Source organism: Peromyscus maniculatus, chromosome 6 (genome assembly GCF_049852395.1).
Source record: "Peromyscus maniculatus bairdii isolate BWxNUB_F1_BW_parent chromosome 6, HU_Pman_BW_mat_3.1, whole genome shotgun sequence".
Taxonomy (NCBI): Eukaryota; Metazoa; Chordata; class Mammalia; order Rodentia; family Cricetidae; genus Peromyscus; species Peromyscus maniculatus.
Genome location: NC_134857.1, coordinates 68,904,250 through 69,137,378, shown reverse-complemented (window position 1 = coordinate 69,137,378; position 233,129 = coordinate 68,904,250). Strand labels below are relative to the sequence as shown.

General features: G+C 50.3%; 11 protein-coding genes, 1 long non-coding RNA gene and 1 other non-coding gene across 34 annotated transcripts; 6 read left to right on the top strand and 7 right to left on the bottom strand.

The window, feature by feature from the left end:
- Positions 1-653: 653 nt before the first annotated feature.
- On the bottom strand, positions 654-14,156 carry Rit1 (Ras like without CAAX 1). Of its 3 annotated transcripts, none has more exons than XM_015995248.3 (6): positions 14,001-14,156; positions 13,522-13,666; positions 13,319-13,375; positions 3,937-4,010; positions 3,551-3,742; positions 654-1,125 (listed from the first exon to the last, which is right to left on the bottom strand). In XM_015995248.3, exons 2-6 carry the CDS (start codon positions 13,625-13,627, stop codon positions 895-897), a joined length of 660 nt encoding a protein of 219 aa, XP_015850734.1. In that variant the 5' UTR covers positions 13,628-13,666; positions 14,001-14,156; the 3' UTR covers positions 654-894. The 3 variants fall into 3 exon arrangements, with proteins under 3 accessions (XP_015850734.1, XP_042135255.1, XP_076430557.1); XM_042279321.2 differs by having other exon boundaries at positions 13,844-14,034; XM_076574442.1 differs by lacking the exons at positions 13,522-13,666; positions 14,001-14,156 and having other exon boundaries at positions 13,290-13,375.
- Positions 14,157-17,843: 3,687 nt separating this feature from the next.
- Positions 17,844-49,498, bottom strand: Khdc4 (KH domain containing 4, pre-mRNA splicing factor). The gene is made up of 14 exons (XM_006976367.4): positions 49,380-49,498; positions 48,676-48,895; positions 47,278-47,406; positions 46,868-46,947; positions 42,576-42,628; positions 42,104-42,267; positions 39,021-39,232; positions 36,866-36,926; positions 34,409-34,466; positions 33,925-34,178; positions 22,125-22,286; positions 20,739-20,851; positions 19,892-19,983; positions 17,844-19,126 (listed from the first exon to the last, which is right to left on the bottom strand). The coding sequence occupies exons 1-14, from the start codon at positions 49,415-49,417 to the stop codon at positions 18,927-18,929; spliced, it is 1,836 nt and encodes a 611-aa protein (XP_006976429.1). The 5' UTR covers positions 49,418-49,498; the 3' UTR covers positions 17,844-18,926.
- LOC121830630 (small Cajal body-specific RNA 4) lies at positions 41,633-41,760 on the bottom strand. The gene has a single exon (XR_006073845.1).
- A 9,706-nt stretch (positions 49,499-59,204) lies between the features above and the next one.
- Rxfp4 (relaxin family peptide/INSL5 receptor 4) lies at positions 59,205-61,499 on the top strand. Its single transcript, XM_006999076.4, has one exon. The coding sequence runs from the start codon at positions 59,890-59,892 to the stop codon at positions 61,006-61,008; it is 1,119 nt and encodes a 372-aa protein (XP_006999138.2). The 5' UTR covers positions 59,205-59,889; the 3' UTR covers positions 61,009-61,499.
- Positions 61,500-66,329: 4,830 nt separating this feature from the next.
- Positions 66,330-120,607, bottom strand: Arhgef2 (Rho/Rac guanine nucleotide exchange factor 2). 14 transcript variants are annotated; one of them, XM_015995243.3, is made up of 27 exons: positions 120,384-120,607; positions 110,068-110,342; positions 108,493-108,625; positions 99,301-99,418; positions 98,527-98,569; positions 97,375-97,468; positions 84,131-84,275; positions 81,867-81,934; positions 81,471-81,534; positions 80,809-80,938; positions 80,482-80,591; positions 80,189-80,335; positions 79,203-79,453; positions 78,418-78,543; positions 77,810-77,927; positions 77,408-77,656; positions 75,389-75,465; positions 74,383-74,552; positions 73,246-73,313; positions 70,920-71,120; positions 70,450-70,566; positions 70,270-70,337; positions 70,089-70,124; positions 69,821-69,871; positions 69,194-69,637; positions 68,192-68,375; positions 66,330-67,425 (listed from the first exon to the last, which is right to left on the bottom strand). In XM_015995243.3, exons 2-27 carry the CDS (start codon positions 110,319-110,321, stop codon positions 67,352-67,354), a joined length of 3,540 nt encoding a protein of 1,179 aa, XP_015850729.2. In that variant the 5' UTR covers positions 110,322-110,342; positions 120,384-120,607; the 3' UTR covers positions 66,330-67,351. The 14 variants fall into 14 exon arrangements, with proteins under 14 accessions (XP_015850729.2, XP_015850730.2, XP_042135250.1 ...); XM_015995244.3 differs by having other exon boundaries at positions 81,477-81,534; XM_042279316.2 differs by having other exon boundaries at positions 97,375-97,465.
- Positions 120,608-120,952: 345 nt separating this feature from the next.
- Positions 120,953-123,981, top strand: LOC121830205 (uncharacterized). Its single transcript, XR_013052158.1, has 3 exons — positions 120,953-121,271; positions 122,496-122,643; positions 122,762-123,981. It is a non-coding gene; the product is annotated as an uncharacterized LOC121830205 (long non-coding RNA).
- A 1,344-nt stretch (positions 123,982-125,325) lies between these two features.
- Positions 125,326-132,262, bottom strand: Ssr2 (signal sequence receptor subunit 2). The gene is made up of 6 exons (XM_006976371.4): positions 132,163-132,262; positions 131,793-131,947; positions 131,079-131,177; positions 130,193-130,301; positions 127,125-127,202; positions 125,326-125,873 (listed from the first exon to the last, which is right to left on the bottom strand). Exons 1-6 carry the CDS (start codon positions 132,217-132,219, stop codon positions 125,763-125,765), a joined length of 609 nt encoding a protein of 202 aa, XP_006976433.1. The 5' UTR covers positions 132,220-132,262; the 3' UTR covers positions 125,326-125,762.
- An 8,613-nt stretch (positions 132,263-140,875) lies between these two features.
- Ubqln4 (ubiquilin 4) lies at positions 140,876-157,517 on the bottom strand. Of its 2 annotated transcripts, XM_076574434.1 has the most exons (12): positions 157,345-157,483; positions 156,194-156,309; positions 155,844-155,995; positions 155,255-155,454; positions 154,475-154,737; positions 151,766-151,924; positions 148,092-148,317; positions 146,902-147,041; positions 146,186-146,269; positions 145,971-146,086; positions 145,439-145,625; positions 140,876-142,768 (listed from the first exon to the last, which is right to left on the bottom strand). In XM_076574434.1, exons 2-12 carry the CDS (start codon positions 156,305-156,307, stop codon positions 142,616-142,618), a joined length of 1,794 nt encoding a protein of 597 aa, XP_076430549.1. In that variant the 5' UTR covers positions 156,308-156,309; positions 157,345-157,483; the 3' UTR covers positions 140,876-142,615. The 2 variants fall into 2 exon arrangements, with proteins under 2 accessions (XP_076430549.1, XP_006976436.3); XM_006976374.4 differs by lacking the exon at positions 156,194-156,309 and having other exon boundaries at positions 157,345-157,517.
- A 777-nt stretch (positions 157,518-158,294) lies between these two features.
- Lamtor2 (late endosomal/lysosomal adaptor, MAPK and MTOR activator 2) lies at positions 158,295-161,071 on the top strand. 2 transcript variants are annotated; one of them, XM_006976372.4, is made up of 4 exons: positions 158,306-158,489; positions 158,791-158,953; positions 160,552-160,641; positions 160,881-161,071. In XM_006976372.4, exons 1-4 carry the CDS (start codon positions 158,422-158,424, stop codon positions 160,935-160,937), a joined length of 378 nt encoding a protein of 125 aa, XP_006976434.1. In that variant the 5' UTR covers positions 158,306-158,421; the 3' UTR covers positions 160,938-161,071. The 2 variants fall into 2 exon arrangements, with proteins under 2 accessions (XP_076430550.1, XP_006976434.1); XM_076574435.1 differs by lacking the exon at positions 160,552-160,641 and having other exon boundaries at positions 158,295-158,489.
- Positions 161,072-163,740: 2,669 nt separating this feature from the next.
- Rab25 (RAB25, member RAS oncogene family) lies at positions 163,741-169,675 on the top strand. The gene is made up of 5 exons (XM_006976375.4): positions 163,741-164,012; positions 166,464-166,659; positions 168,244-168,437; positions 168,961-169,041; positions 169,365-169,675. Exons 1-5 carry the CDS (start codon positions 163,970-163,972, stop codon positions 169,490-169,492), a joined length of 642 nt encoding a protein of 213 aa, XP_006976437.1. The 5' UTR covers positions 163,741-163,969; the 3' UTR covers positions 169,493-169,675.
- A 646-nt stretch (positions 169,676-170,321) lies between these two features.
- Positions 170,322-179,510, bottom strand: Mex3a (mex-3 RNA binding family member A). The gene is made up of 2 exons (XM_042279308.2): positions 178,858-179,510; positions 170,322-175,691 (listed from the first exon to the last, which is right to left on the bottom strand). The coding sequence occupies exons 1-2, from the start codon at positions 179,309-179,311 to the stop codon at positions 174,580-174,582; spliced, it is 1,566 nt and encodes a 521-aa protein (XP_042135242.2). The 5' UTR covers positions 179,312-179,510; the 3' UTR covers positions 170,322-174,579.
- Positions 179,511-179,766: 256 nt separating this feature from the next.
- Positions 179,767-191,473, top strand: LOC121830204 (uncharacterized). 3 transcript variants are annotated; one of them, XM_042279309.2, is made up of 3 exons: positions 179,767-180,046; positions 180,297-180,335; positions 187,531-191,473. In XM_042279309.2, the coding sequence occupies exons 1-3, from the start codon at positions 179,767-179,769 to the stop codon at positions 187,656-187,658; spliced, it is 447 nt and encodes a 148-aa protein (XP_042135243.2). In that variant the 3' UTR covers positions 187,659-191,473. The 3 variants fall into 3 exon arrangements, 2 of the variants coding, with proteins under 2 accessions (XP_042135243.2, XP_076430548.1); XM_076574433.1 differs by having other exon boundaries at positions 187,424-191,473; XR_006073244.2 differs by having other exon boundaries at positions 179,839-179,973; positions 187,424-191,473.
- A 16,344-nt stretch (positions 191,474-207,817) lies between these two features.
- On the top strand, positions 207,818-229,309 carry Lmna (lamin A/C). 3 transcript variants are annotated; one of them, XM_076574432.1, is made up of 13 exons: positions 207,823-207,936; positions 208,695-209,329; positions 222,127-222,283; positions 223,237-223,362; positions 223,613-223,783; positions 223,973-224,098; positions 225,397-225,617; positions 225,705-225,927; positions 226,319-226,426; positions 226,522-226,641; positions 227,029-227,118; positions 227,826-228,092; positions 228,351-229,309. In XM_076574432.1, exons 2-13 carry the CDS (start codon positions 208,974-208,976, stop codon positions 228,375-228,377), a joined length of 1,992 nt encoding a protein of 663 aa, XP_076430547.1. In that variant the 5' UTR covers positions 207,823-207,936; positions 208,695-208,973; the 3' UTR covers positions 228,378-229,309. The 3 variants fall into 3 exon arrangements, with proteins under 3 accessions (XP_006976438.1, XP_076430547.1, XP_015850736.1); XM_006976376.4 differs by having other exon boundaries at positions 207,818-209,329; XM_015995250.3 differs by lacking the exons at positions 207,823-207,936; positions 208,695-209,329 and adding an exon at positions 217,195-217,317.
- Positions 229,310-233,129: the final 3,820 nt, after the last annotated feature.

Genomic DNA, 233,129 nt, shown 5'->3' with positions numbered 1-233,129 from the left:
TTGCATTCTGTAGCCCAGGCTAGCCTCAAACCCACGGCAATCCTCCTGCTTCAGCCTTAGAAGGATACAGCAATGAGCTACCATGCCTCGCCCCACAAAGGGTTTAAAGAAGAATCGCGTGATCTTGTAATGGTCCCAGAGCCAGAAGCTGTTCTCAAAGTGTCAGGAGTGGAAGGAGAGTGCAGTGTGCTAAGGAGAAACCTCCATTCTGTCTCCGCTTCTGGCTCTCTCACCTCCTGAGTGCCTTTGGTCAAATGTGCAGTTCTCAGGCTCCTCGTGGGAACTCTGCTGACTCTGGAAGTTTCCAGTCGTCTTCTGTGTGGATACAGTGGTATCTATCTCCCTAAACCTCGTCCCTCCATAATCCACGACAGGAGTCCATTCCCCAGACCCTGACTCCCCTTCAGCCCCAATCTCTTCAGCATTAGTTTCCCTGTTCGGTTTTTGCTCTGTCTCCAAGATGTACAGTGTGGGAAAACAAGGCCGAGGTCCTTCTGGGAGACAGAGCCAGAGAGCTCAAGTTGAAGGTCGGCGAGGAGCACACAGCACGAAGCTCCTTTTGTAAACACAGTCAAGTGCACACGGTATACACAATCTCCCGGGCATAAACGATTTACACAAACTAATTTACATCAATAATATAACCAAAACAATGGCAGACCAAATTCTAATGTGACGATGAAGGAGAAGACAGAGCTCTGATGGGCTAATAAATCAGAGTCAACTAAGACAGGACTTTAAATAGTGAATCATTGAAAACTCCTGGTGGACATGTCCCCCTCACCAGTGACATTTAGAATAGTGGAGAGGAGCAAACAGCATGCGCTCATTATTGCAGATTGCTGGACTGCCCCGAGCAGCGCCGCAGTTCACAGAAGATGCTTCACACTTCCCTCAAGTTACCGAGTCTTTCTTCTTCCTGAACGGTGACTTCAGCCTCTTCCACACGCTGCTCTTGGGTTTCGACTTTTTCTCCATGGCCAACACTAACTCCTTTTCTTTCTTACGTATCTCCCGTACAAGAGCATGGAAAACGTCATCGATGTAATAACGATAGGCAGCAGAGGTCTCAAAAAAGGGACAACTGAATTCTCTCGCCAGAGACAAGCCCTCCTCCTTGGAGACCTTCAAAGGCACAAACATGAGAAAGTGAGTAGCGGGCTGCAGTGACAACTGTCGGGAAGAGTAACCGGGCGTCCCTGGGACAGAGGTCCCCATGGAGAGGGCAGCAGAGAACACAGCCCCGGGACTGAGGGGCCACGGAGTGCACTACATGACTCCAAAGCACGTGATTCTATTTCCAGTGTATTTTCCAGATTTTTTTTTTAAAAGACCGAGTCTCTTGTAGTCGAGGCTAGCCAAGCATGAGTCTGAACTTACAAGTCTTTCATCTACCTCTGGAGCGACTGAATTACAGGAATGTACCACCACTGGTTTTATGCAGTGTTAGGGATAAAGCCCGCATAATTTTGTTAAATTGTTTTTTTAAGACAGGGTTTCTCTGTGTAGCCCCAGCTGCCCAGGAACTTTGTTTTGTAGATCAGGCTAGCCTCAAACTCAAAGATCCATCTGCCTCTGTCGCACACCCAGCTTCCTGCATGTTAAGCAGACACTCTACCAACTGAACTACACATCAGCCCGCCTTTCTTCTTTTCTGAGACAAAGTCTCTCACTGGCCTGGAGCTTACCACGCCGGCAAACCCCAGGGCTCTGCCTGTTTCCATCTCCCCAGTGTTGGATTATAAGCACACACCACCATGCCTGGCTTTAAAAACTAACAAAAAACTAAAACCCAGCAGGGCAGTGGTGATGCACAGCTTTAATCCCTCACTCAGGAGGCAGAGGCAGATCTCTGTGAGTTCAAGCCTGGTCTACAGAGTGAGATCCAGGACAGCCAGGGCTACGCAGAGAAACCTTGTCTCAAAAAACCAAAACAACAACAACAACAACAAAAAAAAAAAAAAAAAAAAAAAAAAAAAAAACTGGACTCAGACCCTCTTACAAGCACTTTACTGACTAAACCAAGTCACTTTTCAAGGTAACCTTTTGGAACAGATATCAAGCAATATCAAGTAAATACAGATATTGATAATGATAGTTTTCTTTATACTTTTGCTTTTTTTGTTTGTTTGTTTTTTGAGACAGAGTTTCTCTGGGTAGCCCTGACTATCCAGGAACTCACTTTGTAGCCCAGGCTAGCCTCGAACTCAGAGATCCACCTGCCTCTGCCTCCCGAGTTCTGAGATTAAAGGCGTGCGCCACCACCGCCCGGTCTTATTTATATCCTGGATTATGATTATTTTATGTGTATGGCTGCTTTGCTATATGTATGTCTGTGAACCATGTACACACCTGGTGCCCTTGGAGGCCAGAGGTATCGGATCCCCTGGAACTGGAGTACAGATGGTTCTGAGCCACACCACGTGGGTACTGGGAGTGGAGCATAAGTTCTCTGCAAGAGCAGCTGGTGTTCTTAAATGTTTAGTTAGCTCTCCAAACCGAAGTTTTAATTAGTTTTATTTTATTTTATTGGTTTTTTCGAGACAGGGTTTCTCTGTGTAGCTTTGCGCCTTTCCTGGATCTCGCTCTGTAGCCCAGGCTGGCCTCGGACTCACAGAGATCCACCTGGCTCTGCCTCCGAGTGCTGGGATTAAAGGCGTGCGCCACCACCGCCCAGCCTGATTTTATTATTTTGAAAGCTCTTATTTGTTGTGTGTATGTGTGTACAAGGTGTGTGTGAGGGCGCCCAGCACCTGTGTGAAGATCAACAGACAACTTTGTGGGATTGATTCTCTTTTATCTTTATGTGGATTTTAAGGATTCAGTTCAGCCAGCGGGTTTACAAGGCAAGCAAGCGCCTTCACTACTGAGACCTCGTGTCAATGAGCGCTACTTCTAATTTTTTTTTTTTTTTTGTGGTGGGGGCTGGAGAGATGGCTCAGTGATTGGGAGCACTGGCTGTTCTTCCAAAGGAACTGGGTTCAAATCCCAGCACCCGCATAGCCACTCACAACTGTCCTTAACTGACCTGACACCCTCACTCAGACATACACGTAGGCAAAATACCAATGCATATATTTAAATTTTTTTTTTTTTTTTTTTTTTGCGGTATTGGGGATTGCACCCAGGCCCCTGTGTATCTAGGCTCTACCAACTAAAGCATATCCAAACATCATTTCTGAAGATTCAGGAAACTAGCAGCTCATGATTCTTTACGTAATGAGTACTCTGTTGGCATCTCTTTGTTTGCTAATCGACTGAAGGGCTGAGCCTCGGTCTACACAGCCTAGGCTGGCCTCAAATGTATGGCGATCCTCTTGCCAAGCCTGTTAAATGCTTAGCGTACAGGTTTAAGACACAGATAGCGTATTATGTGTCTAAAACCCTGTGCACTGGTTTCTAAAAATCCAGATTTTACCTATAATAACAGGAAATTAATAGCTAGAGGGACATTCCCAAGGCTAGGGAGAGGCTAATTGTCATTTTCTATTTGGAGGCAAAGCAATCTTCCAGAAAGCAGTGGCTGCCCGTGCCAGGCCTTCCTTCTTACCTGTCTCAGCTGCTTCAGGTCGGACTTGTTTCCCACGAGAACCACGGGTGTGTCATCAGTGCGTCGGACGCGGTAAATCAGCTGTTTAAACTCCCGAACTTCGTGGAAACTGCGACGGTCCGTGATGGAGTAACAGATGATAAACCCTTCTCCTGCCCTCATATACTGATCCCGCATGGCTGTAAACTCCGCCTGGAGGGAAACAGAGGCCCATAATGCATTGCTGCAACTTGGGCCTGCGCACACCCTGACCACTTCAGAGTAAAGCAACATCGTGTCTATGACCTGCCGTCCTGAGGCCGCGCATGAAAAACTAACAGAGACAAACTAATTGATACTGTCCACAGAACGCTGCCCCCCTTCCTAGAGGTTCTGGGGTTTAGTACCTGCCCAGCTGTATCCAGAATGTCCAGATTGGCAGGCTCATCGTCGATGCGGATCCGGATCTTATACGCATCTTCTACAGGAGGGAAGGACACACATGTGGGAAGAAGCAAGGATTTGAAAACTTGTCCTACAAGAGAAGCCGTCCCACCCAATTTTATTTATATACTTATTTATTTATGCACTTATTTATTTTGGTAGAGCCAGACTCCAATCCAGGGTTCAAATGTTAGGTAGTGTTCTACCACTAAGCGATACTCCCAGGCTTCATGTTCTTACATTTGTTTTTCATGTGTGTGGTATGCACCCATGTAAACGTATGAATGCTCGTGTGTGTGTGTGTGTGTGTGTGTGTGTGTGTGTGTGTGCACGTGTGTGGAGACCCAGGGATAGTGTGGGTCTCACTAAGCAGCTTGCTCACTGAAGCCTCTGTCCCTGACTTTGGAGGCTGGAATTACCTCTGTTCTGGTATTCTGGGATCTGAAATGCAATTGGCTTCTAGCTTAAGCTCTAACCTCCCAGCCATCTTCCCAGCCCACCAATTCCTTTTTTAAATGTTATTATTAGTGGCGTGTATGTGTGTGCAGGGTATATGTGTATACATGTATGTGGAGGCCAAGGGTCAACTTTATGAAGTCCGCTTTTTCCTTATACCTTTATCTGCAGTCTAGGGATGGGAATCAGGTCACTAGGCTAGCAGGGCAACTGCTTTACCTGTTGAGCCCTCTCACTGGCCCCTAAGTTGTTTTTATGTGCTTAATTTTCTCAGGATGCTGTAAATTCATCAAAATCTATAGATTAGTATATACAATAATGTTTACCTTTGTTCACAGGTGGTCATGTATCTTTTTGTTTTTGTTTGGTTTTTTGAGACAGAGTTTCTTTGTGTAGCCTTGGTTGTCCGAGAATTAGCTCTATAAACCAGGCTGGCCTTGAACTCACAGAGATCCGTCTGCCTCTCTCTCCCGAGTGCTGGGATTTAAAGCGTGCACCACTACGCGGCAGGGTCATGTTCACAGCTATAAATCTAAACCTAGAAGTTAATTCTGAGCATTTGAGAAGCAGAGGCAGGAGGATCTCTTTGAGTTTGAGGCCAACTTTGTCTGCGCTCTAGGTCAGCTCAGCTACAGCTACCGAGGGAGATACTGTCTAAAAAAAAGGAAGGAAGGAAGGAAGGAAGGAAGGAAGGAAGGAAGGAAGGAAGGAAGGAAGGAAGGAAGGAAGGAAGGAAGGAAGGAAGGAAGAAAAGAAAGAAGGAAGGAAGGAAGGAAGGAAGGAAGGAAGGAAGAAAGGGAAGGAAGGAAGGAAGGAAGGAAGAGAGAGAGAAGAAATGAGAGGCTGGAGAGAGATGGCTCAGCGGCTAAGAGCACTGACTACTCCTCCAGAGGACCCGGGTTCAATTCCTAGACCCCAAATGGTGGCTCACAGCCATCTGTAACTCCAGTTCCAGAGGAACCAATGCCCACTGTAGGGAACCAAGGTGGGCACCAGGTACATACACGGTACACAGACATATATGCAGGTGAAACACTCATACAGATAAAATTAGTATTTAAGAAAATGAAAGAAAAACAAAGAAAAGGATTGTCTTGGTCTGTGCTGCTGCTGTGAGGAGACACCACAACCAAGGCTCTTCTGAAAGAGGGATTTAATCGGGAGCTTGCTTACAGTCTCGGGGGTTAGTCTGCTGTTACCGTGGCAGGGAGCCAGTGGCAGGCATGGTGTGAGAGCAGCAGCCGAGAGCTACATCCAGATGCACACGCTGAGAGAGAGAGCAGACTGGGCCTGCCAAGGGCTCCTGCAACCCCAAAGCTCACCCTCAGTGACAGACTTCTTCCAACAAGGCCACACCCCCTAGTCCTTCTAATCCTTTCAAAGGGTTCCACTCCCTGGTGACCAAGCATTCAAATACATGAACCTGTGGGTGTCGTTCTTATTCAAACCACCCCAAGAATTCCCAAAGAACTTCTTTTAAGATATTACGCCAGGGGCCGGAGGAGTTGGCCCGGCTGGCAGTGCTCAGCAAAGCCGCCAACCGGGCAACTTGAGTTAGAATCCTGGAGCCACACAGAACGAGGAGCACACAGTCCACAGTGTTTTCCTTTGACTTTCAAACACGTGCCGTGGCATGTGCACCCACACGCACACCATGCACACACTACAGTGACTTTCAAACACGTGCCGTGGCATGTGCACCCACACGCACACCATGCACACACTACAGTGACTTTCAAACACGTGCCGTGGCATGTGCACCCACACGCACACCATGCACACACTACAGTGACTTTCAAACACGTGCCGTGGCATGTGCACCCACACGCACACCATGCACACACTACAGTGACTTTCAAACACGTGCCGTGGCATGTGCACCCACACACACACCATGCACACACTACAGTGACTTTCAAACACGTGCCGTGGCATGTGCACCCACACGCACACCATGCACACACTACAGTGACTTTCAAACACGTGCCGTGGCATGTGCACCCACACGCACACCATGCACACACTACAGTGACTTTCAAACACGTGCCGTGGCATGTGCACCCACACGCACACCATGCACACACTACAGTGACTTTCAAACATGTGCCGTGGCATGTGCACCCACACACACCATGCACACACTACAGTGACTTTCAAACACGTGCCGTGGCATGTGCACCCACACGCACACCATGCACACACTACAGTGACTTTCAAACATGTGCCGTGGCATGTGGACCCACACACACACCATGCACACACTACAGTGACTTTCAAACACGTGCCGTGGCATGTGCACCCACACGCACACCATGCACACACTACAGTGACTTTCAAACATGTGCCGTGGCATGTGTACCCACACACACACCATGCACACACTACAGTGACTTTCAAACATGTGCCGTGGCATGTGTACCCACACACACACCATGCACACACTACAGGAAGATTCTGACTGCCAAGCGTAGTGGTGCACGCTTTTAGTCCCAACTATAATTTATTAAAGTATAGGTAAGGCATTAGGCTAAGTAAACTGAATACACAAAATCACTTAATAGTCACAATAATCCAGTATTTACCCATTATTATTATTTCCATTTTACAGCAAAAGAAGGTAGGCAAGGTATGGTGGCACACATCCTTAATCCCACCACCAGCGGGGCAGGCAAGGCACAGAGGCAGGCAGATCTCTGAGAGTCTGAGGGCAACTGCAGTTAATTGGTGATGGAGCCAAGATTAAACCCAGGGCTACTGACTCAAGTTTGGGGCCATGCGCACAGCATACGCTATAGTTCTCCTTTATACTCAGCCCAGAGTGCTCGTTTTAAAGGTTGGAGTCCCCATGCCCGGACACTCTTTAAAGACTTACATGTTTTTATTTTATGCATATGAGTGCTTTGGCTGAAAGTGTACCATGTGTGTGTGTTTGATGCCCAGAGAGGTCAAAAGATGGCATCTGATCACCCGGAACAGAGTTATAGATGGTTGTGAGCTGCCATGATGGTGTAGGAAACCGAATCTGGGACCCTGCAAGAACAGCTGGTGTACTATGAAGTATCCCTCACAACTTTACTGTTTTCTAGAAAATGTCCTAATCCCTTCGTAGCAAAGCCAAGTTCTCTTCTGCATATTACTGTTAGTTGTAATACTGGGGATTAAACTCAAGGTCTTAAGCATGTGGTGCAAGCATGAAATATCTTTAGCCCTGTTTAAAAATTTTAAATGTATTACTTTGTTGTTTTTTTTTTGTTTGTTTGTTTGTTTGTTTTTGAGGTAGAGTCTTACTGTGTAGCCCTGGTTGGTCAACTTGATACGTACACCAGGCTAGCCTGGAACTCACAGAAATCTGCCTGCCCCTGCCTCCTAATACTTTTTCTTCCTTAAAACACCGAAGACAGAACCTAAGGGCTCTGAGAGACAAGCGCTCTACCACTGTGATATACAGGCACCTCCTTCTCACTGTGCTTTGCTCTGAGACAGGGTTTCACTCTGGAGCCCTGTCTGGTCTTTAGTGAGTGGTCATCCTCTAGCCTTGGCCCCCTAAATGCTGAGAATAGAGGTGAGAGCCACTATGTCGGGCTCTTTTTACTTTTGAGAGGTCTCATTAAGCTGATCAGGCTAGTCTTGAACTCAGTCTGTAGACCAGGTAGTCCTTGAATTTGTGACCCTCCTGCCCCAATAGCTCAAAAAACATTCCAGGCCTGTGGCCTCCAGCCCAGATGTATTTTATTTTTGAGACAGGGTCTTAACTAAATTGTCCAATCTAGCCCTTATACTTACATCCTTCCTCAGCAGATAAGATTTCAGGCATGTCCCACACCAGAGTTGGAAGTTAGGTAGAGTTGTGTATGGCTATAACCCTAGGACTTAGGAAGTGAAGGAGTAGAGTCAAGAGTTCAAAGTCATCCTCAGCTACATAGTCAATCAAGGCCAGTCTGACCTACATGAGATCCTGACTCAACTCTTACCCTAAATTACATCTCAGTACAATTAGAATACCACCACACTACCCACTACCAAAACATAAAGAAACAAGGTCTCTTCTCTATGTTTTCCAGCTGGCCTTGAACTCCTGGTGCCGAGAGATCCTACTGCCTCAGACTTCCAAGTACTGGGATTACAGGTGCATGCTAGCACACCTACCTTTTTTTGTTTGTTTGTTTGTTTTTCAAGACAGGGTTTCTCTGTAGTTTTGGAGCCTGTCCTGGATTAGCTCTGTAGACCAGGCTGGCCTCAAACTCACAGAGATCCACCTGCCTCTGCCTCCTGAGTGCTGGTATTATAGGCGTGCGCCACCGCCGCTCGGCCTCACACCTACCCTCTTTAATGTAGATTTATACTAATCTTGGAAAATACAGAAAAGTAAATGAGAAAAAAAAAGCCCATTCAATATTTTCAATCACTTAAAATTAACTGGGGGCTGGAGAGATGGCTCAGAGGTTAAGAGCACTGGCTACTCTTCCAGAGGTCCTGAGTTCAATTCCCAGTAACCACATGATGGCTCACAACCATCTATAATGAGATCTGGTGCCCTCTTCTGGCCTGTAGACATACATGCAGACTTCTAGAACACTGTATACATAATAATAAATAAATCTGTAAAAAAAAATTAACTGCCACACATGGTGATACAGGGCTTTAATCCTAGAACTGGGGAGGAAGAGGCAGGCAGATCTCTGAGTTCAAAGCCAGCCTGGTGTACAGAGCGAGTTCCAGGACAGCAAGGGCTACACAGAGACAAACCAAAAAACCAGCCACATACATCCCAAGATATTTCCTCTTAACATTTTAAAATTACATTTTTTTTCTTTCTCTCTTTTTTTTTTTTTTTTTTGGTTTTTTGAGACGGTTTCTCCATGTAGTTTTGATGCCTTTCCTGGAACTCAATCCAGGAATAGGCTGGCCTCAAACTCACAGAGATCCGCCTGCCTCTGCCTCCCCGAGTGCTGGGATTAAAGGCGTGCACCACCACCGCCTGGCATAAAATTACATTATTTAATGGGTTCTGTGTACATGTGGGCACACAAATGCCACACAGTGCATGTGAAGTTCAGAGGACAACTTTCAAGTGTTGGTCCTCTCTTTCCACCATGTGATGGAACTCAAGGATGGAACTCAAGTTATCAGGCTTGGCAGTAAGCATCTGGTGAGCAGACTCACCAACCCTTGGCACAGCATGGCGACGGGGGTGAGAGGACCTGCAGGAATTGCTCCTTTCCTTCCATCATGTGAGGTACCGGGATCAAACTCGGGTCAGACTTGGGGACAGGTGCCTTTACTGTCTAACCATCTCACAGGTCCCCATTAGATTTTCATTTCAGTCACATACATATGTGCTTACATGTTCGTATGCTGTGAATAATCCTTTTGTACACTGTGTGAATCTATGTTGCTGTGATTGGTTTAATAAACAAGCTGACTGGCCAATAGCTCAACAGGAAAAAGTTAGGTGGGAAAGCCAAACTGAGAATGATGGGATGAGAAAGGGCGGAGTCAGAGGAGTCTTGGGCCAGATGGAGAATAAGTCGGACACACAAAATGGGATAAAGGTAAACACCACAAGTGTCGGGGCAGCACACAGATGAATAGAAATTGGTTAAGTTGTAAGAACTAGTTAGTAACAAGCCGGAGCTATTGCCTGAGCATTTATAACATATATTAAGTCTCTGAGTTGGTTATTTGGGAAGTGGCTGCCAGTTATTTGGGAGCAGGTAGTTGGGACAAGAAATCTCTGCTTATATAAGTATATACACACACACACACACACACACACACGCACACACACACACACACACACACACATATATATATGCATTTACAGTGCTCAAGACACATGAGCATTTGCTGCTGAATCATACAATACTGTCAGAGAGCAGCAGACTAGGGTAAAAATGGACTGACTTATGGCTCCTGCAGATGCCCTGGGTGGGGCTCACAGCACCCACATGAGAGCTCACAACTTTAACTCCAGCTCCATAGGATCCAAAGCCCTTCTTCTGCCTCTGCAGGCACCAGGCAACTGTGGTGCACAGACAGACATACAGGAAAACATCCAAACCATAAAATAAAAACAAATCTGTTTTAAAAAGGCAGTTTATGAGGCAGTGGGTATAGATCTGCAGTCGGGTATTTGCAGAATATACATAAGGCCTTGAATTCAATCCACAACCCTGCAAACAAACCAATGAAACCTTCTTGGGGTGGAAAAAGTATGAGGTTTACATTAAAAATAAGAGAGCTGGGGATGCAGCATGATAGTCATGTGCTTGTCTAGTATGCCCAAGGTCCTGAGTTCAACCCCAAGCACAACAAATAATGTTTAACATCACTTACAAAAAAATTACATACAAAAAAGAAATAAGGGATTGCTTCTGGAGTTCTTTTGGTTTTTATTTTGTTTAAAGATTATTTATATTATTATGTATGTGCATGACTCTGTGTGTGTGTGTGTGTGTGTGTGTGCGTGCAGAGATCAAGAAGACACCTTTATAGAGTCAGGTCTCTCCTCACACCTTTACATGGGCTTTGCAGAAATTCGGGTCACCAGGCTTTTGGGGCAAGCACCTTTCCACCGATGCTAAGGTGGTGGCAATTACTGCAGATTTTTGCTTTCAGCGAAGGAGACCTGGGAAAAGTTGGATTTCCTTCTTCAAGTTTCAGACAGTACATGTTCCTCAGCCTCAGGGCCCTAACTCTCTCCCCTAAAGTAAGTTCCAGAGTCACACTGCCTTCTTCAGTGGCCAATTCACAGGTCCATCCCAGTTTGTTCCTCCAGTTTGTTCAGCTCACATCTCAAACCATGTGACGGTCAGTGAACTAAACTATATTACACATTAACTGCCATGTTAAAATCAAAGACCATCAGTGGCACTTGTGAACCAAGTGGAGATGAGCTCTGGGCAGTTGGTCAGGATTATAACACAGGACAGTAACACAGACAACATCATGGACATGACAAAAGAAAATTTTGCCTATTTTGATAGTTCTAAAAACCTGTAGAGGAGAATAAAGAAGGTGTAGGAGCGTGTCTACCCTCCTACAAAGGAGTGACGTTAGGACATGGGCCACCAGACCCCGAGGCCTGGGCCAGGGTCTCAGTGCCCAGCCCAACTGAGGTGATCATGTGACATTTTCTAGCCAATCTCTAGGTGTGGCTGGTTCTCACCACAAACAAGGCAGAATAACTAGGTGGGTGTGGTAGGCTGTCGGCCAGGCTTCCCACACTCAGGAGCCAGCAGTGCAGGAGGGCAGGGGTGGCAAACACATCCTGCCAGGCGGAGGACAGATACTGACCCCGCCTGGCCACTGAGCACAGGCGATGTCTCTGTAGTGAAGCATCACGAGAACTGAGACAACTTTGAACTTGGGCTCTGCACTGGAGGCCATGGGTGAGTGGCCTAGAGCTACAGCTTGGAACTAAGTAAATGATCCTAAACCCAGAACTGACTTTATTCGGAGTTCCCACAGCATGGTTTCAGTCTCTGAAACAATGTTCTAAAGTTGATATAGCAGAGCTAGGATGCAACTCGGTGGGTGGTACAGCATGTACTTAGCCTGATCCCTAAGCACAAAAAATAACAACTCCCATACACTGACAGACAAGTGTTCCCATTTTCCCAAAACCCACGTAAAGCATATGTTAGATAAAATGACCACAGGCACAGAGCGGCAGGCTTTTGTTTTTCTTTTGACAGAAGATCTCACTAGTATTCTTGGCCAGCCTAGAACTCTTTATGTAACCCAGACTGGTGATGAGTTCACATTCCTCTTGCCTTTGCTTCACGCTGGATTACAGATGTGTGCCATCACTCCCAGCTAATGGCAGGGCTTTTGTCCCTCCTCAGCCCTACTTTTCCTTTATCACTCAGAAGCGAACTGCTGCTGGGTGGTGGTGGTGGCACACGCCTTTAATTGCAGCAGAGGTAGGCGGATCTCTGAGTTCGAGGTCAGCCTGGTCTACAGAGCGAGTTCCAGGATAGCCAGGGCTACACAGAGAAACCCTGTCTCAAAACAATTAACAACAACAACAAAAAAAAAAAACCACAAACAAACAAACCAAAACTGCTTCCTCATGATTTAGGGGTGAGGAACATTCTTAGTCTACAGAAAATAGCAATTAATAACAACAACAACAATACAACCCACACACTATAGAGCTGAGCACGGTGGCTCATGCCGGTAATCCCAGACTAAGGCAAAGGGAGTGCTATGTGTTCAAGGCTAACTGGGGCTCAACCTTTAATCCAAAGCAAACGACACAACTTAAAACAAACAACACAAAACAGAGCTGGGGACACAGCACAGTGGTGATGCCTTGCCCGGGATGCTTGGTTTGACGTCTCGGGTTCAATCCCCAGTGTGGAAAAAAAGACTGCTTTACTCTCTTGGCACTCTACCAACATTTGACAGCCAAAGATTACAAAGACAAAGAAGACGTTGCTATGTAATGAGCTGCAGGGATAAGGAAATAAATGGAGAGCTTCGAGGGGAAGTTCGTTCGGCTCTAAGAGTTCAGCCGGCTGGCTCTACGTGTTTTTCTGCTTCCTTTTGTGGAAGTTCAAATCAGCTGACTCATACTAACAGGGTTAGTCTCATGTCAGACCCTTAGAAGTGACAGCAAGAAAAGGTTTCCTCGAGTAGCCTGTAGACTTGCCTTTAATCTAACAATACAGAATACATCCATTAAAAAAAGGCAGTTCGTCTATTCACGCTCAACCTAACCCTAGGACTAAGGAGGGCATATGTACATGTGAAGTCTCGGGAAAAAATACTCAACTGCTGTTTATCCTTGTGTCTAAGTAAGTATGAATCACGTACACAACACGTTAATCTATTAAGATACTTTCACAGGACGTACCTGGAAATAAAAATGAGGATCCGACTTACCAATGGTGGGGTCATGGTCTTCTGGGAATCGGTGGCTGATGAACTGCATGGTCATGGCTTCAAAACAAGAAACGGAACTCAGGACGGTGACCACCGAGTACGTCAACTACCAACTGGGCACCAGAGGCTGTACCCGTCTGGCCTGGGGACTGGTCCCTCAGGCGCCGTGCAAACTTGGCTGACCAAGGGAAAAGGTTACCTACCACTCTTCCCAACGCCACCGGCGCCCAGCATCACTAGTTTGTATTCCCGTGATAGCGCTGCAGGGCTGCTACAGCTGCCACCAACTGGGCGAGCTCCAGAATCCATTGTCCTCTGGAGCAGTCCCGGGCCCCTGGGAAAGGCCGCCTAGAGAAGGCACAAAACACTCAATTCAGGATGGAGACGCTCGCCACCGGCTAGGAGCCTCAGCCTCCCCAAACCCCGCGGCCTAGCCTGCTCATTGCGGAACGCTGAGAAACCCATGTCTTCCTCCTCCCCCGTTAGGTCTCAGTCCCAAAACACATCATAGATCGCTAAACTTACTTTTTCCAGGAAAATAAAAGAGAACCTGGACTTCTCTTCAGATTGAGGCAGTGTAGCAGTGAGGGAGGAGCCGGAGGAGTGCTGAGGGCTGGCTGCCTGGCACCGCCAGGTCTTCTCCCGGTTGCCACCCCAAGCCCCAAGCCCCGTCCCTGCCCACCTGTGCCTGTAGCTCGGAAGTCAGTGCTGAGTCCGGGTGGCAGCCCGCGTTCCTTCCCGAGCGGCGCCGCACAGCCCAGGGCCCCGCCCGGGTCCAGGAAGATGGCGCCGGTGGGCGGGGCGTGACGCCGGAGCCCCGCCCACAGCCGACAGAGCCTCTTCCACCCCACGCCTAGTTCTGACTCGCAAAGCCCTCTGGTCACGTACTATTTCTCAAGGCTTGCACGTACGTAAAATGGGTGTTCCACTAACCGAAACAGAAACCTTTAAAGTAACTTAGGGGAAAAGAAAATCTGTCACCAGGTGTACAGCAAAAACACCCACATTTCCTCATTCTTACCAAAATACAGGATTTCATTTAGGGTAAGTATGGTAATTGCTACATAGCAGTGTTTTCTTTTTCCAAAAAAGCTGTCACATCTAGAGTTCTTGGAACCAAGACCAGATGTTCTTAGCACCCAGTTATTCTAGCTGGAGTTCTGTATTTCAAAAATATTAAGACAGATACAAGACAGATACGATGGTACATGTCTATAAACCCAGCATGAGAGGTGGTGTTGGCAGCAAGCAGATCAAAGGTCAGTCTTTTTACATATTAAGTTCCACATTACCTGGGCTGCATGAGACTCTATCTTAAAAGCAGATCTCTGGAGAGATTATCAGTAGTTAAGGCACTTGTTGCTTTTGCATAGGATCTGAATTTAGTTTCTAGCACCTATACGGCAGCTCACAACCATCCATACCACGTTTCAGGGCATCCACCACCCTCTTATGTCTGCTTGCAGGTCCCAGGCATGCAGGTGGTGCACATATTTACATGCAGGCAAAACATACATACACATAAATAAAATATTTTTTTTTTTTAAAAAGCAGATCAGCCAGGTGTGGGGTGCCTTTAATCCCAGCAATCAGGGCAGAAGCAGACGAATCTCTGAGTTCAAGGTCAGCCTGGTCTACAGAGTGAGTTCCAGGACAGCCAGGGCTACACAGAGAAACCCTATCTCAAAACAAAACAAAACAAAACGTAAATAAAAAGCAGGTCTCATGAATTCCAGGCCAGTAAAGGCTACATAGTGAGAACCAGTATCATAAATAAAAGATCCAGCACGAACTGGGCACTATTTTCATCCACTCCGTTCATCACATACAGCAAAACTTTACTGCATTATGCTTGCAATCTCCACTTCTCTTTTCTGTTGGAACAGGGGGTAGATTTGAGCATCCTACCTACGATTTCGTCATGACCAACAGATAAATCTTCTATGAAAAAATTTCCTCACTTTTTCATTTGTTGTGGTGAATAAGTATTTTGGAGTTGTTGGGAAAGTGTTAAATGTGTAAAAGAATAGGTTAACTAGCCGGGCGGTGGTGGCGCACGCCTTTAATCCCAGCACTCGGGAGGCAGAGGCAGGCGGATCTTTGTGAGTTCGAGGCCAGCCTGGGCTACCAAGTGAGTTCCAGGAAAGGCGCAAAGCTACACAGAGAAACCCTGTCTCAAAAAACCAAAAAAAAAAAAAAAAAAAAAAAAAAAAAAAAAAAAAAAAAAAAAAAAAAAAAAAAAAGAATAGGTTAACTAGCCAGGCGGTGGTGGCGCACGCCTTTAATCCCAGCACTCGGGAGGCAGAGGCAGGTGGATCTCTGTGAGTTCGAGGCCAGCCTGGGCTACCAAGTGAGTTCCAGGAAAGGCACAAAGTTACACAGAAAAACCCTGTCTCGAAAAACCAAAAAAAAAAAAAAAAAAAAAAAAAAAAAAAAAAAAAAAAAAAAAGACTAGGTTAACTAGGACTATAATTGCTATTGGAGTGTGTGGTATTGTATTCCCCAAAATATTGTGCATGCTAATAAACTTATCTGGGTAAGGGGAGGTTAATTTTTAGTAGTTGAGTGATGATAGTTCATTTTGGTGTAGTTTAAATCCTTTTATTTCTAGGGTAATAGGAATCAAACCTACATCTAAGAATGCAAAATTCTTCGTGCCACCTAAACACCTTATCCTAATAATAGTAAGGCCAGCTTATTAAGCTCTCAGGTGTGCAGTTTAAGCTGCCTCCAATTCCTTGGTATACCAGTGCTAAGGGAAGATCAGGAGCAGGCAGAAAGGACCATTAAGGGTCCTTTATAGCCCAAGCTGACCTCAAAACCATAGCAATACTGCCTCAGTCTTCCAAGTGCAGTATTGTCTTATTTTGAGGGTCTCAATCAATCTCATGTGGCCCAGGCTAGCCTCAAATTCAAAATCTCCCCATCTCCAGCACCTGAGTTCTGGGATATGTGCCCTCATATTCTACTGCAGCTTTTCCAGAACAGGGTGTGATGTCAAACAGCTATCCTCCAACCTACTCTAGGAGTAGAGAAGGGTGACAATTTCAAGGAGTCTCAGAAACTTGTGAAGACCCTGTGCTGGTAGTTTAAATGAGAATGCCTCTATAGGCTCATGTTTGAATGGTTGGTGCCTGGTTAGCAGAAATGTTTGGGAATAATTAGTAGCCCTCAGCTACTGTTCGAGCACCATGCCTGTCTGCTTCCAGACATGATTTCATGGACTAACACTGTAAGCAAACCCCCAGTTAAATGTTTTTTGTGGTTTGTTTGTTTGTTTGAAATAAGAGTTGCCTTGGCTGCCCCTTTCTGAAAGGAGACAGAAGAGGAGGAGTGGATTGGGGGAGTGGATAGAAAGGAGGTGGAGGAAGGGAGGGGAAACTGTAGTTTGTATGTAATGTAAATGGAAAACATTATTTAAAAAGATTTAGGGCTGGAGAGATGGCTCAGATTAAGAGCACCAACTTCCAGAGGTCCTGAGTTCAATTCCCAGCAACCACATGGTGGCTCACAACCATCTGTAATGAGATCTGGTGCCCTCTTCTATATACATAATAAATAAATAAATCTTAAAAAAAAAAAAAAGATTTGAAAAGCAAAAAAAAAAAAAAAAAAAAAAAAAAAAAAAGAGTTGCCTTGGTCATGGTATGTCTTCACAGCAATAGAATAGTAACTGAGAAATGCTGTCTCAAAATATTGTTGTTTAAGATAGGGTCTCTACATAGCCCTGGCTGTCCTAGAACTATGTAGACCAGACTAGCCTTGAACTCAGATCTGCCACCATGCTCAGCCTTCAAAATAAATTAACAAAAAAAAAAAAAAAAAAAAAAAGCTACCTAGCCAGACATGGTAACAGGCCTAGAAAACCAATACTCTGTAGACAGAGGCAGAAGGCTCTCTCAATGTCTACACATCGGAGTTCCAGGGCAGCCAGCGCTAAATAACGAGACCCAGTCTCCAAAATTCCAAAGTGGAGGAAGGCCGGGATGTATCTCAGTGGCAGAACAGTAGCATGGACACAAAGTTCTGGGTTCAACTGCCAAAAGCACAAAGCAGAAAATACAACAGGGACTGAAGAGATGGCTCAACGGTTAAGAGCACTGGCTGCTCTTCCAGAGGACCTGAGTTCAATTCCCAGCAACCACATGGCAGCTCAGAACTGTCTGACTTTAAGGATATACTTTGCTGAGTTATAAACTCAAGGAATATATGCAAATATTGGAGACTGTTAAGTTTTTGTTGGGTAATTGCATGATGCTATGAATAAAGAAGTTTATTGAGGGGCTAGAGAGATGGCTTAAAGGTTAAGAGCACTGCTGCTCATCCAGAGGACCCGGGTTCAATTCCCAGCACCCACATGGCAGCTCACAATTATCTGTAACTAGCTCCAGGGAACCCAATACCCTCACAGAGAGACATACATGCAGGCAAAACAATGCACATAAAAATAAATAATAAATAACTTAAAAAAGTTTATTGATATTAGTGTATGAATGAGCTGCAGAAGAAAAAGAAATGACAAGCAGAATATTTATACATTTATTTATAATGAAATTATGGTCTAATTATTTACAACACAGAGGAAACCAGAGAATAAGTTTGTACAAAGCCAGCCTCCAAAGTATTCAAAAATGTGCAAAAATGACAGTCAGTATCTCAGACACTCTTGGCTCAGCCAGCCACCAACCAGTTCCTTCACTTCCACACATCAATATTTGATACAAAAAAGTTCTTTTGGCAAAACCTGCAATGCCAAGAAAAAGGACACGTTGCAATTCCAGTCGGAGTCCACCATCCCACCGGAGTTATCAAATCTCTATTTTTGCAGCAAGCAGTTCAGAAAGAGACAGATAACTGTGTTTCATTTCTGTATTGAGTTCTGAACAGCTCTGACCAGCTTTTAGTCACGTTTTCTTTGCCCCAGCTGAAAACAAGGAGCTTAGGAGGGCAGTAAAATAGCAATGGCCACCTGGAACAAGTGTGCCAAAAGGTGCCAACTTTGGACCATCCCAATGAAGAACAACGGGAAAATAACCATTTCCTATTCCGGATTCAGTTGCACCTGACCATTCTAAATTAGTACAACAGCATTTTCCAAAAAGAAAGAATCCAAATGGAAAGAGGGTTGAGGAGCTCTTAGAATTCAATGTAAGTACTGGAAGAAAGGGTCTTAAAACCATTTCCCACTAATAAATAGTAAGGCTTTGTTTGTAACCAGTTATTATCAAAATTGACCCAATAGTAGTAAAATACAAATAAAACTTTCTTTACAACATAGTTGAGGCTATTCATTTGGAAAAGGCTAGACCAGGTCAGACATATGTGGCAATGACTCAGTCCTGATGTTTCTCTGGACAAGCACATTTCATCAACTGGTAAAAAGCTTGACGCAAATTTGTGGTTCTAAGTGAGTTTTAACGGATATTACGCCACTGCAGAAATAGGGTTTTAAAAAGAATGGGGTCCCTTTATGACAGGGGACACTGTGTCCCTAACGTCTTCAAGGTCCAAGACGGCCCCCAGAACAGGTCCCAGAGTCTTGTTTAATCAAGTGCATGCATTATTGCTAAGAAGAGTCACTGAGCGTCAAAGGTCTGCCCACTGTTTCTTATGGGGCCATCCAGAACGGCATCTGCTGCTTGGCTCTTGGCTGCGATGAAGGGTACTGATAACCCAAACTCCAGCCCTGCGGAAAGCTACTTGCATTTTTATGGCCTCCATGTTCCTCCTCTTCATCAGAGGAGTCTGCAGCGTAAGCTACTAAGCCAAGTCCCTTCTCGGCTGTTTTCATCTTCTTGGCTGGATAATCTAGAAGAGAGAACAACCCAACCCCATTCCCCACCAAGAAAAAAAAACACCATAAATTCGTTAATTAAAAAAAAGATGTTAATTGTAAGTGGTTAGTTGGACACCATTTTGTAGTCACAGGGTCAATGGTCACCCCAAAACGTTGATGATCACACGAAAAACAGCCAGCACCAGCAAATGAGAATCCACCAGAACCATGTAAGAAAACAGAGAAAGAAAAAAGAAAAAAAAAGAAAAAAAAAAAAAGAAAAAAAAAAAAGGAAAGTTAGCAAGTGAGTCTCTGAGGACTAACATTTCACCTCTTAAAGAGCTAAAAGAAAAGAAGAAAAGAAAAAACTATTTTCTTCTGCTGCTCATTTTTATCAACTGGAGGCAAGGAACACAAATGATCCCATGCCCAGGATGAAGAGTTCCGGAATGCTACTAGGTGATGGGCTCAGCACCCCTGACACAAAAGCAAATTAACTTTCCCTAAATCTGTATCAGATGACCTCCAGTCAGACAACATGAGCAACAATCATTGTATTTCATAGGATTTTAATAACACTGATGAGATGTATATAAATAGTAAATCAAGCAACTCTATTCCTGACACAGAATAGTTAAAAATAAAGCTATATACTGTCCTTATGAATTAAAAAAAGATATTATTAGCCAGTAGATTATAGAAGTAGGATTAAATCTGAATGACCATTAGGTTAGAAAACTAATAGCTTACGACCACCCTACTTAGTCACTCCCATCCCCCAGCCACACTGTACTCACCATGGCTTCCTGTCAAGGCCCCAGACCCATTCCTTTCATCAGGCTCTGTTTTTATTCCAGTCACTGGAAAGGCTGGTGGAGGCATCAACTGCCTGTTAAAAACAGGACATTTTCTCTTTAGAGAGATTCAATTTTTTAAATTATCCAGTCAGTTTAACATTAGCAACTGTTGATATAAATGAGCGAAGACTGCTGATAAACGTGAACTCTACCGTAACCATTCACCTTTACCCTTGCCTTCCTCAACGCTGTCTACCAAACCTGTCTACCCCTTAGTGAAAGCTATGTCCCAACAGGAAAGGAGAATTCAAGCATTAAATCCTCAACTACACACTGATCCAAGTATCTCCATCCATGGGTGCTTTTTCTTTCTCTTTAAATTTTTCTTTATTTTTATGTGTATGGGTATGTTGCCTACATGTGCCTACAGTTCCCACAGAGGCCAGGAAAGGGTGGTGGACCCCAAAACTGAAGTTAGCAATGGTTGGTTATAAGCTATCAGGCAGGTGTTGGGATCTGAACCTCGATCCCCTCATTGAGTAGCCTGTGCTCTTAACCGGAGCCACCTCTCTAGGTCCACCCTTTTTATTTTTTTTGAGGCAGAGTCTCATGTAATCTAGCATGCCTCAAACTTCTCCTGCCTTTCCCCACTGAATGATGAGATTGCAGGCATGCCCCATTGTATAAGACGATCACTCTAAAGTAGTAAACATGGCTTGCTGGTATTAACATTTCTGTTACTGCCTAACCTTAGGGAAATGCCCAAAAGCAGAATATAACTGCCTGAGACAGTGAAAGGGGTCTATCATCCAGGATTCAATTAATTGTTCTGATCCAATTAACTTACCTGTCCCTCTCTCGCTCTTTGCCTGAGGAACTTGCCGGCTTCGATCCTGCGCCTTCTATCTCATTCTGACTGGAGAAGCCTGTACCTAAATTAGTCATATGAATGGGTCCATGCTATGAGCAGAAAAATACAGTAGCATTAGCAAATCTACAACTGCTGCATTGACTTTAGCTCCTTAATGTAACTGCCAAGTGCCTCATCTTTCTGATCATGGCCATCAATTAAATGGCATTACATGTTCTCTGGGATTTGCGAGAGTAACTAGTCAAGTAGAGGTTCTTGTTTCTGCAGAACTTAGTCATGGGTAAAGTGTAATTCATTGTTTAACCAACTGCTCTAAATCCAAATGGATTCTGGACACCTAGTGACATTAAATGCAAAAGGTTTCGGTCTGAAGATGCCTTGAAGACTATGATAAAACATAAAAGGTCCCTCTTCTGATGAAACAGCAACAAAACTATTCTCATTTTTCCTGGTACTAGGGATTACACCCAGGACCTTGTGCAGCACGCGCTACATATGCTCTACCACTGAACGATATCTCCCCTAAATCATCTTATCAATGGCAATGTTCACAATGTGTTAGCACTCCATTTTTGACAGGCTTTTCCTAGGGTGGGAGAACAGGGTAGAACTGAGAGAAATTGTCCTTTTTTTGAGATTTATTTATTATGTACGCCTGCACACCAGAAGAGGGCATCAGATCTTATTAAGGATGGTTGTAAGCACCATGTGGTTGCTGGGAACTGAACTCAGGACCTCTGGAAGAGCAGCCAGTGTTCTTATAACCACTGAGCCATCTCTCCAGCCCCTTTTTTTTTTTTTAAATAAAGTGGGCAAAAAGAACAGCAAATTGAAACCCACAGGTTAAATTCAAATAATGGAAGGAGAAAGCCAACTCCTCCAAGTAGTCCTCTGACCTCCATACAAATGTGCAAATAACTGGGCTAGGGCAGTGGTGGCGCACGCCTTTAATCCCAACACTCAGGAGGCAGCAAGTTCTAGGACAGCCAAAGCTGTTACACAGAGAAACCCTGTCTTGGGGGGGGATCATAAGTTTGAAGATTGACAGCTTTTGCTGAGTGCCTTTCAAGAATGTTGTCATAAATCAGAAAAAGCATGAAATTCTAACACAACTCCTGACTGCCAGTCACAGGAGACCTCCCTCTACGCTGTTTTATCACACTGACCTCAAAAACACAAACATGGCAACGAATAACTACTCTTGCTTTAAATTAATCCCTCAAGAATAAAATCCTAATCTAATTTGATCGCAGAAGCAAAACTCCTATCTCATAAGACAGTTGATAGGGATGCAAATTCTCTTACGTAAAGGGAGAACACGGCAGGGTAAGACAAAGAAAGGAAACTGGATAGTTATTTAACCTGGTATCCAAGCAGTCCAGATTCCCGTTCATCAGGCAGCTCCTCTGTGAATCTCCTCTTCTGTGATTGGGGCTGAGCTGAGAGTGGGGGCTGGGGCTGGGGGCCAGCAGGCAAGGCAGTCTTGACAGGAGCAGCAGGAATAAAAGGAGCACTTATTGGACTCTAGAACCAAAGAAACCAAGGAGGAATAAAGTATGAGATGGTGGGTCAATAAATAATGTTGAGACTAGATCTGAATAGACAGCAAGTTTCAGGAATCTGCTTTTTCGACCCTCCCAGAACTGACAATCAATGTGAGTGCTGATCCTCAGGCTGACCCTTCCTGTATCTGGCGCACTGGGAGAAGACACACAACTTACTAAACAGTTTCAAGACAAGAAAAGAAGCATGCCTCAATGAGAACTTCCATTACTAACTAACATATATATTCACCTAATCTTTACATCCTTTGATAGTCTATCATTATGTACCCCTTTATATGGGAAAATCCAGTCTTTGTACAGCTAATTATATCCAAGACCCCACAGTTATCTATTATGCCATTTTACAACTCTAGCATAAAGAGCTATAACTCAAAGCTGAGGAACTTTGGGTCTGTTTTACGCATAAGCCTGGTGCTAGAGAGATGGCTCGGCGGTTAAGAGCAGTTTTTCTACTGTTGAGGACCTTGGTTCAGCTCTCATCACCCACATAACTCACAACTGTCTGTAACTCCAGTTCCAGGGGATCCAATGCCCTATTCTGACCTCTTCAGACACTAGGCACACACACAATACAGTGCATATACATGTATACACACATACATGCAAAACACTCATACACATAAAACAATCTCAGAAGAGTACATGCACTTTAATTTCAGCACGCAGGAGGCAAAACCAGGCAGATCTTTGTATGCAGGTCTGGTCTATATAGCAAGTTCCAGGCCAGCCAAGGCTATATAAAGATCCTATCAAAATTGTAAAATTGTATTGATTAGAGGTCATCAGAATTTAGTCTCTTTAAACTTTGTGTTTGTGTGGCATATATGTATACATGTGTAGTACATATACCTTGTGTACACAGATGGAGGACAGAGGGGGCATCTAGAGTCTCTTGCTCTCCAAATATCCTTTGAAGCAGGACACCTCCTTGAACCTGAAATGACTTTCTGGTCTAGATTAAAGTCAAAAGGACCTTCTGGTTCCTGCCTCCTGGGAACTGGGGTTACAGGAGGGGTTATGTGCAGAAATGCCTGAATGCCAGATGCTAGAATCCAGACTGAGGTCCTCATAAATGCCGAGCAAAACCTTTTACCTGCTGGGTCATCTATCTAACCAGCCACTAAAGTCTTTTAGTGTTATGAACTGTACATTCTTCTTTAGTACTCACAGTCCACAGGTACCTACTGGTGGCAATGGTTTAAGACTGTAGTTTATTTTGGCATGGGTCCACTATGAGGAGCCCACATGGAAGAACCCACCATTAATCCCATGCTCCAATTTAGTCTTTCACTTACCACTGAGGATTGTAGGTAACACATACAGATAAGCTAGATATCTCATCTTTTCCTAAACTTCTATTTTATTGATGGTGCAGGGAATTAAAACCAAGTTCAAATACTCTTACTGAACTATTCTAGCTGATAAAATTGGACTTTAACATTCTCATAGGCCTGAGGTTAAGATTTTACCCCATATCATATCCCCAGAACTATTACATAACTTATCACAACCTCCATTTTTTCATCTATAACATGGAAAACAAAACAGTAACACTATGGTCTATCTCCTGGAGTAAGAGTCAGTGAGAGAGGGCAACCTCATCAAGAAATAATGAACGAGCCGGGCGGTGGTGGCGCACGCCTGTAATCCCAGCACTCGGGAGGCAGAGGCAGACAGATCTCTGCGAGTTCGAGGCCAGCCTGGTATACAGAGTGAGATCCAGGACAGGCACCAAAACTACATGGAGAAACTCTGTCTCAAAAAAACTCTACAGAGCAGTGGATTCTATTTCTTCACTGTTATTTGTGTATAGTGCTCCTATGTCATAGAAATTTCTTTTTAAGAGCCCAGAAATAGATGGGTCTACTATGATACAAAAGATTTTCTTTTTTTTTTTTTTTTTTTTTTTTGGTTTTTCGAGACAGGGTTTCTCTGTGTAGCTTTGTGCCTTTCCTGGATCTCGCTCTGTAGACCAGGCTGGCCTCGAACTCACAGAGATCCACCTGCCTCTGCCTCCCGAGTGCTCGGAATAAAAGCGAGCACCACCACCGCCCTGGCTTACAAAAGATTTTCTTGAGTGCCATGTATCAAATGAAGCCAGGTTATTTCTCCCTTTCTTTTTTGGGGAGGTGGGGGGTAGGGTGAGGGGAGGAGACAGGATTTCTTTGTAAAGCCCTGGCTGTCCAGAGGTTATTTTCTAAACCATTGTGAATAGACAGAGTTATTCTAGAAACAATAGTATCAACTTTGGGGTGCTGGAGAGATGGTTCAGAGGTTAGGAGCACAGGCTGCTCTTCCAGAGGACCCAGGTTCAATTCCCAGCACCTACATGACAGCTCACAACTAACTGTAATTCAAGTTCCAGAAGCTCTGGCACCCTCACACAAACAAAGAAATATCAACTTTGATAAGCAATATATCACGTATTCCCTTTCTCATCTTTATACAACTATTGTTTCCATGATCAGAACTTGTGCCCCTACCTCTTGCCCTCTGAGACAGGGTTTCTCTGTGTAGGCCTGGCTATCCTGACATTCATGCTGTAGACCAGGTGGGCCTTGAACTCAGAAATCTGCCTGCTTCTGCCTCCAGAGTGCCGGGATTAAAGGTATTTGCCGCCACCACCTGGCCCATTATCAGAACTTTTAGAAGAGTACTTAGTTATGCTAAAGTCCATATTATTGGATTTTAAGTGATTAAATATTTGTATTACCATCTTTTATCTAGACAACTGGTCCTAAAGGATAAAGACAATGCTTAGCGTGGCAAAACAATATTACACTGTTTCCTATTACAGGTATGCCTTTATCCCTCCCCCTTAATGCTCTAGGGCAGTGGGACCTAGGAGAATGGATCTGATAAATGAAGCAGACTAAATCCCATGCAATAGCCAACTCTATTCAGAGCACCAGACAATTTATACTCTGAGGATTAAGGACTCACATGAGAAGAGTGTTCAATCACAAGGACAAGCATCATGTGTTAGACAAGCTGCACATGACAGATAAGCTTCATGTGGTACAAATGGTTTTCCATGGAGGCACATCAACAAACAACAGCCAGTTGTAATAATCTGAAATAAACTCACTCCTATCCACTACACCTGGGAGGGCATTAAAACATAATACAAAAACAATTCTCTGTTAAGAAACTGAGGTCACAAGACTGTTGGTCTCTCCACGTTTTCTCACAAGCACTTAGAAGTCTTCATACAGCTCCATTCTTAGACTGTGTTCTAACATCGCCCTCCTTTTTATTGTATGTTTTTTGAGACAAGGTTTCTCTGTGTTGCCCTGGCTGTGCTGGAACTCACTATTATGTACACCAGGATGGCCTCTAAACCTGGAGATCCACCTGCTTCTGCCTAGCAAATGCTGGAAATAAAGGCGTCTGCCACCACTGCCTAGCCCTTTTTATTTTTTTTTAATTTTTAATTTTTTTTCAAGACGTGGTTTCTCTGTATAACCGCCCTAGCTGTCCTGTAACTTTTTTGTAGACCAGGCTGGCCTTAAAATCACAGAAATTCACATGCCTCTGTCTTCCAAGTGCTGGGATTAAAGACATGCACCACCGTCCTTTTTAATTTTTAATAGCAGGAAATCCAGAGTGGTTTTAAGAAGTTGTAGATAAATCTGTCATTTGATGCTGAGTATACAATAAGTAAGCATATTGAATATTATTATAACAGTGGAAGTACTATGTGTGATGCTTTGCCATTGTTTATAACCTATGTTTAGTTATTGCTTACATTATATTGATCAGAAAAATCTAGAATAGCTTGAAAAAGAGATCCATATAATTAATAGTTCTGGTCTCTTTTAGAACATAAGCCCATTTTTGCCTTTAATAGGAACACAAATGTTATAATGTCCCGTGCAAATGGGAAGTGATTCAAATTCCAGTGAAAGATTAAATGCAGCTCCTTCTTCAGGTGAATGAGTGTACTACAGTCCCAAGGTCCAGTCATAAGCAGAGTCACTAGTGAAAATGACAGGACCTGAATCCACCCATCTACAAGCTGAAGCAAAGGAGGAGGAGGAGGAACATGAGCATGAGATCAATACACATGCCCAGAGGCACTCACAGCAGACACACAGGTCACCAGAAAAGATTCTCGGGGGACACAGGGCCCTGTGCGTTTCCTAGAACAAGTTCTCCCCTGGCATACAGGGCCCAACTCGACCCCAGTGGAACTTCTGAAATGGTCAACATCTTCTGCCCTTTAGCTGGAGGTCTGCTATCTTTCTGGTGACTTCCACTGCCTCCTTGCCCTCTGCCTTGTCTCTGATGGCCAGGTCCAGAGGAGCAGAAGAGGAATCCCAAATGTTTCAGTGGATCCATCTGCAATGACAGATGCACACCCCTCCCAATTTTCTTCTGGAGAAGCAAAAACAGGGTAGGTTAACGCATCAGCCTGCTCATTTCTTCCTGCAATCACACCAGGGAGGTTAGAGTATACTCAAGTAGGAGTCTATTGCTGGAAATAATCCTACAACATAAGCAGAATTGGAAACGATATTTAAGGTTTATGAGATAACCATAATATATGAACCAAAACAGCCAGTTCCACCTGCTGAGCGGAGCAGAAAATATTACTAGATTGATGAGTCCCTCCTATACCCTTAGATGAACCATCAAGAACAGAAGTATCCATCTGCCTGTGGAATGGGAGAAGGTTGGATAATTTTTGTAATCACAAATTCAGGTCCTGTATGAAAATCCCATGGCTGGATAATGATTTCCTATCCTTCCATAGTAATCTGCAAATCAAATTTGAAAATCCATTGAGTTCTATATCACTCTTAAAAAACTATTACTTAAGGGTAGTATAATACAGCAAGGACCAAGTCCATACAAAAGTTCCTGCCTCTCAAGGGAATACATGAGACCATCCAGTGCTGACTGTCCTACAATTTTAAATAGACTGGCTAGTGCATAGAAAATGGCAAGTGCAGCTCATGAGGCCAGGGAGGAATTAGGAAACAAATTTCGTGCTCTAGCTTGCTGAGGCTGTAAATTTAGCATTACCATAAGCTCTTCCAAATTCTCATTTGGAAGTGGAGTGAATTTAAGACAGGATTATCAAATACCTAACGACATGCTTCAAAGTCATTTCAGTCAATGGAGGATACATATATAAAGGAGGCTCCAGTATGAAAGCTGAGGGAGCCAGATGGTGATAGCTCAGCCTTTAATCCCAGCACCTGGGAGGCACAGGCAGGTGGATCTCTGTGAGTTCGAGGCCAGCCTCCTCTACAGAGTTCTGGGAAAGCCAGGGCTACACGGTGAAACAAATACAAAAACAAACATAAACAAAAAAAGGGGGGGCTGACGGAGTCATCACTGACATAGCTATCAAAGGTGTTGGTTTTATTTTGTATTTTTCCTGAACAGGAAAAATCTTATTTGTCTCTTCTTACCAATTTTGAGGTTTGACCATCCAGTTTATAGTCATTCAAGAAATCATCCATCTTTCTCTCTCTCTCTCTCTTTTTTTCCGAGGCAGGGTTTTTCTGTGTAGCTTTGTGCCTTGTCTGGAACTCGCTTTGTAGACCGGGCTGGCCTCGAACTCACAGAGATCCGCCTGGCTCTGCCTCCCAAGTGCTGGGATTAAAGGCGTGCACCACCACTGCCTGGCTTCATCTCTTTCTCTTAATATCCTCCTTACCTTTCCTAAGCATTGTGATATAAGTCGGAATTAATGCGCAATTGACCCAGAATTGAACCTTTTCAATATTCTTTTGGACCCTATCCCATACTTCCTCATTTAAAGTTCCTTCCTCTGGAAACCAGGCATTATAATCATAAACAACTGGTAGCAGTTGTAAGATAACTGGTAGATAAGCAATCTAGTAGCAGTGACTTTATTACTTGTGCTGCTCCTGTTTAAAATGATACACAATCTCAACTCAAGGAAAAGGCTTCCTTTGGTTTCTGCCTCCATAGTCTCACCTATTTTTTAGGGTCCCAACGTTTTTAGCTCATAGCTGCCTTCAGGTCCCTATTCTGGGTGCCACTTGTTTACCACTGGATCTGGAAGATCTGGGGATCTGGAAGAGTGGATCCTAAAAATGAAGTGGACTAAAATTTCATCAATAGCCAACTCTATTCAGAGCATTAGACAAGTTCTGAGGGTTAAGAGGAGTCCCATCAGTAAAGTGTACAACTACAAGAGCAAACCACACATAAATAACAATAGCAAGTTGTAAAGAATGATCTGAGGTAAACTCACCCCTATCCACTACATCTGGTAGGGGCAAGACAGCATAATACAAGGAAAATTGTGTTTTTGAAGATACTGAGGTCACAGGACTCCTCACGCAACCCCAGTCTTGGACAGGTTTCTGACACCCTGACAAAAGGCATCAGCACTCTGCACTGGCAAGCTGAGCATTAACATGCAATACAATGAGTAAAACTAACAGCACCATTTTGGGGTCAGCAGTATTGTATCCTTGCTATTTCCCCAAAGTCTTAGCTTGCTAAATTAGTCTTGATATCTCCACAAGCCATCCACTCTTTCTTTTGGGGCAATTCCTCTGGATGGGTTTTTCATCTATCTTAGCACATTTTCAGTTGTCTAGGGGACTCTGGGATACTACCCTGGTCAGATGGACTGAAGTGGGAATCATCTGAGACTTCGTTCGTTTTCTGGAAATAAACAAGCATAACTTCTCCCTAATGTTAAAAGAACATCAGAGCCTTTCCACTGATTAGTCTCTAGACCTTTCCATCTATCATATACACTAAGATGTGTCTCCTTTAGGGAAAAATGGTTTTGGGGAGCAAAAAACATTACCCTTTAAAGTGGAATGTGAGGATTGAGGGAATCCCTGAAAGCGTCACAGCCAGCAGGGAAACAATCTGGGTGATGTAAGAATAAAACTTGGTCCAGCTTCACTTAGTTAGCAGGTATATTTTAGCCATATTTAAGCACTGCACAATTCTGAGAAAAAGTTTCCTGATGACAATTAACTCAGTCCCGTGAGTACGAGTACAACAGAGCTTAAGACATGTTTTCACTGAAGCACTACAAAGCACTTACGGCTTCTTCCATACATGTGTACTGTTGAATCAGAAACTATGCTCAAGATAAGGGTCCAGGGAGAATGAGGAAAACATTAATAATGCCTGTGGGCCATGACTGGCCTGGCCCTACGTTAACTCAGAAGTTACTTTGGCTGTAGTAAATACAGCTGGTATCTCTCATAGGAAGGGTATTAAGTACTGAGAAGAAATACTTGATAGTTAAGGGCGACATTCTAGGATAAACAAAATGATATTCTGGGGATATAGGTGAAGCTTGACCCTACAGAGGGCAAAGGACTGCCAGGTTGTAAACTACATTGTGGTGGTATTGTGTTCCCCAAAATATTGTGTACTCTAATAAATTTATCTGGGGTCAGAGAACAGACAGCCACTAAATACAAAGGCTAGAAAATGGTGGCACTCACACCTTTAATCCTAGCATTCCAGAGATAGAAATCCCTCTGGATCTCTGTGAGTTCAAGGCCACATTGGAAATAGCCAAGCATGGTGACACACGCCTTTAATCCCAGAAAGCCAGCCTTTAATCCCAGGGAGTGGTAGTAGAAAGCAGAAAGATATATAAGGCGTGAGGACCAGAAACTAGAAGTTTTTTGGCTGGTTAAGCATTTGTCCTGGTTAAGCTTCAGGCTTTTGAGCAGTAATTCAGCTGAGACCCATTCCAGATGAGGACTCAGAGGCTTCCAGTCGGAGGAAACAAGACCAGCTGAGAAGTTGACCAGGTGAGGTTAGCTGTGGCTTGTTCTGTCTCTCTGATCTACCAGCATGGACCCCAATAACTCGCCTCAGGTTTGATTTTATTAATAAGAACTTTTAAGATTCCTGCTACACTACATCCTTTCCCAGCGTTCTGGGAGGAAGACAGGTAACATCTTCCTTTGAAGAGACAAGCCTGCATGATGAACTTTTCCTGGTTTCTCCAGGGCTTATCTATGTGTGCACACGGGCCTTTTCCCTCCACAGCAAAAAAAAAACTTTAAATGTAAACTAAAAGTACAGAACAGTATTTGGAGATATAGGTGGGTGTAGCCATGTATCTTTTAATTAACTATTTATAGTGTTCCAGAATAGTTTTACCCTATGGATAATAAGAGATTTTTTTTTTAGTAACATGATATAATTTTTTGTTTATTTATTTGTTTTTTGAGACAGGGTTTCTCTGTGTTAACAGCCCTGGCTGTCCTGGAACTTGCTTTGTAGACAAGTCTGGCCTCAAATTCACAGAGATTCACCTGCCTCTACTTCCCAAATACTGGGATCATAAGCATGCGCCACCACATCCAGGTACAACTAACATTTTATAATTGTAAAACTTATTAAACCCTTTGCTAGTTGTAAGGGTCCTAGAGAGAAAATGTGTAATTCCATGTATAATATAATGGTAGTTTTCTGGAGCCCCCCGAGTCCTATGTCACACCTGTAACTGTGCTCTGAAGCGGACAGATAGGAGGAGATATTAAGCATGCCCTTAGTAAATTTTAGTACAGATTTCTTTATACCTGAGAGCAGAGAAGGCCAAAGACAGCTGGAGTTCCAGGTGTCAAGCTGATGTCTACACATTACTAATTATGCATTAGAGTCTTAGAATAAAATAATGCCTTTATATTGTATAAAATAATGGCTTTAAAAGAGGATAGGCTTTTGTAGGCCTCTTTTAATTACCATTCTTGCCAGAGTCTGATCATTTATCAGACCAAGGGCAAGCATAAAACCTAAAAACAAGGGCTGGAGAGATGGCTCAGCAGTTAAGAGCATTGACTACTCTTCCAGAGGACCCAGGTTCAATTTCCAGCATCCACATGACAGCTAAAAACTGTCTGTAACTCCAAGATCTAACACCCTCACACAGACATACATGCAGGCAAAACACCAATGCACATAATAATAAAATAAATTATTTTTAAAAAAACTTAAAAACAAAAATTAACAATGGTTAATTGCCCAGCTAGGACAATTTTAATTTTGAGCTCAAGAAGACTTTTTTACTAGGTGATAGGATATTTAGAAGTACCTGAGAAATAATCAGAAAATCCTGAAGGAAAAAACAACGAAGTTTTACTACACAAGCATTAAAATACATATCCATCTGATACTGCAAATGAAATAAAAACGTGAACAATATTGAAGTCTAACAGTTTCACAGAGGAAGAATTTGTTAGAAGGCTTTAAGTTTTTAGTATTTAATAGATAGTCTGATGTAAAAGACTTTTAGGCTGTACCAAAACAATTATTTTAGGAGAAAACTTTCAAATCATCCAATTTCTATTGAATGCATTTTTGGTTTAATCCCCTTTGGCCTTCAAGGGATTTTAAGAAACATGTAATTATGTTTGCATTTTTAAACCATTAATTATTTATTAAATATTTCTTAATATTTTCAAATCTTTTGGATTTTAATTTACTACTTTTTTTTAATTCATCTTAAGCCTGTTCACATTTTTATTATTAAATTTTTTATATTGTACAAGAATATGAATTTTGCCGGGTGGTGGTGGCAGCGGCAGCGCACAGCTTCGATCCCAGCATTCAGGAGGCAGAGGCAGGTGGATCTCTGAGTTCAAGGCCAGCCTGGTGTACAGAGTGAGTTCCAGGACAGCCACAGCTGTTTCACAGAGAAATCTTGTCTCAAAACCCCCAAAAATAAAAGGAATGAAAATTTTAAGTTTTAGTAATAAAGATAAATTTTCTTATTTTGTTAATGCTGATGTTAAACAGACAAAGCAACAGTAAGCTTTGTATCAATAATTAAACACTTTAAATGTTATATGAAGCATAGTTCTGAGGATTTTAAGAACCATCTATTAAGTAAGTATATCTGATTTTAAACAAACCATCTGTTTTTTGTTACTTTTTAATAAACCTTGCCCTAATGAATGATACTTGTACTTAGCACGAGGATAGTTCTGAACACATTGAAAAATTTAATCATTTGTAAGGTCACTAACCAGTAAGTTGCATGTCTTCATTATCTTTAACAGTTCACAACAAGTAACACATTTAAACACAACAAAACTTTGGGGAAAAGTTTCCAGGTGACAATGAAGCTTTGGTTTCTTTTTTGTTTTGTTTTGTTTTTTGATACAGGGTTTCTCTTTAGCTTTGGAGCCTGGACTAGCTTTGTAGACCAGGCTGGCCTCGAACTCACAGAGATCCACCTGCCTCTGCCTTGCAAGTGTTGGGATTAAAGGCGTGCAACACCACCGCCTGGTGAAGCTTTGGTTTCTACTGACCGAAAAACTGTTCAGGCTGAGAGCCTAGGGAAGAAGGATTTGTAATAAGCATAAATTGGTTCTAGTGACTAAGAGTATGATGCCTAGGATTTGGGGGGTTGGGGGGGACAGGCTTAACTATTCCAAAGTACTATGCACTATACAGCTGTGGGTGGTGGCGCACGCCTTTAATCCAGCACTCAGAGGCAGGAGGCAGCAGCAGACGGATCTCTGTGGGTTTAAGGCTAACCTGATCTACAGAGCGAGTCAGAACTTCATAGTGAGCCCCTCAACAGCCTCTGTGGGCAGCTGCACAGACAAATCCACCCCTTGGGCCACACACATTCAAGGTAGGAAAGGCTGAAACCCCCTGGAATGGAATCACAGGCAGGAGTGCGCAGTCTAGTGTGCAGGTCCTCTGCAAGACCCGAAAGCACTAACCACTGAGCATCTCCCAAGCTTCCACCTGGGTTTTTTTTTTTTTTTTTTTTTTTTTTTTTTTTTTTTTTTTTTTGACACACCGTCTCTTGCTGACCAGAAACTCCCCAAGTAAGCTAAGTTAGCCAGCGGGCCCCAGGATTGACCTGTCTCTGCCTTCCCAAAACTGAAATCCCAAGCACAAAACCTGGATGGATTTGTCTTTTTTTTTTTTTTTGTAGTCCTTGCTGGCCTGAATTCGAAGAGACCCACCTGCTTCTGCCTCCCAAGTGTTCTTTGCCCTTGTGATCATAAGCTAAGGGCAGGGAACTCACTCTGGCCTGCCCTCATATCGTAATTACAGACTGAATTCACACTCAGGAGGTATGTTCTACAGCTTTGGACAGCAGCAACCACAGTGCCTGTGACACAGACTGTGCAGCCCCCAGTGAAGACAGCTGTCACTGTGTGCTGTATGTACAGAGGGCCAATGAGGGCTGGAGAGACGGCTCAGAGGTTAAGAGCACTGGCTGCTCTTCCAGAGGTCCTGAGTTCAATTCCCAGCACCCACATGGTGGCTCACAGCCATCTGTAATGAGATCTGGTGCCCTCTTCTGGTGTGCAGGCACACATGCAGGCCGAGCACTGTATACATAATAAATAAATAGATCTTAAAAAAATAAATGAAGAAAGCCAATGATCCCCACTTGAAACAGCTGTTGGGGGCAAGGCTTGTGAAGCTGACTCAAAACCATGGAAACTAAGGATGGTGCACACAGGTATCAACCCAAGGTCCTCAGTCAGTTGGTGTGGGGACACAAAAGACAACAGGGCACAACACAGAATAGGACTGACTTCTAGAAAGCACTTGCCCCAGTTTTCCCGAAGTTCAACAACAGCATATTGCACACGCTGGTATCCTACCTGGCCAGTGCTAGCTGGAGGTGGCACTTGTGTTATCGGATATTGTGTTGGCACAGGTGGGACTCCAGTAGGTAATGCTGGCAAGACTCCAGGTGCCAATGAAACAGCTGGTGGCACTATGCTTGGTACTCCATAGGGAGGCTGAACTGGCTGCTGAGGAGGGGGAACAACAGGGTAACCAGACTGATAGCCATTGGATGGATAATATGGTGGTTGAGGAGGGATACTACTTAGAGCAGAGGGTTGTGTATAGCCTGAGGGGGAAGAAAAAAAGTGTTTAATCAGCTGCAGCAAAATGAAACATTTTACCTGATTATTAAACAACACCCAGGAAGATAAACACTGAGGCATGGATGACTTTCTAAATTACGTTAAGTTGAAGAGACCACCACCAGTGTCCTGGCATAACTAGTCTAGCCTCAAGGATCACACTTAACCATAACTATCATTGCCAAAATATTTTAACACTTTAAGCCATACACACCTGGTAAAGGTACAGCAGTATTAATTTGATTCACAAATCTAGAATATTCGGCATGAACCTGGAAAAGTGGGATAAAATGGAAGTTAATAAAGGCCGGCCCCAAGTGATGTCACATTTATAGGGGTATGATTATATACAAAAAACGAAGCAATAATGAATTAAAGTATTTCCCCCATGCTCTGATATGAATATGAATTAAGGGAACTCTTAAGCCAAGTTCTAAAGGGAATTAAGGGAACTATCAGCAAGAACCACAATCCCAAATACTCAAACTACTCGATCCTGGCACAAAATCATCCAGAGACCCACAGAATTAGAGAAATGATGAAAATTCCAAGTTATTAGCCTAAATGGTAAGAATTCAATTATTGCCAGGTGTGGTAGTAATCTAGCACTCAGGAGGAAGAGGCAGGAGAATCTCTATGAGTTCAAGGCCAGCCTGGTCTACATAGTAAGTTCCAAGACAACCACGGCTACACACAGAGAAACCTTGTTTCAAAAAAACAAAAAAAACAACAAGTATTAAGTCTTTTCCCCAATTGGTCCTTTGCATGTGCACAACCAATGTACCACCCCCACCCCCATTAGGTGCTACTAAAGGAGCCCTAAGGTTATTTGTTTATCAAGTAAAATGAATTTAGGGCTGAGGGCTCTGGGTGAGAATCTTGCTATGCAAGCACTGGGGACCGAGTTTAGATAACCCAGCACTCAAATTAGAAAACAAGTCAGGGATGTATGACCCCAGCACTGGCAGGGAACAAGTTACTGGCCAGCTAGTCCAGGCAAGCTGGTAAACTACAGGTTCAGTGAAAGGTCGAGTGACTGAAACATCTAGTACTCTAGTGCTGTAAGAGCTTTGAGTCATAAGTGTGAGAGCTCTAGAATGTATGCCTAGAGCACACCAGTGTATCTAAAACTGATGTAACAGTATAGTTATTGCAAACCTATAGTTACCTCATAAGTTTGGTAGTTTTCTTTAAATAACCATCAGTTTCAATGTTTTAGGCATTTAAGATTTCTTTTCTGTGTATGAGTTGTTTTGTCGGCATGTATGTGCACCATGTTCATACTTACAGATGCTTTTCAGCCACCGTGTAGTTGTGCATGGAACATGCATCCTTTTCAAGAGCCTCAGTGTTTTTAACCTCAAAGCCTCTAGAGGTTTTCACTAGGAGTTTATTTGGAATACAAGAGAGGCTGAAAGAATTTCAGTATTTACATAAGTAACCTATTCAAATAATTTGGTAATGAAATCTACCATTTTCTTCAAGTGCATTTCGTTTTGTTTGTGTTTTATTTTATTATATTAGACAGGGTCTCACTGTACAACTCTGGATAGCTTGGAACTTGCTATGTAGAACAGACTGTCCTTGAGCACACAAATCTGTCTGCCACTACTTCCCAAGTACTGGGATTAGAAACGTGTGCCAACACTTGGCTAACTTAAATACATTTTCCCAACTGTCACCAACCAGTGAAATCATTGTTATCATACTTTCCTTTGTGCTCATTTGCTACATAAATAGTCTGTATAATCAAAAACACTAGTCTAACATTCCATGTTAAATGACTGCCATGGTCAGTGTCTTAGTTAGGGTTTCCATTGCTCTGATCATATACAATTACCAGAAGGGTTTATTTGGCTTACACTACCATTATCACTATTCATCTTTGAAGGAAGTCAGGACAGGAACTCAAGCAGGGCAGGAACCTGGAGGCAGGAGCTGATGCAGAGGCCATGGGGGGAGCTGCTTACTGATTTTCTCCTAATGGTTTGCTCAGCCTGCTTTCTCATAAAACCCAGCAGCCCAGGGATGGCACCATCCACAATGGCCTGGGCCTTCCCCCATCAATCTCTAATTAAGAAAATGTCCTACAGTCCTATCGTTCTCTAGCCCCCTCCCTTTTTTGGTGTTTGTTGTTGTTGTTGTTGTTGTGTTTTTTTTCCGAGACAGGGTTTCTCTGTGTAGCTTTAGAGCCCGTCCTGGGACCCGCTCTGTAGACCAGGCTGGCCCCAAACTCACAGAGATCCACTTGTCTCTGCCTCCAGAGTGCTGGGACTAAGGCATGCGCCACCACCGCCTGGCGTTCCAGTCCTATCTCATAGAGGCATTTTCTCAATTGAGGCTCCCTCCCCCCTCTAGTACTCTACCTTACATGGAGTTGAATTAGCCAGTACAGTCAGCATCACTATACGTAATGTAGACTTTAGCACATCAGAGATACACCTGCCTGCCTCTACCTCCAGAGTGCTGGGATTAAAGGCATGTGCCACCAAGGCCTGGCTTACAGTTAAGTTTTAACATAGCTTAATTACAATTTAATGCAACTATAATACATCTTAATTTACTTTTTAAAGATCATGTCCAGGAGGAGCTGGTTTTAGGTCAGTGCTAGAGTCCATAATTGTACACATGGTACCCTGATTTCAATCCCCAGCCATACACACAAACTCACTGTTTGTAAGAGATTCTCACAGAGCTTCTTGGCAGCAGCCAGGCCTTCAGGTTTGGGATGACTACAAATAAAGAATAAACCACAAAATCAAAAGTCTCATTTTCTCTTTCTATGCTATTGTACACATTATAGCTCAAATCTAGCCCTCTGAAGCCACTTAAAAGGAACACAAACATAAGGCCTTATTTGGTTGGTTTGTTTTGTCATTTTGAAACAGAGTCTCACTATGTAGCCCCGACAGTCCTGGAACTATGTAAGTCAGCCTTTGCATCCCAAGTGCTAGTATTAAGTGGATACAACACCACACATGCTTAGCAAAATAAGTCTTTTAAGTTATAACTAATATACCATTGCCACATATATTTTATAGTACCCTTCTCGGATAATGGTACATTTTGATATAAAGAGACAATGGGGGGTTGGGGCTTGAGAAACGGTTCAGCAGTTAAGAGCAGTTACTGCTCTTCCAGAAGACCTGGGTTTGATTCCCAGAACCTACATAGTAGTTCACAACCATCCTTAACTCCAGTTCCAGGTGATTCGGTATTCTCTTCTGGATTCCTCTGGCACCAGGTACAAAGTACAAATACACACAAGTAGGCAAAACATTTAAACACAAAAAAGAAAAGAGAGGAGGGGAAGAGAAAAACTGATTCTGGTGTCACTCATAATTTTAGCACTTGGAAGGTAGAGACAGGAAGATCAGAAATTCAGTCACCCTGGACTACATGATAAATTCAAGATGAGTACAATCTACATGAAATCCTGTTTAAACATTAAAATAAAACAGCTTAAGACAGGTGTGGTGCTGATGCATGCCTTTAATCCCAGCACTCTGGAGGCAGGCCCACCTGGTGTAGACTGAGTTCTAGGACAGTCAGGGCCATGTAGAGCGACCTTGTCTCAAGAAATACCACCTCAGCCCTATCCCCAGCAAATAGCACAGTACTATCAGAAGAGGTTTAAATCACTGACAGGCATGGTCTGTAGTATACTAGCAGAGTGTTTGCCTGACACCTAAGAAGCCCTCAATTCAAACCTCAGGACCACCACCAAGGTCTTTATAATCACAGAATAGAACCCAAAGACTTGAATGCTAAAGCCACAATTAACCCTTCTTTTTTTTTTGTTTTTGTTTTCTGAGACACAGTTTCTCTAACAGCTCTGGCTGCCCTAGAACTCACTCTGTAGCTCAGGTTGGCCTCAAACTCAGACAGATCCGCCTACCTCTGCCTCCAGAGTGCTGGGATTGAAGGTGTGTGCCACCATCGCACAACCCACAATTAACCCTACTAATTCAACTTTTAAAAAAATTTTTAAGAATAGGTTCCTTTATTTTTAATTTATGCATGAAAGTGTTTTGTCTGTATAGATCTTTGTACTAAATATGTGAATTGCCTGTGGAGGCCAAAAAGAGGGTGTTGACCCAAGGGGGACTTGAGTCAGACTGTTGTGAGCCACCATTTTGGTGCTAGGAATCAAACCCTGTCCTGTAGAACAGCCAGTGTTCTTAACTGCCGAGCCACCTGTCCAACCCAAGCTATCCTAAATTCTAAGATTATATACATGCGTCATTAATGCATATTCATTATATGTAGGTGCGCTGGGTGGTGGTGGCCCCTGCCTTTAATCCCAGCACTCAGGAGGCAGAGGTAGACAGATCTGTCTCACTCTGAGGCCAGTCTGGGCTACAGAGTGAGTTCTAGGACAGCTGGGGCTATTTACTCAGAGAAACCGTCTCCAACAAAAAAGAAAGAAAAAAATGTAGGTATGTTCGTGTACAGGTGCCTTCAGAGGCTGAAGGCATATCCCCCAGAACTCAGTTTACAGATGGATATAATCCATTCTACCTGAGCGCTAGGAACAAAACCCATGTTCTCAGGGAGAACACCAAGTGCTCATAACTGGGGAACCATCTTCCCAGTTCCAATAATTCAGTTATTTCTATTAACTAGTTATAAAGAGTTACAAGACATCACATACACTAAGATGACCTTGGAATCCTGATTCTCCTGTTTCCACATCTGAGTGCAAGGATTACAGGCCTTCACCACACCAGAATTTCCCATTATTACAGTCTATTTTCTCTTGTTCTTTAGGAAGTAGCCCAGCCTGTATTGAGGAGGATTTGTAAGTTCTCTGCTCTTATCCATACCTGATATAAATATACATGGGTTCAAACGCTTCTCGGCCTGATGCTGGCTCAATGCAGCCTGAACCCTTGCCTCGTAAGAAGACCTTGGCACCTGTTTCAATCTGAATGTGCTGCAGATAGGAGCAGTTTGGACCTTCCACTTTCTCCTTAACACTGAAGGTGGGCACAGCATGTTCTAGTCCCACAAACAATTTATCTTGAACATAATGCATCTGTAAGAGAACAGAATATTTTGATTAGTATAGAGGAACAATAATGAAAATAAGCTTGTAGAAAACTATTATATAAAGTAGTATAATCCTGTATATACTTAGGATCACTTCCACATGGATCAAAATTTCTATCATAATCTACAAGATTACCTTTTAGAGAAAAGGTGAAGCCACGGATCAGTTGTCCTGAAATTCCCTATGCAGCCTAGGCTGGCCTCATAATCTCAAACCTCTTCCCTCAGCCTCTTAAGGAAACTTAACAATGGTGTGTTTACACCAAGTTGATCAAGGTTAGACTCATGGTCAAAGTTAGACTTGTGGCTGCTAATAGTTAACTTGACATACCTCAGAAGAGGGAACCTCAATTTAAGAGTTGCCTCTATCAGACTGCTTATGGGCATTCTATAAGACATTTTCTTGATTGTTAATTGATGCAGAAAACCCAACCCTAGGCAGGTAGAACTGCACTGTGTTAAAGATACCTGAAGCCAGGCAGTGGTGGTGCACACCTTTAATCCCAGCACTCAGGACGAAGAGGCAGGAGGATCTCTGAGTTCGAGGCCAGCCTGGGCTACAGAGTGAGTTCCAGGAAAGGCGCAAGGCTACACAGAGAAACCCTGTCTCAAAAAACCAAAACCAAAACCAACAAACAAAAACAAAAAAGAATAGCTGAGCCCATTGTGATGGCATATGCTTTTAATCCCAACATTCAGGGAAGCAGAAGCAGATGATCTCTGCAAATTCAAGGCCAGCCTGGCCCACTAAACTTCCATGATAGCCAGAGCTATATACTAAGACCTTGGAAAGGAAGTTGGGGGGGGGGGAAGCTGAGCTTTTCTGGCAGTGAATTAAGACCGTGCCTCTCACAAAAGGCTCTCCATCATCCCTTCCAGAAGAGGAAACAAAAGAAGCAGTACCTGGTGCAGAGCCCCGATTCCTACTTTATGGATGGGAAATACCCAGGATGCTATCAAATCCCCATGGTCTTTAGCCATGCACAAACAGTAGTCTTGTGTGTTGGCTGCTCCACGGTCTTCTGTCAGACTACAGGAGGAAAATCAAAGCTGACAGACCGATGCTCCTCAGGAGAAAGCAGCACTAAACTCAAAATGAGTGGGAACCATCCTAGTGAACATATTTTAGATATATAAAAAAGGAAGGGAGAGTCAGCCAGTGGTGGTGCACACCTTTAATGCCAGAACTCAAGAGGAAGAGGCAGGCGGATCTGTGAGTTTGGGGCCAGCCTGGTCTACAGAGTGAGATCCAGGACAGCCAGGGCTGTTATATAGAGAAACCTTATCTCAGGAAGAAAAAAAAACAGAAAGCAAGGAGAGAAAGGAAAAGAGGGAAGGAGGGAAGAAGGGGAGGGAGGAAGCTGAGCAAGCTACGACAGCCAACCAGTGAGCAGCATTCCTCCACGGGTTCCTGCTTCAAGCTCCTGCTTGACTTTCTCTCTTGGCATCGTTCCATGATGGAATATAACCTGAAAGCTGAGATTTACCCTTTCTTCAAGTTGCTTTTGGTCATGTTTCTCATAGCAACAGCATACTAACTAGAAAAAGGCCTGAGCCATATGCCCAGCTTTCAAGGAGGTTCTAGTGTCTAAGAATGTAGCCTGATTGGTAGAATGCTTGCCTAGCACCACATAAATAGGACATGGTAGCATATGGTGACAATTCCTGACATGGAGGTGGAAGCAGGGGGATCATAAGTTTCTTGTCATTCTTTGTTACATAGTGAGTTCAAATACAGCTAGCAACTTCTAAGACCCTATATCTTTGGGGGTTTTTTGTTTGTTTGTTTTTCAAGACGGGTTTCTCTGTGTAGTCCTGGCTGTCCTGGAACTTACTCAGTAGATCCACCTGCCTCTGACTCCAGAGTGCTGGGATTAAAGGTGTATGCCACCACACCCGGCTCTAAAGCCGCATCTTAATAAAGATTAGATTTGTGGGGCTGGGGATATAGCAGTTAGCAGGGTGGTAACCCAGCATGCATGAAGACTTGGCTTGACCCCAGCAATGCATTAAAAACAAACAAGCATGGTGGCACCTATTCTAGCACTTAGGAGGAGGCAGAAGCAACAGAAGTCAAGGTTGCTGAGCTAGTCTGGGGTACCTGATGAGAACTTATGGTAACAAAAGTATAGCTAAGGGTAAGAGTATTTGCCTAGCCTATTTAAAGCCCTGCTTTACCAAATTAGCAATACAAAACTACAAAACCTCAAACCTTTCATGCTCATGTACCTATCTACCTCCCTCACCTACAAAATAAATTATTCTAGTCAGTAAGTAAACATAAACACACACACACACACACACCAGAATAGTGTTGAGTAAGCATACCCACTTCTCTTCAATAGATGTTAAATTAAAAAAAAAAAATTTGCAAAGACAGTACAGGCAATGTTGGGTAGTACAGTCCGCCCTGTGGGTTTCTCCGAAAAGGGCTGCTCTCACCACCCCTTTGTCTAGGAGGAGTGTATCAGCAAAGTCTTGCTTCATCAGACTCAGCCTTCTTGGTCCTCCAACTGTCAGCTTTTAAATGCAACGTAAAACACCATCTTTACACTACACAGTATGTATACCCTTGGACCTACCAAGACCCCTTTTAAATCCTATCATTCTGAAGATATGTATTTAGAGGACATTAGATAGCCCACAACATTTTAGAATACCAACAGCAGCCTAGCTTACATGCTTTCAATTCCAAAACCCAGACAGCCAGAACTACAGAAGACCCTGCCTCAAGAAATACGTATTAAGAAAAAAAAGAAAAAAGCAGGTAATTCTCAGGGTGGAACTTCGGCATTGTTTCTCTTACTATGTATTATTCCGTATAGACATTTTTGTAGAACTAACGACCAAAACCTACTCCTGACTGGAAGGAAGGCTTCTGGCTAATAGCAGGAGTCAGCTGAGCAATGGGAGCTGGCTGGTGGTAGACAGTGACTGTTGCACCATTAAAAGTTGGACTTGTCCCTGTGGCAGCCTTCACCACTCCATTCGTGATTATTTCTTTAATTCGGTTTACAGCTCCTAGGGGAAAATTACAGACAGTAAGATACTACACAAGGGGGCTGGAAATACAGCTCAGTAATAAACTAACCATACCAAAGAATGAATTGACTAGTGTATAAACACAGGCCAATGTTCATTTACATAAACCTCAATTCAATTTTCAGATTACACAAATATGCTGCCCCCACCCCTCTAAACCCTCATATACCACTGATGAAATTCATAAACAGTAAAGAGCAGTTATCAAGGACAGTACATTGATGTTGTCATCGTTTTGATATTTACAAGTTTTGTACTGAGAAGTCACACATGAGCCAAATACTTACTGTCTACTAACTCCCGTGTCTGCCCCTGAACATGAAGATACAATGGACGATCCCTAGAGAAAGAAATATAAAAGATTGATCCCAGAGCTGTGGAGACAGATCAGTTGGTAAAGGAAAGACCTGAGTTTGGTCCCTTAAACCCACTTTTCAAAAACCAGGTATGCAATTCTAGTACTGACAAAGTAGAGGAGGGAAACCCTGGGAGGCTCACTGGTCAGCCAGCCTGGCCTACGGAAGTCCAGGCCAGCAGAGAACCTGCCTTTGAAAATGGCTACTGGAACCAGGCATGGTGGTTTGGTTTATTTATTTATTTATTTTTTAATCCCAGGCCTCACGAGGCAGAAGCAGATGAATATCTGTGAGTTCAAGGGCAGCCTAATCTACAGTGAGCTCTAGGACACCCAGAGCTCCACAAACAAACCCTATCTGGGGAGGGGAGGAAGAACTTCCAGCTTTTGCAGTTTGGTTCTCAGCTCCTGTACACAACATATATGAAAGAAAAACTCTCACATACATAAAATAAACACATTTCAAAACAAGTAACACAGCTTCAGAGGAATAACTAAGGTTGTTAGTCACACCCACACGCACACATGAACATACAAAAAGGTTGATCCTGAACTGGTCAAAACCTAGTTAAGGGTTGGAGAGATGGCTCAGCAGTTAAGAGCACTAGCTGCCCTTCCAGAGGACTTGGGCTCAATTCCCAGCACCACATGGCAGCTCACAACTCCAGTTCCACGAGACCTCACACCTTCATACCAACACACTTAAAAATAGTTAAATAAATTATTAAAAAAAGAACACTACAGTAAAATGGGTCATCAGTTCTAATTTGCAGCACTTAAAAGGGCCTGCTGTTAGTTAATTTCCTAGCATGCTTGAAGCCCTCACAACTGCATAAACTGGGTATGATCACGTACCTGTCATAGCAGTAGAGGCAGGGGGTCAGAAGTTCATGGTCAGCAAAGCCAGTCTGAGCTGAGACCCTTATCAAACCCAACCAAACAAAACGAAACGCCTCAATTTTAGAAATCTATTCTTTAATTTTGTTATTTGTTTCTTGAGGCAGGGTCTCCATATGTCCCCCAGACAGGCCTCAAACTCATGGCAATCTTCCTGCCTCCACCTCTCAAGTGCCAGACTACAGCTATTCTCATTGCTCAAAGATAACTGATGCTGCGTTTCATTATACACCTCTAATCCATGTAACACTAAGAGACAGGAGGACTACAAGTCTGACATCAGCCTCGGCAACTCAGCAAAATGTCTTCAAGTAAAAAGTAAGAGACTGAGCCAGGGATGATGGTGCACACACCTTTATTCCCAGCACTCGGGAGGCAGAGGCAGGCAGATCTGAGTTTGAGGCCAGCCTGGTCTACAGAGCTAGCTGCAGCACAGCTGGGGTTACAGAAAAATCTCGTCTTGAAAGACAAAACAAAAACCGTCAGAGACTGAAAAGACTATTCAACAGGTAAGAGCGGCTGTTGCTCTTTCAGAGGACCCGCTGTTCACACTGCCTACAAACTGCTTCCAGAGACTCTGACGCTCCTGTCTGGCCCTATAGGGACTTGCCTACACACGGTGCAGACAGACAAGCTCGCACAAACATAAATTAAATTAAAAAACAAAATAAGTCAGGTGTGGTTGTTTATAACTATAATTCCAGCACTCAAAAGACTGAGGTAAAAAGATCACATCAGTCTGAGGTTGACTACCATCAAATGGGCTACAAAGAGAGCCTGATCTAAAAAAATTGTAAGGCTGGAAAAAATGGCCGCCCCAGTGTGTAAGAGTGCTTGTTGTAGATGCAAGAAAGCCTGAATTCAACTTCCTAGCACCCACAAAAAAGCTCGAAATTAGTACCTGTACCTATGATTCCAGAGTTGAGACGGAGATAGGTAAATCTCAGGAGCTTGCTGGCCAGCCAACCTAACCATAAATGTTAAGCCTCGGTTTCAGTCAGAGACACTGCTCAAATATAAAAGATAATCTGGCTCCTTGTGCCTGTACAAGGCTTTGTGCACCCACACACATAGAAGAGGAAAGCGAGGAGGAAGCCAGCTAACTAGAAGCTAGTTAGATGACTCAGAGTGAAGAAGAGAAAAAAAAAAGCCTGTCATACAAAAATGAGGACCTAGATGTGAATGCTCTCAAAGCCAGGAACTGGAGGGTGGGGAGACAGGAAGGTCCTTGGGGGCTCACTGGCCAGTTTAGTCAAAATAGTGCCTTGCAGGTTCAGTGACAGTCTCAGAACGTGGGAAACCGAAAAAAACCCATTGTCAACTTGTGGTCTCCTTACAGACATGAACATGAACACAGATGAATGCGCACCAGACATGGTGATAGGCACCTGTAACCCTAGCACAGTAAGAGAATCGGGAGTTCAAGGTCACACTCAGTTATGTATCAATAAGGAGGATAGGAAGAGTTACAAGAGACCCTGTCTTATAACTGACAGTATAAAGAAATCTTACATGTACCGAGTGGTGGTGGCACACACCTTTAATCCCAGCAGAGTGAGGCAGAGGCAGGTGGATCTCTGTGAGTTCCAGGCCAGCCTGGTCTAAAGAGTGAGTTCAAGGACAGCTGGGTCTACACAGATAAACAGAGAAACCCTATCTTTAAAAAAAAAATCAAGCCGGGCGGTGGTGGCGCACGCCTTTAATCCCAGCACTCGGGAGGCAGAGCCAGGAGGATCTCTGTGAGTTCGAGGCCAGCCTGGGCTACCAAGTGAGTCCCAGGAAAGGCGCAAAGCTACACAGAGAAACCCTGTCTCGAAAAACCAAAAAAAAAAAAAAAAAAAAAAAAAAAATCAAAACAACAACATTTAGAAAAAAAAGGAGCCGGGCGGTGGTGGCGCACGCCTTTAATCCCAGCACTCGGGAGGCAGAGCCAGGTGGATCTCTGTGAGTTCGAGGCCAGCCTGGGCTACCAAGTGAGTCCCAGGAAAAGGTGCAAAGCTACACAGAGAAACCCTGTTTCAAAAAACCAAACAAAAAAAGGAAAAAAAAGAAAAGATATCTTACATACCAGCTAATAGAAGGGAAAACATAAAATTGAGGTTAACTAGATACCTGTAACTATCACAGGGCCAAAAAACAAAAGTGAAGGGTCTGCAAATGTAGCTCAGTGTTTAAGCCTGTGTTTAGTTAGTATGTAGACTACCAGGTTTACTCCTCAGTGGGAGAGGGAGATGGAATAGGCTTTACAACAAAATACAAGCCCTTTTGTGGGTCTCCCTAAGTATTCCTGACTAATCAAGAACTCACAACAAAGAGCAGGCTTCACAAACTTCGAGACAATTTCTATAGGAAAGGGGTGTGTGTGTGTGTGTGTGTGTGTGTGTGTGTGTGTGTGTGTATGTGAGAGTGAGAGAGAGAGAGAGAGAGAGAGAGAGAGAGAGAGAGAGAGAGAGAGAGAGAGAGAGAGAGAGAAATTGATTGCGTTCCTGTGTACAGGGAACAATGAAAGCCAGAGGTTAACCCAAGTGTTTTTTAGGGTGGGTTTTTTTTTTAAACGTGTATGGGTCTTCTGCATCCATGTCTGTAAACCACGTGCATACCTAGTGCCCATGAGGACCCAAAAAGGATACTGGATCTCCTGGAGCTGGAGTTATAGTCACCATGTGATGCTGGGCATTGAACACGGGTCTTCTTCAAAAGCAGGAAGTGCTCTTAACCACTGAGCTATCTCTCCAGCCCAGAATGGCCACTCTTGGTTTCTTTTTAAACAAAATCTCTCAATAGGACCTAGAGCTTACCAATTCAGCTATTCTGGCTGCCCAGCAAGCCCAGGGATCCATGCTTCTGCCTCATTCATCCAGAGCTGAGATATAAACACAGTACTGGGTGTTCAAATTCCGTTCCTCATGCTTTCACTATAAGCACTTTAGAGACTGAGTTATCTCTCCAGCCCAGGAAAAATGTTTAAGCATTAATCATTATAATATTCTTTCATGTTTTTTTCTCTCTCCTTAAAAACTGTGAAATGAGCCGGGGAGTGCTGGCGCACGCCTTTAATCCCAGTCGGGAGGCAGAGGCAAGCGGATCTCTGTGAGTTCGAGGCCAGCCTGGGCTACAGAGTGAGTTCCAGGACAGTCAGGATTATCACACAGAGAAACCCTGTCTCAAAAAACCAAAAAAAAAAAAAAAAAAAAAAAAAAAAAATTGTGAAAGGAAATCCAACAGCATTCCTCCTCCAGCTACTACCTAAACACCTTCAACATGGATTCCCTGAGAAGAGAGAACAGGACGTGACATCTTGTTTTCCCCAAACCACAGGACACACACCCAGGTCCCACTTTGGCCTTCTCCTCAGTCGTCATGAACCTTCCTCGAGTCGACACAGCAGCCCCACTCAGCCGACTGATCTAAAAGTAGAAACATTCTATTAAAAATGACAGACAAGTACTAAAACACTACAAATACACATAACTGTGAATTAAAAGTAAAACTCTGATGTGGTTTTAAGGTATTTCTCCCCGAAGAGAGCAGGACTACTCCTTCCATTTATTTCACCAGATACAAACTGTCCTGTATCTGAAATTCTGACCCGGGGAAGTCACCCACATCTGTTTCATTAGTATCCTCTGCAGTTAACCCCAATCCTGACGGTATGACCCAAACCACCCATGAACACTGTGTTCACAAGTGTCTGAAGTCCCCGGCCCCCTCCCCCATTTCCTAAGTCACACACACACCTCATCCTGAGTCTGTCCTCGGGTCAGCAAGTTCCTACAGGTCAGAGGCACGTCGTTGATCTCCACTTCAGCCACCACCAGGTCATCTTTGCTTTTACTGCTACTTAGGCCTTTGCCAGGGGCCTGCAGCTACAGAAGAGAAAAAAGCCAATCAAGGGGTTTTTGGTTTTGTTGATTTTTATCTTCAACTCAGAGATCTACCTGCCGATCTCCTGAGCGCTGAGATTAAAGATGTGTGCCTCCAACACCACAGCCCGTATAAAAACGTTGCCCTTGAACTGGCGATCCTCCTGCCTCAACCTCCTTCAGCAAATACTACCAGCATGTGCCACCACAACTGGTACCTCATATATTTTTTATGGTATTAAAGAAACTACAGACCAGAAGGTAGATTAAAGGTCAGAGTTATGATGCTTTATATTTTGCACTTTATGGCAAAGCTTCACTGTAAATCAGCTGGCCTCGAGATTTCCTTGCCTCTGCCTCCCGAGTGCTGGGGTGCTGGGATTAAAGACGTGCGCCACAAACACCAGGCTACAGAAATAACATTTTTAAAAATTATTTTAGCTCTTGAGAGATGGCCACTCATGATGGCCAAGCATGAGTTTTAATTCCCAGAATACATGAACCAAGCCAAATGCGGGGCAGCTTGCATTTGTCATCTCCATGCCCCTAGAGCCAGACAGGGACAGAAACAGCAGAGTCCCTGGAGCTCAAATGCCAGTTAGCCTGAAACACACACTACAGAGACCCCGACTCAAACCAGGTGGGATCTCTGACCTCCGATGTCCACCATGGCAATGAGTACCTGCGTGTGCTCCTGACAAACACCTGTGCATGCCATACACAACACACATACACCTGAGGGTTAGGAAGATGCTCAGAGGGTTTAGGTGGTTACTGCCAAGCCTGACGGGACGACTGAGACGCCTCACATCGACACCCAAATGCTAGGATCCACCAAGATACACATACACATAAATATTTTTAAACACATTCACATGATTTACCTGAACTTCAAGTATCGGGAATCTATTGCTTTAAATCACTACAAAAATTGAGTCACGTTTTATAAGCACAAAAACTAGTTCATAAAAGTAACAGGATCAATTAAAACTGCCTGGCCTCAGGGTGTGAGCACACCTGTCATCGCCAGCCCTTGAGAGACAGAGGCAGGAAGATTTCTGCAAGCAGGAGACCAGCCTTGTCTACGTATACAGAAACCCTGTCTCAAACAACAACAAAAAAACAAAAACGAAAACCCTCGCCCTCACAAAAACAACTGAACAAGGGCCCACGCTCCCACACGCGATCTTCACCCTGGGAGCCCGAATGATTATGAAACCGAAAAGCGACAAAGCTGCACACAGCTGCGCGTCTTTCCCTGGGAATACCTACCTTCTCGGTGGCGTTCTGAGACGGTTTCAGCTTCCCTTTGGCCATGAGCATAGCATTGATCTTGGCGGCCACTGCAGCCGCGGCGTCCAAGGCTCCCGAGGGAGCAGCGGCGGGGGCGCCCCCCGGGCTGCCCCCGCTGCTGGTGACTTCCCCACCTGGGGCCGCTGGCGGAAGGAAGAGCAGCGGGGCTGGAGCCGGCTGGTCCCATTTGCTGCGGCGCCTACAGGTAGGAGAAGGAACATGCTGGGGCCCCCAGGCTGCCTTTGTGTGGTGCTCCTAGCACGCGTTACTCCGTTTGGCCCGTCGGGTTCCGTCCTCATCACAGGATGCCCCCGATCGCAAACTCAGTGACATCCCCACCACCACCCCACCCCGCCGCAAAGTCCCGCTTCTTCCAGCCGCTTTCCAAAGCAGATCTGCTCCCGTCACCACTCCCAGTCCCAGACTCGAGCCGGCCCGGCGTGCTCCTGCGTCCGCCTTCTCCTTGGCTCGCCCTTCTCAAACCCTCGGCGCGCCGTCGCCCTCGCCCTTCGGCCGGCCTCTCGCCAGGCGCCCGAGGCCTGCTCAACATTCTCTCCGGAAGCCGGCCTCGGCGTCCGGACGCGTCCCCCTTAGCGGCCTGGCCGCCCACACGCAGCCTCCCCGGGCCGCCCTCTCCCCCGGCCCGCGCTCGCTACCCCCCGCCCGGCCCGCGAAGCCCTTACCCGCCAGCTGCAGGATGTGTCGCGCTCCCTGCGGACATGGCGGCCGGCTCTCGTCCACCACCCGCCAACTACCCACCACCGCCCTCCCGCCACTTCCGCCCCAACGCGCTGACGCACGGCCCTTTCCGGCCGTGAGGTAGGACGGTTCCGGTGAGGAATCTGGATTCCGATTGGACTCTCAGCAATTTAAAGCGCCGGGGGGCTTCCGAGACGAGCGCGCCGGCCGCTTTTCCGGCTTGCTCCTTTGCCCTTAAGAAAAATGTCTACCATGTTTGATTCAAAAGCGAGATCGGCGCTGGGAGAATCCATCTTTATTGGGGGCAAGCGAGCCGCTTGGACGACATTTAAGTCAAAAAAAAAAAAAAGAAAAGAAAAGAGAAACCGATTTTCTCCGAATTCAGTTTGCTCACGTGGAGTCCCAGCCTGTAGCCGAGAAGAAATTTCCCCGCGACTCCAGCCCACTTCACGGTTCAGTTACCTTTTATGACAAAGGAAAGGGTTCTTTCCAAAGGTCGTTTGCATAACTGCCTTTTTCTACTTTTCCCTTGTTGTTTTTCTTGGGGCTATGAAGCTCCAGTCCGCTGCAGGCCCTTCTGTTCTAGTGGTGTCAGTGGCCATGAGCATAGCATTGATCTTGGCAAAACGTAGGCACTCGGACAACTCGAGAGTTATGAAACACGCAAAAGTTGAAAGAAAAACTGCTCAACGTGGTGGGGCGTTTAAAAAACCGAGACTAGGAACTGAGAGGTGTCTCGGCAGATAAAGGCACCAGCGGACAAACTTGACGATCTCAGTTCGATCCCTGGAGCCCACGAGGTGGAAGGGCAGAACAAACTCCTGTGAGTTGTTCTCTGATCTCCACATGTAAATGTAGAAACGAGAGGTGCTAAACAGAGTAGTTAAGAGCTGTCACGGCGGAGAGTGATAATCGCAGGTTATGAAATTCCCTTCTGTGAGGGTTGTGTGTCTGTGCTTGGCTGGATTTTCAACATAGGGAAAAGCTTTGGATGCTAAGGGGTTTGAGTTAAATCTGGAACACAGATCCTCAACATTTATGCAAGTATTCTGATAGAGAAGGGGGAAAAGCCTGCGTGCTACCTTACAGAGATGCTTGCTTACATTCTGATATAATTAATAAAGATTCAGTAACAATAGTGAAAGCTAAGTAAGTTTTTCCTTTTTGGCATATAATAAGTAAAATATCCATTTGTGGCGAGGATGAAGGCACAAGTCTGTGGTGTCATCCATAGTAGCCTAGTGGCCTGAGGTGCCCCCCCTTAATGGTTTAGGCCCAGGACTCCAGATGGTGTTTGGCTTTGACATGGGAAAGAATTACAGAACAAGCCAGTGTGAAGCAGCATTAGCCCCAAAGTTCAGTTGCCAACACCATCAAAAGTAAATAAAGTCCTGAGGAGATGAAATTGCCGGAGAATATCAAGCTTGAATAGCTAAGTCCTGTGTTTGACTAGAATCAGCATGTCAAGGCAGCTTTGATTGTATAGCCATTTCTTTTTCTCCGTAGCCCAGGCTGGCCTTGAACTCACCGAGATCCATGCCTGCTGGGATTAAAGGCGTGTGCCACCATGCCCGGCAGACTCTTCTGTTGCAAAGTTGATGGGAGGTAAGGGCAACAGTCAGAAGCTACACCCATCAATTCTCCCAGCAGCTGAACAAGAACAGCACCAACAGACATGCCAACGTCCAGTTACCTGTTTGCGATTTGCTTTGGACTTGGGATCCTGCAGGGGCTGGGATGCTGGGAATGTACCACCGTGCCCAGCTTCTAGCAAGTCAGTGGTTTGTTGTTGCTTTGTAACCAGATCTTGTGTAACCAAGCTGTTCTCAAACTTCTCATCCTCCTGCCTCGACCTCCTAAGGGCTGGGATTAGGTGTGGGCACTATGGTTGCCAACAGCCTCCTCTGAGAAAAACACATTCTGTGTCTAAGCCTGCGCTAACCCTTAGTACAGTAAGAACAGAGGGACATTGTAGCATGAATCTCTAAAAGGTCTTATTAATGAAAATAAACCTGAGCCAGGCATTGGGGTGAATGCTGGAAGATCAGAGAAGCAGATCTACCTCACCTCACCTCACCAATTCCTCAGCTGATCCTCTTTCCTCAGACTGGAAGCTTCTGAGTCCTCATCCAAATGGATCTCAGCTGAACTGCTTCTCGAAAGCCTAAAAGCTTAACCAGGCTAAAAGCTTCTAGTTTCTGGTCCTCATGCCTTATATACCTTTCTGCTTTCTGCCATCACTGCCTGGGATTAAAGGCTCACCTTTCTGGGATTAAAGGCGTGAGTCACCATGCCTGGCTATTTCCAGTGTGACCTTGAACTCATAGAGATCCATGCCTCCAAAAGGCTAGGATTAAAGGTGTGAGTGCCACCATTTTCTAGCCTCTGTATCTAGTGGCTGTTCTGTTCTCTAGCCCCAGATAAGTTTATTAGGGTGCACAATATTTTGGGGAACACAATACCACCACAGGACATGATCTGTGTAACAGACATTTCTAGCTCAGAAGTCAAAGCTTCTTATGCTCCTGTGTGTTTCTTGCCCATGCTTCCTTGTCTGTCTTCTCTGTGGTGAACTATCACACAAAACTCCCAAGTTCTAGACCAGCCTAGTCTACATAGTTAGCTCCCGGCCAGTCAGAGCTGCACCCCCTGGCCTTGTCTCAAACATTTAAAAAAAAAAAAAAAGTGTGTCCCATAACACCTGAACCTGATTCAGTTTTTGTTTGTTTGTTTTGGTTTGGTTTGGTTTTAAACCCAGACTGGCAAAAAAAAAAAAAAATGGCCTTGAACTCAGATCCTCTTGTCTCAGTTTCCTGGTCTTCAGTTTCTACCACACTCAGCCCTGCTTTGCAGTGGGATTTTTGTTGTTTGTTATGTAGGTGTGCATGCCTGAGTGAGTTTTTTTATATTACATGCATGCAAGTGCCTTCAGAGGCCAGAAGGCATCAGATCGCCTGGAACGGAAGATACAGGGTGACTTAGGGTTTCTGTTGCTTCGATGGAACACCGTGACTATTAGTAACTTGGGGAGGAAAGGGTTTACTAGGCTTACACTTCAGCACTGCTGTTCACCACTGAAGGACGTCAGGACAGGAACTCAAACAGGGCAGGATCCAGGAGGGAAGAGCTGATTGCAGAGACCATAGAGGGGAACTGCTAGCTTTTTTTTTTTTTTTTTTTTTTTCTAGACAGGGTTTCTCTGTGTAGTTTTGGTGCATGTCCTGGAACTCGCTCTGTAGATCAGGCTGACCTTGAACTCACAGAGTTCTGCCTCCCAAGTGCTGGGATTAAAGGCTGTGTCACCACCGCCCTGTGGGAGCTGCTAGCTTGCTTCCCTTGGCCTGTTCAGCCCAACTCCCCTCCCCCCCCAATTGCTGCTTTTGCCTGTATGTATGTCTATGTGAGGTTGTCAGATCTTGGAGTTACAGACAGTTGTGAGCTGCCATATGGATGCTGGGAATTGAACCCGTGTCCTCTGGAAGAGCAGTCAGTGCTCTTAACCACTGAGCCATCTCTCCAGCCCCTAACCCACCTTCTTATAGAACCCAGGACCACCTGCCCAGGGATGGCACCACTCACCATGGGCTGGGCCCTCATCCATTGATCACTAAATGAGAAAATACCTTACAGCTGGATCTCAAGGAGGCATTTCCTCAGCTGAGGTTCCTTGCTCTCTGGTGACTCTGGCTTGTGTCAAGTTGCCACACAAAACCAGCCGGGACACAGGGTGTTGTGAGTCATTTGATGTGGATACTGGGAATCGAACCCAGGTCCTCTGTAGGAGCTATCTCTCCAGTCTCTCAGCTTTGTAGTTTTAAGTGTATTGAACATGCCTTCACAATTCTTCTATAAATCTGAAAATTTAAATTCCACAATGTAGGAGTCAGAAGAGAAGAGAGAGAGGATGAGAGAAAACACGCTTGGCTGTGCACTGGAGCTGCCATGCCGTGAGCGTAGGTACCCGGAGAGACTTTCTCCAGCCGATCTTGACAGTGCAGATAGCGGCTTTGCTGGCTACTTTTTATGTCAACTTGACACAGGCTAGGGTCTCTTGGGAAGAAGGAATCTTGAGAAAATGTCTCCATAGTAGTGGCCTGTAAGCAAATATATAGGAGAATTTTTTTTCTTTTTTCTTTCTTTTTTTTAAGGGTATTTTCTTGATGAATTGTTGATGTGGAAGGGCCCAGCCCACTGTGGTGGTTCCATCTCTGGGCAGGTGGTAGTAGGTACGGTAGGCTGAGGGCTGGAGAAATGCCTCAGAGGTTAAGAGCACTAGCTGTTTTTCCAGAGGTCCTGAGTTCAATTCCCAGCAACGACCTGAAATGATATCTGGTGCCCTCTTCTGGTCTGCAGGGATACATGCAGGCAGAACACAGTATACATAATGAATGAATAAATCTTTGAGAGAGAGAGAGAGAGAAAGAGAGAAAGAGAGAAAGAAAAAAAGAAAGAAAGAAAGAAAGAAAGAAGGAAGGAAGGAAGGAAGGAAAGAAAGAAAGAAAGAAAGAAAGAAAGAAAGAAAGAAAGAAAGAAAGAAAGAAAGAAAGAAAGAAAGAAAGAAAGAAAAGGAAAGAAGGAAAGAAGGCTGAATCAGGCAGTGGTGGCGCACACTTTTAATCCCAGCACTCAGGAGGCAAAGACAGGCGGATCTCTGTGAGTTCAAGGCCGGCATGGTCTACAGAGGGAGTTCCAGGACAGCCAGGGCTACACAGAGAAACGCTGTCTCAAAAAAAAAAAAAAAAAGAAGAAGAAGAAGGAAGAAAAGAAATCAAAGCCAGGTGGTGGTGGCCATGCCTTTAATCCCAGCACTGGGGGTGGGGTGGGGGGTTGCAGAGCAAACCATGTCGTGGTGAGAGAGCCAACATGCAGTGTTCTCTAGAGCCTCTGCTTCAGCCTCTGCCTTGAGTTCTTGTCCCGACCTCCTTCAGTGACAGACCGTGATGTGCAAGTGTAGGCACAAGAAACCCTTTCCTTCCCAAGTTACTAATAGTCATGATGCTTCATCACAGCAATAGAAACCCGAAGACAGTGGCTGACTCGTTGATGTGAGACTGTGGAACTGGGCTAGGCCAGCTCCTACTCCTACTGTTTATTGTTCCCCAAGGGTCTGGTCTCTGCCTTCAATGACAACGGCAGGTGTAGTTCCCTTGTCTTAGTTCTTTGAAGAGGCTAGCTCAGTCCTTCTGTATTCTTGGCCGATCTCTAGGAATGCCACAGCTCCTCCAGCTTGAAAGGACAAAAGGAGAGGCATGACAAGAAGAGGTGCATATTCAGATGGGCTAGTGGGGAGTCCTTTTCATATAAGGCGGGGACCATTGACTACTGGTACTGGTTTTCCCCAACTGTAACCAAGAGAGTTAATTAGACTTAAATTACTGTGCCATGAGGTGATAGGAAGACAGGGCTGACAAAAGCATTTTTGTGGACTCTGATTTCTCATGCCCCAGCAACTGTAAATGAAGAACCCATTTCTAGAGAAGTTATCAGAGTGTCTCTGTCTGTCCTGGTGGTACTTCCTTTTTAGCTCTGGGGATTTCCAAGGGCAAGGACTGGTACTTATGGCACTCAGAAAGGAGGAAGGGATGATGGGAGATGCTGAAGGTCTTTTATAATGAATTGAAGAAGAATATCTTCCTGGCTTAGACAGATGACTCAGTGTTTAGGCGTATTGGCTGCTCTTTCAGAGGACCTGGGTTCAATTTCCAGCAGCCACATGGACTATAACCACTTGTAATCCCAGTCCCAGGAAATATGACACCCTCTTCTGAGCTCTGTAAGCACCAGACATGCATGTGGTACACAGACATACCTGCAGATAAAATACTCATACACATAAACAAACAAAAAATTAAAAAGTTATTTTTAAATTTTTTTGTTGTTTTGAGGCAGGATTTCACTAGGCAGTCCTGGCTGGCCCAGAATTCACTATGTAGACCATTTTGGCCTCAAACTCACAGATTGGCCTGCCTTTGCCTCTTGAGTGCTAAAATTAAAGGCATGCACCATCATGCCCAGCTATTACTTTACCCAAAAGATTCATTTATCTTGCTGGGCAGTGGTGGCTCAGGCCTTTAATCCCAGCACTTGGGAGGCAGAGGCAGGCGGATCTCTGTGAGTTCGAGGCCAACCTGGTCTACAGAGTGAATTCCAGGACAACCAAGGCTACACAGAGAAACCCTGTCTTGAAAAGCAAACAAACAAAAAAAAGATTCATTTATCTTATGTGTATGGATATTTTTTAAAGATTTATTTATTTATTATGTACACAGAAGAGGGTACCAGATCTCATTACAGATGGTTATGAGCCACCATGTGGGTGCTGGGAATTGAACTCAGGACCTCTGGAAGGTCAGTGCTCTTAACCTCTGAGCCATCTCTCCAGCACTGTGTATGGATATTTTGTATGCATGTATGGTTTCAACTTCCAGGAGCTGCTTCTATATTTCCAGCTTCTTGAAGAAGGGGCTTTCTTCTTTTTCTTTTTAAAAATTATGTGCTGGAGCCAGGAGATGGTGGTGCATACCTTTAATCCCAGCCCTTGGGAGGCAGAAGCAGGCAGATCTCTGTGAGTTTGAGGCCAGTCTGGTCTACAGAGGGAGTTCCAGAACAGCCAGGGACACCTGCTCTGTTAAGGTGTGCTCCACCACCAGAATCGACTAAAAAAAATTTTTGTGTGGGGGTGCTGAAGGAATGCCTCAGCAATTAATGGTTGCTCTTGCAGAAGACCCAGGTTCAATTATCAGCACCCACATGATAATTTACAACCATCTATAACTCCAATTACAGGGGACCCAATGCCCTTTTCTGAGCTCCATAGGCACCAACCACAAACATTGTGCACATACATACATACATACATAGTCAAAACACACATGAAATAAAGCGAATAAAAAAATTGTGTGCGTGTGTATGTGCACGTATATCACATGAGTGTGGGTGCCTGTGGAAGCCAGAAGACAGTGTCGGACCCCCCACAGATGAAGTTGCAGGCAGTCGTGAACCCTTTTATGCGGGTGCGAGGAATTGGACTCAGGTTCTACGAAAGGGCAGCAAGCACTCTTTGTTTTCTTTTTTGGTTTTTTGAGACACAGTTTCTCTGTGTAACAGCCCTGGAACTGCTGTCCTAGAACTCACTCTGTAGACCAGGCTGGCCTCAAACTCACAGAGATCTGCCTGCCTCTGCCTCTTGGGTGCTGGGATTGAAGGTGTGTGTGCACCATCACTGCCCGGCCAGCAAGCACCCTTAGCTGTTGAGATATCTCTACAGCCACACCCCGTTCATTAATCTTCTCTCTAATCAAGAGAGAATAAATTCAATGTATCGAAGTTATGTTCAAGTCTTTGTGAGTGTGTGTGTGTGTGCGCGCACACTCGCATTTGTGTAGTGTTCAAAGGAGAGTGTCGGGAGTTGTTCTTCGCCCTCCACCTTGAGACGGTCTTTTTGTTCACCGTAGCTGCCCCATGTGTTTCCCAGGACCACCCCTGTGGTGGCTTGAATGGGAATGTCTATAGGCTCAGCTTCCTAAACACTGGCTCCTCAGTTAGTGACACTCTTTGGGGAGGTTGTGGCACCTTTGGGAGGCGGAGCCTTGCTACATGAATGTCACCTTCACCCGGGGACAGCCTTAGAGTGTCTCTGGTCTTTCCTCCCTAGCTGTTCTGTTTCCCGCGCCTGTCCCCATACCTGCTGCCATGCTTCCCCGCCATGACAGATTCTAACCCTCTGGAACCATAAACCAGAAGAAACTTCCCTGAGGTTGCCTTGGCCATGACAGTTTATCACAGCTACAGAAAGGTGACTGATGTGGCCTCCCATCTTGCCTGGGAAGCACTGGGATTACAGGTGCCCTCTAATGAGCCTGACTCTGCCCAGGCTCCGGGGATTTGAAGAGATACTCACACTTGCATGGGATCTCCTCAGTAAATCGCTCCCCAGCCTAAGCGCCATGGTTTTGGTTTCTGTTCTGTGTGCAAGTGATGGGATTGGAGGACTCCAGCAAGCAAGGGAGCACTCTGTTGCCTGGCTGCTGCCTGCAGCCAGGTTACCTGAACTGAACTGGCAATGTAATTCTGGTCAAAAAACATGGCCTCAAGAGATAAGTAATCGGCTGGAGACAGACCCAGTCTATGATGTCATCAGGTAGCCCTTGGGCTCACCTGGCTTGGGGCGAAGCACTACCTTTCTGCCAATCTTGTCCCACTTTCCTTACTCAAACCTCAAACATCCTGGTCCCCAGACAGCATCTCTCTCACCTCTGGGCTTCTTGTAACAGGTTCCAGCCTCCCTCAAAGGCCCCTCTGCTCCCCCAGCACTCCAGGAGAACTGAGTATCAGACACTATCTGAGCCAGCAGGAAGGTGCTGAATTATTCTCAGAATCCTTGAAAAAAAAAAATCTCTTAAGATCTCCCCATTCCATGCTCTCTCTCCATCCTGCAGTGGTTAGAGATGTGGGCAGGGCAAGGAGGAGACCTAGTGAGGCGTTTTCCCAGTGAGGACTGAGCTCATGGGGAGACAGGAAGAGGTGTGGTGAAAGCTGATCTCAGGGTCCAGAACTCCAAGCTTGGGGCCTGGAGGAATGTGGTTATGGCTGAGCTCTGACTCTGGAAAGATGAAGTAGCAGTGGAGGTGGTACAGGCTGGCAGGACTGCTTAATGACACAGGGCGGGAGAGTTGAAGACATGTCCCGTCCATCCACCTACGGCCTCACCGTTCCCTGTGCCCAGCAAGGCTACACAGGAAGCTGTGACTTCCTCCTTTTCCTGTCCCTCCCCTTCTTAGCATCAAGGTCACATGGCAGTGTTCCCTGTTCATTGTCCTACTCCCTTTCATGACACATACTCCAAAGGTCCCCTTTGATATTCACCATGCCAAGACATTCAAAGTTAGCTCCTCACACCAGAACCATGGAGTATTTTCATCGAATTTAACTTCTGTAAAATGTTTCTATTTTATATGTTGGAGTATTTGTCTGCATGTATGCATGTGTGTGCCCCACATGCAAGCTTAGTGCCCACAGATTCCAAAAGAGGGGTCACAGTCTCTGGAACTGGAGTTACAGATGGTTGTGAGCTGCTGCTATATGGGTGCTGGGAACCCAACTCAGGTCATCTTCAAGAGCAACAAATACTTCTAACTACTGAGGCATCTCTAGCCCCAATTTACAAAAAATATTTAAATAGTATTTATTTGCATACATGGGCATGGATGTGCAGTGTGTTACTGAATGCACGCAAATGTCGGAGGAAGGACAGCTTTCAGGGGTCTGTTCTCTCCCTCCACCATGTGTCCTGGGGACCCAGTTCAAGCTGTCAGACTGGGCAAGCAGACTCCTTTATCAAGTCCAAAACCTGTTTGGGTTTTTTTTTGTAGTTTGGAGACAGGGTCTCACCATGTGACCCTGGCTGGCCTGGAACTTGTTATGTAGACCAGGCTGAGGTTCGTCAGCACACTGTCAAACCCGGTCTTTAAATCATTTCCTCTTATGTTTTTAATTTAGTAGTGTCAGGGGCTGCACACCACGGTGCATGTAAAAAAGGTCACAAGAGAGGTCTGTGGTGTCTGCTCTTCCACCTTCATGTAGGGTCCAGGGACTGAACGAGGCTCAGCAGCCTTGTGCAACAAGGGCCTTTACCCACTGAACCATCTCCGTGGCCCTACTTAGTTTTCTGAGATGATGTCTTGTGATATTGTAAAGGTTGGCCTTCAAGTCTCGGGCTCAGGAGATACAGTCGCCTTGCAGATAGCAGCGACCACAGGCACTTGCCACCCCGCTGAATTTTGTTTGTATATGTTTAACATTTGGGGGAGGGGTGTGCACGCACGCACGCACGCACGCACGCACAGGCTACAGCATGAGTGTGGAGGTCAAAGGGCAGTTTGTGTCAGTTCTACCCTCCCTCCGTGTGGATCCTGGAGATTGAAGTCATCAGGCTTAGCAGCACGCCCCTTACCCCTGGAGCCAGTATCTGCTCACCGACACTCAGAAACACACTCGGGGGAGTTAACGCCACTCACTCAAAGGCACAGTAGCTGTGGGACAGGAGACACGTTTGTTCCTCTCCCTGACTTCCATTCTGGCTCTCTAGCCCCATGTTCCTCCCCTAGCCTGTTCGGAGTCCTCTCCTTTCAGCAGAGGGCTCTCTGCACCCTGCTCTGAGTACAGGGACTTGTGGTTGGGAGGTCACTCCAGGCTTCTCTCGTTTCCCCCTTTCCCTCTGTTATGCACATGTTTGCAGAGTGGAAACGTCCCTGCCTTGTGCTGCCCCACCCAGCACCGTTGTCCAACAGGGAAAAGGTAGGCTGTTCTACCCACACCCCTCCCTCTTAGGTGTGAGCATGGGCAGGGGCTCCTGCACCTTAAAGCTCCAGACCAACACCCAGATTCCAGGTCCTTCTGCTCTCCTGCTGAGACAGCTGTGGCGCCTGCCGGTCCAGCAGACAGACACACTCCCTGGCTCCCCTGCCCTGCTCCAGCAACCTCCGATGCCTTGTGATGGCCACATCCAATTCCTCTGCCTCTCTGCCCACCCTCTTCTGGGTCAATGGCTCTGGAGACAGCGTGCTGAATACTGATGGTGCCGCAATGCCCGTCCAGTTCCTTGCTCTGAGGGTCATGGTTGCACTGGCCTATGGACTTGTGGGTATCATCGGCTTGCTGGGAAACGTGGCCGTCCTGTGGGTGCTAAGTAGCTGTGCTCAGCGTGCGCCTGGCCCACCTTCTGACACCTTTGTCTTCAGCCTGGCTCTGGCAGACCTGGGGCTGGCCCTCACTCTCCCTTTCTGGGCAACCGAGTCAGCACTGGACTTCCACTGGCCTTTCGGAAGTACCCTCTGCAAGATAGTCCTGACGACCACCGTCCTCAACATCTACGCCAGTATCTTCCTAATCACAGCGCTGAGTGTTGCCAGATACTGGGTGGTGGCCATGGCTGTGGGACCAGGCAGTCACCTCTCCGTCTTCTGGGCCCGCGTGGTCACCCTGGCAGTGTGGGTGGCAGCCGCCCTGGTGACTGTACCCACAGCAATCTTTGGGGCTGAGGGTGAGTTGTGGGGCGTGCGCCTCTGCCTTCTGCGTTTCCCCAGCAAATACTGGCTGGGGGCATACCAGCTACAGAGGGTCGTTCTGGCCTTCATTGTGCCCTTGGGCGTCATCACCACCAGCTACCTGCTGCTGCTGGCCTTTCTACAGCGTCAGCCGCGATGCCGGCCTCGACAGTGGCAGGACAGCCGCGTGGTGGCCCGCTCTGTCCGGATCCTGGTGGCTTCCTTCATCCTCTGCTGGCTTCCCAACCACGTGGTCACTCTCTGGGGTATTCTGGTCAAGTTTGACCTGGTGCCCTGGGACAGCACTTTCTACATCATCCATACTTACGTCTTTCCTGTCACCACCTGCTTGGCACACAGCAACAGCTGCCTCAACCCTGTGCTCTACTGTCTTCTCCGGCGCAAGCCCCGCCAGGTTCTGGTCAGCTCCTTCAGGGATCTCTGGTCAAGACTGTGGCCCCAGAGCAAGGCCCGTGTGGAGCAAGTGGCCCTCAAGGAGGTAGGTGGGAGATGGGTAGCCAGCACCCAGGAAAGTGGCCCTTCTACAACATGCAGAAACACAAAGTGACATCTGGATGAAGGATGCAACCTGGACACTCCCTTTTCTGAGATCTACCGGGGGCATAACCCACAGGTTCTGGGGAGAAGCTGCTCTCTCTGCCAGGCTGCAGGGTCCCCAGGAAAAGTCTGATCTTTGATCATCAGCTCTTGGTCAGGACCTAGAAGCTGGAGCCCAGGCAAAGGTGGGTGCGGCAAAGCTTGTCTCTAGAGATGGCAGAGAGAAACAGAATAAAACTCTGGATTATCCACAGACTGTCTTGACCTTTCATGCCAGTACAGCACAGGGTGACTTCCCGTATGGGGTCTAGACTAACAGGTCAGAAATCGGTTCTCCGCCCCACTCCCTTCAGAACAGGGTGTCCATCATGCCTCTTTGGTACCAAAACCAAAAATGCCTTCTCTGGCCGCTCAGAGGTACCCACAGAAAGGACGCAGAGCCTCCCTTTTGCTGCAGGAAGATCCCAGGGTGGGGCTGGCTGGAATCTCCCGGACCTGTCAGGATGTGTAGCCTGGTGAGAATAGTGAATAGACCTGTCTCCTCCTATCAAGGATTGAAGGGAGACAATTATAAGGGAAAGCCGTGGTGGGGTGGGCAGAGGTGAGAGGTGCGGAAGAGGTCAGGAGGATCAGACCCAAGGATCAGAAACCAGAGGCTAGTTACTCTCAGTAGTGTGCCAGAGCTCGTGGGTGTGAACCTTCCCCTCAGGCAAATCACCTCCGTACATCAGTTTTCTTCTTCTTTTTTATACTGGAGACAGGGTCACATGTGACTCAGGCTGGCCTCAAACTATGTAGCTGAGGGTAGCTTTGGACTCTAATTTTGATCCCAAATGCTAAAATGATAGGCATGGGCCAACACATTTAGCTTTGTTTTGCTTTTCAAGACAGGGTTTGTCTGTACAACAGCCCTGGCTGCCCTTGAACTCACCATAGATAAGGTTGGCCTCAAAGTCACAGAGATCCATCCGCCTCTACCTCCAAGTGCTGGGATCAAAGATGTGTGCCACCACCACCCAGCTACGTTTAGCCTTTTTAGTTCAGCTTATTCTTGACTCCCTTTTCTCCCTTTGTGTGTGTGTACATTTGTGTGTGTTGACACTTGCATATGTGGATGCCAGAGGCAGATGTAAGGTTTCTTCTTCAACTTCTCTCTCTCTCTCTCTCTCTCTCTCTCTCTCTCTCTCTCTCTCTCTCTCTCTCTCTCTCTCTCTCTCTCTCTCTCTCTCTCTCTCTCTCTCAAAGACAAGGTCTTACTATGTAACCCTACTGACGTGGAACTCACTATGTAGACCAGAGATCCACCTGCCTTTGCTTCCCAAGTGCTGGGATTACAGGCATGTGCCACCACACCTTGTTCTTTGAAAAATTACAGTTGGTGGGGCAAGGAGATGTGCTACACACTTGTGAAAGCAGAGGACAGCATAGAGTCTGGTCTCTCTTTCTACCATCTGAGATTCAGGGATTGAGTTTAGATTATCAAGCTTGGTGGCAAGGACCTCTTCCTGTTGAAGTATTTTGTTTATGGTTTTTGTGTGTGTATTAGTGTTTGCCTGCACGAATATTAACTTGTTGATTTTTGTTTTCTTTTTTTAATATATAATTTAATTTTTGGTTTTTGTGTGTGTATTAGTGTTTGCCTGCATGAATATTAATTTGTTGATTTTTGTTTTCTTTTTTTAATATATAATTTAATTTTACGTGCATTGGTGTTTTGCCTGCATGTGTGTCTATGTGAGGGTGTCAGATCTCCTGGAACTGGAGTTACAGACAGCTGTGAGCTGCCATGTGGGTGCTGGGAATCGAACCCAGGTCCTCTGGAAGAGCAGCCAGTGCTCTTAACCACTGAGCTCTCTCCAGCCCCTGTTCAAGCAATTTTCTAAACCCTCCACATGCTTTTCTTTAGAGACAAGGTTTCTCTGTGTGGCCATGGCTGTGCTAGAAATCACTCTGTAGACCAGGCTGACCCTGAATTCAGAGATCCACTGTCTCCTGAGTGTTGAGACTAAAGGCGTGTGCCATAGCATGGGGTGCTGGGAACCACATTCAGGTCCTGTAGAAGATCAGCAAGCACTCTTGACTGCCAAGCTAGCTCTCCAGCCCCATTTTACTTTTGAGAAAGGGTCTCTTACTGACCTTGAAGCTGAGCTATTGGCCTGACTGGCTGACCAAGTGAGATTCAGGTGCTGCTGTACCTGTTTTTTATGTGAGTGCCAGGGACCATACTCAGGTCCTCATCACTGTATGGCAAGTACTGTATTGAGCCATCTATTCAATTCAGCCCTATGTGTGTGTGTGCATGTGTGTGTGTGCAGTGGCTCAGATTGGACTCCAACTCAATATGTAGCCAACGCTGGCCTTGAACTCCTGATTCTCTTGTCTTTCCCTCCCAAATATTGCAATTATAGATGGGTGCTGCCATGCCCAGCTTTCTATTAGTTTTCTAGAGACTGGGAATGTGTCTCAGTTACATTAATCCCTTAAATTCAAGATCTTCCTAAACTACATGAAGAGTCCAGGACCAGCTCGGGCAAGAGACGGTCTCAAAGGTGAAAGGCTGGTGAGGATTCACTATTATTTGCATATTATTGTGACTATTAGTGGCATCTTCCCTGTAAAATGGAAAGGAGGAAATAAGGACCGCTGAGAGACAGGGATAGGGGAGCCGTCCAGGTCTGGTCTATTATTTTACATGTCCTGGTGTGTGGAGTATAATGAAAGTCTCACATAAAAAAAGATCTGGTCATGCATACCCACACATGCACACCATCGACACACATACAGAATAAAATAATTTTTAAAGGAGAAGCAAGATGGCACAGCAGGGAAAATACTTGGCACACAAGCCTGGCAGCCTGGGTTGGACTGCCAAATCCGCATAAAGGTGGACCGAGAGGCCTAAGTATGCGAAGTTGTTCTCTTAACTTACGTACATGTGCTCTGACATGCACATCAACACACACACACACACACACAGACACACACAGACACACACAGACACACACAGACACACACACACACACACAAACACTTCCTAAAATTAGAAACAATAACCGAAGCAAATACAGGGAGAGAGCTATGGTGGGGAAAGCGTTTGGAGCAAATGTGCTGAGTCCCTGACTTCAGTTCAGGATCTAGCAGCCAATGTAAAAACACACCGGATACAGTGGTCCTGGGGAGGAGGAAGCCGGGAGAATCCCTGAGACTCACTGGCCACTCTAGCCAAATCAGCAAGCTCTAGCTTCAGTGACCTACTCAAAAACCCAGGTGAAGAGCAGCCAAGGATGAAGCCAACATCAAGCTCTTCGAAGAGACAGACACTAATTAAAGGGTTAGTCCTTCAAAGCCCCCTTTCCAAGTGTCCTCTGAGCAGAGGGTCCCCTTTGGTTCCATCTTCACTGAAAACCGTAATGACCTAAGTTGTCCATCAGGAAGGATCTTGCTGGGGGCTGCTTCCGGAATGAAGGGGAAGCAGCAGATGGATGGAGGTCCTACTCCGTCTGCTCCCTTCAGGACCAGGCTCTGGGGATGCTTTGTAACCAGGATATGGCCAGCCACTCCAAACCCCAGAATGGCAGCACCCTGTGGAGGGGAAGCCACAATACCTCCAGGCGCCGCTGCCTGTTCCACCCGGTTACCCAGAAGCTTTGAAGAGTCGCCCAACTCACAACATATTAAAGGATGGGAACGAGGTTTAATTAGCCTCTTGATGTTTAATTTCCTCTTTTTGATAATGTTTAAACTGGCCCCAAAGTGCCAGGTCTATTCCTAGCCGTTCAGGAAGGTGGGAAATCCTCCCCTACCTAAGCATTCTTCCGCCTGTCCCAGCAGCGCCTCTAATGGCCTGGCTGGCGCCGGATATTGCCTTCTCTGGGGGCATCTGCTTTACAGATCCCCGGGGGGTAAATATTGACAAAACCAACTCAAGTAACTGCCCGTAGCCCTACGTTTGATGGAGCAGGATGGAGGAAAGAAGGGTGTGGTGATGGAGAGCTGAGGACCCAGGCGTGGAGCCTCCGCTAAGGGTTTGGTTTAGGCAAGGAGGTGACCCCTGGCTGCCAGGACACATTGTCACAGAGGTTGGAAATGGCAGCAGAGGAGACAGCAGTTAAGACTTCAGGGTCAGAGAACAGGGTTAGGGAGGGGGAAGACCTAGGGACCGACGATGATGGAGGGGTGGGGCTGGCTCTGGGCTGATGATGAGATGGAACTACGGTATTAAGGCAGCAGAAGCAACCCAGCTTCTCAGAACTCGCACTCTGGGACTCAGTCTCCAGGTTCTAGGTTTTTCCCCTGGGCCCCCTGGAGAATGTTGGGAAACGGTATTCCTTTTCCCTGACTCTACCACAGTCTCTTCTCCTTGACCTTTGCCTGCTTAGTGCTGCCCGGAACACAGCCTCTGAGCCATCAGGATGCTTGAAACTGTATGCGGCTGCTGGTAAGGCCGAGGGACAGAGCAGAGGGAGCTGAGGGCTGGCTTCTTGGCCTGGCAACTTTTTGCACCCATTGCGTAAAAGAAAAACACCAGAGGCTGGGCATACTGGCTCACGCCTGTAATTCCAACATTTGGGAGGCTGAGGCAAGGGGGATGATGTGAGTCCAAGGCCAGCCTGGGCTTCACTGCAAGACCCTGTCTCAAAAATAATAATAAAGTAAATAAATAAACATATAAAACCATTCCTACGGCCCAAGAATCCCGTGATTGGATGGAAAGGGCCTCGTGAGGGCCAGAGGCTGACAGCGGGAGGGTGCTGGTAGCCCCTCAGAGCCTGCTGCCCATGTAATTTCAATTCTCCTTTCTCATCGGGGTCCCGAGACCCTGCTCCTCACCCTACCTCACAGGCCGTGGGGGTGTGCATGCACTGACTCTGCCCCATGGCCAGAGTGTGGGGCCTAGAAACAGGAAGTGGGATGAGCGAAAACCAAGAACTGAAACCAGTTACTGCCTTCCCACTGGGCAGCGTGCATAGGCTGCTCCTCCGAGAACTCGGCCCTGGGCTCTGACACTGTGGGAATGAACCGTGGGGAGGAGGGGGCAGGAACCAGAGGGGTGGCAAGAACCAGATGTGTTCTCCAAACACAGCATACAAATGAGATGCAAACGACCTTTCTAATATTGGAGTCACTAACAGCCCCTGGAGCCTGAGTGCTATTCATTTCCATCCTCGTAATTCTGAGACTTTTAACAAGGGTTTGGGCAGTTGTTTTTTTTTTTTTTTTTTTCCGTGCCCTCTTCAGTGAGGTAGTGGCAGCCCCTTCACAGAAACCCGTGGTCACTGCCTGGCTGCAGGCACCGCAATGCTCAGAATGGGCCACTGAGACAGCACCTCATGCATTTCAGGTCTTTAATGTTCCCCCCGCTCGGGCCTTTGCTTTCTTTGTTGCTCTGTCTCTGTCTTTTTTTTTTTTTTTTTTAAACAAATTGGCAGACAAATGGCTGTTGCTGGTGGGTATTAGGGTTGCATTCAACCCCTCCCCCCATTCTTGCTTACGTTTCAACCGTAGTTGCCACGGTGGGAGATGAGGTGAGGGTTCGTAGAGGTTCCCCAACCCACCTCGGAGCGTCTTTCAAATGGCTGAGGAAGAATTCCGAATAGGAGCCCCCTGAATGTAGGTGAAAGAAGTCACCGTCTCCCCAACTCCTCAAGTTCAAAGACATGGAGCTAGAAGTGCCTACAATCTTCTTTTAAAAATATAAAACACGTGCAGTTGGCTTTGGTACAAAAAAAGAAAGGAAAACAAAAACAAAACATTCTGGTCCCTGTGGGTTTTTCCTCCCCTACCCCAGTACATCATGGCCACCCTGGCCTCCACTCCATCAACTCCAAGGAGCCGGTTTCCATGGAGGATGAAGAGAAGGAAGAACAGCAGGAGGAGGCTAAGGGGAGTGGGGCAAGGGACACGATCCTGCGCACAGCCCTCCTTAAAGGGGCAGTAGGTTCTGTGGCCACAGATGGGTGTCGCTGGAGTGGGTGTCAGGCTGAGCCTCAGCACACCCCAGTGGTGCTGGAGGAAGGGCCCTCTGGTCCCTATGGCTTGGTTCCCATGTCCCTGGTCCTTAAAATCTCACCCTCCCCCCACAACCAATAAACAATAAATAAATAATTTTTCCTAAGTAGAGGGAAGAAGGCATGAAAAACTGGCATCTGTGGTGTAGCTCTTGGATGCCACCAGGGGTGCTGTGGCCTCTAAATCCCCAGTCCCACGTGGCCCCAGGTATCCAAGGATCCCAGGAGCTGGCAAGGACAGTCAGCAGTTCTTTCAAGATTCCCTCATTATTGGCAGATGGAGTTCCCAAGGTTTGCCCCTTTTACTCTTCTTCAGTGGGGCACCAGGAAGGGGGTGGGGTCCCCTTAGCTGTCTGAAGCCGTAGCCTCCCCGTCTCGGCTTTCTGTCTCCTCCGGGATGTCCTGCATTCGGGTGAAGTCTGGAGGGTGACAGACAGGGTGGAGGTGATGAGTGAGCAGGACCTCCCCTAAGGAGTAGCTCATGCTCACAAAAAGGCCCCCCACGCAGACATGGGCGGGGGGCGGGGCCTCTGAGCACCTTGGTGGGTCGACCCCTCGCCAGCAAAGTCACCATTCCAGCATGGAACCCTAAGAGCTATTTGATTGTTTCATGTTTCCCTACCATTGGGATGTGGCAGTCTCTAAACCGACTTACTGTAAAATGGATTTCTATTTGTAAGGTTGAGAGTTACCAACCAGTTGGAAAAACTGCTTCTTGTTTGGTTTTTCGAGACAGGGTTTCTCTGTGTGACAGCCCTGGTGTCCTGTCCTGGAACTCGCTTTGTAGACCAGGCCTGCCTCTGCCTCCCGAGTGCTGGGATTAAAGGCGTGCCCGGCTGGAAAAACTGCTTCTTAAGAGTTCAACTACCCTGTGTGGTGATGGTGCATGCCTGTACTCAGGAGGCAGAAGCAGGTGCATCTCTGAATTCGAGGCCAGCCTGGTCTACAGAGGAAATTCCAGGACAGCCAAGGCTACACCGAGAAACCCTGCCTCGAAAAACAAAAAAACAAACCAACAACAACAACAAAAAAAGAGTTCTACCACCTGCTTGTCATCACACAGAGCAGGAAGTCTTCCCAGGATGTCCCAGAAGCACTGAACTTGAGGAGTCACGTAAGAGTACATTCAGAAGCCACAGTCCCGGGGGCTCGGACCCAGACCCCAGAACCCCGCTAGGGTCTCACCTCGTGGACTGTGGGGTGGAGACAAGCGGCTACTGCCCTCCTCCTCACTGCCAGTGTCAGGGTCACTGCTGTCCTGCAGTCGCTCCTCGGGGCTGCCAAGCTCCTGTCTCTCTCGGTCTTCGAAGGGTCGGTGCAGGGAGCGAACAGTCACAGGCAAGTCCAGGCGGTCGTGGCCTCGACTGGGCTGTGGAAACCAGAAGCACAAGTCCAGGGGTGAGCTGTGTGAAGACTGCAGGCACTGGTGGGCTGGGGCAGCGAGCCCAGGGCCCCCAGCACACCGCATCTCTTGAGGGAAACCAATGACCCCCCCCCCATCAGTAGCTCCACCACCAACTGGCTCTCCTCTCAGTGGGATAACCGTATTGTTGGCCTCCAACACCCATCTCTATCCATATCTGCGGGGCCCAGCTGGTTCTCCAGCCTCAGCCTTCCCATGCAAGCACTCCAGGTATAACAATGCCCACAGTGCCCCACGTCGACTACCAGCAGAAATCTCTGGAGAACAGAGCATATTTGTTTGTTGGAAGTGCTGGAGATTTGCATAAGCCTTTGCCCCTGAATTTGCCTTAAATGTCTTTGCAGTTTAACTGGTATGTTTTTGTCTGAATGTGTGGGCACTCCTGTATACGGAGGAAGCCAGAGGTCTACCTCAGGGGTCAGGCCTTAAGAGTAATGCACCTTGTTTTAGGAGACAGGTCTACTATTGGCTTGGAAATCCTCAAAGATACTAGGCTGGTTAGCCAGAGAGCTGAGAGGATGAACTTGGCTCTGCCTCCCCTTCACTGGCATTGAGAGCTTGCACCATCAGGCTTTGAACAAAGGTTCCCATGTATGGCAAGCATTTTACCAACTGAGACATTCCCACAGCCCGGCTAGTAGTCATTCCCATCTGCTGTCTGCTGTCACTTGGGGTGAAGTCCCCAACAACTAAGAACTAATCCTCTCAGGTTCTGCAGGCTCCTATGTTCACGGGAGACACTCCACTGCTCTGGGCAGCCTCACCTGAGGGGGATTGAAGCTCAAATAGAGAGCGTCGCCTGCTGGCAGGCTGCGGCGCCGAGGGTCCAGAGGCCTGCGCGCCCAGGGGGCCTCGGCCGGAAGCGGCTCATTTTGGCCCAAGGCGGCCAGCTGTCGGCGGGCCTCTTCGGCCTCCCGCTCCAGGAGGGCCCGGGCCTGCTCGCTCTCCCGGAGCCGGGCCTCCAGGCTGCCGGCTTCCGTGGCCCGCTCCTCCCCCAGGCGCCGGCAGCGCCGCAGCTCTTCCTGGAGCAGAGTGTGTTGCCGCTGGAGCAGTGCCAGCTCTGTGGCCTGCTTCTCGGGAGCCACGGGGGCAGCCACAGCCCGACCGGCGTCACCATCCCGAGAGTTGGCTCGGGAGAGCTTCTCCCACCGTTCAGGACCCTCGGGGAATCGGGCTTCCATCAAAGTGTCCTGCTGGGCCACAGCAGCCTGAGGATGGGATGAGGCCAAAGGGGGTTTCAGAAGCTATTTCCCACCTACCCCTCTCTCGATCCTGGGCCCCCAGCGAGCGTGGCTTGGGGGAGTACGGAGGCCGGTTAGGAGGCCTGTCACCTGCATGGGCACCTCTGGCGGAGCCCTCCCCTTCTTCCCCATTCCAGCCCTCTCACTGACCTGAAGGCCATGTAGGAGTCCATAGAGATTGACCAGTCGCTGCAAGGCCTCCTGCGGACAGAGCAAAGGATATGGATGCATTAGTGCCCAAGCTTAGGATGAGATAAGAACCCAGCAGTCACCAAGAGGATGCGGGGACAATAACGTCCAGAGACACACATAGAGACACAGGGACAGGTGCCCCCCTAAGTCACCTCAACGGGGCTATGATTTCTCAGATAGAGAGCATCTTCCCTTTATCTCCTCTACCACAGAATTCCCATCTCACCTCCTGGGGGGACCTCAACTGATTTCCATTCCGATCCTGCAGAAATGGACAAGGATGGGGAGTCAGCAGGCACAGACAGACCTGGGGGGCCGTCCCCGGCCGCTTTCTATTGAAGATCCACAGGCCAGCTGTGCCCTTCCCCCGGCCACTCCCGGGTTCCCGGGTTCCGGCAAGAACCCACCTTTTGGCTGGAATCTGAGTCTGCTCTACAGAGCTCAATGGAGCCATTGAAGGTTCTGGCCTCTCCATCTGTTGCAGAAGAGAGGAAGAGGAGGAGGAGAGTACCCTTACTTCCTCAGCGGCCTGTAACCCCCTCCCCTCTCTAGTCACGCCCACCTTGCTTTCATGTCCCTGTACTCACTGGCAGTGACCCCAGGACTGGTGTTACCACCATCAGATTCCAAAGGTAAAGCTGTTTCTCGGGGTGTCAAAAGCAGGTCAGCACCAGGCCCCACCAGCAAGTCCTTCAGACTTTCCACTGAAAGGAGAGAGGAGGAGGTGGGGTCAGGAGACAAAGCCGAGTGCGGGTCTCCCGACGCACACTGACCACCAAGTATGTAGGGAGTCCACAGTTGGGGAGCCGGGTTTCAGCCAGTCACATGGCATCCAAGGGACATCCAAGATGCCCAAGGGGCCGGCAGAGCCTGCCAGACGGAGAGGCAGCCAACAGCAGCAGGTCGGATCTCTTCCCTGCTCTTCCCAGGAACTGGACCAGGACAAACCCTCGGGGGCCTTTCTGGGTGGTGGGTTTGACACGGGCCTGGTCTAGGGCCTCATCCTGTGCTGCTGAGGGAAGAGCCTCGCCTCTTCGGGAGGAGAGAGAGCCCTCACCTTCACGAATGGCATCTCGCAACAGCCGCTCGCCTCGCGGGGACTCGAGGGACTCAGAACGGAAAAGGCCCCTGGGCAGGGCAGGCAGGGGCATCCCACTAACACCATCTTCTTCTGCCTGGAAGTGGGTCATCTCAGCAAACAGCCCAACCTTCTCCTGGAGCAGTTCCACCAGCGCCCGGTCCTTCTGCTGAAGCTCCACTGTGGATGGGAACAGGTAAGTGTGGAAGGAAAGGCCCAGGACCCCAAGAGCCCAGGGGGGAGGGGCAGCCTAGGGGGGAGGGGCAGCCTGGGGGGAGGGGCAGCCTGAGGGGGAGGGGCAGCATGGGCAGAGGGGCAGGACTTAATTTTGTTGAGCTTGGAGCATCCCCTCGACTCCCTGCTCCCAAAAAACCTTTGTGTGTGTGGTGTAAATCATCGTTACTTTGTTTATAAAAATCTGTGAATAGTTTCTGGGGGAAAAAAAAAAAATCTGTGAATAGTTTTGAAAAACAAATTGTGAATAGCACAGCAGTCATGGTGCATGCCTTTAATCCCAGCACTCAGGAGGCAGAGGCAGGAGGATCTCTGTGAGTTTGAGGCCAGCCTGGGCTACAGAGGGAGTTCCAGGACAGCCAGGACTACACAGAGAAACCCTGTTTGGGGGGGGGGGGGGGGCGCTAAAATAAAACAACAAAATCTGTGGATCAGGGGTCTGGCTGCCCATCTCATTCTCTCCATGTTCCTTTAGAGCACATGGAGAAGTCTCATTAGGCCACCTGCTCCCCGCTCCCCGAACAAGTGTGCGATCCAGAGTGACTCCCAGTTAGACAAAGCCACATGACTAACTTCGGGCCTTTGTTTTTCAAACAAGACCTCATGTAGCTAAGGCTGGCCTCAGACTCCATATATAGTTGTTGAGGATGACCTCTGTGGTGGTTTGAATGAGTTGTTCCCCACAAGGCTTGGGAATCTGATTACTCAGTCCCCAGTTGGTGGCTATTTGGGAAGGGTTAGGAGGTGGGGCCTTGCTGGAGGAAGCCTGTCACTGGGGGCAGGCTCTGGAGTTTCAAAAGACTCAAACTCTCAGCTGGTGCAGCTGTCTGGTCTGGCACCTGCTGTTCCCACCATCATGAACCCCGGCTCTCTGGGACTGTAATCCCCAAAGAAATCCTTCCTTTGGATTGCACTGGTCATGCTGTTTAATCACAGCAATAGAAACGTAGCTAAGACAACCTTCCAAATGCTGGGATATCAAGTGTGCACCACCACGTCTGCTCTCATTTAAAAAAAAAATTGTTTAACCTTTCTTTTTTTGTTTGTTTGTTTGTTTACTTTTCCAGACAGGGTTTCGTCGTGTAGTTTTGGTGCCTTTCCTGGATCTCGCTCTGTAGACCAGGCTGGCCTCGAACTCACAAAGATCCACCTGGCTCTGCCTCCCAAGTGCTGGGATTAAAGGCGTGCACCACCACTACCTTGTTGTTGTTCTTGTTGGGGTGTTTTTGTTTGTTTCTGAGGAAGGGTTTCTCTGTGTGTAACAGCCCTGATTGTCCTGGAACTCAATTTTTAGACCAGTCTAGCCTCAGACTCAGAGATCCACCTGACTCTGTCACCCAAGTGCTGGCTGGGATTAAAAGTGTGCGCCACCAAGCCTGGCATTAACCTTTATTTTTATGCACATGGGTGTTTTGCCTTCATGTATGTCTATGTGCATGCAGTGCCCTCAGAGGCCAGAAGAGGGCACCAGATGCCCTTGGGACAGATCAATATTAGATTTTATTTTATTTATTTTGGTTTTTTGAGACAGGGTTTCTCTGTGTAGTTTTGGTGCCTGTCCTGGATCTCACTCTATAGACCAGGATACCCTCGAACTCACAGAGATCTACCTGGCTCTTCCTCACTCTGCTGGGATTAAAGCGTGCGCCACCACCGTCCGGCAAGATTTTATATTTTATATATCTATTGCACTAATTTTACAAAACGTAGCATAGACTTCATATTGTTTTAAACCTTAGATGTCTATCAGCCCACATGAAGTTTTCATTTTTTTTAACTAAGATTTATTTATTTTTATTTTATGTGTATAAGAGTTTTGCCTGCATGTACATATGTGCACCATGCACGTGACCGAGGTGGCCAGAAGTCATTAGGTCCTCGGAACAGGAGTTATAGACAATTGTAAGTCACTAAGTGGGTACTGAGAACCGAACCTGGGTCCTCTGCAACAAGATGTCAGTGCTGTTAGCCTCTGGGCCACCTGGTCAGCCTCTCTGTCATCTTTTCCAGAGTTGCATAGTATTTTGAATGGACATGCCATAAATCAATGCCCTCCCTGGAGGGAACTTACTCTTAATCCTCCGGAGGTAGGCCTCATCCTCCGTCTCGATCAGAGGGAAGTCCTCCCTAGAGGGGCATCTGCAGAAGGACAGAGGGACAGGCTGAGTGTGTGGGAGACCCCGGGAAGCAGCCTCCCCTCCTCTGCACACATTCTGCAGGACCCCCTTCGAGAGAGACGCTTCCTCTCACACGGTGGCTTTATTCACTCTTTAAACCCGTTTCCCCAGCCTGTCACTGTCTATGGCTCGCAAAGGTCATAATAAGCCTGCGCTGAGGATGCTGCTCTGGGCCTAGCACACACAAGGTCCCACATTCAATCTCTAACTTAAAAAAAAAAAAGTTCATTCTGTAGTCTTTAGGAACTCATTTAGACAACTTCTTTGTTGTTAGTAGTGTTTCCAGCTTCTAGGGCTCTACAGGTCCCCACACCTGATTTATGTGGTGCTGGGGACAGAACCCCAGGCTTCCTGAATGCTAGGTGATAACTCTATCAGTTCAGCTACATCACTAACTCTGTGGCAGTTTTGTTAAGTCCGCCCAAGCTGGTCCTGGACTTCTTAGGCACCAAGGCTGGTCTTTAACTCTGAGCCTTTCTGCCTCCACTTCCCAGGAACTGGGGTTTAGGCGTTCATGACACACCAGGCTCTTTTCAACATTTTCTGCCTGAGGTTATATTTTTTCCCAATTGGACGCTCCAGTGGCTGCCCTCAGGATTTCTGCTTTAGCACAACAGATTTACTTCTGGAATCTACTGTGTGGAGTTTATGGATAAACCGTACTCAACGCATTAGTATCAATGCTTCAATTATCCTATTCTTTCATGTGTAGAAAATAAAGATGAAATGTAACAACCCAATTAAGAGCCTTCTTCCTATTGCCAGGGATGTCAGTGCAGCTGACATCATCACTGGCTGGGAGGTACGCCACCACATAAGAGTGCTACATAACCGCTTGTCGGTTCAGAATACTATGAGGGGTAGCAGGGTTGTCCGAGCATAAACTGTAACTTCACATATCTTTCTATCTTGGTTCATCTTGTCTTTCTCCAGCCTCTGCCCCAGCCTCTCGCCATGGCCTCTGTTCCCAGGGAGTATTCTGCCTAGGACCTGAGGCCATAGGTACACACAGGCAGCAGGCACACACTCACACGCGCACGCTCTGCTGAATGACACGGATCCAGGTACTACGGTCATCTCGGGACGCTGTGTGCACCTCATACATCTCGGGCGGGGCAGCACTAATCAAAAACATCCCTTTCGCCTGGTTGGCAATGTCTCTTACGATCAGGTTCTGTAAGGATACCACCGAAGGCTTGTCCTATCAGGGAAAAGGGAGAATTAAGACTAGGAATCCTAACCCTTAAGATCTTGGTTTTCAGTCCTAGAATACCAAAAGGATTGAAGATGATGGTGTATGGACAAGAGCCCAGGCATCAGTACCAGCCAAGATTTAGTGCATGTGAGACCCTTGATTCTCTCCTCTCCTGTTCTCCCTTCCTCCCTCCCTCTCTCCCTCCCTCCCTCCTGGGGCTCAGTATGTAACCTAAACTGGTATTGAACTTTGTAGCCCAGGATACCCTCAAAGTTGCACTCTTCATGCCTCTGCTTCCCCAGTACTGGGATTATAGGCTTCCACCTGCTTTGCCTTTTTTGTTGTTTTGTTTTTTTAAGACAGGGTCTCACTATGTGACCCTTGGCTCGGAAATTGCTACGTAGACTAGGCTAGGCTTGAACTTAGAAATCTAGCTGCCTCTGCCTACCAAGCGCTGGGATTAAAGGTGTGCTCTACCATTCCATGGTAGAGTGTGCTTATTTATTTATGGATTAAGGGCGGCCTCATACAGTTTAAGCTAGACTTGAACTCACCATGTGGCTGAGGATGACCTTGAACTCTTGATCACCCTGTCTCAAACTCCCAAGTGCTGCTATTATGGGCATGTACCACTGTACCTGGCTTCTAAATTTTATCTTCATCATCTACAAAATGATGCTAATGACGGGCTTTCCCCACAGGATAAGCACGCCTAGGTACCTGGGAGCTCCTCTTGCTTTTTATTATACAGAATTAACAGTTCTAACAGGCATTTGACTCCGTAAGTCTTTCCCGGGCCTGGTAAGAAGAGCAATGGGTGAGAGAACAGAAGGAAGGCTCACCAGGGCAGGAAAGATGTACTTCTGGTCCTTTTCCTGGAGAAACACCAGCACATCTGTCATCAGCAGCATCAGCACATCTGGTCAAGATACAAAGTTGGGAAATGGTCAGCACCAAAGACTCAAAGCAGCTGTTTGCCTCCTCCCTGAGGACCAGGCCCACCTATCAGGTGGTGTTTCCCAGCATCCTCTGCCCTGAGGACCAGGCCCACCTATCAGGTGGTGTTTCCCAGCATCCTCTGCCCTGAGGACCAGGCCCACCTATCAGGTGGTGTTTCCCAGCATCCTCTGCCCTGAGGACCAGGCCCACCTATCAGGTGGTGTTTCCCAGCATCCTCCTGATTTCTCTTCCCTCCAGAGGTTTCCTTCATCTTTCGTGACCTATGACCTCTCTCTCTCTCTCTCTCTCTCTCTCTCTCTCTCTCTCTCTCCCTCCCTCTCTCTCTTTTGTGTGTGTGTGTGTGTGTGTGTGTGTGTGTGTGTGTGTGTGTGTGCGCGTGTTTTCAAGACAGGGTAGTCCTGGCTGTCCTGGAACTCACTTTGTAGACCAGGCTGGCCTCTGCCTCCACAGTGCTGGGATTAAAAGTGTGCACAGTTGTAGGATTCCCGGAACAAGAAGGTTTTTAATCTTTTAATCCCCGTGTCCAGCATCTGACTAATGCAGAACCTTTTTAGTTATTACTCTATTTATTTATTTATTTATGTTTGTTTGCTTGTTTACTGGCTTTTTGAAACAGGGTTTCCCTGTATTTCCAGTTGTCCTGGAACTCACTTTGTAGACCAGGCTGGCCTCAAACTCACAGAGATCCACCTGCCTCTGCCTCCCAATTGCTAAAAGCATGCACCACCACCGCCTGGCAAAATTTATTTATTTTTATTTTATGTACGTTGGCGTTTTTGCCTGTGTGTATGTCTGTGTGAAGATGTTGGATCCCCTGGAACTCGATGTACAAATAGTTGTCGGCTGCTGTGTGGGTGCAGGAAACTGAAGCCAGGTCCTCTGGAAGAGCAGTCAGTGCTCTTCACCGCTGAGCCATCTCCCTAGGCCCCCCTTTTTTAGGTATTCTAATGAGCTGACACAGTCCTGCTTCTTACTTTCTGCACAGGGCATGGGACACAGTTAGGTCCCCTCCAGTAAAGCGGGACTGAAAGGCCATCATCGCCCATCCCCTTTGACTAATCTCATCTCTAACCCCAGCAAGCCCTGCTTCGTTTTCTTCTGCCCCACTTCCGGGTTCTCAGATCCTATGGGTCCTGCACTCAGAGGAAGGGAGGAACCAAAGACCGAGTCTGTAAAGCCCTGAATGCCGTAGTCAAGAACACACGGTCGTCGCCCGTCGCCTGTGGGGATTTTACTAAACTGTGGACACAGAAGGGGAAGGCTTCTGCTAATCGCTCAGAAATAGAGCTCTCCAGCCTTGCTATTTTTAACCCTCAATGCTTTATATTCTTAGCTGCTGCGTGGGAGGGATGGGAAGGAGAGAAATGGATGGAGGAAAAAGCCTGGTAAAGGCCGACAGTACCCAGGCCTAGGAGCAGGAATTTCACAGCCCAGGTGGAATTCCATATGGGCTCTGGCTTTGGGTACCCCATCCTTCACCTCTAAAACCAAAGTTTGGAGCCGCTACTTTCTTGTCCTTGTTTGAGTACAAGGACTTCACCAGCGTAGATAAGTTCTAATAAGTGAGCCTGTGGAAGAGCGCCCTGACCCCCCCCCCAACACAGTCCTGTAGTCTGCTCTCTCTCTTCCAACCTCCCTGCTCACACTCTGGCTGGAGGAATCCTTCTGATCCGTGTCTCTACGCCCCTTTGAGTAGGACAGGTGTTTCAGACCACAGCAATGAATGCATTCCAATAAAGAAGTCCCCGCTGGCCCATGCTGTCAAATGCAGCTACCTCTTTCTTTCCCTCCTGAATCTCACCCTTGGTGAAAGGCTGTAAAAATAGTTCCAAATGGTGGCTGCAAATTCCATTCAGATGACCTAACTATGACTTACTAGGTCTGCCAACAGGGCCACTGACCTTTGAAGCGACCTGTGGCTGTCTTCCAGAGCAGGCAGCCATCGTGGATGAGTTTCCGCCGCAGAAGCTCCTCTCGGCCGAAAGGGCCCTTGCCAGGCACAGGGGTCTGGGCCCGAGGGTCCATTCGGTTGTAGATCTCCTGCAGGCGGGCCCCTTTCTCCAGCTCGTGCACATCCTGGTCCACATTGGACAGCAGCTCCTTCACCAGGCCTAGAGCTGCGGTCAGGTCTTGGTGCTCCTCCTCAATCCCTGGCGTCACCGGAGGTCCCGCAGGAGAAAAGGTGTAACTGGTGCCACCCCAACCCAGTTCCACCTGAGACTGCTCAGAGCCCCCCACCCAGCCCCACCGCTGCTTCCCCTGGATGTCCCCAGGCAGGCCCTGCCTTCCACGCTCTTCCTCACCGTGAGAATGCTGGAGGATCCGGTTGATGAGCACTGGATATTTGGTGATCCGCTGAGTCACCAGCAGAATGCACTCCTGAACCCCATGGCGCTTCAACACCGCTGAGCGGGTCACTTTCTGTAAGAGACAGAGAGATTGGGAGCCTAAGCTCTGCAGCTGCCCATCCCCCCACCCTCCACCCCGGCATCTGCCCCATGTTGGCCTGGGTAGACAGCTTCCGGGAAAGGGGGAAGAGAATGTCACAGGTCTGTGGTGATGACCAAATCAATAGGACATGACAACCAGTCCAATACTGTCTTGCCCAGCGAGGGGTGGCTATTGACAAGATCCAAAAGTGAGCTGGGTATGGTGCATAGAAGGCAGAAGCAGGTGGATTTCTATGAGTTCGAGGCCAGTGTGGTGTACATAGTGTGTTCCGTGACAGCCAGGGCTATAATGAGTCCCTGTCTCAAAAACCCAAAGAGATCTAAGAGCACACAAGGGTCCACAGGAGGGTCTGAGTGCCTGCCCTCTATGCCTGCACAGAGGCTCTGCATATGCTACCCTGGGGATGGGAGAGGTCTGGGCCGTGAGAAGGCTGAGCCTGGGCTTGCAGACGCTTGCTTACCCGGATGAACTGCTGGAAGCGTTTGTCTCGAGCGTACAGCTCCTTATAGAGCTTTAAGGCCTTGGTGTGGCGGCTGCAGAACTCGGAGTAGGTCTTGCGCATCTGCTCCGCATTGGAACCTGAGAACTAGAAGTCAGGACAGCGAGACCAGGTCAGCACTTCCCGAGGAGCTGCACCTCACCCCTCAGCACACCCCTGGCCTGCTAGACAGCTTCCTCCTCGCCCGTTCTCCCCAGCTTCCCTTCCTGCCACCAGAGCTTGGCTGGACGTAAGAATTGCTCACTCTTTGGCCAACAACATGGCAGGAAAGAACCAACTCCCAGAATTGTCCTCTGACCTCCACATGCTCATATACATTCCTGTATAGGTGCGTGTATACACACACACACACACACACACACACACACACACACACACACACACACGTATGCATGCACGCTCACACACTCACATATAATTTTTCTTAAGTAAAGAGCCATGTATGTCAGTGTGCATCTTTAATCCCAGCACGTGGAAAGTAGAGGCAAGTTTGTGAGCTGGAGGCTAGCCTGGTCAACATAATGAGTTCCCAGACAGCCAGAGCTACATAAGACCCTGTCTCTCTCTCTCTCTCTTTAAACTGGAGCTGAAGCTGAGGACTGAATCCAGGGCCTTGCACTTGCTAGGCAAGCGCTCTACCACTGAGCTCAATCCCCAACCCCAAGACCCTGTCTCAAAACAAGAAATGCTCACTTCTGTCCTAACTCCATCTACAAACATCGTTCAGGAGTCCTGCCTTTTCCTACCTGGCTGATGAGCAAGTCACCCAAACGCTGGATGACAAAGTTCCGGGTGCTGCCCGGACACAGGGCCTGGCGCCGGCGTTCCAGCAGCTGGCTGAGGAAGCGTGTATGAATGTCACTGAGCTCGTCCACGCAAGGGAACAGGCCCTGGACTACCCCTGGCTCCAGCTGCAACTCCTCCAGCATCCCAGTGCGAAAGAGGCGGGTCATGATCTTCAGTGTTCTCACGTGGTGCAGCTCTGTCTGGATCAGCTCTGTGAGAGAGACAAAGGGTTACGTGGCCCTGTACCCTCCCTCGGACACAATTCAAGACGCCCAAGGTGGGTCTCCCCCAAGTTAACGCTTGCGTCGCTCTTGTCTTAGACCATCTGAGTTTGTTTTTTATCTCTGTGCCTCGTCATTTCCAGAAGGCAAGGATCCCGTGTGTTAGGTGTGTAGGTTCCCAGTTCCCAGCACAGTGCTGGGCGAGGAAGAGGAAGAGTGAAGACGGACTGAGGAAGAGATATGGATGGGGCCTTGGGAGCTGGGTGTAGTGGTGCATGCCTGTAACCCCAGAACTCAGGAACCCCAGAACTCAGGAACCCCAGAACTCAGGAAGCTGAGGCAGGAGGACTGAGAGTTTGAGACCAGATTGGCCTACATAGTGAGACTTTTCTCTAAGAAAAATAAGATCAGGGCTGGAGAGATGGCTTAGAGGTTAAGAGCACCGACTGCTCTTCCAGAGGTCCTGAGTTCAATTCCCAGCAACCACATGGTGGCTCACAACCACCTGTAATGAGATCTGGCGCCCTCTTCTGCGTACATAATAAATAAATAAATCTTTGAAAAGAAAAAGAAAAAGAAGATTTAAAAAAAAGCCCATCAGCAGGAAGCAGTAGGTGCACAGGGACAACCTGGTGCCAGCCAGGGACATGGAGGCCAAGGACAGGAAGAGGGCGTCCTGGCAGGTGGGTGGCGGAGGGGAGGTGCAGCCGAGCGCCCCTGCGTACCGTAGATGACATCCTGCTGCTTCATCACCTCCTTTTTATGCTGCTGCAGGAAGCTGCTGTCCACGGCAAGGCTCCACGAATCTGCCGCAAAGTCCTTCTCATCCATCTCAAAGTCGCTCATCAGTTCATTGTAGATCACTTCAGCACCTGGGGATCGGGGCAGGAGGCACCTCAGAGCGCAGCTCCCGGCTCCAGGACCCGGTGCCCTTCCCCGGATCTTCCCTCCCTCCTCTTCCCAGGCTCCTCCCACCAGCCACGCCAACACTCCTTTCCTCCACGCTGGGTCCGCTCACCTTCGTCGATAAGGGATTCCACGGACAGGGTTCGGTTCCGCATGTTGAGGGAGTCTGTAGACTGGGAGAGGATCCGACGCAGCCCCAGGGGAGACTCATCATTGAAATGTCTGAAGGAAGCGGAGGCCATCTGCATCACCCCCACTCGGGCAGGAGGTCCCTTCCCAGGTCGGGACCCGAGGTTGGGCCCCTCAGGATAGCTACTCTGTGTTTGAACTTATCGTTCACATATCTGTCTCCGGTTCTGAATTCAGGGAGAGGACTGGTGCTCTTGTGGGCTTTGTGCTCTCGCCTGCTGGGCCCCCTCTTCCCCAAACAGAAGCTCACCCAGCAATGTTGGTGGTGGAAACACTCTTAGCCAAAGACAGGGAGGAGCGGCCACGCCGAGAACCGAGGAGGGACTGCCGGAAGCTGTCCGAAGGGTAGATGGCAGAGGTTGGCCGCTCTCGGGTGGTTGCTGTAAGGAAGCAGGCCACGCAGGGAAAACATTGAGTTCCTCAGCCCTTTGGTCTCCCAGGCTCCTCAAGTGGAGCTAAGGTGAACTGTCTAGCCTATCCTCCGCTCCTTAGAGTCAGAGAAAGCTGGCCCAACCAATCCAGAGAATGCCACCTATGAGCCTATGAGCAAACGGAAGGCCAGAAAGGTAAGATCTGTCTGGAGTGACCCAAGCTGCTGAGAGGGAACTCGGGCACCATGCTTTTTCTGAACTGACAATCGACAGTTGCCACAAATGATAAATGACCATCAAAACAGGATGTTGCGAGGCTCAAGTAACCAGCCATCCTTGTCCCTTGTCCCTATTTGGACTGGCCTGTCTTGATCGCAAGGCCAAGCATAAGGGCCATCCCCTACGCCACTCCCACCCAGGACACTTCCACTGAAAAGGAGCTAGCTGTCTGTGTCCGGGTATGACCTCAGGGGGGCAGCAGAGCCCATGGGCTCAGGAGCTTGGGGGTCCTGTGCCTCATGGGAACTTCCCCATTACTCACTCTTACTTCGAAGAGAGACAGACTGCAAGGCGGTATTGTTCTTCAGTAGAGCAGCTTTCTGTTGCTGTGGGACCCAGAGCGAGAGAGAGAGACACCAGGAACAGCTGTCACCCAAAGACTCCCCCCACACCCACCCAGGACCACCCCCCACACCACGCCGGGACCCCGCGGCGGCCCTCGGGGGAGCAGGCTGACACTGTAGTTAAGGGCATCGAGACAGGTCAATGAGCGTGGCAGGGCTATGTTCACAGAAGGCCTGCGGGCCTAAGGTGGCAGTTCCGGGCCGCCCCACGGCAGGGAGAGGGACACGGGGCAGGGAATGGATGGAAAGGCGGACAGGTACTGCACTCCCCGCCCACCCTCTCCCCCACCCCTCTGCCCACCCTTCCCTCTCACCTTCTGCTTGACCTTGGTACAGTTGGCCAGGGTGTCTTTACAGCGGTTGTGGATAGTCACATTGCAGGCTGGGAGGGTGGGGGAGAGAGGGTGAAGGGAGGGCTGGGTGGCCCAGGAGGGGACACACCCACATGTAAACACCCAGCTTCCTAGGCCATACATTCCGCAGACGCTAGCCCCGCTTCCCAGAATTGTTGGTCATGGTCACGGCCAAGCCCTCTCCTGCCTCCCTCATGCTTCAGGCAGGAATTGAAGTGAGAGGGGTGTGATGTGGACAGTCCAGGAGGCTGAAGAATGCGATGGCCTGAGGGGGCCAGCGAGAGGGAGGGTGTCTGCTGCTTGAGAAGAGCCAAGGTGTAGAGGACATGGCATTGGCAGATGAGCACGGGGACCCTCAAGACCGGAAGGTGGCGGAGGAGCCAGAGCGCCCCTCGACCCCTGAGGACAGCTCCCTATCCACTTCATTCCACACCCTCATTTCACAGATGAGGAATCTGGTCTGGATAGTATTTGCTAGCCCAGGTCACCCAGCAGCTAGTGGAGAGCTGGGAATTAAAGTTAGATGCGCCTGAATCCCAAAACCATACTCTTGCGGGGCCTTTAATCCCAGCACTCGAGAGGCAGGCGAATCTCTGTGAGTTCAAGTCCAGCCTGAGCTACAGAGTGAGTTCCAGGAAAGGCGCAAAGTTACACAGAGAAACCCTGTCTTGAAAAACAAAAACAAAACAAAACAAAGCAAAAACAACACACACACACACACACACACACACACACACACACACACACACAGCCAAAAGCCATACTCTTTCACATATAAGCCAGCAGCTTCTGTTCAGGACCCAGCGGCCCTTCCCCTTCCCAGGGCAGCAGTCTTCTGCACTAACCCACTCAGGCTTTCTCCCTTCTAGGCCGGGGAAGTTCTGTTCTCCACTCAGGCAAACTACAGCTCCCACACTCCATCTGCTTCCGCCCCTCCCCACCCCCCACCTCTCCATGGAGTAGGAAAGGAAAAAGGGAATAGCAGAGCCTAGGCTCAGGACCATGGCTGTGCCCTTCCTGACATGCCTTCAGCTCGACAGCTCCCCCCCCCCTACACACACACCCCAACACCACAGGAAACTCTGCTGCCTCGAGCAGACAATGCCCAGCACCACGCTCACTTCCACAAATACAAGGTGCACAGGGTGGGGCAGAGGGGCCGACAGAAGCATGGCTGTGGCAATACCCACCCCCTGGGGCTCCCTTCTCCTACCCCCAGCACCTAGTGTCTCTGGATCAAACCTCCGCTTTCCACCTGCTCTCAAAATAGTGCTACCCACCTCCCCAGTTCCCCTGGTAACAAGCTTCCGGATTGAGTATTTTGTCAGGTCTCTGGAGAGCTCTAGATTGGGGTTACCTCCTTGTCCTTTTAGCTCTAAATCAAGGGGTAAAGAAGTAAGGAAGCAAGCCTCATTAGTTCTTTCTGAGGTTCCGTCCCAAAGTCATAAAGGGATGTGGAGGCAGGGCCCAGGTGTTCTGGCCAGCGTCAGGCCACAACACTCCCACTCTACCCAGAGGGAGGTGTGGGGGCTGGGGGGGGGGCAGGGCGGAGCTGGAGCCCCCTGCACTGGTATCCTAAGGGGGCAGCAATTCCTCCTTTATGCTCCCCCAGTACAGGGCCACCTTGGGACAGGATAATGAATGGCTGGATATGGGCAAGATTAGGAATTCCTAGTCCCTCCTCCGCCACACAGATCTCTGCTGCATTGAAAGGATAAGGCCCAATTCCATCTTGTCCTTGAATCAGCACAGACTTCAGATTCCACCCACATGCAACAGAAAGGCAGGGGCAAGGGGATCCCGAAGTCTAAAATGTCCAGCGGGGCCTAGGAAGATGGGCAGAGGCAGCTGCGAGGCTGGCGGCTCCCCCCCCCCCCAATCCCTAGCTCCTCTCCCACCCTGGTTCAAACACACATTCCTGCTCCTTCTCCAGGCAGTTCCCCTAACTGCCAACAGCTGTTCAGGGGGCAAGGAGAACCCAGCAAGGGACAGCTGGAAGAAGAGTAATCCCAGCCTCAACCCACACCCAAGAGCCTGCTTATGCTACATTCCAATAGCCACCACCCCTTGTGAGGAAGGACCGAGCACCTGGACTTGGGGCTTGAGCCCAGCTGGGGCCCAGAAAGCAGAGTCCCCTTTAAGGATGCGGGGTGGAAAGGACAGAGGGAAGGACTAGGGTTGAAGGGGACCACGTCTGAGTGACCTTCGGGGCCCAGACAACTTACTTGGGCAGATGAGGGCTTCCTTGGCTGTGATGCTCTTGTTACAGGCATAGCACATGGTCATGCCCGAGACTGAGATGGTGGTGAAGAGGTGGCCGTTGGTGTAGCGAGCATCCTTGGCTTCCTTCATCTTCTCCTTTTCCCGGGTCTGTGGAAAGGGCAAAGGATGGAAGTGAGGCTAGAAGATGCCTAAGTGCCCGGCTTCCGGTGGAACAGGCTGAAAGCAGACCCAGGGAAGAGCGGCCGGCCTGGGGAGGATGCGAGGACACCCATTGCTAATGCATAACCTGTCAGAGACAGCTGTCCAGGCGTGACCAGGCCCCGGGGCAGTCAGCCCTCAAGGTTCCCAGGCCTCTGACCTACCTGACCCCGGCGGCTTGGCTGCCTCCTGTTACCACTCATCTCCCTAGCTCTAGATCCCTGCGTCCTCACTCCACCTCCCAGGCTGAGCTCTGCTCGCCCCCGGCTGCTGTACGCTCGCCTCGCTCGCTCGCTCGCTCGCTCTGTGCTGGGGGAAGATGCGCAGAGAGGAGGGGAGGACCGGCGAAGCAGAGGGTGCCAGCTCACCAGCGCTTTCCAATCTATGGGAGTTAGCTGCTCCTCTCATAACCATGACAACGGGTGTTGGAGCTGCTGTCTTAAAGCAGTCATGAGGGAACAGGGATGGGAAAGCAGGAGGTCCCCCTATTAGACTGCCTGGGGGGACAGAATGCGTCTTCAGCCACCCCCCAACCCAGAGGTCAGGACCCCAAACCTCTAACTCTTCTACTTATACTCAGTTAAAGCCCAAAAGAAGATCCCTCTCTGGAAGCGGGTGTGTGTGTGTGTGTGTGTGTGTGTAAGGGAAGGGGGCTCAAGTAGCCAAGAACAACCTTGAACTTGGGATCGTCCAGCCGTCTGCTCAGGGCTGGGACTACAGCACTATCGTGTCCCTTCTTGTCCCCGAGGTATGCCTTTGCCTTTAAGCTTTCTCCCACTTCCTCCAGCTTCTGAGAGTCCTTGACTTCCTCTCTGCTCCTCCCCAGGCTCCTGACTTTTCCAAAAGCTAGACAGAGGTGAAAAGACAGCACTGGCTGTGGAAGCCCATGCCTGTGAATGCCTGCCCTGGGGAGACGAAGACAGGAATATTGTCGCAAGCCTGGGCTGTAGAACAACTGTCCCCAAAACAAACAAAGAAACAAAAAACACAACAACAACAACACGTGCACCAACACATGCACACCCGCACACGCAGCGCCTAGGGAGTGGAGGCAGGAAGCTTGGGGGAGTTCAAGGACATCCTTGGCTACAGAGTGACATGGATGATGCCGGTCCAATCTCAAAACACCACCACCAAAACAAAGAGATTGGCAGAGGGCAGAGGGGAAAAGCAAAGGCACCCGCTGCCAAGCTTGATGGCCCAAGTTCAATCCCCAGGTCCCACACAGTGGAAGAACCGAACCCACACCCACATGCAAACCATGGCTTGTAGCCAATAAATGAGAAAGGACAGGACAGCTGGGACAGTGGGGCATGGCTTTGTCCCAGCACTCAGAGAAGGGGCAGGCGGATCTCTAAGTGTGAGGCCACCCTGGCATACACAGCAAATTCCAAGCTAGTCAGGGCTTTACAGTGAGACCGGAATCCAAATTAATTAGTTAATTAATTTAATTAAAGATGTTAGAGGACAAGGACACCACGCCGGTGGCTGAGACTGAGAAGCGAGGACACTGGCTGGAACCCTAGGACAAAGAGTCACAGTTCAGTGACAAAAACATTGAGCCTGGGCCTGGAAGACCGGTCCTGCCTACACCAGTAACCACACTGGCCGTCAGAGTGGGGGAGGATGGGGGAAAGGGGAAGTGTGAAGGTGCTGAGTCAGCAGTGCAGGGGCCAGAGAGCCGCGGACCACAGTGCCCTAGGCCTTGAGGTGGCCCCGGCCCTCAGTTAGGGTGACCTGGGGGTGACAGAGTCCAGCAGTCTGGAGGTCACCCCTTGTCATGCCTCAGCTTCCTCCCCACCTCCACCATCCCCTTCCCCATCACTCCACTGTTCCTCTGAGTCAGGGTTTCACTACGTAAGCCCTGTCTGGCCGTGAACTAAAGGCAATCCTCCTGCCTCAGCCACCCAGGTACTGGGCTCCCAGGCATGCACCCCCAGGTCAGGGCTTCTCTCCTTGTCCTCCATCTCTGGCTCAGGCACTCTTCCTCCGAGTCTCACCCCAGCCTTCTCTCTATCAGCCAGGCAACAACTTCTCCCTAATGCGTGGGGCCTCCCTCCCTCCCCTTCCCTGCAGCTGACTCCTCCTCTCCTAGGGGACACCCCTCCCTCTGACTCTAGTCTCAGACACTTCAGTTTCTTCTCCTTCTCCAGCGGCACCTACCTGCCTGAGTCACCAGCAAAGCGTCCCATTGGTCTACTCTCCAGCCGTCTTGTGGGAAGGTACAGCGCTTTAATTGGATTGTTTTTAGACCAAAGTCACCTCAAATTCACCTTGTGGGACTTCAAAGGCCAAGTCTAAATACCTCTTCCCACTGCTGCATACCTCTCTCTCTCTCTCTCTCTCTCTCTCTCTCTCTCTTGATAGATAGATAGATAGATAGATAGATAGATAGATAGATAGATAGATCTCCCTCCCTCCCTCTACCTCTCCGGCCTGCCCAGCCTTCTCTAGGACACTGATCTAAAGTATGAGCATGTGTGACAATTTAATTAAAAACAAACAAGCAGCAGGGCAGTGGTGGCGCACGCCTTTAATCCCAGCACTTGGGAGGCAGAGGCAGGCGGATCTCTGTGAGTTCGAGGCCAGCCAAATCGAGTTCCAGGACAGTCAGGACTGTTACACAGAGAGACCCTGTCTCAAAAAACAACAACAACAACAACAACAACAAAAAGGCCAAAAAAAAAACCCCCACCAAGAATCAAACCTGAGAACCGCAGTAAACAGAACAACAAGCCTGACAGGGCCACTCCAAACAGAAGTGTGTGCTTACAGGTACGCTCTAAAGCCGTGATAGGTTCTCTCCCATGGTTCTCTGTACCTGCCTGGACGGTTCTGCTGGGAGTGGCCGAGGAAGAAAGGACCGGGGCTCTAGCAGCCCTTTCCCTCCCTGGCACCACTGCCCACACACACCCCAGCTGCTCTGGTCCCCCGCCTCCACCTGCCAACACTCACCCTCTCCCGAAGTGGCCCCTGTTCTCGGTGGGCGAGCAGCGGGCAGCAGCCGCAGCAGCTGCAGCACATCCCAGCATGGGCACTGCCCAGCAGCAAGCGGCCCTGGCACTGCCTAGCACTATTGTCCCGGAGACGGCTGGACTGAGCCCGCCCAAGGCCCAAGCTGTGGAGAATGGAGTGACATGGGAACTGCCGACCAGGGGGAAAAAACGGGGGGTTCGCTCTCTTCCTCTCTTCGCACAGCAAGCAGGGCAGCCCCCCGTCTCCTCCATGGCCCAGCATGTCCCCCAGGAAAGGGCCTATCACAGCTAGGGGTGGTGCACACATCTGGAAGCCCAGCTGCTTGGAAGGCTGAGGTGAGAGGATGGACAGTTCGAAGACAGCCTGGGCCACTTAGCAAGGCTCCGTCTCAAAGGAAAATTCTAAAAAGGGCAGGGGATGCTGCTCCAGGCTCGAGGGTCTAGTAGACAGGAAGCAGTAGGTTCGATCCCAGAACCACAGAGGTTAAGAAAGAGCTGTCGGGCTGGAGAGATGGCTCAGAGGTTAAGAGCACCGACTGCTCTTCCAGAGGTCCTGAGTTCAATTCCCAGCAACCACATGGTGGCTCACAACCATCTGTAATGAGATCTGGCGCCCTCTTCTGTATACATAATAAATAAATAAATCTTTAAAAAAAAAAAAAAAAAAAAAAGAAAGAAAGAAAGAGCTGTCATTCCCAGTCCAAACACTCACCCCAGCGTGCAGCGCCCCTTCTGCTGGACCCAACCCCCTGTTGTCCAGCTCTGTGTGTCCTGTTGCCTCTCCACAGATCCGGAAAGGTCTCCCCTGCTCACGGGCACTATCCAGGCTAACGCTACATGTTGGGTTGACTGAAAACCGAAGTGAACAGAGCTGGGTGTTGCGGCACACTCGCAGTAATTACAGCACGTGGGAGGCTGAGGCAGAAGGATCAGGAGTTCAAGGCCAACCTTCATCCTAAGACCCATACCTGGCACAAAGCCTCAAGTACAACAGGCACCCGATGTGTGCTCAGAAATGGGGGTGAGAAAGGAAGAAAAGACAGGGTCTCCGGTGGCACCCCGATCTCTGGATACCCTCTACTCCCTATGGGAGCCTTGGGGACTTCAGCCTCCTTTCCTGCCTTTCCTTTCCCGCGCTCTGGAGCACTCCCAACCCACACTCCTCCGTCCTCCGAGACCCAGAGGGTTTCCTCTGGGGGTCAGAACACCAACTCAAAACCTCCTTCCACGCTCTTGGCTGCTGTGGGGAAGGAGCACAGGGGCCTTGAGTGCTGACAGGTTCTCCATCTTGTGCCCTAGGCTAAGAGAAAACAATGGTGCATGTCAAGGCACACCTAGACTCCGGCTTCCCAAGCTCCTCAGGGGCTGCAGCGTTACTCTCCCAAGGCCTGAGTTCTCACGGCCCTCCTCCCTCCATACCAGGGCCTCTGAGAGAACTGTGTGGTATTCACAATCACCTCAGTCAGCCACCGGCAGCTGCCTCTTCCTCAAGACTCCACAGCCAGAGGGCTCGTGGAGGAGTCCACCGGGACTAATAGCCCGTGGCTCCGCCCTGGAGAGCAGAGACACAGGGTCACTGGCTCCGAAGGGGAAGGAAGGGCTGTGGCTGAGCAGCCCAGGACTGGGCAAACGCGGTTTCAATTCCACACGGGGAAATCTGTGAGGCTGGGGAGTGAAGGAGAGGATTCCTGTTGGGAGTCCAAGAGGAGGGTTTCGGATGGTCTGTGCAAGGCCCTGCTCCTTCAGGAGCTCCAGGGAAGGAAACGGAAAACTGGAGGCTGAGAGAAGATGGCCAGATGCAGACACGAAAGCTTAGGCCAGAAACAAAAGAGGGAGACATCACTCTCACATCACACAAAGGCACTTAGAAAACCCTGCTTAAGGAAGGGTGCCGAGCCACTGGGCCCTGGGACTGGGCAGCACACCGGGGAAGCAGAAGCCATAGGCAGTAAAATCCGGCTAGAGACTCTGAGACCCAGGTACCCCAGACCCCAGCCTGCCCCCACCCAGCCACACCTGTCAGGCCAGACGCAGACAGACGGGCATTTGTACGGGCGAACAATAGCTGTGCCAGACTCCCTGCCCTCCTGGCACAGGGCAGGCCCGCTGAGTTGGGGGGGGTGGCTGCAGCCTGCAGCCCTATCCCCCGCCTCCCCAAGGAGACACAAACAAACCCAGAAGGGTCCAGCCAGCCCGTCGCAGCCATTTCTCCACCAGTTCCAGAAACCGTGACCAATCCACTCAGCGCCTACCTCCTACATCAAAACAGAGGCTGAACTTTAAAATGGGAACTACTTCCTTATGTCTACAGAGCACTCATTTTCAAAGAGCACCCATGAGCATCTCTGACAGAGAGACACACCCCCCAAACACAAACATATAGGTACCCCAGTCTCCTCTCTGATTCAGGGTCACAGTTCCAGTGGGACAGAGACCAGACCCTCCCGCACCTCCTCTGGTACCCCTGGGTGTTTCTCTAGGTGACCTCTCTAAGACTTCATTTCCCAGCTTTGCTTCTTTCTCTCCCCTCTGTGATGTCCTGGACATCCACTACCCCTAGAATCTTTTGGGATGACCCCAAACCCCAGCTTCCCAGAGGAACCCCAACTCCCCAAGTCTCCCGAACTATTCCGGTTTCCCTGGCGGGCTCCCCCAGCCCTGCCCTCCTTCCTGGTCCTGCACACAAAGCCAGCCACCTCTCTGGTACTCAGAACAAAGGCAGCCCTCTCTCCCGGCTCCCCATCACACACAGGGTTCAGGAAGACCCACGGTGCTCCCCCGCCTCCAAAGCCATCCCCTGGAGCTCTGATCTCTGGCCCCTGCTTTGTTCCGGGGGCCCAGACGGTTAGGGCTCAGGAAAATCCGGAGGGGAGATGAGGAATCTAAAGATGCAAGGAGCAGCCTTTCAGGCTGGAAGAGGTAGGAAGCAGGGCAGAGAGAACTGGGGGGGTGGAGAGCAGGAGACAGCCTGGAAGAACAGAAACAATGAAGAGAAAAAGGAAGCAGGGAGGGCAGATGGATAGATCCCATGCCTGCGGAAGGAAAAGGGGGCAGGCAGGTTGCCCCTGAATTCTTCCTTCGGTGAAGATGTCCTAAGAGTAAGCGGTGGGGGAGGGGCCGCAGATCTCTGCCCTGACCCACCTCCCTCCCAGGTTAGCAGGGAAGACCACGTTCCTCAAATAATCTCATTGCCAGCGGGCCCCTCCACTTCCCACCGCAGTATAAAAAGAAAGGAGACAGCTGGTGTGCTTGGGGAGGGGGAGGGGGAGATCCAGGGTTTGCTGGCTGAGTACCAACTCCCCCACTTCGGTAACCACAGCTTTCCGGAGGTGTCCCGCCCCTTCCGACCAGCTCAAACTGACAACCTCCCTCCTCCCCATGGCCTCCCTGCCCTCTCAGAACCACTCACTGGTCCCTGGCCCAGGCCGATTCCCCAGTCCCTCCTCCATGGCTAGTCACAGGATAAAAGAAACCAGGCTTCTGCATTTCCAGTTACCGTGTTATGGAAGAAAAACAAAAAACCGAAAAAAAAAAACCAAAAAACCAGGGCATGAGACGCCAGGTGTCTGGACTAGGGAAAGACCCCCCTAGAATGTCTTCCTACAGCCTCACAGGTCTGTCCCCCAAGCTCCCCCCCCCCCATGGCTTTCCTTTTTAGGGTGGAACCAAATTTCCGTGCTTTCAGAAAGATCCCGCCCCCCCTCCCCTCTGGCTCTACTCCCGGGTCTCGCTCAAACGGTTGAAAAAATAAACAGACTCTGGGAGCTGGGGCCCGGCCTGACGCTGGGGTTGTTCAGAGGCTGTCTGCCACCCTACAGTTGACACACTTCACTCATCTCACCCTGGAGCTACTCAGAGTCCGGCTAGCTTTCCTTCCGGTTAGCAGACGCCCATCCCAAAACCCTCAGAAAAGCCCCATTAGGGCTTCCCCTGGGCTCGCCAACCTACAGACCGGCTCCCGGTTTAGCATTGAGACAAGTCGCTAAAGCCTGGAACCGGGAGGAAGGGAGAGGGGGTGAGAGGGGTTTCCATCCCCAGAGTGGCTCCCCAGCCTCAAAATGATCTGCTTGGCTGGCGGCAGGAGGGTACTCTGCAGGAGGGTACTGAGCTCCCAGTGAGGACAGGGATTAGGATTAAAGCCCTTCCTGCCTTTCCTTCCTGAGAACCTTATAATGTGGGTGCCCTGAGGAACCGGGAGGCCCCATCTGCCTGCACCCGGTCCCTCCCAGCTCCACATTCGTCTACAAGTCCTCGGTTTCACCGCTTCCTGGAGACTGAGGTATGGAAAGTCAAGGCATTTGGGGGTGGGTCTGAATACAAAGACAGGAAGAAAGGACACTGGTGCAAGCCTGCCGGGGAGGTCGCGATGCAGTGTGTGCTGAGAATTACACACTCAAGATTCCAGACGACAGGTGAGGGCCCCCAGCCGGAGGCGATAATCAAAATCTAGCTGAGGGGAGTGGGTCAGCCAAGGTGGCTGAAGAACCAGGAGCCTGGAAGCCGGTCAGGGTGGCTCCTGCTCTGGGTTCCAGGCACCTCCGCGCTCAGGATGGGGGAAGGCATCCCCGCGACACAAAGGCAAGCTCCCTGCACCTGAGGGAGTCGGCCTGGCCTGGCGGGGGAAATGCGCTGTCGCCTGCCGTCCTGACCCCAGACACCCGCCCACCCCAGGCAAGAACTGAATCACAGCTGGAAAGTCCATCGGCGAGAAGAGGAGGAGCTGACTTTTGTCTTGGAGGGGCGGGAAGGTGGGGGAGGGAGCTGGGAAACCACCCCTTCTCGCCCCCTCCACCCGACGGTGGGGACAAAGGGGGAGACGACCGAGCCAGCGCTGGGGGGCACCACCGCGAGCAGCCCGGCGGAACTGGGGCGCAGCGAGGGGTACCCAAAAGCGTCGCCCCAGGGAGCCCGACACGCACGGCCCCCTTTCCCGCTCGGTCCCTTACCGGAGCAACTTTCTTCCGAGCCGCCCAAAACACTCGGTCCCGCCGAACCACGGGTGACCCAGCTCCGCTCTCCTAGATCCCCGCACAGAAGCTGCGCGGGTGCTGGAGACGCGGGTCACGTCGCGGTCCTCCAGCCCCCTCCCCACGCGCTCGCAGCCCCACCCACCCCGTCCGGCCGCGGCGCGCGGACTCCCGCTCCCCAAGAGCGGGCGGGCGGGGGAACACGGGGCGCGGGGCGGAGGCCCGGAGGTCGGCAGGGCGCTCGGTCGCGGAGCCAGCCCACCTTGGTCGCCAGCTCCTTGCTCCGCTCGATCCGTGCGCGCGTGAGGGATTCGATCCGAGACATAATCCAGCGTGAGCCGCGCTCGGACGCGGCGGACCCGGGCGTCCAGCTCCGGCGGGGGAGGGGTCCGGCCGCACGCGTCGGCCTTGGGGACAGGAAGTCTGAGTCCCCTAGCCCCGGCACCCAGCGCCAGTTCCTCAAACCCTTGTCTCCTCCCTCGCCCGGGCTCAGGAAGGGGGGAGGCGGAGCGGAGGCAGGGCGGGGTACCCGCGCACCGGACGGGACGCCAAGGTTAGTGTTGTTACAGCCTGGAGGACAGGGGTCCTTAGACAGGTTCGAGGCGCCCTCTTGCCTTTTCCCTTTTCCCTTTAGCACTTTGGGACACGCTCTGACCTCAGCGACCGCCTCTTAGCTCGCCTCTCCCTAAAAAAAAAACCACTGGCACCCATCCCAGGTAACTTCACTCTTTAAAGACCCTCAGGTCGGAGAATTCTATCACCTACCTCGTCGACCACTGGGGGAACCAGCCATAAGGGCGCCCATCACATAGACTTGAGTGCACAGACCGCTTTTACAGTTAAGACTGGTGGGAGGGGGGAAATCAAAAGGGAACTAGAAGCTTCATCAGTAGATTGCACTCCCCCAAAAGAGTGAAGAGGACTCATTTCCAAAGCCGGGGAATCCACAGGAGAGCCCCCTCCCTACCCTCCCCCTTCCCCGCTCCGGCAAGCTTCTCACACCTCTGGCCCTGTGGACCACACTCTGACCATCCTTCCCAGCACCACCTCTGCCAACTACTTTGGCCGTGAAGTGAGAAGTCTCCACCTTTCCTGAGGCTAGCCGAGGAAATCCTTCCTTGTGTCCTGACACCAGTTCTCTCCGCTGCATATTCAACTAGACTCAAGACTAGACACAACCTGCCCTGGTCAGGAAGCATTTGGAGCTTGCTCAGGAGTGTGGGTGGTTTTCACCTCACTGGACCCTTTGAGTCAACCTGAGTTTCCTGCCACTGGGGAAATTCTTTCTCCAGGCTTGCTCCTTTCCACCTTACAGGGTCCAACTGCTCTGTAAAAAAACCAGAGCACCAAACCCGGGAGGTGGTGGCGCACGCCTTTAATCCTAGCACTAGGGAGGCAGGGGCAGGCTGATCTCTGTGAGTTCGAGGCCAGCCTGATACTACAGAGTGAGTTCCAGGAAAGGCTCCAAAGCTACACAGTAAAACCGTGTCTGGAAAAAACAAAACACCCACCCACCCCCACTCCCCACCCCCACCCCCACCCACACACAAAGCACCCTGTGACAAAACTTTGTAAAAATTTCTAATCTAGTCCCAAAAAGTGTGTGGTGGGATGGGGATGAGGGAGGGATGTGAGGCCCCACCCACGGGCAGCCGCTAGCTTCCTGGCCTTCTCAGTAGCCTAGCCGGACAGGATGATGCTGGGCTGCAGGTTTCCAGTCCAACTCTGCACTCTCGAGGTGCCAGTTTTAGCCTCTGTCTCTATTTTGGGCTCCACCGCCTCAGCCACCGGCTGTGCTGGTTGGGCTCCTCACCCCTGCACCACCCCCACTCTGCTCCTCTGACCTACCCCACCCCTGCCTAGAACTCCCTCACCTTCTGCACCCATTCTCCTGCTTAGGATCCTTTTATAGTAAAGGCCAGAAGTAAAGGAAACAAACTATGCCCAGGCCAGGCTAGCTGGACGAAGCAGAAAGGCCTTACCCAGGCCAATTCCGGTTCCTCTAAAGGAAACCTGGGAAAGGCCTCAGGAGCGCCTGTGTACTCACTGGCTCTGGGACTCCAGACTGGCCCTCCCTTAAGTGACCAGCCATGGCTGAGAAATGTACTAGCTTTAAAAACAGCACCTAGCGGGCAGACTCCTAGCTCCTGGCTTTACCACTGGGGTCTCAGAGACCTCTCCTGGGCTGGGGGCCTCACTTTTCTCCAAGGCCTGGGCTAGAAAGTGCTGTGAGCCAAACTTGAGTAAGCAATAAATCTAGGAATTGACCCCCAGACTCTTTGAGGGACTGGTCAGGACATAAAGCCCACGTGGAAGGTGTGATCCCTCCAGCCTCTTACTGTGTTCCCCAACTTCAGCTTGCTGCCCATCCCATCCCACCGGCTCCCCAACTCTGCACTCTGAAAACCAAGCCTTTAACGCCACCTGTATTTCATGACCTATGTCTTCAGCTTGACTCTGTTTCTGTTTTCTGTAGCCTCTGGAACAATGAATGTTTTCCTTTCTTCTGGGTGTCCTCCCTTTTCCCAAACTCTTTCATTCCAGCCCCCATGTAATCCTACCCAATGACATCTTTCAGAAGTTGTTTTTATATATATAAAAAACCAAAAACCTCTGCCAGAATCTAAAAGTAGTCAATGCTCTCATTGGATTAAAAAAAAAGGGGCGGGGGAGGAAAGTGCCATTCCCATCGCCGGCTAGGGAGGAAGGGTCTGATTTCCAAAGGGTCATTAGAGGAAGAACCAAGAGTGCCTCTAGCTGCCAAGACCCCAGTGCACACAGTCCACAAATCGGCCTTTCTTTTGCTTGCGTTGGGCCTTAGACGTGGCTTGGGGATGACTAAGGTATACATGACCACAGTGGCTTCCCAGCAGGAGCTGGTGGGGGAAGGCTTTGGGCTTTGGGGGTTAGTGAGAGAGGCAGAGGCCTCCTAATGAGTGCTGCACCTCAAGCAAGCTGAGGGAACCTAAGTAACCCAGCCTCTAGGTTATCTTGTCTGTGAGATGGTGATTAATGTATCACCATCGCTTGTCTCGGCCAGGGCCCTTCTAAGAAGTGCATGGTGAGCTCTAGGAAAGTGGTTGGCTAGCTACGGGATGCTGGGATGCTAGTCAAGTGGGGAGGAACAAGCTGCCTCCTCCTCTCCATCCCTAACAATATGCAGCAGTGGTACCCAAGCTGGGGACAGGGGAGAAAGGTGCAGCGTGATGCAGGCACACACGTTTGAGGAAGGTGTAGAGCAGGTGGATGGGGTTTCAGAGAGCCCCAGAGAGGACTCTGGTGAAGTCAGGCCAACAAGCAGGAGAGTGCACTGACCTATGCTGGCTCTTCTTGTTCCCTGTCCATGCTCCAGAGTCTCTACCCAGGTTCCCCTTCTTCAGGTTACTCAATCTCCTACCAGACTGCTAGGCCAAGGGTGAGCAAATGCTGAGTGACAGCCTGACAGAGCCTGTGTGGGGGAGGGGGATTCAGATCCTAAGGGCTTCCTGCCTGCTTTGTTCTCTAGCAGTCTGCTTCCTGACCCTGCCTGCCTCCCTCATGTCCAGGGGTTTTAAGACTGTGCTATGCCGGGGGCTTGAGAGATAGTTCAGTGGTTAAAGGCACTGTCTGCTCTTCCAGAGGACCCAGGTTCAATTCCCAGCACCCACAGGCAGCTCACAACTGTCTGTAACTCCAAGATCTGACAGCCTCACATAGACAAAAATGCAGGCAAAACACCAATGCACATAAAATAAAAATAAATATTAAAAAAAAAAAAAGGATTGTGATATGATCTATCATGTCTCCATCACCTTCAACTCCCTCCCCCTCTGGGAAGAAGGTCCTAGCAATGGACCTGCTTACATCTTACATCGCCACCTCCTGCCCTCAGATGCCCTCAGAGTCAACAACCTGACTGGGGTGACCCCATGGTTCTGTCAGCCGGAGAGGATGGTGTCTCCTCCAGCTTGGAAAGCACACGGGCATGCTAGTGGAAAAGGAGAATGATTCATCGTGCTGCAGAAAGTGGAGCTGGTAAGCCCAGCACTCAGAAGGCTGGGGTAGAATGAGGAGGACGAGAGTCAGCCAGGCTGCAGCACTAGGTAGTAATTGCCAGGGAAGAAAGAGGAGGAAGAGAGGAGAGAAGGAAGGGAGGGAGGGAGGGAGGAAGCCATCACAGCTAGGTGTGGTGGTGCATGCCTGGAGTCCCAGCATGTGAAATAGATGCAGAAGGATCAAGAGTTCAAGGTCATCATCAACTATGTAATTTAAAGTCAGCCTGACCTGTGTGAAACCCTGTCTCAAAATAAAACAAATAAATATAAACAAAAGGCCATGTGGTGTCTCGTGCCTAAAATCTGGACTCTAAGCACTGTGGAGGAAAGCCACAGTCGAGGCTATCTGGGCTACAGAGTGAGTTCTGGGGGAGTCTGAGCTACTACCCTGGGCCACAGAGTGAGTTCCAGGGGAGTCTGAGCTACAGAGTGAGAAGCTTAAAAAGAAAGAAAATGGAAAATTGAGGTTGCAGCCAAAGCCCCCTGCTTCACCAGAGTCAAGGGGTACCGACCCACACAGGCCAGAGCAGGACACCTTCACTTCCTGGCATCCCTGGGCACATGGCCACACATGTGCTCCATAATCACACACCTCCCTGGCTCCCACTCTGCCTGTGGTCTCATTTCAACTCCTTCAGTTGCTGTATCCACCCATAAAATTATGAGTGTAAAAGCACTTTGAAAACTCTCACTCTATGAATAAGTGGAAGGCGTTTGCTGTAATTATCGTCCTGGTGTCCAATGGGCGAGATTTCTGCTGCCCACCTCTTAGCTATGGGTGGCCTAAAGCGAGGGAGCCCTGGGCCATTTCTCAGCTCCTGGCCCTTCTCTTCCAGCTGTGTGGCCGCAGCTGTCTGTCTGCTAAGCAGGAAAGGAAGGGAACAGAGAAAGCCTCGTTTCCTGGGACACTCGGAGCTTTGAAGGCAAACCACGTGTTCTCCTAAAATGAGAGCCCTGGCCCTGAGTCTCTGTCAGGAGAGTTGGGCGGGGTGGCCTGTGGAGACACGGAGGAAGAGAAACAGGGTGGATTGCAAGCAGATCTGAGCCTCCTGTTCACCGGGCTGTCTCCTACCTTGGCCTTGCCGGTCATGCCCAAGAAGAAGCTGAAGGTCCGTCGCAGGGAGGAGCCTGCCCAGGTCCCCGAGTCCCCTTCCAGCGGGCTACTGCTGCAGAAAGAGAGCAGAGAGGTGAGGAGAGGGAGCTGGGAAAGAAACAGATCACAGGAATGGCAGGTGAGATAGGAGACTGGAAACAATCCCCAGTCCCCACCTCCTAGCTCTTCTGGATCTTCCAAGTTCAAGTTTTCCAGACCCCTCTATTTATGAGGAAACTCCAGACTCCTCCCAGATAAAGGCAGCCTCCCCCTTCCTCTCCGGCTGGAGATGGGAGGGCTCAGTCCCTCTCAAACTGTTCTCCATCACATGTGGTTGGAGAGACGGCCCTCCAGGGGGCATTTCCCTCCTCAGAACAAGAGCCCTGTGTAGACCCCTCTGCTGTTTGGAAAAAGCCCCTGGGCCGAAAGCCAATAAGAAGCGAATTTCCTGGGATTTCATCAGCCCATCCCATGAGCTAATCCCGACTGGAGCCAGGAGGTTGTGTCAGCTAGAGAATTTCAGGATCACAAATCAGAGCCCGACTCTTAAAGGGCCCATGTGTTGTTCACACAGACACACTGCCTGAGAAGGCTGCCCTGGTCTAATAAGGCTTTGGCCACACAGGCCGACAAACAGGTGCTGATTTCGCATGCGTATTTGCATAGTTATTGAAATGTCCAGCATCCGTCTCCATTTCTAAGCTCCATGCCGGGCCCTGTCCCTCTGCTGGGAATTCTACAGCCCCGGACTAGCTCTCCTCCGAACCACTTTCTGTCGGCCGTTATTTACCATCCAAAGCTCGCCCAAATGGTCACTGTCCATCCAGCAGCAGAGTGGCCTACGCTCCTTCATGTCACTGACAACAGAGAGCAAATCTCTCTCCTCTCTCTCTCTCTCTGCTATTGGGCAGATTCCATGGGGTTTGACTGTACTGCTTTTCCCTCCCTAATTCTTCCATCTCTTCAGGAGTCTTGCAGCCCGGGGAGATGGCTATTTGAAGGCCTCTGTCAGAAGCATTCTGGGGAACAGCGTTTGAAGAAGCAGGGAATTTTAGGGCTACAAAATCCACGGCCCACACCCATCACTCCTACATCTAGGCCTTTGATGGGCTCAGAATCCCCCCAACTCACCATTTGCTGAGGTCTGCGGCAGAGGACGAGGACGAGTTACCTGCTGATACACAAGGAAAAGAGAAGTGTCCAGTAAAAGCCAGACAAAGGCACCTAAGGCTGCCTTCCCAACCCCCTCCACCTGGATCAGGTTCCCAGGCTGCAGGTGCATGTGACGCCATTCCTGCGGGCGGCCACTGGGGAGCAGGGACAGAGGGCGGGGTCTGAGGAGAGCAGCGCTGAAGAGCTGGAGAACAAGCTAAAGTGAAGAACTAGCCGGAGCTGAAGGGTCCCTTCCCGCTCTGGTAGGTGGGAAGGGCTGACGTTCTGCACTGGTCCCTCCATTCTCCATCTTTCAGTCTTCTTCAGTGGTTTGTGAGCGTGTGGGGGGAGTGGCAGGCATGTGCAGGTCAGGAGAGTCCGTCCACCATTCGGGTCCCAGGGATTGAACTCACGTTGTTAGACTTAGTGGCAAGCACCTTTACCCAGTGAGCCATCTTGCCAGCCCCCTCTTATGTCATCTTCAGGACAAAGATGCCCTTCAAGTAACTGTCTTCCATCTCTAGTGATAGGGGAGCCTGGGAAGACCCCTCCGGCTTGTGTCCCCGTTCACGGGCAGGACAGTCTCAGAGACGCTGCTGTTCTGATAAGAACCCTCACTTAAGGATTTTCGGAACCCCAAGAGTGTATGACTGCGTAGAATGCAGGTCGCCCAGATTCAGAGCAGCTAACTCTGGGACTGCTGGAGACATGGGTGAGGAAGGGACCACCGTTCTGCGCTCCACTTTCACTTACCATCTAGATCTGAGCAGTCCGAGAGGAGATTGATGCCACTCATGGACACAGCCTTGGACAGCATGCCAGTGGCCGAGTGAACCAAAGAGGCGGCGGATGGACGGCAGGAACTCTGACCCTGGAAATGTGCAGAGTCCTCACACCAAGGCCACGCTTTATCCACCCTCCTCCAATGTGTCTCCCTTCCCCACAGTCCAGCCCTTCCACCAGGCCTCCCAGGATTCTCCACTACCCACATCTGGGCTATTTCACTGGAAGTAGTTGGGATAATATTCCCAAGGCTTAGCCCAGTCACCTGGACAGAAAACACAACGCTGTGTGGTTTCTCATTGTTAGTGTGTGTGTGTGTGTGTGTGTATGTGTGTGTGTGTGTGTGTGTGTGTGTGTGTGTGTGTGTGTGTCACAGCAGGAGGTGTGGCAGTCAATGGACAACCTCCAGACTTGTTTTTCTCCTTCTATCCTGGGATCTAGGGGTCAAACTTAGGTCAAGCTCTGCACAGCAAATGCTTCTATCCGCTGAGCCAACCTGACAATCTCTTTCTTTTAAACTTGTTATTGAGAAAGGGTCTTGAGAGTGCCATGTAGCTGAGGATGACCTTGAACTTTTTTTTTTTGTTTTGTTTTGTTTTGTTTTGAGACAGGGTTTCTTAGTGTGCTCCTGGCTGTCCTGGATCTCACGCTATAGACCAGGCTGGCCTCAAACTCATAGAGATCTGCCTGCCTCTACCTCCTGAGTGCTGGGATTAAAGGCTTGTGCCATCACAACCAACTATAAATAATTTTTTTAAAAAGTTTTTTTTTTTTTAAGACAGAACCCAAATTGATGTAAATCGCCAAACACACAATAACCACAAAGGGTAGTGTCAGAATGTCTAAAGGACATACTCATAACAGTGTAGGAAAAGAGCTTGGGCTCCCTCAGAAGTACCGAGACTGAAATCGTTACGAGCCACACAAAAGTTCCTGAATGTTTTAGATTCTCTCTGCACAAAGATTGATTCAAATGAGTGAAAGACCTTAAATTAAAACCTAGAACTTTGAAATTGTTGCAAGAAAACGCATGGATAAATTTCAAGACACGGGCATAGGCAAAATCTTTTTCTTTTTCTTTTTTCTTTTTGGACTACCTTGAACTTCTGATACCCCTGCCTCCATCCTTGGAGTGCTGGGAGTCACAGGCTTATATCACCACATCTAGTTTGTTTGTTTATTTTTAGCTTTTTGTTTTGTTTTATGTGTGTATGCATGAGTGTATGTATATGCAACACATGTGTGCAGTTTCCCAAAGAGGCCAGAAGAGGGCGTCGGATGCCCTGGGGCTGGAGTTATAAACCACGTAAGTCCTCTGCCAGAGCAGTGAGCACTGCTAACTGCTGAGCCACTTTCAGCCACAGACCCAGTTTATGGAGTCAAGGGATCAGCCCAGGACAGCAGGGGAGCCTCATCCCCAGCCCTGGGCAGAGGATTTTTCTCTCTGTAAAGGACTTCAGAGGCCAGGAAATAAAACAAGCATTGACAAGTGGAATTACATGAAGTTCAAAAAGCTTCAGTACAGTGAGGGAAACAATTGTCAGAGCGAAGAGACAACCTACAAAATGAGAGGAAAATCTAGGTATATAAGTGATGGGACTAATATCTAGACTATGAAAAGAAAATAAAAACAGGCATGAAAAAGTGAACAAACCCAATAAATGGGCAAGTTAACCATTCACAAATGACTAGTAAGTTTATGAAAAAAATGTTCAACAGCCTTAGCCAGCAGAACAGGGAAATAAAACCACACTGAGTCTCTCTACCTCACCCCTTTCAAAGTGGTTATCATATGTGGTGATATATTGTTTGTGCGCTAACAAATAAAGCTTGCCTGAAGATTGGAGGGTGGAGCTAGCCATTAGCTAACCATAGAGGTCTGGAGGTTTGTACAGACAGGAGACAGAAAGTGATATGGCTGGGTGGAGAGAGGAATATAAGGCCAGCAGAGACAGGAGCTTAGCCCCGTTTTGGTCTGAGGAGTCAGAGAGGCAAGAGGTGGACTGTGGCTGCTCCTTTACTTCTCTGATCTTTCAGCATTTACCCCAATATCTGACTCTGGGTTTTTATTATTAAGAACAATTAGGGAGGCTGGAGAGATGACTCAGAGGTTAAGAGCACTGCCTGCTCTTCAGGAGGTCCTAAGTTCAATTCCCAGCAACCACATGGTGGCTCACAACCATCTGTAATGAGATCTGTTACCCTCTTCCGGCATGTAGGCATAATACATAATAAATAAATCTTAAAAAAAAACCAATTAGAATTATTACTACAATCATAAAGGGAGGGCTAGAGAGTTGGTTCAGTGGTTAAGAGCACTGGCTGCTCTTCCAGAGGACCTGAGTTCAATTCCCAGCAACCACATGGCAGTTCACAACTGTCTGTAACTCCAGTTACAGAGGATCTGACACCCTCACACAGACACACATGCAGGCAAAACACCAATGTGCGTAAAATAAGAATAAATAAATAAATAATGTTTAAAAAATGAGAAAGAAAAAGAAAACCAGTAAAGGGGCTGGAGAGATGGCTTAGTGGCACCAGATTAGGTTCCCAGTACCACTTGGTGACTCACAACTGAAATTCCAGTCCTAGGGGATCCAATGCCCTCTTCTGGCTCCACAGGCACCAGGCACACCAGGCAAAACACCCATACACATAAAAGAAAAAAAAATCTAAAAACATTTTTTAGAGAAAACAATTATACACCTAAACAATGTGTCAGTTGCTACTGAGAACTTTGGTTGGGCTGAGCTGGTTGACTTGTGTAATTGTGTTGGTGGCTGTTCATCCAAACAGACGTTCCACCAGTATATAGTCCAGGCTGTACAGACAATGTGTTTAGATTAATGTCATTGCTAATCAACAGACTCAAAACACATATGGGAGAGAAGGAGAAGAAAGCAAGGGCAAAGGGCAGAGCTGGAGAGAAGGCTGCTCAGTTATGAGTGATTACAGCTCGTGCAGAGGACTGGGGTTCTCTTCCCAGCACCCACATGGGCAGCTGCTCACAACCACTGTAATTCCAGGTCCAGGGATCTGATGTCCTCTTCTGCCCTCTGCAAGCACGGTGCTCATTTGCACATACCCACATACATGCATTTAAAAAAAAAAAAAGCCAGGCTGGAGAGATGACTCAGAGGTTAAGAACCTGACTGTTCTTCCAGAGGTCCTGAGTTCAATTCCCAGCACCCATATGGTGGCTCACAACCATCTGTAATGAGATCTGGTGCCCTCTTCTGGCCTGCAGGGATACATGCAAATAGAACACTGTATGCATAATAAATAAATAAATCTTTAAAAAAAAAAAGCCAGTTGAGGTGGTGCATGCCTTTAATCCCAGCACTCAGGAGGCAGAGGCAGGTGGATCTCTGTGAGTTCTAGGCCAGCCTGGGCTACAGAGCTAGTTAGATCTAGGACAGCCAGGGCTGCACAGACAAACACAGTCTCAAAAAGCCATACAACAACAACAAAAGGCCAGATGTAGTGGTGCATACCTTTAATCCCAACCACTCCTAGAAGAAATTATTTATGATTCATATGATTAAAATTGAGGCCAGCCGGATGTGGTGGTGCTCACCATTAACCCCAGCACTCAGGAAGCAGAGGCAGGCATATTTCTCTGAGTTCTATGCCAGCCTGGTCTACAGAGTGTATTCCAGGACAATCAGAGCTACACAGAGAAACCCTGTCTTGGGGAAAAAAAAACAAACAAAAACACAAACAAACAAACAAAAATGTGTTGTGCATGGTGGCGCATGCCTTTGATCCCAGCATTCAGGAGGCTGAGGCAGGCGGATCTCTGTGAATTGGACCCCAGTCTGGTCTCCATAGAAAGTTTCATGGCAGCAAGAGCTATATAGTAAGACCCTGTCTCAAACAAAATAAAATTGAGACCACAAGTGTAGCTTTGCTCCTTTCCTGGAAATCACTTGGTAGCCCAGGCAAGACCACAATAATTTCGCATGTATGTTAGGGGTGGAAGCCTGGATCTCTCAGGTACTAGGTCTGCTCCTACCACTGTGCAACACTTCCTGCTCCATGGAGAGATTTATAGCTATGAGACTAGCAAAATTATGATGTTAAAGAGTGCTGAGGACAGCGCCACTTTGAGATCTTTGGCAGCAGCTAACTCTGCAGCTCACACACCATTGATATGATAATGAGTATTCAGAGACGGGTAATACTTGGGGAGCGCTCAGCAACCTAAGACAGAGCGCCTGTGTGGCCTGGGCAGGCGTCTCCATGACGGGTAAGGTGACCTGCTGATGTCCCACGCAACCCAAGTCAGAAGCTCATTTATTAGTAAAAGGGGGACTTGTAGGGCCCCAGCCCTGTTTTGGATAACTGTTGCCTTGGATAACTGTTGCCTTGCTTGCTGACCTTGACCTTGATGTCCTCCCTGTGCTAATTCCCTGCTGGGTTCCATCCTCCTGAATGCTTAAGGGAAGTTCCTTGTCTATGTATCCTGCATAATGGGCGTTAACAGCTTAGATGCAAGATTGTAAAACATCTGTAGCGAACTTCTGCCCTCCAGGGTTCTCCCATTGTGCTGCAAGCCTGTATTCAAGACCTCCCTCCCTCCTTCAATAAACGGCATTCGGCATTAAAAAAAAAAGGGGGGGGGCTGGAGAGATGGCTCAGAGGTTAAGAGCACTGACTGTTCTTCCAGAGGTCCTGAGTTCAATTCCCAGCAACCACATGGTGGTTCACAACCATCTGTAATGAGATCTGGTGCCCTCTTCCTGCAGGCAGACATGCAGGCAGAACATTGTATACATAATAAATAAATAAATCTTAAAAAAAAAAAAAAAGAAAGAAAGAAAAAGAAAAAAGAATGCTGAGGAGATGGTGAGCCAAGGGTAATGAATCTCATGGAAATGGAAGACACTTACCATGCTTTTACAAAGGGACATGTCGGAGTCTATGGCACAGCATTCTACCCAGGGCACACAGTCTGACAAACATTTGGCAAAAGCCTGTTCACAAGGGCACTCTTCACCATAGTAAGGAGTGGAAACTAGCCAAGTATCCAATAGAATTAAAGAGAAGTAATCTAAGGCTGTCGTGGTGGTACACAGCTTTAATCCCAGCACTCGGGAGGCAGAGGCAGTCAGATCTCTGAATTTGAGGCCAGCCTGGGCTACAGAGTGAGTTCCAAGACAGCTAGAGATACATAATAGAGAGACCCTGACTCAAAAGGAGAAGAAGAAGGAGAAGAAAGAAGAATAATTTAAATAGAAGAAATAATTTGAAAAACAAAATGAGGGCTGGTGAGAGGGGTCAGCAAGCAATTGCTGTGTGAACATTGTACCTGTCTCATCCCTGGAACCCAGGGGAGGGTGGAAGGAGAGAACTAATACCCCAAAGTTGTTCTCTGACCTCCACTTGTGAGCCATGGCATGCTCCCCATAATGATAAACGTAGGGGGGAAAGTACAGGGCTAAGGATGTAGTTCAGCAAGTTGAGCGCTTGTTCAGCATAACCAAGTCTTGGCTCCTATCCCTAGTACCACAGACTGGCATGGCAGTCCACGCCTATTATCCCAGAGCTTGGGAGATGGAGGCTGGAAAATCAGGAGTTCAGGGTCATCCTCCACTACATGGAGACTTCCAAGCTAGCTTGGGCTACATAAGACCCTGTCTCAAAAGTGGAGTATAGGGGCCTGGAGAGATGGCTCAGAGGTTAAGAGCACTGGCTGCTCTTCCAGAGGTCCTGAGTTCAATTCCCAGCAACCACATGGTGGCTCACAACCATCTATAATGAGATCTGGTGCCCTCTTCTGGCCTGCAGGCAGAACACTGTATACATAATATACCTTAAAAAAAAAAAAAAAAAAAAAAAAAAAAGGCCGGGCGGTGGTGGCACACGCCTTTAATCCCAGCACTCGGGAGGCAGAGCCAGGCGGATCTCTGTGAGTTCGAGGCCAGCCTGGGCTACCAAGTGAGCTCTAGGAAAGGCGCAAAGCTACGCAGAGAAACCCTGTCTCGAAAAACCAAAAAAAAAAAAAAAAAAAAAGATGCAAAACTGAAGTATAAATAAAATGCAATGAGTGACTGCAACACTTTGCAACAAAGTAAATACCAGCATTGTTTGTAAGTTATGCTGTGGGGCATGAGGGTGCACCCTGGAGACTTTAGCACACAGGAAGCTTAGGCAGGAATGTCACAAGTCTGAAGCCAGTGTCTCAAACACAACACACAAGAAAAAGCAAGATCTAGAAAATTTTATAAAACATGTCATCATTGCTTATAAATTCATCAATAAAAACGTATTACACTATAGGTGACATATAATTTGTATTAAGACAATCTTTTTAAAAGGGAAAGGATAAAATTCATCGTCTGTTACCTGCGGTGGGAAGGAAAGGGGGGAAGGGGAGACCTGGAAGAGGACTCAGTGGATAAAGCCTGCTAACCTAAGTGTGAGCCTCAAAGGCTATGTAATGATGGAGAGAGCCAACACTGGAAAGCCGTCCTCTGACTTCCACACAGACACCGTGGCATGTGTGTGCATGTCCAGGCACATAAAATAAATAGATGTTAAAAAAAAAAAAAGAAAAAGTTAGTCTAAGCTTGGTGGCACACACTCTTAATCCTGGCACTTGGGAGGCAGAGGTAGCCTGAGAGTTCTGGAAGTCCTTTATAGACCAACCTGGTCTCAATAAATACTTTTTTTTTTTTTTTTAAAGAGGAAAAAGCCGGGCAGTGGTGGCACACACCTTTAATCCCAGCACTAGGGAGGCAGAAGTAGGTGGATCTCTGTGAGTTCAAAGCCAACCTGGTCTACAGAGTGAGTTCCAGGACAGGCACCAAAGATACACAGAGAAAGTCTGTCTTGAAGAACCAAATCTAACAAGAAGAAGAAAAAGGAGGAGGAGAAGAGAAAGGAAGGAAGGAAGGAAGGAAGGAAGGAAGGAAGGAAGGACAGCTTGTCAGCACTCAGCAGGGATGAAGGTATTGATGATGTCTTGGGATGGGAAGTATTTTTGTTTTTGTTTTGGCTTTGGCACTTATAAATCTTGTAAATACTGTATTTTTTAAACACAAAGCCTGAGTTGGGAGTAGTGGTTCATGCCTGCAATCCTTGCACTTAAGAGACAGGAAAATCGTCACAAGTTGGAGGTGAGCCTGGTCTACAGGCCAAGTTCCAAACCAGTTAAGGATACACAGTCTCAAGACACAAAAACAAAACAGAAAAGTTCGGGTGTGGTGTGTGCCTGCCATCCCAAAGCTAGGCAGGGCAGAGAGGCAGGAGGACTGAGGGGCCAGCCTGTGCTATATAAGTAGATCTATCTCAAATAAAATAAAATAATGAGATAAAAGCAATGGGGAAATATAAGAGCGTTAGTGGCCGTAGCCAGCCGGAGAGCAGAGGACAAGTTGCAGCTTAGAAGTTTGGGGCCACAGAGGGGGCTGTGGGCACGAAGTGGCTGCCTGACAAGTGAGAGGAGCAGAGTTCAGATTCTAGCACCCCACAAGCAGCCAAGCATTGCACACACGCGCACATCCCTTGACAGTGTGAGAAGATCAACTCTGGAATGAGATTTTGCTTACAGACGTCTGTCTGCAGCCCCTATCCAGCCCCAGTGAATCAGGCTTTTGGTCTGCAGGCTTTGGAGGAATGCCCCAAGAAAGAAAAACAAGAGCCCCAAACCCTGAGGCAAAGAGAGAATTAAGGGGAGGCCTTAAAGATTCGAGGAGGAGCAGAGAGAAAAAGATGGGGGAGCACCAGGGGAGAGCAGGAGAGGAGAAATCACAATGCCAAGAAGGGACCGAGCAAGAAAGGGAGAGAATCAAGAAGAGAAAAGACATTCCCCGGACTCACGTCTTCTGTGCCAGCCTCTGGGTCGGGCAGCCTAATGCCTTTCTTCTAATAACCGCAATGGTATGGCAGTTTTAGTTCTGATTTGGGGGAAGATGAGGTAAGTGCATCCGCTGCTAAGGGGGAGAATCTAGGATCCAGAACCTGTGTTTTACACTCTCTCACTTAAAATGGGGGAGTCAGGGCAGGGAACTTTCAGAGGTGCGAGTGGAGAAAAACAGGAGCCGGATAAGATGGGGTCCTGCCACTTGCCTGAAAGGCTGGACAGTCCCTTCCTCCCAGCCAGCCCTTTCTTTCCCACCTAAGACACTCTAACAGTGAGGGTCAGGTTGGAGCTCCTGGGCAGCTGAGGAGTGAGCTCAGGAGGGAATCTTCAGCCATAAGTTTATTACAGTACACAATATTTTGGGGAACACAATACCGCCACATTTCCTCTCTTTTTGTCTAAAGTTAAAGAAAGCTTATAACTAATACAAGGAAAACTATCCAATAAGTATATACAATATATACAGCCAAAAATTACATTAATGATGTCTAGTCCATTAGCATTTGACAGATTCAGATAAAAACTCCATTATATATATTAACAATGTCCTTGAGGCTCTCTCCGGAGTGCAGGACATGAACTTGTGGAGCCAGGGGTTCCTCTCAAGCCCGTGTATCCTCCGTGGTCCTTAGAACCTGGAACACCACTCACTGGTTGTACTCTCATCCAGAAAGCTGAGCAACTGCTATATCCTCTCTCTCTCTCTCTCCCTCTTTCCCTCCTTCCTCTCTCCTTTCCCCGCCCTTCCTCTGTTGCTGGGGATTAAATCCAGGGACTCTCGGGATATACTGTGACCCCTCATCTGCACTTGAGGCTCTGTATCCTTTCTCAACCACTATTCCTATTAAGACCTTCTTCGAGAGTGGCTGTGTCTTTCAGGGTACCAGACGCTGAGTTTATTCCCACAAATAATAAGTTCAGTTCCAACACTGGGAAATGCGGGGCCCACAGAAAGAAGTAGTTATAGCCACCAGAGGGACAGAGGTCTTCTAAGTAAGTAAGGGGACAGATACCCATATCAATACAGAGAGACAGCCACGGAAATGAAGAAACTGTTACAGAAAGAGACAGAGGCAGGCTACCGAGCATCGGGGACAGCGCGTCAGACTCAGGGAAGCAGACAGAGGGCCACAGAAGGCAGATTCAGATGGGCCCAGATGGAGCCAGAGCCAGGTCCGGGCACAGAGAGACTCAGCAGCTGATGGAACAGAAGAAGCACAGAGTGGCTGCTGGCACGGGAGGGTCAGGATGGGAAGCCAGGCAACGGCCTGGCCGGGATCTATCTGTCATACCGAGTGGGAGGGTTGGCCACCCTGCTGCTGCTGCTGCTGCTGCTGCGCTCCCAGAAAGGTGTCCAGTTCCTCGTGGCTCTGCAGAAAGGGGTCTTCCTCGGAACTTGAGCATTCCGATGACTGCAGTCTCCTCCTGAAACACACATTGCCACCACTGCCCTTGTAGCCAGTAGTCAGTGATGGGCACCAGGAACGAACAGTTCCTCAGCCCAGCCCTGTTGTTTGCCCCCAGCCCAGCCCTTCCTGTTAGCATAGGCACAGCTCAAACCCAAACGAAGCTCGGCGCTGGCACAGTTGGCTTCAGACAAGAGCGGCCCCTGCTGGTGCGAAGCAATACTGCTCTCCAGAAAGGCGAGCATTCTCGTTTAGTTTCTGCGGCCAGCCTCTCCTCTGACTCAGCCAGCGCTCCTTCCCTCTGCACCTGAGTGCAGTACTAACATCTGTTCATGAAGGGTGGGTGACACTTTAGACATCCAGAGAAACTGTAGGCAGGCATCACAAAAGGCACTCAAGACACTCGGCCGTCAGCCAGGCCTGTGGGAAGGCATGACTGTCCACCCAGTTTCTACAAAACCAGTGCTGGGACGGAGTCCCAGGGGGCATCTCCCTCACTCAGCAAAGCCCCCTGTGTCCATGTGCCAGAGCTGAAGGATGCTGCACCACTCACCAGAGCTAAGGGCTTGGCTAAAGAGACCATACCCAAGTCAAGACACGGTGCCCTGGTGGTAGCTGACCCCGGAGATGGCTACTCACACTGGACTCACGAGGAGAAGCACCCCCTCCCCCAGGCCTTCTCTTTTTTTACTTCCTCTATTTTGGGGAAGTGGTCAGGGATTTTCCAGGAGATAGGGAAGGCAAGGGTCCCTCTCACCAAGCCTGCTAAGCATGTGCAGAGCTCTGGGCAAGGGCAGCTGTCCCCAGCCAGGCATGGTGGCTTATGCCTGTCATCTTAGCACTTGAGAGGGCGTTAGGAGGGTCAGGAATTTGAGGCCAGCCTGAGCTACCTGAAACCCAGTCTCAACAATAAACAAAAACCAGCTGACAAACTAACAAACGTAAAACTCCAGCTGTTTCCGGCTCTCGCTCTGTCCAGGACGTGGGTCTGCCTCTGCCTGAAACCAGAAGGATGGCTGAAGCCTGGGGAAACACCACTAACTCCCTTCAAGAAACCTCCTGAATTTCTCTGGACCTATTTCCTGTCTGTAAAAGAAGTGGCTGGGTTATATGATCTCCACGTTTTTTGACACTATGAAACTCAAAGGGGACCCACTCAGTATTCCCTCCGACTACCACCCACCTGCCTGTGGGATTCGTGGGAAGCAGTGAGGACCGCTGCGGAGAGCCCTGTTTTAGAAGGCAGGGTCTGTCCTCCTCAGGGTTCATCACAGGCAAGGCCCTGATTCTCCAGGAGAGCTTTGAACTTGTCGTTCCTCAGAAATCCTTGTTTCTCCAGAGAGATCAGTGGTAGGGTAGGAGGATGGGGGGGTGAAGACACCAGGATGTGACTTTCTAAACACTTTCTCCAAGGTTTAGAGGTGGGGAAGGGCGGGTCAGGAGGTTCCCCCGGGGACTCACCAGCTCATTGGGTCCTGGAACTCCTTGCCAGGCCCCCAACTGTGTCTTTTGAAGGAATCATTGGTGTAGCTATGAGCGCGGAAAGCCCCAGACCGCCTAAGGGGTGAGGCATGAAGGCCATCACTGTCTTCCTGGTCTTCCTTCTTCCTCTCCTCACCCTCCTCTTCCTCCACCTGCTCCCTGGATTCAACTGCAGATAGACAGCGTTGAATGTGGCTTTGGGGCACTGGGTCCTCTGGGGCCGATCTGTTCATGGAAGGTACACGGAGACAGCTCTGAATCAAGAAGAAAGAGAAGGGTGAGCAGAATTCTAGAACCTTAGAACCTGACATGGTGCTACAGACCTTCAAGAGGCTGAGACAGGAGGATGGTCCTGAGTTGGCATCAGTCTAAGCTGGGCTGCACGGTGAGTTTTGTGCTAATTTGGGTTAAGAGTGGGGCCCTGTCTTTTTTAAAAAAAGAAAGAAGCTGTGAGTGGGTGATGCATTCCTTTAATCCCAGCATTTGGAAAGCAGAGCCAGGCTGATCTTAGCAAGTTTGAGGCTAGCTTGACCTGTGTGTAGCAAGTTCCAGGCCAGCCAGGACTGTGCAGTGAGAGCCTATCTTAACAAAGGAAGAAGAGACAGACGAAAGACAGGAAGGGAAGGCTGGTTGGAGAAGGTTCCACAGTTAGCCAGGCGGCTGAGCACCCCATGCCCTCACTTAGCTGAGACAGAGTTGGAGGGTGCCTGGCTTAGTGGCCTGAGCATGCATGCAGGGTTGAGTGTAGAGCTTTCTGGCTGTTAGTCCATTGTTCTGTCCAGTGTAGAGAGCCTTTGCAGAGAGTGGTGGTTCATGCCTGTAATCTCAGCACTCAGAAGGCAGAACAGGAAAATGGAGAGTTCAAGGCCACTGCGGGCAAAAAAAAAAAATGAGTTGGAAGCCAGCCTAAACTACAGGGTGAGACCTTGTTTCAAAATGAAAACTTTCAAAAGAAGTTCTCGTTTGTTCATTGTTACTCCATTCATGGAGCACCTCTGGGGTAGAAAGCAGGGCGACAGTGACCCACGCCTTTAACCCCAGCACTTGGGAGGCAGAGGCAGGTGGACCTCTGTGAGTTCGAGGCCAGCCTGGTCTACAGAGTGAGATCCAGGACAGGCACCAAAGCTACACAGAGAAACCCTGTCTTGAAAAACTAAAAAAAAAAAAAAAAAAAAGCCATGCTAAGAAAAGCAGATAATGTTTCTGTTCTTAGGTGTTCATACTCATGTGAGTGCGCGTGCGTGCGTGCGTGCGTGCGTATACACACACGCACACACGTGTGCACTTAGACTAAAGCACAATTCAAAAGTAGCTCCATAACTACCAAATGCTACAAGGGAAATTTCATAAAAGTCTTTGGCCAGGATGGGTGAAGCCATATACACCTTTAAATCCAGCACTCAGGAGGCAGAGGCAGATCTCTGGGAGTTTAAGACCAGCCTGGTCTGCATACAGTCGGGGCTACATACCTTCTCTCAAAAAATAAATTAAAAAAGTCTTTATCAGTGGAGTGAGCACATATTACTAGCTGGGAGACTCCAGAAAGTCCAATAGGAGGAGCAGATTAACTGGGGGCCACGCACGGCGGGTTGTGGGGGCAGGGCTGGGATCTGGCCGGGGAAGGGAAAAGTTTCCAGGTTGATAAAGTAACAGGGAAAGGTGTTTATGAGAAGGCTCAGTGTATGCGAGCCTGTCAGCCTGAGGTCGATGTCTGGGTCCTACAGTGGAAGGAAAGACAGATTTCCAAAAGGCCTCTGACCTCCACACAGGTGCTGTGGTCGGTGCGGGTAAATAAGCAGGTTCGTTTATTTGTTTACGCATGTGTGACATGGTGTACATCCGAGGTCAGAGGACACCTTCCACGAGCTGGCTCTCTCTTTCTTCTCTTTTTTTTGCCCCCAGCCCCCTTCCAACTTCCCCTGACCTCTTAGCTCAGGAAATGGCTCAAGAGACAAGGGAACAACCCAGGCTAGGTCTCTTCACTGAGATCACATCAAGTCACATCACCGCCTCTGGTGGCAGAAGATTCTGAAACAGGCCTTGAGATGGAGTGGGCAGGGCAGGAAAAAAAGCAAAAAGCGGCCATTTGGTGTATCCCCCTGTCTCCCACTGCCAAAGACTGTCTCTGCCTCTCCTGCAGTGACCTTAGTTAACTAGGCTGCTCACCACTAACTCGCATATTATGGGTACTAGGATAGTAACGTGCATAGGGGGTGCTGTCGCCCAAAGCCAAGCCCGTGCGTGGAATTGTGATTTGAAGTCCTTTAGATTTGTAAGTATAGCCTTCCTAAACCTCCTGATCGTGGGCTTGCTTCTTCTTCTTTTTCCTTTTCTTTTTCTTTTTTTTTTTCTCTCTCTCTTTTTTTTTTTTTTTTTTTTTAAGTTTTTCGAGACAGGGTTTCTCTGTGTAGCTTTGCGCCTTTCCTGGAACTCACTCTGTAGCACAGGCTGGCCTCAAACTCACAGAGATCCGCCTGGCTCTGCCTCCCGAGTGCTGGGAATAAAGGTGTGCGCCACCACTGCCCGACCTCCTTTTCTTTTTTTTAAGTCTCAGAAAACAGGAGAATGACGTTCCAAACTGGGTGATGGTGGCACACACATTTAATCCCAGTACTCAGGAAGCAGATTTCTGGAGGTTTGAGGCCAGCCTAGTCTACAGAGTGAGTTCCAGGACAGTCAGGGCTTTGAGGTCTCAAAAACAAACACCAAGTCCAATGTCCCTCTCTCTTTCTCTCTTCCTCCGTCCTGTGGACCAGATGTAGCTCTCAGCTGCTGCTCCAGCACCATGCCTGCCTGCCCGCTGCCATGTTCCCTGCCGTGATGGTCATGGGCTCACCTCTGATAGTGTAAGACCCAATTAAAAGCTTTCTTTTATAAGTTGCCGTCTCCTCCCAGCAATAGAACAGTAACCAAGACACCTAACTTGCAAGGATATTAAGGTATTTATGGTAATCTGGGTGTAATGGTGCACAGCTTTTCCCAGCACTCGGGAGGCAGAGGCCAGCAGATCTCTGTGAGTTTGAAGACAGCCTGGTCTACAGAGTGAGTTACAGGACAGCCAGGGCTACTGAGACAGACCCTCTCAAAAAGAGAGAGAGAGCTTGATGATAATATACATCATGCAACTAACATAACTAACATGCTAGGAAAACATGCTATTTTGCTGCTGTTATTTCGGGCTTACCGGAAGGAAGACCTGTAAGAGAACCTAAGACAGAAGCAGACACAGGCGTCATGTGAAGGTGACCCTCTGTTTGTCTCTAGACAAAAAAAGAGAAAACAAAAAGCCATAGTCTGATGCTACCACCACTGTGTTGCAAAGTTATCAAGAACAGCAAGGAACAGCCTGTCTGATGCTCAGAGCCCTTGAAAGGGAGAGGTGGCGGGAGGGCCCTTTAGAACGGGCTATGGCAAACGGCAGCGGACAAGGCCAAATCTGTCCTGTTACATTTGCCGTGCTGGATGTCAAACCCAGGGCCCACGCAGCAGGAAGAATGCTCTGTCACTCAGCGACATTCCTAGATCTTGTGTTTTGAGACAGGACCTCACTATGTAACCCAGGTATTCATGGAACCTCACCTGCCTCAGCCTCCAAAGTACTGGTATGACCACCACACCCAGATGTCCTGTTTATCTATCTATCTATCTATCTATCTATCTATCTATCTATCTATCTATCTATTTACCATTTATTTTTTTCAATGATTTTTTTTTATTGTGTAGTCTTGGCTGGCCTTGAACTCACAGAGATCCACCTGCCTCAGCCTCCAGAGCACTGGGATTAAAGAGCATGCGCCACCACCTGCAGACATCATCATTACCATTTCAGCCTTGATTTTATATGTATGGGTATTCTGTCTGCATACATGCTGTCCTCAGAAACCAGAAGACCTCAGATCCCCTAAGTCTAGAGTTATAGATGGTTGTGAGCCACCATGTGGGTGCTGGGAGCCAAACCTGGCCCCCCCTGGGAGAGCAGCCAGTGTTCTCAACCACTGAACCATCTCTCCAGCCCCTTGTTGTTTGAGACAGGATCTCTCTATGTAGCCCAGGCTATGCTGAAATTTGCTATGTAGACCAGGATGGCCTCAGACTCACAGAGATCCGTCTGCACCTGCCTCCCAAGTGCTGAAATTAAAGGGGTGCGCCATCATGCCTGGTTTTTAAAAAATTTATTTATGTGTCATATGTAAATGGATGTTTTGTCTGCATGCATATTTGTATACCAGAAGACAGCACCAGATCCTATGGGATGTAGGGATAGAGAGTTGTGTGCTGCCATGTGGATGCTGGGAATTGAACTCAGGCCCTTGGAAGAATAGCCATGCTCCTAATCACTGAGCCATCCTTCCAGCCCCTCCTGGCTTATTTCTTATTTTTTATTATTATGTATAGGGGGGTATGGAGCCAGAGAACCACATTGCTGAGTTATTTCCCTCGTGACCACCTTTCTGTGGGTTCTGGGGATGGGACCCGGGTGTTTAGTTTTGCGGTAAGTGGCGTCACTCTTGTTATCTCAATGCCCCTATCTTTATTTATCAATCGCATTTTGTTTAGCTTGTGTGTGTGTGTGTGTGTGTGAGGGAAAGAGAGACCATAAAAGTGGGCACAAGTGTGACTGGTACAGAATGCATGTGGAGGTTAGAAGACAAGCTCTGGGAACTGATCCTTTCCTTCCACCATTTGGGTTCCAGAAATTGAACTCAGGTCTTTAGGCTTGGTAGCAAGACTCGCTGCTCCGCTCCTTATCTTTTGTTTGTTTGCTTTTCAAAACAGAGTTTCTCTATGTAACAGCTCTGGCTGTTCTGGATCTCCCTGTGTAGACCAGGCTGGCCTCAAACTCTCAGAGATCTACCTGCCTCTGCCTCCCAAGTGCTGGGATTAAAGGCGTGTGCCACCACCGCCCGGTGCTCCTTATCCTTTTGTTGTTGTTTGTTTCTTGTTTCTTCAAGATAAGGTTTCTCTGTGTAGTCCTGGCTGTCCTGGAACTAGCTCTGTAGACCAGGCTGGCCTCGAACTCACAGAGATCAGCCTGGCTTTATTTTTCCTAAAGGATTTTTTAAAAAAAGATTTATTATTTATGATGTATACAGTGTTCTGCCTGCACACCAGAAGAGGGCACCAGATCTCATTACAGATGGTTGTCAGCCACCTTGTGGTTGCTGGGAATTGAACTCAGAACTTCTGGAAGAGAAGTGAGTGCTCTTAACCTCTGAGCCATCTCTCCAGCCCCAAGAGTTTTTTAAACTGTACGGTGATGGCACATGCCTTTAATCCCAGCATTCAGGAGGCAGCAGCAGCTAGGACTACACAGTGAAATCTTGTCTCAAAAGCTCAGGGTCATGATCAGTTACACCTTGAGTTTGAGACCAATGTGGGATACATAAAATCATGTCTCAAAAATATAATATATATAATATGTATATTATACATATAATTTTCATTAAATTCAAATTTCAGTACTCATAGTTTTTTTTAACATGTCCATCCATTTGCATATTGTCAGCAAAGTTGATCATTATGACAGAGCCCATACGGCTCAGAAGCCTAAAATATTTTTTTCTGGGTCTTTATAGAAAAAGCTTAAAGATCTGCTGTATAGCTGGGCAGTGGTGGTGCATGCCTTAAGTCCCAGCACTCAGGAGGCAGAGGCAGGCAGATCTCCGTGAGTTCGAGGACAGCTTGGGCTACACAGTGAGTTCCAGGAAAGGCGCAAAGCTACACAGAGAAACCCTGTCTCGAAGGCCCGGGGGTGGGGGGTGGGAGGGTGGGGGGGAGATGTGCTGTATACCAATCATCAATGGTTTCAGGGAGGAGACTGAGGATCCCAACATATCCATTTCCTAAATATCATTGGAGCCCACAGAGGAAGTGGACTTATGGGTGTCCCCATGAGCTGTCCAGCAACCAGACATTTTTCTCTCTATTTGATCCCTGAGAGGCTGTCCGCACAGAACTTCGGTAGCTTGCTCAAAGCCACACACGCAGTTGACTGGAGGTGATGAGATTTCAAAGCTGACCCATCACACTAGGGAGCCTGCAATGTTATCTGAAACCAGAACACCAGCTCCTGGAGAGCAAGTGGGCTGTCACTCACCTCTTACCCTACTTCTAAACCAATCAATCAAGGCCGGTGAGGCTGGCTCAGAGGGGAGCGGGAGCTGGCCAGCCTGACGCCCCATCCCTGGGACCCAACTCCGGAAAGTCATCCTCTGGCCTCCACATGCACTTGAGCGTGCGTGCCCCCCCCATAAATAAACAAGTATAAATTTAAAATTAAAACAGTAACAGCCAGGCCTTTAATCCCAAAGCCAAATTTTAATCCCTTTAAAGCCAAAATCAGTAACAATAGCTGGTGAGCTCGCTCAGTGACTAAAGATGCCTGTCGCCAAGACTATTGACTTAAATTCTAGGACACATACATACAAATACGTCATAACATTTTTTAAAAACCTGAAGAGGGCCTGAAGTAGTTACGAGCACCGCTGCTCCTGCAGAGGACCCACGGGGAGGCTCACAATCATCTACAATTCCAATTCCAGGAAATCTGACACTCTCTTCTGAACCCCTTGGGCACAAGGTATGCAAGTGGTTCACATACTTCTACACAGGCAAAATGTTTACACACACTCACACACACACATACACACATACACACATACACACACACTCACACTCACACACACTCACACACACACATACACACACTCACACTCACACACACACACACTCACACACACTCACACACACATACACACACTCACACACACATACACACACTCACACACACATACACACACTCACACACACATACACACACATACACACACACACATACACACATACACACATATACACATACATACACATACACACATACACACATACATACACATACACACACATACACACACATACACACACACACATACACACACATATACACACACACATACACACACATACACACACATATACACACACATATACACACACATACACACATACACACACATACACACACATACACACATACATACACATACACACACATATACACACATACACACACATACACACATACATACACATACACACACATACACACATACACATATGCATACACATACACACATACACACACATACACACATACATACACATACACACACATACACACATACATACACATACACACATACACACACACACATACACACATATACATATGCATACACATACACACATACACACATACATACACATACACACACATACACACATACACACACATACACACACACACATACACACACACAAAAAATAAATTTTGGGCAGGTCTGGTGGCGTACGCCTTTAATCCCAGCACTCAGGAGGCAGAGGCAGGTGGATCTCTGAGTTCAAGGCCAGCCTGGTCTACAGAGCGAGTTCCAGGACAGTTAGAGTTGTTACACAGAGAAACCCTGTCTGGAAAAACCAAAAAAAGGAAAAAGGTAAACCACTGGGCTGGCGAGTCTTTGTGTTGTCAATTTGACCCAAGCCACCAGGTCATCCGAGAAGGAACCTCAGCTGAGAAAATGTCTCCATAAGATTGATTGGCCTGTGTGGCATTTTCTTCATTAATGATTAATATGAACAAGTCCAGCCCACTTTGGGGGTACCACCCCGGAGACATGGGGGACAAGCAGTGTTCTTTCATGGCCTCTGCACATTTGTTCCTGCATCTAAGTTCCTGCCCTGACTTCTCTACATGATGTACTTCCTGTAAGCTGTAAGATGAAATGTACCCTTTCTCTGCCGGGTTGCTTATGGTCATGGTGTTTATCACAGCAACAGAGCCCTAAAGCCATGAGTCCCACAGAGGAGCAGGGCTTCTGTTAGCGTCAGGAAGTACTGCCCTTCCTTTCTGACCCTGGATACAGGGCAGCTCATCCATGGCAGGAATGTTCTGTGTCTTCGCCATCAGCCTGCCTTGGCCGAGTGCTGGCATTCTGGAGCCTTTACTTTCTCTGACTTTCCTGTCAATGCCAGAGAACAGTACAGTCCCCAAAATGGTGGTGGTGGTGGAGGTTTGAGGGGTAGAGGAGATCCATTCATCCAGCAACCAGCACTGTAGACTAACACAACTAAGTGTGCTTACATACACAGCACGGAGAAAAGGACCCAGAAGGACCAGTAGTCTATCAATGTGAAGGCGGGCAGAAGCTGTGTGGCTAAAATCCATCCACTTAGATAAGCTTCTGGGGTGACGACGAACAGTCACCCACCCGAAGCCAGGGCCCACAGTGCAGGGTTATTGACTTTACTGTTAGTAAATTCCAGAAGTTCCAAGCTGGGAAGGTAGTCAAGCATCCCCAGACCTAATCTAACCACACACTCCTCCAAGTCGCCGAGCAGACATCTCGAACACCACCCCACCCTCTGCTCCGGGATACTCAGCGCTCACACATCAGTCCGGAATGTTGCTGTTTCCCCAGGTGATCGTCAGCTTTGTTTGGTTTGCAAACTGAATTTAGGGATCCTGTCTTCCTCCCCACTCCACCCCCCTCCTGGGCTTGTAACTGTCTGTTTCTGTGCAGGAGCCCCAGGCCCCAGTCAGTCAGCAGGGTGCAGGAGTAGAGAGCAAAGACCTCCACGGTACCGGTACCGGCAACTCTCCTGCTATTTCCGGCAGGCACTGCGGCGGCGTCTGTGCCAGGAGGGTGGGGCAAGAAGTCTGAGGTTCAGAGACTTGAGCAGACTTTGGCCACAGTGGCCCAGGGAATTAACCCGGAAGATCCCAGGAAACACTAAAAGTAGTTGGCAGAGCTGGTAATTCCTGATAGGACAATAGGAAAGGTCTCGACCCCTAGGGTGACATGTCCTATATATCAGATATTTACATTATGATTCATAACAGTAGCAAAATTACAGTTAAGAAGTAGCAATGAAATAATTTTATGGTTGGGGGTCAGCACACCATGAAGGGGCGCAGCATTAGGAAGGCTGAGAACCACTGCTCTACTCTGGAAGAGCCTGGCTTCAGGAACCAGTGAGTGGTCCTGTGTCTGTTTTGTGGCCCCTGGGCTCAGCACAGGGCCTTCTTCATGCTGTGCAGGAGCTTTACCACACAGCTACATCCCCGGCCGGGGTCCCCCCACCTTTTACTCCCTTCCAACTGACTTCACTGAATCATAAAGGTGCAAATCATAAAGCTTCTTAACTCTACACATTCATTTAAATTCACAGTCTTGATCATCTTATAAGGAATTAGATTTGATTATGGTATTTTTTCAAACAAGATGTGTGTTGGTTGCCCCTCCTACCCCTTCAAAATTAAGGAGAAATGGCATGTCTTATTACACCAAAATCTTTTAAAGGTTTTGGGTAACATGTGACATTTCATACTAACTCTTCTAGGATTAAAAAAAAATACTTCCAGACACAAGAGGTGCTGGGTGGGGCATTTGAGCCTCCAGGTTCCCAGATCCTGCGGCCATCCTTGGTGTCCACGTTGCTAGAAACACAGTGGAGCCTTGGTATGGTGGTGCACACCTTTAATCCCAGCACTCCAGAGGAAGAGGCAAGTGAGTCTCTGTGGGTTCGAGGTCTGCCAGATCTACATAGTGAGTTTTAGGACAGCTAGAGCTACATAGTGAGACCCTGTTTCAAAAAACAAACGAACAAAAATAGAAAGGAAAGGAAAGAGAAAAGTAAAAGTGACAGTCCCCAGGTGGGCTGTAGCTCAGCTTGCAGAGGTGCTGGGTTCCAGTCCCGCCACCATAAAGATAAAAATGACAGTGGGATTTTGTTTTGTTTTTTCTCGTGATGATAACACAATGAAGTTGGATGTCAAATAAACTTGAATTTGAAACCTAGTCCTACACCTTACATCTTAATCGACACAGATGAGTTATTTAAGTCCTTTAGACCTCGTATTTAATAGAGGAACTGAGTAGGTTAGCCCTACAAGATTCTAATGATTGAATAAGAAAGCATAGAAAGGATTTAGAAACATTTCCTACACAAGTTGTGTTAATTAGCCATTGGCCATTATTGTGATTCCTTGTCTTCCTATTTGCATACTTGCATGCATACACACACACACACACACACACACACACACACACACACACACACACACACTCACACTGCCCCCAATCACAAATGGGAAGGGAACGTGAGAGTGAGATGTTGGAGAGAACTGTACGTTCTTTCCCCACCTCCGGGGTGCTGAGGAGTTCCCGCACACCTCTGCTCCCTGAAGAATGAACATTTCTCTAGTAAGGACCCAGGAAAGGGAGGAAGAGACTCACCAGACCTGGGAGAGGTGCCGAAGATGGGAAACCTGTTCTGGCCCTCAGCTGGTGACTTCAGTATGGGCACCCGTCCTGCTCCAGGCAGCCCCCCTAAGGGTCTCTCCCAGCACCTCGGTAGGTCCGCCTCTCCCTTGGTCCCTCTACAGGAACTGTTCATGGTCCAGAAGTTTGCATAGGGGGCCAGGGGGCACTCACTCCAGTCCTGACCAGCAGCCTCTTCAACTGCTCCAGCCCTTCCCTTCCCCACCCTACTTCAAACACCTAGACAGTTCTGTGGCCAGGCCTTTAACCCTTTCGATGCCAGTGCCCTGCCCTCTGCATTCCCTGAACAAAGGGTAGCCACAGGCCTCAGGCTCCTGTGGAAACGGGTGTGGGAACCCAGGATAGGGTCACCCTGAGGCGGGTGGATGTGGGACCCAGATAACTAGGGAACTTTTCTCTTCCCTCTAGCAGGGGACAGGGAGAAGCTGAGGAAGGAAAAGGGAACATCATCCCAGGGCAAGAGTCGCAGCTACTTAACAGCAAGGTCTTCCCTGAGGTCAGTAGGGTTCTCTGGGCTCTCTCAGAGTTGGCTTAAAAACTGCTCTTTGGTCCCTTTAAGAGGCAGGTTACAGTAGCGGAGGGAGGAGGGAGGACTGTATTTATATGTGATAAGAGTACTGGGAGGAGAGATCACAGGTGAGGAGGGCCCTCGCCCTGACAGGAACAGGGTGACCAGCCACTCAGCATACACACACATGGCATGGCTTGTTTTGGGTACCAGGCGACAGGATATTTGACCAACTCCTCCACCCTTTCCTTGGTAACTGAGGGGGTGTGGTGGACTCACCCTCACTTTCTCGCTCCAGGGCAGAGGGCAGCTCAGCACACATTGGACTTCCGGAGGTAACTGGGAGCATGCTTCTCTAAGGATCCTGTGGCTACTGGATAGGGTTTGTTGGAAGATTTACTGCCTCTGACAACTCGTTATTTACAGGACCTTGGACAAATTACGTATTAAATGCTTTATCCCTCCTTTGTAAAGTAGGGCAGTAAATGGGCAACGTGGACTGGTAGCAGTCACTCAGGAAACACGCTGTGGGCCAGTGTGATGGCCCACACCACCCTGGGGGCCAGGCCAGCCTGGGCTATGTAGTGAGTTCAGGCTATACAGAGACAAGTTTTGAAACTGTGTCTCAAAAAACAAGTAAAAATAAACATGCTAACTGCCATCTGCTGGTGATCTTTGGGTAAGCTCATTCACTTTGTTCTTTGTGACCGGTCAAATAAAATAATTATATTAGCTGTCTTATGGTTGTTAGGTTTTAAGCCTGGGACAAATGGCTGAGATGCCTCTTTGACAGATCAAAGTGGACCTGGCTGCCAGGTTCTCCCTGCATCCCTCAGCCCCCACCTGGTACAGGGCCCTCCTGGTTAGCAGACCCCATCCCCTACCCTAAAGGCTCTAGCTCAGGGCTTTGGGCTGCTCTTCCCTGTATAATCCAACCATCTTGGTCACCTGCTCTCTGTATTTTGGATCTTTTGGATGCTGCACCTGGTTCCCATCTCTCCCCTCTCCCTTCCTCTCCTCCCTCTCCCCACATGGCCCAGCTCAGTCTGGACACTCTCCCAGAGGTCCCGGCCTCTGGCTCTGCTCTCCCACATAACTGTAATAAACTTTCTTCTCCACCACACCCGGGAGCAGGAGAACCAGTCATCCTTTCTATTTCTTGTTTGTTTTTGTTTTGTTTTTTCATTCAATGGTCAGCCATCCTTTGCTGTGGTGTGAGAGGAAAGACAGCTGCTGCCAGAAGGAACTATGGACCCTTTCCTACATGCCCCAGCCAAATACGAGAAGGGGATGGTGGGTGATTGCTTCTTCGTGAAAACACAGGAGAAACGTCTGTTGCCACCTTGGTGGGGAGGATTCCACGGAAATCCCTGTTAAATCATCTGTGATGGTCCAGATGCGGGCTCCAAGATGGGGACTACTGAGGTCAACACTGGTGGCCATCCTGGCACCCAGTTGCCCCGACTCTGTGTGGTCAGCGCTGGTCCTCAAGCCCCAGCTGTGAGTTCAAGGGAGACAACTTCCTGTGCCTCCACTAAATTGCCCTGTTCTCTCTGCAGGGTTGACTCTCCTACTTTCTCCGGATCTGACGGCCAAGATGTGAGGGGAGCGGAAATGGAGGCAACTGACCGCCTCTGGCCCGGAGCTGAGTGGGGCTGAGGAGCTGCCTGGGTGCCACGGGAGGACTAGATGGCTGCTCTGCACAAGGTAGAGGGGACCTGGCACTTTCAGGGTGACTATCTATCCTTTTAGGATGGAGCCTCAGTTTGGGCATTCAGTCTTCAGGGTGATGAGGTGCTCGCTTATCTCCCTTCTCCTCGCACAGATCTGCCTACAACCTGAGATCAGCGCTCACACCCTTGAGGGTTTTGGGTTTTGTATAAGGAAATCCGCTGGCACGCATCCTCCTAACAGATTGCCTGAGCTGACAAGGGCGGTCCGGAAGCCGACTGTGCACCCAGTCTGTCTACAGACTCCAGGAGTCCGTATACTCTCGGCAGCCTCTATTCCAGGGAGCTTCAAATTCCACCCTGACTCGGGGGCAGCTGATCCCTTGAGAGATGGAGTGTCCAGTTTGGCCTCTTTTCAAAGGACCCATGCTTGTCATCTGTGAGCTCCTGGGTTCCCGTCTCATCTCCTTCCCCACCAGTTCTCACAGTGCCGCCGAGCCGTGCAAGGGAAAGGAGAGAGCCCCCTAGCTGTCCAGAAGAGACCACCCAAGAGTGTACACCAAGGAGAAAACCCAGCTTTGTCACCTGCCCGTCTTGTTGTGGGCAGGAGAGCCCTCCTCCTGCCGCTTAACTCTGTATCTCCAGCAGAAAACACACGGGAAAACAGTGCTCCCCTCTCTGGAAATAGTTCAGTACTAGACAGCAAGGGCCTCCCTGCCCACTGGGCTCCCCCTTCGATACACCCCCACACCTGTTCACCCCGCCCCAATCTGGGCACTCCCCGGTTCCCACCGGAACACGATGAACAAGAGCAGTCTTGCTCTCTGACCTGGCTGGCGCTGGGATGTCCAAGCTGCAGGGCCTGAAAGAAGGATGTGAGCTGGCTGAGGACCACCCCATTGGGAGCTTCGCGTTGTCTCCACGTCCTTTTCATCTTCCAGGGACCCAGCGGCTCCCACAGCTGGGTAAAGGAAAGGTTAAGCCAGTCGGGCAGGGGAGCTGAGGAGTGGAATGGAAAGGGGAAAAACTTGGTAGCAGAAACAAAGCGGCTGTTTGTTGGGCTTTCCTCCTGCTTGGGAGGGTGTTCTCAGACCACGGCATTCCTGGGCTGGACAGAGTCCGTTCTCCGCAAAGCTGCTGCAGCCGAAGCCACTTTTGCCACGGGCTGCGCAAGGGCCCGACGAAGGAAACCCACTTCCTCCCGGAGGCGCACACCTTTAATCCCAGCGTTCAGGAGGCAGAGGCAGGAGGATCTCTGAGTTGGAGGCCAGCCTGGTCTACAGAGTGAATTCCAGGACAGTCATGGCTGTGCAATAAGGAGACCCCATCTCAAAACAAAATAAATTCAAACTCGAGAAGCCATTTCCTTTAATAACTTTTATTTGTATGTGTGTGGGTATCTGCAGGTGTCATAAAAGGGGGTTGGATCCCCTGTGGCTAGAGTTCAAGTCCACTTGACATAGATGTTAGTTTCTGAAGCAGGGTCCTCTGTGAGAACAGTGTGTGCTTTTAACTGCTGAGCCATTTTTTTTTTTTGGTTTTTCAAGACAGGGTTTCTCTGTGTAGTCCTGGCTGTCCTGGAACTCAGAGATCTTGCCTCTACCTCCTTAGTGCTGGGATTAAAGGTATGCGCCACCACTGCCTGGTGCCATTTAGGTTTTTTGTTTTGAAGATTTATTTATTATATATACAGTGTTTTGTCTGCATGTATCCCTGCCCAGCAGAAGAGGGCACCAGATCTCATTACAGATAGTTGTGAGTCACCATGTGGTTGCTGGGAATTGAACTCAGGACCTCTGGAAGAACAGTCAGTGCTCTTAACCTCTGAGCCATCTCTTCAGCCTGTTATTTAGTTTTTTTAAACATAATTTTAAAAATATTGTGTATGAGTGTACCATTTGAGCATCTTGTGCCAGCAGCCTGGAAGAGGGCATTGGATCCCTCGGAACTAGAGTCAGAGGTTGTAAGCTACCATGTGGATGCTGGGAATAGAACCCAGGTTCAAAAGAACACCAGTGCTCTTAACCACTAAGCACCCCCTCCATCCCTAAAAATTAATACTTAGCCCAGTTCTCAATCTTCCTAATGCTGCGACCCATACAATTATTGTTACTTTTTTTTTTTAAAGATTTATTTATTATGTATACAATGTCCTGCCTGTATGTATACCTGCACACCAGAAGAACGCACCAGATCTCATTACAGATGGTTGTGAGCCACCATGTGATTGCTGGGAATTGAACTCAGGGCCTCTGGAAGAGCAGCCAGTGCTCTTAACTGCTGAGCCATCTCTCCAGCCCTTGTTACTTCTTTATAATTTTGCTACTGTTATGAATCATAATGTAACTATCTGATATGCAGGATATTTGATATGTGACCCTGTGAAAGGGTCCTGACCCACAGGTTGAGAACCGTTGCCTTAGACAGTGGGCTAGAAACAGGCTGTTTTCTAGAAAGGTCAGTAAACAGATCAGGCCCCTCAGGGCAAAGAGCCTCTGCAAAGCATCTCCAGCTGTGGAGAGCTGGCAAGGAAGGCTTAGGGGAGTGTGTGGTGACAGAGGTGAAGACAGAAAAAAAGACCACAGTGTTCAAAAGCAAACAGATAAATCCCTGCGAGTAGACCACGTCCCAAGGCCAAGAAAGTCTACTGGCTTGCCCTGACCTGGAGCTTCAAGACCTGGGCTCCAGAAGTCCCGTCGTTCACAGCAGGACACACATGTTGGTGTGGCATTAGTTTTTATTAGAAAATCCATTTGGTAAGTGCCCCTGATGCAGGCAGAGCCTGTTCAGGCCCCACAGCTTTCACTTCATCCTCCACCCTGTTGAGAGGAGCTGCCAGGGTATGGGGGTGTCAGACAGAGTCCAAAGGGCCCCTCCTAGACCCCCAAGAGTTCACATTGCCCAGTAACATACCAACAGCACCGTGGTGGGGCCCTCAAGCCCAAAGCTGTGGCTGAAGGGAGTCCTGTTTGTCTGGCTTCAGCGAGGACAGGGAGGCTCGCACCAACTCCCAGGCCTGCCCTCTGCATGCTGGTTGAGTTCAGGGTAGGATCCAGGAGCACAGGGCCATGGACCAAGGGCCAAGAGAACACACTTGGTACCCTATGGGGTCTGGAAGACACCAGTGTCTTGGGAGAGAGGGCCGAGGAGCTGCACTCAGTTCTTCTTGGGTTTGGGAGTGTCGTATTTCCTCTTGCTGGAGTACCACAGGAGCAGGGGGATGCCGATGGAGGGCAGGGTCATGACTCCAAAGGCTGCCCAGTCCAGCTGTGGAGGAAAACAGGGGCTTGCTTAGGAGATGCAGAGAGAACGGGAACAAGGGAATGACGTGTTGAGGAGGGAGCAGCAGGGCCCAGCTCTAAGCAGGGCTTTGCCAGGGACGTTCCGGCCTCTCTCCTCAGACAAAAAGGCTCTCTCGGACCAGTCTATTTTTCAGGGTGTGGAGCCAAAGCCTCACCTCCCTCAAATCCTAGACAGAGCTTGAGAAGGGGCTGTCCCTAACAGCCAGGCCTCCTGGGACACTAGACCGTCCCTTCATACTTCTCCCTGCTGCCTTCCGCCCTTGGTGAGCACCTGCCATGGATCACCAGGGCTTTTGCCACATCTCAGCTGCTTTCAAAGTCTGCCCTGCCTTGCCTCCTGACTGGATACACCCTCTCCAGACTCAGATGGGACAGTCAGGGCTGCCTCTAGCTCCGCCAGGACCCTGCGTAAAACCTGACCACAGCACTTTGCCTCCACTGCCTTCCTGAGTCTGTGAGACCAGGGAATTTCGTCGTTGCTGACGTTACAGGGTGTTTCATGGAGCCCAGGCTGGCCTCAAACTGGCTAAAAAGTTAATGATGACCTTCAACTCCTGATACTCCTGCTTTCATTTCCCCGGGAGCTGGGATGACAGGTGTGCTACCAGGCCTGGTTTTTATGGTGTTGGAGTAGAACCCAGGGCCTTGTGCATGCTAGGCAAACACTCTTCTGACTTTTAATGTGAGAGACTGTGCCTTATTTAGAGCTTCTGGATGAATAAATGAATTCCTTCATTCAGTGTTTAGTCAGTCCTAAAAAATTCTCTCCAAGCTCCAGCTGGGTGACATGGCACATGACTTAATCCCAGCACTCAGGAGACAGAGGCAGGCGGATCTCTCTGAGTTCCAGGCCAGCCAGAACCTAAAAAAATGAAACCAAAAGTAAGCTTATGCAACTCTCCCAACATTCTATGACCCACTGAACCTACCGAGGCCTTCCAAGTGACACAGAACTATGAAACAGGCTTCCGCTCAAGGCTGACCAGAGAGAAAGGCCAGTTTTATGGTACTGGCTCTTGTGAGCTCATCTGACAAAAATCTGGGCAGGATTACCTCAGGAATATATCTAAAACTGTGTCTCTGTCTCCCATATGAAAACAAAAAAATCAGGTAAGGCAATAACAAGTCAATCGATTTTCTGAGGAGACTATGGGTTTCCAGAACCAAGAGAAGGTTCTCACACTGCAAGATGAGAGACAATACTAGAAAGGCTTACAAAATGGGGGGAGAATCTCCGGTCAAACTCCCGCTGGGCGAGGATTCCTCCCTGGCCAGGGGCACTGGTGGAGCCGATCTGGGGAGGAAGAAACAAAGGATTAAGGCAGGCTTCAAAGTTACCTCACCTGAGAAGAGGTTGTTCCGGCCAACAGAGCTAAGCATCAGACTCAGTCACTAACAGGCACGGCGAAGGATGCTTAAAGAACACAAGTCATGGCTCAAGTGTAGAGCTCTTGGACAGTGTGGAAGAAGCCTGGTGGATCATCAGTACTGGGAAAAGATAGAGAAAGAAAGAAACAAACAAACAAAGGAGCTGTGGAGGGCTGGAGAGATGGCTCAGTGGTTGAGGACTGGCTGTTCTTCATTAACTTGTTTTTGGTTCTTGAGACAGGGTTTCTCTGTGTAGCACCCAGCCAAGGACCAGCTCTTTCTGCAAATGACCTGAGTTTGGTCCCCAGCATCTACACAGTGGCTCCCAACCACCTCTAACTCCAGTTCCAGGGAATCCAATCCCTTCTTCTCATCTCTTTAGGTGCTAGGCATGTACACGGTACACATACATACAATTAGGCAAGGCTCTCATATGTATAAATAAATCTACAAAATTTTCTTTTTAAAGAAAAGCTTTTGCTGGGCGGCGGCGCACGCCTTTAATCCCAGCACTCGGGAGGCAGAGGCAGGTGGATCTCTGTGAGTTCGAGGCCAGCCTGGGCTACCAAGTGAGTTCCAGGAAAGGCACAAAGCTACACAGAGAAACTCTAAACTCTGTCTCGAAAAACAGAAAAAAAAAAAAAAAAGAGCTGGAGAGATGGCTCAGCCGTTAAAGGCTAGGCTCAAAACCAAAAATATAAGAGTTTGGTTCTCAGCACCCACGCGGCTGTCTCTCCAGCCACCAAAAAAAAAAAAAAAAAAAAAAAAGAAAGAAAAAAAGAAAGAAAATATACAAATAAATAAATAATAAGATAAAATAAAACCCAGAGAGATAATCCCTCAGGATTTTGTGAAAAAAGGCAGATTAGGAACCAGGAGAGCTGAAATCTGGCACAGTGGAGCTCACCACACAGTGAGCATCTGCTACACAGGACATGTTAGCTACACAACTAAAACCAAGCTTGGTCCACTGGGATCGAGATACAGAGCACTCCTGTTTGGGAGACAGGGTGTGTAATGCAGTTGCCAGGCCTCGGCAATCATTTACTTATTCCTCAAGAGAAAACACTCTTCTTCTTCACAGGGCTGCCCTGACTTAGCTGAAGTAGCGAGAAGTGTTCTGAAAATGTCAAAGCCCTACCCAGTGCGCATTACCGGAGCAGGGCTGGGGCCGGCCGGGGCTTCTCCACATTCCTGTGCTTGAAGAGGGCCGAGAGCTTGGAGCTCACTGCAAAGAACTTTGTCCCCAGGTGGCAGGTGAGCCTCTGATTTTTGTCTATTAACCCACTAAGTACCAGGTAGTGCTGGGCAGAGTGGCTCACACACTTGTAATCCCAGCACTTGGGTGACTGAGGCAGGAAGATCAGGAGTTCAAGGCCAGCCTCCTTCAGAGTTTGAAGGTCAGCCTGGGCTACTAGAGAATCTGTCTCAAAAAGTTTTAAAAAAAAACAAAACAAAAACCAATCAATCAATTAATCAAAAATAAAGCTGGGTGCAGTCATACACACCTGTAACCTCTGCACTGGTAAGACAGAGGCAGGTGGATCTCTGAGTTCAAGGCCAGCCTGGTCTACAGAATGAGTTCCAGGACAGACAGACAGCACTACACACAGAAAACCTGTCTCGAAAAACAAAACAAGTTTAGAAGCTAGGTATGGTGGCACGTGCTTTTGATCTCAGTACTTGGGAAGCAGAGGCAGATGACTCTCCTGTGAGTTCAAGGCCAGTCTAGTCTACACAGTGAATTCTAGGCCAGTCAGGATTATGTAGTGAGATGTACTTTGATTACCAAAATGAAAAAAAATAAATAAAGGAAGGAAGACAGACAGATGGGGAGACAAACGCTCCTGGGGGTGTAACAGCAGGTGGGAAAGCGTGGTCTTTGGGTGGTAACATCACCTTCTAAGTGAGGGAAGACAGTGGAGCCTGGGAAGGTGACTGGAAATGGCAACAACAGCTATAAAACGAAGAGCAAATGACACATTCCAGACTACAGGGAAGCAGAGGACAGAAGGGAGGAGATGCTGTAGACAAATTTCCAAATGGTCTTATTAACATGGGGGGAAAGCCTTAGCGAGATCAGGGAAATAGGGAAAGCCACCAGCCAACCTTTCCTCAAAAACTCTGCTGCTTCCAAAAGCAAACTACTTCCTGTCTACCCACGCCTTTATATGCCTTGCTGTTCTGCCCTCTCATTGGCTCTTAGTCCAGCTACCTCACTTCCTTGTCACAGACTGTCTGTACAGACCTCCAGGTCTCGATGGTTGGTCCTGGGATTAAAGGCGTGTGTCACCACACTTGGCTCTGTTCCCTAGTATGGCCTTGAACACACACACACATACACATACACACACACACACACACACACACACACACACACATACACACACACACACACACACACACACACACACACACACACACACACACGCACACACACACCCACACCCTACCTGCTAAGTGATCAGATTAAGGCTGTGTGCTGCCTGACTTTGTTTACTTAAAATGGCTGGCCTTCCCCTCCTGATCTCCAGGCAAGCTTTATTTATCAAAGCACAAATAAAATATCACCACATTTCAGCACACATAAATATCACTATCACAAGATGCTATGGCTTCCCACCCGGTGCAGGTACACTGTTCTGGAATTTTACAGTTGACCAATACCAGGTTTACAGTCAACTTGTCTTAGAATTTATTAGCAGCTGCTGTGGAAATTTTCTGCAGGAGTTTTTAAGAAGAGGCAACGGCCAGGGGATCAGAGGCCCTTTGGTCTCTATGGACATCTAACTTACACACATGCTCTCTCACACACACACACACAGACACACATAATAAATTCATGTATTGTGAAAACAACCAGAGAGTTTTTAAGGAAAATGGAGCCCCACTGGGCTCAAGGTTTGGACAACTTACCACAACAGGCCCGTCCTCCTGAGCCAAGTAGGTGATAGTCGCCGAGGTGAAGTTGAAGTAGCCAGCTTTGAGAGGACGCAGGACCACCGTGTGGGAGACATTGCTAGCACTAGCCCAAGGGTTAAGGAAGCAAAAATGACGATGAAGGCATTTAATCCCAGCATTCAGAAGACAGAGGCAGGCAGATCTCTGTGAGTTCCAGGACAGCTGGGATAACATACACAGACCCTGTCTCAGAAAAACAAAATGAAACTCAAGCGGTTACAACCTTTCAATTTCTGAACTCAACATTCCATTCCCGAAACAGTTACCAACACATGTAGTGACTTCATGCCTACCATACCCACTTTTTAAAAGCATAGCATATGGTGGGGCAGTGGTGGCACACACCTTTAATCCCAGCAGCTGGGAGGCAGAGCCAGGCAGATCTCTGTGAGTTCGAGGACAGCCTGGTCTACAGAGTGAGTTCTAAGACAGCCAGTGCTACAAAGTGAGATCTTGCCTCAAAACAAACAAACAAACAAACAAACAGTCATGGGAAAGGGGGCTAACCCAGCTTCTTCATGCTAATATTCCAGTGAATCCGTTTTGAAAGTACCTCGGTATAAAGCATTTACCCAGTGTGTGTGAATGCCTGGGTCTCTCTCTAGCAATGCAAAGAAAAAAGCACCTTCACTATGCACTATAAAGGTCACCGATACCTTTATAAATGTCTGTGTCTTCCCAACGGGATTCAGGGCTTACAGCCTGAACAGAGGCATGCTCACACAGCCGACTCCTGTCCTCCTCCTCATCTCATCCAGATACGTTACAAGAAGAGCGCCACACACCCACTGTTTGAAGCAATGTCCCCTCCCAGCCCTGACCACCCAGAAAAAGAGGATACGGAGCAATCCGGTCCCACTTGACGTTGAGCATACCAGAGACGATGCCGAAGTCTTCTGGGGGGAAGGAATCGTCGGACAATTCCACATCTAACGCAGCACTAGAAAGCAGAGGAAACAAAAAGGGTGAGGGATATAAAATTAAGGCAGCTCACCAGGACATCTACCTGCTGGTCAAAAGAACCCCCCAAAGTAACTGGGCTTGGAGGAAGCCAGATCAAGGCCTGGATTCTGTTGCTCGGAAACACCAGAAGATTCAAACATCCAGAAGTGAATATGCCCAAAGCTATCCCGGCTCTAATTTCTAGATAGGAGAATAAGATGAAGCTAGAAAAGAGAAATAAAATTAAACAGCAATAAAAGTGCTCACGGGTGAAGGGAGGAAGCTGGGAGTCGATCCGCTGAGGTAAGGGGCCTAGACGTGCAGTCTGTGTCTGCATCTCCTCTTTTTTCACAAGATGAATTTGTCTCCTGACTTTGAAACCCTTCCAGGCCCCCAAACTGGAAGATGGTTTCTAGTAGTTCATCTAAGGACGCCTTCACTTTCAAAAAGCACCCCGGCAAAAGTAAACCCTCTAGTATATTCATTCATTCATTCACTCAGGGCACCCGATGCTGGAAGGCTCCAAATGAGAATCCGCAACCCGAACAAAACGTTCCCTGTGCCCACGTGGAAGCCTGATCCAGGAAGGAGCATGCTAAGCCCGGGCCGTTACCTGGAGCCGACATTGTAGATGTTGTACTGCAGGGTCAGGTCCCGCCCTTCCACAGCGTATCTGTTCAGCAACGATTTGGAGGCCAAAAGCCTGGCTCCTTCTTCGGCTTGACTGACAGCTAGCAGAGCCAACACCACGAACGCCAGCGGCCTCATCTTGGGGGGAAAATAAAAAAGGGCCAAGTGAACGATCCACCCAAGGATGGAACGCGCCCCCGGGCAGGCCCCTGCGCGGCGCCACCCCGCAGCCCCACGGCCCCGTCGGCAGCCGCAGGCCCCGGGAACGGCCCAAGCCGCGGCAGTGCGCACGGCGCCTCCGGTCAGGCTTGGGTCTCGGGGACCCACAGTCCCGCTGCCACTGCTGCACTCACCGTGAGTACCCCAAACGCCTCCCTGGGCCCCAGACAACCGGAAGACAGCGTCAGCATCCAGAAGACCGGAAGCGGATCTGGCCGGAAACCCTGATGTCCCGCCCAGTGCCTTGTGGATGCTGTAGTTCTAGAACGAGCCCCACGTTTCCCTTTGTGGCGGCTGCCGTCCCGACAGAAGGGACCTAGGCCGGCGGTTCTCAACCTGTGGGTCACGACCCCTCTCTCAAAGGGGGAATGTATGTCAATCATGTATCCTGCATATCAGATATGTACATTACGATTCATATCAGTAGAAAAATTACAGCTATGAAGTAGCCATGATTTTATGGTTGGGGGGTCACCACGAGATGAACTGTATTAAAGGGTCGCAGGCAGCACTGGAAAGGTTGAAAACCACCGCTCTAGACTCTGGAAGAGCCTGGTCTTCATGGAGGTCAGAAGAGGGCATCGGCCAATAGCGAAGGGACCGACATCACCCGAGTTAGGATAAAACTCGGTGTTTGTTGTCTCGTTGTGTTTATTCACCCTCTTGGTCAAGAGCAGAAGTGTGCCTTGTTCAGACACTTCTGTTGGAATGATGGTCTCTTTCTTTGCAGATCCAAACTTATATCTAACAAACTACCTAGACTGTATGCGGGCTGGTGTGGGTAGGTGAGGTACGGTAAGGAAATCGCCAACATGCTCCATGGTGTGGTTAATAAGGGGAAGTTTTATTGGTTTTTGTTTTGTTTTGTTTTCTGTGATACGGTTTCTCTGTGTAGCCCTGACCTGGAACTCACTCTGTAGACGCAACTGGCCTCAAACTCAGATCTGCCTGCCTCTGCCTCCCGAGTATTGGGATTAAAGACATGTACTACTACCGCCCAGCAAGGGAAAGGTTTTTTTTGTTTTTGTTTTTTTGTTTTTTTTTTTTAAAGATTTATTTATTTATTATGTATACAGCATATATGACTGCAGGCCAGAAGAGGGCACCAGATCTCATTACAGATGGTTGTGAGCCACCATCTGGTTGCTGGGAACTGAACTCAGGACCTCTGGAAGAGCAGCCAGTGCTCTTAACCTCTGAGCCATCTCTCCAGCCCCAAGATTATTTATTTATTATGTATACAGTGTTCTGTCTGCACATATCCCTGCACGCCAGAAGACAGCACCAATCTCATTACAGATGGTTGTGAGCCATCATGTGGTTGCTGGGAATTGAACTCAGGACCTCTGGAAGAGCAGCCAGTGCTCATAACCGCTGAGCCATCTCTCCAGCCCCCAGTTAATTTTAAGTGATTGAAAATATTGAATGGGCTTTTTTTTTTCTCTTTTACTTTTCTGTATTTTCCAAGATTAATATAAACCTACATTAAAGAGGGTAGGTGTGAGGCCAAGCAGTAAGATTTTTTAATTGTAAATACAAGAGAGGAAATTGGGCTGGAGAGATGGCTCAGTGGTTAAGAGCACTGGTTGCTCTTCCAGAGGACCTGGGTTCAATTACCAGCACCCACATGGCAGCTACAAGTGTCTGTAACTCCAGTCTCAGGGTCTGGACTGCAGGCACTGCATGTATACGCTGCACAGACACACGTGCAGTCAGAACCCCCAGATGCATAAAATAAATAAACAAACAAACAAATAAATAAAATTTAAGAGAGAGAGAATATCCAGAGGCATCCAGAAGAGTCCAGAACACAGAGAAAGAAGTAGACCGAACATGGTGAAATAACCAGAGACAGAATAGTGAGTGTAGCCAGCTTATGAGCAGCTAGGGGACGGGAAGCCGAGAGCTGGAGGAGGTAAGAAGGGCTAGCATGGGCTTTGAAATGTGCATGGGTGTTTGTGATACTGTACTCAGGGAGCCGGGAGGCCAGCACGGCTGAGGTGCTGATAGGCACTACAGGGGGCATATGTCTCTGCCAGAGGTAAGGGAAATGACTCCTTTTGGCAGATGGGAACCGGTTTCACAAGGTCCAGGGGAATACTGGCTGCTTTCTTTTTTCCTTTCTCTCTCTCTCTCTCCCTCCCTCCCTCCCTCCCTCCATCTATCTATCTGTCTGTCTATCCAACTGCCAGAAGTCCTCCTACAGTCCAGGTTAAACTCATTTCTGGATATTGGGACTGCCTTTTGGAGTCTGGGGAATTGGAATTTCTTTTGGTCCTGATAAAACCAAATATATATTCAGCACTGAACACTGTCCAGAAATCCCACAAAACAGCTGCCTCCAAATTCAGAAGAGGAATGTCTTCATCTTTTCTCTGGCGCTCTCCACTGACCTTTCTCCAGCCTCTCCCCTATTCCTTGAGTCGCTTGAGGGCATTAGCACTGGGGAGAAGGGCGGCTGAGGTCCACACGGGGCGCTGTACAGCTAAGCACTGGCTCTGCCTCTGAGCTCTACCTTAGTGCCGGGCAACATGGTAAGGACTGTGGTCATCCCTGTGGGATACACAGAGGCAGGCTATAGGCAGGCACACACCACGTGCACGCCTTGAATCACAGCACTCTGGAGGCAGAGGCAGGTGGTCTCTATAAGTTCCAAGCCAGCCAGAGCAAATAGTTGCTCATGGCAACCACAACAAACAAACTAAGTCTAGATCTGGCGACCGCTCTCAGTTTTAGAACCCGGCAGCAGGGAGGCAGCGAGTGGTGTTTGATTCCACTGATTCAGGCAAGAGGAAAGCCACGCCCTCTTCAGAGAAACCCCAGCCCTGGCTTCCCTGAATGAGCGGTAACCCTACTCCTTACTGTGCATTCTACCCGCTCTGCCTCACACTGACCACTTCCCCTCTTTCCTGATTTCTCACTCTCTTAGATTAGAGCAAGTTATTGAATTTTTAAAAATCTTGGGGCTGCAGAGATGGCTCAGTGGCTAAGAGCACTTTCTGTTCTTCTAGATGATCCAGGTTTGGTTCCCAGCACCTACATGATGGCTCATAACTGTCTGTAACTCCAGTTCCAGAGGATCTGACGTCCACTTCTTGCTTCCTGAGGCACCAGGCATGTGGTACACAAATATATATGCAGGCAAAACCCCCACACGCACAATAAAAATAAATAAAAATCTTGGGACCAGTGAGATGGCTCAGTTGGTAGAGGCACTTGCTGAGTTCAACCCCAAGAACCCACACAGTAGGAGACTAGAACCAATCCCTGCACGTTAGTTTCCAGATAAACAAGCAGGCCTGAGGTACCGCTTGACTGGACAGTTTCTAATCTGTTGGGAAATGTTAGTTCTCAAAGAAACTCAGGACAAATGGCTAACTGGGGTGCCTATTACATATCAAAGCAGAGCAGGCCTTTAATCCCAGCACTCGGGAGGCAGAGGCAGGCAGATCTCTGTGAGTTTGAGGACAGCCTGGTTCACTATGTAGACCAGGCTAGCCTCAAATTCACAGAGCTCCACTTGCTTCTGCCTCCAGAATGCTGGAATTAAAGGTGTGTGACATTGTAGTATGCTTTCTTGTTGGCAAAGACTTCTTGTTATTTATAAAAGTTTTGGCCATTAGCTTAGGTTGGTCTCACTAGCTCTTATAACTTAAATTAACCTGCATTTATTAATCAATGTTCTAGCACATGACTGAGTTACCTCTACTCTGTACCAGATAGCTGACCTCTTCAATATCTCCCTGGCATCCCTCATGCAACCTAGATTAATCCCCTATATCCTCTCTTGTTGCCAGGAAGTCCCACCTATACTTCCTGCCTAACTATTGGCTGTTCAGCTCTTTATTAAACCAATCACAGCAATATGTCTTCACACAGTGTGCGAATATCCCACAACATGCCATCATATCTGGGTCTAGTCCCTTTAAATTTTTTATTATTATGGGGTGGTACATGTTCCACAGTACATATACAGAGGCCAGAAGACAACATCATGGAGTCAATTCTTTTCTTTGTGTAGGTTCCAGGGATGGAACACAGGTTGTCAGGCTTCTGGGACAACCTTTACCCAATGAACTATCTTGCTGGTCCCTGTAGGAGATAATTGAACAGGCATGGTAGCATACACCTGTAATGTTAGTACTTGAAAGGCTGAGACAGGAGGATTGCTATCAGGATGAGTCAGGCAAGCCCGAGATACATAGCAGAGTCCTGGATAGCACCCACTAAAAATAAAATATTCTCAGTAGGGTCTTAAAAAAACAAAAGAGAGACAGAGAAGAGCCAGGCAGTGGTGGGGCACGCCTTTCATCCCAGCACTCGGGAGGCAGAGGCAGGTGGATCTCTGTGAGTTTGAGGCCAGCCTGGGCTACAGAGTGAGTTCCAGGACAGCCAAGGCTACATAGAGAGAACCCTGTCTCAAAAAGGAAAACAAAAAGCCAAAAGCATTTTGCTATGTAGTTCAGGCTGGACTCGAACTCCTGAGTGCAGGGATCACAGGTGTCTCACCTTTTGAATGAAGGCCTCTCTATCACTCGTGGGGTGCCTGTGCTATCCCTACAGGAGGTAAGTTGGTGTATGCTTGCCCTTTCTTTATCTTAGTCCTCCTCTGCACACGTCAAGCCTTGCTCTTGGATTTCCCAAGCAAAAGGACTGCAGCCCTGCAAGGTTTCTCAGGATGCAGAGGGAGGTGGAGGAAGGAGGAAGGGAAAGGAGAAGGAAGAAGAGAAAGGAGGAGGTGGCCGAGGTTTCCGTCTGCTTTGCAGTCACTTAGGCTGAAACACGCAATGCTCAGAACTCCAGCACCTCCTACCCAACTCATAGAGCCTCTGAGCCTCTTGGAAAGTGACTCAGTCAGTCCTCTGATAGCCCAAGTTGTCCTGCTAGAGCTTAGCTGGGTTTCCTTAGTCCCTGCGCAGCTTGCCTCAGGAAGAGAGGGAAGGTCGAGGGTCATTCAGTCCAATACTCCCAGGGCTCCAGGGCTCCTCAGGTCCCTCCAAGAATCTGGAAATGATAGTATAATCCTTCCATTTGTATATACATTGAGAATGGTCTATAGAGCCTGATGATTGACAGTTTGTTTTTGTTTTTGTTTTTGTTTTTGTAGACAGGGTTTCTCTGTGTAGCCCTGGCTGTCCTGGAATTCACTCTGCAGTCCAGGCTGGCCTCAAATTCACAGAGATCCACCTGCCTCTGCCTCCTGAGTGCTGGGATCAAAAGCATGCACCACCACCACCCAGCATTTTAAAATTATTTTTTAAAAAATTTTTTTAATTAGCTGGGCAATGGTGGCACCCACCTTTAATCCCAGCACTCAGGGAGGCAGAGGCAGGTGGATCCCTGTGAATTCAAGGCCAGCCTGGTCAACAGTGAGTTCCAGGACAAAGCTACACAGAGAAACCCTGTCTCAAAAAAACAAAAAACAAAAACAAACAAACAAAAAAAAAAAAATGAAGAAGAAGACAGAATAACAACAAATGCCAGGCACAGGGTCTGGAGAGATGGCATAGAGGTAAAGAACACAGGCTGCTCTTCCAGAGAAGCCGTCCTTGATTCCCAACACCAGCAGCATGGCTCACAAGCATCAGTTAACTGCAGTCCTAGGAGATCCAACACCCTCTTCTGGCCTCAGTGGATACTGCACACCTGAACACAGGTAGCACACAGACAAAACACCCACACACAAATGAAATGGGAAAAAAAAATGCCAGCCAGGTACAGTACAGGAGTACAGATCTATAATCTCAGCTCTTAGTAGGCGTAGAGGTATGGGCAGGAAGATCAAGAGTTCAAGACTACTCTCAACTACACAGTGAGTTCGAGGCCACCCTGGACTACATGAGACCTTGTCTTATGAAATAAAACAAAACCAACAACAAAATTTACAGTTCATCCATAGGAACCAATTATTTTTTAAAATTTATTATTACTCATTTGTGTGAGTGTGCGTGTGTGTGTGTGTGTGTGTGTGTGTACAGATGTATGTGTGCTTTACCTCATGTATGTGTGTGGTCAGCAGACATGGTCTGGGAGTCAGTTCTCTTCTTCCGCTGTGGGGTCTGGGACTGTTTCAGGTAGTCAGACTTGCTTGCAAGGCAGGCAGGTCTGCCTTCCGCCCACCCAAAGCAGGCATTTCTGTCCACCACAGTGCAACGTGCAGCTTCTTTGGCCTTGAATCTTAGACTCTACATTTCACAAGTCACCATCAGTGAGTATAGTATAGTGTAAAAGTAGAGACTCCCGATCACTGGTCATTATAACTAGATATTACATCTACATCCTAAGATGCCTTAGCCTCTTGTTTTAAACTTTGAATGCATCAAATTTCACTGCTTTGTTATAGTTTTACAGCTTTTGGTAAATGTATAGTTATGGACCCATTATTGTTGCTTTGTGACAACACCTTTCTGTGTAGGCCTGGCTGACCTGGAACTTAGATGTAGACCAGGCTGGCTATGAGCTTAGCAGGAACCCGCCTACCTCTGCCTCTTGAGTGCTGGGATTGAAGGTGTGTGCCGCTCTGTTGACATTTCCCTCATTTAATATCATGCAAAACATCTTTGCCATTCCTAAAAGAAAAATCTTTATTTTTAGTTTGAGAAAGGATCTTACTAGATAACCCAAGCTGGCCTTGACTCATGACTTTTCTATTTTATTATTATTATTATTTATTTTCCAATAAATAAATAAATAAATAAATAAATAAATAAATAAATAAATAAATAAATAAAAGGTTTTCTCTGTGTATCCTTGGCTGTCTTGGAACTTGTTCTATAGACCAGGCTGGCCTTGAATTTATAGATCTACCTTCCTCTGCCTCCCTAGAGCTGGGATTAAAGGTGTGCGCCACCACTGCCCAGCTTTTATGTTGTAAAATTGTTTTGTTTTGGTTCGGTTTTTGGATTTTCGAGACAGAGTTTTTTTTTTTTTGTATAGCTTTGGAACTTGTTCTGTAGACCAAGCTAGCCTCGAACTCACAGATATTTGCCTGCCTCTGCTTCCCAAGTGTATGACACCACCACCCAGGTTTTATTTTTTTTTTTTTAACTTTTTAAAGATGTTTGTTTTGCCTGCATGCATGTCGGCGTACCATGTGCATACCTGCTGCCTGCAGAGGCCAGAATGAGCTGGTGCCACATCCCCTGGAACTGGAGCTACAGATGGTTGTGAGCACCGTGTGTGTGTGTGTGTGTGTGTGTGTGTGTGTGTGTGTGTGTGTGTGTGTGTGTATGCGCGCCACGTGCTGGGATTCCAACCCAGGTTCTCTGGAAAAGCAGCAAATGTTCTTAACTGCGGAATCAGCTCTTCAGCCTCCTTTCTTTATTTTCTACCCTACTACTCCAAATTTCATTTTCATAGTTCTGACCTGGATCAGTGTATTTTGTGTGTGCTGTTAAAACAGGGCCTGATCCTAGCCTTTTCCCAGCCCCTCCCCCCTCCCCGCCCCCCCCACCCCGTGCTGGGTCACAGGCACACACCACCATACTCAGCCCATTAACACTTCCCACTTCCGAGGGCTGAGACACAGGTGGTTTTTTATAGCCCTTTGCTCACTTTTACCAAGCAGATGCCAACAATCTGGCCTCTCAATCTAAGCTCAGGTTAAAGGTCCTGGGACCCTGAGTGGGTCGTCCACTCTGCAGAACGTGGCTGGTGGACTCCCAATTCACCTGGTGTAAGTTCTGCATGTATCAAGGTTCCTACTTCCTAAACGCTAACCTTATTCCTTTTAGCTTCCACTCCAAAGCCACCAAGGGACACAGCTCAGCCTCTCAGCAATGATTTCCCAATTCATGAAATCTGTCAAGCCAAAGACAGCAGCATTTAGGGCCAGTAAGATGTATACACAGACACAGACAATCTAAATAAAACCAAAACAAAACAAAAAAGGCAGCCTTAATACAAATAGAAGTATGTGTTTTTAAGATTATAATCTTTTGGTGTCAGACAGGTAAAATAACCGGGATTCAGAGATTGGAGAGAGAGCATCCAGTGGAAGGCTTGTGTGTTCAGATCCAGCAAGTAAAGTTACGAGGGTAAAGGGATATAGTAGTGCAGACCAGGAATCCTAAGACATGGGAGGAGGTGTAGAAGTTCAAGGTTATCTTCAGCTACATGGCTAGCTGGAGGTCAGCTTGTGCTGTAAGAGATCCTGTCTCCAACAACAACGAAGAGTTGGGTTGGGTCTTGAGAAATAGGGAAGGGTATCATCTGGAGGCACAGGGCAGAGGCACGGGACTCTCCCATCTGAGTGCAGCTTTGGTTTAGACTCAATATCTTCACACTCTAGACTGATTGCTGTCTTCTGAATCATAAACACGTATTTGGCACAAAACAGGTAATCCCTGAAGGTCTACCTCTTCCACTGAAGCCTCACTCATCTGGAATTTATCACATTCTCCTCTGTATCTGCCCAACCCTTTGTCCATATGATCTGTTGACTACAGGTTAATAAAACTACCTTCCTTGCTTGACAAAAACAAAAAACAAAAACAGGCAGCCTTTAGGTGCTGAGTTTCAAGCCAGCCTTCCCTGCTCCTTGATGCTTTTAAGATTTTTTTCCTTCTATTGGCGCTGAGAACTGGTCTGAAGAATCTCCCACTCTCCCGGGCGTGGTTCGTTCTTACATCACCAGACTCTTCTCACAGCTTCACTGCACAGAAGATAAGGCAATTGTGGGGCTCAGCCTTCACTTGAACCCCGGGGCAGAGGGCTGCTGCGCCTTCTAGGCCAGCTTGGGCTACAGCGGCACCTTCTCAGAACACCAAAACTCAAGACAGGCAGTGACCTTGTCTTCAGCCCGATTCAAACCCCACCCTCAGCAAACAAACACTACCACCATCAATGTACTCTCACAACAAAATTCATTTATTTACAAAGGCCAGGGTGGGTGTTGGGAGTAAGAGAAAAGGGCAGGCATGTCTGAGCTGCTTGGGATCCTTCCCCACCTGGAGCAGGATTCCTCTTTTTTTCGAGACAGGGTTTCTCTGTGTAGTTTTGCGCCTTTCCTGGAACTCACTTTGGAGACCAGCCTGGCCTCGAACTCACAGAGATCTGCCTGCCTCTGCCTCCCGAGTGCTGGGATTAAAGGCCACCACCGCCCGGCAGGATTCCTCTTCTTACCTCTCTCTCAGTCAGGGGTCCTCCAAGTAGCTGGACCACACAGCTCTCAGCACATTCTCTGCCCTGTGGTCCAGCTAAAGCCCAATTCCATATTAAAGGCATTCCCCATCTCACCCCTTCTAAAGAACTTTCTGGCCTAGATGGAGCTGGCAAGGAATTAAAGGCAGGAGCTCTGGAAGAGAAACCTCACTTTTTTTTCACCAGGAGTAATGGTGGCAAGGGTATCAGTCAGAGCCATTGTCTTTAGAATTACCCGATATGCTTTTCGGTCACCAAACACCCAGAGGCCCAGGAGACCCATCTCTCCTTCCCAATGCTCTATTCCTCCACTAGGCTGGTCCCTGGACCCACTCATCTCTGTTGACAAAGTAGTGAACCAGAAACCAACAAAGAACACACACCTCCCAACTTGCATGGACGCACATGTGTGCATATATCATATATACTAATTCTCCATACTGCTGAGAAAGATCCAATCTCCAGCATGACTTCTGGGGAGCGGAGCTCAGAGTACCAGAGCCTGAAGATACAGTTAGGTCCTGGGTTCATGGAAACGTGTGTGTGTGTGTGTGTGTGTGTGTGTGTGTGTGTGTGTGTGTGTGTAACGCGCGCGCACACACACATACATTGGAGACCATGGAAACCTGAATCCTTGTGGGCCACACTGCTCGGCTTTGTTAAGCTCCTTTCTTCAAGCTTACACCAGTCTTCCTCCCTTCTGTCGGGCCTGGGCCTGCTTCTCCAACCTGAAATCTACTGGTGTTTCTAGACCCCAACTGTCAATCTGCCTTCCGAGCCTTCAGCTCAGGCCGTCTCCTCCAGTCCCTGCTTCCAGGAACTCTGTCAGCTCTTGCTCTTCCGCACCAGCTTCCGCTGGGCTCGTCTGCTCTTGGTAATCCTGCCCAGACTGCCTGCTCATGGCTCTCTTTGGGCGAGAGGACAGGTATCTTTCTTAGAGTCCCAAAGGGCGCATGAGACAATGCTGGATGAACTTGCAGAATGGGGCAGAGGAAGAAAACTAGAGCATTTCATCAGTTCCTCTCCGGGGTGAAATTCAAACACTGGTTGGGCTGAGGGAGGGGAAGGAAGAGAGGGAGAGTGAATGTAAGGCAAGCTAAACCCTAGTGGTACCGATGGAAGACTTCCGGTAAGCCAGACGGGGGTCCTCCTCTCAGACCCTGGGAGAAGGCTGAACATTGCCAACGGACTTGTGGGCAAGGAGGTGGGCCCAACCGACACAACTGTGCAAACTAAAGCGCTCTGCTCAGAGGACCAGGAGAGAAGATTTCATCAAACAGCAACAAAATCAAAATCCTTGGGCAGAGCTCCGGGTTGGGCCCGTCCTCCAGAGTCACCCTGCTGTTGGTAGAGGTCAAAGAAGACAGGCTACAGAGGGTGGGGCTGGACAGAGGGCCAGAGGCTGGCGCTGAGAGGTGGGGAAGGCAGGAGGCACGGGCCCCGGGATCAGGAGAGCTGGGACCCCAGGAGTCTCTCGATAGCCGCGTTGATGTCCCCTCCTGTGGCAATCAGGGCCTGGAGGTTGGCCTCACGGTTGACAAAGCCCATGGAGTTGAGCTGCTCCAGCTGCTGCTGAAATCTCACTTCCGGCATCGGCACCTGGAGGAGGCAGGCCTTGGCTAGTGGGCATGGACCCATTCTAGGGCTAGCCCTTCTTTCCTTCCTTTTTGAGAACGTCTTGCCATGCAGCCCAGGCTGGCCTAGGACAGTGCTGGGGTTGCAGGCACATAACACCGTGCCTGTCTCCTAGAGGGACAGCTGGAGTCTGAGTGTTCCGGAACACCAGCCGGTCCCTAATACCCCTGTGGCCAAGGATGGCCCTTCTATCCACATGTCTCCTTCCCACCCCCTCCAGAGCCCTGTGCTTGGTGTGAGGAAAAGTGAACTGCAGATGGCCAGGGAACCTAGCTCCCAAGTTAGTAAATAACTTTAACAACAAGACTGACGATATTTTTGTTTGTTTTTGTTTTTCGAGACAGGGTTTCTCTGTGTAGCTTTGGAGCCTGTCCTGGAACTCGCTCTGTAGACCAGGCTGGCCTTGAACTCACAGAGATCTGCCTGCCTCTGCCTCCCGAGTGCTGGGATTAAATTCGTGTGCTACCGCCGAACAGAGACAGATGATATTTCTGTTAATCTTCCCAAGTCCCCGGTAGGCCTGTGTCAGCTTGTTCCCAAATGCTCTCCAGAAGATGTTAATACATGCTTCAAAAGACTAATGCTCAGTAGTTAAGAGCCCTGGCTGCTCTTCCTGAGGACCTGGGCTTGATTCTAGTACCGACATGGTGGCTCACAACTGTCTGTAACTTTAGTTTCCAGGGACCTGATACTTCTGGCCTCTGCACACTAGGTGCACACTTGATGCCCAGACATACATGCAGACAAAACATTCATACAAGAAAGAAAAATAAATAATCTGGAAAAAAAAAAAAAGAAGCCTAATGCTGGGTTGGGCATGTAGCTCAGTGGCAGAGCCCTTGCCTACTATGTGTAAGCCTCTGGTTTTGATCCCTAACACCACACACACACACACACACACACACACACACACACACACACACACTCACTCACACACACGGCCCAGAGCTCTACAGTCAAATATGCTAAATGCTAAGCATGCCCCTCCAGACAGTCTTCAGAACTACTACCATAGTAAAGGTCCGAGAAGGGCCCAGGAAGAAAAGAACCTGCTTAAGGTTTTTAACCCGCAGTAAACACAATTAACAAAAGACACATCTTTTTTTTCAACATACTCCTATAAATATCTCTTGGAAATGTTTTGCTGTGGGATATTTGTACACTGTGTGAAGATGTACTGCTGTGATTGGTGTAAAGAAAAGCTGAACGGCTGATAGCTAGGCAGGGGGTATAGGTGGGACTTCCGGGCAGAGAGATGACTCTGGGAAGAAGAAAGGCAGAGTTGTGAGCCAGACACAGAGAAGAAACAGGAGGTGCAAGATGAAAGAGAGGTAATGCCACATAGCAAAACGTGGATTAATATAAATGGGTTAGTTTAAGTTATAAGAGCTAGTTGGGACAAGCCTAAGCTAAAGGCCAGGCTTTCATTATTAATAATAAGTTTGTTATTTGTGAGCTGGCAGCCCAAAGAAAGTCTGACTACAATGTTTTCCCATAGGATGTTTGGGAAGCATGAGTCTTGCTCATGACCAAGATCCAGGAAAAGGAAAGCTGCTGTGCAATATTTGTTTACACTGTAAAGATGTATATCTGCCTAAGGCACCTTCTGATTGGTTTAATAAAGAGCTAAATGGCCAATAGCTAGGCAGGAGAGGATAGGCTGGACTTCTGGGCAGAGAGAGAAGCAGGGAGGAATCCAGGCGTGCAATTTTGTCATCAAACTTGGAGCAAGTTGGATGTGCCATACTAAGAAGAGGTAACCAAGCCATGTGGCAGACTGTCGATTAATATGAATGGGTTAATTTAAGTCATAAGAGGTAGTTGGGGCCAGGAGGTAGTGGCGCACACCTTTAATCCTCTGTGAGTTCAAGGCCTGCCTGGGCTACAGAGTGAGTTCCAGGAAAGGCGCAAAGCTACACAGAGAAACCCTGTCTCGAAAAAAGGTAGTTGGGGAAAAGCCTAAGCTAAGGCCAAGCTTTCATAACCAAGTCTCCGGGTCATGATTTTCAGGCTGGTGGTCCAAAGATAGGCCAACAAGAGAGCTTGCTACGGAAGGCTGGTGTCCGCTGCCCACCTGATGGGGACACTTGCCGAGGACCACACACGCCCTATAGTGCCAGAGGCCTTCCCAGTCACAGACTTTGTACTGGATGTGCCCTGGAGATCAGCCTGGCCCAGCTCTCTGAGCGTTTTACACAAACGTTTGTAGAATTTCCAGAAGAGTCACAGAGGTCATACCCCAAGTCATCTCTGGGGCCTAAGACCCCGCCCTTTACTCTCGTCTACCAGCTATGTAGGTGAGCAGCTGACCTCTCTGCTCTCAGTTTCCCCCATCCCTCACATACTGATACTGTGACAGTCCCCCGAGGCTGTTGGCAGCGGGGTACACGACTCTCCTAGACAGAGCATTCGGCATGGTACCGAGCATGGGCCGAGTGTGGTCACTACTCTTACCCCACTTTAAAGCTGTAGAAACGGAACTTGGGGACATAGGGTGACCTGCCCAAAGCTAATGAGTGGCAGACCAGGCCCTGAAGGCAGGCTGGCCTCCCGCAGAGCCTGTCCTGCTGTCGCAGCTCCAGTACCGCTCTCTCTTGACGCTCCTCAGGACGGATGGGTTGCTGCCCTGGATACCTGTGAGTTTCCACTTCCGGCCAAAAGCTGGATCATCTGCTGCATGAGTTGTTGCTGGGCACTGGAACCCGCTGTGGTTGGAGACGTGGCGGGTATGCCTGGGGAGGAGGTGGGGGCCTCGGCTGCAGACCCAGAGTTGCTGCCTGCCAGGGGTACAGGGGTCCGGGATGTCCCAAAGGAGCCAAGGCTGGGAGGGGGGGAAAGAATGAGAGTTAGGAGACAGCAGTCCAGAGCAGGATGGGAAGTGGACATGGAGGAACATGCTTGCAACCTCAGCACTTGAGGCTAGCCTACGCTACGAAAGAGACTTAGCCTGGAAGAAAAAGGAAAAGAATGGAAATGTGAGATCCAGAAGGAAAAGCAGTCAGTACAAAACAGGAAAGCTGACCCAGCCCAAGGAACAATGGTGCAATGGTGTGTGTGTGTGTGTGTGTGTGTGTGTGTGTGTGTGTGTGTGTGTGCGTGTGTGTGTGTGTAAGATAGATAGACAGGATAGAGAGAGCGAACCTTAACGCCCGCCAACCATCCTTACCTGGGTACCAGCCCAGGGGCTTCGGTCTGCAGGGTCTGCAGGCCCTGCTGGATCTGCAACAAGGCCTGCATGGCCCGGGGATTGGTGAGGATGGACAGAGACTCTGGGTTCTGCATCTGTTGGGGAAGAGCCAGTCAGTCCCAGCCCCAGCCCGTCCACCTGACTCATTTCCAGTCATTGCGCTCCCAGGTCTCCCCTCTATGATCTTCACTCACCTGCTGCAGGAACACGGGGAGCTGCAGACGGAGCTGCTCCTGCAGTTGTGGATTCCCCGCAAACAGCGGCACATTCACCATCATCTGCCAGAGTGAAGGGAACAGGGGAGGAGGCCTGGGTCGTCCTACCCTAAAGAGCCCCCACAGCCTCAGACCCTCCTCAGCACTCCCACCACTGCAGGAGATCTCACCTCAAAGTACTCCAAAGCCCATGTGGGGCAGAGAGAAGAGAGGGACCCGTGTGCTGAGCAGGAGTCACACTGCCCAGGCCTGTCTGACAGTCACCTGAACTACCACTTCAGGTACCCAGGACCTCCTATGTGCCATGCCATCATCCATCCCTGGGGGAGCTATTGTTGCTACCGGTTTTTGTTGTTTTCGTTTTTAATTTATTTTATGTGCATTGGTGTGAAGGTGTCAGATCCCCTGGAACTGGAGCTACAGACAGTTGTGAGCTGCCATGTGGGTGCTGGGAATTGAACTCAGGACCTCTGGAAGAGCAGCCGGTGCTCTTAACCCCTGAGCCATCTCTCCAGCCCCTGTTGCTGCGGTTTGCAGAGGTGATCAGGAGGCGAAGGGGCTTGCTTAGCCCCCAAAGCTGTGAAGTAGCAGGATGTGCAGTAGGAACCTGGCAGCCTGGCCCCTGAGTGCTTCAATGGCCCCCACAAACTATTCCCTCGTGGGGAACCCTTTCCCCAGCAGCACTTCCTCCTTACCTGAGCAGCGAAGTCAGGGTTCTGGGCGAGCGTCTGCATCATGCTGCGCATGTAAGGGGCGGAGATCACATTCTGCATCAGCTGGGGGTTTTCGGAGATCTGCTGGAGGAGCGCCTGCATTTCTGGGCTGTTGAACATCCCTAAAACAAAGAGGGATAAACAAACAGGAAGAAAGGGGTCCGCATGGAAACCAGACACCTCATTTCATCTACCTTATGTCACTGAGTGGTCAGGAAACGGAAGCTACGGTCAAGTAGGCATCCAAACGCATGGCACGGGTCCAGGTGCTCCGGACTCTAAAGTTAGCTCACATTGAGTTATCCTGGGCCTGTCCCATCAACCTGGCTAAAGGCTCACTGGCTAGAAGCCAAGTCTGAGTTACGTCCCTCTGGACTGCGCCTGCCCCAAGCTCAGACACAGTGTGAGCTGGAAAGAACTAAACGCCATGGAGAGCTATGGCTTTTAAACCTGCCTCAGTAGCAGAGGCCTGCTTCTCAAGCCAAACCCCACTCAGGTAAGGTAAGGGTGCGGCTGAAGCCAGAGCAGGAGACCTGGAGCTGGCTCCCATTTGGTCCTTCCATCTCCTGGAGATGGTCCAGATCCCCCAACACTTAGGAACGGTGTTTAAACCACAGATCAAGAGCTGGTCCTCCCTTAATAAATAAGGGAACGGAAGCACACTAAGGGGAAAAGACTTCCCGATTAAAGTATCTCCTAGAGAAATCAGGGCATCTACCAAAGGATCTCCCGGAGCTGTGTGTCCTGCCACAGCCCTGGGGCTTAGCAGTGTGCAGCCTGCATACTGTACACACGACAACCTGCACATCTTTCTCTGACATCACATCTGCCTGTCCGTGGATGTGCTCTGATTCTTCTGCAACCCTTCCCTCTCATCCGCATCTTCCACTCTGCCCCATTTACACTGGATGGTACCAGAAGTATTCATGGAGCTGGGAGGCGTGGCCTGGTTTACTCATGAGCCGGTACTTAGGTCCCTGCCAGGGACATGACCAGAGCAAACCTTCCTCCTCTGAGGGGCAGGGCCGTTGCCCCCGCTGAGCCCTGCTGTAGCTTTAACTCAGTCTCACCTGTTTCCAACACACGGAAGCAGTGTGAACCCCATTCAGTGCTGGGGCAGAGGGGCTGCCCCGGTGTGGCCCCACTAAAGCTCCTTCCACCCTAAGACATACCTGACCCCAGGCTAGCCGCATTGATCCCAAAGGGGTTCGAGACTGTCGGGTGCACCTGGCTGGTCCCCGATCCTCCGGTGCCCTCCCCACCGGACCCGGGGGCCTGGGAGGTGGGGGGCGAGGGACTCCAGGGGTTAGGGAGGGGCTCTCGATTCTCAGTCCGAAGAGGCTGGGAGGATGAGCTGTCGGAGTTCCCGGCCAGGGAAGAGAAGGGATTGTTGCCAAACTAAGAGGAGGGAAAGGTTTCGGGTTAAGGACTGAAACAGATCAGGGACAAGGGAGAGGCTCCCTCTGCTTACACCTAGGAGCCTCCCCTCCCCGGGGGAAGGGGAGACACATCAGACATCCTCACCTACTCTGTTCCCAAAGCACCAGCTCCACCACCCTCACCCGAGCCTGCAGGGGCAACCTGCCGAAGTTGGTGCCTGGCAGCCAAAGCCCTCCGGATGCCACTTCCCTTGCCTGTGCCCAGTGCGGGCCTCTGCTGTGGGCTCTGTGACCCAAGACCTTCGCATCCATCTTTCCTGTGTTGTAAATGACAGAGTTTTGCTCTTGGGGGAGTTAGGGGACAGAGGCCATGTCGGATTCCGCCTTTCACCCCAGCCTCGACACTAGTAGGCGCTCAGTAAGGAATGGCTAGCTTCGTGGTTGCAGGCTGTCAGACCTGGCTAATTTGACCCCCATCTGTCCCCAGCTCCCGCTTCCCCAGCCACCTTGGCCTAATCCTAAACCCCAGAACTCTCTTCCTCGGTCCCCTGAGAGGCATGTGAGCCATCTAGGCAAGTCATGATGGAGCCCAGGGGAGCAGAGATCTGGCTAAGGATTCCCTGGAGGTTTTCTCCTTCCCTGTCCTTTGGGTGGATCCCCAGTCTATCTCCCACGCTCCCTAGAATGCTCGGAACTGTATCTCGTCAGATGGCAGGTTACCCAAAGGTAACACCAAGCCCCCTCCCTCCATCCCTCCAGCAACCAGGACAGCTTGGCCCTTCCCACCTTTCCTGTTATTCAAAGTGGGTCACTGGATCTGGGCTGACCAATCATCCACCCTGAGCTGTGGATCATGGGATCTTGGCTGACCAATCATCTCCACTGAGCTGAGGATCCTCGGCTTCAACAGATGCCTGTTTAGATAACCGGCTGGCCTCATAGTTTCAGTCATTACTGCCATTTCAGATTTCCCATTCCTGTAACCTGCCCGAGTCTCCACCATTTCTAGTCCTTGACTGGTTCTGTTCTTCCTGGTGCACCTACAGACTAAATGTTTCCCAGAACTGCCAGTCACTACCCACTATTTACTGAGCACCTACTATATGCCTTGGCACATTTATATAATATCCATCTATACGCCAGTTCTCAAAAATGTGGCCCTGTGACCCCTGTTAAGATTAGAAAGCTTTCACAACTCTACAAAATGTCAATTTGCTCTTTTTACTTACTCACTTAAGAAAGCTATGTAGCAGGGGACGTTCAATGGAATAAATACAGACCTGAGAAGTTCACTGTCTTACAGGACCAGACATTAAAGTTATCTATGGCAAGGCCACACTTTCTTCTAAGTTTCTCGCCACGCCCAGACTTCAGTTTTGGCAGTGAATATTGATAGGTCCAACTCACAAAAACAAAGTTTTTTAGGGGCCTTCTGTAACTTTTTTATGGTTGTTTTTTTATAGTCTCTTATAGCCCAGGCTAGCCTTGAGCTTTTGATCCTCCTACTTCTAACTCTAGAGTAATGGGATCATAGGGATGAATGCATCTTTTTTGGGGGGGAGGACGGGGGAGGGGACGGACGAACAGGACAGTGTGTCGCCTACAGGCCTAGCTGGCCTGGAACTTGTCTTGTAGACCAGACTAGCCTCAAACCTAGTGATTCTCCTACCTCTGCCTTTTGAAAGCTAGGATTCCAGGTGTATGCTCCATGCTCAGCTTATTCTCTATAATTTTCTATAATATAATTGGGTCCTGAGACCGATTCTACAATAGTAGTGTGAGAGCTACTGCTATAATGGACGACCTCCCTGTGACAATGAGGGAGTAAGGTTCAGGAGAGACCACTTAAAATCACACTGCTGGAAAATGGCGGCGCTGGTATATGAACCCAGGTTTGTGGATGCCAAATGTTTTATTCTTTTAGCAAAACCAGTATTTTTTATGCTTTACTGTGGGTGCTCAGAATTAGCTGGAGTGCTTGTTGTCTTTCTCAACTATTCAATTTAGTTTTGTTTTGGAGACAGGATATCATGTTTCTCAAGTTGGCCTTCAACTTGATATGTAGCTGAGGATGACTATGACCTCTGGATCCTCCTGAGTGCTGGGATTACAGAAGCACACTACTATGCCCAGGTTTTGTATTGCTGGGCTCAAACCCAGGGCCTGTGTGTGTGTGTGTTAGTCAAGTAATCTACCAACTGAGCTTCTTTCTTTCTTTCTTTCTTTCTTTCTTTCTTTCTTTCTTTCTTTCTTTCTTTCTTTCTTTCTTTCTTCCTTTCTTCCTTTCTTCCTTTCTTCCTTTCTTCCTTTCTTCCTTTCATTTATTCATTTGAGACAGAATTCATGTAGTTAGGCTGGCCTTGAACGCCAGATCTTCCTAAATGCTGGGACTATAGATATGGGACACTGTACCTCATATTCATAAAGCTGGTTTTTTTCTTTTTGGTGGTGCTAGGAATTGACCCTAGGTCTCACACACTCTAGGCAAGTGCTCCACCAGTGAACAATATTCTCCACTCATTAAACATTTTTAAAAGTGCACAATCCTGGGGAATGCCTGGAGTTGGAGCGATGGATCAGCAGTTAAGAGCAATGGCTACTCTGCCAGGGGGTCTGAGTTTGTTTCTGAGCATGGTGGTTCAGAACCATCTCTAACTCTAGCTTCAGAGGATCTGACCCCTTCTTCTGGCCTCCACAGGCACCGCATGCACAAATATATATGTAGGCAAAACATCTATACATATAAAATAAACATACTTTTTTTTTGAAGTGCATAACCCCACTGACCATGATGACGAACCCCAGCACATGGGGGGTGCTGACTTGGGGGGATTTTAAGTTCTGGGATGCCCTGAGCTATATAGTGAGACCTTGTCTGAAAATATAAAAACAGAAACAAAGGTTCAGTGAGCATTTCATCGCCACAGAAGCAGGTGGATCTCTATGAGTCAGAGGCCAACCTGTTTTACATGGAGAGTTCCAGGCCAGCCAGGGCTACACAATGAGATCTGTCTCAAAAACAAAAACAAGCGAGACAAAACAAAAGCCTGGAGAGACTGACCCGGTAAGTAGTCCTAAGTAGGGTCTGGAACTGCATTATTACAGTTTGCCCAAGTGATTCTGATGAAGATGAACCACGGGTTATATCTGAGATACACTGACTAGGGTTGGTTAACTTTGGACCCCAAGTCAGCACCTCCCCTTTTGAGCCCCTGGTGTACGAGTTTATTAAAACAATGTCACGTCCCTTGGATACCATCTTACGGACCTCCCTAGGGACCCCGTTATATTCTGCCCTCATCAAGCTGGCTGTCACTGGATCTGCACTTGAAAGGAAATGCCTTCAAGCAAAGGTCCACCCCACAGACGACTGGGCAGGTGACCCGGAGGGTACTGGGGCATGCTTAGGCTGGAGTAGGGAATCCTGAACCCGGGCAGCCCTCCCGATGCTCGCTTCCTGGTCCCACCTGTTCCCGGGCAGCAGTGAACATGGGCTCCTGGATGTCCGTGTACATGCGGCGGAGAGCATTATACCCTCCAGGGACACTTTCCAAGTTGCTGAGGGCCCGGTCCTGGTTCCGCATCATTTCTTGCATCATGGCTGGGTTCCGAGCAAGCTCCATTGTCTGGTGAAGAGAAAAATATGAGGTGGACCCTGGAACCAGAGGAGCACCAAGCTAGGAAAAGGGACCTGAGGAGGGAGTCTACGTGAGGAATGCGGGACCCACCCAACAGTGGCAGGGAGAACAGCAATCCAGACCTCCTTCCTCCTACAATCTCGGCTTCATCCCTGCCTCTCCGTGGCTGTTTTGGTCGGCTCTTTGGAATGGAGGGATGGTGTTCCCAGATGGGGCTAGGCAGCAGTTTCCTTTTCTCGGGCTCAGAGGATCCACAGAGGTGACAGAGTGTAAGAAAATGGGACCCAGCTTTTTTTCTCCCCTGCCTAGAACTACACCTGCTCCATCATGGTGATGCAATAAATACTTATTGGGTGATAGATTATAGGATGAGAGATCAGAGTCCTGGGTTTATCAGTCCAGGAAGGTGTCTCAGAGGACAGGAACAGATTTGGGGAGAAGGTAACAGTCCAAGGAACAGGAATAAGTAGCTTGCTGGCTTCCTCACGCCATCCCTGAGGCAGAGTGACGCACACAGCAGCTGAATAACCTAGAATGAAGTCACACCATTTCCACAATAACCGGCCCAGGCAAGCATTCCTCTCCGTCTGTTGTAGATATGAAAACGGGGTCAGAGAGGACCACAGACCTGTTGTCCTCTACCATGCAGAAGTTAATCATGCAGGCAGGTTTCTAGGCCAGGTCTCACCAAAACCACACTGTGAGTTCTGGTAAATCAGACCGGGTAGGGAAAGGACTCAGACTGGCCACACTCTGGCCCCACTTCCTGATCTTCAGCCACACTGAACACTCAACACCGAGGATGAGGGAGGGCTCTCTTCATCAGAGCTGCTGACGGCGTCACTGCCTCAGGGATGGCGTGAGGAAGCCAGCTACTTATTCCTGTTCCTTAGACTGCCTTCTTCTCCCCCAAATCTGTTCCTGTCCTCTAAGACACCTTCCTAGACCGACAGGCCTAGTCTCACGGGACTCCGGTCTCTCATCCTATAACCTATCATCCAGTAAGTATTTATTGAGTCACCACTATGGAAGCAGTACATTTCTAGGCAGGAAAAAAAAAAAAATACCCAAACACTCAGAAAGTCCTTATACCATTAAAAAAAAAGCCATGGCCATGTGGTGGGAACACCTTTGATCCTAGCACTCAGGAGGCAAAGGCAGGCAGATCTCCTGTGAGTCTCAGGCTAACCTAGTCTATATAGTGAGAGCCTGTCTCAAAATAACCAACTAATTGAAAAACAATTTCAAAACCTTAATCTTTGGGAGAGTTACCATACAGTGAATCAGACTCTGGTCTCCACATCCCTGATGGCAAGAACATCTACCCTGTCTTCTAGTAAATGGTCTTCAGAAAACAGTCTCCAGCTGGGTTAGTGACATACGCCTTTAATCTCAGCACTCAGGAGGCAGAGGCAGGTGGATCTCTGTCAAGGCCAGCCTGGTCTACAGAGTAAGTTTCAGGACAGCCAGGGCTACACAGAGAAACCCTGTTTTGAAAAACCAAAAGAGAAAAAAAGAAAAGAAAATGATCTCCGTTGGGTGTGTCTAGCCACAGTGTTTCCAAACATAGTTTTGGCCTTTTCTTTGGGGTTCCTTGGTTTTGAACATTATTTTTCTTTCCTTGGTTCATGTACTGTCTTCCTTTGGTTCTTAGCTCAGTGACGCTTCTACTTTTTTTTTTTTTTTCCAGACAGGGTTTCTCTGAGTAGCTTTGCACCTTTTCCTGGATCTCACTCTGTAGCCCAGGCTGGCCTCGAACACACAGAGATCCGCCTGCCTCTGCCTCCCGAATGCTGGAATTAAAGGGGTGCGACACCACTGCCCAGCTCAGTGACACTTCTAGAAGATCTTCCATAAACTCCAGAGTAGGGTCAGAAGCTGAATTCCTTATTAGGTTCCTAGGAGATTCTGGGATTATCCTTAGGCGATCAGTAGTCACACATGTTCGGCTTGACCCATTAAACTCCATTCCTCACTCTCCAAACCCCGTCCACTCAGAGAATCTCCAACAAAGAAAAGGCGCCAAAAAGCCCAGTTCCGCATTCTTGGCGGTTGTGGCAGCTCCTCCCCTGAAGTTGCCAGGAGCCCAAGACCCCATCTAAAGTGGTCAGCATTTGACCACACTTGGACACAAACCCAGCTTGTGGGGACACATTATCACCCCTCACCTCCAGGGTGTATAAGCTCCCTGCTTTAGTTCAGCTGTGTGACTTCTCCAGCCCCAATCTCTGGGGCTGAAGGACTCACTGGGGAGACGCTTTGCTCAAATAAACCTGTTCTTTTGCTTTCTCAATCGGGCTTGATCTGGCTTACTGCATCGGCAGAGAAACCTACTATCACGTTACAGAGAAAACCTATTAATTCGGTGTTGCCTGCATATCTGTCCCACTTCCCTTAGAGACAAGGAGTTCCTGGCCTATGTCCGCTCATCACTATATCAAGTGTTCAAAATATAGCTGTTCAGTTGAATGAACAAATACTAAGCTCGGAATGGCTGACACCAGATTCCTCCCTGCTCCAGCCTCGTCACATACCCACCTGCCTCATGAGCTCCGGGTTGTTGAGCATGTGGCTGATCTCGGGGTTCCTCTCCATCAGCTGTTGCATCTGGGGGTTAGCCATGATCATGTGGCGCATGAGGTCAGGGTTTGACATCATATCCTGGACCAAGGGGTTCTCCATGATCTGTGACAGCATCTCAGGGTTGGACATGAGCTGTCTCTGCATCTGCTGCTGCAGCTCCATGAAGTTGGCAGAGCCCAGGCCCAGGCTGCCGAGGCCAAGGATGCCCCCGAAGCCAGCTGTGGGAAGGAGCAGGGTCAGAGTCTACCTCTCAGGCCCTTCTCAGACCCAGCAGAGCCTGCGAACTTGGCTCTCTAGGATAGCCCCTAATTGCTTCTCACAGGTCCCTCTTGCAATCGCTCCCCCAGCTCCAGCAAAGAGGCCTCTATAAAGGCAGAGGCCAAGATGAGCATATCACTGAACAGAGAGAAATGAATCAGCAGCCACCGGCTTTTCTCTGCTTCTCTCTTCTCCAGGACACTCAACCCCATCTCCCCTTCTGCTCCTGAAATCCTGGAAACCATCATGAACTGCTTTCCTCCTCCTCCTCCTCCTCCTCCTCCTCCTCCTCCTCCTCCTCCTCCTCCTCCTCCACCACCACCACCACCACCACCACCACGGCTTAATCACCAACATCTGGAAGAGTGTCTACCCCAGGAGACTAGGAGCAGGGACCACTGTTCTTCTTTATCTTTGTGCACCCCACTTCCCTGCCCAGTAAATACAAGATTATGCTCTCCTCCCCCAAAGGCTTACAGAGAATTGACGCAGTAGCACTTGGGGGCCCCTCGGCAGCCACTGGAGAGGGTCCCCCTCCACTGCCAGCATCTGAAGTGGCGCTGCCAGAGCCGCAGGGCTGGGCAGGGGCAGCGGGTGAGGCAGGTGTGGTGGAGGGTGCAGAGGCAGAGTCGGGAGTGGATGGGGGAGAAGCAGTGGCGGCCACTGGATCTTGAGCCCTGAGAACAAACAATGGAGACTCCAGGTTGGAGGGAGTACAAGTGGGCGGGTGCTGTGTAGCTGCTGCCAGCTCAAGCCACCCCCTGAGCAGCCTTACCCCACCCTTACCCCAGGCCGGCAAGATGGGGGGGGCGCACGACAGACAGACAGACAGACAGACAGACAGACACACACACACACACACACACACACACAGGAGAGAGGAATGGTGCCAGTATCACTAGTCTTGAAGGCAATCTGGGAGTGGTCAGTCAGGCTGTCCTAGAGGTAAGATCTTATCCACCTGTACCAGGCCTGGCCAACGGCCGTCTACACAGTGGAACAGGTGAGAAAGCATCTGAAGAGAAGTCCCAGTTAGAAGCAAGGTCGGTTCCTTTCCCGAACTTACTTCTGAGGGGTCTTGATGACTAGATGGACCGTGAGCCCATCCTTGATCCCATGCTGGTTCAGCGTGTCTCCATCCTTGAGGATCTTGCCTGCGAAGATCAGGACCAGCTGATCCTGCTGAGCCTTAAACCTCCGGGAGATTTCCTCCTTGAACTGTGGTCAAGAGGCAGAGATCACTGGGGAGCCTGCCTGTACCCCACTGCCAGGACTCTGCTCTCCACTCTGCCCCTCTAGCCGCGATAAGCAACAGTGAGGTCTGCTTTTTCCATTTGTTCCATGATGGTTCTCCTCACCCTAGAAAACCCTGCTGCTATCTACCACGACCACCCAGTTCTCTGTGAGGGTTAGCACCTGGGAAGCCCTCCTCATCCCAACTCCTCCAACCAGCCTTGGCCTCAGGCTTTCTCTCGTCAGCTTCCTCTTGACTCGCAGTTTCTCTCTGCACTTTATTCCCAGCTTTCTCATAACTATAACAAACAGATCCAGCTGTTGAGTGTGTTAGTTACTATCTCCATCTCATTTATTTATTTAGAGGCAAGGTCTCTCTGTGTGTCCCTTACTGTCCTGGAACCCTCTATGTAGACCAGGCTGACCTGGGACTCACAGAGATCCACCCGCCTCTGCTGGGATTTTAAAGATAAGGATCGGAGAGGGGGTAGGAACTCCGGTCTGCACATCAATGTCTCCACCAGTCATACTCTCAATAAGAGCTGTGTTCCAATTCAGCCCTTCCGGGAGAACTGCAAATTCTTGCATGAGAGCAGTAGTGGTACTAAAGGGTACTCTGGGGTGAGTTTGACTCTCTAGAGTCTATCAGCTCCTCCAAAACACAACACAACACATACTCTAATTATAAACAGTGCACTTGCTAAGCAAAAGATCCCTCTCTTCCAACCAGATGGCCTATCCTAAGCCCCGCCCTGTGTGCAGTTCTGGAGCAGCTCCGAGCAGTGGGGAACAGAGTCAATAGTCCCTCACTCATTCAACATTATTTTGTTGAGCACCTACTGCGCTCGATATATCCTATAGAGCAGAAAACTGAACCGTTCCGACTTGCGAGCAGGAAGGACCTGTGCGGGGAGAGAGAGAGAGAGCACCCCCACCACGCGGCTCTCCCGGGGGAGCTTAGCTCACTCGGGCCGCACGGTGCCTCGGTGCCCGGAACCTCCACCAGTAACCGCGGCGCACTCTCCCCTCAAGCCTAGGACCCTCCGGGCACCCGCGTGCCAGGTGTCCCTTTTCCCCAAGCTCCCCCACCACGCCCCCAGCCTCGGCAGCGCTGCCAAACCCGTCCCAACCCGCGCCACGCTCGCCGGACTAGCCCAGGCAGGGCGCCCCCTACCCGCTCCGTCTGCCCTCGCGCGGCCCGGATCCCCGTGGGCTCCGCCCCGGCCGGGGGCCCGTCCCCGCAGCCAGGCCGTCCCCGAGGTCTCCATCTCCGCGCTGACCCCCTCCGCGCACGGCTCCCGCCCTCCTCCTCCCTCCAGCGCCGGCCGTCCTACCTCCTTAACCGAGGCTCGATCGCAGATCACGATCTCCTCCTTGTCCTTGGGGGTCTTGACGGTGACCCGAATCTGGGGCCTCGTCTCGGCCCCGCTCGGCTCCGCCATGCCGCCGCCCGGCCGCCCGCCAGCCCGCCCGGCTCCTCCTCCCGGTCCGCCCGGCCCGGCTCGGCTTCGGCGCCTCCAACTCCCCCTCCCGCCCCTCCCCAAGGCTCCGCCGCCCCCTCCGGACAGCCGCAGCCACAGCGCCCCGGGCGGCCTGGGGGGGCACTGCAGCTGGGGCGGCCCGGGGCCGAGCGGGGTCCGCAGCTGCTCGGGCCGATCTTCGCCGGAGCCCCGAGAGGGCGGAGTGGCCGGCGCCGAGGGCGGAAGACGCGGCGATGCCCGCGGCTCCCTCCCGCTCGGGACAAAGGACTTTCTGTTCCGCCGCCTCGTCTCCGTCCCCTGGGCTAACTTGGTCTTCTTGGGAGGCGGCATCTCTGCCCGGCCTGGGGTCGCTCCTGGATCTGCACGTTCTTAACGCCTCTGCAGGAAGCGCCGTGGCCTCCCGGGAGCCGTCCCGAGGGGGCCATTAAGGACGGTTTCGGGGACCTGGAGTTTGCCTACGTGGCTTCTCTGAGCCCTGGGCGTCAAGACGGCAGTAACTCACAAAACTGTGACTAACGTGCAATACTGCTTTGAAAAGGGGCCAAGGATGTGCTTAACAAACGCAGATCTTTATTATTAGTATTGAATCGCGGGTTGACCAGTAGGCGCAAAGGCGCCCTTTTCGTGGCAGGGGTTAAAAGTCCTTGCAATGTTGCCACTGTCCTTGCACTCCCGCTCTTTTCCCCCAGAGCCTCATGGTGGGACTGCAAAGCGGAACTCCAGTTCCCAGAAGTCCGTGCGATGTTACAAGAAACTACGATTCCCAGCGCCCCCCGCGCGGGGCGGGGATTGGGCCAGGGCCTCAGTGGAGACTACAACTACCAGGGCCGCCTGGTAGCTGGGCTACTGGGGCACCGGAAGCGGCTGGTGGAGAGCAGCTGGCGAAGACTGGGGTTGTCTGGGTACCGGTCAGGGTTGGGAGACGCAGGCATGCTGCGTCCCAAGGCTTTGACGCAGGTGCTAAGCCAAGCCAACACCGGAGGAGTCCAAAGCACCCTGTGAGTGCACAACCAGGACCCGAGCGGCGAGCCCTGGCGCGGGGCGGCGCGCGGCTGCCTGCAGGAGGGGTAGGGAAGGAGCCCCACGCTAGGAGGAGGCTAGTGGTGCGAGCGGTCTTTTCGGGAACCCTACGTGGGGGCCCCTCTGGGAAAGGGAAGTCGGCTAGTGCTTAGGGCATGTTCCGGGATATATTCAGCGCAGATCCTTGCTTCCTAGAAACGCCAGGAGCGGGAACTGGGAAAGGAACCCAGGCTTTTTACTCCTCCTGAGTTTGTCGATATCCTTCCCCATCCTCGCCAGGCTGCTGAATAACGAGGGATCGTTGCTGGCCTACTCCGGTTATGGGGACACAGATGCCCGGGTCACCGCGGCCATCGCCAGTAACATCTGGGCCGCGTACGACCGGAACGGGAACCAAGCGTTTAATGAAGACAATCTCAAATTTATCCTCATGGACTGCATGGTATGGAGTAAAGTAGGCTGACCTCGAACTTGCAGTGATCATCCTGCCTCTGCCTCCTGAATACTGAGATTGCGGGGGTGCACCACCGCACTTCGCTAAATAAGTAAAACATAGATATTAAAAAAAGGACCGAGAGTTAGGGGTGCAGACACATGTGGCGGTCAATCTCACTGAAAGGGTGACATTTGATAAAAGATCTGAAGGTTGGAAAGAGGAAGGGAATAAGCCATGCATTGATCTGTTGGGAAAATGTTTCTTTCTTTCTTTTTCTTTTTTTGGCTTTTCAAGACAGCATTTCTCTGTGTAGTCCTGGCTGTCCTGGAACGCACTCTGTAGACCAGGCTGGCCTGGAACTCACTGAGATCCGCCTGCCCCTGCCTCTGCCTCCCGAGTGCTGGGATAAAGGCGTGAGCCACCACTGCCCGTCGGGAAAATATTTCTAACAGTCAGGACATGGTGGCTTATGCCTCTAGTCCCAGCACTGTATTTCTGACAGAAGAGCAATTGCAAAGGGCCCAGGGCAGAGTGAGTTTGGATAAAGGTCAGTAAGGACGGAGTTCCAGAATGGGGGAAAGTGGTAGGATAGGGCTAAAAAGAAATGTCTGGTTCCCAGCACTCTGGACAGTGACGGTGTGCAGAAGCCAATCGGTTGGTCCCGGGCGGGGTGGGGTGAATGCTCCTCAGAAATCTCTTAATTGTGAATGAGGCAGCCCATTCTTTACACCCCTCCCAACCATGGCTGACTCTTCCTGGGTACTCAGTCTAGGGCTGGTGCCATGGGGCATGGGGCAGAAGCTCCAAAGACATTCACAACAACCCAGCCATAATAAATGCATTTTAAGGGACAGAGGATGAGCTCAGTGGTAGAGCACTTTGGACTCCTAGGACCCATTCCCAGAGGCACAATTTTTGTTTTTAAGTCAAAGCCTAGTATACACATTGATACACTAAAATAAGTTTCATGAAACATCACTTCTCTTACTATAATTTGACATCTGTCATTTTTTTTTAAATGTTGCTCAACCCTCTTAGTTGATCCTCATTTTGAAAAACTATACCATGAGAAAAGAGGAGACATGTAAGTTGGGTTGTGGATTTTTTTTTTTTTTTGCCATTAAGTTTTTTAGATTCATTTATTTTATTCTGTATGTATGAGAGTTTTGCCCAGGTGTTACATATGTGCACCATGTGCATGCATGGTGCCCCCAAGGAGGTGCAGAAGAAGGCATCGGTTCCCCTGAACTCTATGGTTGTGAGCACAATGTTGGTGTTGGGAATTGAACGCAAGTCTTCTGCAAGTGCTTCAGACAAATTGGGTTATTGTTCCTGGTCCCTCACTTGTTGAGACCATTCTTGGCATTAGAGAAGAAAACCCCAGTTTCTGAGAGACTTGGTTTCCCAGGATAACTTGATTAGGAATTGCCTGTGCTGAGGCTGGAATCAGCGTCCCACCTCACGTCTTCAGGGTTGGGCAAAGCATTCTGGATGAACTTCCTGCCCTGCCAGCCTTGGGAACAATCTCTCTGGGCTCAGAGGAGCCCCAGAGAGATAGGAACTAAGGGGCCAAGCAGAATGCCTCAGTAGATTCTCCCCACTAGGAGGGACGTGTAGCCATTACTCGCGTGGCCAACCTCCTGTTATGTATGTATGCCAAGGAGACTGTGGGCTTCGGAATGCTCAAGGCCAAAGTGAGTACATTCCTGTTCCAACCTTCCTGGGCCCAGCCACAGTGCCTGTTCACTGTGTCCATTCCCTACATGTGCCCCTTTCCAGAGTTCTCCTGTCTCCTCCGTCCTTGTCTGGGGTGGGCTAAAGAGCAGTGGGGGTGGGTTGGGGGTTGGTGACTCAGTGTGGGGTAGGGAGCCAATTTGGGATCACTCTAAGCATAAGCCATGCGTGGACTGACTTGTGTTTTCTGTCTTTGCAGGCCCAGGCCTTGGTGCAGTACCTGGAGGAGCCCCTCACCCAAGTAGCAGCATCATAATAATGTGATATAATGTGAATAAGCTGGGGTCAGGAGGGATGGTGCTTGGGAGGAGCAGGGTACACCTATTGGACTGGTTACAGGAAAGTGGGACTTTGGCTTTTTTCCAAATAAATTTCAACTCTTGCCTTGTGTCTCAGATGCTTTCTTGGATGAAAGAGCTCAGGCCTTGGGAAGGAGTGGGGTGGATTACTTAAGAGGATTCCTTATCCTCTGCAAAGGTGGGTTCCCTCATCCCCCATCATCCAATCTCCCAGCAATTCTTGGCAGGGCTGCCCAGCACAATTGACTTCTCCAGTGCTGGGCTTCATCTGACTCCAGCCACTCAGAACTGATTTTTCTCCCCCACCCACCCCTGACAGGGTTTCTTTGTGTGGCCGTGGCTGTCCTAGAACTAGCTCTGTAGACCAGGTTGGCCTTGAACTCACAGAGATCTGTCTGCCTCTGCCTTCCAAGTGCTGGGATTAAAGGTGTATGCCACCACTTCTGACCTCAGAAAAACAATTGCTTTTCTTTAAACAATTTTTTCTTTTGTTTATTTGAAATGGGGTTTCTCTGTGTCCAGGAACTCTCTCTGTAGACCAAGCTAGCCTCATACTCAGAGATCTGCCCGCCTCTGCCTCGTGAGTGCTAGGATTAAAGTATGAGCCACCACACCATTTAAAAAATTTTGTTAGATTAATTTGTATGAGTGTTTTGCCTGGGGTGACGTCTGCACCATGTGCATGTCTGCAAAGGTCAGAGGAGGGCGTCACATCTCTAGAACCAGTTACAGACAGTCGTTAGACACCTTGTAGGTGCTGAGAGCTAAACCTGGGTCTTCTGCAGGAGTAGCCAGTGCTCTTAACTGCTGAGCCTTCTCTCCAGCCCTCCGAGCAGAATCTTATCCACCCTTTGGCAGCACCTTGGAACTGAGCTGGAGGAGCAAAGGCCTGTTTTTGTTGGACACAGAAGATATAGAGCCCTAGGGTTCAATCTCTTCTAGCTTAGGGAGGAGTGCCCGTAAGCTGGACACTTTCCTAAGTTCTCAGGAGCCAGCTAGGTCCTCTCTGCAGGATTTGTTTTGTTTTAATTAACAAAGGAAATTGTGTATGGTCATGCAGATTCTTCACCATTACATTTACCTATTGTATGTGCGCACGTGGGTGGGTGGGTGTGTCCCACGGTGCAAGTATGGCAGTCAGGAGACAACTTTCATAAGCTGGGTCTCTCCACCGTGTGGGTTTCAAGGAATGAACTCAAAGTGGTCAAACTTGGTAGTATTTGTTCTCTTTTATTTATTTATTTATTTATTTATTTTATTTATTTATTTTTTTTTTTGTTTTTTCGAGACAGGGTTTCTCTGTGTAGCTTTGCACCTTTCCTGGGACTCACTGGGTAGCCCAGGCTGGCCTCAAACTCAGAGATCCACCTGGCTCTGTCTCCCGAGTGCTGGGATTAAATGCGTGCGCCACCACCACCCGGCCATTTGTTCTCTTTTAAAAAATAATTTATTGTTTATTTTTATTTTATGTGCACTGGTGTTTTGCCAGCATGTATGTCTGTGAGGGTGTCAGATCTTGGAGTTACAGACAGTTGTGAGCTGTCCTGTGGGTGCTGGGAATTGAACCTGGGTCCTCTAGAAGAGCAGTCAGTGCTCTTAACTGCTGAACCATCTCTCCAGCCGGGTGGCAAGTATCTTTATGTGTAGAACCATCTCATGGTTCTACATTTTTTTTTCTTTTTTGGTTTTTTGAGACAAGGTTTCTCTGTATATTCCTGGCTATCTTAGAACTTACTCTATAGATCAGGCTGGCCCTGAACTCACAGAGATCTGCCTGCCTCTGCCTCCTGAGTGCTGGGATTAAAGGTGTTTGCTACCACCGCCCCTAAATTTTTTTCCGAATGTGTAGAGGTGAGAAGACAACTTGGAATAGACTCTTTCCTCCCACCACGTGGGTCCTACGATCTGCTCAGGTTGTCAGGCTTGGCATCAAGTGCCTTTACTTGCTAAAGCCATCTTACTGACCCCTGGTTGGTCTCAGGAGCTAGGGTCTTGTTAGGTGGTTTAGGCTGGCCTTGAACTCAACATGGTGCAGGCTGGTTTCTAGCTCTCAATCCTCCACCCCAACTTCCTGGGAATTGCAGGGTAAAGCCCCAAACCTGGCACCTCTTACAAACAAGATACCTTGCCGTGAGGCCTCAGGCCCTGACAAGAGTTGAAAACCCCATGACTCAGGGTTTTCCGTCTTCAGATTCTGCACCCATGTTCACTGTGTCCGGCTCTTTCTGCACTTGTCTCTGCCGCCCATCTAGGAAGGGAGCAAAGCTGTGTATAGAAAATAAGAAGGGGCCCATCTGGGCAGGTAGAGTCCCAGCTCCGCCTGAGTGAGAAATGCTGCCCATCCTTGACCTGGGGCTGTGAAGGAGGGGCTGGAAGCTGCATGCTGGTGCCGCTCCCAGGGCTCTGCACTGCAGAGGTGCTGCACCCAGCTTGCATTTCTTGCCACAACAGCCCTCCCCCTGGTGCCCCCAGTGTGTGTCTTTACCAGACCTTGAGATGGGAAAGCTGGAGGCCAGTCGGTCTCTGCCCCCGCCGCGGGTCTATTTCTCTCAGCCTCGTGGCAGCGCCCCTTCCCCAAGCCCTAGGAACTCTGCAGTGTGCACCCAGCCTTCCGCCCGCAGCCTCGCCCACTGTTAACTCCAGGAGCCGGCTCTCCTATTTGGGGAGTGTGGGTTGAAAGCAGACACCTAACCTGTTTAACCTGTCTGACGTCATCTTCGCTCCACCCACCTGTGCCCCAGGTCCCCAGGCGAGCTGGCTAGCTCTTCCTGTTCCCAGCTTCCGTCCTCTCAGTTCCCACGGAGTAGCCCAACCTGCCAAAGCTGAGCCTCCGGGGCTCTCCCTGGCCTCAACTCAGCCCTCGGTCCCTCACCCCAATGAGAGGGGAGCAAGGTGCAGGCCTCTAAGCTGAGAGTTGGGGTCATTTAGCCAATAAACAGACTGTGACCTCTGCACCTGCAAACACCTTCGCTCTCCATGCTGAGCCAAGATGGGGAACGGAAAAGACGAAGATTATAATTTTGTCTTCAAGGGTAAGTTGGGGCTCTTGGAAAAGGAAGAATCTAGAGAGGGTGGGAGAGAGGCTATTTTCAGAGAAGACAGGGTCTTGTCTTGTTTTTTAATCTCTTACTTGGACTCCCCCCCCCCCCCAGGCTCAGCATTCCTTCTAGGCCTCAAGGAGTGTAGGCAGGTGTGGTTACAGGTGCAGATGTTTAGAAGTTGTATGCTCTATTCCTTCCTATTGCCACATTAGCAGGCTTCCCTGCCCAGACTCTAATAAACGCTCAAATTCCCGGGAGTGTTAGCCCGGGAAGCCCAAGAGATAGAAGTCCAGCTTCAGAAAGGACTTGCATTCTGGACAGAGGGAGAAGAAAGCCAATAAGAGGAAGAAAGGCTGTCCAGGCGGTGGTGGTGCACGTCTTTAGTCCCAGCACTCGGGAGGCAGAGGCAGGCGGATGTCTGTGAGTTCAAGGCCGGCCTGGTCTACACAGTGAGTTCCAGGACAGCCAGGGCTACACGGAGAAACCCGGTCTTGAAACAAACTGGGGGAAGAAAAGAGGAAGAATGTCATCCACTCATCCTTCTGAGCAGGTGCATAGAAGCGAGGGGAAGGAGAGACGTCATCTCTGTTGAGCTCCGTGGTTGGTACGTAGGGAAGATATTGGGACATTGCAGTGAATTTGGAGCAGTCTGACGGGTTCCATGGGACTCCTGGGCTGAAGCCTGTGTGATGGCCCTTTGCACCTTCTTTGGACCCAGACACTAGGCACTGTCCCTGGAAGTGAGCGTGCATCCTTCCTGCTCTTTTATTCGGGGCTCCTAGTGTCTGGTCCCTCTGTGGGTCTCTAGCCCACTTCCTGAAGGCAAGGTGGCCTGGTGGCACTCTCACCCCACTTTGCACCACACCCCAGAGCCTCTCCCAACCTCAACCCCACCCTGGCCCAAGCTGGGGAGCCTGTACTCCTGGCATTTTTCCAAGGAAGCTCGTAGGGCTGTGGCCACGGTGTAGTGACTCCCATTATTAAGCTCCTAGTAGATGCCATTCTCACGAAATCATCTCCACATCCCTGGTGTGCTCTATCATTTTGAGTGGTCCCATGGCCTCTCTGCCACTTACCCGTTAGCACAGATGGGGTCCCAGTGCCCCTATGTCTCCATAGTGTGGGGTATTCCATGTTGACTATGGGCCACCACATGTGAAGATAAGCAGGAGTACACAGGATTGGGTAGAGGGTAGTCACTTGCCATGAGAGCTCCGAGGTAGTTGGAAAACAGGAAGCTTTGGGGGTAGCCTCAGAACACGGACCCTGGGGTACCACCTGGAGCTGTCTAGGAGAGGCATGACATCCCATGTCCATGCAGGCACACTGGGCTGCCACTGTCATTGCCTTCACCCCTTGCCATGAAGGAGAGAGAGGTGGGCAGTACGTTTATGTTTAGTGCAGTGTGACAGAGCTACTGTGTGTGTGTCTATAAAAATGGGACTAGTGAAGGCATTCACAAATCCGGGCATGATGAGGTTTTCTGGATGGTGGCTGATGTGAGGAGGCACTCTATAAATGTCAGCCACTGGCGTCTCTGTTTTACAGAGGAGGAAACTAACGTGTAGAGAGCTAAGTAGCTTGCCAACAAGAGGTCACGAAGGGGGCTAGAGAGGTGGCTCAGCAGGTGAGAGCACTGCTGTTCTTGCAGAGGACCCCGGTTCAATTCCCAGGACTGACATGATGGCTCACAAACATCCATAACTCCAGTTCCATGAGATCTGACATCCTACCGGCCATCCATATGTACAAGCAAAATGTACATACATAGAAGCAAGATGCTCATGCACATAAAATAAATACTTTTTTTTTTTTTTTGAGACAGGGTTTCTCTGTGTAGCTTTGGAGCTTGTCCTGGAACTCACTCTGTAGACCAGGCTGGCCTCAAACTCACAGATATCTGCCTGCTTCTACCTCCCGAGTTCTGGGATTAAAAGCGTGCCCCGCCACTGCCCGGCAAATCAATACATCTTAAAACAGAACAATCTAAAAAGGCCACAAAGCCAGTGGGACAGATGCCTGCCTAACCCTAAAACCCTTGCCCTGGGTCTGAGGACATGCCCTGGGTGAATGGGGATGCTCCTCCTAGCAAAGGAGAGGCAGGTAGTACACATGCATACACACAGGTGCACTCCTACACCTTCCTGTCACCCACAGAAGTGTTACTTGCCAACTTTACACCTCCCTCTTCCATGTACACACGTCACACTCCCAAGCCCCTCTTCCTCATCCATCCAACTCATATACAGACATCAGCAACCCCACCCCCCAACACACACACAGATGCCCTAAGCCCTGTAGCCAACCACAGCCTCTACCAGGAGAGCCAACTCTCTCCTTGCTTTTCTGAGCTCCCTTTTTTCCTGTGGCACAGACTCTGGGGTTCAGGTAGGCTCAGAGCTGCTCTGGCCTGCCTCAGCTCTCCTCTCTCCACTCCCTCAGTGGTGCTGATCGGCGAGTCAGGCGTGGGCAAGACCAATCTGCTGTCCCGGTTCACCCGCAATGAGTTCAGCCACGATAGCCGCACCACCATCGGGGTTGAGTTCTCCACCCGCACTGTAATGCTGGGCACCGCTGCTGTCAAGGCACAGATCTGGGACACAGCTGGCCTGGAGCGATACAGAGCCATCACCTCTGCGTGAGCCCAGGCCTGGGGGGGTTTGTTTGTGAGGACCCTGGGAAACCAGGACTCTCCTGTGGACTAGAGACAGGCGTGGGAGGATGGGAGGCAGGAGACTCTGTTGTGTGTTCCCTGGGATGGGAATCATGAAGACACAAGTTCTGTGATTGACCAACGGAGACAGACAGGATGTAATGATGGTTAACACAAGTCATAGCCCCATTTACTGAGCCTCTCATGTGCCCAGGAAGATACAAAGCACTTTATACCTGGCATTTTGTGGAGCTCTTAGAGCATTGCAGGAAGAAGAGAGGTGTTACAATCCAATCCATCCTTGCTTAAGTAGGCGCGTGGACAGAGAGCGCCCCCTGACTTCAGCACAGTGCTCTACTCTTGGCAACATGTCTAATCACAAGTGCCAAGGGCTAGCTGGACTCCGGAGTATGTTTTGTAGACCAGGCTAGCCTGATCTCACATGTAGACCTGGAACTCACTATGTAGTCCTGGCTGGTCTGGAACTCACTCTGTAGACCAGGCTGGCCTGGAACTCACAGAGATCTGCTGCCTCTGCTTCCGGAATGCTGGCATTAAAGGCGTGCGCCACCATTCCTGGTCATTATTTTTTAAAATTAGATTGGTTGATTGATTGGTGGGTGGATGGATGGATGGATGGATGGATTATACTCAGAACTGAATGTATGGCTTCCCACACAGTAGGCATGTCCATCCCCTTCTTAGAATATGCAGTTTATAAAGCCTCAGAAGGTTAGGCCTTCTGGTACTATATCCAGCGTCTCCTGGTCAGTGTTAGGTCCTGCTGTCTGAAATGTGGCCAGTCTATCATGTATGGTGGAAAGCAGAACCACAAGAGGCCAGAAGCCGGAAGCAGGGGTTATTGTTTTGTATACTCGAGGGCCACACCCGCCCACCACTCTTACTTATTTGACCTCTTTTAAGACTTGGTTGACATGTTAATAAACTAGGAATAAACCACGAATGGTGTTTCACCCCTGTAATACCAGCTGAAGCAGGAGGATTGCCTTGAGTTTGAATCCAGCCTGGGCTACATATTGAGTTCTTGTCTCAAAACCAAACAAGGAATAATTAGATGCCACCAGAGTCTGAAGACAGTCTTTTGAACTCAGAGGCTCCAGAAAGAGGCTACATGTCTGTAGGAACTCAGGCAGGTACTGACTGGTTCAAGCGGCAGGCACATGGCTCACCCTGGAAAGATGCCAGGAGAAGACGCCACTAGCTGAGGGGCTGTGTGAGGGAGACACTCAAAGTGGAAGATCCAAGGGCGCCCCTGGCCAGAGTCCGCGTGGGCGTTGGTGGGTGAGCAGGGCTGAAGTTAGGCAGAGGACTGAGGAAGCTGGGTGCCTTTGAGGAGCTGCTGGGGGTTTGGCGCAGGGAGACTCAGCTGCGAAGACTGCGACCAGCATCCCCGCAGCACAGGGGAGCCTGGAGTGCTCTGCAGGGCTGGAGTCCTTCCTGGGGGCTGGCACATCGATGTCAGGCATTTAGCTGGAGGACTACGCTCTAGGGCTGAGCCTGACATCCCCATCTAGTCTCTGTCCACCCCTCCCTCCGACCCCCGTACAGGTACTACCGCGGCGCGGTAGGGGCGCTCCTGGTATTCGACCTAACGAAGCACCAGACCTACGCTGTGGTGGAGCGCTGGCTGAAGGAGCTGTATGACCACGCGGAAGCCACTATCGTTGTCATGCTTGTGGGGAACAAAAGTGACCTCAGCCAGGCCCGGGAGGTGCCCACCGAGGAGGCCTGCATGTTTGCTGGTGAGAGCCTACTCCCACTCAGTCTGACTTCTCGATTGTGCAGACGCCTCGGACCCTGAGCGGTGGATTGCTCACGAGGGTTCACTGCTGCCAGGCCTTTTGGGAACCCCTATGTCTCCCCCCTGGCCCCTGCTGTGAGACTGCCTTCGGTAGCAGTTGTTCACAGCTAGGACAGCCTGGCCCACCCTGTGGGCTCCTGGTGGCCGTCTCCAGTCACTCCCTCCCAAGAAGCTTTCCGGGGTGAGCAGTGAGCAGTTCAATGCTGTGGTTTAGGAGGCAGCCTCCGGCCTCCTCCTGGTCAGTTACTGGATGTAGGGCATGGAGCAAGTCTCTTCCTCATTCTCTCTGCATTTCTAGGCTTTACTTTCCTAAATGAACCTGCCTTATAGATTGTATAAAGGATTAAATAAGCTACTGTCTACCAAGGGTTTTGCATATAGAAAAAAAGACCTAGAAAGAATTAAATAAATGTTTTCACTATTGTCATTGATCCACAACTAATGCCTGCTTCCTCTCCGGGCAGAAAACAATGGTCTGCTGTTCCTGGAGACCTCAGCCCTGGACTCCACCAATGTTGAGCTAGCCTTTGAGACTGTCCTCAAGGGTGAGAGTCTGCATACATCGGGTACTCTGTCTCAGCTGGAATACCCCGCCCTAGCCCTCAGCCCACTGTAGGCCTCCAGCCTCCTCAGGGTCACTGGTCCACCTCCCAGCCCTCCACTCATCCTAGAGTTGAAGGAGGCCTCATTTTTCTAGGGGGCCGAGTCTGGGTTCCTTGTTTACCCAGGAAGGTAGACAAGACCCAGGTGTCAAAACAACTAACTTCCAGCAAAAACTCTTTCTGGGGTGGCCACCTGTGCTCAGAAATGGCATGGTTAGGGGGTGGGACATTAAACTTCCGGCCTGATTATTGCTCTTTGTCCTTAGAGATCTTTGCAAAGGTGTCCAAGCAGAGGCAGAACAGCACCCGGACCAATGCCATCACCCTGGGTAATGCCCAAGCTGGACAAGATTCTGGCCCTGGGGAGAAGAAGGCTTGCTGCATTAACCTTTGACCTCAGCCATGGTCAACCCCATGTCCCTGCCTTCAGCCTTTGGGTACCCCTCCACCCTGACTGCAGGACTTCTCCCCCCCCTTGAGTCCTGTTCACAAGCACCCAGGGTTATCGTGCCCTACCAATCACCTGTCCACACCCCTCATGGGCTAGGGCCCTCAAATAAAGCTGTTTTGTATCATGCCTGGCCATCCTGCCGCCTTCCATCTGTTCCTTGTCGGATTGTCGGTGCTGCCCTTCCAACTTTGACTCCTCCCCTGAGTCCCTGATCCCTTTCTGTCACCCCCACCATATCCACTGCCCCTCAGGGGCCGCTTCTGGAGTTCTGTGGTCTGGGGACGGTGCCAAGAGGACAGGAATTGCCCACCCTTCCCTCTGCCAACCCTTAGGGCAGGTGGGGGATGGAGGATTGTGTGGAGGGGAGAGGTATTTGGAAGGCAAAACAAAAGAAACCATCCTCCAGCACCATCTGGTACCCAACGCTCTGGTGCCAAGAACTGAGGTCACTCTAATGCCAGGGGCAAGACAAGGTAGCTGGGAAAGATTCTAGGAAGCAGGGCCAGCCTAGTGTATGTCCTCAGGAGGGTTCCAAAGACTGGAGGGGAGCACCCAATCAGTCCCTTCCCTGAACAGGGAGGAACTGAAGTTGGTAGAGTAGGGGGAGGATTTTGTCTCTAACATCTTTTCCAGGGAGCCAAGAGGTAGCTCTCTAAGCAAGGGATGGCAGGGAACCCTGGAGATACCCACTTTCCAGGCAGGAGCACCCCCCCCCCACTGCAAGTGCTACCCAAGATCCAACTGTCACACAGTCAAAGACAAAGTCTTAAGTAATAATACTTTTAATAAAATTAACTTCTCAATAGCACATTTAATACATTAACCCTCCCCCTTCTTGGTTTCTCTGCATTGTGTGCAACATCACTTGGACTTGATTATTCATGGGTCTATCTTATTTCCCACCTTTATTTTTGCATTTGAAAATCTTCCTTGGTGATTTGTACGAGTCACTAGATGCCTCAAATTAAGTCTGACCACGATCCTATTCTACTTTCTACAGTGGAGAGACCATCTTTCCCTGCCCCAGGGCTGTCTCCGCCCACCCACCTGACCTCTCAAGCACTCACCCTCAGGTAGGCAAAGGGGAAGTCCTCCCTTCCCAGATGCTACCATCTCAAACCATTGAGGGTCCTAGGGCAAAGTAGGGCAGGGGGACCTCTAGTCTCTAGATGGGGTGAGAAGAGTGAATCGGGAGAGGGAGATGTATTTGGGCTCCAGGGTTATGAAGTGATGTACTGCTTTGCTCAGACTAAAGCCGAGAGGCCTCTCCCCATCCTGATCCCATTGCCAGCAGGGGCTGATGGAAGGCAAGTGCTTAAAAAATGCTCATCTCTCACATGCAAAAAGCTAGGCTTCCAGTTTTCCCTGGGGAAGGTGATGCGATATGGCCATGTGGGTGACCCCTGTTTGAACACAGAAGGGGGCTGGCGCACAAGGGCTGCACTGTGGTCACCAAAGCTCCCTGCACACTTTCACCACTGTACTTTTGGGGGGCAGGTTCTCCCAGGCCAGTATCTGCCCTCTACTTCCTGAGTAGAAAGTATTCCTTGGGATCTAACTTTCTCTGAGATTCCACAAAGCCCAGTGTGGTGAGGTGGCGCCTGCCTTGTCGTCCCAGCAATTGAAGGCAGCAAGATGGCTGCTTGATTAAGGCCAGACTGAGCTCGAGACCCTGTGTCAAAAACTAAAAACAAAGCCCCACTGCGCATGTGAAGGAAAAGAGCACTGGATTGCATTACCGCCCCCACCGCTGCCCGGGCTGTGGAAAATCCGAGCTGACAAGCACGTGCATGCTCATGGTTGAGTCGCTATCCACCTCACTCTCGGAGCCACCCTGTAGCAAGATGGACTGAGGTGACCGCAAGGACCTCCTTCCTCAGTGTGGCCTGGGAGAAGCTGCCTTGGGTGGGGGGTGGGCGTGAGGAGTAGGGGCTTCTCCCCAGATGGCCAGGCTCTCCGCCCAGGCTCACCCGGCTTCAGATGACCAGTGTGGACCCTGGCAAAGACCCTGGGACAGAGCCCTCCAGTACTTGTCCCACACTTACAAACCTAAGGATTCTCAGAATCAACCCCAGCAGACTGGAAGCTCCCAATCTTTGCTAGCAGCCTGCTCCGACCCTGTCCCCAGGGGTAGGGCAGCTCAGCCGCTGGCCTCTATTCTTTTTTTCCATACTTTTATACATTCTACTGGGCGCGGGCCCACAATGCTACTAAACTTTACGCTATCTGAGTATCATCTACTAAGTAACTAGTAATTCTTTTTTCTTTCTCTAGGATTATATGAAATAAATTTGAATTATTTTGTAGTATTCTCTTCTTTTAAACCCCTCGGTTTTTCTTTCTCTTCTCATTTTTTTCTTTTTCTTTTTGGTTAAAAAAAAAATCTATTTCTCTTAAATCTCACGCCTCTGAGGGTTTCCACAGGCCTGCTAGGCCTCCATTCTGGGTTTCCCCTCCCTACTTGCCCCTGGCACAGGGTCGGGGAAGGAGGGGACACCCCAGGACCCTCAGTCCTTAGTCCCAAAGCTTCTTCCTTTCTGGTTAATCCCTTCCTTTGTTTGGCTCCGCCAGCTCCCCTGAGGGGGAGGAGGAGGGGAGCCCACGGAATGAAATCCAATCTACTGGTGGGGGCCCCAGAAGGGACCAACTCCCCCATCCCCTCTCTCCACCATCCACCCCAGGATGCTCCCCCAAGAAAAGCAAATGACATTTCTCCCCAAAAAAAGGTGGGGGGAAAAAAAAGAACATAAACCCGAACATATATTAAAAACTTTTTTAAGATTTAACTCTGAATACAAATGTATTTTTTCTTCTCTCCCTACATATATTCTAAACCTTCTAAAGTTTTTTTTTTAAGGATCACTTTATCATAAAATAAAATATCCTTTTCATATAATAAATTACCTAATAAAAAGTCTTTTTTTTTTCATATTAGCCCAGGTTCTTTGCTACATTTATACGGTAATAAATGCCTTTATTAAAATAGAATATTAAATTATAAAGAACTGCTTTTTTTTCTTTTTTGCTATTTTTGTTTCCTTTCCTGTTGGTCGCCCATCTCACTCCCTCAGTTTCTGGTTTGTCGCTCACGGTTGCTTGTTTGGCGCTGGTTTCTAGGAAAGGCTCACTCGGCAAGGGTGGGACTGGACCTGGGAGCCCCTAGGGTTAACAGTCTTTTGCCTTTGTGGGTAAGGAGTGGAGAGGGGGAGGGGGACTGACAGACAGACATCCCTTCTTCCCACCCCCTCCCACCCCCTGCCCCTGGGCAACCCAGGGTGCCCATTTGGTTTGGTTTCTATTGTACAGACATCTCAAGATGGCTCACATTGGTGGGAAGGAGGGAAGCGGCCACAGGGCCAGTCTTCTGGGCTGTGACCTCCTTCCTCTCCCCTCCCAGGCTGGTGGTCTGGAGGGGAAGGCTGAGGAGAGGCAAGTTAATTCACGACAGGCAAAGGAGAGACCGGACCCCCCTCTGTGCCTTCATCCCACATCCTTTCCCCATCCAGGAGGAATGGGACTCTGAGCTGCAAGAGCTCAGGGCAGTCCCACCCGACTATATACAAGCATTTCCTGGGCCTCCTGGGCCTCCCCATCCATCACCCATCCTCTCCCGGCCCGGCCAGCGGAACCAGGAGGGTAGGAGGCCGTTGACAGACACAAGTGAGCAGCAGGAGCAGCCAAGTGGCGCCAGGCCTATCACAATACCTGACTCTCCCAACAGGCCCTGCTGCACCTCAGTCCTGCTTTGCCCTGGCTAGACCCCTCACCAAAGAGCTGGCCACTCTCCTCAGCCAGCGGGTAAGACAGAGACTTCATGATTTGTGGCTAATAAGGATTCAATAATGGTTCAGCTAGGTGCAGAGAGGTCAGGGGGTAGGCCACTGCAGGTGAGGGGGAGGGGAGCCCTTCCAGCCACGTTTCTCCTGCCACAGGACTTTTCCTGCCTCCCATTTTCCCTTCCTTTGGCCAGAAGATCCAGAACTAGTATTCCCTAAGTATAATGCCCATGGTTGATAAAGGTGGGGTTTCAACCCCTGATGTACCCCCATTATTAGTTTCCCTCTCAAACTGTCACTGAGTCTACGGCTACATTCCATCAAGAACTGGAACGGATTCTTTGGAGGAGTGGGGGACAGGGCTGTCTAGTACATGAAGAGGAACGGGGGGGGGGGGCGCACTATCAAAATGTTCTCCAGACTTCTCCCCAGGATGGTATCCCCAAAGCTGGGCTAGAAGGGGCAGGAAAGGGGGAAGGAAAGACAGGCAGAGAGGAGCAAGAGACTGAAAGCGACAGCCAGGGATGGGGGAACTGAAGGAATAGAAAAAAGCGAGGGGCAAACCCAGAAGAAAAGTCGGGGGGGGAAAAGCCAAGCCAAAAAGTTGGGAGGGGAAAGAGAAGCCCCTCTTTCCAGATCTCTCTAGCCCAGCTTTGTAAGACAGATGAGTTGTGAGCCCTTTATTGATTGACACCCTCCTCCACCCCAGAGTAACTGCCCAGATCTCTGATAGGCCCCCTTCTCCCTTACACTGTTGGGAACTCAGGGGGGTATGAGTGGGGGGGGGGGTAAAGGGTCGTTAGGAGGGGGGAGGTCAGGACCAGAGGAGGGGGGGAGGGAGATCACCAAGACCACCTCTGGTTACAGGCTGGCAATTCTCCCCCTCCTGTGTTCTTACCCCTCCGCCGCCGAGGGAAGGGGCAAACTGACACACGGATGGGGTGAAGGGAAAGGTCAGGATGTCCTGGTGGCCACTTCAGGCTAAACAAAAGCTTCTCTTAGCTGCTTCCAGATTGAAGGGTGTGTTGAGGTATCAGTTGTAACTCTAGTAAAACGTACGGTCTGGCCCCTTCCCAAAGGGTAACCAGAGGTTCTGAAAGTGGCTGCCCCCCCAGCCACTCCTGCCTCCCTTCCCCACCCCAGCGAGCGAATATTTCTAAGCACCTTGCCCTATAGTCACTGATTTTCCAAAGGCCCTGCAGGTCCAGGGTGGCACCCCGGGGCGGCGGGCCCAGGAGACCAGGGACAGGGAGCTTAGGAAAATATTCGGATGGCTTGCGTGGCGGTGATGTGGCAGACAGGACACTCTGGGTCCGTCCTCTCGCAGATGCGTACTGCACACTCCATGCAGAAAAGGTTGTGTCCACAGGGCACCAGGGCGGCTGTCACTTCGCTCTCAAAGCACACCATGCAGTCCCGCCCGCCGCCCGGGCTCCGCAGCCCTCCCGCCCCCAGTTTAGAGAAGCCCTGCAGCGGCTCTCCAGGCGGCCGCCGAGGGAGCCCGGCCAGCTGCTCCGGCCCCGCGGAGGTGGCTGGAGAGCGGTGTGCGCCAGGTGGGCCCGCACGAGCCTTGGCTGAAGAGGAGGAGGAGGAGGAGGAGGCAGAAAAGAGCACCGAGGTGGGCGTGGCGTTCTCCTGGCCCGCCCACAGCGGGGGACTAGTCTCCGCCACGCCGTAGTACACGTCCTGCTTGCCCACGCCGTAGCCCGGAAACAGATACCCGCCGTAGCCGAAGTCCCCGCCCTGATCGCCTAGGCGCGGGGCCTCGAAGGCCGAGTCCACGCCGCACTCGCCGATGCAGCCCAGGCTGTTCTGCCGGAAGGTGGAAAGCGGCTTGCAGCCGGGAGCATGCACCCGCCAGGCATCGGAGTAGCGGCTGTCCAGCGCTGCATCGGGGCTGCCAGCCAGGAAGTCGCCGTCGCTGTTGTACTCGAGGATCTTGCCGGTGCGCACGGCGATGTGCGTCTCGATCTCCTCCCGCGCACGTTCCACGTTGCCCGGGGCGCCGGTGATCTCGAACACCGGGTCGCGGTCCCGGCTGGGGGTGATGATGTACGTGTTGGTCTGCTGCTGGATGCGTTTGATGGTCGCTCCCTTGGGGCCCACCACCAGTCCCACCACACGGTAGGGCACTCGTACACGGATGGTCACCTGGCCCGGCAGAGCAGGGGCCACACCAAAGGCGGCGCCAGACTTGTTTCGTGAGGCTCTTATCATGGAGAAGTGCTCAGCCGCTGAGATGATTTCCCGCCGGGCTGTGGCCACGTCTTCCCGCCTGCCAGTCACCATGAACACCGGCTCCTCACCTCGCACAGGAGTCTTGATGTAGGTGTTGGTCTTGGCTCTCAGAGCCTTAATCTTGCAGCCTGAACAGAGTAGAAAGAAATTCACAGGACAGGGTACTGGGATCGTCTCCAGAATCCCAGCCTCCCAGGAACCCCTCAGCTGGTCCTGGGACACCCTCCTAACCACACACACACAGCCCACCCGACTTGACCAATCAACCGATGCACTAGTTTCTCTTGCCGTACCATTCGGGGCCTCCCAAATACACTCCTCCAACACAACCTCCTTCAGAACCTTTCAGAAAAGCAGCTAACCCAAAACCTGCTCACAAACTCTTCCCTGAGCATCTGCCCTTCCCTTCCGTCCACGTTACCAACCTCTCAGTCACCTCTCCCGATCTTTGCTCAAAACTGCAATGCACTCATTAAACCACAGTCTACTCATGTGACCTCCATTCATTGAAGGAGTCTGTCCTCTAGCTCACCCAGGGACACTGACCACCGTCTGCTGTGACCTCCCCACGCCTTCTGCCCCAGTCTCTGTGATTCTCCACATCGTCAAGAGTTCGCAGCACCTGACTCCGTGTGGGACTTGGGGGAGGGGAGGGGATGGGGTGGGTGGGGGTCAAGGACAGAATTTCATGGGAGAGGAAGAAGAAGACAGTGTCATCCAGAGGACCCGAACTCTTGTTCTCTGCCCCTGAGAGCAGGGCTGGGATGTTCTGGAGGCTGAGAGAACTGGGCATTTCTGGACCCATGCATGCTCCTGCTTTGAAGGAGTATCAGGTTAGAGCTGGGAGCTTGGGAAGAGAGGCAGGAAGAGAAAGAAAAGTGAAACAAAGAGAAGAGGAGGGGCAAGAAGAGGAAGGCTGGGCTACCTGTGGGGAAAGGCTGGAGACAGACCTCCATGGCGGGGTGAACCTGCCTGCCTTCATGGAGCCTCGGGGCCCCTCACCCCTCCTCCAGACAGGAGCGTGAGGACATGTACCTGAGGGTGCTAAGGCAGAGCGCTCGCTCGTCCAAGCAGTCTTTCGGGGTGAGCAGAATGCCCCTCCCCATGCACACGGGCTCTCTCCTGTCTGTCTTCCCCAGCACACCAGGCCTTGGCCCCATCCTCACCAACTCCCTGGGCTCCCCAGGCACATCTCCCTGTTGCGTGTTCTTCCTCACCTCCTCAACACACTACCAATCCAGAGTCAAGTGCCCACGCTTCTGACCCTGCCCCAACCCTCAACGGCAGCCTCTGCGGGAGCTTGTCTTTCTTTCCCCTCCTTCTCCAGGCCCAAACAGTGTCTTTTCTAACCCCAAGGGGTTGGAGGGACACGGTGGGTTAGGGACCTATCTTTAAAATGTGTTGGGAAGGAAAATCTGACCCCTGCCCTTCTTCTCAGGCCCGTTGGCAGTGAAGAAGTCCTACTTATTGTCTAGCCCCCAGCCTTGCTGCTTTAACGGCAGTGGACGACGGTTGGATCTGTGAGGCCTGGAGGACCAAAGCGCGGTGCGTTCGGCCAACTCCATCTGACGGGCACCTAAGCTCTGGCTCTTAAGTTCTGAACCCCCAAACTTCAGTGGGAGCTAGGTATCTTTGAGGGCGGGGGAGTGGGGGAGCACAGGCCCTGGTAGAAGACTAAGGAGAAAAGCCAGAGCGGGGCGGCCGAGAACCCAGCGCCTCAGCCTCTTGGGATCTGCAGCCCTGCAGCATCTCCAGGAGGCCAGAGTCAGAGAAACACTAAAACTGCGGCAGCAGGGGGGGAAGGGGAGACAGGAGAGGACTTCCGTGGACTTCTGGAATGGGGAAGGGCGGGCGTGTGTGCTCTGAACAGGAGGGATTCTACTTTTAGGATGGACAGACACATTCGATAAGAAGGCAGGAGTCGTAAAAAGGACCCCATTAAATTCTGGTGCCTTCCAAGACCTCACCCAGGCAAGAGATATTAATATCCCCACCCAATTCCAGGCTCTGGATTCCCAGTGTCTCTGACAAGGAGGGGAAATCCAACTTTCTAAACCAGATACCCCAAGAGATTGAGGGAGGGGGCGCTGTGCAGGGGAGTGGCAAGCTCCCCCCTCCACTCAGCTCTCCCTCCCAAATCCTCCAGCCCCGATACTAGGGTGGATGAAGTGGGACACGGAGTAGGGGCCCCAGCCTGTCTGCCCTCCACCGCCAGGAACTGGCCTCCTCCTCTGCTCCCGCGGAATGCAGACCCTCCATTGTTCCCCACGGTGGGACAGCTCCTCCCCCACTCCACCTCTCAGCCCGGCCCCTTTGCAATATCCAAATCCCGCCCCCCCCCTCGAGAAGCCAGGAGGGGAAGGGTCCCCAAGATCCAGGCTGCTCAATTTGGGTACTTACCAACACTCCCACCCATCCAGGGATGCTGGGCTGAGGAGGGTGTGGTAACATTACTCCATTGGCTTAATCCAACACCCCTCCCAGCACACCCAGGCACGCACCCACCACCCAATTTCCAAGTGGAGGTTTCTCCGCTCCTTCACCGACATGCCCCTCCTGCCCTGTCCCACGCGTTCACTCAGAGACTCCTCTTCAGACCCCTGGCTCCAGGCCGTGGCCAGCGCAGAACAAAAGCAAGACCGGGAAGGAGAGGCCCACGCCAGGGCTGGTACCCCCTCAGAGACACCCTCCCCAAACACAGGAGCCCACACAAGGGCCTGCGGGCGACCACGGAACCCCTCTCGGCCAAGGGCTCCCTCATCACCTCTCCCCAGACTGGGGACCCTCCCCTGGGCCACACCCCCTTTCATTCCTACACTCAGCCCAACAAAGAGACAGATCCTCCTTCGGGCTTCACGGACCGGGTCTCCCTCCGAGTCCCCAACTCCAACGGCAGAAGGTCCCAGGAGTGCCCCCTCCCCAGTCTCCAAGCAGATACCAGAGTCGAGACTTCCAAGTAATTGCACATTCCGTCAGTCCTTCCAGCCGGGAGCCGACACCCCCTCCGCACAGACCCCGGGATTAGGAGGCAGCTCCCCTCCCCTTTCCTTTCCCAGTTCCAGGATATTTCTTTGTCTACGGGCGGAGCCCCAGGGGAGGAAGGGTCCCGAGAACCGTCCCGACCAGGGGTAGCAGGGAACTTTTGTGGCACTTGGAATCTGGGCAGGGGGCGGGGCCCCCTTTGTCGGGAAGGGACCGAGCCAGAGGCGGGCAAAGAGGGAAGCGGTGAACTTTCAGCGCCGGGGACGGCAAGCCCCCCACTCCAACCCTCGCGGTGTCGGGACGCCCGCTTACCTTGCCTGCCCACGATCTCGGCCACGTGCTCGGAGGTGGGCACGGGAACGCACTCCGTGGTGTTGCTGCTGCCCTTCAGGCGCAGCTCGGCCTCTTTGTAGAGCGCGCAGAGCTTGGCGTCGTTCGCCCCTTTGGGGGCGGTGGGGGGCTGGGGCGTCTGCGCCGCGGGGGCCGCGCTCGGGGCGGCCGGGGCCGCCGCGGGCGGCGGCGGCGGGGCCGGCTGCGGGGGGGCGGCCGGCTGCGCGGGGGCGCCGCCCCCCCCACCTCCCCCGTCCTCGCCCGCCGTGGGGGCGGGGGGCTCCCCCAAACCCAGGAGGCAGAGTTGATCAAGAGCCAGCTGAAGGGCGCGCTCGTCTTCCAGCAGCCCTCGGTCCTTAGCGCTTCCCCCGAAACATCCTAGTTCTCCAAAGCCCCCATTTCTTTCCATTATTCCAGATACCACTAGACTAGGCATGGCGAAACAAAAGCTGGGGGAGAGAGAGAGGGAGAGAGAGAGAGGTGGTGGAAGGGAGAAGAGGAGAGAGGAGGGGAGGGGAGAGGAGAGGAGGGGGTGTGTGGGGAGGGGGAACAAAGAGCTGGGGAGGGGGGAAGAAAGCGAGATAGAAAGATAGACCCACCCCTAAGCCCCCCTCCCCAAGCACCCTGTAACCTGACTCCCCTCGCCCCAGCCCCCGGGTGGGGGTGGGGGAAAAGAAGCAAAACCAAGAAAGCAGATCTCCTCTCCTCCGGGGTGACGGGGTGGGGTGGGGGGCTGCGGGCCCTGGCCCCCACCCCTCCGCCTCGGAGTCTCTACCCTCCGCCGAGCAGACGCCCCCTTAGGCTCCCGCACCGAGCCCCAGTCCCGGAGCGTCGCTCAGTGGCCCCCAATAGAGCCCAGCCCCTTCCAGCGCTCAAACTCTTTTGTTTTAAATGAACTGGATGGAGCAGCATGGAACTGACGGGAGGGGGGCGCGCCGGGGGCGCCCGGGGCATGCCGGGAGTTGTAGTTTCCCGCCCTCGGGCGCGGGGACGAATTCGGGCAAGGAGGGGATGCGCCCCTCGGGCTCTGCCTACCGCTCACGGGCAAAGCCTCGGGTGGGCTGGGAGTCGTGGTCCGGGAATTTGCAGGAGCCGGCGGTATGCGGGAAGGGAGCGGGCGTGGAAAGACGTCGTCCCCCCGGCCCCGCGGGTCCCGGGCCTTTTTCTTATGGTAATGAGGGCCGGGGCGGAGCGGCCGCGTGGCTGCAGTGTCCTCCCTCCTCCCCGCGCGATCGCGGAGTCCACAGGCTCAGGCCTCCGGGAGAGCGCTCGCGGAGCAGACAAAGCCCGCGGCCGCTATGGTGGGAGGAGCAGGTCTCCGAGCTGCGTGGGGGCCGGGAAGGGGCGGTGGGGAGGGGTGGGGACCCCTGGAAGAGGTTGTGGTCCCCTCATCTCTTAAGTAAATCATCCCCCCCCTCCAGCCCCCCAGTTCCGGGATCTCAGAGACCGCGGCTTGGGAGGTGAGTTAGTTCGCGTCCCCCCCCCCCCGTGGCCCGTGTGCAGTGGCCGGGTGAGGAAGAGGAGGCGCGGAGGGAGAGGATGGGGGTGGGGGGCTGAGCAGGGAGCCCGGAAGGGTCCTAAAGGCTTCGTGTGACTTAGTTTGGGGCCTTGGACTTGGCTAGATTGGGAACCCAGATTTCCTTCATTCCGGAGCCACGAATCCAGTGGAGGAGGTCATTTGTCCCTTGGGATTGTCATTCCGCTGTTTCACTGGCCTCTTACTTTTATTAACCCATAATTCAGCCCCTTTGAACCTAGAGATCTGTTGAAAGAGATCAGAAATAAGTTTTTAAGACTTGACCGAGAGTTGAGAGGGAGTTAGATTGTATTGCAGTCTCTTCTGCTCTACCCTGTATCCTCAGCACTTCCCCCACTTGGATAGCAGTAAGTGGGTATGTCCCGGTGTGTAGGATGTCTTTTTTTTTTTTTTTTTTTTTGGTCTGGAATGCTTTGGGAAACAGAGATCTGAATTAGTCATGTAGTTAGGTTTTGCGTAAAGATAGGGCGGTGAATTGAGGTAGCCTCACAGACCGGGCACAGTGAGGCCGGGAGGGCTAAGTTTAGGCCCAGTTCCCTAAACTGCTTCTTGGAAAGAGGGAGCTCGCCCATCAGGAGGAGGGCAGGAGTCTGAGCAGAGTGCCGAGTGGTGGGAGGGGCTGGTGGCTTATGCCCAGCAGGCAGGCTTTTCCCTTTCAGTGGTGCAGAATCTTGGGCTGAGGAACCTGGGAAGCCGGGCGGGGGAGGGGGTGCCCCTGCATGGAGGGTTGAACAGTTTATCAACACGTTTTGTGGGATTGGATGCTCCTGCCCTCCAGCAGGGGTGGGAGGGGACTGCTGAGTGGCCCTGCTGACTCCTGCTGTCTCTGTCCCGGGAGCCTGGACTAGTGCCGGGGAACATGGGAGTTTCTTAGGGGAAAGTTCCTGCTGGGGACCAGGTGACAGTGGAGCCAGCAGCTGCCCTCCCAGAAACAAGATCCCCCCCAGAGTTTGCCCTGTCTCTGCCCTCCTCCCCACTAAACCAATTAAGGCGGGAGGTTAATGACCAAAAAACGCCTTGGGGATTTGGTCAGGGAAGAAAACAAAGTGCAGAACCTTGAGTGGGGACCGGGATGGCGGCTAAAGGGGCAAGGGGCAGGCTGAAGGTGGAGTGAGTAAGGTGGCACCCCCTGGACCCACATTTCCGCACTAGAGCCCCCCTGCATCAGGGATGCATCAGTCCTTAGCACACACACCCACACACAAAAGGTCATGCTCTTACTCCAGACATCCTCCAAGGCCCAAGAGAGCACTTGTGAGCTTGGAGGGCAAGGTGTGTGTGGACGACTCAGGTGTAGCCCCGGGAACAGGTGTCTGCAGCTGACAGGTGCAGAGGGGCCGTGGGGGCTCTTGCTCCTGAGGCGGAGGCCTCCCTTGGTCAGGCTAATGCTACCCAGTCTGGGCTGCTGTGCACTGGCCCCGCTTAGCTTCCCTGCCCTGGTGGCCATCGTCACCCAGGGCTATGAGGGCAGAGGCCTGTCTTATGCCACTCCCTCTGCCCAGTGACAGAAGGGTGTGGAGGGTGTGTGTTGGTCCCCTTCCGGACCCTGAGGGTGTCTTTCTCTCTCTCCTCTCTGTGTGTGTCTCTCTATTCCTGTCATTGTCTTTCTCTCCCCCCCCCCCAGTCTTCCAGTTCCTATTTTCATGATAAGGAACCAAAGGACTTTGTTGTTGTTGAATTGGCTGTGAGCATGAGATCCTTGTGTGTGTGTGTGTGTGTGTGTGTGTGTGTGTGTGTATACATGTATGGGGTGCAGGGCAGGAAAGGTGACCCAGTGGGACTCGGTCCCTGTGGAAGGCCAATGACAGGTGTGTGGTGGAAAGTGCATATTGTGAGACCTCTTTCCCTGTCTGCTGTGAGCAATCTTTTTGTTGTTGTCTGGTTTAGTTTGGTTTGGTTTGGTTTTTTTAAGACATGGGTTTCTCTCTGTAGCTTTGGAGCTTGTCTTGGAACTCGCTCTGTAGCCCAGGCTGGACTCGAACTCACAGGGATCCGCCTGGCTCTGCCTCCCGAGTGCTGGGATTAAAGGCGTGCGCCACCACCGCCCGGCTACTCTGAGCAGTCTTGAGTGCCCGTTCTTGGCTGTCTACATAGTAAGTACCACAGTCGGACACTTTACAACACTTTAAACCAGCCTCGTGCCTATTAATCCCAGCACTGAAGAGGCTGACGAGTGAGGACCACAGGAGGTTGAGGCCAGCCTGGTCTATAGAGTGATACTCTGACTCAAACAAACAAACAAAAAACCAACAAGAGAGGCGGAGACTAAGATACTTGGTACCGAACCCTCTGACCTGGGCTGGATCCCTGGGACACACAGTGGAAGGAGGGAACTGACTCCCACAAACAGTGCTCTGATCTCCACACAGCACTGTGGTATGTGTCCCTCCCAGCAACAAATGTTTGTTTGTTTTTGTTTTTCAAGACAGGGTTTCTTTGTGTAGCTCTGGCTCTCCTGGAACTCACTCTGTAGGCACACACCTAACACCTGAGGCCTGGGGAGGGAGGGAGACACAGGAGGCTGCACCAAGCCACACCAAGCAGGCTAGCCTCAGTTTACCCCCTACCCCTCCCTGTTGCCCTACTCCTCACAGGCTGCCTCAGTTCGGCCTCCCTCCCATGCGTTGTGAGGTTTCCACTCTCCTTATTCTTACTCAGTTGCATGTTATTTATATGGTATGCACATGCTACAGCACACACGTGAAGGTCAGAGACTGTGTGGGCACAGATTCCATTTCCCTCTACCTTGTGAGTCCTGGGGATTGAACTCGGGTTGTCAGGCTTGGCAGCAAGCTGCTTTATCCACTGAGCCATCCTGGTGCCCTTTTTTATTTTGTTTCATTTTTCGAGACAGGGTTTCTCTGTATAGCCTTGGCTGTCCTGGAACTCACTCGGTAGAGCAGGCTGGCTTCGAACTCACAGAGATCCACCTGCTTCCCTTCTAGAATTAAAGGCATGAGCCTGGCTTGATGGCTTTTTTTTTTTCTTTTTTAGACAAGGTCTCACTCACTGAGACCGGCCTTGAACTCCAGTCTCCACCTCCTAAGTACTGGTATTACGTATTTGCGCCTCTTTTCCTTTTTTTATTTTATTTTATTTTGGTTTTTTGAGACAGGGTTTCTCTGTGTAGCTTTACGCCTTTCCTGGAACTCACTTGGTAGTCCAGGCTGGCTCTGCCTCCTGAGTGCTGGGATTAAAGGCGCGCGCCACCACCCGCCTGATTGTTTTCCTTTCTTAATACCTCTTGTTGGAAACACACCTGGATGTCTAGCCTCTGCCTTTTCTTGCTGAAAATGTGCAGTTAATTTTCTCCCTTAGGCTGGAATGCCCTCAGTGTGTTAATTTCTTTAGAACGGTTTTTCAGTATTTATGTTTTTTTGTGTATGTATGTGAGAGAGATTTGTGTGTGTGTGTGTGTGTGTGTGTGTGTGTGTGTGTGTGTACACCACAGCACATATGCAGGAGACCAAGGACAACTTGAGGAAGTTCCAGGGGTTAAACTCAAGAACTCAAGACCTCAGACTTGGTGGTAAGCTTCTTTACCTGGGAGCCTTCTGACCTGCCCACAACTTATTTCAACTAATGAGAATATGCTGGCTAAAATTCTGCACTGTGTGAAAGTGATCTCAGACTTGATCCCTGCTCTCATGGAAATGTAGGAACTGGCCTACATGGCCAAAGAGGATAAGTGAGGGCAAAACCATCTCTGGGGCTTGAAGAGCCACCAAACTTGGCAGGAAGGGTAGGTGACTGGCCCCTTAGTCTCTCGGCCTGATCTCCAAGCCCTGCGCAGCCCCCATGCTTGGGCCTGAACAGACAACGTTTCTGCTCCTCACTGCCAGATCGCCCACACTATCTGACTCCCCCAGGGATAGCAACAACAAGGGGCTGGGGTGGAGCCTGGGCCCCCAGGACAGCTGGCTAACAAGGCCCCTCTGGGACTCCAGTCTGGGCCCCAGCATTCAGGAGGCAGCGATACTGGAGCTGTGACAGTTGGCCCTTAGAGTCCCCACCCCGTGGCGCCAGCTCTGGTTTCGGGCTGGGTGAGGGAGGGGATTAGTTGCCCTCCTGGGACGGGGAGGCAGTAAACATGGCTCCCTGTGAGGACTTTTCCTCCCTGGGGCCCCACGCTAGGGTGGATGTGAGGAGGGGTTTGGGCCAGGGTGACTTGTGTAGTGTAGACTGTCATGTGCAGGAGGTCAGGGCGGGCGGGCGTGGAAGGCATGTGAAGTCTGACCCTTCTCATTTGCACACTCGGGTTCTGAGACTCCCTTCTGCCTCCTGTACAGGTCTGCTTCCTTTTCAGAAAAGGGAAGAGGAAGTCAGAAAGGGGAGTGAGAAAGACCCTTCCATTTCCTGAAGGTTCTCTTCTTAGATTCTTCAAACTTTGTATTTAATCTTCAATTGTTATTTTATTGCATGTATTTAATGTGTGCATGTACTGTATTTATCCTGAATGTGGAGGTCAGAGTTGCTCTCCTATTGTGAAGGTCCCAGGGACTGAACTCAAGGCCTTAGTGTACTGGGCCACCTAACCTGACCTTTGATATCATTCAATCTTCGCAATTCCATGGAACTGTAATTTCTTTTCTTTCCTTTTCTTTCTTTCTTTCCTTCCTTCCTTCTTTTTTTTTTTTTTTTTTTTTTTTGGTTTTTTGGTTTGGTTTGGTTTGGTTTGGTTTGGTTTTTTTCGAGACAGGGTTTCTCTGTGTAGATTTGCGCCTTTCCTGGAACTCACTTGGTAGCCCAGGCTGGCCTTGAACTCACAGAGATCCGCCTGGCTCTGCCTCCCGAGTGCTGAGATTAAAGGTGTGCGCCACCACCGCCCGGCCCTTCTTTTTTTTTTTTTTAAGACAAGATTTCTCTGTAGCTTTGGAGCCTGCCCTGGATCTTGCTCTGTAGTCCAGGCTGGCCTCGAACTCACAGAGATCCACGTGGCTCTGCCTCCCGAGTGCTGGGATTAAAGGCGTGCGCCACCACCGCCCGGCTTGGAACTGTAATTTCTATCAGTGCTTGACATCAAGAGATCTGAGGCTCAGAGGTTACACAGCTGGTCCGTGGAAATGCCACTGTTCGAAATTAGCGTTGTCTGACTCCAGCCCTGGGCCCCCAGAGGTGGACAGTGGCATTCAGTGCTTGGAGACCTCAGAGGAGTGACATTTAAAGCTGGAGCCGTTTGGGGATACTTCCTGGCTGAGGCCGGTCTGTTGGAACCACTAAAGGGGTGAGGGTCACAGGGAGGGAGAGAGGGGGAGTGTTTCTGGGGGTTGTGTGGGAGCTGCTGCTGCTGAGACGGTTGCTCACTTTCACCCATTCTGGGAGTATGTGTGGCCACCAGGGGGCGCTGCAGACCAGTCACCTCTGCCTCCCAGTGGTCAGGCGGGCCAGGACCCAGGTGCCGCCTGCCTGTGGAACCCATTGGTCTGTGCTCTGCCCCTCCATTTTGGGCAGGACATCCCACACGTGGAAGACAGGAGATCTTGATAGCAGTCTATTCCAGATTCAGAATGGAAACCCTAGGGGGCAGAGACCCGCCAGCAGCTTAGTCTGCCTTCCTGCCCAGTGCCTTCCTGAGTCCCTTGGAGAAACTACTGTTCAGGGGAATTGTGAAGGATGCAGGCGTTTGAGTCCAGCTGGCTGGGTCTGCAGGGAAGTAACAACTACCTGATGAAGATTTGAAATGTTTCATCCAGTGAGCATTGAGCATTGATTGAACTTTTTTGTGCTGCACATTGTCCTAGGCACTGGGCAGACACCAGAGGACAAGGAGGGCGAAACCTGCCCTGGGGTGAAGCCAGTCTTCTGTAGGGTGTTGGGGAGGTGGCAGCGTGTGAAGAAGTAGATGGTGTCCTTCTGGTAGTGACAGTCACTGTGAAGGAAATAAAGCAGGGGGTGGAGGCAGAAGGATCTGAAGTGGTTTGTTTTGGGGGGCTTCTATTGTTTGTTTTTGGGACAGAATCTCACCGTGTAGTCCCGGCTGACCTGGAACTCACTATGTAGACCAGGCTGGCCTCCAGCTCAGAGACTTGCCTGCCTCTGACTCCTGTGGAGTGCTGAGATTAAAGATGTATGCCACCATACTGGGCTCCTTTTGTTTTATTTTATTTGATGGGGCTGTAGCCCCATCTGGCCTTGAACTTTCTGTATAGCTAAAGAGGACATCAAAGTCCTGACTTCCTGTCCCCTCCTCCCAAATGCTGAGACTATTGGCATGTTCCACCACACCTGCCTGAGAAACCAGGGTCCCTGGGGCGTTTCTCTGGGTGCCTGTAAAGCAGCAAGGTGGCTGCCTTTGTGGGTGCTAGTGTTACTGTTGACTTGTTCCTTTTGGGTACTCTCCTTCCCTACACTACCTTTTCTTTCTCTGGAATCCTTCACACTTCTCCCAACAGCCCTACATGGTGAACAGGCACTGGCTTAGGAACTAAGAGCCCCAACTTTTTAATTCTGGCTCTGTCCCCAAAAGGTCCCCCACCCCCAGCATTCCTAAGTTCCAATAAGTGACATCACCACCCACCTGGTTGCTCAAGCCCGAAAACTGAGCCATCTGGGATTTCTGCTTTCCTCTGACTTGAACCCAGTGCCTCGACAAGGCCTAAATGAAACCTCAAGAGTATTTCCTGCCAGGCTGGAGAGATGGTTCAGTGCTTAAAAGTGCTGGCTGTTCTTCTAGAAGACCTGAGTTCAATTCCCAGCACCTACGTGATGGCTCACAACCTTCAGTTTCAGGGGATCCAAAGTCCTGTTCCGGCCCCTGTGGGCACCAGGCACACGTGTTGTGTGGACATACATGCAGGCAAAACAACCAGACATTTAAAATAGAAAATTTCCTGGCATGCATGGTGATGTAATCTGTAATCCCAACACTTGAGAGGTGGAGGCAGGAATCAGGAGATCAAGAGTAGTTGCATCTATATACCAACCTTGAGGAGGATACATGAGACCCTGTCAACAATATTTAAAAACAGAAAATGCTACTTGAATGTTCTCTGTTGCTGTCTGTCCATCCAGCTCCCTGGTGTGTAAAGAGTGTCCTTTGTGGCCTGGTTCCTGTCCAGCTGGACCAGCTGTTCCTGTCCTCACTCTCTCCCTCTGCATAATGCTTGTTCATCTGGCAGGACAGAACTTGACTTGGATGGCACCTCCCATAAACCTCCCCTGTCACCTCTGCGTGTCCATTTGCTACACTGTACAGTACCTGCCTTCGTTTGCTCCTTCACTACACCGGAAACTCCTGGAAAGCTGAAGTCTGATCTAGTGCACTCCTGTGATCCCGGCATCTGGTACATAGACACTCGATGTACAGCAGCTGGACACGTTCCTCTCTCCTTGAACATCCCCCGTCACATACCCACTGCCAGATGTTCAACTGCTGCTTCCCACCATACCTCCCATTCCAGCACCTCCACCCCTGGCCCTCGGTCCTCCGGCCAGCAAGGGGTACTGTCTGCATGAGATTTGCCGTGTAATGTCCTGGGTCCCTCTGCTCTGCAGCACCTAATCTGGAGCTCCCAGACTACGAATGCCATCCATGGTGCTCATTCTCTTTGGCTGATGACTCAGAAGTGATGTCAGAGCATACCCTTTCCCTCGGCCCTGGCAGGTAGAGAATGCTAAAACAAAGTATGAGTGGCTTGCTTTTCCTTTCAGACCTCGCTGGGGATCACGTGCTCTGGCATGACGTGCACACCTCCCGAGGCTGCGCTGGCCCCTTGTGCTTACGCTTCCTTTGCACTCAGCTCGTGTGTTAAAAACCAGTTTGCATGGTCTGCATGCCACGCCAGCCTGAGAGCTGTCTTGGGATGTCACCCGGGTGTCTCTAAAGTCTGGCACACAGCAGGTCCTGTCGACAAATGTGTTTGTGAAGTCAATGAATGAATAAAAGAAGAAAGAGTCACTTGCCATCCTTTGGCCACAGGTGTGTGTGTGTTGATGATGTCTGTGGGTGAATATGTACAACATGGGAGCCAGAGGAGGGGGTCCAGTGTCCTATGCCTCTGCCTTATTTCCTGGAGACAGGGTTTCTCCCTGGCCCTGAGCTAGGCTGGAGCCAGCAAGCACCAGCGATGCTATCTGTGCTCACACAGCACTGGAGTGACGGGCATGCGTGCTTTTACCATGTGCTAGAGATATGAACCCCGGCCCCCAGGCCTGAGCAGCAGGCGCTCTTTGTTCTTGAGACAGGGTCTCAAAACCTTAGTTTTCCCTCCTGTGAACTGAGGACTAGAGGAGCATGGGACATCCTCTGGTGTTCTGGAGTCTGGGATTCTGACAGGTGTTTAGCAACCAGGAAGGGAAGAAGCCCTGATTTGTAGCAATTGCCAGTTCCCAAGATGAAGTCTCTCCCTGTGACTGCAGTGTGAGCAGTGGGCTGTCGCTAACATACAGGAGCCGCCCATCTCCAGCTCAGCACTGAGGGCATGTGTTCCCGCAGAGACAGACGGTGATTCCCAGGTCCTGCACTCGACTCCCTCAGCTGCGGCTTCCCCAGGAGCCCGAGGGTTAGATGTCAGCTTGCTTCCTGCACATAGTTCCAGAAGTTAGAGAGCCTGCTTGGTGTCTCTTCACTTGTGTCTGTAAGCCACAAATGCTCTTCCAGGCAGGTGATTGTCCAACAGCATTCACTGTTGATTGGTTGGCCCGAGTCCTGATGTTCAAAGCTAGGCACACGGATACTGACCAACAGCTTGGGATGCTGTGTTCTGTGGCCGACCTGTCTACCCGGCTAAGTAAGGCAGGAGTTCAGGCCCGGTTTCTAACTCCTTTGACTTCTGACCTCTGACCCTGCTCATGTCAGTCTGACCCTCAGAATGCCTCTTTCCTTCCCTAACTTGGCTCGCTCGCCTATCCTTCCGCTGTCCACATAGCCCACCATTTCCTTTCTTCTCCCTTCATTTCTTCCTGGCTGTCCAAGCAGGAGCTTGCAGGTGAGGGTACCTCTTCACCACCGATGAACACTCGGCCCTGCGTCTCTGAGCCTGAGTTCCGAGTCTATAAAGTGGAAAGAAGAGTAGCAGTTGTTGGGGGCGGGGCAGGGGGATTATTGTGGCCATTGGGAAGCAACATGCTAAATACTGAAGGCACCAAGTACACAGGAAGTGTTTGGTAAGAGGCACGGTGGGTCGGGTGGCCAGAGCGCATGTATTTAATCCCAGCGCTCCGGAGGCGGAGGCAGGCCGATCTCCAAGTTCAAGGCCAGCCTGGTTGACATAGTGAGCTCCAGGACAGCCAGGGCTACACAGAAAAAAAGATAAAGGGCTTAATAAATGTTGGTGTTTTTGTTTTGTTGTTGAAACAGGGTCTTGCTCTATAACCCAGGCTGGCCTCAAACTCAGTGATCCTCCTGCTTCAGCTTCCCAAATGCTGGGATTACAGGTGGGAGCTGCCAGGCCTGACTATATTGACTACTTAAAATAAGTTTTTCATTCATTTGTTTATTTTGCGTGCGTACATGGGTGCCTACCTGCCGCGTGTGGTAGGGAGGACAACTCGTGGGGGTCCCGGTGTCTTTAGGCTTGGAGCCATTCATTACTCACCCGGCCATCTCGCCAGCCTTGTGTTGGATTGTGTTCAAAACTCAGTTTAATCCCTCAGTGGGCAAGGGGCTTGGTATCTGCCCTCCCTCACCCCGCTCGGCTTAGCAGGAGCTCCCCGCTTACTCCGCGAGGATAGGATACTCGTTGTTCCGTGGACGAATGGAGGAATGAACCAACACTTGGGATGACTCCCTGAAAACCGCGAGACCCGCGAAGAAGGTGGAGCTTCTCCCAACCCTGCCAGCAGGTGGCGCCAGCCCCTGTCAGTTTGTTTCCCCGGCCAACTCCCTTGTGTTTGCGCTTCTCACGCTAAGGGTTCTCAGCTTGCTCTGGAATGATGGGGTCTTGAGAGCAGATATGGGATGCCCAGGAAGAAAAAGGATACTGCTGGAGAAAAGTGTCATCCCAGCCGGGCAGTGGTGGTGCATGCCTTTAATCCCGGCACTCGGGAGGCAGAGGTAGGCGGATGTCTGAGTTCGAGGCGAGCCTGATCGAGACAGGCCAGCTAGAGCTACACAGAAAAACCCTGTCTCTAAAAACAAACAAACAAAAAAGTGAAGTGTCATCCGGAGAATAAGGGGCACAGACAGACCTTGAGAGTCCCGAAGAGACGAGCTCTCTTGGGGACACGAAATGAGAGGCACTTAAGTCAATCTGTGAGTCAAAAGCTGAGATCTAGGAAACAGACACTTTGTGGGAGATGATGCGGTGAAATCAATCAGCGAAAGAGGAAAGGGGAGGCCCCGTTTCCATGGCAGCGGTATTGTTTGTGGCAAAGTGGGGACTCCTGGGTCTCTAGTGCCCATGAACAGTGACTCATCACAGGAAAGGAAAGCTGTAGAGGGATCTGGTGCTGGGCACCGACTGGGGACCGGATGTCCTGTGGCTCCGGCATTCTTCCCCACGCTGGTACTGGGAAAGGATTGAAGTTTGGAGGAACTGAGGCAGGGCAGAGGCCTGGGGCTGTGCATGCCACCCACGCCCCAGCCCACGGGTCACCGCTTTTTAGAATTACTGTCTTGCATACCTTTGATCGTAGCACTCAGGAGGCAGAGGCAGGCAGATAACTGAATTTGGGGCCAGCCGGGTCCACAGAGCAAGTTCAAGGACAGCCAGGGCTACGCAGAGAAACCCAGTCTTGGAAAGACCAAATACCAAATAAATAAATAAATAAAAATGGAATTACTGTCCCACTGGACAGGGGAGGAAACTGCCACCCTGGTCCATACTGTGAGAACATGAACAGTAAAGCTGGGCATAGAGCCCAGGACAGTGTGACTCATACCACGTTTGGGAAAATCCAGAAAGCAGACAAAGGTGAACAGAGCTTGGCTGTTGAAAGGATGACCAGGAGCTGGACACAGGGAAGGACTCCATGGCTCTCTACCCCACTTGCCTACTGCCCTGTGTGAACACAGCTCCCTCTGGAGGACCCCATTTGGCACACCTGCAAAATAAGAGAACTAGACTGGAAACTGTTATTTAAAAAAAAAAAATTAGGCAGAAACAGGAGTGTGGCTGCAAGCGTGAGACCGGCTTGGTCTAGATAATGAGTTCTAGACCAGCCTGAGCTACACAGTGAGACCCTGACTCACAAATCAAAATGGGGGGTGAGGTGGGCTAGAGAGGTGGCTGTGTGGTCAAGAGCGCTGGCTGCTCTTCCAGAGGCCCTCAGTTCTAGTCCCAGCACCCACATGGTGGCTCACAGCAGTGGTCCGTAACTCCAGTTCCAGGGGATTCAACACGGTACACTGACTAACCTACATGCCGACAAAGACACATAAAATAAACCTTTAAAAAAAAAATTGAAATTAAAAGCCTGGCTCTTGTGGTGCACGTCTTCAATCCCAGCAGTTGGGAAGCAAAGGCAGGCAGATCTCTTGAGTTCAAGGCCAACCTGGTCTAAAGAGTAAGTTCTAGGACAGCCAGGGCTACACAGAGAAACCCTGTCTCAAAAAACAAAACAAAAAAATAAAAACAAGAAAGGGGGCTGTAAAAATAGCTACACACACACACACACACACACACAGTACACATACATACATGCAGGCAAAAGACTCATACAAATAAAATAAATGAAGTTTTTCATTAAAAGAAATGTACTGAACAAATTATCTCTAAGATCACAAATTAAGGGGGGGCGGGCGGGAGGGCTGGTTTAGTGGTTAAGAGCTCTTCCGAAGAACTCAGGTTCAGTTCCCAGCACCCAGGGGCTGGGTGGCTCACCACAACCATCTGTAACTCATGCATGAGGTGCACAAGCAGGACACCAATGCACATTAAAACAAAACAAGAGGCTGGCAAGATGTGTGAATGGAGACCCGAGTCCCCAGCCCTAGAAGCCACATAAAGGTGGAAGAGAAAACCGAGAGTTGTCCTCTGGCCTCTACACACGAGCGCCACCTTGAGGAGGCAGGCAAACTTCACGGCCTGGCGTAGGCTAGAAATCGCGGTAAGCCCACCTTTTTCCATCCCAAGAGAGCAGACCCCAATTCTGGTCCAGCCAAAATCCCTTGTCCCACACTCTCTGTCCTGGTGGAACAGGACTGGCGGTAAGGGAGAGGGGCCGTTCTGTCTGCATGCCTGCCAACCGCCCCGTCCTCGATAGCACGGGGGTTCCCGTCTCCCCTAGCTGTTGTCAGGATAGTTTCATTCTTTATCAAGACGTGTTTTATTCAGTTTACATACCAACCACAGATCCCCCTCTCGTCCCCCCTCCCGCCCTCCCCCTATAGTTTCATTCTTGTTCAGCAGTGGGGCCCCTATTGTTTCAGGACAAAATGAGTATCCCCATCCACCCCAGGTCTCGATGGAGAGAAGGCTAGCCCCTCAGTCCCCCTTCCCTGTCAGGAGAACTGATGCAGGTAGGAAGAACCTTTAAAGTGTGATAGCTGGGCGACAGTGGCACACTCGTGACTTTTTGTTTAACTTAAAAAAAAAAAAGGGGGGGGGGGACTGGAGAGATGGCTCAGAGGTTAAGAGCACCGACTGCTCTTCCAGAGGACCTGAGTTCAATTCCCAGCAACCACATGGTGGCTCACTACCATCTGTAATGAGATCTGGCGCCCTCCTCTGTATACATAATAAGTAAATAAATCTTTAAAAAAAAAAAGCTAAAAAAAAAAAGCCAGGTGGTGGTGGCGCAGCCTTTGACCCCAGCACTTGGGAGGCAGAGGCAGGCGGATCCCTGTGAGTTCGAGGCCAGCCTGGTCTACAGAGTGAGTTCCAGGACAGCCAGGGCTACACAAAGAAACCCTGTCTTGAAAAACAAAAACAAACAAACATTTGTTTGTTGCTGGGAGGGACACATACCACAGTGCTGTGTGGAGATCAGAGCACTGTTTGTGGGAGTCAGTTCCCTCCTTCCACCGTGTGTCCCAGGGATCCAGCCCAGGTCAGAGGGTTCGTTACCAAGTATCTTAGTCTCTGCCTCTCTTGTTGGTTTTTTGTTTGTTTGAGTCAGAGTATCACTGGATAGACCAGGCTGGCCTCAACCTCCTGTGGTCCTCACTCGTCAGCCTCTTCAGTGCTGGGATTAATAGGCATGAGGCTGGTTTAAAGTGTTGTTTCATTTTATCATTATTGTGTACATCATGTGGGGGTGGGGGTGACAGGATGGGTGCACGCTACAGTGCACGTGTGAATGTCAGAGCTGTGGAATTGGGTTTTTCCTTCCACTTTTTCTACATGGGCTCTGGATGGGACTCAGATCACCAGTTCTAACCCTGGCCTGTGCCTTTATCCACTGAGCTGTCTCCCAGGCCTTTATTTTATAGAGGCTCCCTATGTAGCCCTGGCTGGTTTAGAACTCATTATGTAGACTAGGCCAGCCCCAAAGTTACGGCAACCCTCCTGCTTCTGCCTCTGGAATGTTTTGATGTTGTTGTTTTTGTTTGTTTGTTTCATGGCAACCGGGGCCCATAGAGAGGAAGCAAGTGTCGAAGGTCACAGAGAATTCACAGAAAAATGAACTAGATTCTTGCCTGCAGAAAGGGCTCAGGAACAGAGGGCAGGGGGTCACATTAGGTGGTGGGGTAGCGTCAGATCTGTAGTTAGAGAGTTCAGATCACCTCGGAGCTCAGTGAAAACGACCCGTTTCCAGGCTCTCGGGGAGGCCCAGTGGGCTGGACGAAAGCACTTGTGAACTGGACGTGGTTGCTTGTCATGGAAGGCGAGGCCCACCTTGTCGAACCAGCAGACCCCTTTGAGGGCTTTTAGAGATGGAACCAAGTGTCTCCAACCGCTGTCCCTCCAGAGCGCTGAAGGTGTAGGAACTTCACCACACTCTCCACAGGCAGTCCTCCTGGGGATGGAGGGGAGGTGGGTGGCAGGTTCCTGCAGACCCCAGGGGTACCCAGAGGCTGTGGAAGCTGAGCACTAATTAGAACTGGCTTCCATAATTGGGCTTAATGGACTCCTTGTGATGGGCAATTAGGATGCTCTGTCAATTAGCACAGGGAGGTGGAAACTCAGTCCCTGCTGGACAGAGCCCTGTAGGAAGACCGGGTTTGAAGAGTGGCCCCCGCGGAGGTGGTCCCGCTGCCCGGCCCCTTCCCTGCAGCCATGGAGCTGGAGCCATAGGTCCTCCTCTGCCTGCCTCTCTCTGAACCCCATTTACTCACTGACTCGCACCCTGACTTCACTGTTCACAGGAGCCTGGGGTCTGGGTCTGGCTCCCCCGCTGGTCTCCTGGGTTTGGTGGCTATGGGGTGAAGGTGGAGAATGTGAGATTTGAAGACCAGTCCCATTCACTGGTTGTGTGATACTGGGCCTGTTGTGTAGTGGGTATTTGTTTCACCTTTGACCTTGGGGAACCAGCCCCTAGGGCATCGTGGTCTCTTGACTAGCTTAGACCTGAAGAGCACGTACGAGGGACCCATCCGGCTCTGGCGTTCTTGAATGGTGGAGAATGACTCACGTGGCGGGAAAGCAGTGTGGGACCAGTTCTCAGCCTTCCAGGACTGCGATGGATTTGCCTTCCCCTGGGTTAGTGAGTTGTTCTCCTCAATATAATTCCTTAATAAATAATTCCCTTATCGATTATTGGTAGACTTTCTGCATTACTACTGTGGCTTGTTTTCTCACCTCAACTACGGAGCTGATGACATCCCTTCTGAGGAGGGGTCCAAGTGAACATACATCATTTACAACAGTGCCTGGCAGTGGGAACATTCTGGAACTTGAATGTTACAATTCCCACTCCACCTCTTCACTTTAGAGTGACAGGTAAAACTGTGGTGTGCCAAAAAGTCCTCCAGCCTCACCCTAATTACTGAACCAAAATATACAAGATCTTGGCCACTGGTGTGTGTGTGTGTGTGTGTGTGTGTGTGTATGGTAAACATGTACTTTACACTGAGCTTTACATCTTTACACCGGCAGCTTTGACCTTGAACTTCTAATCTTCCCACACCTCTTGAGTGCTGAAGTTACAGACATGAGCCACCACAAAAAGTTTATTTAGAGCCAGGAGTTAAAGTCAGGGCTTCATGCATGCTAGGCAATCACTCTATCAACTGAATTATAACCCTCAACTCTCTTTAAACAATTTTGGTGATCAGTGAAGATTGAAGATGCTGAATGGTCCAGAAAGATCCCCAAGCCTGGCACAGCTCCTCTCTGCCCTGAACTATGAAGGACCCCTCTGCTACAGTTTGGACAGGAACTCATAACTATCTGCTTGGCCGGAAGCAGATCCCTCTCCCCTCACTCAGAGGCCTCTGTAAAATGAGAACACTCCTGTGTCTTGCTCCCTTCCCAAGGCTGCCCTGAGATTACATATTACTGGCAATAGGACCTGCTATAAAAGTAGGCAATTATATTGCTCATTCCCTTGATAAACATTATACCCCATCTCCTTTACCCACAGTGACTATGGAGTTATCATGGTGGTGTATACCTACAGAACACAGTCATGAATCACCAGACAAGTTAGGCTCTTAGGCCAACCTCTGGTTTGATTTGGGTTTGAGCTTTTTTTTCTGGGGATTGGAAGCACCTAGAACAAGCCCCGACACAGAATGGCTGGCTCTTGTGTGGTGTTGTGTTGCTATTGTGAGCACTCCCGGTGTGTGTGTGTGTGTGTGTGTGTGTGTGTAGAGAGAGAGAGGCTCAGATGGGGTGTAAGGGCAGAGTTCAGGGGAGAACAGCAGTGAAGGTAGGTGGACAAAATGGGGGTGAAGCTGAAATTTGCAGAGTAGGGTGTGTCGGGAAAGGAGAGGAGGAGGGGGCACATCGAGGGCACTGTCTTGTGAGGACGCTGGGCTGAGGTGTGCAGCGTCCCTTCTGTGGACCACGTTATACCAGGCTCTGGGAACACAGGTGGGAGGGGCAGGTCTGGCCAGCCTCAGCCCTCAAGGGGGCACTCTACCAGGGGAAGGGGCGTGAACAGGTAGCTTTACTGTCCCATGACAAGGAGACCAGGGATGTTGGAAGCTTCATGGAGGCTCTGAACCTAGACGTTGTGATCCTTGGACAATGGGTAGGGGTTGATCTAAGGGCAAAGTATGCGCCTAATCCTGAATGTTGGCTTAGGTTGAAACAGGAGAGACTGGGATTGTCGGCATTCACTGGGCAAGTGCTAACTCTGTGGGTGCAGGCAGAGCCTGGATCATAGAGGGCTTTGCAAGCCAGGCCAAGGAATTTGGACTTCATCCCGAACACAGGGAGAATCTACTGATGGCTTGAAGTCTTGTAGAAACATGAATGAGTTTTTCTTTAGCAGACGTTCAAGAAAAAAAAACAAAAAGGAGGGCAGAGGCGAGGGTGGAGGCGAGGAGAAGGATACCTTACCCAGGTGAGGCCAACAGGATCAAAACCAGGAAGCTGGGGATGCTGCTGAGAGCGAGAGGAGCATGGGGGAAGAACCACACGACTTGGGGGTCCTTGGCCCAGAGAGATGGGGGGCTGGGGCCGAGTTGCATGAGCTGGGTCAAAGTTGCATGAGGACACATAACGGACTCCATTCGGACCAGGCCTAGTGGCATGTGCCTGTCATACCAGCTCTTGGGAGGCTGAAGTGAGAGAATTGCCACAAGTCTGAGGCTGCCTGGGCTACCCCAGGACACCCTGTCTCCAAGAACACTCCATCTGAAGTCAGGAACGGTGGCGGCGTATGTCTGCGATCACAACACTTGGAGGACGGGTGGGAAGGGCAGGAGGTGTAGGGTTCAAGGTTGTCTTCAGCTACATAGCAAGTCCAAGGCCATCTTGAGTTATAGGAGTCTAAGTCTCAAAACAAAACAAATATCAGGTGATGCACACCTTCAATCCCAGCACTCTGTAGGCAGAGTCAGCCAGAGCTCTGTGCATTCGAGGTTAGTCTGGTCTACTCCAAGACAGTCAGGGCTACATAGAGGGAACCTGTCTCAAAACAAAACAAAGACCAAAAACATCTGTGAGGCTCTGAGCTCTAGGTCTAGTGCCAATAAAATAAAATTAAATTAAGCCGGGCGTGGTGGCGCACGCCTTTAATCCCAGCACTCGGGAGGCAGAGCCAGGCGGATCTTTGTGAGTTCGAGGCCAGCCTGGGCTACCAAGTGAGCTCCAGGAAAGGCGCAAAGCTACACAGAGAAACCCTGTCTCGAAAAAACCAAAAAAAAAAAAAATAAATAAATAAATAAATAAATAAATAAATAAAAATAAAATTAAATTAAAATGTATGTAGGACACTGAGGAGGGGCCAGTGCTGAGCTTGGGAACCCATGGGGCCTCCTCAAAGAGTTCAAAAGAGAGGAAGGGCAGTGAGTTAGTTCTGGGTAGTGCCAAGCCTCTCATTTCCCTAGCCTCTGGGACCCCCTGTTGGGGCAAGCCTGTTTGGCACAGTGATGCTTGCTCCGTGACACTGTTTTGGAGCAGTAGTGGTGAGCAGGTCCGGGGCTACTTTCTGCTCCCAACTTGTTGGGAGTGGGTTCTGAGGGGGCAAGAGTGAGCCTTCAGGGTGCTTTGACATACTGCTGACCCATAAGTAAGGACCCCACACTTCAGCTCAGGCCTGCCTTACCTGGAGACTGAATACTGCAGGCTTCATGCTTGTCCTGCTGTAGCTGGTTGTCGTACAACTGAAGTCCAACTCAGTCTACTACCCTCCAGTACCTACGTGGGAAGTCACTGCCAGGGTTCCACTCCCTGGCAGCCCCAAGGCCTCCCGTGGTGGCCAGTTGCCACACCCTAGCCTGCCGGCCTAGGATACACCCCTCCTCCCCACTTCCAGCCCCTCTTCGGGCCTCTCTCAGTCTCCTGTAGTCAAGCCTTTGCCCTCCCTCTTCAGGCGTTGGTTCATATGAAAATGAGCCATGAATTAACTCTTGGGAGAGAAATCACAGAAAGCAGGAAAGGGGGCCCTTGGGGAGGGGATAGTGAGTCACGTCTTTATGTGCAGTTTTCAAATTTTCCAATGGGAGTTTGGAGAACAACAGGCTTTTGGTTGCCAGCTCGGATGTGTTCTCTCTCTCTCTCTCTCTCTCTCTCTCTCTCTCTCTCTCTCTCTCTCTCTCTCTCTCTCTCAGCAGGGTCTCCCTCTAGCTTTGCCTGGCTAGGAGCTCAAGGCCTAGAGCAGCAAGACCTTGAACTACAGTGATCGGCCAGCCTCTGACTCTCCAGGGCTGGGTTTAGAGGCCTGTACCACCACACCCAGCCGGTGTTCCGTTTCTATAGACTTAATCCCAACTACTGTGTGTACCCACTTCTGAGCTCTGCTCTGTGGCCCGGGATCCTCTCCTTTCCCTCCCTTTGTAGATCTGTGCTGTGGTGAGGGTTCTGGGAAGTCCCTCTTATGGTCTGGTTTTAGTCTCTCTTCTGCCGATTACCCATTTCATCCCTGCTTCTGAGTAGACACATGGGGATTGAAGGGAGAGTGTGGGGACTTGGCCCCTGGGGTCACTCTATCCAGACCTCCAAACCTGAAAGACCACCAAGTCTTAGCCTCAGGAGTTTTCTTCCCGGTCCCTCCCTACCAACCCTTCCTGCCACCTCTGCAGAGGGCCGGGTACTGAGGGTGAGAACACGCGGCCACCTGGGAAAAGCCGTGGTGCAGAACAGCGGCCTCACCCTGAAGAGGTGGGCCCAGACGAGCGTCTGCAGCGGGTCCTCTGGGTCCTGGGCCCCATAGGCCTCAATATACCCTGTGCCAGTGCCATTGGAGTCAGGAGGTCCATTTTGCATACAGTTCAGCAGGAGAAATGGAGGCGGTGTGTATGAGACCTAAGGCGAGTGAGAAGGTGGCGATCCTCTCAAGAAGGTTCAGGAAGGCAGCCCGTGCCCCTACTCCAGCCCGGTTTACAGACCCTGAGCCCCGTCCGTGACTGCCCTTAGATGCTTCCTCAGGGGTCCTAGACTGGCTGCCATTCTCTCCTACCCACCTCCCAGTGTCTGACTAATCCTTCCCAGCTGCATGGCACATCCTGCCCCTGCTGTACCCATGCCAGCGACAGGCCACATCACATGGGCTACATCTGGCTCCGTTGGACACACCCTGTCCTTCCCTCCCGGTCTTTCTGTCTTTCTCCCAGACCTCAGGACCCCCACCCCATGGAAGCCTTAATGGAGCACCCTTCTCCCTCCTCCTGCCCCGCCGGTCCCCCAAACATCTTGACTTCACCCTCAGCATCCCCTCCCTCACCGAATCCTGGCCTCCTGGCAGCTTCCTCCCCAGTCCTGCCGAAGCAGCAGATTGAGAAGCGGGGTACTCATTACAGTTTCTGCTCCCCAGAGCTGTCTGGGGCTCGGAGAAGACCTGCAGCCCAAAGGTTAAATTTCCCCTTGCCCAGCTCTCCTGCCTCTTGCCAGCTGATCCATGGTACATTAGGGGCATAGCTGAGCCTCCAGGTTTGGGGTGAGGGCCAGAGGAAAGCCTGTGGCTCACCTTCCAAGCTTTCTTTTTTTTTTTTTTTTTTTTTTTTATGAGGGATGAGGAGGAGCCTGGAAGAGCCTCCAGCTATTGGCCTCCATCCTCCTTCCTGTCTGCCTAGCAACTGTTGTCATAGAGTAAATATTTGCCCCACCAAGATCTGGGGTTGATGTACTGGCGTCAGCCAGCGTAGTTGCCCCTCTCCTCAATTCCATGGCCTCTCTACCCAGCTCCCCTCCCCCTCCAGGGTCTGGGCCTGCCCACCAGCTGTGGTTCTGGCCCTCCCTCATGGCCCGCAGCGCTCCAACCTTCTCTTCCCCTCTGGGCCCCTTGCTCAGTTCTCTCTGGTCCACCCTCTGCTTCCTCACATCTCCATCCTCTAAGAGATTGAGCAAGGGCTTACTCCAAGTCAGGGTTCTCTGGCCCTGCACGTCCCTCTGGACGCTTCACCTGAGTGTGGTTCCTTTGACACTGCTGTGCTCATGAGGCCCCAGGCTTCCTCCCTCCAACAGGAAGTATGTCTGCCTCGAGATGTCCCTCAACTCCATGAAGCTCCTGGGAAAGAAGAGAGGCACTGAGCCCCATCTAGCCCAGGAGTTCCCCATCAGGAAGCCAGTACCATTTTTATCTCCTCTGAGGAAGCTTGAGGGCATCAGAGACAAAAGGCCACTCATACCTCCTTGAGTCTGGGGGTCCTGGCTGGAAAGGGAGCCTGTTTTCACCTTGAGCTGAGGCTAGGGTCGGGACCTCTTCACTGTCTCCCTCTTTATCTGTCTCTGTGTTAAGAAGCACTTTAGGCCAAAATGCTCCAGGGTACCCTGTGCGTTTAGAGCTTCCTGGACAAAGATGGCCAGTGGGGTATCCCTCTAAGGCAGGCCCGTGGGCCGGCTTAGGGACAGTGGACAGGGCCATCGCCATGGGGGAGCTTCCTTGATGAAGGTCTAGGAGGGAAGGGTTTGCTGCCAGACTCTGACGCTCTTTCTGTCTTCTAGGAGTGAATGCTGCTCAAACAGTCGGTCCCCACTCCCCACCCCCACCTGCTGGTCTCACAGGGACCTAGTCCCCCTCCCACTTGGCAACTCTGCTTCCCTATTTCTTCACAGAAGTCCCACTCTCTAATGTTCCTGGGTTCCAGGAACAAGAGTTGTGGAGGCAGACTTTGAGGAGTCTGGGGACTGGAGACAGTTGCAGACAGTTACCCTGAAAGGAGCCTGCCAGTGTTCCCACAAGCTCGTATGTCAGCATGAACCGCAGCAAACAGCACAGTTGACAGGGCAGTGGGGTGCTTGCCTTTAATCCCACAAACCAACAACAACAAACAAAACCAAAAAGTTGTTTTCTTTTTTTTCAAGACAGGGTTTCTCTGTGTAGTTTTGGTGCCTGTCCTGGATCTCACTCTGTAGACCAGGCTGGCCTCGAACTCACAGAGATCTGCCTGGGTCTGTCTCCTGAGTGCTGGGATTAAAGGCGTGTGCCACCACCACCTGGTGTCTTTCCTTTCTTATTCTTCCTTCTTTAAACATTTTTAAAAAGATTTATTTATTTTATGTGTGTGAATGGTTTGCCTGCACATGGGTGCCCGATACTTGTGGATGTCAGAAGAGGGCATCAGATTCCCTGAACTAGAGTTATATGGATGGTTGTGAGCTATCACATGGGTGCTGGGAACCAAACCCAGGACATCTCCAGAGCAGCCAACAGTGCTCTTAACTGCTGAGCCATCTCTCCAGCCCCTCCCCAACACACACACACCTTAAAAACAATAAACACAAAACAGGGTCTCACTCCTGTAATCCAAGCTGACTTCATGTGGACATGTGGCTGAGCACCTCCTTCCACTTCTGCTGTTCCTTCCTCAGCCTCCCACCTGCTGGGATGAGCCATCGTGCCAGGCTTTGGTTGGCTTGCTTGCTTGCTTTGCGCTCCCTCCCCCTCCCCGCCTCCCTCCTCACTATGTAGCTTAGGCTGGCCTAGATCCACCTGCCTCTGCCTGAGAGTTCTGGGATTCGGGGACGTGCCCCACCATGCGCAGCCAGGTTGTGTTTATTTTATTTTATTTTTTGGTTTTCTCTGTGTAGCTCTAGCTGCCCTGAAATTCACTCTGTAAACCAGGGCAGCCTCGAACTCAAGAGTCCACCTGTCTCTGCCTCCTGACTGCTGGGATTAAAGGCGCCAACCACGCCCGCCAGGTTGTATTTCTTGAAGAGGGCGTCTCCTACAAAACTGTGTGCTTTAGGTAAACCGACCGGCCCTCTCAAGATTAGCACTAAACGTTCCTTTTCCTAGGAAGCCCCTCAGTCCTGGGAAGAACAGGGCGATCGATCGCTCACCCTCGTTCCATGCCTCACAAACGTTTTGGTCACCTAGACAAGGATTCCCCCCCCCCCCCACCCCACTTCCTGGAAATGTTAGGGGTTGCGGTGAACCGACCCTTTTCTCCTGCGGGCATCCTGCAGTTGTGGCGCTTCTGTTTGTTTCCTTGGCAACAGGGAAAGGAAACCCCCCATTTAGGAGGCCGGGGAGGCCCCAGCAACCACACACACAGATACACACACAGGCTTATGTGCGTCACCCGCCTTCTGCACTGCAGCCGCGGGCTGGGGAGGGAGCGGCCCGCCAAGGAGCAGCCGGGATACCCACCCCGGCCCAGTCGCTGGGGGGGACGGGCAGCCACGTGCCCCGCCCCCGGCCTGCCCTTTCCGCTCAGATCTCCCCCGCCCTCCCCAGTCCCCAGCTGGTACTGCGGAGGCTGGGCATAGAGAGGCAAGCAGGCGCTGTGGCAGGCCTTCAGCCCCCAGCCTGATCTTTGTTGGGTCTAGTCTGGTGTGTATTGTGTAGTGGTGAGTGCTGTGACAGGTCCTGAGAACTCCAGGCGCCCGGGTGGGGGGACGGGGAGGGGGTTTGGAACGCAGAGACGGTGGAGCGCCTCCTAGGTAGGAGCTAGCTCCTGGGCACACTCCAGTTTGCTGCTGGGTTGGGTTCCCGCCTAGTGTTTGGGGCTTTCTTTTTTGTTTTTGGTTTTTTTGGTTTTTTGAGACAGGGTTTCTCTGCGTAGTTTTGCGCCTTTCCTGGAGCTCACTTGGTAGCCCAGGCTGGCCTCGAACTCACAGCGATCCGCCTGGCTCTGCCTCCCGAGTGCTGGGATTAAAGGCGTGCGCCACCACCGCCCGGCCGTGTTTGGGGCTTTCTTATGTCACCTGTTAGCTATGTGGCCTTGAGCAAATCAGTTAACCTGGCCAAGCCTCCCATTCTTTTATCTGTAATATGGGGATAATGGTACTTGCTTGTGCTCCTCAGAGAGATTTTTTTTTTTTTTTTGATTGTGAAAGGGTTGCCAAGCTAGAGACCTGCCCAGGTGTGAGGTGTGAGTGGATTGGCCCCTCTCCTCCGGCTGCACCTACCTGCCTGGCTGGAGCAGTGAGATCAGCTGCCTCCAATTTCACAGGAAGGGCAAGTGCCAGCCTGGTGGTGGACTGGCTCCAGCCAGCTGCCCTCTCTGCTAAGGTCGTGTGGTACAGGAGCAGACCCTGTCTTTGGGAGTCTGGCCCACTCAGGTCAAGTCTTGATCTTCAGCTCTCAGATGCCAACTTTTGTTATTGGTGTGTGTGTGTGTGTGTGTGTGTGTATTTTCGAGACAGGGTTTCTCTGTGTAGCCTTAGCTGTCCTGGTACTCAACCTATAGACCAGGTTGGCCTTGAACTCAGAGATCCCTCTGTCTCTACTTCCTGAGTGCTGGGATTAAAGGTGTGTGACACCACCAACCTTGGTTTTTTTTTTTTTTTTTTTTTAGATAGAGTCTTCAGCAGGGAGGTACAGGCCAACCTCTGTGAGTTAGTTCAAGGCCAGCCTGGTCTACAGAGTGAGTTTCAGGACAGTCAGGACTTCACAGAGAAACCCTGTCTTGAAAAACCAAAGAGAGGAAGAATGATAGTCTCATTTAGATCTCATGTCGTTAGTTCGTGCTGGCCTCAAATTTGCTATGTAGGCAAGGACGACTTTGAACTTCAGCCTTTCTGCTCTCTCCGCCCAAATACTAGGATTACACCATGCCGAGCTGCAGGAGCCCACTTATGAAGATAAGGGCCTATTTTCAGGGTTTGGGGACATCTTAAGGGAGGTACAGGGCCAACCTGAATGGCCAGCTAGTTTCTGCTTCTGTTGCTTAATTTAGTGGCGTTTTGATGAGACTTCATTTAAATAAGAGATCTGCAGGCTTTACAAATAACTGTCAATCACTTCTCCTAAGGACCATTCTTGCCTCGACCTACCTCCACCCCAAGTCAGCTAGGAGTTTTCCTCACTCCCGAGTCCCAGTGGGAACAAGTCCCGCTTTTTCCTGCCAGTTTCTCAACCTCTCAAGAGTTCGGGGCTCCTGGTGTACCACGTACAGGTACTAGTGCCTGCTTCATAGGGTCAAAGTGGAGATTAGACAGATCACCTCCCCGTGGCCCCTAGCCGGGAGCTTGCCACATGCGGCCACTTAAAGAATGGGTGAGGTCTCCCACCTTAGGGGTGATAGCTATCACCCCTGCACACATGATTCACCAGTTCAGCAGTGTTTGGTCATATATACCCTGTAATCAAGGAAAAATTAGTCAAGGACAGCCCTCAGGAACTCATTCTGAAGGGATTTCCAAGCCACGTCTTGGATTTCTAAATCCCATCACCTCTTGGCTCCAGAGTCAGCCCTTCCCACCCTGTGAGGGGGCGAAACTGCCTCTCAGTGGTCCCAGGTTCCACCTGACTCCTCTGACTCTCATGTCTCCTACCCAGGATCATAGCCAGATGTTAAAATCTCAGCCTTTGGAGCCAGACTAACCTGTATTAAGATTCCAGTTTTGCTACTAACCATATGACACGAGACAGGTGATTCTTAGATGGAGGTGATTTGGTCCTCCCCTAGGGGTATTTGGCAATGTCTGAAGGTGTTTTCTGATTGTCCTAACTGGGGACAGGAGTTCTGTTGGCATTCAGTAAGTAGATTCCCAGATGCTGCAAATACCTCACTGTGCACAGTCTTTCCCAGGATAGAGAAGTATCCAGCTGGAAACACCCATGGTCCCAGGTTAAGAAGCCGTGTGTTACACTTAACTTAAACATCTGGGTTTCACTTCTCTCATCTGCAAAAGAGAACTTTGTTGGTGTTGCTTTTGTGTGTGTGTGTGTGCACACGTATGTGTATATGTGTCTGTGCACATGCATGTGTATCTGTACACATAAACATGTGTGTGTGTCTGTGTCACATGTATGTGTGTGGTGCTAGGGATGGAATCCTGGGTCTTGAACATGTTACATAAGTGCTCTACTGCTGAGCTAGACCTCCAGCCCATTCTGTTTGCTTTTCTTTTTTTTTTTTTTTCCCGAGACAGGGTTTCTCTGTGTAGCCTTGCGCCTTTCCTAGATCTCGCTCTGTAGCCCAGGCTGGCCTCACAGAACTCAAAAAGATCCGCCTGCCTCTGCCTCCCAAGTGCTGGGATTAAAGGCGTGCGCCACCACCGCCCGGCATGTTTTCATCTTAGTCTTCCTTCCTTCCTTCCTTCCTTCCTTCCTTCCTTCCTTCCTTCCTTCCTTCCTTCCTTCCTTTCTTTCTTTCTTTCTTTCTTTCTTTCTTTCTTTCTTCCTGTCTACTTTGAGGCAGGGTCTCACTGTGTAGCCCAGGCTGTCCTGGAGCTCACTATATAGACCAGGCTGACCTGAAACTCACAGAGACCCTCCTGCCTCTGCCTCCTAAATGCTGGGATTGAAGATGCATACCACTACACTTGGCTTCCCAGTCCCATTTTTTTTTAAATATGTTTTATTCATTGCTATGTCCCCAGTGGCTAGAAAAAAAAATTTTTTTTTTGGCACATAGTAGGTCCTCAGTAAACGCTGGTTGAATGAGTAAATTGTCCATCTACACTTGAGGCCCGTGTGTAGCAGCCCTAACCTACCTCTAGCAAGGACCGTTCCTCAAGTGTGTGTCTCCCACTCTGGCAGCACAGCTTCATTTACAGATGGAGGAACTGAGCTCGGTGACTCAGTCTCTCACCTGAAAGTGGCAAGGCCAGGTGCATTTGTTTCTTAAAGGACACCAAGCACCTCTCATGTCCCAATACAGAGATGACCAAGGCTCAGTCCCTCATGTTCCTCCCAGCACTCCCAGAGGGAGGAGTTACAGAAGGAGGCCAGCACCCTTGGTCCTGAAGCCTGGCACGCCTTTAATCCCAGCACTCGGGAGGCAGAGCCAGGCAGATCTCTGTGAGTTCCAGGACAGCTTAGTCTACAGAGCAAGATCCAGGACAGGAACCAAAACTACACAGAGAAACCCTGTCTCGAAAAACCAGAAAAAAAAAAAGACCGTTGGTCCCGATGGCAAGTGCCAAACAATCCCTTAGACTCCATTGTTAGATTCCAATAATGCTTCAGCTCCCAGACTTCTGGGTTCCATGTGGAATTCATTATCCAGTTTTGAGTTCCAGGCTCTTTAACCATAAATTCTTCTTGTTTTTTTTTTTTTCTTTCTTTTTTTTTTTTTCTTTTTTGGTTTTCTTTTTCTAGACAAGGGTTTCTCTGTGTAACAGCACTAACTGTCCTGGAACTAGCTCTGTAGACCAGACTCACAGAGATCCCCCTGCCTCTGCCTCCCTTTAGTCCTCTGGCTCTTCTTGGTTTTGATCCTCCCACCCTTCTCTGTCAGTGGGGGGCTCCCTAGACACCAAGCAGGGTAACGCTGCTGCCCTGTAGCACTGCTTGGAGAACGCCACACGCTGGAAGCCCAGTCCCCAGGTCTTTGGTGGCTACTTTGCCCATGTGACAGTTGAGGACCAGGGAAGGCAGGTGCAGAGCTTACGGGACACATCAGAGGATTGAGAGCTGGTCACCTTCCATCGCACGTGGCCTCCCACTCCGCTGAGGCTTCTGGCACTGATGAGCTGTGCTTTCTTCACAGAGGAAGAGCAGACTCAGGGCTTTGGGACACAGAATTAGGATGGGACACTCAGGACAAAGACATCTCTGAAGTTCAGGTTTAAGATTGAGGCCACCTTGATTGTAGTGGTGACACAGATCTTCGGTAAGAGGTCCGGGTACAGTTTGGGGTGAAAACCCTCTTCTCTGCCTTCTCTGCAGAATGGGGACTGGTAGGATATGAAGGGTTAAGTGTGGTTTTGTTAGGGAAGTCAGGCTAGGGAGGGGGAGGAGGGATGGGGAGGGCTGAGACAGTGGGCACAGCCCCAGCCCCAGCCCTCACGTTTTGCTGGCTCACCCACCCGCCTCTGCTTCTAGTTTAGCAAATAGGAGTGGGAGAAGCAGAAGAAGCTTTTTTGCTGTTGTTTTGTCTGGGAAGTTGAGTGGCCGTGCCACACCCTGAGGGAGAGGACTGCAGGGAAAAGAAACTATGTTCTCGGATCCCTAGATGCATCCGGGGTCCTCACCACACTGCCCGGTCACCCTCACAGGAATAAGAACTCTCCCGGAGCCTGGCAGTGGTGGCGCACGCCTTAAATCACTCAGGAGGCAGAGGCAGGTGAATCTCTTGAGTTTGAGGCCAGCCGGGTCTACAGAGCAAGTTCCAGGACAGCCAGGGCTACACAGAGAAACCCTGTCTCGACAACCCAAAACCCAAATAAATAACTAAATAGAAAAGAACTCTCCCAGAGTTCCAACTCAAGCTCGTGGCCCAGAACCTGCCCAGCCCTGATACCCTGGAACTCCAGGAACTGGCAGCTTAATCAATGCCCTTAGTGCCTCCTCGTAGAGTAAACGGGAAGGCACCATTGCAGATGAGGAGGGCAGGCGTGGCCAGTATAACCAGGGTTACAGGAGAGGACTAGGCAGCTGAGCAGAGGAGTCTTTGATGGAGGCTGAAGAGGCTGGGACAAGGGACCTGGGGACCAGGGTAACTATTTTGGGAGATGGTCTAGTCTGGGCCCTCCCAGAACTGGCTGGAGAGGCACATATGCTGTGGCTGAGGAGGGGAATGGAATCAGGATGGAGACCCTGCAGTAACCACCTCACTCCCCACCCCGTTCCCCTTTGCAGGCCCTTCTTGCAGCCACAAAAATCTGGAACCTGGTGTCCTGGCCATGTGATGAATGCACGTACAGCCCTGGTATCTGTTTTAAATTATCCATTAAAATAAGTACAGTCCTGGAAAAAAAGTAAGTACAGTCTCGGAATTGGTTGGGTGGGGCAAGCTGTTGAAAGGGGCTGAAGTGGAGGGATTTCAGCAGCCTCTTTTTCCAACTGTCTGGGTTCAAAGGAAAGGGGCAGGAGATGGGAGGGGCCAGCTCCTGACTTCTATTCTTGGCCTTCTCTGGGGGGACTGACTCCCAGGCTCATTGCTTAGCTCTAAAGCCCAATGCTTGGTTTCAAAGTCAGAAATACAGGGGAAGTACATAGGTAAAAAGGTCCTTGATCTTTGCCCCAAACTTGAGGGCATAAAGTAATTCCTCAGCCACCTAAGAACCCAGACAGTCCTCTGCCATCCCACTCCTGGTATACTGAAAAGAAGCCCTGAATGGACCGCCCCTGTGCGCGGGGGAGAGGTGACTCACTATTACTACGGGGGGGGGGGGGGGAGCCAGTGGTGGAAGAGGAGTGAATCACCGATGGGCCTTAGCCCTACCCCCCAATTTCCTGGCTCCGTGGCAGGGCCTGGCTCTCTCCCTCACTTTGCACCTACTTCTCCCGTCCCTCACCACTACCCTTTGCCCACCCACTCTCATTCCTTGGCTCTGCCCTTTACCCCAGAAGGCCAAGGCAAGCTTGGAGCTGAAAGAGTTGAGCAGGCAGGAACCCATACTGTGAAGCCCGAGGCCCGAAAGGGGTTGTTCTGGAGAGGGTGAGGCTTGGCAGTCCTGGCCCCTCCTCACCATACCTGCCCCCGCCCCTTTGGGTCTGGGCTGGCTCCTTTAAGAACAGTGGATCCACCCCCTGGAGAGGACGGCCTATTAGAGCCTTTGCCCGGCTGTCAGTGACTCAGTGTTCGCGGGAACGCAGCCTCAGCTTCGACACCAGCCAACCCAGATCCCGAGGTGCGCCAGCGCCCAGCCCAGATCTCCACGCCTGCCAGGAGCGAGCTTAGAGCCAGTCGCCGGCTCGCTGTGCCCCCGAGCAGCCTTCTGTCCTTCTGTCCAAGTCCCGCGCCCTTCTCGGGACCCCCTGCCCAGTGGGCAGCACTGCCACCCTGCCGGCCATGGAGACCCCGTCGCAGCGGCGCGCCACCCGCAGTGGGGCGCAGGCCAGCTCTACTCCGCTGTCGCCCACCCGGATCACCCGACTGCAGGAGAAGGAGGACCTGCAGGAGCTAAATGACCGTCTGGCGGTGTACATCGATCGCGTGCGCTCCCTGGAGACGGAGAACGCGGGGCTGCGCCTTCGCATCACGGAGTCCGAGGAGGTGGTCAGCCGAGAGGTGTCCGGCATCAAGGCGGCCTACGAGGCCGAGCTGGGGGATGCCCGCAAGACCCTCGACTCGGTGGCCAAGGAGCGCGCCCGGCTGCAGCTGGAGCTGAGCAAAGTGCGGGAGGAGTTCAAGGAGCTGAAGGCTCGGTGAGTGAGGCCAGGCCGGCACCAGAGAGGCAGAATCGCCGGTCACTGGCCATCTAGTCCCCTCCCTCCCCGGAACTGCCTCCCGCGGGTGACTGGCAGTGCCAAGGGGGAATAGTCAGACAGGACACAGAAGGGAGGGGTCCCTGCGAGAGGGTGAGGGGTACAGAGAGTAGTGGGGGTATTGGGACCGAGCAGGGTTGGTGACAGGGCCTCATTCTGTCAAGGTGGGATTTTACAGCCATTTGGAGCCTGGGGGGGATGGGCTTGGGTAAGGCAGAACTGGCTCTACCAGGTCTTGGAACTCCGGGACACCGGGGACACATCGGAATGGGTGAAAGGGTTTTTATTAGAACTTTCTTGGCAGGGTTGGCACTTTGCCAATTTTGCCCAACGTGGTTCTGAACACATGGTGTCCGGTAAAACATACCTCCCACACTGACATTGGTCCAGCGGGACGCTAGAGGGGTCACCAAGGCAGCATGGCTGTGTTAGCATGGCCTTCTCCTGGTTCCTTCTGGGAGTTAGGAATGCCGGGGACTTTCCCTCGACTCTCAGGCCCACCAGAAGCTCACCAGGAGATCTGCTCCCCCGCAGATCCCACAGCCCTTGGCCTGCCTGGCCCAGGAATGCACGGGAGGGCGGGGAGGGAGGCTGGGCACCGAGGCCAATGGCTCAGGAAATACTGTTATGCCTCCGTCTCCGGCACCCCACTCCAGGCCCTCTCTGCCTGGTGACTTCAAGGTCTGGAAGCTCTGTCCTTTCCTCCTCGGCCCAGTGGGCTGCTTTCATTTTCCTAGCCAAGCCAGACTTCACTCGGCCCATCCTCTCAACTGCTGATGTCTTGATCTGGCCTTACTAAACTGCTGGAATACAATGACATTTTTGAAATCCAGCCGTTAGGGAGCTTCAGGCTACTCCCGCCTCACCCATCCCTGCCCCACCCTACCCCACCCTACTTGACTCCACCTTCTTTCTAAAAAGGCCTCCCAAAGCCTGGGAAGTTTCAGGCCGCCCCGAGTTCTTCCTCCCAGACTCCCACTTGGTTCTGTGCTCCCGGGTCCTTTCTTCAAGCCACAGAGCGCTACAAGTGACTGCAGACACCTAAGGGGCCGGTAGCTTTGAACTCTCTTTTTTCCTTTTGCATTATCTTCTCCCCAAACTCAGCATGTATCTGTGGTTAGTCATTACTGGATCCCAGCCCTAGGTGTAAGTATGGCAAATTCATCACTTCCTCAGGTGTGAACGGAAGTTGTGTGAGCAGATGGGTCCAGCCTTTCTTTCTGCTAAAAGGAATGACCTGTCTTCCCCCCCCCCATCAGAGATATGAACAACTTATTGAGAAATATAAGAGGCAAATTCGAGGAGTTAACCAGTGAATTAATTAGTTAGTGATCTAAACTAGTTAAATCAGCCCGATCCCTGGGAAGAACTTGTGAGGCAGATCTGGGGTCAGCACTGACCGGAAACAGTGGAGTCTCTAGCGTCTTGTCCATGGAGTTGAGCCTCCTCTGCCTCCCAGTGCAGCTGTCCAGGCCTGGGACACCAGGCGGTGTGTGCACACGGAGGGTAGGGTAGGGGCCGGATGATGTGTGCACTGGGTTATATTTAGCCACCTGCCTCTGTTCTCTACTGATCCTAACTGAGGAGGAGGCGGGGCTTCCGGGAAGGGGATGGGTGGGTGGGTGTGCACACCTGGGTCCATGCGGGTGGGACGGAGTGGAGGCGAAGGGACCTGAGATGGGGTGTCTGTCCACGGTAGGAAGGCCTATGGCTGCTACTCATTCTTGTGGCTCTTGAGCTCAGGCCGAGGTAGAGAAAGGGCCTGAATGAAGTCTGGGGAGGGAGAAAGGAATTGTCCACGCCTTCCCACCAGGGCCGGGAAAGGTGACTGGTTTAATGTTTAATTAGATTTAGAGCTCAGAGTTCAGAGTCAGGCTCGGAGTCAGAGACAGCTGTTTGTGAGACCCTGGGACAGTCTTTGGCACCACCCAACTTGGGTCTCTCAACCACACCCATAGCCCCCTTCTCTTCCAGCTGGATTTTAAGTTCCAAGGGGAGGAAAAAGAAAGAAAGGAAATAAACAAGGCCCTCTTTCTCCCTCTTCTCAAGAGGTTTGGACACCTCAGCTGGGAGGAGGGGACAGCTGGTAGCTTGGGCAAGGCTCACCAGTCCCAGGCTTAGAGTTGGATAAGCCTCACTCCAGGCAGGACGGACAGCTGCAGGCCTGAGTCAGATGCGGCCCCTCCCACCCTAGTGGCTTCATGAGACACAGCAGGAGACGAGTGTAGACCACAGATAGCTTAAAAGGGAAGGAGGGGGGCCTGAATGTCTACATCTCCTGTCTTCTCCCCACAGCGTCCTGGGGTCCCTTTCCTGCCCCCCTCCTTAGGTTTATTTGAGTGCGTGTGAGAGTGTGTGCATGCACGTGTGCCACCGTGTGCATGGCAGAGCGCAGCTTGGGGAGATTGGCTCTTAATGTGGGGCTTGGGGATCGGACTCACGCCACCAGGCTTGACATCAAGCACTCCTACCCATTAAACCTCCCTGATTGTCCTTTCCTTGGAACCCCTGACAGTAATCCTAGCACTCAGGAGGCGGAGGCAGGAGGATCACCCTAAGTTTAGGTTAGGCTAGTTACAAGGTTAGTCAGGGCCCACACAAGGAGTAAGAGCCAAGCCAGACGAAAGAGAGGATGCGGGCTGTAGTTCCTGTCGCTCCTCCCACCTCACGGCCCCTTGCCTAGTGCACAGCACTCTTTTCTTTCTTCTTTGTGAGGAACAACACACATGGAGGTCAGAGGACAACGTGCAGGGTCCCTCCACTACACAGGCCCCAGGGCACCAGGCTGTCGGGCCTGGTGAAAAGGGCCCTCACTCCCTGAGACGTCTCCCAAGCCCTCAATAAGCTGCTCGTTTATTTTCCTTCAGGTCTTTACGGTTTTTATGTGCACGGGTATTTTGCCTACATTTGTGCATGTGCACCACTTGCATGGATGATGCCTGTGGAGGTCAGAGGAGGCTCAGATTCCCTGAAACAGGAGTTACAGGTGGTTGTGGGTGCCGGGAACTGAGCCTCTGCAAGAACAAGTACTCTGAACCATTGAGTTCCGTTCCCAAGGGCCACTTACAACTGCCTGTGACTCCAGCTACAGGGGATCTGATACCTTCTTCTGGTTGCCACAGGTCTGTGGGCAACCACACAACATATCGTAATCAACACACACACACACACACACACACACACACACACACACACTTTGAAATTTTTTATTTAAAAAAAAAGGCTGGTAGAATCTGGAACAGGCAGTGCATATGAAATTAGAATGGCAAAAGGACTAGGGTGTGGCTCTGTGGCACGGTGCCTACCCAGCACACCCAGGCGCTGTGTCCCGTCCCTGTCAACACACACACACACACACACACACACACACACACACACACACACACACTAGTGTATTGTTGTAGCTAAGGCTCGGTGGTAGAGCACTTGTCTAACATGCTTGGGGCTCTGTGTTCAGTCTCTAGCACTAGTCAGGTGTGGTCGCACAAGCTTGTAATTCCCAGAGCTTGAGAGGCGGAGGCAGGAGGATTATGGTGAATTCAAGGCTAGTCCGGGCTATATAGAGACCCAGAGTGTGATCTGAGTGTGCCTTCTATGAGAAACTGTTGGAGTGAGCCTGGCTCAGGAATGGGGACAATTCTAGACCCACAACACAGAAGCACCTCTTCCCCCCATAAGGCCTTCATGTTAGATGCCCCCTGAACTGGCAGGCTTCTGTGACCCCAGTGCAGAGAAGCAGGGAGATGCACTCTGTGGAGGCTGTGGTCACAAGAACCAAGTCAGAGGTTTGTCCCATACTCCGAGGGGTGAAAGGTCAGGATGTGAGCGTCTGACTTCCCAGTGGCTGTTCTATTAAACCTCTAGCATGAAAGACAGGTTGGAGCCGGGTGATGGTGGTGCATGCCTTTAATCCCAGTACTCAGGAGGCAGAGCCAGGAGGATCTCTGTGAGTTCGAGGCCAGCCTGGACTACAGAGGGAGTTCCAGGAAAGGTGCAAAGCTACACAGAGAAACCCTGTCTCGGGGGGAGGTGGGGGAGACAGTTTGGAAGTCTAACTGCAGCTTATTTCTGCTGCCTAGAGATCCTGCTCTGAGGCCAATGACATGTTTGCCTCAGTCTGTACCTGGAAAGACCCAGGACCCTGCTAAGCTCAGCATCATCAAACAGTTCAACCCTGAGAGCCTGGAGATCATGCCTTCAGTCTTGAGGCTTGGGGTAGGACTTGGCGGCCCAGGTTGGAAGGAACTTTGGAGGAACTGTTACACTGATAGAGGCAGGCGTCCTGGAGGGTACCTGGGCCCTAGGTGTCCCCGTCCACATTCTGATTATAAGGAAAGAAGGGGTACAGCTGAACAAACCTGGGGGCTGAGAAGTACTTATGGAGCCCAGGGAAACAGAAAAGCCATTCCTCACTGGGGTCCCCATTGCCTTCCCCTGGCCTCACGAGGTCAGTGGCCCTCCTGCAGGCAGCTCAATGTCTCATTGTCAAGGCTGAAGCCGGGGACAGCTGGGAGGACAACTGGGGGTAGATGCCTTCACCTACAGCTGTGCCCTCTGCTCTCCTCACACCCTCCTCCTCCTCCTCCTCCCAGCCCTGCCCAGCTCTGACAGCTGTGGCAGCTAGACGTGCGGCTGTCTGGAGACCCAGACCCTGGGCAGAGTCTTCTCCGTGCTCCCCTTCTTGGCCCCGGCCGGGAATGTACTGACGGGGTCACGGCCAAGCACTAGCATCCACGGAGACTCCACCAATCCACGGAGACACCCGAGAAGTGCAGCATCTGCTGTCTCTCAGTAAGGTGTTCCACCAAGGTGACAGATAGGGTGAGGTCACAGTTAAGACAGCTGTGGCCCTCACTGTCCGTAATTCTAGTTTACCTTTGTCTCTAAACTGCTGTGCAACCTTGAATTAATCAACTCCCGTCCCATGTTTCCCTAACAACGAAGAAAGGGAGTTAGCACAGAGCTCCAGACGTACCTGGGGTTTCAAAGTAGTTCAACGACCCATAAAGTGAGGGAAAGTCCTCTAAAGACCACATGAGAAGTCGTAAAACCAAGCACAATCAACTGGAGTAGGGTTAACAGCCAGTGCAGTTTTTTTTTTATAGAACTATTTCCCACAGCGGTGGGATTAAAACCACCAGCCTCCTTCCTGTCTCTCAAAGAGAGCTTGTTAGAAATGGTTAATTATTGTGACATTACTGTCTTGGCGCAGGCTTTGTTTCCACTGCTGCTGGGAAAATAAAGTTCATGTCAGTGTGTCTGCCTTCAGGACAACAGAAATACCTATCATGTAGCAGGGCAGAGTCTGTCCCTGAAATTGACTGACCAGTTGGGGGACTGGAAGGGAGGCTCCTGGGAAAGACAGGACTGACCTCTTCAGCTGCCAGGGTCAGCTCTCACATGCCAGGAGCCTGTGGGTGGCGCACCGTGACCTTACCTGCTCACCTGCCACTCACTGGTCTCTCCAGCCGGAAGTGGGGCTGTGAGTAGGTCTTGGCCCTTACAAATCCCTTAAGAAAAGGGACAATATTTGGGAGCAGGGGGTTCTCACTACCTTACTGTCTAGTTACAGGAGAGGAAGCCAGAATCCTGCCTGCTGAAACCAGGAATAATTCTGGCGAGGATCCATCGGGGCCCAGGTTGGGGAGCTGAGTCATGGTGGAGTACAGGGTTCAGAGTGGAAGGGAGTCCTGGAGATTCTCCAGCCAGTGAGGCAGGTGCTGAGGTGGGCTTTCCCTGAGCCAGAAGACCAGTGTCTGAGTTTGGTGGGGACACACAGAATCTCTTTAGCTCAGAGAGTTAGAAGCTGGGTAGGCCTTTGGGGTACAGTGAATGGCGGTGAGGAGGCTTTGGGAAATGGGAAGACTCCCTTTCCTCCCCGAAGAAGCTCTAAGGCTGCCACCTCTGCCAGCCGGGAGAACATGGTGCATCTTTCCAGGTGTGGCTGAGATGCAGTGAGACCCCACGATGTCCAAAGCTTTCTTCTACTTCCTCTCCTGATGGTGTGTGTGTGTGTGTGTGTGTGTGTGTGTGTGTGTGTGTGTGTCTCAGGCTCTCTTCCTGGTACAGTCAGGGTTAATAAATGTGTGTTACCCATGGAGGGCTATTAAGTCAGAGAAGTCCCTGCTGAGTGACATTTTATGAGGAATCCCTCAGGTCCCCACCCTTCCTCCCCTCAGGGCATCCTGTCCTCTTAGGCCACTCCTTCCCCTTACCTTTTCTGCTCTCTTTTGCCTGTCCCCACCCTGACATTTTATGACAATACAAGCGTGGCTTCTGGAATGATAGGCTAGCAGGATGAAGGTGAAGTTGGGCAGGGCCCTGAAGGGAAGGACTTGGTTTGTGAAGAAGCTGGTTGCCGGGTGTCTAGGACCCCTGTGCAGCGCTGGCCTCTAGCTGCGGGCTTCTCTTTTGCACAGTGCCACGTTGATACACCCAGCAGCTGTGACTCAGGCCTGGCCCCTCTCCAGGCCCACTGCCTCTGCTGGAGTGGTGTCTGAACATGTCAACAGGCTCCTATCCTGCTCTGGGCACCAGAGCCCTACCAGACTCTCCCTCCTCCTGGAATTAAGACTTGCTTTGTCTTTGGGGAGAGCAACTGAGATTCTGGCTGCTCTGGAAGTGGATCTGAGAGGCCTCAGACCCCAGGCCTGTTTAGCAGTCCACCAGAGGCATGAGGAAGCTGAGCTTTGCCAGCTGCGGGCACATGTGCCTGCGTGGGGAGGTGTGGGATACACGCTGTGGTGCTTACCATGTGCTTTTCTTCTTTCTTTCTTTTTTTTTATTTCTTGAGACAAGGTTTCTCTATGTAGTCCTGCCTGTCCTGGAACTCACTCTGTAGACCAGGCTGGCCTCGAACTCACAGAGATCCGCCTGGCTCTGCCTCCCTAGTGCTGGGATTAAAGGCGATGTTTGAAGGTGGTTAAGGGTGGTAGATTTCATTAGGCCTTTGTCCTGTTGACTGGGGTCTCCCAGGACACAGAGATTGCACCTTCTGGATGGCCTGTATCTCTATCTCTACAGCCCACTTGTGCCCTAACATCTCCATTTCTTTCTCCTCTCTTTCTTTCGAGTAATCCTCCTGCCTCATCCTCCCAGACCTTCCCTTCCCTTCTCTTTCAGTGTTGGGACTTGAACCCAGGAAATTACCCCCCCAGCCCCATGTGGTTTTCTTTGCTAGCCGTTGTCGGTTGTGAGTGCCCTGCTGGGTAGATTTTTAGTGTCTGGCCCTGGCCTCTCTTGGCTTTCTAAGTCGGAAAGTACAGAAATCAGTCGGAAGGTCAGTCTAGAAGCCCTGAGCACCTGAGCTCTAAGGTATCAAGGGACAAAGAGAAAAAGCCAAAGATCCCACAGGTAAAACCTGAGCTGACATGGAGCTCGGTGGAGGTGTAGTGAATGGGTGGGGTGGCTGTGGAGGGTTAGATACAGAACCCTTTCTCTATTTAATATGCAGTGCATACATCATCCATGTCTACATAATTAAGATAACACTGCGTTGTTATTGGAAAAAAAAAAAAAACAGAGCCTGGGAATGTAGCTTGCGAGAATTTAAGGGTTTGGATTTGATCCACAGCACCCCATAAACCACATGTCATTCCCAGCACTTGGAAGGTGGAGGAGGCAGGAGGACCAGGAATTTAAGGTCATCCCTTGACGACTTAGCAAATTCGAGGCAGCTTAGGAACCTGAGACCCTGTCATGAATAAAAATAAAAAAGTAAATAAACCAGCAAGGGTCCAGGTCGCGCAGGGGCTGGGGCAGGGTCCGGCCGGAAGTTAGCCAGGTCGGGGCTGCAGCCCAGGGGGATCTGGGAGCAGCGCCTCCCGACCCTGCCCAGCCACAGGGGTCACTGGATCTTTCCGGAGCTCGCAGGGGCGCGAGGCCTCCCTCGCTCTCTCTGGTCCAGCTATGGGGAACGCCGAGGGCCGGTGAGGCTGGCTGCGGGCGGCGGGGCGCGGGCCGTTGCGACGTCCCCTCCTGCTCCTTATTTTTAGCCGGGTGCAGCGTCTGAGCGGCTGGTCCCTCCCCCCAGGACAGGGGAGGAAATGCAGGCCACTCCCTCCGGGCCTAGGCTGTTGCTCCCGGCAACCGGGCCAAACAGGCCGCGCGCGGCTTCCATATCTGGCGTCTGAGGTGGCCGGGGAGGATGACTCAGTGGGCGGGTCAGCGCCTGGCCCTGTGCCCATCCCGTCCCGCTGCCACTGCCGTCTGTCTTCCGTAAAGCAGCCCGGGGACCCCAGCTGCGCCCCCCACCCCACCCCACCCCGCTTCTCACTCACCTTGTTCTTGGCGGCTCTGCCCCCCTCCCCCACGCCCCTCTCTGAGCCAGGATTGCCCATTGGGATGAGTTAAACCGGATACCCAGCCCTTCTGGCCCCTGGAGGCAGCGGGGGATGCCACCGCTCCTTTGCTCACGCAGAGCACTCTCGTGACACCAGGCCTGGAACAGGACACAGGCAGGCAGGTCCCCCTGGCCTTGAGAGCACTGGACAACTTCCCATCCCCTGCCCTGGTATTGTGGACATGAGTCACCCGAGGAGCCCAGGTTCCTATCCCTTTCCAGCTCCCCTGGTCGGCCCCACCCAGGCCTCCTACCAACCCAGCACAAACCCAGCTTTCCCACTACCACGCCCAGTGGGCTGGCGCTGGACCTCAGCGGAGGGAGCTGCAGAGGCCTAGTCCTGGAGCTGCAGAGGCCTAGTCCTGTCCCGGTGTCTGGCCTGCCCAGGCGGAGGCCCCTCCTCTCCTAGGAAGGAACTAGGATTTGGTAGAGGACAGCCATGGAACTCAAAATTTTTTTCTCTCTTTTGTTAATCTGTTTTAAATAACATCACATAATTCTGTTACGGTGTTATTTAAACATGTAAATTGTGTTGTTATCCATAAAATATGCTTTCTTTTTCTTTTTTTTTCTTTTTTTCTTTCTTTTTGAGACAGGGTTTTTCTGTGTAGCCCTGGCTGTCCTGGAACTCAGAGATCCACCTGCCTCTCTCTTCCTCCAAGTGAGTGCTTGTATTAACGGTGTGCTCCACCACCCAGTTCTTCTCCCGCCACCCCCACCCCCACCCCCACCTAGGGGAATAGTACCTCACTCTGTAGTCCTGGCCGGCCTGGAACTCTCTAGGTGTACCAAGATGGCCTTGTGGCCTTGAACTCACTGCAATCCCGGCCTCTGATTCCCAAGTGCTGTGAACTAAAGTTGTATACCACCATGCCAGGCTTAAAACATGGCTTTAAAAGGAAAAAAAAAATTGTTTTAATTCAAAAAAGAGAGAGGGAGATATTAGCTGAGCCGTGATGGCACACGAATCCCAGCCTTTGGAGGCAGACAGATCTCTGAGTTCGAGGCCAGCCTTGTCTCTAGAGTGAGCTCCAGGACAGCCAGAGCTACATGGAGAAACCCTGTCTCAAAAAAATACAAAAGACGCCAGTCGGTGGTGGCGCACGCCTTTAATCCTAGCACTCGGGAGGCAGAGCCAGGCGTGAGTTCGAGGCCAGCCTGGGCTACCAAGTGAGTTCCAGGAAAGGCGCAAAGCTACACAGAGAAGCCCTGTCTCGAAAAACCAAAAAAAAAAAAAAAAAAAAAAGAGATTAGAGAAGGGTGTGGGTTCTGGCCCCTTCCCCCCACACTTCTTAGGGTGTGCTGTGGTTCTCCTTCTTCATCTGCTGAGCTCCAAGGGTCTGAGTCATGAGCTCATGGGTGATAGTGGTTTTGCTTCTTCCCCCAGACGGGGCTCCCCATGCCTGACAAAGAAAACCACAAAAGCTCTTCCCTGATTCCATCTGCTTGAGGTTCCCTCAGCTACAGGGTGTGTCTTAGTCCTTTGATGGAGTCTCTCCGGTGCTGGGTAAGCGCTGGAGGGAAAGGGAAATAGTCCCTTGGTTTCATGGAAGGCATGTGCTGGATCGGTACAGAGAGGAACTCAAACCCTGCTTTCTGCAGGGCCCTGGCTGGGGCTCCGGCTCTCGCTGCCTTCCTTTTCTGTAATGGCGCCCGTCTCCGAGGGCAGCCGTGAAGATTAGCCGAGTTACTACTGTCATGGTTAGAGCAGTACCCGGCATACAGTAAGGTCACTAATGTATTTGCTGCCTCAGTCCTGTGCTACCCAACAGTGTTTCTGTCGGTGGCGGGCCACATATGATGAGGGTCCCCAAAACTATCATCTTGTGTGAGCACACCGTGATATTTGCATAATGATGAAACTAATAACTCCTTACAACACAACCCATTGTTATATGACACATGGCTATATTATCCTAAAAACCCAACCCTGTGCCTATCAGACCGTACACTTCTGGAGGATGGGACCATTGCACCACGTCCCAGTACAGCCAAGGACAAGGGGAACCCTGGGAATTCCCCCTCTAGTGTCCAAGGAGGCTGGACTAGGAAGTGGCCTTGAGGAATGTTCAGGAAGCATCCTCAGGCCCATCAGGGATGGATTTGTTGAGTGGGATCTGCTTTCTTCCCTCTCCTGGCTTATTTCTTCATGCTCTCTACACCTGTGCCTTAGGAGGGCCGTGAGGTAGAGGGAGAAAGTCTGAGCTCAGCAAGCATGGATTAGAACGCTGCCCCTGCAGCTGGCTGCCATCTACCCTGCGCCTCAGTCTCCTCATCTCTGAAAGGAGGAGGCTGGGTGACTCTGAGCTGGTTCTCTAAACTCTGAGTTCCCCTACATCACCAGCAGCAGCCCGTCATGTGGCCTTCAGGGCGGCGAGGCCCCTCTGGGAAGCCCCCGCCAGCCTTGGAGCTGGCTCAGGGAGCTCGGATTCTCTGTCTGCAGCCTGCTTCGCCTGTGGCTTTTCTTCATTTTCTTTCCTCCCCTGCAGCTGCCTCAGCTTCGGAAAAGTTCTGAAGTCATGGAAAGTTGGGGCTGTGCTTCGCGCCAGGGCTGGGCCGGATGGCAGCCAAAACCTGAGCTGGGTTTTGACTTTATTTTTAGCTTTTCGTGCTAAGATGGAGGAGGAGAAATAGTCTCTGGTTCTGGAAGGGCCTCTGCAGGAGAAAGACACTATTGCATTAAATAATTAGTTTGGCATTGTGGATGGAGCCAGCAGCACACTGCCTGGGGGACTTCATACTCTTCCCAGACCCTCTTTCCCCTCCCAGACCAGTAGAGCCTAGGTGGAGGGCGTGACTCTGAAATGTCCTGCGTGGCTCCTCCTTCTGCAGCGTCCCCAGGTCTAGCCTTTTCTCTCTGGCTCCAGGGTGAACTGCTGGGTCTGTTATTGCTTAGCAATTTTGTGGCAGGAGAGAAATGTTGGCAGGGCTGCTCTTCCTGGAGTGGGTCCCCAGCCACATTTGCCCATCTTTTTCCTTTTTAATCTTGGGGGATAGATGACGCCATGCGAATGAGTGCTGGCCTAGTGGAGGCAGGGGTGGAGGTCAAGGAGGTTCTCCTTTCACCTGGTTTGAAACATGGTTTCTTGTTTGCTACTGCATAATCAGGGTAACTGAGCTGCAAGCTTCCAGGGGTGTTCTCCCAGCCTCCCATCTCCCCACGGAAATGCTGGGGTTCCATACTCGCTTTAAGTGGCTGACATCCAAACAGTTCCTCAGCCCCTGGTGTTCCTGCTGCTGTGGCAGGCTCCAGCTGAGAACTGATGCTTCAGATGGCTGCCAGCCACAGACCCTTGGGTCTTCTCTGGGTTTACTGCTCCCCTCCCTCTTTGGTACTTGGGAAGGGATTATGTCTGGAAAGTTCTCAGGCTTTCCAGAGATTTTCAGGAAATTAGGGCCTCTCTGCTTCTCTCGCTCACTAGCAGAAAGAATCAGGAATGTGGGGGAGGCAGAGACAGCCCCGGGTGCTAGAGTCTTGCTAAAGCTAGGATGTAGCTCCAGACTGGAACCCCATGGACCTGGGATCCAAGGATCCACATCTGGAGTGAGAAGGGCTTAGCCTTCTGTCAGGGCTCTGATGGAGCAGGCTAGCCCTCTGCCCTGCCAGGATCAGGGGTCTTAAGATTAAGTCCCAAGAAAGGAAAAGTCTAATACTGTGCCTCCTTGTCCTTGTCCCTGGCTTCCCTAGCCAGACTTTCTTTTCTCTTTTTTTTTTTTTTTTTTTTTTTTTTTTTTTTTTTTTTTTTGGTTTTTCGAGACAGGGTTTCTCTGTGTAGCTTTGCGCCTTTCCTGGGACTCACTTGGTAGCCCAGGCTGGCCTCGAACTCACAGAGATCCGCCTGGCTCTGCCTCCCAAGTGCTGGGATTAAAGGCGTGCGCCACCACCGCCCGGCAAGACTTTCTTTTCTCAAAGTCCCGCATGAGCAAAAGGGTTTAGACCAGTTTGAAACTCAAACTGAGAGGTGCTGGGGCTTTGGGGGGGTGTGGGGTGTGGCCAAGAACCGCCTAGTCTGTTTGCTCGGGGGAGGGAAGCTAGCTGAATGGGGAGCCGGGTGGAGTCCAGGGGAGGAAAAGGTTAAGGCCCTGTGTGGGAAGGGGTGGGAGACAAAGGTGCCCTGTCTGTTGTAGAGGGAATGGGAGGGGGGAGAGCGCCAGGCATTTATATCATGAGATCTAGCTTTGCCCTTGGCCCCAGGCACGTTCCTGGGCCCTGAGTCATGGGAAGGGTACAGAAGCAAGAAGGGGCTTCTGGGAAATCTTAGGGAGGTAAGGGCCCAGAAGCTCGCGGATGCAAGCAGACCTATGTAAGGATGCCCTCTTCTGACCGTTGGGAGGACCACAGAGAGGTCCTGTCCTAGCCAAATGGGATCCTGACACTGACTCTTCTCTTTCCTAGCAATACCAAGAAGGAGGGAGACTTGCTGGCTGCCCAGGCCCGGCTCAAGGACCTGGAGGCTCTTCTCAACTCCAAGGAAGCCGCCCTGAGCACTGCTCTCAGTGAGAAGCGCACACTAGAGGGCGAGCTCCATGATCTGCGGGGGCAGGTAGCCAAGGTAGGCCTTCCTGTGACCCCAGTGACCCAACCTGATGAGTGCATACTGACTCTTCCTCCTTAGCCTGCCCTTGGGAGGTGTCTGGTCTGACCTGTCAGTCCCAAGGCCATTCACCTGTCTAGCATCACTTAGCCGGTCCAGACCATTGCTCATCCTTCTTTGGCCGTCAAGGAGCCATAGCACGGTGACCTTAGAGCATGGCTCTGGGTCCCTCCCCTCCTGTCTCCTCTAGACGGCCTAACCTCTTCAGAGGAGAGCTGTCCACCGAGGCCATAATAGAGGCCTGATGGCTAATTATACCTAGGTGTGGGTCAGTGCTGCTTTGTGTGTGCAGTGTCCATATCTTTCAAGGCACTCCTCTCTGGTCCTCTGATTTCTCATCTTACCCGAGAGGGAGCAGGGCCACAGAAGCCAGTGACGCGGTTTCATGGTCTTGCCTGCCTAGAGTAGGCCAGGCCTGGAGCCCATGACAAGCTGGCACCCCGAGCTGTTTTCCTTCCGGGTCTCTTTCTCACCCCCATGGCACCATGAAACCCAGGAGCAACAGCTGGCTGACTCCAGAGCCCAAGCTGGGCCCCTCCCTGCCCAGCTCTTCCAGGCCTGCTGAGGGGCCGGCACTTTGGATGGCTCGGCTTGTGCTTCCTGCCAGAACAACTTGCAGGGATCTGGTCTCTCCCTCTGTCACGTGGGCTCTAGGGATAGAACTTAGGTTCTGCCCTGAGGATGGCAAGCACCTCTCCCTGATGAACCTTCTTCCCACCGGCCCTCATCCGGAACTTCTTAGGGCCATGGCTACCACGAGTCGTTACTGTGAGAATGTGGACATTTTCCCCCTAACGGGCATCGAAGGCCTTCACTGCCTCTAGACCCGTTCTCCCTGGGGACAGCTATCACTCGGCTTCTTTGGCATGTCCCGAGCACCCTCTCCATGACCTGGACTTTCTTCCTCTCAGCTTGAGGCAGCCCTAGGTGAGGCTAAGAAGCAACTTCAGGATGAGATGCTGCGGCGAGTGGATGCTGAGAACAGGCTGCAGACCCTGAAGGAGGAACTGGACTTCCAGAAGAACATTTACAGTGAGGTGAGCACCACGCTGATGGGCCTGAGGGCTGATGAGCGACAGCTGGACATCGAGCTAGGGGTCAGGGGTCACCTGTATGCCAAGCACACCAGCCTGAAGCCCTGTACTCGTGGTGTGCACCCAGCTCCCAGGCTGATGGAAGGCTGCCCATGGCCTGTAGGGTTAAGGCAAGACTGGGAGCCAGGGCTTCTGGGTCTCAGCTTCTAAAGAACCATTCTGATGTGCATTCCTGCCTCTTGAACCCTTTCAGGAGCTGCGTGAGACCAAGCGCAGGCACGAGACCCGGCTTGTGGAGATCGATAACGGGAAGCAGCGTGAGTTTGAGAGCCGGCTGGCGGATGCCTTGCAAGAGCTGCGGGCCCAGCATGAGGACCAGGTGGAACAGTATAAGAAGGAGCTAGAGAAGACATACTCTGCCAAGGTGCTGGCCTCACCCCATCCTCTCCCCTGGTGCTTCCCTAGCAGCCTATCCTACCCATGTTGGGCGTGCCTTGGGTGGACAGTAGCGGGGAGCTTGAGCCAGGACCTGAGGCTGCCGTGGTGACACCGTCCTCAGGTCCCTAGCTCTATCCCTCCAGATCCCTGTTCTAACAGCGTCCGCTCCCCGCAGCTGGATAATGCCAGGCAGTCTGCCGAGAGAAACAGCAACCTCGTGGGGGCTGCCCATGAGGAGCTCCAGCAGTCTCGCATCCGCATCGACAGCCTCTCGGCCCAGCTCAGCCAGCTCCAGAAGCAGGTGATGCCCCGTTTACCCTTTCCACCAGGGCACTGGGCTGAGCAGAAGCCCACGGGAAGAGGGGGAGTGGAGGGGAAGAGGGAGCCGGGACTACACACTGTGTCTGGAGTCTGACGCCTGCCTGGGTTTCCAGTACCCCCTTAGCCGGCCTTGATCCTCGCGCCTCTGGTTTACCGTTTGTGTATGAGAGGCTTCTTCCTGTTGATTTTGTGCCTGCTGGGGATTGAACCCGGGGCCTGGTGCATGGTAAACAGGTACTTTATCCCTGAGTTACATTCCTAGCCTCATTTCCTATTTGAAAATGGAGATTACCTTTGGCTGGGCTTATAGCTTAGTTGGTAGAGTGTTTGTTTATCATGCATGAAGCCCTGGCTCTGTCCCCAGCACGGCATAGAACCTGGCGTAGTGGTCCATGCCTTTCCTCCCAGGCTGAAGTATCAGAGATTCAGGGTCATCCTCAACTATATAGCAAGTTTGAGACCAGCCTAGACTACATGAGACCCTGTCTCAAAAAAAGAAAAGAAGGCCAGGTGGTGGGAGTGCATGCCTTTAATCCCAGCACTCAGGAGGCAGAGGCAGGCGAATCTCTGAGTTCAAGGCCAGCCTGGGCTACAAAGCAAGTTCCAGGACAGCCAGGGATTCACAAAGAAACCCTGTCAAAAAAGCCAGGTGGTGATGACACACAATTTTAATCCCAGCACTTGGGAGGCATAAAGAGGTGGATCCCTGTGAGTTCAAGGCCAGCCTGGTTGGGAAACAAAACAAAACAAAACAGAGCAAAACAACAACAAAACCCAAACCCAAACCAAACAAAAAAATAAAAAAGAAATCCTTAAAATAAAATTTAAAAAAAGGATGGAAAATGGTAAACATTATTGTCCTCCCTGTTCACAGATCAGTCCTAACACACTGTGAAATATTATTTTAGATGGTGTGCTATTTGTGACAAGAGATTTCAGTTAGATGTTAGGAAGAGCTTCCTAGCCACTGGATACAGCCATGGTGTTTTTGTTTTTATTTATTTATTTATTTTTATTTTATGAACTTTAGTGTTTTGCCTGCATGTGTGTCTGTGTGGTGAGGGTGTCAGGTCTCCTGGAACTGGAGTTACAGACAGTTGTGTGTTGCCCTGTGGTTGTTAGGAATTGAACCCAGGTCCTCTGGAAGAACAGTCAGTGCTCTTAACCGCTGAGCCATCTCTCCAGCCCGGGCCATGGTGTTTCTAATAAGCGCCTCCAGATCCTGAGTGCCCCTCCCTCTTCATTATTTGTGGCCCTTGCCTTTCCCACCCACCCCAGTTGGCAGCCAAGGAGGCAAAGCTGCGTGACCTGGAGGACTCGCTGGCCCGGGAGCGGGATACTAGCCGGCGGCTGCTGGCTGAAAAAGAGCGAGAGATGGCCGAGATGCGGGCGAGGATGCAGCAGCAGCTGGATGAGTACCAGGAACTGCTGGACATCAAGCTGGCCCTGGACATGGAGATCCATGCCTATCGAAAGCTGCTGGAGGGCGAGGAGGAGAGGTGAGCCAGGAGGGTCAAGAGAGGTTGGCGGGAGCCTCAGGCCGGCAGCTACCATGACTAACCCCCACCTTGTCTCCACCTTCTTAGGCTGCGCCTGTCCCCCAGCCCTACCTCGCAGCGCAGCCGCGGCCGCACCTCCTCTCACTCGTCCCAATCGCAGGGCGGGGGCAGCGTCACCAAAAAGCGCAAGCTGGAGTCTGCCGAGAGCCGGAGCAGCTTCTCACAGCATGCTCGCACTAGCGGGCGTGTGGCGGTGGAGGAAGTGGACGAGGAGGGAAAGTTTGTGCGCCTGCGCAACAAGTCCAACGAGGTGGGCCTCTGGATGGGGGTCTCGCATCCAATGGCCGGGAGACGCTGGTTCTCACGGAGCATCGTCTCTCTGTCTGGGAATTTGGAGTATGTGGCAGTCCCTACATCTCTAAATTGTTGGGGAGATGAAAGACACCAGTGTGTGTGTGTCACAGCAGCCACATACGACCCTCGAGGGATAGATAGGCTGTTAGCGGGTCTGAGTGCTGGAGATGGTGGGGCAGGCCTGCCTTTTTTCTGTTTCCTTTCTTTTGAGATGGGGCCTCAGCCTCCAGAGTAGCTGGGACTACAGGTGTGCACGGTGGCACCTAGCCTGCCTACCTGGGCTCTTGCGTGAGATAAGCCAAGGACCAGGTTGAGCCTCCCCGTCTTCCGCCCTCCCCCTCCGGCAGGACCAGTCCATGGGCAACTGGCAGATCAAGCGTCAGAATGGTGATGATCCCTTGATGACCTATCGCTTCCCACCAAAGTTCACTCTAAAGGCCGGGCAGGTGGTGACGGTGAGTGGAAGGCTGTTCGGGACCCAGGAGTGGGGAAGTTGGCCCCTGGACAGGACATTAAGAATAAGCACCCTTCTTAAACTGTCTTTTTCCAGATCTGGGCTGCAGGCGCTGGGGCCACCCATAGCCCCCCGACTGACTTGGTGTGGAAGGCGCAGAATACCTGGGGCTGTGGGAATAGTCTTCGCACCGCTCTCATCAACTCCACTGGAGAAGTGAGTATGATACAGCGGGCCTATACTCTTGCTGGAGTAGGCGCCCCCTGGTGGCCATAATGGGAGCCAGCCACCCCCGACCCAATGCAACCTGCATTTAGGACCACTTTCCTGAGCCCAAGACCAGTAAGCGAGCTAGAAGTCTCCCCAGTAGGATGATGGGTCGAAGTCAGCCAGTAAACGTTGCTAGCCACGAACTCTAGGCTAAAGAACACTGAGCTCCCGATGGTGTCCTTCCTGCATGTGTCTATAAGCACATTCCTGAACGCCAGCATCAGAGGTCGGGGCAGTTAAAGAGCAGAGCCTGGGACGGGTCCAGGTGGGAAGGTTCTGGGAAAGAACTGTGGGTAGACAGGCTGACTCTCCGACCTGGGCCTGTGTCCACAGGAAGTGGCCATGCGCAAGCTGGTGCGCTCCGTGACCGTGGTTGAGGACGATGAGGACGAGGATGGAGATGATCTGCTCCATCACCACCACGTGAGTGGCAGCCGCCGCTGAGACCCAGCCCACATGGGTAGCCCTACCAGCCTAGGGCAGCTCCCCCACCTCCATGCCAAAGTCTTTTCATTAAAGAATGTTTTGGAATGCCACTCGCTGCCCTGGCCTTTCTTCTCTCTCCTCCCTCTGCCTTGCACAGGGAACACAGGTGTCTGGTAAGGAAGGGAGCGGGACCTATCTGATTCCATGGACCATTCCACGGTGGCAGTGGACAGGATCTGGATTTGTCTCCGGGGAAGGGGATGGGAGGACAGAGATGCCCCCGGCGCTGCCTCTCTTCCCCACTCCCATTGCATGCATCCTTCTCTTGTCTCTTCCTCTCTGTTGCATGCTTCTCTCGTGTTTCCCTGACTTCCCGCAACATTGCTTTCTCTCATTCCTATCCCCCCACAATTAAAAATCTCCATCTTTGGTCTCCCTCCCAATTCCCCTGCGAGTTTCTAGGATTCAGGAGAGAGTGAGAGCCACGCCTCTCCATCTCAAAGCCTTCCTGGCCATTTCCCCCTATCAGGTCCTTCCTCCCAGCCACAGGCCTCCCAAGTCCCTATTCACTCTGGCTGTCTGGGTACAGATGCCACCTTCCTGCCCAATGGCCAGGAAGCTCCAGGAGCCCAGAGCCTGGGTGCTGGTCCCGAGCAGTCAGTCCCAGGCACGCTGTGCCTCCTGAGCCTTATCTCCCTTCCCAGGGCTCCCACTGCAGCAGCTCGGGGGACCCCGCCGAGTACAACCTGCGCTCTCGCACCGTGCTGTGTGGGACTTGTGGGCAGCCTGCGGAAAAGGCCGCCAGTGGCTCAGGAGCCCAGGTGGGCGGATCCATCTCCTCTGGCTCTTCTGCCTCCAGTGTCACAGTCACCCGAAGCTACCGCAGTGTGGGGGGCAGTGGGGGTGGCAGCTTCGGGGACAGCCTAGTCACCCGCTCCTACCTCCTGGGCAGCTCCAGTCCCCGGACCCAGGTGAGTCACCTCTTTGCCTCTACCCTACAGCAGGACACTGCTCACCCAACAGCGGCAGGGCAGGGCAGCCCAGGGGGTGGGACCCTCCCCCTTGCAGCCCCCCCTTGCGCCCTGCCCCTCCTGTCTGAACCCCAGACTGGAGGGCGGGGCCAGGGCCAGAGTGTGAGGGTTGGGGAGACACCCCCCCCCCCTTGGGGGTCAGGGAGGGAGAGGAAGGGCCAGCCACTGTGCTCACACCTGCCTTCTCTTCTCTCTTAGAGCTCCCAGAACTGCAGCATCATGTAATCTGGGCCCTGCCAGGCAGGGGTGGGGTCAGGGGCCACCTGCTCCCTCCTCACCTCATGCCCACCTCCTGCTCTGCACCTTATGGGAGCAGGCCTGAAGCCAAAGAAAAATTTATTCCCTGCCTTTGGGTTTTTTTTTCTTCTATTTTTTTTTTCTAAGAGAAGTTATTTTCTACAGTGGTTTTATACTGAAGGAAAAACACAACCAAAAAAAAAAAGTCTCTATCTCAATCCTAAGTCCTTCCCCTTCTTTCCCGTATCTGCCTTAAAACCAAAGGGCTGCTTCTCCCAGGAGGCCAGCCAGGGAAAGGACTGCTTTTATAGAGTCTAGTTTTTGTCCTGCTGCCTTGGCCTTGCGCTCATCCCAGGACCCCGTGACATGGTGCCTGAGAGGCAGGTGTGGAGTTCTCTTCACCAGCTTCCTCCAGACAGCTGGCCCAGTGCCGTGCCGGCTGCAGAGAAGCGGGGTGCAGAGGGGATGGCCGAGAGGTCAGGCCCCTCCTGGGTCCACTACACTTGGCTGAGGCTCCTCTGCCTGCCTCACCCTCTTCCTGCCCCATCCCCCGCAGCCTGGGGTCAGTGGGTTCTCCCAGGCCCCGCCCCTCCGCCATGCTTGCTTTTTCTATATTTTATTTAGACAAGGGATGGAAATGAGGTGGAAGGAGAAGGGGAGGTCAGTTGGAGCCCACCTTTCCCAGCTTTACAGCCTGGTGGGCCCTGTCCCGTCGCTGGAGGGCGAAACCAAGTGGGGTGTCGGGAAGAGTGAGAAAGGGAGGCTGCTGGAAAGGCTGAGGGCCTGCTGGGGCCCTGCCGCAGGGGAGTAGAGCGTGTGGTGATTGATGGGGACGGTAAACACTAAGGAGCCCTTCACCCCATTTCCCATCGGCACCTCTGCTCTCCCTCCAAATCAATACACTAGTTGTTTCCATCCTGGATGCTGTGGTGTCTCTTTGTTGGGTGTCACGTGGTGTTCCGAGGGGCAGACACATGCACACACAGGTGCCACAAGCCACCACATAGTCAACGCTACCCAGCCTCCCCCTCATCTAGGGCCACAGGAAGATGTGAAGATGCATGTTGGGTCCTGGAGGGGACTTCTCTGAAGACTGGTACGTGGGTGGGAAGGAGAGGCATTTCCTTCCTCACCCTCATCTGCCCAGCACTGATCCAGCACCTTCTAAATGGGGCCCTCAAGTGTGAATCAGCAGACACAGGGACACATTTGCAGGGCAACGTGGCTGGGTAGGGAGCAGCAAAGCATCCCTTGCGAAAGGCCACACCTGTAGTCCCAACACTCTGGATGCCGTGATTGCCTTGGTAGTCTGAGATACTCTCACAGGAAAAAAACAAAAACAAAAAGCCAGGTGTGACTCACACCTGTAATCTCAGGACCCTGGAGACAGAGGCGGGAGGATTGCTACAAGTTCCAGGCCAGCCTGGTCTACATAGTGAGTTCCAGGCCATCTAGGAACTCTGTCACAAAAAGGAGGGGGAAAAAAAGGAAAAGGCTGAGGTGTGGTGAGTTTGAGGCTATCCTGGGATACATGAGACCCTTTTTCAAAAACAAAATGTTAGTGTTTCCATGTAAAAGAGCTGAGCATTCAGTCAACAGTGATTGAGGTCTGAAGAGATGGCTCAGAAGTTACGAGCTTGTAATGCTCTGAACAGAGGACCTGAGTTTGATTCCCAGCACTCCTATCTGGAGGCTCATAACTGCCCAGAACTCCAGCTCTAGAGCATCCAACATGTCTTCCGGTCTCCAAGGACAGCTGCTTCATATATGCACCCCCCATGTACCCTAATCAAACCCTTTTAAAGAAATGATTGAGCCAGGGGTGGTGTTGCATGTCTTTAATCTCGGCATTCCAGAGGTGGAGGCAGGAGGATCTCTGAGTTCGAGGCCAGCCTGTTATATATAGCAAATTCCAGCAACCAGGGCTACATAGAAGAGATCTTGTCTTTAAAAAAAAAGAAAAAAAAGAAAAAAAAAAAAAAAAAGCAGGCAGGGGCTGGAGAGATGGCTCAGAGGTTAAGAGCACTGACTGCTCTTCCAGAGGACCTGAGTTCAATTCCCAGCAATGACATGGTGGCTCACAACCATCTGTAATGAGATCTGGTGCCCTCTTCTGACCTGCAAACATACATGCTGTATACATGATAAATAAATAAATCTTAAAAAAAAAAAAAAAAAGCAAGGGGTGGTGTTGAGGGCCAATGAGATGGCTTCATAGGTGAAGGCACTGCTAACCTAAGTTCCATCCCTAAGACACACTCCTGCACAATGTCCTCTGACCTCCATGTGCATGCCTGTTCTGTGATACTATTCTTTGGGAGACTGAACAATGACTACTGACCCCAGATAGAGACATGACAAAAAATCAGAATTAAGGAACCACAAAGCCCAACTGTATAGCTCTGGCTGTCCTGGAACTCCCAATGTAGACCAAGCTGGCCTTGAACTCACAGAGATCTGTCTGCCTTTGCCTCCCTAGTGCTGGGATCAAAAGTGTGGGTCACCATGCCCAGTCCTAACATCCTGTGTCTTAATAAGATTCCCTACAGCCGGGCGGTGGTGGCGCAGGCCTTTAATCCCAGCACTCGGGAGGCAGAGGCAGGCAGATCTCTGTGAGTTCGAGGCCAGCCTGGGCTACCAAGTGAGTTCCAGGAAAGGCGCAAAGCTACACAGAGAAACCCTGTCTCGAAGAAAAAAAAAAAAAAAAAAAAAAAAAAAGGATGGAAACCAAGATGGAAGGTTTTTTTTAAATAAGTATTTTTATTTTGACGTGTGTACCGTATATATGTGTACCTGTGTGCATGTTCACATATGTGAGTTCATGCTCCTATGAGAGGCCAGAAGAGCTTGTTGGACCCCTTGGGTTGGATTTAACAGGCAGCTGGATGTGGGGAATCCAACTTAGGTCCTCTGCAAGAGAAGTCTGAGCTCTTCACAGCTGAGCCATTTCTCAGCCCCAGGATGAGAGGTTTTCATCTCAAGGGAAACTGCTAGGCAACGCCTCCACCCACAATAAATAAATGTAATTTTAAAAGTCTCGAATTCATTGAGAATGCCATGGTGCCACTCTTAGTCAGGAGCACTTGCTTAACATCCTGGCTGCTCTGGTCCATCCCCAGCATGGAAAAAAGAAAGAAAAAGTACAGGATGTGGTCCTCCTGCCTGTAAACCCAACATTTAGGACATGAATTTGAGGCCAGCCAGGACTACATTGTGAAACCCTGTCTCAAAAAAAACTAAAATAAATAAACAAACATATATATATATATATATATATATATATATATATATATATATAAAGAATAGGACTCAGACATTGGTGGCACAAGCCTTTAATCCTAGCACTTGGAAGGCAGAGACAGGTGGATCTCTGAGTTCGAGGCCAACCTGGTCTACAGAGGGAGTTCCAAGATAGTCAGGGCGATTACACAGAGAAACTCTGTTTCAAAAATCTAAGAAGAAGAAGAAAGAAGAAGGAGAAGGAGGAGGAGGAGGAGAAGAAGAAAAGAAAGAAAGGAAGAAAAGGAAGGAAGGAAGGAAGGAAGGAAGGAAGAAAGGAAGAAAGAAAGAAAGAAAGAAAGAAAGAAAGAAAGAAAGAAAGAAAGAAAGAAAGAAAGAAAGAAAGAAAGAAAGAAGAAAAGAGAGAAAGAAAGGAAAAAGGCAGCAGCATGTTTGGAATTGAAAGAAAAGGAATTTAGGGGGGAGAAGAAGAAATTAATGAAAGGAGAAAGGGCTCCGGAATCACGCAGCAAGTCCTTGGCATCTGTTCGGCTGAGGCCCACAGCCTCAGAGGAAGGGATGGGAAGAGGAAAGGGGCTGGTGAGAATCCAGCCTGGGTGGGCATCCTCTGCCAGCCCAGCCCTGCGCATTGGCAGTAAGGCCCCTGCAGAGAGCGGGGCTCAGGCCGGGGAACAGTTCCTAGTCCACAGTTACAGGATGTACACATGCACTTTCCATCCAGAGCACCTGGGGGCGCCAGGAGTCACCCCGCGGCTGCGAGGCGTCAGTGCGGTGGGGCGGGGTTCAGAGGTGACAGAGAAACGGAGAAACGGAGCAGACTGCAGAACGGAGAAAGCCTGAGGCTTTACCGTCACCGTGCGGTCTGGAACTGCACCCACAGGCCTCGAAGCCAGCTACTGGGCTGAGGGCCGTTAAGGCAAGTGCTAACATACCGTGGCAAACTCGCCTTGAGGGTAGAATCCGCAGTTAGTGTCTTCATGCTCTTGGTTTTTCACGAGATACACACAACTCAGTACTCAGGCTTCAAAGGAATACTTTGTCCATTTTTTTTGTTAAAAATGTAATACAGGGCTGGCAAGATGGCTCCGCGGATGAGGGCGCTTAATGCCTACCTGACTACCTGAGTTTGGTATCTGGAGCCCACGTGTTGAAAGAGACGGGACTCTAAAAGTTGTTGTCTGCCCTCCAAAGGAGTACACACACACACACACACACACACACACACACACACACACACACATTAATGAATATCTTTAAGAAAAATAATGTGGGGCTGGAGAGATGGCTCAGTGGCTAAAATTTGCATTGGCTGCTCTTCCAGAGGACCCGGGGTTCAATTCTCTGCACCCACATGGCAGCTCACAGCTGTCTGTAACTCCAGTTGCAGGGGATCAAACACCCTTATTCAGACATACACTGGCAAAACACCAATGCATGTGAAATAAAAAGGGGAACTGCCTTTATTTAATCCCAGCACTGGGAACACCAAGGCAGGCAGAT

Excerpts from the sequence above, each read along its gene's own strand:
- Mex3a (XM_042279308.2), bottom strand. The coding sequence starts at position 179,311 with ATGCCTAGTCTAGTGGTATCTGGAATAATGGAAAGAAATGGGGGCTTT. Across the intron at positions 175,692-178,857 it reads CGAGATCGTGGGCAGGCAAG|GCTGCAAGATTAAGGCTCTG; the intron begins GTAAGCGGGCGT and ends TACTCTGTTCAG.
- Arhgef2 (XM_015995243.3), bottom strand. The coding sequence starts at position 110,321 with ATGAACAGATCGGCCCCAGAGGACCCAGTGCCCCAAAGCCACATTCAA. Across the intron at positions 68,376-69,193 it reads TGAGCTTCAATCCCCCTCAG|CCCAGTCGAGGCCACGACCG; the intron begins GTGAGGCTGCCC and ends TGGTTTCCACAG. Across the intron at positions 67,426-68,191 it reads TCCACCCCACAGTCCACGAG|ACTTCACCCGAATGCAGGAC; the intron begins GTGAGACCCTAG and ends GTCACCCTCCAG.
- Rxfp4 (XM_006999076.4), top strand. The coding sequence starts at position 59,890 with ATGGCCACATCCAATTCCTCTGCCTCTCTGCCCACCCTCTTCTGGGTC.
- Rab25 (XM_006976375.4), top strand. The coding sequence starts at position 163,970 with ATGGGGAACGGAAAAGACGAAGATTATAATTTTGTCTTCAAGG. Across the intron at positions 164,013-166,463 it reads TTATAATTTTGTCTTCAAGG|TGGTGCTGATCGGCGAGTCA; the intron begins GTAAGTTGGGGC and ends CCACTCCCTCAG. Across the intron at positions 169,042-169,364 it reads CTTTGAGACTGTCCTCAAGG|AGATCTTTGCAAAGGTGTCC; the intron begins GTGAGAGTCTGC and ends CTTTGTCCTTAG.
- Ubqln4 (XM_076574434.1), bottom strand. The coding sequence starts at position 156,307 with ATGAGAAAGCTGGGAATAAAGTGCAGAGAGAAACTGCGAGTCAAGAGG. Across the intron at positions 155,996-156,193 it reads GGATGAGGAGGGCTTCCCAG|TTCAAGGAGGAAATCTCCCG; the intron begins GTGCTAACCCTC and ends TCTTGACCACAG. Across the intron at positions 155,455-155,843 it reads GTCATCAAGACCCCTCAGAA|GGCTCAAGATCCAGTGGCCG; the intron begins GTAAGTTCGGGA and ends GTTTGTTCTCAG.
- Ssr2 (XM_006976371.4), bottom strand. The coding sequence starts at position 132,219 with ATGCTGACGCTGTCTTCCGGTTGTCTGGGGCCCAGGGAGGCGTTTGGG. Across the intron at positions 130,302-131,078 it reads AAGTGGGACCGGATTGCTCC|TGCTAGCAATGTCTCCCACA; the intron begins GTATCCTCTTTT and ends CCCTTGGGCTAG. Across the intron at positions 125,874-127,124 it reads GGAGATTCTCCCCCCATTTT|CTGGACTGGGCAGCCTTTGG; the intron begins GTAAGCCTTTCT and ends TTTCCTCCACAG.
- Lmna (XM_006976376.4), top strand. The coding sequence starts at position 208,974 with ATGGAGACCCCGTCGCAGCGGCGCGCCACCCGCAGTGGGGCGCAGGCC. Across the intron at positions 222,284-223,236 it reads TGCGGGGGCAGGTAGCCAAG|CTTGAGGCAGCCCTAGGTGA; the intron begins GTAGGCCTTCCT and ends TCTTCCTCTCAG. Across the intron at positions 228,093-228,350 it reads GCTCCAGTCCCCGGACCCAG|AGCTCCCAGAACTGCAGCAT; the intron begins GTGAGTCACCTC and ends CTTCTCTCTTAG.
- Khdc4 (XM_006976367.4), bottom strand. The coding sequence starts at position 49,417 with ATGTCCGCAGGGAGCGCGACACATCCTGCAGCTGGCGG. Across the intron at positions 39,233-42,103 it reads AGCCTTCCTTCCAGTCAGGA|ATGCATTATGTTCAAGATAA; the intron begins GTAGGTTTTGGT and ends GTTCTCTTACAG. Across the intron at positions 34,179-34,408 it reads TACTGCTGTACCTTTACCAG|GCTATACACAACCCTCTGCT; the intron begins GTGTGTATGGCT and ends CTTCCCCCTCAG.
- Lamtor2 (XM_006976372.4), top strand. The coding sequence starts at position 158,422 with ATGCTGCGTCCCAAGGCTTTGACGCAGGTGCTAAGCCAAGCCAACACC. Across the intron at positions 158,490-158,790 it reads GGAGGAGTCCAAAGCACCCT|GCTGCTGAATAACGAGGGAT; the intron begins GTGAGTGCACAA and ends CATCCTCGCCAG. Across the intron at positions 160,642-160,880 it reads TCGGAATGCTCAAGGCCAAA|GCCCAGGCCTTGGTGCAGTA; the intron begins GTGAGTACATTC and ends CTGTCTTTGCAG.
- Rit1 (XM_015995248.3), bottom strand. The coding sequence starts at position 13,627 with ATGGATTCTGGAGCTCGCCCAGTTGGTGGCAGCTGTAGCAGCCCTGCA. Across the intron at positions 4,011-13,318 it reads AGACCATGACCCCACCATTG|AAGATGCGTATAAGATCCGG; the intron begins GTAAGTCGGATC and ends TCCCTCCTGTAG. Across the intron at positions 1,126-3,550 it reads ACCTGAAGCAGCTGAGACAG|GTCTCCAAGGAGGAGGGCTT; the intron begins GTAAGAAGGAAG and ends GTGCCTTTGAAG.
- LOC121830204 (XM_042279309.2), top strand. The coding sequence starts at position 179,767 with ATGAACTGGATGGAGCAGCATGGAACTGACGGGAGGGGGGCGCGCCGG. Across the intron at positions 180,047-180,296 it reads TCCCGGGCCTTTTTCTTATG|CCCCCCAGTTCCGGGATCTC; the intron begins GTAATGAGGGCC and ends CCCCCCCTCCAG. Across the intron at positions 180,336-187,530 it reads CAGAGACCGCGGCTTGGGAG|GACAGAACTTGACTTGGATG; the intron begins GTGAGTTAGTTC and ends TTCATCTGGCAG.